The following is a 288,358-nucleotide window of genomic DNA, read 5'->3' on the forward strand; positions in this document are numbered from 1 at the left end:
AATTGTTTGGCTGTTGAGACCGATTACCTTAGTCTTAGAAGATTTTATTTTTATGCTCTAGACCTAGAGCATAAAATGCGATTTTATGTCGTCTACGCACGACATAAAGGTGCACTTTTTGAGCATGAGAAGTGAAAATGAGTTTTATTTGCAGGTCTACACTGTCTACACCTAAACAAATGAATACTAACAAATATTGCAAGTTGCATAAAACCTATTTAAGTTAAAGGATACCTATATTTGAAATCTTGAGGTAGCTCAAGAAAGTGACGCCATGTTAACTCTCTCTATCATTCTCTAGGAATCTCAGTGAATATGAAATCCGACGCTTCATTGCAGACTCTCTAGCTTGCATAGAATTATACAGCTCGGGTATTAAGTTTGCAGTCTGTTCGTCTCCGAGGCTTATCTTCGGGAAGCGTCTTGGAATACTATCATTAATTGAAGAGTTGTATGTTTATGCCAGCTGCGATCCATTGAAGCCACAGGTACTGAATGGATTATCCATACGGAAAGAACTGCGTTGCGTTCTTATTGACGATACCTAATTCTATTCAGATAGTCAAAATTGTACCTAATCGTTTTTGTCGACATTTTTCGTGTTTGTCGATGTCGGCGGTTGTCCTTTAGTGCATCCCAACATCGCGTTTAATATGATTTCTAGGGGATAATCTCTATTATTCAAGACAAGAGCCTGCTATAGAGAATAGCTGCTGGGTTAATGCTATGGAGCGAAAACCCAGCTGTGTATATAAAGACAAAATAGTTGTGTATCTTTGAGTTAAAAATGTTTCATAATTTAACTTGTTTGACAGCTAATTGGGAAACTTAATTTGACCGATCGATGCCCTAGCCTAAAGTATCTAGTGACTATTATTTTGATGCCATAATTCTTGATTTTACGACGTTGTTAATAACTCTGCCAAAGTCAAATGCCTCTCGTAACTGTAAACCCTTATCAGGTGTCGGATTGTCGGGTAATGCCATCCCAACGATATTACTTCGTAATCACTGTAATCAGGACCCCTATTCGACAAGCGACGTTTGACGTATCGTGTTGATCTCCCGTTGATGTGGGAAAAATCATAAGTTCTCGAATACGTACAATGTCAAAATTTTACATTAACAATCCACAGTTAGGGTGACAAGCAAACCAAACCGAATCACCCTTAGTTTAGAGTTGAGTTTTGGTTGTACCAAATGACCACCACCACCACCGTTCCACACCGTTCCGTTCGTTGATCCACCGTTGATGGAATCAACACTCAGTATGCAATAAAATCAACTGTTGATTTGACGTGGATGCGAAATCTGACAGTTGTACATGTCGAATTTGGCCCCAGGTGAAGGCAAATTTGGGCAAATCACCTAGGTATTGAAACTTGATCGAGTGGCGTCTCGCTTTAAGTTGATGTGGGAACGGTTGTCAATATGTAGAGTTTCTTTAAGGTCCTTTGTTTGTGCTATATTTCTTGATGTTTATGTGATATAATTGCCATTAAAAATAACGCGAAACATACACAATTACACATGTGCGATTTGCACAAAGTTTCCTAAAAGTAATTAAATATTTCACATGAAATAGGTATTCACAGGATATTGTGATTAGTTTCAAATTTCGCATTTTTGGAAACTTTCTGTCGGCATATCAGAAAATATACCGAGTGTTCAATTATAATCTTTGTCAATAAATTCGTGAGTACCTACTCTTTTGCTCCGATATTACGTCGTGGCCACTGTAGGTTTCACATACACACATTTTACATAATAGGTATATATTCTACACATTCTAGTAGATTTTTCGACCTGCAGGTTTCATACATATGTTAATAAAGTTCAATAGAAGCAGCCATGAAACAGTTAAATTGCTCATCGTACATGTCCAAAGCGTCAATGGAAAGATTCAGGCCAATTTGAACGTACACTGACATTACAATGATAGTGGGATCATGTTATTTAGCTATCGTGCGTCTTGCTCGTGCTAATACATATAGGAACAAGTACGAGCGAAATACGATAACTGAATGACATCTGTTAGATACAATTCTGATATCAGTATTATCAGTGAATGTTCGAATTGGCCTCAAAGTTTGCCACACACGGTCACCCCTCAATGTCGCTAACTACCCCAGAGTTGGGCAAAAGTTAGCGGGGCTGAAGTGGGAGCATTCTTCTGAGGTATCGCCATTATATATGAAATATTGGTGACTGCCTTGCATTTTCGATGTAACGCTGCTTCAGTCGCTATCCGAATGTCACCTTTAACGTATATGTATATACCATATCATGGGAAGAATGAGAAAATCATATAAGTAATTTTGTTTATTGTACAGTCGATGTAATTTTTTGCAAAAGAGGTAGATCAAGGTATAATTCTGGTTAAATTTCTGCTGTCTCATGTGATACTTACTAGAAATTTAAGCGTTTTCTTAATAAATTTCTTCTATTCTATTCTATTCTGTTCTGTTCAGTCCTGTTCTATTCTATTCTGTTCTATTCTGTTCTGTTCTATTCTATTCTAGTCTTCAAATGTAATGGCATTGAGCCTTTGAACACTAATAATTCCAACACCATGCCACCTCCAAATTCATCGTCCTCATAAACCGAATTTTCCGAACAAATTTCTCGTCTCCCCGTCACGTCAGCAATACTACGCCGTAATTCCTCACAGCGGGTTATGGCGGGTTATTACGATATTATGGCGGCCAGAGTCGCCGACGAACTTGTTTAAGTGGTGAACTTCGCCAATAATAATGATACGATGTAATGATGAGGCTTGAAGACGATTTGTAAGACATAATAACCAATGTAGTGTTTGTATTTGTTGTGGTTTGGCCTTCAGAGATACCGTGTCACGTCTTTATGTCAGCGTGTTTGTTTAGGAGCGGTATAAAAACTAAATCTATAACATATATTATAATCTATTTCTAAATTGTTATTTTATTGGTATATATTATTAGTCGCAGCATATCTTGCATACCTATACCTCAAAATGAGATCGAATTGATATCAATTTGCGAGTTGAATGTATTTTCGATTATAGGAACTATAGTAAATTGACGCACGCGGAACACGCGACGCAACATTAAACTGTGTCGCCGAAATAATTTTGAGGTTTTAATTTTTTTATTATTGTACGCATGTTAGTTTGTAAGGTATGTATATGGGCCTTAGTTGCCTGACAATTATTATTTAATTTAATTTAACAGAAAAAAAACAATTATATTTAAAATGTTATTCAAAGAAGCCTAGCTATTGCAAACCGCTTTTATTGCTTTTCTCTGTAATCAGAACCTCTCTGATTTAATCATAATAGTTTCGAGAATCCATCAAGTACCTACCTGTGGATCCAATATTTCTCCTTTCTTTTCGAGATTAGTTTTCTAGCCCATGGATAAAGTATTGTGTTTCTTAGAGAAGTAGGGTTGCTTAAGGTGAGGTGGATCGAGGTCAAAATGTCAAATTGATATTTTGATTGTATGTCCGCAAACTTGATATACTTAGTTATTTAAATATTGTAATAAATATATATGGCATATTTTATGTATGTATGTTCTGCCGTATCTCAAGAGGGATATGTAGGTACCTACTTTCGCACTGCTGGATATAATTTGTTCATCTAGTCAGCGTTTAATTTCCTGATCATAATTACTCGGAAATACGGTATCATACACATCTCGAGACAAGTTGTGGTACCTACTACTCCTACCAGTGATACCGTAATACACGGCATTTTAGAAGCGTGACCGCTTTTTGTAGTTTGTAGAAATTCGAAGAAAAGTTTACTGTTGCCATATAGTGTGTCAGTTTCTATTAGTCGTTAGTCCAAAACCTGAAATGGAACTGTTAGTGTGTGACCTTTTGCTATTAACTGACAAATTCATATCATCCGGCGAACTGTTAATGAGTGGGGGCTTTTAAAGTGTCCTAACGTCACTTAAGAGTAGTTCATAACTCATAACAATCAGCGTCTTTAAAACAACTGCACAAAACTACTGAATTTATAAAAACTCTGTTAAAATAAATGCTTATTTTATATTTATTAAATAAGAAGTTACAACTTTTTTGTAATTTTTCAGAGACTTGGTTTATTTATTTGGGATACATTTATTTAATAACATTTTTGTTAAAGACAATGCTCTACAAAACTAAATTTTGTTTGACTGTGGAATGAAATTGTTAACTCTTACCGACAACTGCATGCTAGGTTTCGTGGAATAAAGAAGATAATAATTAAATATAAAATTCAATATCAATCAGGGTTATAGTCTACCAATACTAATCGCCAGCATTCCACTGGCCAGCGCTGGGTATACAAAGATAATACAGGGTGTGCACCGTTCTAAATTTTGGAGTGTAAACATTATTATAGCGGTGCTTGAACTTCTTGGAAGGATAGTAAAAATATCAAGCAAATTTTGTAGTTCGACGAATGTTTGAGCTTTAGAAAGTAGCCATTTGTTTCGTCTCTAGTGGATTGGATAGCCTGGCTTGACCCCGGGAGAGTAGAGAATGAACCTTTTACGAACTAAGACAAGATGGTTTCGCCAAATGAACAACGAATATTCTTTAGTAAAATTTTAAAAAACTTAAATAATGAAGCTAAACAGAACATTATAAGTATATTTCAGATTCTTAAAATAAGCCTTTGTCAAAGAATGAAGAGTTTCTTTTAATTGCGATGTTTCAAGCCGAGTAAACTTGCCCGGGGGCGTAATAAATACGGGTATTTATCTACTTTACTAAATTGGATCAAATTCAATTTAAAACAATACATTTTCAGCCGCCTCTGCGAATTAATTCTTATTTAGGGTTGTCACTTGAATTTTTAACAGACTTAACAGAACCCTTAATGCTACGTGAACCGTCTTCTTTTAATTTTGAAGTAGATAAATCATTTGCAATATTATCTGTGCATTAACAATCGGTCGAGGAAATATCTTCAGTTACTCAAATTATTCCACAGTCGAAATTGAGATTGTGTGTGTGTGTTGTTATAGTGAGCTTTAGATTCTTCGGACATAATATATTATGCGGTATTCAACGCATGATGTGGGGAAACATGATTTAAAGCCGTATGAATGGCAAACGAGCTCGGAGTGGTGAGATGGTCGAACGCTATGAATGGTTGGCTGGTGGCACGACAGTCTGCACCATGCAATTCACGTGGTTTATTTTATGACCGCACAAAATGGAGACAAATTACCGTCGCGATCCTCAGGGACCAGGAAATCAGGGGAACGGAAAGAAGAATATTATCTTTCTTTGGGAACTGGAAAAAGGCTCAACCCTGAACCAGAAAAGCCGTTTTAATGAAACCAATTAAGAGGCAAGGTAACGCTACACCTAGAAACAAGGAAATATCTACTTACCAAAGTGGATGAAAATAAGAAAATATTTATCAAATGACGAAAATAAAAGTCGCCAAAGCCTCGTTCGTTTTACAGCAGAGTACAGTCATTATATCCAAAAAACCGACCCTACCCGTGATTAATTAGTTCTTGGATTTTTTTTTCGTAGGTCCCTCGGGGGGGTCACTGGGAGTGTAAATTCAAAAAGTAGGCTTAATCAGGCTCCTGCGTATATTCTAAAATTGTTTTTTTTCCAAAGAAACGGTTTTTCTTCAATAACTCGGCCATTTTTGATTTTACAGTAAAACCGTAAGGACAAAAACTAGGAAATTTGATTCTCTACAAGTTAGTCCAGTCATTATATCCAAAAAACCGACCTTTCCCATGAATAATCAGTTCTTGGATGTTTTTTTCGTACGTCCCCCGGGGGAATCACTGGGAGTGTAAATTCAAAAAGTAGACTGAATCAGGGTCCTGTGTATATTCGAAAAACGGTTTTTCTTGAATAACTCGGTCATTTTTGATTTTACAGTAAAACCGTGAGGACAAAAATTGTTCAGAATTTGATTCTCTACAACTTCGTTTCCCTTCATTTATGCCGTAAAGCGTGGAACATAGGAGATAATGATAATATTTTGAATTTGTCGCGTTTTTCAGGTTTAATTTCTAAAATATCGATTTTGGGGGAAAGAAGGTGGGAACCAAAATTGTTCAGAATTTGATTCTCTACAAGTTTAGTCCTCTTCATTTATGTCGTAAAGTTGAAATAAACGGGATGTTGAAAATATTTTGAATTTGTCGCTTTTTTCAAATTTTATTTCCAAACTATCGATCCTAGAAGAAAAATTGTGAGGACCCAACTTGTAGAGAATCAAATTTTCTAAAATTTTTGTCCTCGCGGTTTTACTGTAAAATCAAAAATGACCGAGTTATTCAAGAAAAACCGTTTTTGGAATATACACAGGACCCTGATTCAGTCTACTCTTTGAATTTACACTCCCAGTGATTCCCCCGAGGGACGTACAAAAAAAAAATCCAAGAACTGATTATTCACGGGAAGGGTCGGTTTTTTTGATATAATGACTGGACTAACTTGTAGAGAATCAAATTTCCTACAGTTTTTGTCCTTACGGTTTTACTTTAAAATCAAAAATGGCCGAGTTATTGAAGAAAAACCGTTTTTTTGGAAAAAAAACATTTTTTGAATATACGCAGGAGCCTGATTAAGCCTACTTTTTGAATTTACACTCCCAGTGACCCCCCCGAGGGACCTACGAAAAAAAAATCCAAGAACTAATTATTCACGGGTCAAAATCTATAATGACTGTACTAGGAGGTTAGCTTGGGATCCGTGGGATGGAAGTTTAACCCAAAATTAAAATTCTGTAATCGAGACGAATCTAAGTACGAGATATTCAAAGCTCAACACAAAATGTTAAACAAAACAGTTAAAAAGTTTCCATAAAATCTCCCCTTTGATAAATATTTACTTTGAGAGCATTACACGCTCTTAACTTTACTTCATTGCGAGCACAATCACCTATAGTACTTTTTAACCTACCTATTACTACACCAATAACCCAAGAAAAAAGTCATCATTCGTTAAAATGTCTTACTCTTGTAAGAGTCGTATAAGGGACACAAGCATGACATCGTGTCGCAGCCGGTTATTAGATTTTCTGTCGTTACAAACGAACGACCAGCATTACTCGTGTTCGCAGTTTTCCAATAGTAACAGCACAGACTAAATACCAGAAGATATACGACTTTTAAATCGCGGCGCTTACAGTCCTGGTAAGGCGGCGCATTGATTTGTGTTCGAGTCGTCTACTGGGTTGATTTTTTTTTCTGTGATTCATGTATGTATTTAAAAAATGATGGATGAATAAATAGTCCGTCTGACTCTCCCAGGGAAGTTGGGAACACGCTCTGAAAGTATATTAAAGAAAATATTTAAAAATACTTGAAACCTTCTCTGTTATCAATTATTTAAAAATGTCGGATGGAAAAGTTATAGATTACTCTCAATGGAATTTGCATTGAACTTAAAAAATCCTGATTCCATATCCGTAACTTTCCATAACCATAATAGAAAATTTAGTTCCATAGGCACGAACGAAATGAATAAACTATCTTCGTCTCTCCTGCGCTGTGGCTTTAGCAATATATTGCACACCGCAGTTTTTATCACTTACAATATGTTAGGAATATAAGAATTCTTTTTGCATTTCTAATATTTCTATAAATAGAAAATGAGATGTCTTGTCGAAGTGAATTGGATAACTTGTGATCAATGATTTTGGACGATTTTTCACAGTAGATTTGTCTTTTGTGTGATATTCATCGCGTGGGATGTAATATTGATTGGCTCGTGTCGAGAGAATGACAGCGTTGAAGTGCTTATCATATTTTTTATGTATTTATGGTCCTTTTCCTTATATTATAATTTAGTCGGGAATTGAGAAGAAAACTTGCAAGCATTACGGAAAGAAATATGTAGGGTTATAATTGTACTTTGCAAAACAGACCTGGTGTAGGACTATTATTGCAGATGCGAAAGGCTATGGGGAAGTCTTGGAGCGATCTCAAGCATGAAACACTAGATCGATCCAGATGACGGCTCACTGTAGCCCTCTGCTCCATCTAGGGGACATAGGACCTTTTTTTTCATGTGTAAATGAATTAATTTCTGCTACCTAAAGTTTGCCTGGAAGAGGTCGCTTTTTAGCGATAAGATCGCCTGTTGTTTACCTCTGCTTGTGTTGCCGTTGTCTTTTATTGAGGTGTGCAATAAAGAGTACCTAATTGTATTATATTGTAAGTCAAGCACTTTGTGGTACCTAACGAATGTAACGATTGTCAAACATAATCTCCAACAGAGTTATCGCATACATTCCGGAGGAGTCCAGCGCCATCTACATCAGCTATTAAATTCGAAACGAATTCATTTTAGATTTTACATTTCTATGATCGATATACCTATTTGGTTAGCCATATTGGATTATAATTTATACCAGGAGAGCGATTCTATAATATAAAAATTTGGCAATGTTTTGATCTCATTATTTGGCACGACGAGTACATCACACGCGCACCAATAGCACGCGATCTGTGAAGTTGTATCAAAACAAGATCAAAATCTTAACAAGTTTAAATCGTAATCAGCCACTTTCTGAAGCCGATTAATCATTTAGTTATAACGATTGATACTCGGTTCTTATTGTTTTAATTAAGTTTTATCTTATTTTCGGACATCCAAAAATATTTTATACTCGTGCACAGGGATTGGAGCAACATCCTACTTCAATTAACCGTACAAGTCTGAAAGTAATTAAGACAGGGGCGCTTAATCATCGGCTGATATGCGCCGATATTGGAATCGGCTCATATACAATTGCATCAAATCGGTATATATTTGTCATAGATTTTTATTCTTTTTTTATATTACGTCGGTGGCTCATGAGCATACGGCCGCGGTAAGTAGTCACCGTAGCCTGTGCGTATGTAACTCCGGAGGTGAATTCCGAGAATTTCGTTGGGAATATTAAATTCTTTCTCAAAATAATTCAGAAATTTATACGTTGAAAGAATAAGCTGTATGGTTACCGGGGCGTGTAAAGTGCAAACACGAAATCAGATATTTCGCAAAATAATACGTCTATTCTGAAAGACATAAAGGAGATTATGTTCATTCACATAGAAACTTCAGGTAATGTTAGGTAAAGGTGATTACATGTCGAGCAGACGTAGCATTAAAATTTAAAAATCTGATTTTTATTCGAGATTTTTCTGACATTCGTTCTCAGTGCATGCCACTCAGAACAGACTTAGCAGTACATCAGTAGGTACTTCGTAGGTTAATAAAACATTAAACAAAATCAATCCATACCCATGTGGACGTTATCAAAATATTTGTTATTCAAAATCATCATTTAAACGTCAATTCTACCAGCAAATATAAGGAAACAACTCAAAATCTGTATCAAATGACTTTACCACTCTTGTGGATAAAATGAAACGTTCTTATCAGTTTTTGAACAATCAAAAGAGCCTTTATAAGCTGGTGTGGTGAAAAATAATAATAGAAGAACCATTATAGCAGATATTGCAAAAAAATATCACGTAACCATTGTATTCACATGTCCATTATATCCAACCCTATTTTAGAGTAGGTAGTAGATTTTACAATAGACGATAACTCTCATAAAACCGTGACCGGAACACACCTTCAATACCTTCGGGTTAACTCGATACCCACTATTTTCTAAACCTTAAAATTATTTTCCCCTTCCCGTTGAACTTTGAACTTTATATCGCTAACCTGTGAATACTTTTTGCTATGACAATATTTTTGAGTTATGACTGATGCGATTGGGAGTGAAGTAGAATGCTTTTGTATTTGTAGTGATTCGGCAATATTTTCGCTTCCTGCTTGTCAGCAACAATAATATAATGTTTCGTGGAATAAAACCGGCAATCCAATACGATTTCAAGAACATACCTACGTAGAAGCTAGAGCTGGAAAATTTCGGGAACATTATTAGTAGCTCAATTAAGACCTAGTAGGTAATTTATGTTACAGCAACTCGATCAATGTCGTGGGCATATTAAAGAACATATATTATATAGATGTAAAATTACTATTTGGGTAAAAAACAAGCGTATGGGAATGGGTCAGTGCGCCCCTTATTGAGAAAGGTATAAAGTGCTGTTGGGTGGAGACCACGTGGAGACTCAGTGTTTTAAAACCATATTTGGCAGGTTCAACCTGCCAGGTTGGCCAAAGTTGATTGTAATGTAATGCTATCCAAAAACCTCGAAAAGGGCTTGGGATAGCTATGAATCAAAACAGCAGATCAAAGGGCAGACCGAGCGCCGATCAGTCAGATCCCAATACCAATATTCTTATCGAATACCCTGCCTTTAAAATAAATATAATGTGTTAATTCGAGAGATTAAATGTTCACAAGATACCTACACTCCTATTATATAGGTATTTGCCTGTTTGGGTAAATACTTAAAATACGCTTATCGTGTTATATACGAGTATGACAGGATAACACGTTCGTCTCTTTCTTTTGAACGGAGTTAAATAGTAGCGTTTGAACCCTCACGACGCTATCACGCGATATCCGCGTCCATCATATTTGTTCCTACTTATTTTATAAATAGTTGTTCTGTTTCCGCATAATTTGGTGGGTGTGTACGCTGTCAGCTTTCGCTAGCACGCACGAATCTGAGGTAAAAGAATAATAACACAACATTTTTATTTTACCTAAATTTGCTGCCACACGCTACGGGATGAATAAGATTTATTTTTAGGGTTCCGTACCCAAAGGGTAAACGGGACCCTATTACTAAGACTTCGCTGTCCGTCCGTCCGTCCGTCCGTCCGTCTGTCTGTCACCAGGCTGTGTCTCACGAACCGTGATAGGTAGACAGTTGAAATTTTCACAGATGATGTATTTCTGTTGCCGCTATAACAACAAATACTAAAAAAAACCGGGCAAGCGCGAGTCGGACTCGCGCACGAAGGGTTCCGTACCATAATGCAAAAAAAAAAAACAAAAAAAAGCAAAAAAAATAACGGTCACCCATCCAAGTACTGACCACTCCCGACGTTGCTTAACTTTGGTCAAAAATCACGTTTGTTGTATGGGAGCCCCATTTAAATCTTTATTTTATTCTGTTTTTAGTATTTGTTGTTATAGCGGCAACAGAAATACATCATCTGTGAAAATTTCAACTGTCTAGCTATTACGGTTCGTGAGATACAGCCTGGTGACAGACGGACGGACGGACGGACGGACGGACAGCGAAGTCTTAGTAATAGGGTCCCGTTTTACCCTTTGGGTACGGAACCCTAAAATTATTATTATTATTATTCAGAGCCCACTGTGTCCCACTGCTGGGCAAAGGCCTCCCCCCTCTTTCTCCACTCGTCTCTATTTAGTGCAATATCTGGCCAGCCTCTCAAGAAGGAGTCCAAGTTATCCCGCCATCGCCGACGAGGCCTGCCGGCTCCCCGGTTAGACTCGTGGGGCTCCCACTCTGTGGTTAACTTGGCCCACAAGTCGTCCGGCATTCGGCAGACATGACCAGCCCAGTCCCATTTTAACTTGGCCGCTTTCCGAGCTACGTCTATTATTCGAGTTTTAGAGCGCAGCGTGGTGTTTCGGACTCGATCCCTTAATTTTACACCACACGGAACCCTAAAAACAGAATAAAATAAAGATTTATGTGGGGCTCCCATAAAGCAAACGTGATTTTTGACCAAAGTTAAGCAACGTCGGGAGTGGTCAGTACTTGGATGGGTGACCGTTTTCTTTTTGCATTGTTTTCCGTTTTTTTTTTGCTTTATGGTACGGAACCTTCGTGCGCGAGTCCGACTCGCACTTGCCTGGTTTTTGTTAGCTCCTGCTGACTTTACGTTGCTCTTGTCTTGCACAGGTTTTATATATTTATGAAATGAAATGGAATGAAAAATGTATCCTAGTCCTTTTGATCCTACTGTCGAAAATTGGAAAATTAAGAGGTGGTGTAAAACCTGGAAGAAACGATAATTAGATGAGAATTAAGGACATGGCTTGCCGTGCGAACCATGCGACGCGACGGGAGATAGGGATGTCGCGCGGTGTAAAATGGGTTTTAACGTTTTACCTCAAATAACCTGAAAATATACTTAGGTTTGAATTATGCTAAAGAATATACAGCGAAATTAAATAAAACATGTCTAGTTAAACATGTTTTCGTGTTTTCTATTCTTTCTAGACAACATCTTAATAAGGTTTTGGATAGAGTCAGCCCTTGTAAATATATTCTTTGTTACTTTGTATTACTTATTCCTTTTATGACATTTGCCCTTGATATACACGTGTAACCGATTAATATAAAAACAACAATGTCGGGTTATCCTCCTCTCAAAGTCAGGCTTTTTAATGTAACTGTTTATTTACCTACAATTATTTAAGAGCTCGTTTGTATAACTCATCTGTTACACTGGTTGTAAATAGGGATTAATACGTACTGCTACAACAGTCCTGGGCGTAATCCTTACCTTTGAATTCAAGTACTTATCCAACATAAAATTTCTTCACTAACTACCTACTTTAATTTTCTGAGTGTGTGACTCGTCAATGCAGTATACGTACCTAAAATACTATAGGAAAAGAATATTCTGTGATAAAGGATTTAAAAAATAGGTTATAGAAAAAGTTTAGCTCAGTTTTTTTCTACGCAATTTAATCAGCTAGTGTCTACATTCTACGGCGAAGCGAATTAATTAAGTTGTACTTTGTTTTACGATCGTTGCAATTTACTATGTGAATCAGACCTGACTGGCACACCAGTAAAGTTCTAATTTATTCCTTCTTGAGCTTCTGTTGCAATAGCGCGTAGTATGTGTACGAAGTTTGTACTACCTGGAATAAATAATAAAATAAATAAATAAATAAATATTATAAGACATTCTTACACAGATTGACTCACAGTAAGCTCAAGAAGGCTTGTGTTGTGGGTACTCAGACAACGATATATATAATATACAAATACTTAAATACATAGAAAATACCCATGACTCAGGAACAAATATCTGTATCATCATACAAATAAATGCCCTTACTGGGATTCGAACCCAGGACTATCGGCTTCGCAGGCAGGGTCACTACCCACTAGGCCAGACCGGTCGTCGGAATGAAAAACATTTACGTCGAATTGCCATCTATATTGAACTCTTAATAATATGAGGAGGGCGACCGTTAAAAGGAATACGACATACACAACTATCTCATAGAGAATTACTGTTTTTTCAAGTCAGGCAATGTTTGGCATGGCAATGTTGAAGTAGTTGACAGTATATGAACCACATATGTGTCGCTTAACTTCAAACTCGGGTAAATCCATTGGACCCTCTCAGCAAATATCTACCCTATTACGTTTTCTTAATACCAAAATCGCATAATCTGACAGATGGATTTACCCGAGTTCGAAATTAAGCGACTCATATGAACTAATAGTTATTTGTTTTTAAGGGGGCAAAGTTGTTGTTTAACCGCTCGTGCTAATATTGATACCCGAGCAGGCGAAAGATTCCAAAATTGAACCACGAGCGTAGCGAGTGGTTCGAAAAATGGAATCTTTAGCGTTAAACAAAATTTGCCCCCGAGTGAAACACAACATTTTTCACCACACCAACCCGAAGCAAATATTAAATGTAAAATATGAAACCAAATCAAATCAAAATAAATGTTATTAAATTTATGTCATCCTAAATCATCATTTAAAAGTCAATTCTACCAGCAGCAAAATAACTCATGAATTTGATTACTTTGCCTTACATGTTAATAAAATGCAACTTTGCTATCAGTTTTTGAAGTGCAAAGTAAGCCTTTCCGAGCTGGTGTGGTGAAAATAAACATATTTATTTATTCCTTATTAAACAAAAGAACAATCTTAGTGTGCAAAAGGCGAACTCAATGCCATTCATTCACCAAAGGCATTCTCTACCAGTCAACCTTAACAACCTAAATAAATGAAATTATTATTTACGTACAGCTGCCGCGGTAGGTAGAGAGATCTTGAACATGCCGCCAGCATTGACGACCAAGGCTCGCTGAGCGCGCAGCGCGGTCAGCAGAAGCACCTGAGCCGTCTTAACGTTGCCCGACCATTCGGGGTACGCTGCGTCCGATACTTGCAAGCTCTACAACATACCATACACGAAATGTAATAAGTTTTTGGCAACATTTTGAATTTTTGGTACAAGCTTTTATCGCTGACTGTACTTTTCTTTACATAGGCAACTAATACTCATCGAAACTATTATAAAAACTCCAAACACAATTAGGTTGCGTTGTTTTATCACAGAGTTCCTATGGCCACCTCCTGTCTCATCATCAGATCAGCTCGATTGTGCCATCATATTGCATTGTCACCCGACTTACATAATGTATGCAAATTTTCAATTTCATTGGAAGTCGGAAAATGGGTCAAATTTAGCTTGCAAGATTTGAGCCGTACAAATAAAACCTTAGGTATAAAATAATTAAAAACCGGCCAAGAGCGAGTTGGACTACGCGCACGAAGGGTTCCGTACCACTACGCAAAAAAACGGTAAAAATCACGTTTATGGGAGCCCCACTTCAATATTTATTATATTCTGTTTTTATTAGTATTGGTTGTGAAAATTACAACTGTCTAGCTATCACGGGTCATGAATTAGAGTCTGGTGACCGACAGACAGACAGACGGACGGATGGATAGACGGACAGCGGAGTCTTAGTAATAGGGTCCCGTTTTTACCCTTAGGGTACGGATCCCTAAAAATTATGACTAATTCATTTGGTACCCTTCTCAAATCTCTCAGTGTTATACGCTCGAGTTTGATAGGGGACAAATCGCCTAACAATACCGACGGTCTCCTAATCTAATGTTATAGGAATGTTCAGGGTGATTCATGAGACGTAACCAGGACCAATCCTGCACACCCAGTAACTGATAATTGATCGATCACCGTCGTATTTAGGTGAAACAACCACACTTTTTCCTATTTTTTTATTTATTTTATTTTTTGGTGAGGGGTTCAAATTTAATTCTCTACAATCATAGTCACCCTACAAGACCTAATTAATAAATATAAAACCTCTTTAACCGTAATGACAGCATTTTGATTACGAAGAAAATAAAATGTCAAATTTGAGTGAGATACGACTTTTCAAAAGTAACCAGACCGTGATGACATTTAATTTGACACAGAATATCGGTAGTTTAGTATTCTAATTTTAGGGTGACCATGCATGTCGTAAATAAATTAATAATTTTTTTTTTCAACGGGACTAGAAAATTCACGTTAACCTCACTAATACTGATACGAAGCAGTTGCTTATAATTTACGAAATGCGCAGTGTTAATCCTGCTCATGTCTCCTGAATCACCCTGTAGAAAGGGACAAGGAATACGACGAAGTGGAGCAGTTTAGTATATTCGGGGCGGGCCGCGGAGGATTTTATGTTAGGATATATTGAATTATTTTGATTGGATTGAATAAAAATCGCGTGATCACTTTACGTGCCCTATGTGCTTGGCACGTAGCACGGATTAGCATTTATTTATATATTAGGATTAGAATTTTTAAAAACATCGCTTGATTAAGCAACGTCACTGCCAACGTTATCCACATAACTCACGAAATATACGGTTTAGGTGAATTATTAGCCTTGACTTTAACTTGTTTGATGAGATTTTATACATCTTTTCAAAAACATGTTATCATCGTAATTGATACTAAAATTAAATAACACTCTAATCATTTTATTTTCTCAATTATACGGTGTTAAACTGTATTAACTAATTATTAATTATTAACTGTAAGCACATACCTTATTCAAAAGTACATCGGCAGGGTAGCAATACATCATCAGCTCCATCATAACGCACATCAAGTAGAATATCATCGTGACCATCTCTACTGGCTCTTTTGTCTGGAATTTTATTTACAGAAATACAATAGCATTAAATATAAGTTTGCAAAATATTCTTGAAACTACTCGAATTTCTTTATCAAAATAAACTCGACACTGATTTAAACTTTCACGATTTGTACTCGTTATTATATTATCTACGAAAATGGGACTAGATCGCGTAATGGTCTCCGAGATCACGTGGACAATGCTGTCCTCAAAACGTCGGAAGTAATTTTAAAGTTCATTATACGCGATTGAGTCCCGTTTAAAACGTCTAAAATGGAATGAAAATACTCAGAATTTGCTCGATCAAAGACGAATATCATTGATGTCGATTTTGGCTTGTAGTTTTATGAAATAGGGCCCGGGGGTGCCATAGAGAAGTTATTTTCCGCGTTAGTATATATTACCGTAAACGTGCTTTTAAACTTCTACTTAGTCATGATAGCTATTTCAATGCTCAATACAATTCTCTCTTTCAATGCTCAATACTGGTACTTATCTCCTGGGTGTAATTTCTTAGAAAAAGCATGGTAAACATGTCTTACTAGAATTAGTCCGAGCTTAGTCTGAAAAGATTTTGATAGCACACGCAGTGCAAGTGTTATTTAAACGTCATAATTTCATAGAAGTTAGACGTTTAAAATAACACTTGCACAGCGTTTGCTATCGAAATAGTTGCAGACTTATCTCAGTCTGACTTAAACTACAAATCCAGTAACATACGGTAAACGGTTTAACGGTAGTTTTTATAAACTGCTAACATAACACCATAAACATGAGTCACAGAACTGCTTAAGTTCGACGTTTCATGAATTTCGATCCGATCTAAAATAAATGGTGCCATACTTTCCAGTATTTAGGTATTTGTTAATTAAGATGTAAACAATTGCAGTGTCTTTCATTAAACACGTTGAAAACGTAACAGACGATTAGGAGGTTTGACTTTAACGTGCAAAGCGGTAGAAATTTTCAGTGAAATAATAAAAATACTTCAAATTTTGTCCTAAAGGTTTCATGATTGGTGGCATTACATATACTTACAATTGTTATTTTGTAAACAGTCATGCATACGACTATGCTGCTCGTGACGCACTGGCAGAATATCGGCAAGCTGAATATGTTCGCGATCTCTTCAACGTACCTGGAACAGCCATTGCTTGACTGCTGTATACTTATTATTACATATATTATACTACTCAGAGTTAGCAGAGGGTAAGCGGAAGCACGGCGGTCAACATCTTCGATATAAGGATGTACTTAAGCGTCACCTAAAAGCGTGTTCTTTTGATCCTACACATTGGGTGGAGCTTGCTGCGAAACGTTCATCTTGGCGGTCTACCATCTTTGAATCCATCGTTTGAGGAAAATCACCTCACGACGTTAGATGTAAAGCGAAAATTGCAGACCTAAGCCCTCCTGCGTGTACACGTACTTACAATACGGCCGGTCAACTCTACTGCTGTGAGTGTGAAAGAGTTTTTAAGAGCAATGTGGCCAGCCATATAAGAACGAATGAGCGGAAAAAGCCTTGGTTGCTGAGGTCGCCGTCATCGCAATCAATGTAGAGGATTATATATATATATATATATAATACTTAGTAAGCGATCAACCAATTAATTGCAAGTGTCAAGCTGTCAGTGTTAAGACTAAAGGGATCTACCACTTCCCGTTACATTATATGTAGAAAATCTTATTACCAAATTTGACGTATTTAACCCTTAGAGAATATAACCAACGGAGTGGTCATTAACAGGCGTTCCCCTCCGTCGAAAATAGGCGGCCAATGGTCAACCATATGTCAACCACATGTATGGACTGACGTTTATCTGACATGACGTTCCTATACATTTGATGTGCCCCTCCCCCGCAAAAAACGGCAGACTATTTTGTACCGAAAATTATAGACATGGCGCCTCCGTTGGTCCTCTAAGATTTAAATACAGCTATGCCCTTTCGTTGTTTATTTACATTTTTGGGCTCCTTGGGCTTTTGAGGTAAAAAGGATAAAACGGAACCCTTATCACCAAAAATCGAAAAAAAGTCAAACTGGTATGGCATAACTATGGTAAATATTGAATAAATTGTTCAATAATATTTCCCAATATCAATATCCAGGAAAGAAAATAGGGACTACGTTTGTTTGTGGAAGCGGTCCTCCACTATCCTAATATTAATGAAATACGTATGTATAAACTAACTCTACGATTCGTTGATGGAACTTAACGCAGAGCACCGCTTTCTTGTAACAACCATCTTTACCTGAAAGAAAACACATTTTATATGAATTTTTAAAATAGGTACTTATCCAGAACCTAAAAATATTAAATAAAAAAAAATATAGTTTAGATTAAGGGTTTCAATTATTTATTGCATGAATTTATAAATTCATCAAGTTTTATTTTAGTTTCGTGAGTGTTGCGGATTGATTAGTCATAATGGATCCACTGGCCAGAAGGGTACTGTGCAAATGCTATTGAAGCGTATTTTCACTGAGTACCGCAAGGCATTTTCATAATAGGGCATAAGGCGTTTTGCATTAATTGCGGAATATGCGGAAATTGTTAGAGAAACGTTACGTACACAGCGAAGGTCAACATTAAACAAATGTAATGAAAAAACATATTTTTTCTTCATCTTTTATAGTTTTTTTAATCGGAATTTTTTCCCTGGACACTCTGTATAAGTAGAGGACGTAAGGGTACCCTGCCCTGCTTACCGTCAGCCTTGATATCCAATAGCTGTTCGTGTAGCAAGCCGACCTGCGTAGACGCAAGCGTCAGCACTCCGGAGACAAGAAAATTATCGGCGGCGTCACCCACGCCGCACGTTACAACGCTCAGCGACGTATACGCGTACATCACTGCGAAACTACAACAGACGTTTGAAAATAACAACACTAAAAACGACAATTTATAAGGAAGGAGTTGGTTAAAGAGCGTCTAGTATTTCAAAGATTGCATGTACACTCGAGAATTTGGGACAGGTATCGCCGTAACCAAGCGGGCAGCACGTGCAGGGTCGTCTAGCGGCTAGCGGGCAGGACGTTAGCCGCGTAAGCTGATGACGCCGGTTCAATTCCGGCCTCGGCTACCAGAGAGCTTGGTCACTTTCCTGTATGACATCTCATCATCATCTAGTGGGGCACTTCTATTTCGGTTTAGTTTAGTACATAGGCAAGTTTTGTAGAAGTGGAATTAGATTTCTCCACCATAGATACAAGATAGGGCAATGTCATTCATGTTTTCTTCTAAAATAAAAATAGCGAGTTCTTACGTAAAGCCAAGTTAAAATGTAAACGTGAGAAACATTGCAGTGATTCGAACACTAGGCGCTGTATCGCCAGAATAATTCAACGTGACCTTGTTTGTACTTAGCACTTAGAGTAAGATTTGTATAAGCAATAAGTGGTACATGCATGCCGCGTTTTCCTGTAATTGGATGGATATTTATGCAATCGATATGTACAAGTATTTTTGTACCTATTGCACATGTTGGTGAACCTAAATAAAATGACTTAAAGATCTTAAGAACGGGTCACTCACGTATTTTACGAGGAGTGTCATCAGGGAGTGTCAGGGGAGGGTGTCTTCATGACACTCCTCAGTACGGAGTGAAACATGTCGAGCGTTTTTCGACTTAAAATACGTGAGTGACCCGTTCTTAAGATATTTAATATGTCTGTGTCTCACGGAAGTTTTGTTATTAAAATAACTTAAAGGTTTAAAAACCCCTGTATTAAATACTCGTAGTTACATATACTGCCCACTAATGTCGAAAGGGAAGGTTATCTTCAACGGCAGCGTCAACACATCCTTCAGCGCCGGCACCACGAACCAGAATATGGCGGTAACGCCGGCCGACCACAACAACAGGTTGCCGATCAATCCGGTCAGCTTCACCGCTCGCTCGAGTTGCACTTTGAGTTTCGGCTCCGTATGGGTGAAGGCGGGGCCTGTGAAAGAGGTTTATTCGGAGCGCTGCATCGAACAAGACAAGTACAAGACGTCCACAAAATAGAATAGAATAATGCAAAAAACCGCAAAAAATAAAACGGTCACCCATCCAAGTACTGACCCCGCCCGACGTTGCTTAACTTTGGTCAAAAATCACGTTTGTTGTATGGGAGCCCCACTTAAATCTTTATTTTATTCTGTTTTTAGTATTTGTTGTTATAGCGGCAACAGAAATACATCATCTGTGAAAATGTCAACTGTCTAGCTATTACGGTTCGTGAGATACAGCCTGGTGACAGACGGACGGACGGACGGACGGACGGACGGACAGCGAAGTCTTAGTAATAGGGTCCCGTTTTACCCTTTGGGTACGGAACCCTAATAGAACGTCACGGTCAACTCGTCAAATACAGGGTGATTCCTGAGACGTGAGCAGGACTAATCCTGCACACTCAGTAACTGATAATTGATCGATCACCGTCGTATTTAGGTGAAACAACGACACTTTTTTCTATTTTTTAACTTTTTGGTGAGGGCAAATTTAACTCTCTACAATCATGGTTACCCTACAAGACCTAATTAATTAACATAAAACCTCTTAACCGTAATGACAGTATTTTGATTACGAAGAAAATAAACTGTCAAACTTGAGTGAGATACGAGTTTTCAAAAGTAACCAGACCGTGATGACAGTGATGACATTAAATTTGACACAGAATATCGGTAGTTTAGTATTCTAATTTTAGTGACCATGCATGTCGTAAATAAATTTATCAATTTTTTTTCAACACGAGTACAAAATTAACGTTAATCTCACTAATACTTTTTTAACACGAGTAGAAAATTAACGTTAATCTCACTAATACTGACACGAAACAGTTGCTTATAATTTACAAAATGCGCAGTGTTAGTCCTGTTCACGTCTCCTGTGTCACCCTGTATGTGTCCAAGAAAATGCTGGGCGTTTTAATCGTAAACCAAACCAAAGAGATAGACATGAACTTACCTATGCCTAGCTTTTTCGGGCACTGTTTCTAGCAGCTACTACGAGTAACTACCTGAGGGTTACGCTACGAGTGGTGAGCAACACCAACGTGTTTCAGAATGTTCTGCGCATAAGCCGCGCCACGAGATCATTTCGAATTTTCAACCGTTCAATTCTCGTGAAATTTAGTGAGCAGGTTGCATAGTTATACCAAAGAGAATAGAGTATATAGACAGTTACCGTCATGTGAAATTCTGTACATTTACTGCGATCTTTCGCCAGGAGATTAAAACTGTTAGAATGTCATTTGACTTTGATCCTTATTCTTTCACTGAAATGTTTTTCACTGAAAAGTAAGCCAAAGGTTATGGCACCATCGCTCGAAAGGATTGCACCATATCTTTGGCCTAGTGTCGAGTAGATGGCGTTAATTTAAATATTTAACATATTAATAGATATCAGTGAAATAATAAGGATTAAAGTCTAACAGTTTTAATCTTCTGTCGAAAATTGGCATAAATTTATTGTGGCTACATAATTTACTTTGACAATCCGCCTCTAATTCGAATTCACTTTGGTTATACCTATACATTTTATTGTCGACTCAGATTTTGGATATCTTTCCAAAGGGTGAAGCAACAACAACAACATTTTTACTAAGAAACATTGTTGTAAGGAACTTTACCGTCTCCCAAGGCGATGAGACGCTTGATCCTTTCCTGGCGAACGATGATTGTCATCAGCTTGACGGCTTGTACGAGATGTGACAGCAGCAACACAGCCGCGTCTACCATACGCTCCGAGTCGTGTCGGTGCTACAAGAAATGATTTAACGAATTGGACGGAACCTGCCAGATTACACAATGGCTAGATGACAAGTTATTATTAAGATGAAAGTCGAGGACCCGCGCGAAATCGCCTTTTCATACAAAAGTAGTCCTCATTTTTCTCTCTGGATACGAGTATTAACATTATTGAAAATATTTTGACCTAAATTTTTGTATATGAAGTTCTTGAACCGTCTAAATGGGGTTTTATGCTAGCTACTCTGACCACGGAGGCCGATTTATTCTTGTTTTGACACTAGGTACTATGAAAATCGCTCACATTGATTGGCATGCGAAATGTAATGAAAGTCGTGCTTGAAATGCGCACCACATTGACAATGTCGTATCAAATTAAAAGGGCTACAAATATAATGCCACCAAAAAATACTTTGGTACCCTAAATAAAAAAATCATGCTTACCAAAAAAAATTACTGAACACCAAAAAAATAAGGCCTAAAATTACAAATGTACCACCATTTTAATTACGACTGCACTTCAAATTGTATTCGAATACCAAATATATTGAATGATTACCAAAAATCATTAATGATCACCAAATCTTGAAGACCAAATAAATGCGATATTTTCACCTAAATAAACCACTATGATACCAAAAAATTTATACATATTACCAAATAAAGTAAAATGATGCCAAAATTACTAGCCCCTCCCGCTCAACCCCCGTACCCCGCACCGCATAACTTAGGTAGGCATACTGAAATGCTACTAGAAAAGTATGTTAGGTTAGGTTTGTACTGCTATCAGTTAAGTGGGCTAGGCTAGGTTAACACTGCGACCCTTACAGAAACGAATTGCTACTAGAAAAGTGGGTTAGGTTAGGTTTGAACTGCGACCCTTACAGAAAAGAAATGCTACAACAAAAGTGGGTTAGGTTAGGTTTGAACTGCGACCCTTACAGAAACGAAATGCTACTAGAAAAGTGGGTTAGGTTAGGTTTGAACTGTGACCCTTACAGAAACGAAATGCTACTAGAAAAGTGAGTTAGGTTAGGTTTGAACTGCGACCCTTACAGAAACGAAATGCTACTAGAAAAGTGGGTTAGGTTAGGTTTGAACTGTGACCCTTACAGAAACGAAATGCTACTAGAAAAGTGGGTTAGGTTAGGTTTGAACTCCGACCCACACAGAAACGAAATTCTACTAGAAAAGTGGGTTAGGTTAGGTTTGAACTGCGACCCTTCCAGATAAGAAATGCTACTAGAAAAGTGGGTTAGGTTAGGTTTGAACTGCGAACCTTACAGAAACGAAATGTTACTAGAAAAGTGGGTTAAGTTAGGTTTGAACTGCGAACCTTACAGAAACGAAATGTTACTAGAAAAGTGGGTTAGGTTAGGTTTGAACTGCAACCCATACAGAAACGAAATGCTACTAGAAAATTTTGCTTTGCTTTAATAGGATAGCAAGATTTAAAAATTTGGTTATAATTTTACATTAAAATGGAGTTCTAATTTTGGTGGTCATTCACTATTTTTGGGTTTACAATGATTATTTTGGTGTCATTTTATTTAATAGGATAGCACGATGTAAAAATTTGGTGATCAATTGACATTAAATTGGGGTTTGAAATTTGGTAATTATTTACAATTTTTGGGTTAATAATGATTAATTTGGTGTCATTTCCTTTAATAGGATAGTAAAATGTATTAAAATTGGTAATCATTTCTCATTAAAATGGTGTTATAATTTTGGTGATCATTCATTATTTTAGGGTGGTAAAGTAGATTTTTTTGGTATTAAATTTTATTAAATTTGGTGATCAGTTAAATAGCAGCCAATTAAAAGCAAAACAATAACACAATGTTAACTCAGAATCAGAATCATCATCATCATCATCATCATCACCATTTATTCATTGATTAACTTACATTAACAGATATACCAATCATGTAAGTTATAAACATAACAATTTATTGTATTACTAAGTATATACTATATACATGACTAATAGGTAATACCTAATACTAAATTATCACGGTATAGTCGTGGGTGTGGAGATCGACTCCAAATACCGATTTCGGCTCCTTGACCTAATACCTAAGTAGGCATTTACATAATAGTCGGAAATAATTAGATATTTACTTAGAAAGATTTACATGTATTAATTACGTTTACTTATGACGTCAAATGGAGGTCATGTAATCAAACGCAAATATTTTTGATTATACGAACGCCACTATTAAATAAAACTAAATTTTTAGGTTTCCGTTAAGAGTGACATTCCATTTCCAACTGCAGCTGCAATACTGTTAATTTTACTATGGAAATTGACAATGACAGCGACGCGTTTCCATAGTAAATAAAATGAATAGTATTGCAGCTGCAGTTGGAAATGGAATGTCACTTTTAGTCAAATAATTGATCACAGAGCCACAGAAACTAACTAGCTCTTACATGCAGTTTAGTTTGTGAGGCTTTGAGTTAACAGAGAGATTTATGTGCTAGACTAAGATCTTAACGAAAATAAGTTTCACGTAAATCATAATGTCCCATACATTTTGATATTTATAGCATCTAAGGCAGATACGCGGTCAGCCGGCCACCAGCGTATCATGTGGAGAAACATAATTTTAGGACGAATGAATGGCAAACGTGCTCAGGGTGAGCACGTATGAGATGGTCAAACGCCAACTTAAGAGGCCGATTAGCGGCAATATGCACCATGCAGTACAAATTGCTTAAAATCGCACAAAATGGAGACAAATTAGGTCGTGATCCTCAGCTCGCTAGTGAACGGAGAAGAAGTATGTTTGACATTCCGCCTTCTCTGTATACAAGAGTAACAAGCATCTTAACATTCAACAGTGTATACACTCACCTTACACACGTAGGCGATCTCAGCCAGAATGATGAAAAAGAACAAGACAGTTTGCGTGACGCATCTAAACACCATGTAGGCCATTCTCTTGCCGTGCGTCAGGTCGTCCGGCATCCACACCCCCGTGTACTTCATTACGGCTATGGAGGACGCGAGGCAGTCGGAATTCTTCATTGCAGTATCCCTGCATTTGAGAACGATCCGCTGTCATTGTTTTAGAATTTAGAGCAACCGATTACTCGTCACAAGACCTGCTGTGTTGATTTCCAATTCCATCTCGCACTGACAATCCAGGTATGGCTTACTTTTACTGCCTTTTAATAACTTACCTACGATAGATTATAAACCACTCTTTGACCGAGTGAGATAAAAGCTGTCTGTTCCAGTTTGGGCAAACATGTATTGGTGTGTCCGGCTTTTCTCCTCTACAGGCAGGCAGGTTCAGATCATTATTGTCGGTTCAATATTTGGAAATTCTTCAAAATGGCCGAGCTATGGGAGTTCGCGGGGTCTACTGCTCAAAACTACAAAGCCCACTGAATAGATAATACTTTTGATAATTTTCTTACCCAGGATGAGAGGAAAAGAAGTAGACCAGCGTATTAAAAATCTGTTGATACATTGTGTGGTTCACTCTTTCAAGTCTTTGCTTACACTGCTAAATAAGATTGGTTTTTAATACCGCAAAAGTTCCTGTAATTAAGCTTTATTTAAAACCTTAATTCAAAAGTTTTTAATTCGAATCAAATTACATAATTTCGTTGGAAACTTGGTATTTGTTTTCTACTTAGTAGATATATTTTCATCGGGACAGAAGGCGTTGAATTTAATACGGCGCGGCAGGTCAGAAAGTATTCAGTCGGGGTCACCGGCGTCTGGTCAGGCAATGACTCCGTTGACTGACCTGATGAGCTACAGGCGTGAGTTATTATGTTCACTATGACTTATTTTAATTAGCATTCATTTTGACAAAAAAGTCTAAGTAATAACAGAGCCAAATATTGTTGCTAAAGTCGCAAATCTTTTATCTTCGCTGAAAGGAGACAAGAGGCTTGCAACTTAAGGTATTGTTGGCTAAAGTAGCTAATGTCCGTGAAATGATGTTACGAGGTTTACTATATTAGCCAACGATATAGAGATTTCATTATCACTGTTACTGAATGTCGCTCTAGCCGTTGTCCTTACCTGCGACAAATCGAATGTGGATTGAGTTGTGGGGCAAATCACTGCGAAAACTCGACTCGGATCTCGCAAACCCCGCCAGCGACAGAGATATGAACTGGCCTCCTTCTTGAAACAGTGGCTAGACACAGCACTCTGAATCGAGATCCAGTGGAGGGGCGAGGCCATTGGCCAGTGGAACACGACAGGCTCCAAAAGATGAATGATTGTCGTTATCGGCGTCGGGTTGTTACATCCATTGTTTCAGTTAGAACCAGAGCTCGGATAGGGTGAGCTATTTGCCTTATAATTTGACATGTCTTATGTCATATATAAGGCAAATAGCTCACCCTATCCGAGCTCTGGTTAGAACAATGCCTAATAGGTATTGGCATAAGTTACAGGGGAGAAGAATGCAACCATAGGATAGATAACAAACATCCCAAACCTGTATTTAATTCTTAGCTGATTTTGCTTTAAAACAGCACACGTGATAACTCAATACCAATTTTCTTTCAAGTGACAGAATTTTGCTGTGAAACCTTGCTGATCGTTGCAATCAAATGCGAGTAATTGCAGCAGCTCAGACGTGTTATTAAGATATTTGACGTCGCATTCTGTAATAAGTAGTTCAGAAATTCGATTCGTTATTGTGATTGCCTGTAATTTTCTTCGACAATTATACTAAAGTCGAGAGGTTATACTAAAACGTCAAAGAGTTGACTTCCCATAGAAAATCAAAATTTCGCGCCTTTTTAGGGTTCCGTAGCCTAAAAAAACGGAACCCTTATGGATTCGTCATGTCTTTCTGTCTCTCTGTTTCTATTTTTGTGTGAAAATCTTAATGCGGTTCACAAAATACATCTACTTACCAGGTTTCAACAGTATAGTTCTTATAGTTTCGGAAAAAAGTGGCTGTGACATACGGACGGACAGACAGACAGACAGACAGACATGACGAATCCATAAGGGTTCCGTTTTTTGCCATTTGGCTACGGAACCCTAAAAAAATGGCTCGACCTTGCGTCTCAAACTATATAAAAGAATAATAAAATTATAAGTTTGAATTCAATATAATTGAATTGGTACTTATTTTAAATAGTAAGTTCAGAGAAAAGGTTTCGCCTGCCAAAAAGGCACCTGCCGCGATAGCAGAGGACGCTGGTTCGATTCCAGCCTGGGGCACTGGAGGCCTTGGTCATGTTTTCTTAGTATATATTATGACATTTATTTCAGTTTATAATTTATATAGTAGTGTTTCTACTTGAAATTAAAAAAAAAAAACAAATTAAAATTTCCTCTGAAAATAATTTAATTTGTTCTAAAGGGTTCAGTCAGCAGCAGAAGTTGATAAGCGGGTGAGATGTTCAAAATTACTTTTGACACGCTCTTATTTTCATAACAGTCGCGTCAAGATCATTTTGAACACCTCGCCCGCTTAGCAACTTCTGCTGCTGACTGTACTTCTAATAGTATGAAAAGGTCTCGTGTTACATAGGTATATACGTACATTAAAATTAGTGTTATTTTCATTTATTAATTGAAGAAACAATTATATTCTAATCAAATGTAATTGTATAAATCTGAATAGGGGGCTGTTAATTCTGAAATTAAAAAAAAGACGTATTAATATTAGGTCGGAATTGTATTGGTTCGTGCTCACCCATTTCCGCTAATGCAAACTCCAAATATTGTTAATAGGTGTTACGAATAAATTGCATTACCATTAGGTTTAGATGAATGCAAACAGGATGCAGACCGGGAATCTTTATTCCGGTGCGCATTTAGTAATTAGCGATATCCATTCGTGCTTATATAAGTGCTTATGTACTCCGTACTCCGTCTTCTCGAGCCATGAAGCGGATAGTAGTGTTAGTTTGCTTTGCCATAGCAGAAAATGTATTTGGAATTGACTACCTCAATGTCACCTTAGATGCTGTTGCACGGCAGTTACAGGTGTTTAAAGCAGAACATCCGGTAAGCGGTAATATTACTCAATTTACTCATCTAGCCCAATTCGAACGTAGATACACTGATATCAGAATGACATCAAAAAGATGTTAAACAAGTATTTATACCTACATAGGTAGGTACTTGACCGATTATGTATTGAAATTTCTTACTTAATTTACTACACCTTCGGGTTTTCTATGTTTTCAAAGGGCGTCAGATATATTCCCTTATTTTATAGTAATTCCATACAAACTTTAACCATGGATATCTCCATAACCTTGGGGTTCCGCGCCATGGAGGATGGACTGGGGGTAGCTTTAGCCCTCCTGCCCCCTCTCCACTCCAAAAATCGACGATCCATTATTTACCATTAATCTTTTTGAGTACCTATGATATATATTAATTCATTTTCAATGTACCCGAAGGTTGTGAGAGGCACGAGATCTGTGAATTACCGACTTCAAGATTTTAAAGGTCTCAATTCGGTTGTTTATTTTTAGGGTTCCGTAATCAACAGGTGTAATCTGTAATCCTTAAGAAACCCTTATTATATATACCCGGGTCTCTATTGTTTCCCAAATAGTTTTAAGTCATAATGTATTGTTTGTCCGAATTTTCGTTAGTCATAATTGGTTTTTCTCAGAAACGCGTAACTTTTCAGGATTGCCATAAAACAAACCTAACCTAACCTAACCTATCTATAGAATAACCTTAGGAAAATCCTGAAAAGTTAACGGTTTCAGTTTTATGACTAACGATAATATGACAAACAATACATTATGACTTAAAACTTTATGGGAAACAAAGGGACCCCATATATACCCATATGGGTTATCTATAAACCTATATTCATCCGTCTGTCCGTCCGCGGTTTTGCTCAGTGATCGATTTAGTGCTAGAAAGCTGCAATTAGGCATGGATACATAAATTAACCATTGCGAAATAGTGGTAAAATTAAATTAAATTTAAATTTAATTGTTTAATTTGTCACAGAAAGACGTGCTTTACCACCCTATCAACTCTAAGGAGGGCAAGCAGTACGTTCTTGCACCTCCTATATGAATCCCTTACGGGATTAGATAAAGCGAGGGAGATTGTGCTGCCATCTATACAACTTTAAGAACGGTCAGGGATTCAAACCCAAGAGTCCCAGGGCCTCCAATTTCGTAGTAAACTACTTATTAGGCTTGCAGGTCGTTGGTGTAGTTGTAGTACCTAGTTACTTTTGAACTGTTCTTTTTTTATAAACCTGTGAGCTTGATACGCAGAACGCGCTAATATTTTCTAGAAATCATGTTGTGTGCATTAGATAAAATCCTTGGGGTTAAGATGGACACAGACAAACACAAATAAGTTTGCCCATTCGTCGATGTATATCGCGATAAACGAACCTATTGCTTTTATCTCTCCACTCAACATGTTATTACTACTGACTCAGTTTCTCCACCTGACCAACTGTTGCTGTTGCCACAACGAACTTAAGTTCATGAAAGCTTTCGCGGTTATCGTCAGTACCCAAAACTCAGGGCTTACAGGCCGATTTGCGTAAAAATGCCGAATGTTTTTTTTTTTACTCGAAAAATGTTTACATGACAGACATTACAGACAGATCCAATGCGCCATGAAACTTAACAATGATATTTAATTTAACTGTATACCTATTGCAGAAACCTATTGGAGTGCTGACAACTTCCGCTGGCAAGCCGGTGGAGGTGCGAGAGACAGTGACTCTCAACACAGATTTCTTCAACAATCAATTTTTCTGGGACCTGCAGACTGCATCCGAACATGAGCGCATCCCGGAGCGCTCAGTGCACGCGCGGGGAACGGGCGCCTTCGGCTACTTCGAAGTTACTAACGACGTTTCCAAATACACCAAAGCGGATGTCTTTAATGGCATTGGAAAGAGAACCCCCGTTGTCGTCCGATTCTCCTATCTAGTCCAAAATCGCGGAGGCTTAGATATAGTCAGAGAGACAGGAGCTTTAACAGCCAAATTCTACACAAACGAGGGCAATTTAGATTTTCTGGCCTTATCGTTGCCAGTTTTTCTCTATAATTCTCCACATTTATTCAGTCCGGCGGCTCATGCTTTCAAAAGAAACCCTAAGACACACATTGTCGATTCTACAGCTCGTCTAGACGCCGTCACTCTTACGCCTGAAATCCTTCACCAGATATTGTGGCTGTTATCAGATTTCGGTATTTTTTATGGCTACAGGAAAATGAACGCATTTCCTATCCACGCATACGAGATCGTTAACAAACATGGCGACAGCTATTATGTGAGATTTAATTTCATGACTGAACAGGGTCTGGAGCTACTAACCGATCGAGCTGCCATGGCTTTTAGAGCTTATGACCCAGACTACGCGACCAGAGAACTGTATGATGCAATAGCCGCAGGAAACTACCCCTCTTGGAGACTAGATATGGACATCATTCCCAAGTCTCACATTCCTAAGCTTAATTACAATCCTTTCGACATGAGCGCTTTATGGAGGAATGGAACATACCATACGGTAACTATTGGACGCTTAGTTTTAGACAGAAACCCTGAGAACAACTTTAAGGATGTTGAACAAATGGCCTTTAATCCCGGAAATTTGGTGCCCGGAATACCAGGGCCGGTTGACGATGCGTTCAAAGTGCGAAGATTCTCCTACCGAGATGCTCAAACTCACCGGTTAGGAATCAACCATAATAAAATTGAACGCAATCATCCGAAGTATAGGAAGACCTACAACCGAGATGGCTTGCCGCCAGTGCTAGATAATATGAAAGATGCGCCGAATTACTATCAGAACTCTTTCAACGGCCCAGTTCCGTATGTGGACGTAGCGAAGCCTAAAGAGATGGCATCGCTTAAGTTCAAACAGTCGATAGATCTTGGAGAATCTTCTTATTTCTACAACACTTTCGTTAATACAGAAGGGAAGAGAAACAGGATGGCATTAAACATAGCCAACATAGCGGTGAACGCGATTGAAGAAACGCAAAAGAAAGCGCTCGAGCTCCTGTACCTCGTAGACCGCGATTTGGGGTCGCGCGTCGCAGCCGCGCTGCCGATCGCCGAGGCGCAGAAGCTTTTGGGGTTCCCAAAGCTCGTATTAGTTGAAGAGAATCCTAGAACATATGATTTAGCACCTATGTGCCAATAGTTACAGGAAATACAGTTAGTAATAATAAATTTCATGTTTAAAAAACTAGTTACAAAAAACTTATTACAGTCGCCTGTCAGCACTTTTTGTAGGATTGTTTCCGGCATTCATTTCCATTCATAGCTTTGGGATCAGTTTTGTACTATGTCCACTTTTTTATTTTTGTTAATCTGTAGACATCGTAAAATACATAATATAAAAAATCTTTCATTTTGTGTTCTTATAGACTTGAATGTTATTATAATATTTAATTTGCTTATGTGACCGTGATTTTTTCTGTGTTAGCACACATATTTGTTCCTGAGTTATGGGTGTTGTATGGGGATTTTTCTCTATCTATATTTTGAAGTATATGTATCTATATAGATACTAGGCGACGATAAATATAATAGGTCTATTTATCGTCACCCATGGGGTAGGTTGATTTGTGTAATTTGATGTTATAATTTTATAAGCTAAAATTGTGTTTAAAAGTTGAAACTTCTGTCTGCTAGATTAGTTATGATCGACGAACTGTGAGTGTGTGTGACAACATTAATAAAATTCCTTCTTAAAATACCTTGTCTTCTTAAAGTATAAGTTCAAATTAAAAGTAATTAGAAAGTACTAAGAATGTACGTAACTTTTATTGTGGCCTCGTGATCAATGAAAATTCAGGCTTATAAACATAATCCATAGCGAAGGTAAGGTAGCGTAAGGTAGCGATTGAAAGTAAGTGGCTGTGGCCATTTCATTTGTCTTGCTCGACTCTGTGGGGGCACTGTCAAGCCACCACATCATTCATATTTAACTCGTATACACTTATGAGCTTCCTTACTACTTCGCTTGCATAGAATTCATGTAAATTCAACCCTATTGCTTATTTGTTTATGACGATCATCGACAGCTGTCAGCGGTCACCTGCTTAGCGCCACTTCCACCATCCCACTAACCCGGGGTTAATCGGTTAAACCCAGTGTCAAATTGTACTGGCAACCATGGTAACTCCAGGTTTAACTGATTCATCCTGGGTTAGTGGGATGGTGCAAGTGTCGCTTAAGGGTTTATTTCTAAAATGTATTTCATATTGGTGCTCTACAACACTTGAAACATTTACCCTTACCTTTGTTTTTATTATTACACACTTTTATTTAGTTAGCTTGACCCCGTTTATCCAAACTATCTTCGTATAATTTATGTGTGCTTAAAATATGCAACTTAAATTTGAACCATTTGTCGGTAGACACCGACCGATTCAGTTGAAATTTGAAGTACATCCGTAATTCCGATGTGACGTCCCACGTGCAAAGGTACCTAATGGCGGTTGGCGCTTACGCTATTATTAACGTCGCTCCAATATTATTGCGGCGCTATGCGACGTAAGCGCCAGCCTCCATGAGGTACCTTTTGCCGTGGAACGTCACATATGCTAACATGGAGCTGATCTTATAATGCAATCGGAAGGTAGCAAACGGAACTCTTCGATGTAAAAACACAAACACATCGAGTTTAGGTTCTTTAGATAGGTCTAGATAGGTACTTAGTAAAAATAACTTTTAATATTAGAAATAAGGTAAATTTTGACACGTTATTCTGTAATTTTTAGCCATCCTTTATTTGCTTCCTCAAAGGGGATCCTTTCCGGGTTTACCTTTGTCGTGGTAATAAACTTACCGGTAGAATGTGCCGCGGTGAAATCTCGGTGACTTCGTTAAGGGCACTTCGCTTTTTAATGCCGGGAATGGTGGCAATTCGCGTAACCGCTTACACAGGCAAGGGTAGATTTAACTATACCTAATGTATGATTGCTAGTTACAATATGGTATAAAATATACCTACATACCGATCAATTAATCTTTTAACAATCTACCATAACTTTTCCTACCTAACATAAATCATTTATTTAGAATACAGACTTAACGAAACTCACCTTGAGCTAACATAAGGTTTCTAATCTAATTGTAAATCATATTTTTGGCGTCACTACGGGTGAAGCCAGACGAGCGTAATTTTCTGAACTGTGAGTCGCGTAATTTCATTCTTTCAATTTCTGCTATTGCAGCAGAAAAGAAGAAGAAGCGGCTTCACACAAAACGCCTGTTTGTTTCACACGGCAACGCTGTGATTTAGCGTTCTGCCAGCATACATTAGAATGTTTGCAATTGAAATTACACCGCTCACAACTTACAAAATTACGCTCTTTTAGCTTACTTCCTAACATATGTATATATTATAAGCATGTGATTGGGCAATTAATATTTTAAGCATTATAAATAAATACATAAAATAAATAAATATTACAGAACAATTTTGCACAGATCAACCTAGTCCCATAGTAAGCTCAATAAGGCTTGTGTTGTGGGTACTAGACGACGATATATATAAAATACACATATATAATACAAGCATTATGTGGGTAACTATAACATCATATTGTAGGCATATCACCTAGAGATTCTAATAATGGAGCAACCTTCTAATTCCTTGCTGCACGCCTTGTCAGCCCATGTGACTCAGCATGAGATCTCGCGGCTTCTCTGTTGTCTCGGCTGTTATGGCTCCTCTTCACGTTGGGCCAACGCCAACGAGGGACGCATTTATACGTTAGAGGGAGCAAGTGATATTGCTATCTCATTCTACCGCATGGCTGCGTCCCTCGTTGGCGTTGGCGTTGGCCCAACGTGAAGAGGAGCCTTTAGTTTAAAAACCGGCCATGTGTGAGTCGGACTCGCGTTTCAAAGGTTCCGTACATTAAGTCCGACTCACGTTTGACTACACATTTCTAATAGAATGCCGAGTCGAAAGGCTCAAATTCAGTGTTATTAGATACATATAGTTTGTCAAGGGACTGTCTCATTTCAATCATAGACAGAGAGAATCATACTATATAATAATGGAACCATTCACACGACTGCACACCAGTACTCTCCAATTGTCCGTTCCCGGACACTCCTTAATAATTTCTTATCTTTTGCACCTAACTCCGACTTGTTTGCCGACGAAAGTCATAAACTTTTTAAAGATTTTTTACGTTTTTGCGAATCAAACATGTAAGTAATATCTTAGTAGCTTATTAATCGCTTTATTATTACTTAGGTACTTAATTTTACTACTTGATTTTACAGTGCATTGGTGTTAGCTGTAATGCTGTATAATTTTATTTCAATAAATATCAATATCAATATCAATATATTACACTAGTAGGTACCAGCACCCAAAAAGAAAGGATGAGTATAGTTTCCCTGGTTCTTACTGACTGACAAATTGGTTTGACCAACTATATTAATGATGCGACACTTTGAATACTTATATATTTTATACTGGTAAAATTATGTTAACATATCAGTTAAGTTTTTTTTAGGTTATTTTATGTAAAATAATATGGTGAACTAGATGCTTAGCCAACATGACAATCGTTTACGCTCCGTAGCGAACTAAATGCAACTGTCACAGTCGCACTAATATGGAAGAGTGATAGAGAGAGATGACTACGCTACGGAGCGTTAACGATTGGCATGTTGGCTAATCATCCAGTTCACCATATTAGTTTACATAAAATCCGACATGACATTTTCTATGACGGCTGATAGGAGATCACGTGGTGCTTTCCATAGAAAACGAAGCGCCGGAAGCTCCGGCTCGGTCCCGGCCCGGTCTAGCGTGAGTCATCATTAAAATGTAATTTTATTATGAGTTACTTACTTACACAAGTAAAAACATTTAAATAGATGCATATACAAGGTATCGAAAACACACCCAGTCAAACTATAATTATGAAACAAATACAGTAAACGAAGGAGTTCAAACCCAAATAAAAAATAAGTCTTGTTCAAAAACAAAACCAGACGTATTAATATAGGTTTGGAATTGTATTGATTCGCGTTCAACCATTTTCGCTAATGCAACACCGAATGGTTGCGAGTGTAATGCATTTATAATTAGAGACACTTAATTGTTTTAGGAGAGGGCAAAGTAGTTGACCCCTCGTGCTAAAATTGAGACACATTTTTTTTTCACACCAACGCAAGTAAAATACTTACTCTAAAACTTTCCAAAACAAATTAATATGCACTTTATAAACATTATCATTAAAAAATTTCACTTAAAAGTCAATTCTACCAGCCAACATGGCAAACAAATCAAAATTTACATTAGATTACTTTGCCGCCCTTGTGGATAAAATGAAACATTCTCATCAGTTTCTGAAGTAGACATTTTACGAGCTGATGTTGCAAAAAACCATTTACATTAGATTAAAGCCAAACAAATATTTGGCTTTAATCTTTAATCCACTAAGAATATCTCGTAACTAACGATATCCGTTCATACAATGTAACATAGGATGTAACCGATTACGAGAACTAGTAATATATAGAGATTTTCTATTTACACGCTATCATCTGTAGCCATGCAGTGGTTAGTTGTGTTAGTCTGCCTTGCCATAGCAAATAATGCAGATGGAGTTCGCTACCTCAATGCCTCCTTAGACGCTGTCCAACGGCAGTTGCAGGAGTTCAAAATAACACACCCGGTAAGCATTTGTATAGTACACGAAATAACTCTTGAACAACGTGTAGGGCGAATTGGTGCTTTAATTTCATCATCTATACTCATCAATGGCTATTTATTATTTTTTAGGGTTCTCTACCTGCCTCAAAAGGATAAAACGAAATTGAAATTAAAAAGTGAATTGTGCACTGATTGACTAGCACGTTATCTTTTCGCGGATTAGCAAAGTAATATATTGATTTTAATTGAAATTAAAATTAGAAGCTGTGAGAAAATCTAATTTCTAAGTTAACGCAATAAAAGGTACGGCCGTTTACGTCCAAAACACGTAAATTTGGACACTCTCACGGGAGTCACGGGAATCAAAATTTATAGGGTACCTACTTCCCGTTGACCCAGAACAATGAAATTTTGTAAGTACAATTTGCAAACCAGGGAAAAATCTGAAAATTATAAATTTGTAAAAAAAACTTACTTGTTAAAATTTGTACGGAACCCTCGGTGGGTGAGTCCGACTCGCACCTGGCCGATTATTCTTAGTTGATGCACTGTAGTTGAGTATGAAACCCTGAAAACAATAAAAATTAAAATCACGAATTACATGCTAAATTGGATAAGTATTCTAACGTGAAGCTGCATCCAGTGTTTTTAAAAAGACGACAGGAGGCATTCATAACGGTTATTCTTGATCATTATCCATTTCAAGTCAAGTTGGAATCTTTCGAGCACTCTAGTTGCTTTATAAACCAATTGCAACTAATAAACCATAATATAGAAGTGCAAAATAAATGAATACTACAATAGTATTTTTGAGATTTGAGAAGAATATTAATCTGTTTGAGACCAAACACGGATAATGGAGCTGTAATTATTCTAAAATGTGTACCCATTGCAGAAACCTATTGGAGTGCTGACAACTACGGCTGGCAAACCAGTGGAGGTGCGAGAGACAGTTACCCTCAACACAGATTTCTTCAACAATCAGCATTTCTGGGACCTCCAGAGTGCATCCGATCAGGAGCGCATCCCGGAGCGCACGGTGCACGCACGAGGCACGGGCGCCTACGGCTACTTTGAAGTTACAAACGACGTCTCCAAATACACCAAAGCGGATGTCTTCAATGGCATTGGAAAGAGAACCCCCGTCGTCGTCCGATTCTCCTATCTAATCCAAAGTCGCGGAGGAGTAGATGTGGTTAGAGAGACGGGAGCCTTAGTATCCAAATTCTACACAAACGAGGGCAATTTAGATTTTCTTAGCTTATCATTCCCAGTTTTCCTCTATAATTCTCCACATTTATTTAGTCCGTTGGCTCATGCTTTCAAAAGAAACCCTAAGACAAACATTCTCGATGCTACATCTCGCTTAGACTTCGTCACTATTACGCCTGAAACTATCCACCAGATTTTGTGGTTGTTCTCTGATTACGGTGTATTTAATGGCTACAGACATATGAACGCGTTCCCTATCCACGCATACGAGCTCGTCAACAAACATGGCGACAGCTACTTTGTGAGGTTCAATTTCATAACTGAACAGGGCCTGGAGCTACTCACCGATCGAGCTGCCGGTGCTCTTAGAAATAATGACCCGGACTACTCCACCAGAGACCTTTACGACGCAATAGCCGCAGGAAACTACCCCTCTTGGACACTAGATATTGACATCATTCCGAAGTCCCACATTCCTAAGCTTAATTACAATCCTTTTGACATGAACGCTTTATGGAGGAATGGAACATACCATACGGTAACTATCGGACGTTTAATCTTAAATAGAAACCCTGATAACAACTTTAAAGATGTTGAACAAACGGCCTTCAATCCCGGAAATTTGGTGCCCGGAATACCAGGACCGGTTGACGACATGTACAAAGCGCGAAGATTTTCTTACCGAGATGCCCAGGCTTACCGGTTAGGCATCAACCATGATAAAATTGAAGTCAATCAGCCGAAATATAGGAAGACTTACAACCGAGACGGCGTGCCGCCAGTGCTGGATAATATGAAAGATGCGCCGAATTACTATCAGAACTCGTTCAACGGCCCAATTCCGTATGTGGACGTAGCGAAGCCTAAAGAGGCGCTATCGGTTAAGTTCAGACAGTCGACGGATCTTGGAGAGTCTTCTTATTTCTACAACGCGTACGTTAATACAGAGGGTAAGAGGAAACGGATGGCAGCAAATATAGCCAGCGTGATGGTGAATGCGGTTGAAGAAGTGCAGATAAGATGGCTGAAGATCTTGTACCTAATTGACCGTGACCTGGGCGCGCGCGTCGAGGCCGCGCTGCCGGTTGCTGAGGCTCAAAAGCTATCACAGCGCCCAAGATTCGTATTAGTTGAGGAGAACCCTAAAACGTATGATCTATTACCCAGGTGCCAGTAGTAACATGAGGTACAGTCAGGAATAATATCTGTAATGTGGAGCGTTCGGGTAGCAAATAATACTATGAAAGTCTGCTGAATACTGAACTCCTTTATTGAGTAAATTGGTGCTTATATACTAGTGGCCTACGTGAGTGGCATTTAGGTGACCTTTATGAAATGTACTTAGAATTATTGTTTATTTTATTAAATATATTTTCTATTTATTAAATGTCACCTAAATGTCACATGACGTGTTGACCCTAATACCCAACACGTCATGTGCCTACTCACCGTACACCTTCCCCGTTTTTTTTTGAGACAAAAATAGGTTACAATATATTTTTGTCGTAATTTCAGTGTACATAATAACTTAATCTAAGACATTAATTTCAAAATATTCCAATACATGCCAACCTTACAATCTAAAACAAAACGTATATGCACATACAAATAAAGACACTAAAGCTACCTTTAAAAAAAAGAAACAAGCAAGGTTATTTTAAATATTAATTAGAATATGATTTTAATTAGGTATCTATTGTTAAATAAAATAATTTAACGGATCATTTTAATAAGTTGATTAAAGATAAATTACGGTTTAAACAATTAAAGGTTTATAATGTTGGAAATATTTCACTTAACATATAATAAATAAAAAATAAAAAATTGGTTAACATATGACAGATTAATAGGTTCTTAAAATTACATATCTACTTTATATTCTAAATGTAATTACAATACTTGCTTTTCACTTCCCGTTACGTATTTCTACTTTGCTATTTAATTACAATAAACACCTTGGTGTCGTTGTTTATTATTTTGCTTATTCTGCTATTAATTATCCTAAAAGGTTACATGACTATATTTATCTTATAGCTAAAAGTGCGGTATTGACATTTAGTATGTGTCTTACAATTATTCCTATGTGACATTAGATATAATACTGTAAACAATGCGTTGCTTGCTTTCTTATGTTCTAATAAGGAAGATGGAGATCCTTTTATGGATTCTGTCGGCTTGGTAAGTTTAAATGTGATCGGTTTTAAATTGCATTTTGTAAAATAAGAAATGTGGATTGTTAGATTATTAGATCAGTTCTGTCGCTTACTTCGCGGATTTGTGTCGATCATGGAACTTGCAATTACGTTTGAATTTGACTTGTGTGTTTGTGTGTGTATGTGTTTCTCGTGTCTGGTGTGCCGAAGAGGTGAGTTTTAATGGTAATAGTGCTTTGTTCTGTTTTGGTGTGCAATGTTTTCTTTTCCTGATACTAATAATTTTAATGTTTGACCTTGGTGTTGTGCTACTGTGTAGGGTTCCGTGTATACTGGGTCCATGTTATCTCTATCTTCCTTTTTTTAAATATTAAGTCTCCTACGTTATAGTTACATGAATGTTTTTTTTTTATATATTTTTTTTTGTTTTTTGTGTATTTTTGTTTTTTAACTTGTTTTGTCTTAATTAAATTATGTCTAGCGTCCTCCTGGGACTTTTGCGATCTATACTTAAGTTCTAGGGAATAAGGGTTAAAATTATAAATTGGGTCTTATTTGTTATATAAAATTACGGTTTAGTGTAAATTGATATTTTTAGATGCCGAAAAATATAATAATTTGAGAATTTGATATATAATTTTTATAATATGTCATTGACTATGTAATGGTTGCATTAATATGTGTGTTGTTTTATTTTAGTGCTGTATGACTGGGGGGTTTTTTTTTTACAATCTGTTCTTACTTAATGCTAATATTTGTTCACTGATTTTAAATAATAGTATATGGCTCTTTTATACATTGGGTAATAATAACATTAATGACTATGTGGTTAAAAATGATTTTTCTACATTGATGACGAAAAACTCGTATTGTAGTATAATATAATACTTTATTATTTGTATTATTTTATTTATTTTATGTTTGTTTGTTTTTTTTTTTTATACATTGACCTATTGTAGGTATGGCAAATAGGTTGTTAGGTATCTTTGAGAATTTTCTTTGACAAGTAAACTGGTCATTAACTTATTATTATACATATTATGGACACAATACAAAGTGTATTTGTATTGTATTTATATTTTACACGTATGATTTTTTTGCATTAATTTAACTTATTTTAATTAAGTTCGTTTTTTTTTTAATTGATTTGTTTATTATTATCACTGCATTATCAATTGTAGGTATTTATTTAATGTTGGTATTACGTTTTTTTTTAATTAATGTTATTTGTCTTAATTTAGTTTTATTCATAAATGTATTTAGTATATCATCTATTGTATTAATTAATTATTTTCTTTTCTATTTTGATTTATAGTTGATTTTATTTATTTATTGAGTATAATGCTATATTTGATATTTGTATGTATATAGGTATATATATATTTTTTACAAGCTGTTTTCTGTGTGTGTGTGTGTGTTTCTGTGTGTGTGTTTGTTTGCTGTGTGAAGCTGTGCTCGGTTCCATAGTTGCTCAGGGTCTAGTGCTGTGTTTAGTGGTGCTGGATAGCTGGCTTGCTGGTTGACTGGGTGGCTGGCTGGCTGGCTAGATGGCTGGACGGCGCAACTTAGACGATTCGGAAGGTGGTGATACCAGAACTGCTGAGCAGTTCCACTGGCAGGGTCGCCATGTAATGTGGAGCGTTCGGGTAGCAAATAATACTATGAAAGTCTGCTGAATACTGAACTCCTTTATTGAGTAAATTGGTGCTTATATACTAGTGGCCTACGTGAGTGGCATTTAGGTGACCTTTATGAAATGTACTTAGAATTATTGTTTATTTTATTAAATATATTTTCTATTTATTAAATGTCACCTAAATGTCACATGACGTGTTGACCCTAATACCCAACACGTCATGTGCCTACTCACCGTACATATCAAGTGATTGGCGATACGCCAATAAAAATGAGATATCGATTGAATTGTTCACAAAAACGTTTTACTTATAATAATCACAGTACAATCTCGGTTGATCGATGTTCGAAATGACATTGATATGTCACATATTTCAATTGTTTGGTTGAGTTAAATGTAATGCCCGTATTACAACAACGCTATATGCTACATTTAATTACTTTTTGAACTTAATTTTTTCTTTAAAAAAAAGCAAAAAAAAAATTTTTTTTGAAAATTAACTATGCCAATTAGTTCACTTAAACGTTCTTAACCATACCCCGAAGTTAACGGAATTCAATAAAAACACGGTGTATATTCTAGCTTATGTAACAGTGGGTATACGCCGATTATATAATCACCCATCATCTATCATCTTCCTGAATACAGATTTTCAAAGTTTTCAGTCCGCTAACCTTATTTATGTTTTGATAAATACTTACATTCAATCAGTTTGACTCCAAGCAGTGAAGTCATTTTTGAGCTCAAGGGCTCTAGGCTATTCGCAATTATAGTTATTTGTTAGCATCTTTCTCTGTCACTATAATTACGCCTTAATTAGTGTAAAAGAGAAAAGTGCCTGCAATTTGCGAATTTAGGTGTTCGCAGTCGACCCTCTAGTCGGACTTCTATAGTTACCTATAGTTAGTTCGTTGTGTGAAAATCTCGAGTTTTGAGCGTCAATTTGGCAACTCTCCCTAGCCTAATTGATGGACTGTAGAGTCCCGCGTATTTGCTGTTCTGTGATTTAATTTTTTTAGGGTTCCGTACCCGAAGGGTAAAACGGGACCCTATTACTAAGACTCTGCTGTCCGTCCGTCCGTCCGTCCGTCTGTCCGTCCGTCCGTCCGTCTGTCACCAAGCTGTATCTCACGAACCGTGATGTACCTATTTCTGTTGCCGCTATAACAACAAATATTAAAAACAGAATAAAATAAAGATTTAAGTGGGGCTCCCATACAACAAACGTGATTTTTGACCGAAGTTAAGCAACGTCGGGCCGGGTCGGGTGGATGGGTGACCGTTTTTTTTATTGCCTTTTTTTGCATTATGGTACGGAACCCTTCGTACGCGAGTCCGACTCGCACTTGCCCGATTTTTTTGGTATGGGAGGCGCTTGACGAAGGTCTTACTAAACTATTAATGTAAAGAATCCATGAAAACTTTATTTTATTGTACAACAGAAATTGAGAAAATAAAGTACTGGTAAGGCTGCGTCAATATAATTATGTATTCAGGAATATAATAAACGTGCATAAGCGATTATCGTCGCCCATGGACACCTGCGAAAATCTAGGGGTCACTTTTTAGGGTTCCGTAGTCAACAAAGAAAGTTTCGCCATGTCCGTCTGTCCATGTCCATCCGTCCGCGGCTTTGGCCGGGATTGTTAGTGCAAGAACGCTCCAATTTGGCATGGATACATAAATCAGGCAAGAAAATTATAAAATAAAAAATTAATCCAGTGAAATTGTAGAATTTTGTAACGTGGCTCTTCTGCGTCAAATCCGGTAGTTCTGATTTTTTGCAGACTTATTTATGATGTTGGGATCGGATCGTATTTTTCTCTGTGTCGGTTTCGTAACGGTTTCTTTTTTCCGTGGGAGAGGTGTTAACCCGCCGCACAACCCCCAAATTGCTGGAGGACCACGCCCTACTTTGGTTAGCGATTCCATTAGAATTAGCCGAGAAGCGTAGCTATGCTGTACTACCGACCATTCCCCCATCCACCACCCGGGGTTGGGGTCTTAGTGTCCAAGCTGATCAGTAGACCAACCAAGATTCGAGTCTACAAGACCGTAATTAGACCAATTTTGATGTATGGGTGTGAAGCTTGGACGCTGACTCAGAAAGAAGAGAGCAAGCTCTTAGTGGCGGAGAGGAAAATCTGGCGGAAGATTCTGGGGCCTATCAGAGAGGAGGATGGAACTTGGAGGCGTAGAAAAAATAGGGAGCTAGAGGAGCTGGTTGCGATGCCTAATATAATTGGCGAGATCAAAGCAACACGACTCCGCTGGCTTGGTCAACTGGAGAGGATGGGAGAGGATCGTGCTGTGAGAAGAGCGTATGTGGGGCACCCGGGCGGAAAACGTCCGTCTGGGCGTCCCAGATACCGCTGGAGTGACGAAGCCCAAAAAGACCTGTCCGCCCTCGGAATACCCAACTGGCGTGAAGTGGCGCAGAATAGGGCAGAATGGCGCTCTCTTGTGTCAGAGGCCAAGATCCTCTTTGGGTCACTGAGCCCGTGATGTATGTGTGTGTGTATGTATGTATTTATGATCCCATCAAAAACATAAATGTAAAAAAGGAGAGCCAAGTTCAATACAAAAATTATCCTTGGCTGTGGGGTTCGCCGCAAAAAGAATGGAGATCTAAATGAGTGCCAAGTTCTATGCAAAATCCAAATATGTATTTATAGGAACAAAATAACATTATAAACAAGTATTAAACTCTATTTCTTTGCTTTATTGGATACCTATAACAATTGCTGTTATTTAAAAAAAATGTGAGATCTTAAAGTAGGTTAGATTTGACTTGGCCAGTTTTCATTACATCAGTCATTTTATAAAGTTATTCAACATATATATTTTGTAATTCTGATAAAAACTGGCCAAGCCAAATCTAACCTACTTTAAGATCTCACATTTTTTTTAAATAACAGGAATTGTTATAGGTATCCAATAAAGCAAAGAAATAGAGTTTAATACTTGTTTATAATGTTATTTTGTTCCTATAAATACATATTTGGATTTTGCCTAGAACTTGGCACTCATTTAGATCTCCATTCTTTTTGCGGCGAACCCCACAGCCAAGCATAATTTTTGTATTGAACTTGGCTCTCCTTTTTTACATTTATGTTTTTGATGGGATATCAATACTTTTTGTAAAGAAAACTAGGCAGGTATTGAGATTTAATGTTTTTTCTTGTGTTTCCGCTGCATGTTTTTTACTTCTGTTCTTTGTATTAATTATGTGGTGCCGCGCGCCGCCAACGACACACCGTTGGCCGGTTGTTTAGCGCGTATTACAGGTTTTTTGTATGGAGACCCCCCCTATTTTTTAACTTTTTTTATTTTTAGATTTTTTCCTACGCTTACACACAATTACCGAGCTGGATTCCAAATTTCATCCTTCTAGGTCATCTGGAAGTAGGTTAGGTTTAGGTACTATATGTCAGTCACAATAAAAAAGAAATTTGTATGGGGACCCCCCCCTATTTATTAACTTTTTTTTGTTTTTAGATTTTTTCCTACGCTTACACACAATAACCGAGCTGGATTCCAAATTTCATCCTTCTAGGTCATCTGGAAGTAGGTTAGGTTTAGGTATTTATATGTCAGTCACAATAAAAAATGTTTTTTTTGTATGGGGACCCCCCCTATTTTATAACTTTCTTTTATTTTTAGATTTTTTCCTACGCTTTCACACAATAACTGAGCTGGATTCCAAACTTCATCTTCTAGGTCATCTGGAAGTAGGTTAGGTTTAGGTACTATAAGTCTGTCAGTCAGTCTTAAAATTTACGACTTTTTGACCTTCATATCTTTATAACCGTTTGAGCTAGCTTCATGAAATTTGGGCTTCTAGAATCTAGATGTCCTTATGGATATAATTAAACACACGTAGTTTTATGTGTTTACGTTAAGAGTGACATTCCATTTCCAACTGCAGCTGCAATACTGCTCATTTTACTATGGAAACGCGTCGCTGTCATTGTCAATTTCCATAGTAAAATGAACAGTATTGCAGCTGCAGTTGGAAATGGAATGTCACCTTAAAGATGTTTTGAGTTATAGAAGGGTCAAAAGTGGCACCAAGTGGTTCGTGTAATATTACACTTGGCGCTGGCTAGCCAGTTCCTTTGCTTGAACTTGGCTTGACACGTTGCCGCGTGTCTAGATGTTAGTCCAATTAATAATCCAAGTTTGTGACCTTGAACGCCGCACGCAACTTTGTCAAAAAATCGAAAAACCTGCGAAAATTTCGGTTTTTGTTTAGTTTTGGGCGATTCTAACCCTAAAGGACTAGTTTTTGACAGTACCTTCCTTAGACGTTTTTAAAGAAGGCTAAATTTGCTACAATACAAGATCAGAATTGTCTGTGTAGATTGAATAGTTTCCAAGATAAAGGCTTTCAAAATTTTGATTTTTTGAAATTGAGCTTGTAAGCTAAGTGAGTGCAGTGAGTATGCACTTATGACTCAGGCGATGCCGCTCGGCACGATTGTTTCTAAGGTCAAACAAAGCTGATTTGGCTCAATAGCTACGAGATCGTACCGTACCTACCCCCCAAAAAGGGAGGGGAAAAGTCCAATCTTTGCTATATTTCTTCCTACTCTTAGGAGCTAGGGCACGTTATATATCATTTCCATAAAATTTAGGGCTAGATTTATGATTAATTTATTTTGTTATTTTAGTTGTGATACAAGGCTATAAAATAAAGTAAATTTAGGGATGAAAATATTATATTCATACTTTTAAAACGCCATCTTAAGTGTTTTTTTTAAGATTTTTAACTTTTGACTTTGGCTATAATTACATTTCTATGGAAATCGTCACTCAATCCGCTTCATATTTTTACAAAAAAATGTATGAATGTCTGCTTTGAAGTGATACTTTATAGAATAACCCATATAACCATTTCAGTCGCAGAATCATCAAAGTGGTAACTAAATGTCAGATGTGTCGTAACAGAGTCCACACAATGTGTCTAGAATTGTTTCGAAACAAAGTGTCGTCGCCGTGTGTACACTTTTCCGTAACAAGGTGTCGACACATTTGTGTGCACTTTGCGTGCGGTTTGCGACTAAATCTGACAGCAAATTTGTGACAGCAAATGTCAATATAAAATACCTCTTGAAAACCAAGGTTTGTCAAACTACTATTAGTGTCTCGTGTGCTCGTAAGTAATTCTAGTAAGTCATCATGGGCGATGCAAATGATAATAATCGACCAAAACCATATAAACACCCAACACCCGTCAACCTTTTACAGAAAAGTTTTTAAAGAAATGCAATAAGCTACTTAGTTCAGCCAACGAATGTTCCAAAAAGTTGTAGACGGAAATGCTCGGAACACAATTTTTGACTCTGTAACTTGGTTTGGGCAAGTTAGGAGGTGAACATATCAAAAGTCCCCGGCCGTAGCCCTTGAGCGGGGGGAAGAGAGGGGGCTTTGTTTGAAGGTCCCATTTTCCGGTTTTTCGATTATATCTCGGAAACTATGCATCTTAGCGACATGGCCATTTATACAAAATGAAAGTTAATTTAATTTGTTACAAGTTTATTCAGTAAATTTTTTCGATATGTTGAATAGTTTTTGAGATATCCGCTCTTGAAAGTTTATATAGGGCTCTCAATTTTATCTTGATATATCTACATCAGTGAAGATGCTAGGCCGTGTATGGTATCGTTTTCGTATAAATCTGGGTTGCTGAATCCATTTAAGGTATCACATTGACACCATTCCAAAAAATTAAAAAAAAATCTTTTTAGGGTTCCGTACCTCAAAAGCAAAAAACGGAATCCTTATAGGATCACTCGTGCATCTGTAACTGTATGTCTGTCCGTCTGAATACACAAAATAGTTCTTTACCTATAGATGACAGGAAAACCTATTAGAAATGTGCAGTCAAGCGCGAGTCGGACTTAATGTACGGAACCCTTAATACGCGGGTCTGACTCGCACTTGGCCGGTTTTTTTTAAACTCCTCTTGACGCTCAACCGCTGAACCGATTTCGTTGAAATTTGGTATAGAAATAGTTTGCGTCCCGGAACAGGACATAGGAGAGATCTTATAACCAAAATCATCTTTTGAAGGTGTGAAAAGTGGCGTGAAAATTTGTACGGGAAATCAATAACCGCTGAACCGATTTATATGAAATTTGGGATGGTCTACATCTTTGATTTAGTTAAAAATGATAAAAAAACATAACTTCAAACCTAAACTTAAACAGTATTAACTTCAAGAAGTCAATTCTGAATTGACCCTACACCTCATTTCACACCTTTAAAGGATGACTTTTGAGATAACTTATTATGTCCTGTCTCGGGACTCAAAATATATGTGTACTAAATTTAAATTAAAACTGTTCAGCAGTTTAAGCGTGAAGAGGAGTTTAAAAGAAAATATTTTAATAAGTTTATATGTTTTTACTTTGGAATGGTGTCAATGTGATACCATAACTAAATTTGGTACTGCGAATTTATACGAAAACGATACCAAACATGGCCTCGTAGCTTTACTGTTGTAGAAGTCAAAATAAAATTGTGAGCCCTAAATTCTTATTACTTGGCCAAACTTGTGTAGAAGGAAAAGGAAAAATAAAAGTCTTCGGCAGGAATATAAGACACAAATATATTTTTTTTTTGCGTTACTATTTCAATCATCAAATATAAATATACCTTGATTATATTATTCTAGTGAGATTCTCTATATAAACAAAAACATTTACTTAAAAAATTACAAGGTCGAAATGTCACGGAACTTGTGAGAGTAATATGTGAAAAATAAAAACTTTATGACAAAAAAATCTGGACACAATTTAAGAAGCATCCAATTGCGTCGAGGAATCATCTGTATTTTTGCTTGTTTCATTATCTCCTCGCTTCTTTTTTTGTCCTTTGTATTCTGTAGCAATTTGTTAGATCTGAAAATAAAGATAACTTGCGTCGTCACGGATGTCGATTTATAGGTTTTAGGGAGTGCAGAATTCGAAAACGATGATCATTTTATAATCGAAGATGGCGGCTACGTATTTTGTCATAAAAGTCGTCATGAATATCGTTTTATAGGTTTTAGGAAGTGCTGATTTCGAAAATGATGACCAGTTTTGAATCCAAGATGTGTGCCGTGCACTTTGTCATAAAAGTCGTCATGGATATCGTTTAAGAGGTTTTAGGGAGTGCAGAATTCGAAAAGGATGACCATTTTGGATTCCAAGACGTCTGCCGTGCACTTTGTCATATAAGCCGTCATAGATGTTGATTTATAGGTGTTAGGAAGTGCAGATTTCGAAAATGATGACCATGACCAATACAACGACATCCATGTCGACTTTTAACATAGTGCATGGCCGCCATCTTGGATTCCAAAACAGTTATTATTTTCGAAATCTGCGCTCCCTAAAACCTATAAAACGACAGCCATGACGACTTTTATGACATAGTGCATGGCCGCCATTTTGGAATCCAAAATGGTCATCGTTTTCGAAATCTGCGCCCCCTAAAACCTATAAAACGACATCCATGACGACTTTTATGACATAGTGCATGGCCGCCATCTTGGAATCCAAAATGGTCATCATTTTTGAAATCTGCGCCCCCCAAAACCTATAAAACGACACCCATGACGACTTTTATGACATAGTGCATGGCCGCCATTTTGGATTTCAAAATGGTCATCATTTTCTAAATCGGGGCCCCCTAAAACCTATGAAACGACATCCATGACGACTTTTATGACATAGTGCATGGCCGCCATTTTGGAATCGAAAATGGTTATCATTTTCGAAATCTGCGCCCCCCAAAACCTATAAAACGACACCCATGACGACTTTTATGACATAGTGCATGGCCGCCATTCCGGATTCCAAAATGGTCATCATTTTCGAAAGTGGGGCCCCCTAAAACCTATAAAACGACATCCATGACGACTTTTATGACATAGTGCATGGCCGCCATCTTGGAATCCAAAATGGTCATCGTTTTCGAAATCTGCGCCCCCTAAAACCTATAAAACGACACCCATGACGACTTTTATGACATAGTGCATGGCCACCATTTTGGAATCCAAAATGGTCATCATTTTCTAAATCTGCGCCCCCCCAAACCTATAAAACGACACCCATGACGACTTTTAAGACATAGTGCATGGCCGCCATTTTGGATTTCAAAATGGTCATCATTTTTGAAATCTGCGCCTCCTAAAACCTAAAAAACGACATCCATGACGACTTTTATGACATAGTGCATGGCCGCCATCTTGGAATCTAAAATGGTCATCGTTTTCGAAATCTGCGCCCCCTAAAACCTATAAAACGACACCCATGACGACTTTTATGACATAGTGCATGGCCACCATTTTGGAATCCAAAATGGTCATCTTTTTCTAAATCGGGGCCCCCTAAAACCTATAAAACGACATCCATGACGACTTTTATGACATAGTGCATGGCCGCCATCTTGGAATCCAAAATGGTCATCATTTTTGAAATCTGCGCCTCCTAAAACCTATAAAACGACACCCATGACGACTTTTATGGCATAGTGCATGGCCGCCATTTTGGATTCCAAAATGGTCATCATTTTCAAAATTGGGGCCCCCTAAAACGTATAAAATGACATCCATGACGACTTTTATGACACAGTGCATGACCGCCATTTTGGATTCCAAAATGGTCATCATTTTCGAAATCGGCACTCCCTAAAACCCATCTCGACTTTTATGACAAAGTGTTTGGCTACCATCTGCATGCAAGACATTTCTATTATTTTTACGTACAAAAATGGCCCCCTGTCAACTTCCAACCGAGATTTAATCGATAATTTATTCGATTAATATTCAGATTAATTCAATTTCAATCTATGTTAGGTCGACTAAACTAATCGCGATTAAAATTTGAGGATTAACTTTTTTTATTCCATTAATTAGTCGAATAAACAGTTAATTTATTAAGTCCCATCTCTGACCACGGCATTTTTACACTTTGAGAATATCTGAAAACAAATGAACACAAGGAGCCATTTTGCAAATCCAGTAACTTTGTTATTACTTTTGACAGCGCGTGTCATGTGTCTATGTCGTAGTCAGATCGTATAATCCGCCGTATTACATTACGGCTAGCCGTTTTCAAAAACAGGGGCGTTTTGAAATGCGGCGGTTCGACGATTAGCCGGATTGTCACTGCGATACGTTCTTCAATAAGGCGGCCCACGTTTAGCCGCATCGTACATTGTAGAGTGACCAGTTCTTTCGGTCGCCTACGTAACCGGAGTTTGACAATGTTTGCAATTTAATTTATTTCTACCATGGTCCCACCGCACTACATGTGTTTCTTTTCCAAAACATTTCCTTCACAACTTAAATAGACGGATCCCCGCAAGCGGGGCTCCTATTTCTGGGCGGTTTGCCCTTCGGGCATCTGAAGTTACCTAACGAACCTAACCTAATTACCTACCTACGCTTTTTTCCCCAAAATGTAATGTTTTCACGGAAGTCTCACTTAATCAATAGGTAGGTAGGTTAGGTTCGTTAGGTAGCTTCAGATGCCCGAAGGGCAAACCGCTCAGAAATAGGAGCCCCGCGAAGCGGGGCTCCGTCTAGTTAAGTTGCGAAGGAAATTTTTTTTCAAGAAAGAAACAGTCCGACAAACTCCAGATTTGATGGACACCCCAGCGTTTGTCAGGCAGCGCCACGAGTGTTAAAAATGGGAACTAAAAACTGTCAAAGCGGCGGCTAATGACTCGCTGTATTACATTACGGCTAGCCGTGTTGAAGAACGTATGGCGCCGAATACATTCCGGCGGATTCTCATTCAGCCGCATTCAATACGGCTAATCGTTAAACCGCCGCATTTCAAAACGCCCCTGTTTTTGAAAACGGCTAGCCGTAATGTAATACGGCGGATTATACGATCCGACTGCGACATCTACACAGAGTCGACACAAAGTCGAAACATTTGCGACTACTTTGTGACTGCAATATTTCTCAGCTTTAAACCATATTTATACATCATAATTAACAAGTTTCGTAGTATGTAAAGCGTTATTTCTGTTATTTAAGTATAGTATACGCATCGAAGTACTAAAAATGCATCAAATAATATAGTTATGAACACAGGCACTGAGAAGTAAACAATTTAATTTCCGGCTAAACTAAAACAATGTGGTGGCGCGTTGATTATATTACACTTAGTTTATCAAATCACTCGAGCAGTTTAATTCCCCATTATAATTTAAGTCCTGTTGTAATATAAATGCAAACAATATATAATTACGTCTTGTAATCCGTTTTAGAGATGGCGTATTAATGTCACTTATTTTTATTTAACTATTTTTCCATCTGACAGTTTCCATTTGACAGGAACAAAATGAACGAATGAACGAATGATATTGGCATAAAGTAGTCGCAAACTCGAAACAATGTGTGCACACGGCGACCACACTTTATGTCACTTTGTGTCATGTGTCGACCCTTCCCCATTTCTGGTAACTGTGTCGACACGGCGACGACTCTGCGACTGGAATTGTGACCGAAACAGACGGTGTCGACACAAGATGTGTCTACACCGCGTCGTAACGGCGACTGGAAATGGTTGTATGGGAAGGAAGCCCTAAATTATATGAAAATCATATATAACTTGCCCTAGTTGCTAAGAGCAGGATGAACTATGGCTGAGATTGGAGCTGGGGATCCGACCCTTTCCCCTCCCTTTTTGAGGGGTAGGCATGGTACAGTCACCTGCAATAATATGTTACTCTTCGAAGGCCGCAAAAATATGTGACACGCTCTTATGGCTCTACAAATAAAATCGTGTCAGATATTTTTGCGGCCTTCTTTGTGCAACATATTATTGCAGGTGACTGTACGATCTCGTAGCTGCTGGGCCAAATCAGCTTTGTTTGACCTTAGGAACAATCGTGCCAAGCGGCATCGCCTAAGTCAAAAGTGCATACTCACTGCACTCACTTAGCTTACAAGCTCAATTTCAAAAATATCAAAATTTTGAAAGCCTTTATCTCGGAAACTATTCAATCTACAGAGACCGTTCTAATCTCGTATTGTAGAAAATTTAGTCTTCTTTAAAAACGTCTAGGAAAGTACTATCAAAAACTAGGCCTTTAGGGTTATAATCGCCCAAATCTAAAACAAAACCGAAATTTTCGCGGATTTATCGATATTTGACAAAGTTGCGTTCAGCGCTCGAAGTCACAAACTTGGATTATTCATTTGGCCAACATCATAAATAAGTCTGTAAAAAATCAGAACTAGGTACCGGATTTGACGCAAACGCAAAATGTATAATTTTACTGTATTAAATACAAAAAATTAAGGGTACACTTAATAATATTTTTTTTTAATTTTAACCTACTTCAAAGTACGGTTACGCCGATTATGTTTTTAGGCCTTCAGGGCAAACCTACCGGCTTTCGCTCGAGTCGGAACGCGCATTGTACTAATCCTTGGCAATTTCTCAGATGAGATTATAGCGACAAGAATACAATAACAGGAATCTGAACAATGGTTGAGATTCAGTTTAGTAATGAAGGCTGAAGCTCAGGAGAAAGTCATTCTACAAGCAAATATCCAAAAAGGCGTATTATCACACTTGTTTCACAGCGCCTGACGATCTTTCATCCCTAGCATGCTATTGTTATTGTTAACTGTGATTAGCTCTGCTACAAACAAACAAATAAAAGGTAAACCGTAATATATATCATGCTTAATAGTATTTCTGAAGATTCATCGTCTTTTTGTGTTCACGGCTCGGCTTTCTGTAATTTATAGCACCTTCCTAGATTTTGGGATTGATAGATGAGAGTTAAATGAACTCGCACTTGACCGGTTTTTAGGGTTCCGTACCTCAAAAGGAAAAAAAACGGAACCCTTTTACGGTTCCGTACCTCAAAAGGAAAAAACGGAACCCTTTTAGGATCAGTCGTGCGTCTGTCTGTCTGTCCGTCTGTCACAGCCGATTTTCTCCGGAACTACTGGACCAATCAAGTTGAAATTTGGTACACATATGTAAATTTGTGACCCAAAGACGGACATGTAACGTAAACAAATGAATTTTAAACATGGGGGGGGGGGGGGAACTTTTGGGGGGTAAATGAGAAAATTAAAAAATAAAGTTTTTCAAACTATATTATGTTACATATCAAATGAACTAACATGATAAAATTAAAAAATAACGTTTTTCAAACTATATCATGTTACATATCAAATGAAATAACTTATTGTAAGGATCTCAAACATATTTTTTATAATTTTCGAATAAACAGTTTAGAAGTAATTCAAGAGAATAGGCAAAAAACTATCATTTCCCCCCTTTATCTCCGAAACTACTGGGTCTAAAATTTTTAAAAAAATACATCAAATAGGCCTATACCTAAAAATTACAGGAAAACCTATTAGAAATGTACAATCAAGCGTGAGTCGGACTTAATTACTTAGTTTTTGATCCGACCCCTACGGATTTTCTAAAGAGATTTCACTCACGTTTCACATAAAAAAATACATTTTTAAAAATTGTGTAATGTACGGAACCCTTGGAACGCGAGTCCGACTCGCACTTTGCCGGTTTTTTATTAATGACGAACCATGAACGTTTGCTAGGTCAGCTTACAAAGCAATAAGTTTTAAGTTTAGATATTAGGTTACAGTAAGTATAGCATACGCTACTAAACTCATCATCATCATCATCATTTCAGCCATAAGACGTCCACTGCTGAAGATAGGCCTCCCCCTTTGGGGGGGCGAATGCCATAATCGCCACGCTTGGCAGGCGGATGGCGATCGCAGTCGAGTACACCGAATTTGAAGGACGCTGCTGCCCGTCCACCGGTGGTCTTGGACGTGGTTTAAGGATATACCCGGGTCCTGGACGTAGTTTAAGGACATACCCGGGTCCACTTACTAAACTAATCTAAAGTATATAAACATTAATTTTACTACATACGATCGTCCCCACAATGCGTAGGGTGTAACTTTAGTGGTCGTTAACCCATGAGTAGAAGTAAAGCTCTCGTGCCCTTCAATTATAAATTGTGTAGGTTCGATATCACCCTAGTCCATAGACTTCTTCAAATAGACTCGGCATTAAAAACTGCATAGATTCGTGTTCACACACAGATTTTATTCTAAAAGCGCGAGCTGCATTATATTTTTTTATCTTAGGTGACATTGGGATGGTAACATTGCCAACTGCAGCGGCGGTCTTATACCAATCGACCTAGTCATACGGTAAGCTCAAATCCACCAAAAACATTCTGTAAAAAACTAGCCAAGTCTCGATGGAGCTGCTTGTTTATCTCTAAAAAGTAATGAAATCTAGACAAAGTCGTGCCAAGTCTAAGGTTCCTTACTGCGATTTCTTTATTATTATAGTTAATGTTGTGTGACTTGGCCGTTGAAGGGTACACAAGGGTACAAAACCAGGTGCTCCATGACACCATTGCACCAATCTGTCGCCAGAACCGCTACCCATTGACGATGGAAAATTGCCACTTGGAAAACGTTGATTCAATAACCAGTCAATTGTAGGCTTGATAAAGCTGCGTATTTCAATAATACTTATGTATCGGCGAGCCTGAAACAAACACTTCTTTTTGGTGCAATGGCAGATTGGTGCAATGGTGTCATGGAGCACCTGGTTTTGTACCCTTGTGTACCCTTCAACGGCCAAGTCACACAACATTAACTATAATAATAAAGAAATCGCACTAAGGAACCTTAGACTTGGCACGACTTTGTCTAGATTTCATTACTTTTTAGAGATAAACAAGCAGCTCCATCGAGACTTGGCTAGTTTTTTACAGAATGTTTTTGGTGGAATTTCACTTCTTTTTGTAGAAACCCCCTGGCACTGATTAAAATAACCGACTTGGTTTCACATTACACCTCAAAACTTTTTTGTAGTAAAAGCGTTGCGAGACTTGCACCTTTTTACATGTAATGTTTTTGATGGGATCTCATCTCTTTTTGTAGGCAGTCCTTCTTTTCGGGTACTCATACCCATACTATGTATACACATATCATAACTAAACATATCTTCATTCATACTCACATCGTACATCGTAGTGTACCTTTACTTTACTTTACCTACTATTTGTAGGAACTGCAACAGTAACTTTGTAATATCATATTTTTATATGGGATTACAAACTTACTTATGCAGTTCTTAGATCTTTAAAACGTGACTGATATTGCAATATTTTTAGGTTTTCCCTTTATGTGGCCATTAAACCCTAACTCTGTACCAAATTTCAGCTCTCTGAGTTTATGGGAAGTACTAGTTCTATTCTGATGATCATAAGTGAGTGTCATAAATGCGAAACTTTGCTTTCGCTTAACTTCGGAACTAAATGACCTACAGACTTGAAATTTTGGATTTTAAGTATGTGATTATAGCTTACTGGATGACCAAAATTTCTGCGTTCTGGTCTTATCCAGAGGTTCTCAAATAGGGGCCTGAAAATGCGGCGAAATGGTTCCAGTAAAGGATGGCACGGCAGTGTTTGCTTCGCGCTCGACTTAGCGGGGGCACTGCCGTGCCCCCCGATATGGCTAGTGTTGTGGGTACGTGTGGGTACGGGACGACGATATATATAAAATATATCTATGGAAAAAAATATCTGTGACACACAACACAAAATGAAAACCCGAGACTTCCTTCTTCTTAGGCCCACTTGCACCATCCTACTAACCCGGGGTTAAGCGGTTAAACCGTTAACCTAGTGTCAAATTGTACTGGTAACCATGACAACTCCACCGGTTAATCCCGGGTCAGTGGAATGGTGCAAGTGAACCTTAGAGAGTCCCTACTAACTAGACCGTTAAACTAGGCTAGGAGTTGAAGACGATTTGATCTCATATTTGGAGGTATGCTTGGTAATGTGGTGAACGTGCGACGTACGACTATGGGTAATATTTAGGTGTACTTTACTTTGGGGTCATGATCCAGAATATCATAAATGCGTCAATATAGTAGTCATATTAAAAATGTTTATCCCATGAGACTAACCAAAAAATTACGAAATAATGTCTAATGTACACCTTAAGTAGACGAACCGTATGGGTCCAGTGGATATTTTTTCACAGATTTTGTATCGGTCTAATGGTACCTTTTTCAGCATGGCCATCTTAGTACATTTTTGACATTCGGGTTCACGACCCCAAAATCACTCAGTATTACGATGATGCTCCGTTTAATAGCCAAGTGGTCTGTGCAGTAATCATAACCCAAACGAGCCGTGGTAAAGATAAGATTTGAGACAGACGTCAGACATTTTATTATTAGAGATAGCGAACGGTGGATACATTTTATTACATCACACCCATTTTGGACTTATTGGCAATATCTGATACAGCAACACATTTCACATAGATATTTAGTATTCGGCCAATTCTGGTGTTTACAGTGAAACTCTCTTATTGTACTTTTTCTCCAATACGTATTGTTCGGAAATTGTCACCTCATTGTAGCAAAAAAGTTATTTTTAGGATTCCGTACCTCAAAAGGAAAAAACGGAACCCTTATAGGATCACTCGTGCGTCTGTCTGTCTGTCCGTCTGTCACAGCCGATTTTCTCCGGAACTACTAGACCAATCAAGTTGAAATTTGGTACACATATGTGAGTTTGTGACCCAAATATGGACATGTAACGTAAACAAATGAATTTTAAACATGGGGGCCACTTTTGGGGTATAAATGAAAATTTTTAAAAATAAATTTTTCAAATTATATCATGTTACATATTAAATGAAAGAGCTTATTGTAAGGATCTCAAATATATTTTTAGGGTTCCGTACCCAAAGGGTAAAACGGGACCCTATTACTAAGACTTCGCTGTCCGTCCGTCCGTCCGTCTGTCACCAGGCTGTATCTCACGAACCGTGATAGCTAGACAGTTGAAATTTTCACAGATGATGTATTTCTGTTGCCGCTATAACAACAAATACTAAAAACAGAATAAAATAAAGATTTAAATGGGGCTCCCATACAACAAACGTGATTTTAGACCAAAGTTAAGCAACGTCGGGAGGGGTCAGTACTTGGATGGGTGACCGTTTTCTTTTTGCTTTTTTTTGTTTTTTTTTTGCATTATGGTACGGAACCCTTCGTGCGCGAGTCCGACTCGCACTTGCCCGGTTTTTTTATATAATTTTCGAATAAACAATTTAGAAGTTATTCAAGAAAATAGGCAAAAAATGACCATTCCCCCCCCTTTATCTCCGAAACTACTAGGTCTAAAATGTTGAAAAAAATACATAAAATAGGTCTATACCTATAGATGACAGAAAAACCTATTAGAAATGTACAGTCAAGCGTGAGTCGGACTTAATTACAGTTTTTGATCCGACCCCTACGGATTTTTTAAAGAGATTTCACTCACGTTTCACATAAAAATACATTGTTAAAAATTGTGTAATATACGGAACCCTTGGAACGCGAGTCCGACTCGCACTTGGCCGGCTATTTTATTGGAAACTCAAATTATAACCATTATTGTCCTGTGTTAGCGGACGGAAAGTAAATTACTGTATTTTTTTACTTATTATAAACATATAACCACTAAGATACATTAATTCAATTCAGGCAATTTTTGTAGCCGCGGGTCGCATCTATATATGACCCGATCAGCTGCCACATCCACCAAATCGAAACTTTGGAAAAATTTACTACTTTTACCAGGAATAAAAAGGGACGTGCGAAAGTAGAATCCATAATATTAAGGTCTAGATTGCCAGATACGATTATATCATAATAGAAGACATAATGTTGTCACGTTTTATGTCGATAAAACGAGTGGCTTTGCGTTAGGCTTTGAACGCTTAGTAAAATTAAAACAATATTACGATGAGTCATTATACAGCGAACTCCCAAAAAATTATGTTAGTACCAAATCGGCTCAAAAAATTTCACGGGAGTTGATTAAAAAATCGGACCAACAAAGAGAACATCTGGACACTAACCATGTGATTGCTTTACTAAGTTTATCGTATTCTATAAATGGGTCTAGGAACGCTTTCGAATTATGAACACCTTATAAATATGGCCAAATATCGATGAATTTTTATATATCGAATATTTACAGAAACATTCGCTTTAAAATTTAAAAACATTGTAAGTAACTTCCACGTTTTATTCTGTGCCGAATTGGATTCAATAATCGTATATCAATAACAATCAAAATAAATATTCTGTAATGTATTTTAGAATTCTACAAACTAACGCCAGATTCAGTTAAAAATCTTGAATTTCTAGGTTAAAATAGTGAGAAATAAACACCAGCAAGAGACACTTATCGATAAAACACGGTAGGAGAATCCATAGAAATGGCGTGTAAATAAACAACACGTAGAGGCAGGTAACAGACATTGGCACTTTTATCGTTACTCGGCAAGATGTAAGCCAGCCACGAATAAAATTGAAACTATAAATAAATTCCTATCTGTTATTGGAAATCTCTATTTGAGCGTTATTGACGAGGGTATATGAAAAGTTTTCAATGGATTTTCATCGAGTGGTGATAATAGGTATCTACGCGTGCAGAACGATTTGCGGTTACTGGAACCGCGTGTACATAGGCATTTTAAAAATTCCGATGGATTTAGATTATTTTTTTAAATATTATGGGGCTTAGAGCAAGCAAATCGCCTGATGGTAACCATTTAGGAACGCACAATTGAGGACTGACTACCATGTAGAGGATATCGATTTGTAGCGTAGAGCGATGGCGGAAAGAAGCGGGACTCCCTGTTTTACAAGGAAGATTATTTTGTAAGGCTATATTTCTAAATACGCACACCAAGCAGTCAGGCCGAAAATTTGAGTCACACTCCGTTGGATGCTGCCGCATAAGAGTGACATTCCATTTCTAACTGCAGCTGCAATACTGTTCATTTTACTATGGAAACGCGTCGCTGTCATTGTCAATTTCCATAGAAAACAGTATTGCAGCTGCAGTTGGAAATGGAATGTCACTTTATCTTGGTCGGTACAGCTAGTCAGCGACAGAAGCGACCTGCTAAGTGGCGAATTGTCCAAAGTTTAGTGATCTCGAAATTATTTGTAAACAAGAGCGTTTGGGAGATCAATTTAAAGTTACCTTAAGTTACCTACTTCTGCCTTTTCACTTTAAGGGACAGACGAGAGTAACTTTTTACAAGCTTTTATTTAGTTTCACCTGTCCCGTTGTCTGTCGTTCTGTAATCAAAACTTGCAAGTTACATTTAATCCACTTCCCGGTTTCCGATTGAGCTGAAATTTTGCATGCATGTATAAATCGGATGACAATGCAATACCTAATAAATGGTACCATTGAGCTGATCTGATGATGGAGACGGGAGGTGGCCATAGGAACTCTGTGATGAAACAACGCAACCTATTAATTGTGTTAGGGGTTTTTAGAATTGTCTGATGAGTATTAGTTGTTTGTCGTAAGAAAAGTACAGTCAGCAATAAAAGCAGCAAAAATAAAATGTATGCCAAAATATTATTTTTCACGCCACTGTTCGGAAATGTAGCAATAGATGGTCTAAAACCAAGCTGGAAAGTAGGCGATAGCTGTAGCACCTGAACCACCACTACTACAATGTTTCATTGTTATCATCATCTGTCATTGGTGACAGTTCGCTACAGCAATGAGTATCATTTAAAACATAAAAAAACAATAAAAGGTCTTTTTTTGCGCAACTTTTTCCTTCAAAAATAAAATTAGGTTATTTATAGAACCAATTTCTTGTTTAAAAAAAAAGAAATGACAAAACCATTCACTTCATTTTTTTTTACAATAAAATTATCCATTCAGTTCACGCTTAAGGCGTTTTTGACTTTTGTAGCTGTTTGTGGTTTTTTTAGCAAAAACGCTTCTAATTTTAGAGTCGGTTTGAAGCAAATAACAGAAAAACGCCTCTTAAAAGTGGTAAAAAAAGTAAAAAAGGCGGGATCTGAAAATACTTACTGAATTGGATAGTTATATTGTGTTTGACTAAAAAATATAAGAAACGCGTATCTACGCTCGCTATAAAAATGAGTTCTTCTAGTGAAGAAAATGATATTCTTACGCTGACGCCTACCGAAATTCAAGAGACAGTACAGGCAGTGGCTAGTAATTTGCTACCAGAGCAATCGCGGGCTAGTACTTATAGTTTTATGTAAATGTTTTCTTATTTCCTCGCAATAGTCATGAAAAGCACTATGTAATGCCTCGGCCGGAAACGCTAAAGATGGACTCGTATTATTCAAGGGCCTCCACTAACGTGTCGGCCCTCGAACTCACTCGTCCATCTTTTAGCGGTTTTCCGTCCTCTCCTACAATGTACTAATGTTGTGAGTCGCGTAATTTCTGTGATGTTCGGTGTCATACAAAACTTAGGACTTTTCGTTCAAGCGACGTCCCTAACAACTCATTTTGCTGTCACAACTCAAACTCAAAACAAAACACACAGACCTCAAAAAATATTTTCTTCTCCGTAGCTAGACCGGAGATTACTTAAATAGTTTTATGTAAGTAATGAATAAATAATATCTATTTATTAACTTTAAAACCTTCTACATGTTATAAGTAACGAGTTTGAGGTCGCTAAAAGGGATTCTCCAGGAAGGGACAGGGTCGGTGGGGATTAAAACTTAGCTCAAAATTAATATTAATTGTTAATTAACAAAGATCAAGTTTGATTAAGCCTATATACGAACCTGGCATGGCTAACTGACTGAGTCAATTAACGAGTAGATATGTGATGATTCTCGGGTAAATATCTGAAGCCTAAATTTAATTTAATTTAAATACACGCGTGTGGACAGGAGGATTATTTCTAATTTTCGAAACATACGACTTATTAACCTATTAACCGTCTGCTTAAATCTGAAGGTTAAAAATTACACGTGCTGGCGACTAAATTGGAATTTATTTTATCCGACTTCTAAAAAGGAAGAGCTGTTATCAATTCGATCGTATTTTTATTTTGTATGTATGTTACCTCCTCAGAACTCCGAATTTCTGAACCGATTTGGAAAATTAATATTTTGTTTGAACATACATATACATATAACTGCACCAACAATTTTGCATTTAAATACATAGTGTTATTTATGTCATACTTAAAAAAAAAATTCCAACCTTAATTTGTAAAAATTGGTGCAAGGAATAAAAGGCTTTTTTATTTTATTATTTGATGAAATAGAACTGCTGATGAAGACCAGAATGGAACTCCCGTATATTTTTGCAAATAATTAAATGGCAAGGTTAATTAAAAGGTCACCGGGAACCCTTACAATTTGGCTATGTCCGTCTGTCTGTTCGTCTGTCTGTATGTCCAAGGCTTTCCTCCGTGATTGTTAGTGCTAGAAAGCTGCAATTTGGCATGGATATATAAATCAATAAATCCGACAAAGTCTTACAAGTTCTAAACGAATAGGGGTCTTATAAGAAACATTTTTTAATAAAGTGAATATTTTCGGAAATAATCGCTTCGAAAAATAATAATTGTCCGTCCAAAAAATAAAAATAATCATAAATCAAAAACTCAATAAATACTTTCAATTAAAACTACTTATAGCGGACATAATTGGTTCAACCATTTTTCAGTTAATATTACAAAAAAAACCGGGCAAGTGCGAGTCGGACTCGCGCACGAAGGGTTCCGTACCATAATGCAAAAAAAAAAACAAAAAAAAGCAAAAAAACGGTCACCCATCCAAGTACTGACCACTCCCGACGTTGCTTAACTTTGGTCAAAAATCACGTTTGTTGTATGGGAGCCCCATTTAAATCTTTATTTTATTCTGTTTTTAGTATTTGTTGTTATAGCGGCAACAGAAATACATCATCTGTGAAAATTTCAACTGTCTAGCTATCACGGTTCGTGAGATACAGCCTGGTGACAGACGGACGGACGGACGGACGGACGGACGGACGGACGGACGGACAGCGAAGTCTTAGTAATAGGGTCCCGTTTTACCCTTTGGGTACGGAACCCTAAAAACCTTCTCTTCTTCGTAAAAATACGTACAAAGCGCTGCGAGAATACTGATCATGGCCCGACTTGCTCTTGGCCAATTATTTTCTCTAATATATAGCACTTAAATATACGCTTTATTTCCGGATGGGTCTATACTTTTGAAGAGGCTATTTATTCGAATACGCAATGTTTCATTGAATGTATAGAAACAGAAATCAGAACCAATGTGAAGATATCAAAGAATCGACACGTGTTTCTTATTTATTTTAAAGTAATAAGGACAAGGGCATACTTATAGGGAATTTTTATTTCGATGTCGATAAATTGGCGTAAAACAACACCGTTACGTTTTTTTTTAATGTTAAAATTACTTTTAAAATAAAAGTAACTGAATTATTGTTCGATGTAATTCTAATTATTGACAGAATGACTAGATCAGATGACAATTATTTACGATTGCATTAAAAATATATCAACGTGGTTTGCAAATCACTACACTTTAAAAAACAAAGTCCCCAGCCGCGTCTGTTTGTGTGTATGTATGTTCGCGATAAACTCAAAACTACTGAACGGATTTTCACGCGGTTTTCATCTGGTATCAACAGAGTGATTCTTGAGGAAGGTTTAGGTTTAGGAAGGATACATTTGTTAAGGATCTAGAGACGATATAGAGATCAACTAGATTTACATTAGATATCGACTAGATGTGACTTGGATATCTAAGTCATAACTTGTCGAAATCGGACCTCCAGAATCGCGGAAACGTCAAATTTGACATATCTATCTTACAAATATCTTTAAATTATCCATATCGTAACTTGTTGAGGTCTAGTAGAGATCTAATTCATTTTCCGAATCGAGCCGAAGGTTTTGTGTAACCCGTGCGAAGCAGGGGCGGGTCGCTAGTGATAATAAAGGAACTAACTTTTAATTAATAATGTTTACTTCAAGGCTGACTCACATTTGTTATTAGGATTTTGAAATTGCTTGCTATCGATAACACTTGAGTTGATAAGTATTTAATTAATTACTGGCACTGGTACGTTCTCGGGAAACAAAGGAAACTTTAATTAGGGAAATAGAAAATTTCGATTTCTGTTACAAAAATACGACAAAACACGAAACGAAAAAGCGCTGGTGGCCTAGCGGTAAGAGCGTGCGACTTTCAATCCGGAGGTAGCGGGTATGAACCCTGGCTCGTACCAATTAGTTTTTCGGAACTTATGTACGAAATATCATTTGATATAATATATTAGTCGCTTTTCGGTGAAGGAAAACTTCGTGAGGCAACCGGATTAATCTCAAAAAAATTAGCTCCTGGGTTGGAAGGTCACATTGCAGTCGCTTTCGTAAAAACTAGTGCCTACGCCAATTTTCAGGATTAGTCGCCAAGCGGACTCCAAGTGCCAAAATGCCGGGATAACGCGAGGAAGATGATGTGACAAAATACGACAGGGTTGAAATTACAAATCGAGACGACAATGACGAGAAGACAGGCCCGAGAATTACCTAATTACGTACCGTTGTACAAAATATTTTTTCTAAAACAGCAGCAAACACCTAAACTAATCAATATAATCACAGTAATTACTTATACAAGAGTAAATCAATTTGGTTTGTAGATTTATACCTGGAATTCAGCTGATGTATTCGTAATAAAAATACAATAGTTGATGTATTCATAATAACATCGCTATTATGATCCTATAGACGAGTGCCGGCTCACCCCATGCGCCGTGCTTCTAATGAAGTTGATTTAGATATCACTGGCAGTCATTTATTTGACAAATGGAAGAGCTGGAGTAGATAATGTCGTATGGAAGTGCCAACATTTAAACAATGACTCTTTTAAAATTAAAAGATCCTCCATAAATTTATAGCAACCTAAGATGCATCGCAGGTGTATCATAAATTCTTTACAGAAATTATGTAAATTGTTCGGCTGGTGATAAATTATAACATTAATTCGTGTGAACAAACTTCTTATACCTCCCATATATCGTTACGTCGAGGGTAAAACGTGTAACTTCAAGACTTTAGAACCGATGTTGATTACTTAAACTTGGTAGGTAAATAAGCGCCTCCCAAAACATCGCGAAGAGCTCTGAAAGTACGCGATATTTTCTCAACAACTTTTCTATACGACTCTCGGCAAACGGTAAATATGGGTTTGGATTAAAGCTAATTTGACTTAACATGGATTCATTTAAACTTTTCTCGGAGATATATTTAATATCATACATTAATTGACCGAGCGTTCGCGAGTCTCAGCTTCTCCGGATGTTCTCCTCTGCACGTCGCTTTTCTAAATCGATTCTCGTGAAATTTTGTAAGCATTTTCGGTAGTTAGATAAAAAAAAATTATTGTTCCATTTTTTGAGATATGTTCATTATGGTGGAAAATGATATAAAATAAAAATAAAATAAATAAATAAAAAACATTTATTTCAAGCTTTCGCTCATAAAGAACTTAAGTGCCATGGCACTTATGACCATTGTGAGTTCGCTATGATAATGGCTCAACTAAGTTAGCTCATATTTATAATCTTTACATTTTTCAAGCTTAAGGAGTTTGTCGCGAGGTTTACGGTTCAAAGAGCCACGAATGGCACATCTACTGACGTGCTCCGCATGCCCGCATCAATGCTCGGAGCTGGATCTGAGGCACGCGACAGCCAGGGCTGTCAACACCGCTGCCTACTGGGCATCCATCGTATAAAATAAAGAACCTCGACACGAAAAGAAGAAGAAGAGCCACTAGTGATATTTTATAATGAATATTTGATATGTGCCCTAATTGTATAAATGGCAACATCATATCACTCGCTATAGGTATCGTAATCTCTAAAAGGATTCCTATAGGAGCAGAAAGCACGTACTTAGATACAGCTCGCACTTATAATTATGGTCCACGAAGCCTTATTTTTCAAAGATTAGATATACTCGAGAAATTTCTATGTACGAAGAGTGGTTAATTGCGTTTGTCTCGAATGTAAAAGACGATAGTTTGATCCCAGCTCTGAGCACTGGATAATTCATAATATAGAGTAGGTGCCTACTTAAAAAAACCGGGCAAGTGCGAGTCGGACTCGCGCACTCGGTTCGTGAGATACAGCCTGGTGACAGACAGACGGACGGACGGATGGACGGACGGACGGACAGCGAAGTCTTAGTAATAGGGTCCCGTTTTACCCTTTGGGTACGGAACTCTAAAAACACAAATCCAAATAATATACGTTCCCTAATTTTTTCCCTAGATGCGTTGACTGGACGACTTTTTACAATATGGTAACCACGAACTGGCTTGATTAATAACACAGGTAAGTTTTATGTTAGCTATTTTTATTCGCCACGATAAACGCTTTGTCTTATTTCATTGTTTATTGTTACAATGGTAATTACCTATTTCCCTATAGGTACTAAGTCAATCAATGGTTTTTCAGATTCCCTTTAAATTGAGCAAAATAGAACGCTCTGCTCGTGTTAAAATCAACATTTTGGTAGCGGTACCTAAATTTCGTTTAATTGACTACTTACAATTATAGCGGTCTAAGGATTTCACTTATGAAGCTGATAAGAAACTAGTATAAGTATAAGATTTGTAGTGTAAGTATACTTAAGTATTCTGCTACCAAAGAAGGTGTATGTTATTGTAAATTTTATTAAAACAAAATACTAGTTTTGAATCTGCCCTAGACCGTGAAAAAACTGCTGCATTCAGTTTAGTTCAGCAGCGGGCAGCATCGAAGGCGCGTTAGTCGAACTCCGCTAACTGTCGCGCCTGCCCGCCTCCCGCCGTACCCGCGTCGCGCGGACTTTCCGAAAAAAAAGTTTGAAAAAGTTAATCGACTCAATAATGAGGAAATAATTAAAAACTTCTACATTGTGTGCTGTGACGTTTTGTAAATACCAAAAGTTCACATAGTTTCATGTTATGTTAATAATTACTAATTGTTTAGTGGGTGTTGTGAAGTTTAATTGAAATATTTGAATGGCTGCCAAAACTAGTAAGTAAATAATAACGTTAATAATATTCTTGCTTCAGTTTCAAATATTTGAGTTAAATATTATGTACAAACAGAAGTGGCGAGAAATGGAAGTTGGAGGTTTTTTATTGTGAGAAAAATTGTCGCTGCAGAACTCAAAACAAAAGGCGGAAAATAATGGGACTCTTTGAGATGTTGATTATTTAATTTTAAAGTGGATTACAAACCCCTTGCAGTCTCAAAAACTATTTACACTGAATGAAAGAGTTTTAATTGAAATGGTAATGCTGAAAATGCAGGTTTATAAAAGTTTTAATTTAACGGAACCAGACGATAAGCAAGGCGCGTAAGTATATATGCTCGACAAATAGTATCTAACTATATACCTACTAATAATATAATTTTATTTAAAAATTGTAAGATTCTCCAAAATTATAATTATGTACCTAGTACATTATTGATTGACACATATGGTCTTGATCTGTAATCGGCTTGCGCTTAATTATCCAGTAGACAGTTTTCTGATTATGTAGGTACCTATCTGCATTGTGTTCATTGAATGTATTTCTAATATTAATGGTTTGTATACTATTTATTAAATAGGTCCTGTAAAGTTAAATAATTCCATTGCGTAATGTTACGTGTTTCCGGTTTCTAAATATGCTGTAGGTGCAGTACAGTGGGTTCAGCCAGGAGAGCTTTGAGAATTTGTGGCACTCATTTAGATCATAATACGGTTGTCAAAAAATATGAGTAGCAAGCAATCTTGAGGCCTTTCTCTTGTAACTTCATTGATGTGAAACTGACTAAATAACTTTAGCTCGATATAAATTTCCTTCATATCTGCCTCTATACCGCCCGAATATCTATGCAAGAGCGATAGAGACATAACATTTTTCTATGTTAACGGTAGGCCTTTCGAGAGCCTCATTAGAACTAAAGCTAGCATAACGCTTTGAATACTTCAACCCTACTACGGTTTTTCGTAAAACTCTTCTTCTCGAACTCTTCTTCATCGAAGTAGGTTAAAACTGTAGCCTTTGTCTACAAAATAATCGATTAAAACCTCATTCGCCAAAATGGGCATAGTAGTTTTGACGTTGAGATTCCGTGGAACGGTGTGAAACGGTGGAACACACTACACAAACATACTTACACACATATAGTCAAGGAATTTAATATCAGACCATTTCGTACCTTGTCACAGTGGCAATAGTTTAAGCTCCTTAGCGACTTTCAGATTGATTGTCACTGTGATAAGATACGAAATGGTACGAGAATTAAATTGTTGGACTATCTTACATCTTACTGCTAAAACATAACACTTTTCGTAGTTGGGTTAAAAACTCAATTTTGTACTAATTTCGTTACAATTTATTGCTGCCCGCGCGATTCACTGCTAGTAACGTTAAATCATGTAGGTAGAAGTTTTAGGTTTGGTCTCGTATATTCCTTTAAATAGGATTGAATTCTAATCGTTTCAAATGAAAATAATTGTTTCACGTTATTGCAAGTAAATAGGTATTAATGTACTTATTTAGGTACCTATGGGCCAATTGTAAATAATATTATTAGAGAGGAGAGTGCCATATTTGAACCTGCTGAGGAGTGACACGTGTGAGCTTTCGCGGCGAGAAGGGAGCTGGAGGGATTATAGTTGGTGTTGGGTTGAGTGTAAGACGTGTCTTACAATATTACAAAATACTATACCTAATCAGAGAAAGTTCTTTAATCTTTTTGTTATTACAAGCTTTTATTTAGTTTCACCTGACCGTTGTCTGTCTGTATGTCTGTGTGTAATCAAATCTTGCAAGTTAAATTTGATCCACTTCCCGATCTCCGATTGAGCTGAAATTTTGCAAGCATGTATAAATCGCATGACAATGCAATATTATGGTACCATCGAGCTGATCTGATGATGGAGACAGGAGTTGGCCATAGGAACTCTGTGATGAAACAACGCAACCTAATTGTGTTAGGGGTTTTTAGAATTGTCTCGATGAGTATTAGTTGTCTGTCGTAAGACAAGTACAGTCAGCGATAAAAGCTTGTACCAAAAATTAAATTTTTGCCAAAAACTTATTAAACAAATCGCTCACTGTACCGCTGGTGTAAACATTCGATATCGTGACGTGACGTCGCGCTTGGCGCGCTGTTCTAAATCCCATACAAAATGAGACTTAACGCAAATGCGTACGTCCGTCACGGTATCGAATGAAATTTACACTAGGAGTTAAGAGGAAGACTGCAGTACATCTGCGGCGTACCAGAGTTATAAGCACAGTTCAACGTAGCAAATAATAGGTAGGTACCTACTGTAATTTTTATGCAGACTTGCTAGTAATTAAATTAACGACTTTCGTATCTAAGTAATTAAGAATGTAAGCATCCGTGAATTCTGCCTGAAGAATTTTGAAATGTTGGAGCCTTCATTAAAGATTATCATACAGAGCTGGTTCCTACAATAGGGCTTGCCTGTATCTAGGTAACCAAATCAAAAGAAAAAAATTACACATAATCCGCGAAAATATACAATAGCCTAAAAGGTTACATAAACAATGGAACGGAATAGGTGAACATGAATTAGGTTTGACACTTGTTTAGTTTTCATAGTTGGTGATCTCGTAACATACATCTTTTAACTATAGTTTAATAACAGATAGTGAGTTCAAATACGGTCACTGCTTGAACGGTCACGGTGAATGCTTCTCTGAATTTTACCATATTAACTATGTCGTAGGTACGAAACCTCTAATGGTTTCGTGGCAAATAATTTATCGCTACGAAAATTTGAAAGCGCACTCATCTGACGCCTACATATTTGCACTGGCATTGTGTACTCAATAATATATTTACTCAACTCTATACTATTGCAGATATAGTTAGAGTTAAATCAAGAAAAGTCTGCAACAATTTCGATAGCAAACGTAGTGCAAGTGATATTAATTATTATACGTCATACTTAATTTAATAAAGGTTTGACATTTAAATTATCACTTTGCACTGCGATGTGCTATCAAAATCATTGCGGACATGTCTTTGTCTAACTAACTCTAGTGTTTTTGTAGCCAATCTGACCACCACCTTAAAAGTTTTAAGAGTAGGTAAACGTACGTACTATCCTTTCAGAATATCTAGACAACTACAATATACCAAGGGTTCGCCCCAAGAACTTCCGACAGTTATTATATGTCATGTCTACTCCTAACTAGATCACACGTCACAATAATCATACCCTTGAGATATTAATACGTCAAAATTTTGAGTTCTAACATTTTAAACCATACGGTAAATAGATAAAGTACAAGTTCCAGGTGCTTTATATGTTACGACGTTGAGAAAATTACACACTGGGTGTATTTTGACACGTTCACTAAAGTACTCAATCAGCGTATTTGCGTCGGCAACAGTTTTGCTGACTTGTATGTAAACATGGTTGTTGTATTGTTTTGAGTTCTTACTATTAAATATATAACATATTTATTTAGATAAAACTAAGTGGTATTTTAATGGGTATCGTTCTCTCGATTAATCGTGTCAATGAAATAATAACGGCATATGTAGGATTTATAAACAATTTATACAAGTATTTTACTTATTTATTTTTAAACGATTTACCATACAAACCCGATGCTTGTCAGCATGAATAGTGTAAACGGACTTTTCTCGTTAAAAGTATCTTTCAGACGTAGAAGTTTATACAACAATATTGATGACAATGATGACTGTAGCAACTTTTCTATTGAGTTAGTCACACTTTATAGGAATCTAAGTTGTAAGAAATCAGGTTTGAAGTCGAAAAGAGATCTGATTGTTACAAGTATAGAGAGTTTTTAATAGTATTAAGCATAGAGAGTTCTTAGGACCTGCCGGTACACCCACCTGAAAGAATGACCAAATCCGTCGTTGGGGGCACTTCTTGTTCGCTTAGCCTGCTAGACCCTTTCAGTATGTTTATTTAATTAATTGATTTAAAAATATTACAACTTATTTTTATTTTATTTATTTATATTTATTCAGGTAATTATTACAACAATATACAATATCGACACTAAATACAAAAGTTTCCTTGGGACAGTATAGGTTTGTCTAGATACTAACATACTCACCTTGCCATTATACAATATACATACAAATTGGTTCAAAAATATTAAGCCAAATACGATTCTACAAGAAAATTCTATTCCAACCTTTAAAAATTAGTTGATGAAATCGGGTGGACAATTTAAATTACCCAATCATTTCTGTAGCAACTACAAGGTATATTTTGATAAATATCTACTTCCAAAGTTAGATAAATCGCTCAACAAAAGTTAAAGTTACTTTGTAATTTGTACAGATCTCGCCGCGCACCCTTTCAAAAATCTTGAACTTCCCGTATCAAGATCCGAATACTTTAACGATAGCAAGCACTTCGCAATTTGTTGACTGACTCCCAACAGACGTCAATCAAGTTTCAGCTTACACGTACAAAAATATAAAAGGGAGATTTCACCATCACGTGTCGTTATGGATAAATACGATACTCGCATTTTCATGACTGTTTCTCACGCATGCAGAGTTGGCATAAAAGTCGCACGACTTTATTTCACCTTACGAAGTCGTTAGTCATAGTTGCGTCGCATTTATTTCGCACGATTTGTGACGTCATTCTTAATGCGAACTGCTATGGAAATGTGCTGTAATGTTTGTACCTATTCCCTACCAAAAATGATCTCCATACTTTTCCGCGTCGTAAATTAAGTTTCGTTCTGGTCATTATCAGCAGTTACACTTATCATATGGTACTTTGTGCAATGCAAATAGTTGGTGAAAATATAAAAATTGCTATACAGGATGGCTTGGCCGTTTTACTACTTACTGTACTATAATTTTCCAATTAAACATTTTTGTTTATTACGCTTGAAAAGTCGTACTAATTTATAGCATTATATGCTTGACGACGTAACTTAAGCTGATCTTATGACAGAATTCAAAGGCCTTTTTTTTTTTTTTTTTTTTTTTTTTTTTTTTTTTTTTTTTTTTTTTTTTTTTTTTTTTTTTTTTTTTTTTTTTTTTTTTTTTTTTTTTTTTTTTTTTTTTTTTTTTTTTTTTTTTTTTTTTTTTTTTTTTTTTTTTTTTTTTTTTTTTTTTTTTTTTTTTTTGACGGAGTGGGAATGCATTTACGCACAGTGTGTGGGACTCGCCGCTCCTAAGGGAGGGAGAATTTGGCCCTACCCACTAAACCCACTCCGGCGTTTCACCCTCTTTGCCGTTCGTGAGGGCGCACTGGGATCGAGGTCATTCCACCACAGCGCCCTCCGAGAATTCAAAGGCCTGAATGTAAATACGAGCTGTGTGCTTTGATTTAGTTTTACTGATTTTCTACATTTAAACAATGACATAAAAATAAGTTTTTGGCAAAAATTTCATTTTTGGTACAAGCTTTTATACTTTAGTACTTTTCTTACGACAGACAATTAATACTCATTGAGACAATTCTAAAAACCCCTGACATAATTAGGTTGCGTTGTTTCACCACAGAGTTCTTATGGCCACCTCCTGTCTCCATCATCAGATCAGCTCGATGGTACCATAATATTGCATTGTCATCCGATTTATCGGAAACCGGGAAGTGGATCAAATTTAACTTGCAAGATCTGATTACAGGCAGACAGACAGACAATGGTCAGGTGAAAGTAAATAAAAGCTTGTAATAATAAGACGACTTTTCGATTTAGGTTTGTACCAAAAACACGTATTTTATATAAATAAAGAACCAGTGCGAAATATGTGTTTAATTAAGCATACATAATACAAAATCCACGTCACGAGCTTCATAATGTAACTCAAAAATGTACCCAAAATTCTTCCCTCTTAAGGTGGTTCGCTTTTCATACAAAATTCAATCAAAGCTCATTAAGTAACTACACACTATTAGTACACAAATATTTCCGCATTTATCTTCTTTCGAATATTCGTTTGCGCGAAATTAACAGGAAAACAATGTTTCATACAGAAATCATGCAAAAATCATAGTTGACTTTTCATCAATTTTACGTATGTATGTGTCACAAATGTCGTGTACAGATACATTTGCGACGTTGCCATACCATTTCCGACGTTGCCGGGCTGACCACGGCTCGAATTTGGAGTGCCGTCATGTTTAGTGCAATTTTGTTGACACTGATATTTGACAGGTAGTTAATTGACCTAAGCGAGAAGTTTGTCAGCTTAGCTAAGAACTATCATGGCGTGTTATGCAAACAGTCGCTTTTTTGCTTGCAAACGGAAGATTCCCGGTTCGATCCCCAGTCATTGTATGCTGGAACATAACTTTTTGTATTTTTGTTACACCTAAATTTGGTATTGTTTTTTTATTTTTATTTAATTTTTCTTATTATCATAAATAGATTATTAAGTATGGGCTACACGTATTCTTTTATTTTTACAAAGATAATTAGAAATTATACTCTTCCTAATCTCTCTGATTTTTACAATCAGGACTTCCTCACTGCAATAAAAACCGGGCAAGTGCGAGTCGGACTCGCGCACGAAGGGTTCCGTGCCATAATGCAAAAAAAAAAACAAAAAAAAGCAAAAAAAAACGGTCACCCATCCAAGTACTGACCACTCCCGACGTTGCTTAACTTTGGTCAAAAATCACGTTTGTTGTATGGGAGCCCCATTCAAATCTTTATTTTATTCTGTTTTTAGTATTTGTTAATTGTTATAGCGGCAACAGAAATACATCATCTGTGAAAATTTCAATTGTCTAGCTATTACGGTTCGTGAGATACAGCCTGGTGACAGACGGACGGACGGACGGACGGACAGCGAAGTCTTAGTAATAGGGTGCCGTTTTACCCTTTGGGTACGGAACCCTAAAAAGAAGTGTATAAAATTTCCTGTGGTTAAAAATAATGGATTTTGTCTATGAATGAAAAACACAATTATTACTATAGTTTGTTTTTTTTAGCATTAGAAATAAGGTAAACAATCTTGACGTGTCTTTTAATTGAAAAACACATTTTAAAAATAAGTTACGGCAAATATGTAACAATTATAAATCTAATACGATCATTTATATTCTTCTGCTTTCATAAGTAATCGTTTTTAGGGTTCCGTACCCAAAGTGTAAAACGGGACCCTATTACTAAGACTTCGCTGTCCGTCCGTCCGTCCGTCCGTCCGTCTGTCACCAGGCTGTATCTCACGAACCGTGCTTAGACAGTTGAAATTTTCACAGATGATGTATTTCTGTTGCCGCTATAACAACAAATACTAAAAACAGAATAAAATAAATATCTAAATGGGCCTCCCATACAACAAACGTGATTTTTGACCAAAGTTAAGCAACGTCGGGAGGGGTCAGTACTTGGATGGGTGACCGTTTTCTTTTTGCTTTTTTTTGTTGTTTTTTTTGCATTATGGTACGGAACCCTTCGTGCGCGAGTCCGAGTCGCACTTGCCCGGTTTTTGATTTTTAAAAAACCTGATAACACTGAGTATGTGGGGGAAGCGCTGCTGGCCTAGCGGAAAGCAATTCGGAGGTCGCGGGTTCTAACCCCGGCTTGTACCAATGATTTTTCGAACTTTTGTACGAAATAGCATTTGATACCTACCTATTTATACACCGATACCTATTTTTCGGTGAAAGAAAACAATGTGAGGAAACCGGACTAATCCAAATAAGTTTACTCTCTGGGTTGGAAGGTCAGGGCAGTCGATTTCGTAAAAACTAGTGCGCATGCCAATTCTGGGATTAGTTGCCAAGCGGAGATTGAATATCTGGGAGACCGACCAAAGCTTACAAAACATAAAAACTCAAAAATGCGCGTTTTCTCATAGACCTAGCTAAGAGATCAAACCCCTTATAGCAAATTTCATCGAAATCGTTAGAGCCGTTTCTGATACCATCCAAATATATAAATAAATAATTATATATCTAATAATTGCTCGTTTAAAGGTAAGATAACACAAAGGAGAAACAAAAAGAAATTACCTACTCGCACCAGTCTTGAACCCCAATCCTCTTGCACGTATTTCCACGAACATACCGTTACGCTATTGCAACATACTTACGTTGTGTGAAATTGTCTACTACAAGGATCACGGAAACACTGTTTGCATGTGTGAGTAATAGTAGGAAAAAGCGTGACAGCAACACTCCGTCGAATTAAAAAGGTGGTTTTTGCACAATGAAGTATTCAATGTTTATTTTAATAGTTCAATATTTACTTAAAGAGTGCGCGAAACATACTTTTAAGTATACAAATACCAAGACCATTTCACAAAAAAATAAAATCTGAAATTTTGCAAAAGTGGTGCCATCTAGCGAGAGTTAAGTTTTGAGTAACCTAGGCGAACCACCTTTTAATTAAATAAAACGTTCCAAAATTAACTTTGAGGGCTTTTTATCCGTCCTTTGCAAGCTTAGCGAAATCAGAAAACTTGAGACCCTTATTAAAAGAAGGTTCTTAACATGCTTGTTTTGTGCGCGATAGACGATATCTCGGCTATTTCTAAACAACTTAATAATTGATTTTTAATAGTAAATTCTAAATAAAATGGTGTGACACACTTATAAGGCTAAAAAAATCAACGGGTTGCACTCCGGGAGTTCCGGCAGAAGTGAAAACTCAATGACATTGTAACAGTTTTTCGATCAGGTCACGTGTCCGTCTTACGTCTTAATATGCTCTCGCGAGTTTAAAATTATTTCCCCATCAAAAAAGTGCACAGCGCCGCTAAATATGTTTTCACTTCAAAAATGGATTTAAACTTTCACGATTTTTACATATTATTATTATTAAATTTTACAACGGGATTTAATCGCGTATTTAAGTTTCAAGATTTACGTCCGGCGTTTCGAGGACGGCGTTATCCCCGTGGCCTCGGATCTTAAAACTTAAATACGCGATTAAGTTCCATTGTACAATTTAATAATAAATATAATTGGATTTTATATTGGGATTTATAACAATTATAACTGTCAAAGCTTGGAGATTTAAACTTTAAGATTGACTCGGACCGAGGCAACATATCATTTTCTTGACGGCTGATAGGTGGTAGTTACTTTCCATAGAAAACAAAGCTCCAAAAGCTCTGGCCCTGCCCGGCCATGGCCCGGTCTAACGTGACTCATTCTTTAAGATACTTTTATGTGACTGAGTGAGATAGACCGGTACGTTTTGTGTAAATGTACGTTAGACATGTAATAACTGTTAATAATACCTAAATTTCAACGACATTATTAGTTCTGTCTTATGAAAGTGTAATATAGTTTTATACTGTAAATGTTATTGTTATATTAATGTTAATTTAAGAAAGTTATACAGAATGACATTCAAACACAATGTATATTGTTAGTGAATATAATAAATGAAAATGAAATGAATGCGTGTTGAGGAAAATAAAAATGATGACAATTCTATCCGCGGCTAAAACGTGGACTGTAATTGAGTTGCTTATCTTTAAACTCGAATAAGGTTGTAAGATTATGAGATTTATGAGATTTTGGTATTAAGAAAAGGTAATAGGCATGGTATAATAATATACTCCGCCTGGTACTCTCTTCCCGTCTTTTCTAGGTCACCTGACTGACACAAGCCTACGTCATCATGCGACAGCGCTATATGATAATATGCGATAGCGCTATATATAGCGGCCATGTTATTGTGACGTAGGCTTGTGTCACTCTGGGAAGAGCTAGAAGACCATGTTTTATTAGACTATGGTAATATGGTAGATTTGCTGAGAGGGTCGAATGGATTTACCCGAGTTTGAAGCTAAGTGACACAATTATATTAAGGTGACAGTCCATTTCCAAAGACAGCTGCACTACCATTCATTTTACTATGGAAATTGACAATGACACCGTTACTCTTAGGGTAACATTTCATTTCTAACCGCAGCTGCACTACTAGTACGAAACGCGTCGGTGTTATAGTCAATTTCCATCGTAAAATAAATGGTAGTGCTGCCTTTAAGGTAATGAAAGCTGCATTACTGTTTATTTTACTATGCAAATTGACAATGACAGCGACGTGTTCAGGTACCGGTAGTGCAGCTGCGGTTAGAAATGGAATGTTACTATTATACTGTCATACCATTAGACAGACTGACAAATAAGTACCTAAAGGTGTCGTTCGGGTGGCAGCTGCAGCTGCATTACTGTTGCGACATTATTGCTTCGGCGTTGACGCAGGCGCTATCAGTAAATTTCCTTTATGAGTGACCGACTGAATGTCTGCGGGAACGAATGAACTCATCTCAAATGTTATTTTTTGTCTCAGTTGTATGGCTGACATTAAAGTATTAAAATGTTTAATGTTGTAATATGGTGGTTATCTGGTGATGCCGAGCTTCAAATTTATTTGTATACACACATTTTCCCATATTTTAATAATATATATGTCCCAGTGCTAGTAACCTAATTGAATGAGGCGGCGCTGGTCTGGTAAAGAAAGATGACATGTACTGGGACAGTGACGATCACTCGTACACCTAATCGTAGAATATCGTTCTTTTTTCCCCACTTCATTGTTTTTTTCAGATCTCCGAATGCAAATTGAAACCCGATAGTTAACTTTTCAAATCGTAAACTAGCCGAGTTAAGATTGTAAAACATTCCGGATGTCACATAAAAATCCCATTTTTATTGCCTAACCCTTCTCAGAATGGAATGGTAACAACATCAATTTTATTATAACCTTTCAGGCCCTGTGACTCCGATTGTAGTCAGTCCCTTAAGGGAATAGGACCCTCAGTGCTTTAGTGAAAGGGTCCCTTATAACATAAATGTCGTGTGTGAAATGAAAATATAAGCTGTAACATGTGATTTATTATATTCGGTTACGATTTGAATATGCCACGTTTATTTTTACAGTTCAAATGATTCGTTTCTCGTTTTCCTTTTATTGTACAGTCATTAGCCAAAATGGCCGCTCAAAATAATCATACAGGGTGATTCAGGAGACGTGAGCAGGACTAACACTGCGCATTTCGTAAATTATTTTAAGCAACTGTTTCCTATCAGTATTAGTGTAGGTTAACGTTAATTTTCTAGTCGTGTTGAAAAAAAAAGTTATTAATTTATTTACGACATGGATGGTCACCCTAACATTAGAATACTAAACTACCGATATTCTGTGTCAAATTGAATGTCATCACTGTCATCACGGTCTGGTTACTTTTGAAAACTCGTATCTCACTCAGGTTTGACATTTTATTTTCTTCGTAAAAGAGGTTTTATGTTTATTAATTAGTTCTTATAGGGTGACCATGATTGTAGAGAATTAAATTTGCCCTCACCAAAAAGTTGAAAAATAGGAAAAAGTGTGGTTGTTTCACCTAAATACGACGGTGATCGATCAATTATCAGTTACTGAGTGTGCAGGATTAGTCCTGCTCACGTCTCATGAATCACCCTGTATACACGTTTATACACCTTGTTTAAAGCATTTATCAGTCCCCAACTGTTCCGGTGTTTGTCTCTGTTATAGTATCTTGCAAGTTGAAATTGATCCAATTTTTGGTTTCTGATTGAGTGAAAAATTTATCACACATTGTAGTCTTTACTTATACCGCACTATAACAATAATTAGGTATATGTAGGACGCATAATCCGCATGAATACTCAATTACTATTGTAATAAAGCCAACCAAAATCTGTTTATGGCCCTAAAATCACATTAATCTCTTGCCAAACTCTTTATAGCTCCAAAGCCCTTCGCAGTAAATAAACCACTATAATACGGATCTCTTGGATCTTCCGAGCGGATCCTTCGATCCTTGCAACGCGTATTGACGCAGCTTATAGGATTTGTTTTATTATTGCCGATAAAATTGAAGTCCTTATTGCTTCGGGCGGACTTAGCCTTACATTGACTGAGGGAATTGTAGAAGAAATTGATTTTGGTAACGGTCGATTTAAAATAATTGTAAAGCGAAAGAAAGCCGGAAGACAGAACTCCTTAATTGTTATTGCGATTTTTTGTATCTAAAAACCAAGTATTTGCTTAAATAAACTTGGTACTTATTTGGTGAAATGGAACTGCTCATGAAGACCAGAATGAAATTCCTCCATGACTAGTATTTTACGTCTTGGGGCTAATTGTAACTGTTATTAAACGTATGCAATATGTTTGTCAATAATTTAAATGACATTTCAAACTGATCTGTGAAATCATTTTTATTTTTATTGAAGACTATTTTATTGGATCACTCAGGATTATTCCTTGCCCAGGAAGTGACAAAAATCACCAAGAAAATTATTCTAGTCATATTGAAGAATACATTAAGTTTTATTTTTACTGCGTTTTAATAATAATATAATTTTAATATTTTTTTTTTCTAAGAAATGAATAGGTTAAAAAAATCTAAAAATTCCGTATCATGGTATTTTTTAGCCACGCTGTAAGTAGATTATATTCAGTAGAAATAACCAGGAATTATAAAATAATGAATCCCAGGTGATCAAAGTCAGAGATCGAACGAGACATGCTATACATTTGGATCATTTAGCAAATTGCAGATTACATCTAATATCACGACGTCTGCCTACTCATGACCCTCTCTATTACCTACATATACTTCATCAGTGTCTCCGGTACGCAACGTTTTATCGCTAGACGCGGGAACTATGTTGTCGCGTCACTAATGTAATTGAAAGTTAAAGCACTGTACAAAGTGCCCAAAGTTCAGTGCAGTAATCAAATTCAAATTGCTTTGTGCGGTTTCATACTCAATTCCATTAGAATTAATTACTGTTGTATCGAAGTTAAATCTAGCTGAAAGTGAGTGGAGTAGTTCGTTCAGTGGCAGGCAATCTAAAACTTTTGGGTTAGACGAGGTGACAGTGTGGGACAAACCTATCCCTTTTTATGCCACCTTACTATACAAACGAACGTACGTGGCTCGTTTGATTGTTTCCTGAGTCGTTTGAGGAGTCGTCACTTTTATCACTCGTCATATCGGTCGTCACTAGTTTGCGCGAATTTTACTTGTGCGAACGCCCGATAAAACATATTGTTCTCGAATAGGTGTCCTAATTGACAATCGCGCGACTCACGTGAGTCGATAATAATCACCTAGTCGCGTTGTATTGAAGGATTGCTACTTGCGCATGGCTGATCGCTTTAACTGTGCCCCATAATTATTGTAAATACTCCTTTGAGAGAACCCTGTAATGAATTACATACACAGTAGTCCTATTTTCTTGTCGTGACCTATTTAATAATAAGGTAACGCTTACTCTGCACTTCCTTTTTGCGCCCGCATATCTCTCTTTGGTGACCACATTATGACGTGTGAGTTTTCACCTACTTTTGAATTTGTCAAGCCTCTTGAGGATATAAGAAGACCTACCTACTAACTTCAAAAAATTCCTTGCATAATAAGTAGATAAAATACACCAGCATAAAGCAAGCGAACCCGCCGGCCAATTGAATTACCTACTAGCTGAGTGCCCGTGTCATGGTATGACGTATTTAACATCGTTGGCAGCGTGCCAACCACTGATGAAATAATAAAAAGAAACGAAAACAAAAAATACTGCTCATTTCTCGTGTTGGAAATTAAAAGTTACTGAAAGCTTATAATCTCTAATCCAGCGAATTCATTGCGGGATTTATACAATTAATTTCTATCAAATATAGATTTTCTCTGAATTTTATCATTACATAAGTTCGTGATTGGTCCTAAAAATAACTCTAAATGCCCTATTGCTGAAATATTAAAAGCTTTGTCAGGCATAATGAAGCGTAGTAAAGAATGACTCACGTTAGACCAGGGCGTGTCCGGGCCGGAGCTCCCGGGTCATCGTTTTCTTTTCTATGGAAAGCGTCACGTGATCGCCTGTCATGTCATAGAAAAGTAAGCGCCGGAAGCTCGGGCCCGCATGTACACGGCCCGGTCTAACGTGAGTCTTCCTCAAGGTTTATCTATTTTATATCTACTTATGTTCTTAATCTTTTTTTTTTTCTTTTTTAATTTATTGTTATATAAAAAACACATACATAAACAGTAACAAAAATTTCGCCAAACTGTACAACAGTTTGTTGGCGGTGCGCTCTTATATTTTATCTTAAATCAACAGTTAACAAACTCAAATAGAAATAGAAGTGCACAGAAAGCAAACAAGTATAACTAGTTACCAGCAGTTCACCTCGATTTAACTACACTATAAGTAATAATAATGCTATGTACTGTACCTATACCTATACTAACAGTGGTTTTTAGAATCATTATTTAACAATATTTCTTTAAGCTTTGCCTTAAGACTACCTATTTTTAATTTAGTTTTTTCCAGTAAGTGAGGGTATTTATTACAAATCTTGGGTGTTACATATTCTTTGGTTCGTTGACCGTAATAATTTTTAGCCGTGATTTGACATAATTTTCTTTTTTTAGATGACCTAGTATTATAGTGGTTAGCAGATCTCTCAATCTTAAAATCTCGTATTGGTATATTGGCTTTCCCCTTCAAATAGCGTTAGCGGTAGAATGGCGACTGTCAGCCATCATAGTTTTGAGTGTGCTCAGAGCATAAAAAGGTCAACCACGGCGTTGCATGAACAAGAGATTTCCTTTGGCAGGATTGGCCCTTAGGACCTAAAGAATTATTAACCTCGCAGGTCGCAGATGCTTAAAACCCCCCCCACCCCCCACCTGCTTCAAAAATCTCGGTGGCTCCACTTCTTAAATCCATCCTTGGATCCTAAGGATCAATCCTGCCAAAGGAAATCTCTTGTTCATGCAACGCCGTGGTTTAGGGCTTCCACCCTCGACTACCAGTGACAGGAATTTTGGTAAAACCTATTTACTTTATCATCGTACGTTGAAATGATATTTGAATAAAAATGCCATTTTATCTCACTTAGTGAGCAAAATATAATTTTGCACACTGTTTTTAAGCAGTGGAGTAACGTAGTTCGAGCTGCTGAGGTGAAAAATTATTATTAAATTAATCATGCAAGTATCTCGCCTGAAGTTTCGGCTAACAAACTGTTGGAGCTGTCTCTAAGTCGGTGCATCTGGGAAGTTATTAGCTCGTTTTCACATTAATGCATAGAAATTATTCATAACGTGCTTCCGCAACCATCCTTGAAGCACTAGAAAACTGAGCCCCAAGAACATTTTGTATCCATTATTGAACTGTATGTATGCGCAGTGCAATCAATATAAATTGTTTTATTCACACAAACATACAATTATAGTAATACTGACAATTAACATGAACGGATTTAAAACTAAACGCACCTGCTGATATTATGTTGGAATTGTATTGAATCGCGCTCATCCATTTCCGCTAATGCAAAACATTATTGCGTGTGTAACGCATTATTAATGAGCAAATTACATTTGTATTAGATTCACACAAACAAAATAAAGGTTAATGATTTATTTCCACCTAGTAATTTTCTAAATCACGTTAATCCTTCGTACAAATTAGCAAAGGATATAGTCAATTATTAGAACTAGTAATACATATAGAGATTCTGTATTTCGCACGCTATCATCTTGAGCCATGCAGTGGCCAGTAGCGTTACTCTGTCTTGCCATTGCAAATAATGCATATGGAATTCACTACCTTAACGCCTCCTTAGATGCTGTCCAACGGCAGTTGCAGGAGTTCAAAATAACACACCCGGTAAGCATTGTATACGTAACAGATATGTAGAGCGAACTACCTAGTGCAATTTTTTTATGAATTATACTCATCAATGAATATTCATTACTTTTTCTTAGTCGATGCACTCTTTGCTATGACTTTGTCATCTGGGCAGTGTTGCATAATAAACTACGACTAATATTACAAGCGGAACTCCTTTTCTAATAAATGAAATTGGAAAAGGAGTTCCGCTTGTAATACGGCCCTGGTCTATCAAGCACATATTAAACTTACAATAAAAGGTAACCTAAAATTAAAACTACCTACAAAACTAATACCTAAAACATAAATTAAATAAATATTGTCACACTTGTTACCGATATCATTGTGAACATTTGCACTACTTCACTATTTGTTTTAACCCTTAATCAAACGGAACACTTTTTATGTGATTTTTGAAAACTAAGATTGGTTTTTAGATAATTTGGGTGCGTAGATTACGAAAAAATATATAAAAAGAATTTTAGTGGGGGGGAAAGGGGGGTTTTGCGGTGGTAAATAATTTCCCGTTATCCGTTACGGAATAGCAAAATTTTGAATGAAGTGGGAAATAGTTTCCCATTGTCCGATACGGTTACGAACTTTTTACTAGTTAGTAGCTCCCCCCGGCTTTGCTTGGAATTCAAGTATGATCCTTTAACGTTATCTTCAAAAATCAAAGAAATAAATAAAAGAAAAAAGAAAACAAATACAGGCACAGATTTTTTTGTGTAACAGGCAAACGGGCATATATTTTTATTTATGGAAACCAATTAAAATTTAGGTATAGAACAAACACTGGGAAATAATTTCCCACTTTATAAAACCTACCAATTTTTTTGTAAATCGTACGTTCAGGGACAAACAATGGGAAATAATTACCCACTTACTAAAACCTAAAAATCTTGGCTAAATCATATCGCTATCACAATTCTTTTCAAGCAAAACACAGGGAAAATAAGTCTAGTTTATGATAGTATTCAGTGTATGCTCTTACAAGATTTTTTTCGCATTTAACCTCAAAACACTAAAAAAATTGTCGTTATTGCAAAAAAAATCACAACAACTGACATTGACTTTGACGTATGGTCACAAATGGCGGCCATTAGAAAAGTGTTGCCATTTTTCAAATTCAAAATGTTACTAAGATTTTAAATCTGTATAGTTGGTACCGCTGAGTGCTGCCTTTGAAAAGATAAAAAATATTTCGTAAATTAGAATGAAGTGGGAAATAATTTCCCGATATTTGATTAACGGTTAATCCTTGGAGATTTGGATAGTTTAAAATGTAACACGTTCAAAACGGCATCTCATTTAGTTGACAATTAGTTGGACTTGTTTATTAACTATCTATTACAGCGTCATATAGTGGGAAAAATCTGTTCGATATGTATTTATATAATATGTTAATATGCAATTTACTTGCAAATAATGATCATTAAATTTATTTTATGGTAATCATTTATTTCCCGGACGGGTCGGCCCTCGAACTAACTCGTCCTTCTATTGGTCACTTTCTATCTCTTTAACAATTACTACTCTGTAATGTTAATATCCAGCGCAAAAAAAAAGCGCTGGTGGCCTAGCGGTAAGAGCGTGCGACTTGCAATCCGGAGGTCGCGGGTTCAAACCCCGGCTCGTACCAATGAGTTTTTAGGAACTTATGTACGAAATATCATTTGATATTTACTAGTCGCTTTTCGGTGAAGGAAAACATTGTGAGGAAACCGGACTAATCCCAATAAGGCCTAGTTTCCCCTCTGGGTTGGAAGGTCAGATGGCAGTCGCTTTCGTAAAAACTAGTGCCTACGTCAAATCATGGGATTAGTTGTCAAGCGAACCCCAAGCTCCTATGTGAGCCGTGGCAAAATGCCGGGATAACGCGAGGAAGAAGAGAATGTTAATATCCAGCGCGGAAAATGGGGACTGCCTTGTAAAGTGAAGCGGTGGCCCAATCGCTCAACCGTTACCACCGAATTGAAACTTTGAAGCTGAAAGTCAAACATTGATTGCAGATGCAGACTGTGGTCGATATTTTGTTAGTATTAATTAGGAACAATAATTTGTAGATGATCTTGCACAAACCAGTGCAATTCAGAGAATGCATTCCGACGTTAAACAAACTCCCCGACGCCATCCGACAAATCCACTTGCCAAACCTCTTTATCTATTGGACCCTTTCTGCAGCTTATAAATAATTATATGTCATATAATATTTTAAACTTTCGCGTTTTAAATACATATTAACTCACATTATAGACGGGTCTAACGCGAATTATATTCAATTACCTTTATTTACCGACGTTTCGACACAGGTTTCACTGGTCGTGGTCGCGGCTGACTGATTGTCCCAGCAAAATGTCAAAACAGAGATTTGTGCATCTACCCGACGAAAAGTGTATGGAAAAGTTTGGGGTAGACATCACATTTTCAAACCACCCACCACACATAATGTTAATTATTGTCAATAGTCCGACACGCAACACTCACAATATCCACGCACCCGTCCGAAGATAGATCCTTTGGCTTTAGCTTCTGTATCACTGGTTCCCAAGTTGGCGATAAGTTGAAACCATCCTCCCTATTAAAATTCCTGGGGTGTTTCTTGATTTCAATTGCTTCTCGCACAACTCGAGGATAATAATGGCGTTCAGTGGAGACAACTTTTGGTCTATGCAACTCAATCCAGTGATTTGTGCCAGATGTAAGAAGATGTTCGGCGATTGCGGATTTGTGTAATTGGCGATTTTTAACTGCCGCTATGTGCTCTTTCACCCTCTCTTGCACGCTCCGTTTAGTTTGTCCAATGTACACACTTCCGCAGCTACAGTCTATTTTGTATACGCCCGGATTTTGGTACGGAATGACATCTTTTGGACTGCGCAACAGATCTGCTACTTTGAATAACGGCTTGTATACAGTCTTGATGGAGAATTTCTTAAGTACTGCTCCAATTTTGTCCGTTATTCCTTTCACATATGGTAGAAACGCTGGTTGTCTGTTGACCTCTGGATGTCTCTCCGTTCTCTTCGGCTTGCGTTTCATCCTCCCACGGTATCCATTCCTCTCCAGTACAGCTTGGACATGGGCCAGTTCACCGTCCAGGTGCTCAGGGTCACATAAGTCATGTGCCCTGTTCACCAAGGACGCGATCACAGACTGTAGGTGCCTTGGGTGATGATGAGAGGATGCCTGTAAGTATCTGTCGGTATGCGTAGGTTTTCTGTATACAGAGTGTGCCAAGGTGCCGTCCGATCTCACCATCAGTTTGACATCCAGAAAAGGTAAGGACCTGTCACATTCTATTTCATATGTGAATTTCAGCCTTGCGTGGATGGAGTTTAAGTGTTCGTTATAACTTTTGACGGTGTCGTTATTCCCCTTTAACTTGGGAACCAGTGATACAGAAGCTAAAGCCAAAGGATCTATCTTCGGACGGGTGCGTGGATATTGTGAGTGTTGCGTGTCGGACTATTGACAATAATTAACATTATGTGTGGTGGGTGGTTTGAAAATGTGATGTCTACCCCAAACTTTTCCATACACTTTTCGTCGGGTAGATGCACAAATCTCTGTTTTGACATTTTGCTGGGACAATCAGTCAGCCGCGACCACGACCAGTGAAACCTGTGTCGAAACGTCGGTAAATAAAGGTAATTGAATATAATTCGCGTTAGACCCGTCTATAATGTGAGTTAATATTATATGTCATATTAAACACTGTATTATTTGACATTAACTTATGATATTGCTTGCGTATCAACATATATTTAATTAATATTGTAAGATTCATTAAAATTACTAATTATTCGAAACAGATTTAATAAAATAAAGAGTTGAGTAATCGTTGGCAATCTATAATTTAATAAATTTAATAGTAACGTTATTGATATTATCGTTATATATTGATATGATTGATAGTAACGTAAATAGAAGGTAGTTGGAAGAAAGAATAAAAGACGACTGGCATAGCGGTTAACGGGCATTCGGTTACGGGGAGAGGTGAAGGGAGGACGATTGTGAAGTAAGGTGATTGGAGATTGAACTGTAACGGAATATTGTGATCAAGAAATATATTGTTGTTATGAAAGAAGGAATTTTTATTATACATCAGAAGTGGTAAGTACCTACAAGTCACTATGGTATTCCTGAATGTATTATATTATGTAGGTATTAATATTAGAACTGATCGAGTTAAATCTTAATTACCCAATTAATTTGTTACAATAGTAACAGTGGTGTAAAATTATTATAATTATATAGTTACCTATACATATATTAGTAACACTTATATTGGTTGTTGTTTTGTTGAAATTAATTATCATTTCATATTTCCTATGTTAGGAAGTTTATGTTTAACGGGCGCTTAGAAACAAAGACACCGTTAATTTTATCAAGAACAAAATAATTGGGTAAACCCATTTCGGCCTATTAGTTCACTCGAGAGCAATTATACTGCAAGTTTTCTCTTCAAGACCAACAGTTAGGTTTTTTATTTGTGTTTGCTGTAATGCCTATCCATAATATAATTAAAGCATTCATTACATCGCGGGTAGCGTGAAACCTTTGGAACACCGTTTTATTTTGAATAGTTCGGTTCCATATTAGCGCGACAGTGACTGATGTAAATGAAACGCGTATTCGATAGCAACCGATTTTATTAATCTACCCGCTAGTACATATTTTTATGAATACCCACACAACATCTTCCCCGTTACAAAAGTAAACCATAAGTACTTATGCCTAAAGTACATTATTATAATTACAGTGGAAATCAAAGCTAACTTTACTTTATAAGTATAAAGTAAGTATAATCATATTGTTGTATAATAGTTATAATTTTGGATTAATAAATGATGTTTATATTAATGACGTAATAGTATGATTGTTTCGAATTAATAATAATACATTTATGCTACTGCAAGCATATTACTTACTATCTTAACAAAATAGTAAACAAGATTGCATTATATTTATTATGTAATGATGTAATTGGGGAAATAAATTATTTAAATTTATAACATTAATAACATGCATATTACTTAATCTTATCTATCAATAGAAGCTGAGCTGACGCATGCGAGTATTACAAAATAACTATTCTTAATTCTTGACTCAGTAATATACATATCTGCATGCACGTAACTTAACTTAAGTATTTATTTTATTACCTACTTATATGTTTTTTTTTTTTTTTACATTATTCTTTATTGTGATTATTACAATAACTTTAAGCGAAACTTCTTTCATTGGCCTGGAAAAATTTAATGTTTTAAATATAGTTTTTCATATTAATGCGTGCCTTAACCGCTGCTTGTCTAGGTTCGCGAGATTTTTCCGTATGTGGTTGCGAGTTTGCTGCGGAACCCGTAGCTGCAGTAGCTCCGTCGGGTGACGGCGGCCTGTCGCTGTCGGCACTCGACCAAGCTTCGTCGTCACTCGGCAATTTGTCAGCAACGTTGCTGTCATTGACGGGTGAACAGCGCTCAAGTTTTATTAAATGGCGCCTGTTTCGTCTGATTCGCTTGTCGGAGCAATCAGTCACGAAATAGGAACGAGGTTGATCTGCTCGTGACTCGACACGGGCTTGTCTCCTGCGCTGCCCGTCTACCACCAGCACCGGGTCGCCCGGCTGTAATTCCGGCAGTGCCCGTGCTCGTTGGTCGTAATGTTGTTTACTAATTTGCTGGTTACGTACCATTCTCTCGTAGTCACGGCTGTTATCTCGGCTCGGTCGAAGTTTGCTCTCGTGTGACGGTAATCTTGTATTGAGCGTGCGTCCCATTAGTAACTGAGATGGCGAACTTAGGTTATCGCGGGGTGTAGTTCGGAAGTTTAAAAGTCCTAAGTGGAAATCCGTACCAGAATTTATAGATTTTATAAGAATATCTTTAATAGTTCGCACGCTTTTTTCACTACGACCGTTCGATTGTGCATAATGGGGAGATGTCGTAATATGGTCGAACTCCCATTCTTTTTTAAAACCCGCGAACTCTTTGGATGCGTAAGCAGGTCCGTTATCCGTAACTAATACCCAAGGAATGCCATGTCTGGCGAACTGATCTTTCATGGCTTCTATGACTGCCCTACTTCCTATGTTTTTGATTTGACTTACTTCGATAAAATTAGAAAAGTAATCAACCAGTATAAGGAAATATTTCGAGCCATATTGGAATATATCTGAACCTACCTTTATCCATGGTAAATCGGGTATATCATGTGGCAACATGGGTTCGCGCTGGGCCCTTGGCGCACGCGCGGCGCATGCCCCACAGCGGCGCACGCGGCGCTCCACGTCTCGACTCATTCCCGGCCAGAACATGACGTCACGCGCGTGCCGCTTACAACGATCGATGCCCATGTGTCCGTCGTGCACGCGACCAATCATTTCTGACCTCAGCGCTTTTGGTATGTATACTAAATTGTCCTTGAAAATTATACCATCTATATATTCGAAACTATCTCGCAACGACCAGTGTCCTCGCACTTTTTCGTTGACTTCATATTTACTGTGTGGCCAACCTGCACGTATATATTTAATTATTAACTGACACTCTTCATCCTCTGCAGTCACTTCTCTGATTGTACGTAGCTTACCGTCACTGAATCTGACATTTTCCAATAGGAAAACTGACTGGTCGTTTATTTCTTCGGATACCTTGTCACTAATGTTATCCGGAAGGGGTGCTCGAGACAACGTATCTGCAACATACATATATTTACCTGGCTTATACACGACCTTGAAATCGTAACCCTGTATGCGAAGCATCATCCTCTGCAAACGCGCTGGCACCGAATCTAAAGGTTTTGAAAACAATGCCTCCAGAGGCTTGTGATCCGTCTCGACTGTGACGTCACCATGAGCGTACACGTATTGATGGAATCGCTCCAGTCCGAAGACGATGGCAAGAAGCTCCTTTTCAATTTGTGCATACCTGGTCTGTGCGTCTGTCAGCGTGGCAGACGCAAACTCGACAGGCCGGCCCTCTTGAAGGATCACAGCGCCCAGCGCGTGCTGACTAGCATCTACCGAGACCAGTACTGGCGCGCGCGGGGCGTACAGGGCCAGCACAGGCGCGCCGCTCACCAACGCCCGCAGCTGTCCGGCGGCTGCCTCGTGCTCCGGCTCCCAGCACCATTCCGTTTCCTTTTTTAACAGGGCTCGTAAAGGTGACGCCACTTCTGAGTAGTTAGGTATAAATTTGGATAAGTAATTCACCATACCTAGAAACCTTTCCAACGACGGTCGGTCGTGTGGAGAAGCCATCTTCTCGATAGCCTTAACCTTCTCTGAGTCAACGCGCATACCCTCATGACTAAACGTGTGACCGAGATAAGTAATTTGCTGTACCCTAAATTCGCACTTCTGTTTATTAAATTTAATACCTACCTCGCGTGATCTGTCCAGCAATGACTTCAATCTTGCATCGTGTTCCTCTAAGGTACGTCCATAGACTATAATGTCATCGACGAAGGACTCGACCCCCTCCAGATCCTCCAAAATTTGACGAACTTTAGAATGGAACACCTCAGACGCACAGTTTATACCATACGGGAGGCGTAAGAACTGGTACCTACCGAATGGTGTCCCGAATGTACATAGGTCGGCACTGGCATCATCTATTTGTACCATCCAAAAACCAGAGCGAGCATCAAGCTTGCTAAAATATCGCGCACCCTGCAGCTTAGTGGCAATTTCGCCGAGCGCGGGGAGGGGATAGCGAGCACGGCGCACAACGCGGTTGAGCGGCCGCGGGTCGAGGCACACGCGTAAACTGCCGTCTTTTTTCGCGGCCACTACAATCGCATTGACCCACGGTGTGGGGTGGGACACTTTTCTAATCACCCCCATTTTGACCATGCGTTCTAGTTCACCCTGTAGCTTGTCACGCACACCCATAGGTATCTTGCGAACCGGACAGACTGACGGCTGCGCTCCTTCCTCAATACTAATAGTATACTCACCCGGCAATTTACCCAGGCCATGAAAGAGATCCTCATAATTATCTAAGGAAAGTGAATATATGCGTTTTACTAGACCTAAGTCCTCACAAGCATATTTGCCCAAAACACTCTTTCTATCATCTCGACATATAACAAACCGCAACGGATATAAACGTTCTTTATATAACCAATTAATAATACACGAGCCGATCATAGGTACAAAATTTCCGCAAAATGATTCGGCCCTAATATTATCTGATGGTTCTATACTAGCACTGTCAAGACCCAATTTTTTGAAATTTTTCATTGATAAAACGTTTAAATCCGAACCAGTATCAAGCTTAAAAGTCTCGGCCCTACGATTATCACTAACTAGTAAAGTTTCATACCATTTTTTGCGGTCTTTATGATAATCAGAGTCCACATCGATCCCGTCGATGAAGTACAGCTCGTCGTCGTCACCGTAACCGTCCTCTTCCTCAATTTGATACACTTTGTTCGCTCTTTTAAATGGGCACTTTACCTTAAAATGACCTGCACCACCACACAATAAACACTTTGCACCTCTCGCTGGACACCGCTGACCTCCGTCGCAGTAGGTACTCCCGCAGGCAGCGCAGGAGCGGGCCGCCGCGCTCGGGCTGTCGGCCCCGCGCGCCCCCGCGCCGCCGCCGCCGCGCCGGCCGCCGCGTCCCCGCCAGCGCTGCGGGCGCCTGCCGCGGCCACCCGAAAACTGTCTCGAGGTTCCATACAGTACATCCACTGCCGACGTTGACGGTGTCCCGGCAACCTTAGATTCCTCGATTTCGCGCTTCTCTTCACTTGACATCTCGTTTGCCTGAGTAATCTTTACCGCCTTATCCAAAGTTAGATCCTCCGCCCTAAGCAAGCGATCGCGTACCTTGCTGCTGGCCACACCGCACACAATGCGATCACGCATTAGGCTCTCCTCGAGGTCCTTGAACTCGCACTGCTGGGCAAGTATTTTCAGTGCCGTTACGTACTCGTCTATAGATTCACCGCTTTCCTGGCCGCGTAGCCAAGATGCCGATCGCTTACGCTCCGTAGCGATCGAAACGCAACTGTCACTGTCGCACTAATATGGAAGTGTGATAGAGAGACATAATGGTTTTCGTTGTCGAAGCGATAGCGATTGTAACCTTGGCTAGGCCGGCAGGTTCCTAGAGAAAAACTTGAATCGTGCCATTGTTTCATTCTGTTTGGTCCCAAAGTGATCGTTAAACTTTGCCACTAAAGTTTTTAAGTCATCGCGGCTCTCATCTTTTGTAAATTTGAAGGTCAAGTAAACATTATAACCTTCCGACCCTATTAGGTTTACCAGCAAACTGGCTTGCACGTCAGTTGTTTCCTTACAGACACCCGAAGCCTTTAGGAATACTTGGAATTGCGTGTACCACCGGCGCCACGCCTCGGCGCGCGCGGCCGGGCCACCCTCCAGGCACAACTCTGGCGGAGGCCGCGCATGCTCCATATTGTTTACACAACACAATTTAGCACTAGCACACACTCTAAACTGCACGAAACTTATTTACTTGCCCGAAATGCCTTTAATATATAATAAAATACGGCACCGCTGTCACCATGATGTAAATGAAACGCGTATTCGATAGCAACCGATTTTATTAATCTACCCGCTAGTACATATTTTTATGAATACCCACACAACATTCAGTTGCATTCCTATCGCTACGGAGCGTAAGCGATTGGCATCTTGGCTACGCGGCCCGTTTCGTATTCCGGATCCCGTTTCTGGATTTGGGTCCGTGCCGGATACTGGAACCGTGCCGGGTGCATACCTGATTTGTGCCGGATGAGTTCCGGATCCATGCTGGATTCGTACCGGATCCGTCCCAGACTGGTGCCGGATCCGTGCCGGATTGGTATCGGATCTGTGCCAGATTGGTACCGGATCTGTGCCGGATTAATACCGCATGTATATCATTTGCCGGATTCGTGCTGGATCTGAACCGGATGCGTGCCGGATTGGTATCGGATCAGTGCCGGATCCCGAATTTGTTCTAGATTCCGTTTTTGTACCAGTTCTAGAATTTTCCCGTTTCGAAAAGCCTGTGTTCCGGATCCGTACCGGGATACGGATCTGTTTTGGATTTAAGATCTGTTTTAAACGTCCCGCATTCTACCCCGGAAGCAGTAACGTAAATTAAATAAATAAATAAAACAGTTGAATTTAGCTTAATAAGAACAATTTATATTTGTCTATTATTAACAATCCAAAGATTTAGAACTCTTCCATTGCTGGTATTGTTTTCGAGTTCCAGACTATGGACCATGAGGAAAAAACATCCAGGCGGCGCTTGAAAACTCCTGAGCGTGGCCGAAAATCGAAATCTGATGATGGACAAGAACGTCGAAGCCGAAGTCGCAACCGCCGCCAGTCCCCGGGGAACAACAGGCGGAGTCGCAACCGTCGAAGCCGCAGCAGCGGCAGACACGGCCGAGGCAATGAGAGATGGCTTCGAAGATCAACACGGAAGGACAACGGCCAGGATCACTTTCACGTGGAAGCCGCACAGGACAGGAACGGATGGCTTGTATATCTTTGTCATCTTCAGTTGTAGATTTTAATAGATGTCGTTTATTGCTTAAACTGCGAATATTTTGGTACAGTACCTTAAAGTTATTTGTATTGACGAAAGTTGTCTCGAGGTACGGGTTCACAGATTATGGGGGTGGAATCGTTGTCCAGGCAATGCTGTGGTGTCCTGTAGTTCGCTCAAGTTAGTTGTATGGGGCTCGTTAGCCTAATTCATAAGTTTTGATCTTGGTTGTTTCCTCTTTTGGCAAAATGTGCCGTTAACGCTGGTAAAGGAAAGACTAAGTTACGTTTCTTCAGTATTTGTTCATAATTTAGTAGGTATATAAAAAGAAAAAAAAAACAACAATAACGATCGATGCGCTATACGCTATACACGGATATTAGTACCTACCTACGTAATAATGGGTTGAGCTAGGGCAATATAGGTTGATTTGCGTTGTGGTATATCCATGACATTTCGAAGATATTTATATGAGTGTTAGGTTATTTCCTGACACTATTTAGCTGTGGTTTGAATGTACGCTGTAAAGTTGAGTTTCTCATCTTCCTCTGTCGGTTGTCAGTCTGCTCATCCAGAATAACACCTAAGTACTTTATAGACGAAGTTTTTCTATTGTTTTACAATTACATGACGTGTGGTAGGTACCAGTGGTACCTAACCTAATATTAAATATGAATAAACTTTTGACACATTTAAGAGACCACGAGGCGGAAGCAGCTGTTTTATACACGCACACATATATCTCGTTTAGTCTGCTTTTAGAGTTACAAATTGTATTGAAGCCAGTTCGTCACCAAAGCTAGACCGCTTTCTGTGAAGGCGATTACTGCATCCCAGGAAGCACCGTGAAATAGTATTGCCGTGTCATCAGCGTAGCACAATCGTCTGCATTGTTCAGATCCAAGAAAGTCAAGTCGTTAATGTAGATTAGAAACAAAGTTAATCCAAGTATATGTAAAGTTGTTTGTTTAAAATTACCGACTTGTTCTTGAACCCTAACACATGTGTGCGGCCCGACAGGACAGTTCCGCGTATCCGGGAAATCTACAATTTTCTAATTATTATTAGAATAATAAGAGAAACAAACTGACGGGAATTTTTTTCAATCTTATAAATCTTATAATGTTGGCGGGATCATTTTGGCTGGTGTTGATTGAATAACCAAGGTTGGGCCTACACTAGTAAAGTATTCGTTATAACCGTGTATTGATTCGCTTTCAGTATCCTTGGTTTTAAGAAGTTCGTTGCATTTTAAATATTTTAGCTTGGTTATTCTAGCAAGCAAAGCTCTGCTGATTGCTGTTGATCAATTCGTCAATTGTGGTTGGTGCAACTGACGCTTAAGTGGCAAGTAATATAACGATATGATGAAAATACCTACATATGCTGATAAGTATAATATTATCGAATTATAAAATTTCTGGATTATTTTAATTAATGAGTTATGGATTAAAGAATTACGGGATTAATGAGTTACGGGATTAATGAGTTACGGGATTAATGAGTTACGGGATTAATGAGTTACGGGATTAATGAGTTACGGGATTAATGAGTTACGGGATTAATGAGTTATTGGATTAGTGAGTTATTGGATTCATGAGTTACTGGGTTGATCAGTTACTGGATTGATCAGGTACTGGATTACTGGATTAAGCAGTTATTGGATTAATGAGTTATTGGATTATCGAGTTATTGGATTATCGAGTTATTGGATTATCGAGATATTGGATTATTGAGTTGAGTTTATTGGATTATTGAGTTGAGTTTATTGGATTATTGAGTTGAGTTATTGGATTATTGAGTTGAGTTATTGGATTATTGAGTTGAGTTATTGGATTATTGAGTTGAGTTATTGGATTATTGAGTTGAGTTATTGGATTATTGAGCTGAGTTATTGGATTATTGAGCTGAGTTATTGGATTATTGAGCTGAGTTATTGGATTATTGAGTTGAGTTATTGGATTATTGAGTTGAGTTATTGGATTATTGAGTTGAGTTATTGGATTATTGAGTTGAGTTATTGGATTATTGAGTTGAGTTATTGGATTATTGAGTTGAGTTATTGGATTATTGAGTTGAGTTATTGGATTATTGAGTTGAGTTATTGGATTATTGAGTTATTGGATTATTGAGTTGAGTTATTGAATTATGGGTTGAGTTATTGGGTTATTGAGTTGAGTTATTGGGTTATTGAGTCGAGTTATTGGATTGAGTTGAGTTATTGGATTATTGAGTTGAGTTTATTGGATTATTGAGTTGAGTTTATTGGATTATTGAGTTGAGTTTATTGGATTATTGAGTTGAGTTATTGGATTATTGAGTTGAGTTATTGGATTATTGAGTTGAGTTATTGGATTATTGAGCTGAGTTATTGGATTATTGAGTTGAGTTTATTGGATTATTGAGTTGAGTTATTGGGTTATTGAGTTGAGTTATTGGATTATTGAGTTGAGTTATTGGATTATTGAGTTGAGTTATTGGATTATTGAGTTGAGTTATTGGATTATTGAGTTGAGTTATTGGATTATTGAGTTGAGTTATTGGATTATTGAGCTGAGTTATTGGATTATTTAGCTGAGTTATTGGATTATTGAGCTGAGTTATTGGATTATTGAGCTGAGTTATTGGATTATTGAGCTGAGTTATTGAATTAATGAACTGAGTTATTGGATTATTGAGCTGAGTTATTGGATTATTGAGCTGAGTTATTGGATTATTGAGCTGAGTTATTGGATTATTGAGTTGAGTTATTGGATTATTGAGTTGAGTTATTGGATTATTGAGTTGAGTTATTGGATTATTGAGTTGAGTTATTGGATTATTGAGTTGAGTTATTGGATTATTGAGTTGAGTTATTGGATTATTGAGTTGAGTTATTGGATTATTGAGTTGAGTTATTGGATTATTGAGTTGAGTTATTGGATTATTGAGTTGAGTTATTGGATTATTGAGTTATTGGATTATTGAGTTGAGTTATTGAATTATGGGTTGAGTTATTGGGTTATTGAGTTGAGTTATTGGGTTATTGAGTCGAGTTATTGGATTGAGTTGAGTTATTGGATTATTGAGTTGAGTTATTGGATTATTGAGTTGAGTTATTGGATTATTGATTTGAGTTATTGGATTATTCAGTTGAGTTATTGGGTTATTGAGTTGAGTTATTGGATTATTGAGTTGAGTTATTGGATTATTAAGTTGAGTTATTGGATTATTGAGTTGAGTTATTGGATTATTTAGTTGAGTTATTGGATTATTGATTTGTGTTATTGGATTATTGAGTTGAGTTATTGGATTATTGAGTTGAGTTATTGGATTATTGAGTTGAGTTATTGGATTATTGAGCTGAGTTATTGGATTATTGAGCTGAGTTATTGGATTATTGAGTTGAGTTATTGGATTATTGAGTTGAGTTATTGGATTATTGAGTTATTGGATTATTGAGTTGAGTTATTGAATTATGGGTTGAGTTATTGGGTTATTGAGTTGAGTTATTGGGTTATTGAGTCGAGTTATTGGATTGAGTTGAGTTATTGGATTATTGAGTTGAGTTATTGGATTATTGAGTTGAGTTATTGGATTATTGATTTGAGTTATTGGATTATTCAGTTGAGTTATTGGGTTATTGAGTTGAGTTATTGGATTATTGAGTTGAGTTATTGGATTATTAAGTTGAGTTATTGGATTATTGAGTTGAGTTATTGGATTATTTAGTTGAGTTATTGGATTATTGATTTGTGTTATTGGATTATTGAGTTGAGTTATTGGATTATTGAGTTGAGTTATTGGATTATTGAGTTGAGTTATTGGATTATTGAGCTGAGTTATTGGATTATTGAGCTGAGTTATTGGATTATTGAGTTGAGTTATTGGATTATTGAGTTATTGGATTATTGAGTTATTGGATTATTGAGTTATTGGATTATTGAGTTATTGGATTAATGAGTTATTGGATTATTGAGTTATTGGATTATTGAGTTATTGGATTATTGAGTTATTGGATTATTGAGTTGAGTTATTGGATTGTTGAGTTATTGGATTATTGAGTTATTGGATTATTGTGTTATTGGATTATTGAGTTATTGGCTTATTGAGTTACTGGCTTATTGAGTTGTTGGCTTATTGAGTTATTGGCTTATTGAGTTGTTGGATTATTGAGTTGTTGGATTATTGAGTTGTTGGATTATTGATTTGTTGGATAATTGAGTTATTGGATTATTGGATTTTGGATTTTGGATTTTGGATTATTGGATTATTGGATTATTGGATTATTGAATTATTGAATTGGTAATTTGCTATGGATGGACGAACGGATATATGGTAACGATGGAAAAAAAAAAGACGGAAATAGAGGATGTTATGTTGTGAGACACGTTTGTGTCATGAAAGTGATTCAGTAAGTAGCACAAAAAAAAATGGAATGAAAAATGGAATGGAATGGAGAAAATATGGAATCAAAAAACAAGAGGAATAATGTGCTACATATAAAATTTGATTAAAAAAATGGTATGTTGTGAGACACGTTGTGTCATGAGAGTGATAAAAAAAAAACAGAAAAAAACAAGAGAAAAAAAAAAAGCAAACTAATATGTTAAGTAATGTACTTTATATGTAGTGATGATTTGTTTAAAAAAAAAAGTAAGTACTTTATATTATGTAGTAGTATGTGTAACATTAATAAAAACTTATATATCTAGATGGATATATTTATTGGATTTGAAATAATAATGTGAAGATATACCTAGATGAATTCAATAAATAATAAAAAAAAATGTATATAGACAGACAAAGAAATTGTATTAAATGGGTATTAATAATTTTCTTACTGAATGCCCGATGATTTGACATGCCGAGTGTAAGATTAGATGACAGACGCGATTAGTATGACTGTGCATGAGGACATGCACAATGTCAGGATGGGCGAGTGTAAGATTCATTAAAATTACTAATTATTCGAAACAGATTTAATAAAATAAAGAGTTGAGTAATCGTTGGCAATCTATAATTTAATAAATTTAATAGTAACGTTATTGATAGTTGACCTTTGTAAATAGAAGGTAGTTGGAAGAAAGAATAAAAGACGACTGGCATAGCGGTTAACGGGCATTCGGTTACGGGGAGAGGTGAAGGGAGGACGATTGTGAAGTAAGGTGATTGGAGATTGAACTGTAACGGAATATTGTGATCAAGAAATATATTGTTGTTATGAAAGAAGGAATTTTTATTATAATATTAATACATATTTACAAATTATTAAATATTTCAATAATACTTTTAATAGTTGTGGGTAGGTATATACATAAAGCATGAGAAATAATCTGTAACTCTTTGAGGCAAAACAAGTTCGGAGACGTTCTTTCCAAGATTCTTTGGGCCGCAGAACTCTAAAGTGTATATCCGTTGCAGAAACCTATTGGAGTGCTGACAACTTCCGCTGGCAAACCGGTAGAGGTGCGGGAATCAGTTACCCTCAACACAGATGTCTTCAACAATCAGTTTTTCTGGGACCTGCAGACTGCATCCGAACATGAGCGCATCCCGGAGCGCTCAGTGCACGCGCGAGGCACGGGCGCCTACGGCTACTTCGAAGTTACGAACGACGTCTCCAAATACACCAAAGCTGATGTCTTCAATGGCATTGGAAAGAGAACCCCCGTTGTCGTCCGATTCTCCTATCAAATCCAAAGTCGCGGAGGAGTAGATGTCGTCAGAGAGACGGGAGCATTAGTTACCAAATTCTATACAAACGAGGGCAATTTAGACTTTCTCGCCTTGTCATTCCCAGTTTTTCTCTATAATTCTCCACATGAATTCAGTCCGGTGATACATGCTTTCCATAGGAACCCTAAGACACATATTCTTGATGCTACATCTCGCTTCGACCACATCACTCTCATGCCTGAAACTATCCACGAGATATTGTGGTTGTTCTCTGATTACGGTATCTTTAATGGCTACAGACATATGAACGCGTTCCCTATCCACGCATACGAGCTCGTCAACAAACATGGCGACAGCTATTTTGTAAGGTTCAATTTCATAACTGAACAGGGCCTGGAGCTACTCACTGATCGAGCTGCCGGTGCTCTTAGAAATAATGACCCGGACTACTCCACCAGAGACCTTTACGATGCAATAGCTGCAGGAAACTACCCCTCTTGGAGACTAGATATTGACATCATTCCGAAGTCCCACATTCCTAAGCTTGATTACAATCCTTTTGACATGGGTGCTTTATGGAAGAATGGAACATACCATACGGTAACTATTGGACGCTTAGTATTGAACAGACATCCTGAGAATGACTTTAAGGATGTAGAACAAGCGGCCTTCAATCCCGGTAATTTGGTGCCCGGAATACCAGGACCCGTTGACGAAGTTTTCAAAGTCCGAAGATTCTCCTACCGAGATGCTGAAGCTTACCGATTAGGCATCAATCATAATAATATTGAAGTCAATCAGCCAAAGTATAGGAAGACCTACAACCGAGATGGCTTGCCGCCAGTGCTAGATAATATGAAAGATGCGCCGAATTACTATCAGAACTCGTTCAACGGCCCAGTTCCGTATGTGGACGTAGCGAAGCCTAAAGAGGCGTTATCGGTTAAGTTCAAACAATCGATAGATCTTGGAGAGCCTTCATATTTCTATAACACGTTCGTTAATACGGAGGGTAAGAGGAGCAGGATGGCGGCAAACATAGCAAGCGTGATGGTGAACGCGGTTGAAGAAGTGCAGATGAGATGGCTTAAGATCTTGTATCTCATAGACCGTGACCTGGGCGCGCGCGTCGAGGCCGCGCTACCGGTCGCTGAGGAGCAGAAGCTTTTGCAGCGCCCAAGGCTCGTATTGGTTGAGGAGTACCCTAAAACATATGATTTAGTACCCATGTGCCAGTGCCAGTAATGGAAAACATTAAGGGAACACGTCAGCAGAGCTGTATCTTTATTTGTATTAAATGTATATTTATATATGTCACTTACGCATAAACAAGTTTATACAAAATAGACAAAACAAAATAAAATATAGACAACGGATTTATTTCAATGTTATAATTTTATATTTTAATGACTTAGAGGTCGGTTCTTTTTGCGAATTACATTGTATTTCAAAATAAAATATATATATCTACGAAGGGGAACCTATAACCCTTAATTTTTCCTTGATTAGTGTTGCCATAAAGAGCATTGGTCACGTAACAAAAACAAACATTACATACCGTTTTGCTTCCGCAGCTAAAACAAGGGTAAGTACTTTCCTGCCTAAAAACAGTGAACCGACTTAAATTTTTTAATAGACCCAAGACGTAAAATACGTTGACACCCAGATTGTTTTTAGGGTTCCGTACCTCAAAAGGACAAAACGGAACCCTTATAGGATCACTTGTGCGTCTGTCTGTCCGTCTGTTACAGCCTATTTTCTCCGAAACGATTGGACCAATTAAGTTGAAATTTGGTACATATACAGTGTGTTTTCTATAACAGGAGCAATAAATTAAACTAAAGGCTGTACTCCTCAAACTGACCAATATTTGTTCAGCAATATTTGAAAATAACTCATGGTTTGATTTTTATTACACTTTAAAGTTTATTCTAAGACGCAATGTATTGCAAATTTTGTTATGTTAAAAGCGTGACAAGTAACGTCAAACACCAGTGTGTCAGCGTACATTGAAGGCAATATTTATTTTTTATGAAAAAGAGGAAGTCTAAAGGATTCATAATTTTTAAAAGTTGCTGAACAAATGTTGGTCAGTTTGAGGAGTACAGCCTTTAGTTTAATTTATTGCTCCTGTTACAGGAAGCAGCCTGTATGTAAGTTTGTGACCCAAAGACGGACATGTAACGTAAATAAATGAATTTTAAAAACGGGGGCCACTTTTGGGGGGTAAATAAGAAAATAAAAAATAAATTTTTTCAAACTATATCGTATTACATATCAAATGAAAGAGCTCATTGTTAGAATCTCAAGTATATTTTTTTTATAATTTTATAATAAACGTTTCTAGAAGTAATTCAAGAAAATAGACTAAAAATAGACAAATCTCCGAAAATAGGTCTTTACCTATTAAATGACAGGAAAATCTATTAGAAATATGTAGTCAAGCGTGAGTCGGACTAATTACTTAGTTATTGATCCGACCCCTACGGGTTTTTAAAGGCAATTCACTCACGTTTCACATATAAAAAATACAACCCTTGGAACGCGAGTCCGACTCGCACTTGACCGGTTTTTTGTTTTTAACCACAGTCCGTGCACCTGACTAAACTTAAACCGCATTGAATTGGTTTAAAATACAGTTGACGTCAAAGAAAAAACATTTCTCACCTTATTAAAAGAGAGTAAGGTGCAAAAGTGTAAACATAATATATCTATGACGTCGATTGTACCATCATTGGTGAGTTAGAAGCGATGCTGTGTGCGATGTCAATGCTGTCATAAAACAATTTCCAAGTTTAAAGTTCGCAGCTGGTTTTGGACAGTAATGTCTTGAGGACTGTTTGGTGTCTGCTGTCTTGTGATTTTGAAATTTGGGGTGGGGAAACTTACTTGTCTATAACTATTGTTGGCAGCCTAGAGTGACTGATGTGACATATATGTCCTTACATACGAAGAAGCGGTTTAGTAACCATTTTGAAGTGCTCTGATCATTATTTACTTTCCACATACTTTAAATTCCACGAAAGTTCCAGCTATGAAATGAATTCCCTACGGTGATTTTAGCGAAGGACTTACACACACGAGATGATATCGTCGGCAATTTTAATGTGACACCTATGGAGTTGCAGGTGTTTATATGGTATAATGGTAACTGCTTACCATACTTTGCATGGTAAGCGCTCTATTAGAGCGTTTTATTAAGCTATTTCACTCGGACTTTTTCGTACATGCGTTAGCGCGAGCAAGATTGACTGGCAAATATTTAAGAAAAAAAAACATTATTTAGATATCGTTTTAATATCAGGTATATTTTTGAATAAGCCTCCTAGGCTCAGTTCTGTATACATTAATGTAACATGCCTACCGTAACTGGACGCTGTATATATACATATAACACTCAGTTTTGATAGCTTGACGATGTCAGACGTATGAATCCTAGTAAGTCTACTGACGTTCTTAATCTGGCGAGGTAACTATTGCGTTTTTGCAGCAAAACTCGTCTTTTTGTAGGCCCTTTGTTCGAACTTCAAGCCGTAATATGAGCAGCTTAACATTGTGATATCAAGCCTCTATATGATTAAATCTACCGCAGTTAGGGCTGTCGCAAATATAAGTTTAATGAAAAAACTTTCTGGCCTTAGAGATAATATTACGAGCTTTTGCTGTTTGACAACGTAGTTCGGAAAAGAAAAACCTGCATTCGGAAAAGAGGAATTGAGAAAGTGTTCGCTGAAATTAACGCTGCAATTAAACAATGTTCAGTTTGCATCCATGGAATTCCATAGCGTAACATAGTTTTTGTATAAGACACCTATCCTTACTAACCTTGATAAGTATCCAGGCTACAATTGAAGACAAATTAAATATTAGTTATCCCGAAAATGCCATTCGCCTAAATCGTGCAATTGAAAAAGCTAATCTTTTGACTAAATAGATAGGAAACCGACATGGACAGAAACGAAGAAATTCAAGATGAACATTTAAACGCCTCATGTATCACTATCAACATTACCCGTTTGATATGGAATGAATCCGACTGCGCAAAATAAGGTTTGCATGTAATTTATAATTTTGGTTACAAATAGGGTCTTGTAAGCAACAAACTTTGTGGCAGTCACAGAACAACAACAACAGCAATAATGGGAATCATGGCAAAAACATCTGTCACTGTTAGAAAATTAAACCAAACAACAATAATTTAGCGAAACAATGTGTTGTAACAACCCTAGTTTTAAGCTGTATCCACAAAGAAAGGCGAAACCGAAACGTGGCTGCGTTTAATAAAGAAGAAATTGTACCGTTTAAATGTCGCAGACCCAGTACTTACACACAAACCGACACCAAGATTTGCAATAGCTTTCTGGATAATAATCTAAGTTTTTATAAGCAACTAGGGGCAGTTCACTCAAGGATAATTCCTTGTCAGCTTGTAGGGTCGGCAACGAGCATGTGACCCCATTATGGTAACATTCCATTTCTGACTGCAGCTGCACTACTAGTTAGTACTGAACGCGTCGCTGTTATTGTCAATTTCCATAGTAAAATGAACAATAATGCAGCTGTCGTTGGAAATGGACTGTCAACTTTAGAGTTGCGAGCGGCTATAGGCTGCGGGGGCTGCCTAACATCAGACCAAGCGGACTGCGAGCTTGTTTACCACCGGTCGTGGTATTTAAAGTCGTACGGTGCGAGTCGGACTCGTCCACCGATGGTTTCCGTTTTGTAACATGGCAAACCTGCATGTACAGCCACCGCGCGCACTAGCCGGTTGGAAATAAAAAATAGTTTTTTTTTGTTCTTCGTATATTTTCCTTTGGAAATGTTGTCAGATATGGCACAATTCTGTAATTATTATTTTAATGCGACTGTATGATTATAATTAGTGATAAAGTTTAATACTAGGGCTGCTACTAATGCAGGTAAAGTTTGTATAATTGTATATATAGCATTAAGTTTAGGTTTATTTTGAAATTAAACCTAATCCAAGTCTTATTTGTACATAAGGTACGTCACTGGTTCTCGTAACGGAATAAGACTTGGGTTAGGTTTCGACCACAAGTCTAAGAACGTACGATTGTTCCAGCCCTTTCTTCTGCCTTTTAATTTAAGAGCTACTTATTACTGTTGCTGCTTATTATTTGGATAATTGCTGCTGAAGCTTTCCTCTCTGTGGACCTTGCTGCGTGGAGCCTACGTTGCCAAAGCTGAGTCCCGCACCCGCAGCCACAGTTGATCGTACGGTTCGACTAAGAATGGGATTAAGGAACGTTAAGGCCAGTGACGATATTTATTTGGTTTAGATTCAGGTACTGACAGAAATTAGTTTGTTTCATTGTACATAATTATTTTCATACATTATATTGTTTACTGTAAAGAACCTGGTTTTCTTTTACCGCACTAGCTAGCCGGCTACAGTTTTTTCCATTTGAAGTACGGAACCCTAAAAATGCACAGCAGGTAGACTGCCGATAGTGATGACCCGTCATGTTGGTTTTATTGATAAGAGCTTACGTCATTTTATTCCATCATTTCGTTAAAATAAGTGAAGGTCATCATTTGGTCAGCAAATATTTGTATAATATGTTTGTAAATTTGGTCATACCTACTGAGTATTTATGCTACGTTTTTTGCAATATATTTTTTGAAGTATTTGTACAGGTGGCCTGTTTTATGCAATCAAAATTATATTTTAATGCCTTAATTACAAAGTAGGATTTTGAAGGCTTTCAATATAATGTTTTACAATAAAAAACTGGCTACTAAAATTAGAACAAGTTAACACATTAATACAGACCGTACTGATATACATGTTTTGTGATGACACTGTACTGATAACATTAGGATTTCAATGGTCATTTTTTGTCTATTTCCTTGAGTAACTTCTAAACTGTTTATTCGAAAATTATAAAAAAAAATATATTTGAAATCCTTACAATAAGCTCTTTCATTTGATATGTAACATGATATAGTTTAAAAAAAAATATTTTTTAATTTTTTCATTTCAAAAGTGGCCCCCATGTTTAATATTAATTTGTTTACGTTACATGTCCGTATTTGGGTCACAAACTTACATATGTGTACCAAATTTCAACTTGATTGGTCTAGTAGTTTCGGAGAAAATCGGCTGTGACAGACAGACAGACAGACAGACAGACAGACGCACGAGTGATCCTATAAGGGTTCCGTTTTTTCTTTTTGAGGTACGGAACCCTAAAAAAGGCTGAAAGTAGTCTAAAGTTGATATTTGCTTTAAGAGCTGAGAGTTGCATACAAAATATTTACTTTAAGAGCAAATATTTTTATTTGTCTACATGATGTTTTCCTTTAGAGGTTGAGATTTGATTCAAGAGCTGACAGTTGCTTACAAGATGTTTGCTTTATGAGCTGACAGTTGTCTACAAGATGTTTGCCTTAAGAATTTATATTTGTTTACCTGATGCTTTTCTTCAGGAGTTGATACTTGCTTAGAGAGCTGAGTATTGTCTACATCATGTTTCATTTAAGAACTGATGTGTCTATAAGACATGTGCTGTAAAGGGTCACTCTTGTCTACATGACAATTCTTTAATTCTCCTAAAATAAAATAAAAAGGGATAGTACACGGTTAGACATGATATGAGCGGACGACTGCTTATTGCCTGAGAGCTGATGATCACATTAATGATACCGTGATAACTTCATAAAAAAAGAACAATAATTACTACAGTGCTTAAAGAGCTTCACAGTAAAAAAAAAAAAACTTATGTGACCTAAAGGGGTCTCAACATCAGCATATGACTTGGAACTGTAACAGATGCCAATTGGCTTATGTTTTGATATTTGTAGCCCAGTCAACGGAGTCGCGGAGTACCAGTAGGCTACGTCACGATTCCCTTTAACCGATTGGGGAGGTGCGCGAAGACGGAAGTGCTGTGGTGCTGCTGACCTTCGTGGGCGGAGGTTTTTCATCAGGTGGCCGAACTGATAACCGATTATGTGGTTTGCTCGAACGCTGCCCTAAGGTCGGTGTCAATTGTGACACTACGTTTGGCGCGACCCGGACTGTCAGACGAGGATCGACCGCCATTACTGCGTCGGAGTGTGATTTACTTGAAGCTACGCCTGTTTTCCGTGTTTTATGTATTAAATCCTTTATTTAATGATGTATGGTGTTTTCTCTCTTAACAGTACGGCGGTATTCGAATGTTTCAGACGAGTGACTTTTTGTATCAGTCGTCGGTTCGAAATTCCGGCTTGTACCTACCGCGTTGTAGAGAGCTAAAGTTTAGACAGACCAACTATACCACTAAGCTAATTATACCGTACGTACTATTATACGTACATGTCACGCGAGTGACTGAAATACTTGTGTTAAATTGTATAATTGGCTTAAATAGTATAATATGACTAACGACAGTTTAAATTCGATATCAACATACAGTTTTATTATGGCCGATGAAAATATTAAAACCTAAATAAACCAGTTTTACTTTAAAATGATTAAAAGATCATTTAACTTCAAAATAAAATGTGAAAAGCCTTAACGAGCAGTTATGGATGGAAACCATGAATACGGTAATATAATACTTTAGTCAGTTTCAAGCCTAAAATATAATATTTTTCGCCCTAACGAACGCTTTCATTTAACCGCATGCATATTCACGGGGGAAAATCTGATTACGAAACCATTTTTTTGCTATTTGTAATTTTGTATGCTTGTTGACTTCCCTAAGGCGAGGTTTGCTCATGTCTATTTGTATTGTGTCTAACTTTTAACGCAGCGAAATTACTAAACTAATTTATTCTATTAAGGAATTAAACATTTATTTTTAGTTAAAAACCATAATTAATTGCCCATGCTTAATTGTATCATTATACTAGCGACCCGCCCCGCCTTCGCATGGGTTAACAAATTATAATCTTACACCTAAACCTTCTTTAAAAATCACTCTAGTGGTATGCGAAAACCGCGTGAAAATCCATTCAATACTTTTTGAGTTTATCATGAACAAATATACTTAGAAACACACAAACAGACAGTCGCGACGGGGGACTTTGTTTTATAAGGTAAAAAAATTATGTAACTTAATTATTTAACCTTTTTGCAAACCGTTCAAGAGACTAACATTCATTTCGTTAATTGTAATCACGGTTAAATGTTGAAATGTTTAAAGCGTCTATTCAATCCTGCGGTTAACTTCATTGTTTTAGCTGGAGACACCCGCGGGGACTCACCCGTGGGCGTTTGATTACATTTAAACATTACATCGTGTGAGCTTGCTGCCGTCGGTAACTATATTAGCATGTGATAGGGCCGGCAAAGTTTTGTCCTAATATATTGGCTTTTAAGTTAGCTAAGTACTTTCAAGTGATATGCCGATGATGGCACTGATGTACAACCCGAAACTTTCTTAAATTGCGAAGTATTTCACATGCAAGAACTTTTTAATTTTCTTAATAGGAGGAATTAAATTTTCCATACCCAAATTGAAAACATACTTTCAATTTTGTGAACTATTCCTTATATTTTACAGAATTACCAGGTTTCGAGAATCCAGGAAACATTCAAAAACTTGCCAACAACCATGCACAGATTCCGCTTCAAAAATCGTTTACGATTATCGTTAAAGTGACATTCCATTTCCAACTGCAGCTGCAATACTGTTCATTTTCTATGGCAATTGACAATGACAGCGACGCGTTTCCATAGTAAAATGAACAGTATTGCAGCTGCAGTTGGAAATGGAATGTCACTCTTAGGTTCCTACGGTTTATACTCGTTTACCACACATTGCTATCGTTTATACTTATTAAATACTTATGCAGCGACTTGCATAATTATTTTATACTAAGTACCTACAACTACATGTGTTTTAGCTCTGATATTGTTATTTCTTATAAATAAACCATACCATACCATATTTGAGTACGGTCTTTGCGGTTTGCGGTGAAGGAAATACTAGTTAAAAGGCTGTAATTTAACTGTTTATTCAATTTGTACCAATCAGTCAAACGGCTGAATTGACTGATATTGGAGCATTCCATAAAATTGTCTACCGTTGTCCCGTACAAACGCCAAGTTTCTGATGATTTAAAGGTATAAGAGATTCCTTTTCTATGACAAATGGTCAAAAATATGCACAGAAAAATAATCGCTTGCTTTAGATGCCGAGAAAAAAGTCGCAACACAGGAAATAAAATGCGTTTGTACGGGACAGCCCGTGGAATGCTCCTACTGCTGTCTATAATTTAGTCAGCAAAAGAAACACGATAATAGCTATTATGAGATCAACACGCGTATTCGGGAAACGAGATAATCACAAGATCTAGAAACGATATAGAGATCAACTAGATTTACATTAGATATCGACTAGATGTGACTTGGATATCTAAGTCATAACTTGTCGAAATCGTTCAAGAGGACCTCCAGAATCGCGGAAACGTCAAATTTGACATATCTATCTTACAAATATCTTTAAATTATCCATATCGTAACTTGTTGAGGTCTAGTAGAGATCTATTTCATTTTCCGAATCGAGCCGCAAGTTCATCAAGCCGACGTCAACGGCACGTCACCGTGCGCGGTATGGCAAACAAAACCTTTATTGAGGTTAGAGGTGGTGTTTGTTCAACTCCCGCTTACGAGTAAGTAGGGTTGCCAGATCGAAAGGCGCTATTATCGGGAAAAATATAAATTTTTCGGGATTTTGGAACTTAAGTCGGGAAAAAAAAAACATTCAAATTAAAGTAATTGTATTAAAAATAACGATATTTTACATTATTGGCACTACGTCAGCTGTTCTGCCCATAATATAGGTTTTTATATAAAAATAGTATAAATTCTTTGAGAACTTGAACAAAAAAAATGTCTTCTCATTAGCTATTTATATTATCAACGCGGGTCGCTCGCTCTCTCGACGACAGTTCGGAACTTGAAATTATTGTTTTATAACGTGAAGCTGTCTTTCGGGACAATATTCACTTTGTCGGGAATCGGGAACACATGCTAAAAATCGGGAGAATCCCGCCAAATCCCGACCATCTGGCAACCCTACGAGTAAGTCTCTTGAAATGGCTGCGGACATTCCGATATGGCGGTTGGAGATAGTTGATAATATACCTATGATGTGAATCATTAAACACTACCTTTGCCTGCGACTTCGTCTTCATATGACGGTTTTCGGGATAAAAACTGTTGAATCTGGGCGTAAAGGAAACTATGATGATCTATATGAAGAAGTATATTGTCGAGGAAATAGGCACTGATACAAAATTAGTCTATTCAGCAGAAGGATCTAAACGAATGTGACGGCATCACGCACGCGAACAAAAGCTGTATATTTATTCAAATATTCAAACTTGTTCCACGTGCGTTTATGCAGTAACCTATAAACAAAATTCTATTAGTTTACAAAGACACTTTCCAACAAAAACTGTCAGTCCTACCCACGTCCTTCCCGGTACTCAATCTGTCTCCAAGTCTCTATACCAAACTTTATCTACATCTATTTAAATCAGTTCGGCGGTCCAAGCTTGAAAAGGAGACATTCAAATAGACAAAGTACATTTGCATTTATGGATACTTATTAGCTTCTGCCCGCGACTTTGATTGATAAAAATTATCCTATTTCCTTTTCAGTATACCTCTAATTATCTCCATGCAGAATTTCATCTAAATTGGTTCAGCGGTTTAAGCATGAAGAGGTAACAGACAAAGTTACTTTTATATTTATAATAAGTATTAATAATCAACATTAGGGATAACGGATGTTAGGGATTAAATATATTTGGGATTAAAGATTAATAGGGATAGTGGGGATTACTGAGTTTCAGTTTGCAACGATTTACTTAACAGTTTTTGAATGAGTTTACTATAGAATATTTATGTTTATCATGATTTAAACTTTCACGATTTTTACACATTATTAAATTATACTATGGGACCTAATCGCGTATTAAAGTTTTAAGATTTACCTCCGACGTTTCAACGACGGCGATGTAGGACGGCGGAGAAGTCCTAGACCACAAGGAAAACGCCGTCCTCGAAACGTCGGAGGTACTTATCTTATCTTATCTTATTGTTTTCGGCGGCCCTTGCGGATACACTTCGACCCATAGGGATCTTTTGTGCAATTACCCCCTAGAAAAGATCTGTCAACTACTCAAGAGCTTTTCTCATTCCCACCATATCCATGTGTCGGATGATGGAGCTCATGGGTAGCATTTTGAAGTCCTTTGGTTCCAGGTATCCTGCTCCAAAGTCCTTCGGAGGTAAATCTTAAAACTTAAATACGCGATTAAGTCCCGTAGTACAAATGAATACTTTATGTTCATGTTTCCACAGGTAAATGCAGCTGAGTGACTGTGCCACTGCGTCCGCTGGTTCAAGTTGTTCGTCCCTGGTACGTTTGTTATAGTTTTATTATTCTTGCTTAACTATACTCACGTACAGTCGTACATACACGTATATCGAAGTGAGGATACAAATTCAATATACCTGCTAAATCTTATATTATTTTAACTTCATCGATAAAATTACCTATATGTACAGTGAAAGGTAGGTCAAATATATCTGCCACCACGCCGTCTACAGAAGCGGAATGCTTTTGGAGAATCTTATTGACCCTCTGGCTTAGCCAGAGCGCTCCGTAAACCACTCATTTACAACGATTACTAGACCGTTACGAAATATATTTCCAACGATTACTAGATCGTTACGAAATCTATTTCTAATTTTCTTTTCAACAGAATATCTGCGAAACACGAGAGCTTTTAAGCGTGTGAACGGTGTTTCCCTACAGATCGTATTATGTGCATTCACCTTGAAATATTACGCTTAGGTACTATGTAGTTAGCACTAATGTGTAATTACATCGTAATTATGAAGCAACTGGAATGCTACTTATATGAAAGATATTCATAGCTGCTTGAAATGTTAGTGCTTGAAGCGCTCAGGAATTTAGTTATTTATTGTCAACCTGGGTTGCTTCCAAGTTTCTACATTAATGTTTCGGCAAAATGGTAGGTAGTTGGTATCTAGGTATGCTAGGTATGTCCGGTACCTGTACTTAATAGGTGCGCTTACCTTATTCGTACACTGAACAATCAGAAATTAGTGTTATGCCTTATTAGCGCCAAATGTTGTTTTGGTTTCTGATAAACCAACAATTAAATTTGTATTAACATTGTCATTCGTAAATTGTTGCAAGAATACCTAATCATACCGATGTTAGATATACGACATCATCATCAAAAAATCAAAAATCATCATCAAATTCTGTTCAATTTCAATTTTTGTTAAAAATTCAGGGTTTTTCATGAAATTACAAACGTGGAGGCAGCTGTAACGTTTAACAGCAAACTCACAACCGAGCTCACAGCATTGCACGGAATATGCATATTTGTCATTCAAATACGGGTTTTGCTAGCGTTTACAAATTTGCAGATTTACAAACTTCTGCGGGAAAATGGTGCATTTAATTTAATTTTGTTAATCATAGGAGAAGCACACTCTAAAGTAGGTAGACCAAGACGTGTTATTTCATACTTATATAAAAGACATAGTTTTACTTACAATTAATGTTAAGCAAAAAATATACATGTACACGGAAAGAGTTAGACGGTGCACATTGCCTTTACGAGTAGGTAGCACGGGAATTCGGACAGTAATTAATTCATCAGACAAACGCAATGAATAACTAAACTTTACCCTTCAGTTTCTCACAAATAAAATAGTCAGATGGCTATTGTTTTAGTCAGTAATATTAGGTAGGTTACTTAGTGACGTCGCCAACAATATTCTTACGATTAGGTTCGATATTTTGCTAGCGATAAAATTGGCACTAATAGTTTTGTAGTAGTACCTAATTTTGTCAAGGCCTGTGGCCGAGGCACCCGGAGTATGTAAACAGGAGCCTGTTCTAGACGTGAAACCGTACACGGCCATTAAGTTCGACCCGCACCGACTGCTGGCAAGCACTTAGGATTGCAAACAGCTCGCTTAAATTCTTTTTAAACTGAGAAAATAAAATTTTATAAGAGTACTGAAATGCCCGGTCTAGAAACGACACAATGCCTGAAAACCTCAACCCGTTAGAGGAAAAATAGCGAATTCCTAAGGTATGATTCTTTTATATAACATAATCATTATTTAGAACAAATAGTCGTTTATACCGATATACAATGTTAGGACAATAAAATTACTACTCGTATAAAATTACTATTCGGCGTTAGGTTAAATGATCATTGATGGTAAATAGCATAATGGAATACAGGAATAAGACAGCTGACTTTACATTTTGTCCAACCTTTAAAATAAATTTAATCATCCTATATCAATTCGAATGGCGAATATTTACCTACGAAGTAAGTTCGTTGTACAGCATTCACAAAAAAAGCTTTGTACGATATTTTCATTCTCATTTTGTTGATATTCCAATAATATCGAGCTTATACAATTATTTTCCAAACTTTAGGTAAGTGCGTATAAGAATCGTAAGCTCGACCTGCCATGTTTATCTTGTTCTTATGTAAATTTTATCACTCATTTGTACGTTCAAGAGCAATAGAGCTGGCCGCGTAGCCAAGATGCCAATCGCTTACGCTCCGTAGCGATCGAAACGCAACTGTCACTGTCGCACTACTATGGAAGAGTGATAGAGAGACATAATGCTTTACGTTGTCGAAGCGATAGCGATTGTAACCTTGACTAGGCCGGCTGGCCCTGAACTTTGACTGTTTCCGATTCTAGTGAAGCTTCCGCACGAGACATCAAAGTTGTTTGTAGCAGATCAGTGGCAAAAATATTTTTTTCTTCGTTGAGTAATTTTCACAGCGTACTTTACACCGAGTCAAAACGGAGACCTTCGCTAACGCTTCGGTCAATATGTCTTGTATTTATGTTTGTCTTGGTGGTATTGGAATGATTTAGACATTTTAGATAGATAGATAGATCATTTTATTGATAATAAAAAAAAATTACATATCATTTTCTTATTCTATAAGTAGGTATAAGGTTTTGGTAACATTGTAATTATTACACGGTTTTGCTCGCGTTTTAAGTCGCAACGCACGACTACTTTGGCGAGACTACGTTCGGCTGAATGGGTACCATCGGCCACACTGTTAACTGACAGTTCGTAAACCTTATTACAAAAGGCATAAGGTCCACCGATGGTCAGTTAATTGTCTTGCTGTTTGCACCATGTCGACTTTTTTCAATACGCATTATCACTTCACTTCACGAGGAAATTATTTGAGCAACAAAAGTAAACAACCTCGAAGTATATAGGTATGGGGTCCCAAAATCCCCGAATCTAATAAAAACATACTGCCGTATTCGAACTTCAAGATATTCATAAGAGACGACACGTATTAGATCCATTCTAGATACGTTATAGTTTAGATATCAAGTAGTTCTATTTTGCAGTGCAATTCGGGCAAACAATGTCACTTTTACGTTAGATAGAGTAAGATATCTATTAGATCTGAATTGGATCTCTAAATCATATCCTGTGGAAATCGTTCAAGAGTATCTCCAGAATTGCGCAAATGTCAAATTTGACAGGTTAGATCTTAAACATATCGTTATCGTATCTTGGTGATGTCTAAAAGATATCTAATAGACATCTATTCCAAAATCCGAATCGGGCCCATCTCTAAAGTCTAAAGGCTTCCTCTTCCTTTCGCCATTTATCTTTATTGGGTGTATGTTTACTACAATCTTTACGAGGCGTCCACATCGTCTCGCCCAACTTTTGGGGTACCTACCTACCCATTAGGGATTAGATTCAATTTCAAATGTGGAAATAATTTCCAAGTTGTGCTTGCAACTTAGGCATATACAAACTTAAGAAAATGGCGAGTAATTGTATGTGAAAATTCCTGTCAAAGGCAAATAATTTATTTGATATAGATAAACAAGTATGCATGCAAACAAAATTAAAAAAAAAAGATAAAAAATAGTTTATTCAAGTTAATTTACATTAAGTTTGCTGTTTCAATCCAGATTCGCAAAATATTCGAACCGTGTATAAGTGACATACTCGTACAGCCGTTGGCAATTCAACTCTAGAACTAACTATATATGCGGAAAAATGGTTAGCAGAAATTATTATTTTTCGAAAGATACTATGTTCAGCACGTGTAGGTATATACGTATTCTAACAAAATAAATTTTCCTAGAACAATTTCTTTCATCTTTTGAGTTCAAGAAACTTAAAAAACCGGGCAAGTGCGAGTCGGACTCGCGCACGAAGGGTTCCGTACCATAATGCAAAATCCGGCAAAAAAAAACGGTCACCCATCCAAGTACTGACCCCGCCCGACGTTGCTTAACTTCGGTCAAAAATCACGTTTGTTGTATGGGAGCCCCACTTAAATCTTTATTTTATTCTGTTTTTAGTATTTGTTGTTATAGCGGCATACATCATCTGTGAGAATTTCAACTGTCTAGCTATCACGGTTCGTGAGATTCAGCCTGGTGATAGACGGACGGACGGACGAACGGACGGACGGACAGCGGAGTCTTAGTAATAGGGTCCCGTTTTACCGTTTGGGTACGGAATCCTAAAAAGGAAATCGGATGATTTCGCTTAAAACTTGTTCAAATAAATCATGAACATTCCAATTTAGGTACTATCTCGGAACTTTGAGCAGAGTAATCCTCCAGCTCCATTTGTCTACGTCAGACTAAAAAACTGGAAAGCCAAGGAGCCTAACTAAAGCCAAAGGTATTTTTTCAGTGTTCACTATTTAGTAAGAAAAACTTATACTTTTTCCTAAACTATAGATTGTGAGCTACTCAAAAGGAGGAGTTTCGTCACCTAGCCTAGTATTGCTTGTATAGTGCGCAATAGTTAGGTAGTTTAGTTAAAATCGTTCGGCACGACCTTAGTGTTGTATAAAGTCACAAGATTTTTTCTATAATCCTCCTAATCCTAAAACAGATTCGAATTCAACCCGTATGTCTGCCGTAACAGACGGTGGTCTCCTCTAGTTTCGAGTCACATGAGCCAGTGACGGCTATATCTGCCGGGGGCAGTAGTTGCTATAGAAACGGGCGCTGACTCTTTAAACAGTGATCTTCGAATTCTTTCTACATAATATGTGTAGGTAGGTACTGTATAGAGCTACTGAGTTGTAATTCGTAAACTTTGGTATAATACAGGTTTCTATAATTGATTTTAGCAGCAAGCCAATTTGAGTTAACAAAAAAATTATACTTTCGATTTTATACATATCAATAGGTAGTCTCCATAATCTGAATAAGCCAGTAGACAGAACACAATTGTGGACTGAATAAAATTTTCATACTGTTTTCATATTAGGGCAATATAAATAACTTTGCTTTAATGGAGCAGCAGCGTCAAACGGGATTAGATAATATTATTGTTTGATATTGCCATTATATTCATGCAGGGATTTCACCGAAGCTTTCACGATATAATACACAATTCCTCAACAATGTATGTGGCATGACATGCAGATACGCGTTGACAAACCTCACATAAAAGGGATTAACTTGACAAGTCGCTTATATTTGTGAGCATTGTGTTGACGAGAATGTGAAATTGAAATGTCTACCTTATTTCATTATGCAGGCTGGCCCGAAAATACAACTTTTTAACTGAAGCATCTTGCTGATAATTTTAATAAATGTTTGCGTTTGTTTATCAAAGCTAAAGGACAATATTTTGAAGATAATATTGTGTTAGTTAAATGTATTAATGACATATTATAAAATATTTTTAAATTAGAGAAATTTTAAGTATATTCCAATTTTAAATTATTATATGCGACGATTTGAAGTAGACCACAATCACTAATATTATGTTGTATAACTCAAATGTGGTTGTGGTAATAGTTTTCATACATAAAAACTATTGGACCACGATTGCTCACTGCAGGAGCAAAGCAGGTATATTTTACGGTTCCTAAACGACTACGACTAAGCCAAAAAAAGAGAAAAAGAAACCGTTTTAAAAATGTGTTTGCAAGGATCACAATTTAATATAGCAAACAGAGAAAAGCGGTTTGAATTTATTTGTTTTGTTTGTAAACCGTGTTGATTAGTTTTGTTGAAATGTTGTACTTACTTAGCTTGCCCTATTGTTATTTGTAGGTACTCGTACTAAGTTTTTGTGCAGGTATCGTGTTGTAGGTATCGTGTAGTAGATAGGTGACTTCCGTTATATCTATATCACACATCGTTATAAAATAGTCTTCTGCGGCGTATTATTGGATATTTTTCGCAAATGTTGGCAAATTAAATCGTTATTAGCAGAATTCGAACCTAAGCCTATTAGCAATAAATCTTGTTGTCGCAGCTGGGCTGTGTTCACAACGCTTTCGCTTCCATCTCATTACCAGAATAAATGTGACCTGTGTTTACATAATAGAATTGAAGAGTCTAAAGGTCTAGTTATATTAGGGACGTGGTGACTGTATGAGGAGAACTGAGCAGCTGAGGCTGATGTTATTATAATGATGATGCATCGCGTCTGAACCGAGATATGACCGGCTGAAACATTGTGCGATGCGATATATATCATCAATTCATATTGATATCGGGATTCTATCTAATAAATAACATTCAATCAGAACCAATAATGATATATATGTTATATCGACAACTAATGACGACAGAGTAGAGACGGTGTAATAATATTATGTGTGTATATACTTGTATAGGATGTTCTGTTTGTGCACGGTAACGAACTTCTCCAATTATCTATACAGCGGATCAATCGATTTAGTTGCGTTTTTTGAAAAGGATTTGTGACATAACCTAACGCTGTTCCACCAGGCATAACAGGTGTAACGGACATTGAAAAACTCGTTAAAATTGTATATTAATACTCGGGTAAGCAATACTGCAGCACGCTGTACATTATGCGACTTCCTAAATTTCAGCCACTCAATCGAATATGAGTAACCAATGCGAGGTGATAATCAAGTCATTAATTATATTGACCGCGGCCAAATTATCCCCAATATTAACGTAATTATTTCCCTTGATTAGTTTGCTCTGCCCAACAGTATGATTCTGTTACGGATGTTGACAAAAAGAAGTGTCAAGTTATTAGAGCGACCGTATCTACCTCACCAAATTGGTGCATTTCTGGGGTATACGGAATAGGTATGAATAAGATTATAGTTTACTTTAAACCCAATAAGAAATAATGCTTGATTTAAGAGGGAGCGTAAACCCAAGAAATTAGAAAGGGGCAAAAGATATGGCGCGCCGCGGGAAACTTGCTACAATGCCTTTTATCTCAAATTCTTAATTACCAACTCTGTAATTTGTTTAAAAAAAATCTCGTTTTAATCCCTCGGCAATATTTATTAGCTATTTTATTTAAATTATACACACAACTGAAAATAAATTATTATTAGACATAGTTTTAGTTTTGTTTGTGTATCGAGTCGATTTTAACCTTTTAAGATTTTTGGTTGAAGTTTGCCTTTGCAAATATAGTCTATTTAGTTTCCGTGTGAATTTTTTCATGATATTTTCTCTTGATTAAAATGTGTAAAAAATAATTATATAAATATAGAAATACATGACAAAAAACATACAACTAAGGCTTACAAATAAAAATTAAAATTATAAATTACAATTTTTAGTTAGCCCTCACTTTACCGTAACTCGGTTGGTCTAGAAACCCATCTTATAAAGTATCATTTTCAAGCCGCTCGTGTAATCGAGTCAACATAAATCGAGCCACTTGGAGCCCGCGGAGGATCTGAAATTCTATTAGGAAATATTAGGCCTTAATAGATATGAAGGTATTTCAATATACCGAGAGCCCTTCCTCTGTGGAGAGACGTGAGAATGCTGAGTGATTCACTTTTGGTGTTGCGAAACCTTGTCTTTAATGTTTTACTTTAATTTTTCATGAGTCGGTTACACGGCAGTTTAAATTCTGTATGACTTATTCCAGTAGTATTCATGCGCTAAATCTTCATAATCTTGCCTTAATTAACATATTTTAGTGAAAATCTTATCACACAATAAGCAGATCAGTTCTCCTGACTGTGTTGACGGTCTCCGGTGCCAGTAATCAAAACAAGTAAATATTGTCTTACACGTATACAATGTTACAGGCGTTAATTGTGTCGCTTAACTTCAAACTCGGGTAAATCCATTCGACTCTCTCAGCAAATATCTACCCAATTACCTTTTCTTAATACCAAAAACGCATAATCTGACAGATAGAGCCGAGTTCGGAGTTAAGCAACGCTATTATTTACCTCAATTTCCATTTCTAAAATATGAGCGGAATGTTATTATAGCACACAGCGACATAGGTATTTATTTATCAAAGAAAAACGAATCTTTTAAATCCATGATTAAAAATAAACCCACAAAGGAAATAATATAGCTAATTTTTTTACTGCATTGTGGGATTGTTTTCCACGACGGAATAAGACAATTGTAATGTTGGTTATTTACTTCCCTGTTTTATGGTAAAAAGGAATAGGAATGAAACATATTCTGTCAAAAACGTATACGAATAATTTCAGAGGTGGATATAAGACTGCTCAGCTACAGTCTTAATCAATCATCAGCAGTTTTAAGCAATCAAACGGCTGATGTTTATTGCCCACTGCTCAGCATAGGCCTCTTCTAGTACGTCACTTGTCCCGCCCGTCCGCTCCCCCCGTTGCTCGTTGGGTGGAAGAAATTCTAAAAATTGATTTTTTCAGTGTTTCGGTGATTAGCTTCGGACCGGGACAAGAGGTTTCTTCTTCTTCCTCGCGTTATCCCGGCATTTTGGCCACGGCCCATGAGATCCTGGGGTCCGCTTGACAACTAATCCCAAGAATTGACTGACATAGGCATTAGTTTTTACGAAAGCGACTGTCATCTGACTTTCCAACCCAGAGAGGAAACTAAGCCTTATTGGGATTAGTCCGGTTTCCTCACGATGTTTTCCTTCACCGAAAAGCAACTGGTAAATATCAAATGATATGATTATGAATGAAGTGGTTTAGTCAATATTAAAAAAAAAATATGAATTTGGACAACATAGAAAAAAGACGACTTACCAGGAACAAAGGTTGCTGACATTTGATCTATTATAAACTCACTTTCCGCGGTTTGACTACTATACCTTATAATACCTATAGAATCCTTAAATAGTATGTTAATCTAGTTTCCGGTTAAGCCCTTGATGTTTACCTTTGAAGTTTACGACCTCTAATACCTGACAGGCTAATTCGAACAATTAAGCAACTGACGTCAAAACGATATTTGAATCATATTTCTACTTCAATTAGTTTCATTGAGCCGCTATACTGTTCTTAAACAGCACATTTGCATTGTTATATTTCTGAGAGAGTCAGAGAAAGCTAATGGAATAAATGGGTACCTATGTAGGGAGATACTAGGGGTCTCTATTGTTTCCCATAAAGTGTTGAGTCATAATGTATTGTTTGTTCGCATTTTCGTTGGTCATAATATAATTTTTGTTTTTTTTTTTAGAAACGCGTAACTATTCAGGATTGCCATAAAATAAATCTAATGTAACCTATAGAAAATCCTGAAAAGACGGTTTCAGAATTAGGACTAAGTAGGTAATGATAAACAATACATCATGACTTAAAACTTTATGTCAAACACTCCAGGGTCCCCAGGTATTAGACTAAAATTTCATTTCACAAAATTACCATCTTATTAGAAATTATAGGTTTTAAATACTAAACTTACTAAAGGTAGCATCATAATAAATATAAGTAAGTTCGTCAAAGGAAAATGTTCCTTCATTTTTCACGTGAAACCCTTAAATATATTGATCTTTAGCTGTTACATGCGTCATTGCCATGCTCGTAACATAATGGGATGATATTCAATGCGACTGATAGGATCTCTTGCGTCAGTGGCTTGTTATTCGCTTAGAGGTCCTTGAGAAACGATGTGAGAAGATTCAAGTACCTAACTTAAAATAAAATGTTCCGGATGTTCTCTTCTGCGGGTCGCGATTTCTCAACCGACTTTCGTGAATTTCTGTGAGCAGTTGTGAGCAAAAGGTTGGCTTCTCACTTTGCAAATCGATTTGCTAATATTCAGAATATTAGATAAATCATGAGAATATAAGTAAATGGTCTCAATGTAGATAGATATCTTTTTACAAATCGGTTTATGATTACATCAAAGCAGAGTTTACAATGTTCAAACGAACGCTAATGGACTAGAGCATTGCTTTCACGAACCTTCTAAAAATAGATCCATTACAAGTCCTTCCCTAACGAAAACCCGATAACCTTAAGGGGCTCCCCCACGCCAATGACCTTCGATCTGAATCCCTTAGTTTTCTAATTTTTCTTGTAGCTTATCTAGACACGCGGCAGCGTGTCAAGCCAAGTTCAAGCAAAGGAACTGGCTAGCCAGCGCCAAGTGTAATATTACACGAACCACTTGGTGCCACTTTTGACCCTTCTATAACTCAAAACATCTTTGACGTAAACACATAAAACTAAGTGTGTTTAATTATATCCATAAGGACATCTAGAAGCCCAAATTTCATGAAGCTAGCTCAAACGGTTATAAAGATATGAAGGTCAAAAAGTCGTAAATTTTAAGACTGACTGACAGACTTATAGTACCTAAACCTAACCTACTTCCAGATGACCTAGAAGGATGAAATTTGGAATCCAGCTCAGTTATTGTGTGAAAGCGTAGGAAAAAATCTAAAAATAAAAAAAAAATATAAAATAGGGGGGGTCCCCATACAAAAAAAACATTTTTATTGTGACTGACATATAAGTACCTAAACCTAACCTACTTCCAGATGACCTAGAAGGATGAAATTTGGAATCCAGCTCAGTTATTGTGTGAAAGCGTAGGAAAAAATCTAAAAATAAAAAAAAGTTATAAAATAGGGGGGGTCCCCACACAAAAAAAAACATTTTTTATTGTGACTGACATATAAGTACCTAAACCTAACCTACTTCCAGATGACCTAGAAGGATGAAATTTGGAATCCAGCTCGGTTATTGTGTGTAAGCGTAGGAAAAAATCTAAAAATAAAAAAAAGTTAATAAATAGGGGGGGTCCCCATACAAATTTCTTTTTTATTGTGACTGACATATGTATAGTACCTAAACCTAACCTACTTCCAGATGACCTAGAAGGATGAAATTTGGAATCCAGCTCGGTAATTGTGTGTAAGCGTAGGAAAAAATCTAAAAATAAAAAAAGTTAAAAAATAGGGGGGTCCCCATACAAAAAACCTGTAATACGCGCTAAACAACCGGCCAACGGTGTGTCGTTGGCGGCGCGCGGCACCACATAATTAATACAAAGAACAGAAGTAAAAAACATGCAGCGGAAACACAAGAAAAAACATTAAATCTCAATACCTGCCTAGTTTTCTTTACAAAAAGTATTGATATCCCATCAAAAACATAAATGTAAAAAAGGAGAGCCAAGTTCAATACAAAAATTATGCTTGGCTGTGGGGTTCGCCGCAAAAAGAATGGAGATCTAAATGAGTGCCAAGTTCTATGCAAAATCCAAATATGTATTTATAGGAACAAAATAACATTATAAACAAGTATTAAACTCTATTTCTTTGCTTTATTGGATACCTATAACAATTGCTGTTATTTAAAAAAAATGTGAGATCTTAAAGTAGGTTAGATTTGGCTTGGCCAGTTTTTATCAGAATTACAAAATATATATGTTGAATAACTTTATAAAATGACTGATGTAATGAAAACTGGCCAAGTCAAATCTAACCTGCTTTAAGATCTCGCATTTTTTTTAAATAACAGCAATTGTTATAGGTAGGTATCCAATAAAGCAAAGAAATAGAGTTTTGTTTTGTTGTTTATAATGTTATTCTGTTCCTATAAATACATATTTGGATTTTGCATAGAACTTGGCACTCATTTAGATCTCCATTCTTTTTGCGGCGAACCCCACAGCCAAGCATAATTTTTGTATTGAACTTGGCTCTCCTTTTTTACATTTATGTTTTTGATGGGATCATATTAACAGCAACGGCTTTAAGCAATATAGTATCCCATATTTACTTTAAAGTTCATTGTCTTCGAGATATGTGGCATCAAATTTGAACAATTTTAGGCTAAAAATCTGGTTTTCTGGCCATAACTTTTGTGTTAATTAGTTTAAAATTAAAACCTTGGACACGATGTTCGAGACTTCAAAGACGAAACCAAATATGTACATTTCGTACATGTAAGATCCTTCACTGCAAACTAGATACGAAAAAAGTGTTTTTTTAGACAATGTTTAAAAAATTCATAAAAAAACAAGTATTCATTTTTTTTTAATCCGGTGGACAAAACCGGAGATAAAAAATTGAAGAACCGATAACCGTTTGTCTTATAATTCTATCTGTAGTGCAAAAAATTGGAGATAGGATTCAAAGCTTGTCAAAAATTGATGAAAACCTCGGGTAGCCCCTTAAGATAGGCAACCACGGAACCCTTAAGGGCGGTAAATCATCGCCCGCTGACGTAAGAGTATCATGCAGGTGGCAGCAATTTGGAAAGGTCGCCACACCCAGCGGATGCGTCGGTGAGGGGATGATAAATATGAAATGATTATAAAGTATTTTCGACACATTTGAGGGCTTGTAACGAAGCCTCGCTTTACTGTTTTTGTGGATTATGTGGATACAGTTACTGTTAGAATATAGGTACATAAGTTGGCTTTAATTTATGGAAGTCTTATTATATATATTAATTTAAATGCGTATGTAAAGTGATAGGTGTTAATTTTATTACACAAATTAAGGTCACAAAAAACCATGACATATATATGTACCTATAGATAAAGTAGTCATTTCATTGATTATTAACACATAATTAATCAAATAAAAGCAAACTAAATAGAAAAAAAAAAGATACAATCTTACATACTGCAGTGGCCCGTAAAAGCGGGTCCGTCGACATTGAGGCAAATTGTGATGCGTCAGCGCGAAAACATTGGTCCTTTGGCGAGCGATATAAATGGGGTAACGACGGGAAACTATTAGATATAGGTTTTGTGAAGGAACATTTGGAAAATACGGTCAAAACCCGCTTTGATTGGTCTTGAGTCTATTAGAGAATAGGGCAGGTAAAATATTTAGGAGGTAAAATTTGCTATAATAGTAGATTGCTAACCAAGGGTGGAAAGTGAACCATTTCGCCCGAGATATTTTGGCGCTCGAACGAAGAGAGAGCGCCAATAGTTCGAGGGTGAAATGAAATGAAATAGTTCGGTAGTGATTACTTTCACCCGAGTTAAACACTCTACTTTTAATTTCGACTATGAGGAAAATTAAACACGAGAAATGTAGGTTTATTATTGGCAAGTATAATTCTTTAGAACAAATTATTAACAGATATATAGGTAAACCACATAGCTATAAGTCACTCGAGTCACTTGAAAATGTAAACAGCGCCAATTTCAGTCATGCGGAAGCTGACATGAGTGCTTATAATATGGCATACCTATATAGCTGTTAGCCGTTGCTCGAAGTAAAAATTAAAAAAAGAATTACTTTCCACCCTAGGGTGGGAAATGCAATTTTCCACCCGGTTATCAGCTTATGAAAGGTAAACTTTCCGAACAGGAGAGATGAAAAATAGATTTGATCTTAAGAGTATTCATTTTGATATTAACGTAGCCATTAATTAAAGTGGTTATTAGGTTGTGTTACCACCTCATGTGCTAACTTTCATAACGTAAGTTAATTAGTTCATTATGTTATACTTATCGAGTGTGTTATTCTATCAATTTAACCAAAACAATGCGGTAAAGAGATCCAGCAAACACCGATTTCAAACAAACCAATTATCCTTTATAATTAACAATGACAACTAAATTGGAAAGGATCGGTTTATAATTACGTGTGCTAGGTACTGAATTCCGATCCCATAATACCCGTAATTGACCAGAGAATCACCAAGTGTAACAAAAAGGTCGTATTAACCCTTCTCCAGATCGATGTCGCCTGAATAAAAGTAGATCGTTTTTTAACGAAGTTGTATTTTTGCCGATAAAACTAAATTCGATTTGAAATTTGAGAGGCTCTGGACCAACAAGAAACTTAATATTTTAGACATTTTGTTATTTCTTTAAGTAGTACCGACAGTAAAACATAAATATACGAGAGTCCGAATTCATTTGGTTGAGATTATATGGAGCCGTTAATTCCTAACTGAATAATTTTGCTGACTTGTAAACTACTGACTTAGTTATTCTTACTACTTTGCACAGTGTTCGATTTCCCTCAAAAAATTTCCCTATGCTGTTAATTGCATAAATCAATCAAGGAATGCATTTGAAATGCAAGACTAGAACACCCAGAAGTCTATTTCAAATACTTTTTTTAATAAAAAATAAATTATATTTCATGACCTTGACATCGAAAAATTACTAAATAAATTCTACAAAAGTATCTGATGAAGAAGTCGCTTTTCAATCAATGTAGTTCGATAAAGAAGCCTTTGGCGCATATTTTCTAGTTCTTAGTTTTGGAATTTACCCTCTGGTTACCGAGTAATTCATATAAATAGAGATTTTTTATTTCATTTTTTTCTCCTAAATATCTCAAAAGTGCGACTTGTGACTAGCACTGACAGATTGCTCTTAACTAGGTCAACCACTGGTAAAAAAATCACGTTTCACTATCGCGGAGTTTGGGAGTTATCGAATTTAAAAATACAGTGTTAGGGTTGACCCTCAACTTGACCTTTAATTTTTAGTCAGAATTAATTCAAAATTTTCCTCTATTACAGAACCGTATATTGTTTAGACATACTCCAGGTACATAAATAAAAATACAGGAACACTGGATTGACGGGGGCAAAAGTGCACCAGTGCTAGTGATTAATTAAAAATCGACTAATCGTAAAAAACAATTTTATCCATCATTATCAAAATGGCTAAGTTTGAATACATTTAATTGTGTGCAAACCTCTTTCATTTATACTATACTTTGCACTATCCGATAAATATCGTGCCATATTTACTGAGATATTAGGTCTTGATGCGTGGTTAATCGACGGATTACATATTATACTTGTCGCCATATCTTGCGAGTATCCTATCGATGCAAAAAAGTTCGGTACTTTTTGCCGTACGCTCGCGGAAAGGCATGTGAAGAATTGTCAGTCGTCATATGAATGGCATCCGATGACTGTAACGGTACACAAAATTCTAGTACACGGCGAAGAGATCATAGATTCATGTTCTCTTCCTGTTGGTATGCTCTCAGAGCAAGCGGCCGAATCGCGCAATAAATATTGGCGGTCAGATAGGGAACACCATTGCCGGAAAATGAACAGGAGAAAAACTATGATAGATCTCTTTCACCGTGCACTAGAATCATCAGGTCCGTTCGTGTCTATGGCACACTACAGACAACGCCAAAAATCGACCAGTAGGATTAGTCTACCAGAAGCAGTTCGTGAACTTCTGAAGCCGATTCATGAAGAAAACTTACAAGAGGCTGAAGTCGATGATGAAGATCTAGCTAATGATGGATCTTCGTTAATAGACGGTGATGAAAATCCATCCCATGTTGACGACTGCACGTTAGTTCTCGAAAATGAAAATGATTTGTATGAGCCACAAAATACATAAAATCTGAGACCAACTTGCGAAAAGAAACTATAACTTGAATTCTGAATTTCTTTCTTTCTTTTCTGAATTTAATGACTTTATTGTTTAACAAAGTGCACTGCACTTAAAAGTTTCTGCGTGGCCCAATGGTTGACTGGTAGAGAATGCCTTTTGGCAAGTCTGCCATTTGTAATTTCTTGTATTGTGCAATAAAAGTTAAATAAATAAATATAAATAAAGTTTCTTATTTTGTTCCTTAATTTAATTTAATCAGATTTTTTAATTACTCCGACCTTTCATATTTGTTTGACCTTTAAGTAACAACCCTAAAAAGTATAATTTGACCTTTATACGTAACTCCCAAACGCCGCGATAGTGGAACGTGATTTTTTTACCAGTGATAGACCTAGTTGAGAGCCATCTTTCAGTGCTAGTTACAAGTCGCACTTTTGAGTTTTTCAGGAGAAAAAAAATGAAATAAAAAATCTGTATTTATATGAATAACTCGGTAAGCAGAGGGTAAATTCCAAAACTAAGAACTAAAAAATATGCGCCAAAGGCTTCTTTATCGAACTACATTGATTAAAAAGCGACTTCTTCATCAGATACTTTTGTGGGCGTTTTCGGAAAAAAATATTTGGGTAAAATATCACTGTCCTACGACTTCGGTATACTTTTTTACCGTCAAATACTGTTTTAAAGTGGACTACATGTATACAAAAATTGTAAAGTGATTTATTATCTGAGTATTTATGGTAAAAAAACTGATTAAGTGGTACTTTAAAGTAAAGAAAATGTACAAAAACTGAAGAAAGGGAGATGATTTTTGAGTGTCCCATGCACACTTTGCATACTTTGGATCCAAATATTATATATCTGCCTCCTTCTAGGCCCGAACCTGGTTGTTGTGTGATAAGATCGTACCAGCCAAAATCTATTAAAAACCTTATTTTTTAGCACCTAAAGTAAAAATATGCATTAAAGTTTAATTTATTGTTGTCCTTTAATATCGACGTAGTGGAAATTTCCACCAACGTCACGGAGTTTTTACCAACTTAGTAGCAAAAATCTACTAATATCATACGGATTTTTACATGATCGTAACATTATGTTCCTATAATTACCCGGTGTTTAGGTTTTACAAGGCAATTGGGTTCGAAAAAAGCTAGTGTAGGTTGTGCGTCACGATGTGCAGAAATTTGTTTTCCACAACGAACTGAATTAAACTGAAGATAAGGAGTCAATTATTGACTAAATATTTATGAATTACGTTAGATTATTATGTGTTGTATGATATCAAATAATTATAATTAAGAAAATTCAAACGATCAGACCGCTATTTCGCTTTATTAACCAACCGGCATGCCTACGTCACATCCAAAACGTTACGTGATGTATTAGTGGAACAAAAAAACGTGACGTATGGAATGAAAATGCACGGTTTACATGCCGTCAGTTTAAGTTGCCAAAATATAGTAGGTAGAGTGATATTAAAAACAAACAAATAATTTTATTCTAGCTATATTCTTCTAACTACTCGACCTACTAGTAATTACTTAGCACCAGTGGCGGCTCGACCTAAGAAACGCTGGCAGGCGCAGGTTATGCTTTCGACTGCAGCAGTATTGCAGTACGACAATACTGCTAACTGCAAATGTCAAAAAACTGGGCAGCAACATCTATTTTGATTTTGTAGCAGTAATTCAGTCGGCAGTATTATCGTGCTGCAATACTGCTGCAGTCGAAAGCATAATAACTGCAGGAAATTTCAAAATCTGTTAAGTTAAACTATAATAATAGGTATTAATTACTAAATTATTTAATTTAGTACAACATTAAGTAGGTATTAAATTAAGTAGCTATTTTCCGCACATGTAAACCCTTCATGTAGTTCCTAAACGCGATATTATGGTCCATAACGTCACTTTGTCCTACTGTGGCTGTGATTGATTTTATTATAATTTATATTAATTTTTAGGATAATTGATACTGATTTCGATCTCATTTGCAAGAATAATATATGATAATTATTAAAAACAACTTTTTATAATACCTTTACCTTGCGTTTTTTATAACAAAATGATTGCAAAGCAACAATTAAAACGAAAAATGTGACGTATTGGAAAGACTTCTTTAAATAACTTTATTGTAATACTTAGTATTGCAGTTATTATTCGTTTTTAGAAAATTAATATTGTTTTGTATTTCAATAAATAAAAACTGGTTCACTTAAAACACTCCGATCTTCACTTAAAACCTGCCTAAAACTTGTAACGTAATGGATCGTCACATTCGCTGTCATTCAGTTTAAAGTGATTTATTAGGAATATAAATAATTTATATAGAAAGAAAGTAACATTTTCATAAAATATATAAATAGTAGATTTAATTCAACCCATTTTTAGTAAAAAAAAATTTTTTTTTGGTGTGTGGAATTCCATTACGTGACGGACTCTAATTCTAAAAACGCCCTTGTAGAATTTATTTAGTAATTTTTCGATGTCAAGCTCATGAAATATAATTTATTTTTTATAAAAAAAAGTATTTGAAATAGACTTCTGGGTGTTCTAGTCTTGCATTTCAAATGCATTCCTTGATTGATTTATGCAATTAACAGCATAGGGAAATTTTTTGAGGGAAATCGAACACTGTGCTTTGTAGACTTCAGCATTTAAGGCCCTTCGGAAATAAGTCCGCACCTAATCTAATAAAGTTTAAACGAGCCAGAAGTACGACATAAAAGAGCTGGAAACGTGACGTGATAAAAGCCTGATGCAACCACGAAAATGACTCACGTTGATACCATATACAAAACCTTCTGTGAATATGGTTCTTTTAAACATACCAAGTGATAGCGCAAATTGCAAACTTTACCCGTAACGGACAAATAAACTCGTACGCAAATATTTGCGACTAGATTTATAAGTACAGTATCTGCGGGATATTTTACTATGCTGAAAAATCTCGTAGAAATTGGTGCCAATTTTAGTTTAGCATTAAGGGTCCGGAAAACCTGTTTTAGTCTGCCCGACCCTCCGGGTTTGTTTAAGAACCCTATGTCCTCCGCTTCTTGAAGAACCCTATGTCGTAGCGCACGGGAAATACCTCAGGCGGTAAGAAACTCATCCCCCATTCTGCACGCTCTGTAGTTTAAACTATAAACTGTTTATATTTCTTATCACTTCGGTCAAGACAATGCGTAAAGTAGCATGCATGGCATCAGTCTTCATCTTTTTGTATCTACGCATTAGGGTGCATGCACCATAATATATTAGGTTAATTATAACGCAGTTTAGTCCTCACACGTCAAATATTCTACTGTGATTCAGTTTGACTGCGTTATTCAAATACCAAAATAGCAAACATTGTCGGGCCTACGACGTGTGAGCTTGTAAAATGCAATTACTGCGCTCTCGGGCCCCGCTTAGCTTCATTACCTCCGTAGAGAGCTTTCATTGTTTCGCAGCCGGGTTGGAATGATGTGTGGCTTGATGGAAGCGCCGCCATTTTGGGGATACGCATATTAGAAACACGCGGCAGTTGCTTTGATAAGCCGGATGAGCAATTAAATTAAAGACGAGTAATATGGAATTTCTATTGTACGAACAGTATAATGAGTATAATTGGATTTGCTTATATTTACTAAATGCTAACTTCTTGTTTTCATCCCAATTTGACTAAAATGTAATTAACTAAGTACTTTTCACATTTCTAAAGCAGCCTCCAATTCGAGAGGAATGAGTACAAACACAAATCATTGCACATTATCATTTGACACCACGACCACTATGACTTCAACGTGACGACTATTAAGACCAGAACTACTCCTATTTACTTTGATATTAACTATTTTTCTCCATATTCATTTGCTTACATCCATTGTACCAACTCTTTTTCAAAACACTTTGTGTTGTTATCTGAGGAAACGTGACTATGTAGTAATCCCCCCATTTTGCCATTTAGCTCCGTTAAAGTGACATTCCATTTCCAACTGCAGCTGCAATACTGTTCATTTTCTATGGCAATTGACAATGACAGCGACGCGTTTCCATAGTAAAATGAACAGTATTGCAGCTGCAGTTGGAAATGGAATGTCACTCTAATTCTTTAGAAAAGCGCATCCAGCACCCGTAGTAGCTCCTCAATGAAAACAATGCGCCAATCTGTCCGCTGCAATAAGGACGGAAGACAACAATTTTCGCAACCGGCATTCCCCTCCATCCAAAAACATACTCTATTCCCACTCCTTTTAGGACTAATATGGGATAAAGTTTTGACAAATACGGCTGGATAGTACACTTTAAGAGAAATTAAGATTTACGAGCTGAAGTTACGGTCTGTTTTGCTTTGGTCTTCGTCATTTTACTGTCCATCTGAACTATTTTAGGTATCGAGTAAGAGGTGGCTAGATTTGTTGATAGATTGAAATGATAAACTTGAAATTGGTAAAGTTAGGTAGTGTGAAATTGTAGCGGGGTCTCACGACGACGCCCATCGTTTCCAACTTTAGGCAGCTAAGGCTGTGTGTGTTTGTGTTTAGGCATAATACTCGAAGGATTAGTCTGCCAGTACTGACAGGTACTTGGGTCTGAAGAGTAAACTATAAACTAGATGTCTTAAATTAAAGAAAAAATGGCAAAACCCTTCAGTGGCAGAGGCCGGATTTGAACCGGCGCCTTCATCATACGGAGCTAACGCGCTGGATCTTGAGAGTCGAGACCTGGACGCCGAGGCTACAAAATCACGGCAATACCTGCCCCAATTTCTCTAGTAAATATACGCAATCTTATAAAGACCAAGCGTCTTTGGCCAACTCTAAAAAACTGAAGAATAAAATGTTTGATCGAATTTCCAGTCATCCCAATTATTTATTAGATTTTTTTAGTAATTTACAAATGGTCTATATAAATTTATTTCAGAACCTACTATTATTTATATTCTGAATTATTTATATTCCTTACAGAGCTCAGATATTCACAAGAACCACGCGATAATATGGTAATCGAGGTGGCCCCGACCATAAATTTCCGCAAGGAGTTTAGGTTAGCCCGAAATATCTACTCAGGCTAAAAATAAATCCACATTACGATACTACAGCTGAGATTTATTCTCTTTTAACGAGTAGCGATGTCACAAAGCCGCTATAATTTAGTTTTACAGAATTTAGAACAAGTAATTTGTCAACTTTATATTTGCTACATCTTTGCTATATAAACAGTAGAGTTTGTTTGGTTAGAGGTGCCAAAGTGTTGTAAGTTGTAAGATATCGGTCATTGAAATGTTGTAGCGATTATAAGGGTCCTGATATTATTTGAATTTAAATTGAAAAACTAGAAAAAAGCTCATCAACAAACTACTATTACGAACAAACAAAAATAATTATACGAAACAAATTCTCATTATTAACTAAAACTGAAGCACATTGCTGGAACATTTTCGATCTTTCTGTAATGGATGGCTTCTGTTCTGAGTTCCGACCGAAGGCAAAAACATGCCGTAAAAAGTTAATGTAACCCGCAAACATCCTTTGGGCAAATTCGGAAAGGTAAAGGTTAGGAAGTCATGTATCCTAATCCTATTACCTAACTAAATGTAGTCTAGTAAATGTACTAGAACTGTACTTTTACTTTAGACGGTGATCTTACTGGCGCTGACTAAGACCACCTTATTAGGTTTAGAGGTCAGGAACTTAATATACTACGAGTAAGAAGCTAACGCCACTATATTCGTATGTTGCTGATAAAATCGGTGGCCTAATAAGAGCAGACGCCGCCATTACCTTATGTTGCCTCTCTAAACTAAGCAAAATATGACACTAGCTGTCTCTAAGGAACTAGGAAGCAAATAGAGATGCTGCTTATAGTGGTTCCGGGGCTTCGGCCACTCTCTGGGCCGAAGCCCCGGGCTTGCAATATGTGTGTTCATTTTCAGTCAATGATAACTGTTCTGTACGAAATGCCGGGATAACGCGAGGAAGAAGAAGATAACTGTTCTACCACAAAAGTTAGATAGGTAGAATAATCTTCATAGAAGTACCTCAATCAAAGTTACAACTTAGGGAAAAAACATGTAAAAAAAAAAGGCAGACAATAGGCGGGCTTATCGCTAAAGAGCGATCTCTTCCTGTGTTTGCTAAGATTGATCTTTTATCGCTCAGCAATAGTGTGTACGAGTAGGTATGTAATAAAATGATTCGTAGACCATAATCGGCAAATAGACAGAAGAAATTTTTTTCTTTATTTATAATATATTTATAGCAAGACCTCATTTTAAGTATTATTCATATATTGAACTTTTGCGGTTAATTAAAAAAATGGAAATTTTTTACAAGTCGTCATATTTCCTTTATATATATAAATTTTAGGTATGCGGTAAAATATTAAAGCTTTATTGCAATGATTATAGCTTTATTGCATGAGCAATTATTGTACATACATTTATAATATATTTCGGTTATCTCGGAAACGGCTCTAACGTAATATTCTACATGGGGGTTTTCGGGGGCGAAGAATAGATCTATTATCTCTGGAAATAAAGAAATAAATAAATATTGAGGACATCTTACACAGATCGACCTAGCCCCAAACTAAGCATAGCTTGTACTGTGGATACTAGGCGACGATACAAACTTATATAAATGATTACATACTTAAATACATAGAAAACACCCATGACTCAGGGAAAAATATCTGTGTTCATCACTCAAACAAATGCCCTTACCGGGATTCGAACCTAGGACCATCGGCTTCGCAGGCAGGGTCACTACCCACTAGGCCAAAAATACGCATTTTTAGGTTTGTATGTGATATCCGAGCAAAGCTCCGTCTTCCAGATGGTGATACTTGGTAATCGACAAGCCGAATACCGATAAAACCTTAGTGACGAATATTCGTAGCATCTCTAGTATCGAATTTATTTGTCGTAAAAGTATACTGGGTCCCTTTAGAGGTGCTTTCAAGTGATAAATCCAATATCGTGGCAACCTTGTGCTGAGAATAATGCGCCAGTTGAAGCACACATACGTGATATTCATTGGAGGTGAAAAATAGGCCAAATTTATGAGGCACTAAAAATGGTATCTGATAGAGGGCAATGCCAAATTTGGCACTATACTGTCGAAATTGACAGTCAAATCTATTGGTTGTTACTAAATGTAAAAACCGGGCAAGTGCGAGTCGGACTCGCGCACGAAGGGTTCCGTACCATAAAGCAAAAAAAAAAAACGGAAAAAAATGCAAATAGAAAACGGTCACCCATCCAAGTACTGACCACGCCCGACGTTGCTTAACTTTGGTCAAAAATCACGTTTGCTGTATGGGAGCCCCACTTAAATCTTTATTTTATTCTGTTTTTAGTATTTGTTGTTATAGCGGCAACAGAAATACATCATCTGTGAAAATTTCAACTGTCTAGCTATCACGGTTCGTGAGATACAGCCTGGTGACAGACAGACGGACGGACGGACGGACGGACGGACAGCGAAGTCTTAGTAATAGGGTCCCGTTTTACCCTTTGGGTACGGAACCCTAAAAACATGCCATACGATAAAATAAATAAATGCATATTACTTACGCCATGATTATGACTTTATATAACATTTCCTATTAGACAAATTCAATCGAATCGAAAATGGCCTCAAAACGACTCATGTAAAATTATCCCTCTGTCTCGTTGTTTCTTGGTAAACTTGGCTGACCCACTGATATGTGTCTAGACGATAGGTAGTCTATTTAAGTTTAGTCTTCTATTATAAACTCTTCTGGCATCTGACATACCAAAATGGGCTTAAAACGTTTGATAGCGAACTTTACGTATGACAATGGGTATAGAGTGTGCGAATGAAGATAAGTCCTCCGACTTATCTTCATTCGCACACTCTCCATGCTGTGGATTGTCTTAAGTATTTTGACAATGCTTAAGTTGACATTCAGATAGAAATTGCAGCTGCGTTAAAGTGACATTCCATTTCCAACTGCAGCTGCAATACTGTTCATTTTCTATGGAAACGCGTCGCTGTCATTGTCAATTTCCATAGAAAATGAACAGTATTGCAGCTGCAGTTGGAAATGGAATGTCACTTTTACTGTTACGACTTTACCGCGACATCAATCGCCGCTGTTTCTACCATTCGAACGTCATCATGAAGTTATGTCTAAAAATTATATCTAGATTATTCTAGATACAAGCTTCCAACCCCTAGTCAGTCTAGTCACTTATGTCACTGATAATTGAAGCCTTTATAAAGGTGAGTCATATTTCATTGTGCTGAGTAAAGCACTAACAAAACTATGATATAGTGATTAGAAGCGTAGGTAAAGGTCGTACTTAGTGACTACCCACGTAATTTAGTGACTAATACCATTATTAGTGACCGCAAATATACTCGGATTTTTTTTTTAAGTAAGCAACGACTGCTAACTGAAGCTACGTAAACGACAACACGAAAGTTACAGCGACAGAGACGATCAGTGTTGCCAACTTGGCATAAATGATGCCAGATCTGGCATATTTTCACTAGCTTTGGCACCAACATTTTCCATTTAGTATCTGGCATATTTTTTAGCATAATTTAGTCTAAGCCAAGTTTGCACCAACTTTGCAGCAACAATATGCTCCATCGCCTTATAATTTTGACTTTTGTGGACGGATGGACGTCGACGGTCTATATAAAGTTGGTCAAGTAGATCTTGTCAGTAGAAAAAGGCGACAAATTTGAAAAATTTATGTGTTTTAAGTGTTTAATTTCAAGTGACATTATGCATTTTTTTAGCATATTTCAAAAATCTTTGGCATAATGTTGGCATAATCCAGACATTAGTCTACCATTTTTAGATAATCCGAGTTGGCAACACTGGAGACGATTTTATTTAAAACTTGCGTGCTTATTGCGGCATGTTTCAGTTCTAACAGACTCGTTTATAGTTCAAATTGATTTATCCACAATTCAGACCAAAATTAAATGACAGTTACAACAGCCCTTACTATTTTAGTTCACCGAACCTAGACAACTTACAGGCAATACAGTCTACCTAACTATATGTCAGGTCACCCTTAAAGTCAACAAACAAAATACTAAACAAAACAAGAAACGATAGCGAAAATAAATAATCCGAAAAACACATAGGTATAAAGGTATTAACCTTAACGAGTGGTAACCCTACAGGGTGCCATTTACTAATGCACCAAAGAACTTTATGTTTCACATCCTCGATATTTGATGGAAAGTAGTAGCAATAAGCAGTTTCCTGTATGTGAACATTTATCCTGGAGTGGAGAAATGAGGTAAAAATTCAAAACGTTCTTGCTCAAACTAAACAATATTATATTTAAATCGATCAATGAGAATACGGATTGTTGCATACTCTTTGGAGTGTTATCATTCTTATTTTAAGTTATCTAAATTCGAAATTATTAAGAAAAAGGAAATTGTCACATGGTTGGTTTCGATTTGGTAGTCATGTCAAACGTGTTTTCTCATCCATTGTAAATACTAATATAAAACATAATTAAATACAAGAATATCGAGGTAAAATCTCACTTTTATTCATCAATCACATAGTCCACCAGTTCCATCATTTTCACGGATAGTAGTCATTATTAGCTATATTCGAACTTTAAGATACGTCAAATAATAGATATGGAAACGATATAGATTAGATATGTCAGTGTCAAAAGTGACGTTTTTGTTTGAAGAAACGTCGCTTTTGACACTTGCTTGACACTGACATATCTTTTCTAGTTTTATTAACTGACGTATCTTAAAGTTCGAATTGGGCCGTATCTTTGACGATAAGTCTAAATTTAAAAACCTTACAACATTAAAACCTCTAGCAATCTGTTGAGTGACTCTATCTACGAATCGTAACCACACAATCTCTTATACCTCGTTTTTTTTTAGCATTAGAAATAAGGTAAACAATCTTGATGTGTCTTTTAATTGAAAAACACATTTTAAAAATAAGTTACGGCCAATATGTAACATGTATGAATCTAATACGATCATTTATGTTCTTCTGCTTTCATAAGTAATAGTTTTTGATTTTTAAAAAGCGTTTTTCAATTAAAAGACATGTCAAGATCGCTTACCTTCTTGCAAGTTCTTTCTAATGCTAAAAAAAACGAACTATAAGTACAAAAAATTGCAATTTAATCGGTAGATTTCTTTTTGGCGATTATTGGGACATTAATTAGTAAAATAATTACCCACAAACGAAGGTAAGTATACTCTCCCACCCGGAATACCAGCTCCATCGGAGGTAGTAAAAAGGTACTTAAGTATGCCTATTATTAAGTAAATAAATGACCGTAATTACATTGACAGAAACAACTTCCTGGTTCTTTGATGTCTGTTGACCGTATTTCTCGCGTCGCTCCTGCTTACCATAATATTCAAAAACATTAATTACAACACAGCAACATAATTTGTGATTATTTTAAAACCACCCGCTGAAGTATCATCAATTTTATATGAAACCTTTTCACTTGCCGTTGTGAAGTTTATAAATATTCCTTTTCGCTAGATTGTATCGCGACCATATCATTAATCACATGGCTGTTATTTTCATCGACATGATCCCACCAAGCGCATCATATTAGTAGAGCCAGCATAGCTGTAGTCTCTCATTTTTACATTTGCTAGTGACAACGGAGATCAAATACAACTAGGAACGAAAGAATGTGGAGGTTTATCAATTGGATGGACTATAATAATTGTGTGGTTGAAAATGGGTGGGGTTGACACGCACGGCGTTTATTGTAGGGACGTTTTAAAGTAATGATTTGGGTCCCAGTTACATTGAAAAACGTCCCTATTGTAATCTGATATAAAAAGGAAGTCAGGTAAATACAGATTTTTAACCTGTAACGGCGAAGTCAAAAAATATTTATGATTTTTGCACTCTCTCTTATATACGTTAGTCATTTGTGTGGCAACGTAGTTTTGTTCTTATTTGGAAATTTCAATATAAACCGATTCATTTCTATGGCCCGAGGTACTGGTTACCCTGTTAATGGACTTCCAATACTTTCAGAGATGCTGTAAAGAAAATAATAATTAGATTATGTTTTCTGTAAAAACTGTGTTTTCAAACGTAATACGTAATTAACTACCGCATTAGTAGAACGCTAGCCTAAGCGGCAAAATGGAATCTAACATGTGAAAAATTTCAACTAGAAGTATTTTTATTTTCTGTTTTTGCTTATTTGCTTTGTGTTTTTGTACTTACCAGCATATTCACATTCAGAACCGTTTAAAATAGGAGAAAACGTGGAACGAAATTTAAAGTTACAAAAAGTTTTTGCCATAAACTTAATATTTGAAACACGTGTATGACCACGTCTTTTTTTAAGCCCTCGTATGCCGGCAACGCGGATCCTCGTACGAGGAAACTATTATTGTCTTGAAAATCGTATGCTAACTCAATGAACTTATTATATGATTTGATTCCATATGGGCTAAGCTAAGAACATAAACACACACACGTGTTCACAACATACCGTGAACTTAGCTCATGCGACACGGTGATAAGATTAAAGATAAAATGGAGTCACACTCGAATCTGCTATTCGTGTTTTACATCTTATGTCTGGGAATTAAAGCTCAAAGTTGTATACATATTTTGACCAAAACGTGCAAGGAACGCGTAACAAAAGAAAAGGTTTCCTTACTCGGGTTATTCACGAAGTATTGAATATATTATGAAGAGCGACGAAAAAGCGGCGTAGCATGTCCTTGTCCGTACGTGATATTTTAGTGCAATCACTGGAAGTCAGATTCTGATTTTATAATCTTGTTCTGAAACTGTTATGGATATGATCTATTAGCTGTCATTAGACAGTCAGTCAGTGTTGCAGTGTTTCTGGCTAAGAAATGTCACGATAGAGCGTGCGCAGGGCCCTGGGGGCCGATTTTTGAAATTCGACCACTCGATTTCGTGTATTTCGTTAAATAATATCTCCACTGCTAGGCGTTTAAATTCTACTAATAGAATTGAAATCGAGTGGTCAATACCACTAGATTCCAAATTTCGATCGCTCGTGTTTCAAAAATTAGCATTTCGCCGTTTTCCACCGATTTTCAAGTGACGAAATCGAGTGATCGAAATTCAAAAATCGGTCCCCTGGTCCACGGCGCCTCGCATAGCAGACCGGTGCGCGCGGACCTTAAATACAGCTTCATAGCTAAGGGTCACCTACACAGGTCTTTGACAACAGCATTGATTAATTAATACCGATTTGGATCTAATTATGTATAAGGCATGTGTGTATTTAGATAGACAAAGGAGCAATATAAGGAATTATTCAGATAGACAAAGTCTCATATACTAATTAACATGTGAAATTACACAAAAATCGGTGCTAATTATAAGATTACTAAAATAAAGGCTCAGGATTATAATGAAAATTGGTAGGAAATGTTTCAAAGAGCAGACAAGTTGGAACATGTTAACCGTTTAATGCGAAACTTTACCTAGAATTTCAAGAATCCCTTTAACACGTTTCAAAGCTACATAGACAGGCAACAGAGTAGACCTTAAAAACTAAGCGTTTACATAGGTGCTTATGTTACATGTATACTCTACGTTTGATTTTTTGAAGTGAATACTTCTTTAGCCGTGCTGAGCACTTTTTGAGGTGGGGAAAAAATCATAAACTCGATACAGAGTAACGCGTAACGTAACGCTGACGTCATCTGTCACGGACAATGTTATTCACCAAAGAACTTTAGTCATAACGTAGGTATCATAATCAGGTCAATTATTTTAAACTGGACTTTTATATTACGCAATAAAGCTCAATGTTCTAATCTTGTACGGGCTGAAATACGAGGATCTCACAGTTACATTCTAACTTTATATCACTCAAATATAATTCAATATAACATCTTGATGAAATCGCTAATAAAAGTGAACTCTAGTACTGGTGAATAAAACTCAAAATATCATGACCAAATATATTTAGATGCGAGGTCTGCAAGGTAACTTTACAATTTCTATTCGAATTTTAAACAATTAACGCTACAATTAAGCTCACTGGCCAGCAATTTCGGAACTAAAGTTTTTCAATAGAAAGGAGGATGGGTCAATTATACATAGTGCTGCAGACATTTTGGACTAGTCATTGAGTTTTCACTTCTTTCGGCACTCCCGGAGTGCAACCCGTTGTTTTTTTTTTTTCAATCTTGGGCTTTGGCCTCATAGTAAAAGATGTTCAGTATGACCAAATATTCGGTTATTAGGATAGGTATTAACAGACAAAAAAATCTGCATACTGTACTTATTTACAAAATGGTTAATAGGAGCATGCCGTCTGTCATGAAAGGTGGTGGGAGTGGTGCGACACGATAGTTTTAATTGAAAGACTTTATGATACCTTACTACGTAAGTATAGGTATTTTCATACCTAAAGACCCGAAAGTAATGGTGGGTAGGTTAGTTTCAATGTATGACCATGTACCATGTCTGATTATGAATGTTGTAACTATTAACACTGGTGTTGCGCGTGTCCATGGGCGGCGGTGATCCGTCTGCTCGTTTGCCTACTATATCATAAAAAAAATTAAATTTTTTCGACACACTGATCAAAAGTTAGAGGAGAGATTAATTTGTGAAAAAGATAGACCACGATTTTTAGTCCACAGTTTCCAGTAGTAACACGGTTCGAGACTCCACGAGTTGATTCCACTAAAAGTATTTATAATTTTACCTACCCGTGTACACCTTCATCCATTCCCGAATCATAAACGAAATATTCATAACGCCTTTTCTTAATATTCGGGATAAATGTACGTAAAATTAGATAATCCTCGTTTTATATCTTTCACAATTTAAAAGCGCTTAAAAATGCCAAATTTATTACTCAATCAGTTTTAATTTAACAAATATTACAAGAAGAATATCAATTTTAACGACTGTAACTTTTCCCGCAGAAACTTTGTACACAGTGATCCTAGGATGATTTCTCGGAAAACTTTTCGGACTGGCAAAAAGAAGAACATAAGAGGAAAATGAATAATTATATTTACTACATTTAAACTGTTATATGCATGCATGATGATTCGGAGCTGAAAATTAAATGAGATAGTCTCAAATTATAAAAAATATAATATATTGCCAATGCAAACAAGAGCAAGGCCACCGTAGTACTTAATGGCGGAACAGTAATGCAGAGTTGAAATTTAAACGTTACCTTTATTCAGTCTGCATTTAATTTTATGAAAATATTAAACCATATTTTTATTACTACTACTTACTTACTTTGTTGGCGCGGTGACCCAAAATGAGTCTTGGCCTCCAACACAAGAGCACGCCACTTTGATCGGTCCAGAGCGGTATCCCGCCAGCTTTCGCCGACGCCGAGCTCACGGAGATCTGCCTCCACTCTATCTGCCCAACGGTATTTAGGACGACCAACAGGACGGCGCCCAGTTGGTCGACCCAGGTAGGCCCATTTGGCTGCCCGATCTTCACCCATCCTTTCGAGATGGCCAAGCCAGCGGAGACGAGATATTTATATTGCTGTCTTTATTTTATTTTTGCAGTTTGTACCAACTTAACCGTTTATTTGCCGTACAGCTCGTAAAACATATCTCTGAAAATACAAAAACACGTAAATTGGGATTGAAGGACAATAAAACGGCTATACCAAAATATTCTTGGTCAGACCCAACCTATATACACGTAAGTACTTTTATACTAACTTCAATAAGGAAAAGGTTATCAATTTGACTGTATTTTTATTGTTTGTTACCTCAGAACTCCGTCATTTCTATATCAGCGCATAAAAACGTGCGTATACGCATCGCATTCCTTCACGCATCACATTCGAGATACGTATTGTTGTGTGTATAATATCATGTGTACAGTGCAGCTGTGTTCAGTCCAAGCCGGCAATCGATTAAAGTTTCAATTCATAATATCAAACTGTTCTGATATTGCAGACAGAAGGTGGCCACTTCAATTTGTGTAAAAAATGACAACCAGTGTCGTTTAATTTCGCATTCAAATGACTTATTTCATCCGTGCTAAAGTCCATGTAGAAATAACACTATGCTAACTACTTTCCTGAAGTCTGAGCGGCTGTCAGGATAAATAACTAGTTAAAAGTTTCAGATCTTGAATCAGGAAAAGTAATCTCGCTCAAGCCGCGAACATTTCTCAACTGCTAAATGTTCTAACGACTTTGAGAAAGGCTTTATGTCCGGTCGACGTCGTAACGTGTCATGGTATTAGGAGACTGCAACATAAATAATGTTGCCAACATTTCTCTAGACTGCGTCTTCTGAAGACCGAGGTCTAAGATATGTAATATCAAAACCATGTGCAAACATACAATCGACATAAAAGTAAAAACTCACAAAACTCTTCTCTAGGCACCTTGTTAGGTACATAGGTACGCTAGCACATAGTGCTAATCGCTTTCAATGTCGCAGTCAAAGGCTTATTTGCTAAGCCCTATGTCCTGATGATGAATAATTGTCATTCCTTTCGTTGCAATACCGTTGCAACTAGAAGGTAATCTAATACTCTAAATATGGTTTCGAACAGTTGGTTTATCAAGCTTTGTACAAGCTAACACCATGTTAAGTAATTACTTACTACACGACACGGGAGAGGCGGGCAGCCGTTGCAATAATAATATAGCGTCTCTGTGGCCCCAGTGACAGCGGAGCTCTGTCCTAGGGACGCGTAATGCAGAACATCTTTCTTGTTGGAAGACGGAAATGTAGCTTATTGCACCGATTTAACAAGAAATTGACACCTCGCTTCTACCGATATAGCTCAATGGTTCCGAACACATTGCACAGAATTTGACTTCATAATTATGACACAAATATGACGATGCAAGAGTGGCACCTTAAAATTGATATCATGCTGGTTAAAGATTCATTAATCTTTAAATCGTTGAGAGGTAGTTTGTTAGTTTCGTGTGATGGGCACCTTTGCGCCGGGGGTAGCGCGGGGAGGCCTTTTTGAGTAGTTTTTATATTCCTTGTTTTATTTTAGATATATTTAGGGTTATTAGTTTTAATTTAGTATTATTTATAGATGTATTTAGTTCATAAGTTATTTATTTGTTTTTCTACTGTCTTTTTACTATGAAATAAAGGATATTAGATTTGGTTTGTGGAAATGTCATCAAAATCGGTTTCCAATTTGTCAAAAATATGTCTACGAAAATGAAGCGAAGATCGCTCCAATCCCTTTGCCGGTTGTAGCGACTTGTAGCTAATTTCCGTCTGCTTGCAGTGGCTCCGCACTTCGCAACCCAACTCTGCTTTGTCAGTCTGCCGCGACCGCAATACAAACTGCCCGACACGATGACATGACATCCTGCTATCTGTATTCTGTGTAGTAACAAGATCCACGTCATAATAAAATCATCATCGTTAAATCAGAACCTGTACAAAGCTAGGATTTGTCAACTTAGATATATCTAAGTACCTACGAACGTTTCGGCCTGTCGCTGTTTGATATTGGATTTGTTTTGACCAGATTGATTCAGTGATTTCATTCGTATTTTGTTGGATTTACATTTCAGTTTTAACCCGAACTCAGACGATATAAAAAAGTCACTACATACCTACTGCAATTTTAAAATCTTTCCCTCCCTTCGCTGACTGTTGGTTAAAAATACCGAACGAAAACGGAAGACCTTAGTAATAGATGCATAGGAGCGAGCCATCTATTCCAGTTTATAGCCAGTCTGGAACATCAATTCAGTATACTGCAATGTAATAGCAGTAATTTTTACGTGGTCAGTGCTGTAATATGTTAGTCGGAATTTTAAACCGACGAGCCGTCCCGTCCATGCGAGTGATTGATGTTTCATTTTGATGGATAACATTTTCATAGTGCTCAAGATGGATAATATGAGTTTATTATTGTATTAGTAATATTAGTATAATGTACGTTCTTGAGTTGTAGCGACCGAAAAAAAAGCGTAGGAAGTACTAGTAAGAAGGCCAAAGAAGACCTATGTGACGAGCGAGCAGAGGCGCGTCCGGCGACATCTGCAGAATCGGGTCACGCGTCAACTTTCATAGTATACTTATTTATTTGACATGATCTACGGTTGCTACGCTGTTGCTGGTTCCCGTCGCTCAAGCATCCACTCTGCTTACACCTTAACAAGGTCAACCCATGATCTGATGAAATCGGGAAATATTGTATGAAAGTAATACATGTTATGGAGGTAGTGACTGAATGCCGACAACGCCCTCTACATTAATTTATATAAATCATTCGTTTAAATCATATTTATACTAAGGTCCAGTTGCACCAACGGCACCAACCACATTTAATGGACTGATTAACGTCAAACAGCAGGAAAGTATGAAATTTCCCATACAAATAAATTTAGCGAACGCTTTAACGGTGACAGACGGTTTGATGGAACTGACCCTAAGTCTGAACGAGTAAGGACTTATTAGGACTGTTATAATTCCGAAAAATGTGCCTGCTGGGTATGGGTATTATGATGATTAATATTGTTTATTACTGTTGATGATACTTTTGTCATGTTGCGACAACTTTTGTGATTGCGAGAGTGGAAAATGTTTTAATTACAATGACAAACAACGTGCTTAAGTTTAATGATCGGGGTCCTTTCGACATACATGCATTTTGTACGATGATTGTAACAGTCGTTTGCAGAGAAAAGTAATGGAACGCGTTTACACCTGCTGTGTGTTTTACATTTGACTTATCTCGTTAATCTCCTATATCAGACACATCAATGTAATCGTAAAATAACAAACATGACGTATTATCATAACATTTAAAAATTAATTCAATTCAACATGTTTGCCAACACTTCAAAAGTAATCGGCCGCGTATTCGACCATCAATCTTGCCAGTGCAAATATAGCTGTCCATTAGGTTTGCGCGAGCCTTGTGGTATCCCATATGAGTGCTCTTATGCCACTTATAATAAAGTCGTATTTACATATTTATTTTTGGTATTGATGGCCAGACAGAGTCTCTCCGTGTGACCTACAGGTCAATTCGAACGTATACTGACATCAGAATGATATATGAATCATGTTTAGTTATCGTGCGTCTCGCCCGCGCCAATGCATGTACGTGTAAATAAGTACGGTACGAGCAAAACGCACGATAACTGAATGATTTCAGTTAGTCATTCTTATATCAGTGTACGTTCGAATTGGCCCACCAGTCGAAGACCCATACGAAACGGCATCACTACGGATCTAAATCTTTGGCAATTGGCAAACGACATCTTTTTTGCAACATACAAAGTTGTTATGTCAATCTAAAATATTAGACATAGTAAGTACTTAAGTAAATAAATATGCTCCATACAGTTAAAAAATACACAGAAAGCGAAATACAAGCTTAAGACTAAGTAACAACAGGCGATTCTATTGCTAAAAAGCGATCTCTTCCAGACAACCTTCTTGTCGCCGACTAACAATAACTGTTTCAGAAGCAGATTTGGTACGGAACTATACTACTTTTAATTTTATTATTTAAAATAATGTAATTTAGTAATTTATTTACGATATACCTATAGATTTTATGGTCCGAAATAAATGAATTTAATTTATTTTATTTTATTTATACATGTAGAGCAAATTTGTTTTATTCCGATTAAATTTTGATTTCGACTACATTGTATATGTGTATAAAGTTGAGATTGAGAGTAATAAAATAAGTAACATTTTCAATCTATTATATTGTTTTTGCAACTTATTCTTGATTGTTCTTGCAACACCGACTTAGATACTCAAACAGCGTACAGCCTGTTCTGAAGATAAATTTAAACACATAAATATCAATTTGTAAATGGAGCATGACTTGCAAGACTTAAGCCTTATCTCTCCTATCAGGTAGCTGCTGTAAAGTCAGCTTTTTAAGCTGTAAATTATTTCACGTGTTCAGTTAAACATTTTTAGAGTCCCTACCAAATATGTCAAAGGTTGTACCAATTGGCAATATTTATGTCCATAGGTCTCCTATGTGAGGACATTAGCTCAGGCCCTCTTACGCTTGAGAGGATACCTGTACCCAGAAGTGGACGTTTATCATAATTAATAAATATGAAATATAAAGTAGTCGCTCTGTGAGCTTATATCATGCAAACTCCCATGGCTCCCCTATTTTGAAAATTTTCACAACTTTAACAAAAATACACCAAAAATCAAATTAAGCCGGAATTCTTATACCTCAGGAGAGGAATTTCATAATATTTTCCCACAATCTATCTTTCGGCTTCCGTTTATTTGCTTATTATGAACATCCAAACAATTATAAAACCGAGCAGAACCGCAAAATTAATTAACTTTTAAAAGCAATATTTCATATAAACTTGAGGTGTTTACGTGACAGGAGCCAGATGTTGGCAGGTAACGTAAACAAATGAACAGATTTATCTTTGACTAGAAACATCTCGGCCAAAAAATACTCTAAATAGTTTTAATTTACTTGTTAATGCAAGTCATTGAACACTTAATGCAGGGCAGTAGCTTGTAGCACGGATGATGGATGGGGTCAAAAAGTTTTGCAACATATGGCTACTATACAGGGTGATTCAGGAGACGTGAGCAGGACTAACACTGCGCATTTCGTAAATTATAAGCAACTGTTTCGAATCAGTATTAGTGAGTTTAACGTTAATTTTGTAGTCGTGTTGAAAAAAAAAAGTTAATAATTTATTTACGACATGCATGGTCACCTTAAAATTAGAATACCAAACTACCGATATTCTGTGTCAAATTGAATGTCATCACTGTCATCACGGTCTGGTTACTTTTGAAAACTCGTATCTCACCAAGTTTGACAGTTTATTTTCTTCGTAATCAAAATGCTGCCATTACGGTAAAAGAGGTTTTATGTTTATTAATTAGGTTTTGTAGGGTGACCAAGATTGTAGAGAATTAAGTTTGCCCTCACCAAAAAGTTAAAAAATAGGAAAAAGTGTGGTTGTTTCACCTAAATACTATGGTGATCGATCAATTATCAGTTACTGAGTGTGTAGGATTAGTCCCGCTCACGTCTCATGAATCACCCTGTAGAATGGAAAGCACAGAGTGGGCAGGCTTTCTACGAGATGGACCGATATTATTGTACAAGAAGAACTGTGTAATTTGGAAAAGGTACAAGTCCACCTCCATGATAAAAGTCAGGATTTGCAATATGAGAAACTTTTAATGCACGAATTATATTTTTGACTGGGCAAGTGAATTTTAAGCAAGGAATCATTAATTTTTTGATGATCAATTTTTATATTTGCTGCTAATTTCTTTTATCGTCAGATTTTCAAAAAATTGGTGGATCGATACTTAAAAATTCTCTATGCTGTACATTATAAGTGCAATGTTACCGTACGTCCTAAAAACATTCCATGGTTATGAAACTTTATGGTATTTGCGTAACACAACAGAATATGATATACATTTTTTGGCCTGAATTGGGATTTCATACTGATTCCGCTCAGAATTAGGAGCTCTTCAAATTTACCACATTTTATCTTAATATGGCGACAAAAATAAAACAAATAAAGAAAATGCCCAAGTATGATTAAAAAACAACGATAAATTAAAGTGACAGGTGTTGATTCCATCTTCCTGAATCTAGTCCCACTGTTAGGTATTTAAATGACAACACCCGGGTCTTCTGTCGACCCTTGTCAGACCATTTATCACGTCTTTCATTACTGCCAAAGGGTCGGAAGTATAAAACTAATCCAACTAAATCAGGAATGCGAAAAGGTTGAAATATTCAACACGAGCAACACGGAGAGAAAATTGTACCGATACATTGCGCAGGTTGTTGTATAGTCACTAATCTCACCACCTGCTTATCGAAGCGGCTCGCCTTGCGTATCGGAGGTGCTCACATATATCTGTACACGCCTACATTACCAAGGCGGTAGAGTAATGTTCAGATATTTTTCGCTCCCGTATACATACTAGTAACACTCAGCAATCACTTCAAAAATGTTGATAGGTACATCGAACTATCAAATCAATGTTGAAATATGCTAGACAGCCTAGCTTTCTTGTTGGAATTTTAATATAGCGTTTTACTTTGTATATTTATTTTTGAACGGCAAAATGAAAAGTGCACTCTTACTTATTTAACCTAAAAATATCACTTCGCTTAGTTGAAAAAAAAAATGTATATGTAGTATATGTACCTAACTAAAAGTAGGTATAATAATTACAATAAAATAATGCTTCATGTTAACTACATAGTTAAAATATGGCAAACAAATTTCAATTATTCAAAATCACTTGGTGATTTGATGGCTGAGTTATCAATTATCATATTGGGGATGGGTATGTTAGGGTTAGTCAAATGGAAATATTCAACACGTATCGAATCTCAAGTACGTGGGCAGATAACTACGGTAGCAAATGCGTGCCTTTGCAGGTCAGTGCGTTTTGCCAATCAGTACAGATACGACCCGAACTACATTTTAGTTCTGACATAAAGGGAAACGCGAAATATTTTCAGCTATCTTAAAAAAAAAACTTTGAACGTTTTTAGGGTTTCGTAGTCACCTAGAAACCCTTATAGTTTCGCCAGGTATGTCTGTCTGTCCGAGGCTTCGTGATCGTTAGTGCTAGAAAGCTGCAATTTGACATGGATACATAAATCATGCATTGCGATAGAACGGTAAAATAAAAAGTCTAAAAAAACATTTTTTACACATTTTTGGCACCTCCCATACAAAAAGATTTTTTTTGTACTTATTTTTTTTTGCTTTTTCTTCATAGTGTGGGATAACGTTCTTTCAAAATAAATAATGGTCTCCTCAAACCATTTTTTGATATATGTAGTTAATATTTTCGGAAATATATGCTCCCAAAGAAAAAAGAATATGTGAAGAAAATCGTGTAATTACAGCTTGACTTGAATTAGAGACTTTCAACGAAAACTATAGCGAACATGATCGGTCTAGTCGTTTTTGACTTATTGCAAAAAATCTTCTTTTCCTAGTAAAAAGACGTAAGTACAAAGCGCTGCAAAGGTACTCCCTTATGATACTTACTAATAGCCCCCGTTTGGCCTATTTTGACAGAATAGTAACTACGAAACCCTACACTGAGCACGGCCCGACATGCTCTTGGCCAATTATTTGTAAATACCGTAAGTAGTTGATGAAACTTAAAAGTATCCACGTCAACTGTCACGTCGAGGATTTAAGTCTGGATTAAAAGCAACTTCCAACTGTGGATTTGTGTCCAATATTACTCGCATTTCATACAGCTTTAATCATAGAAACAGCTATGATTACGTGTCCGAGCAACTCTGAATGAACTGTCCTCCTGGGATGAATGGAGTAATTTTATTTACTGCTTTAATGGGTCCATATTGGGTCGCATAATAATTGATTGTCCTAATGTAATGTTACGCATAAAACTCATTTCGCATAATTATTATTGTGCTGGAAATATTAACATTTCTGAAAAATTATAACACAAACCTAACCTAACCTACCCTATTCTACACAACCTATGCAAAATATTTTCGAAAATACTTTCTGTTTCAGCTGGAGAAAAAATATGCGGAAAAAGATTTATGCGTAATATTACATTATGACAATCAATTATTATGCGATGTGATATTTAGGATCCCTGCTTTAATATATCAGAGTTCCAGTATGGGCCTCATTAAAAAGTTGTGAAGTAATAACACAATGTTCGTTGAATTAAAGATGATTCACCCTCCGGGTCCGGTCCGGGTCCGGTGACAATGACAGGTGACCGGTAATCACGTAATGCTTTCTATAGAAAACGAAATGTCGAATGCCTCGGACCCGGCCCTTTCTAACGCGAGTCATCCTTTACTTAGCCACGCATGTCTTCATCAATCACAAAACCTTATGTTACTCGTATTTGTATTGCTGTTTGCGTTTTTCCCCTTCGTTAGACCGTGTTTCGAAAATTTGGAAAGGGAAAGACATTACCGATAATTACTAATATTTCAGGAAAATCGTTTCGAATCGAGGCACTCGTACATCAATCATCTTTCAGGAGTGCATTTTGGCGTTCGATTTATTGTGGAATGTCTATTAAATTGGAGAATGGAGATAGATCACGCGGAAGATGGGGATTGTATAGTCGAGTTGACAACCATCTCTACAAGCCAATGTTTCCAAAAATATATTTACTAACACGCGTCTAACATAAGAACCTGCTTGGCTTTCGTTACTCTGTGATAAAACAAGGCAACCTAATTTTGTTAGAATTTTCTCGGTGAGTAAGGACTGTTCAGTTTACTAAGCGGACACTCTTACACCTCTTTTAATCGGCGAATTTAAAATCAATTGACGTACAGCTCATAACAATATAATTAACAATCCCTTATTTATCAATTGCTACATATTTGTTCCCATAATAGTCAAATATTTTTCCCGAAGGACCGAACAAATTTGGAACATAGCAAGTTAGTTCTGCAATAAGGATGCACAGGCTAGTATTCACTGCGAAAAATCGTAAATATGTACAAATTTTCCAAGTTAAACGTGAATAAAATTATTAAAACATTTGCAGAGCATCATATGCTTGAAGATTTTACAAAATCCCGGCACAGAAGCGGCCCGGCCAATCCAGAAACAAAAGTATTGTCATGCGGCTGTTAAAATCAATAAATTACTTATCGGTTCGCGAAATTCCTAAGACAGCAGGCGTTAGAGTAGGCACAGATTAAAATATAAGAAGTATGTACAATAAATGGACCCATAGAAAGAAAAAAATGGACAAAATAATACAGAGCAGCGAAAGCAATCGAAAAAAAGAAGCGTCAAACTGTACTACATTTTACATTAAGATAAATTTCGTAGCATTTTAATGGACAACGGAAAATGCGTAAAATGTTGCTGTAGTACGTTACCAATGGCCCTGATGCTACCATGCCGTTGTAGAAGATCATATATTCGACGAGGAGAGTAACATCAAAATTAACCAATTCATGAAGAAAGTCCTTGTCTGGCAGGCAATTGGTTCCTGTGGCCTTAAAAAGTTTGTTCTATTTTGCGACATGAACTTTGGTTGCGACATTTACAGAAAATAATGCATCTAATAACGAGTACTTTCCGTCTATCAGACGCATAATGTCACCTCTTCATTTCGGCCTGATTTGGCAAGTGCCCACTATGCTGGTCAGAAAGTAAAGCTACTGAATTTGAAAAACATTGATTTCGTTCAAAAACAAGTCAACTCATCTAATTGCCCGGAGCTCCACTCCATCGAGTGACACTAGACCAATGTGAAGATGCACTTAAAAAAGGGTAGATGAGAAGCTAAAACATTGAAAGAATTCAAACGAATGTTGTTTACAACTTGTCAAAAAGTGTCAAAAATTGATGTGCAGGCACTTGAACGGCGCAACCGTGTAAAAGTACGAAAATCTTACCGATGTTATTATATTATACTATATTTACATTAAAATGTTTTGCGTTGGTTTCCGTTTTTATTATATTTATCTAAATAAAGCGATTCCAGAATTAGAAAAATGTAATTTATACTTTTTTGTGTGTCCGCTTAATAAAATGAACAGTCCTTAGGTATTAGTTGCCTGTTAAATGAAAGTACAGTCAGCGTTAAAAGCTTGTATCTAAAACACAATGTTTGACAAAAACTTATTGGATCGGCTTATAAAGATATTAGTTAGTTCAACCGTACCTTAAATACTCTCCTGATTAAAAGCTCCACAGAATGAATTAGAATGAATTAGATTGATTTGTTTGACATGCCTAGAATTAGTTATTATACGAGTATTAGTTGTTATTTTAGAATAAGAATTGCTGTGCCCTTACAGGGTCCATGTCACTGTACTGGAAATTATTGTAACACCTTTATGTAACAACATGGAAATGCAATACACAATAAACACAATAAACACAATATATATATATATATAGAAATGACACAAAGAAAGAAATAAGTAAAAAAGTGTCTTGAAAAAATTTATTTACAGAGTGATTCCACCAATTTAGATGTATAGCTATTACACGGCATGATTTACAACTCGTTTTACTTCAAATGAATACTGAATACAAATTATCATGCGAAGTTTTTTTCGTCCTACATGCTCGAAAGCAGAACACCACTTAGCAATGACAAAAGTCCCTTTTCTATTGTACGTTTTAAAAAACCGGGCAAGTGTGAGTCGGACTCGCGCACGAAGGGTTCCGTACCATAATGCAAAAAAAGGCAAAAAAAAACGGTCACCCATCCAAGTACTGACCCCGCCCGACGTTGCTTAACTTCGGTCAAAAATCACGTTTGTTGTATGGGAGCCCCACTTAAATCTTTATTTTATTCTGTTTTTAGTATTTGTTGTTATAGCGGCAACAGAAATACATCATCTGTGAAAATTTCAACTGTCTAGCTATCACGGTTCGTGAGATACAGCCTGGTGACAGACAGACGGACAGACGGACGGACGGACGGACGGACGAACGGATGGACGGACGGACAGCGAAGTCTTAGTAATAGGGTCCCATTTTACCCTTTGGGTACGGAACCCTGAAAAGATATATTATGTACCTGCATTGAATCGATGATTGTGCTATTTGCCTATTTATAGTGTATTACTTACACACGAGCATCAAAAGCACATTGCTATTGTTATGTAAGTTATTACTTTTTTGTTATCGCCAATAACGTAAAGAGGTTAGGGCAACGTACGAGGTATGCCGTTTCACAGTGGAAGTATTTGTAACATTATTAGGTATATGTGCACAATTTAACTTTATCTCAATATTTTTATTTTTTTAAACCATAAACATACTTAAAAACAAACTTAGAATAAAAAGTAACCTAAAATTAAAACTACCTACAAAACTAAAACTAATACCTAAAAAAAAATACATATACACCGTGAAATTTTAGTGGTTGTTTTCCCGCGACAGGGCGATTTGCTATCGGTAGTACTTTCGAATTATGATAGACAAACTTACAAATAAACTGTTTTCCAAAAAAAAAATTACAAAAAAATAACCTAAACTCGAACAAGCGAAAAACAATAGTAACACACTAAAACTGCAAGTCGACGACAGTTCCCGATATTGTAAACAGATAAACAAATAAACAAGCACATGTTACTTTTTTAAACTGTGTAACAGGCTAGAGTGCTTTACTGTTTGACAACTGAAATTAAAATTTACTTAGACTGTTCCTTCACGATTAACAGTCGAAATAAAACCTTTTTATTAGTTTGATGATTGCCATTACTTTGTGTCAACTTTGGTAAATCGAATAATTACATCCTCTTCGCTTATTAAACTAATGTGATAACAGATCCTGTCAATGTCATCACTGCTATTTCTAGTAAAATGGATCGACATTACGAATATTCTAATTTAGAGTACGTCGCGATGGTGCAGCTGTACGCTAGGGCTAACTACGACTCCCACGCCGCCCGGCGACTTTACGCGGAACCGGACCATTTACAGTCGCTGCGTCTTCGGGGGATTTTAAACCCCCAAGTTCCACACGGACGAACAATTGTCGCCGCAACACAGCGGCTGCTTAACCACGGGCAGTTTCAAACAAGAGAGCCAGCACATGCACAGGGCAGAGGTGATTGTGTATTGAACGTGGCGGATTGCAGTTCGAACAATTATTGCGGTATCGGGAAGTTTAAGTGTTTGTTTGAGTTTTTGGTCATTAAAAGCTTGATCTTAACTTGTTATGTTTACTTTTAAGGATCTGCAAACTAACTGCACGTAAAATGTGTGAAGGAAAAATAAATGGAACTACTTTTTAGGTTATTATGTTTCATTCACTCAAAAGAATTAGGTAGGTACTACTGCAGTGCTACTACTGGTGTTAGGTCACTTTCGAGTTTCGTTCGACACATTTATAAATCTGGCATTTCTTAACATTATTTAAAAAAAAGATTACACATCGACTGTATATCGATAGCAGAATCATTTCGTTGCGGGAAAACAACCACTAAAATTTCACGGTGTATATAACATGATGTGGGTGATCTAGCCGAATATGTATATGTATATTAGGCTAGATCACCCAGGTCCGAACCCTGTGGAAGGGTTCCCATAAGGCTGGCTGCGTTCCCCCTTTGGATGGCTATGCCGATCCGTTGGGCGAGGAACGAGCCAGCCCTACGGTCCCCGGTGACCTCGAATATTTTTTTTGAGAGCTGCCGAACTAGCTTATGGGCCCCTGGGCACCACGGTCCCAGAGTTTCGGCTGCAAATGCCGCAAATATATGCCGATCCGTGAGAGCTATATATTTGCGGCATTTTGCTGCCTCAGCAGCTGCGGCCGCCGCGCCTGCTCTTAATGATGTTGAACCGAGGTGGGACGGTGCCAGGGTGTCCACACACGTTGCGTCCCAAATAAGGGCCCGTCCCACACTCCAGGGCGCGAGGGTCATTCCGTCGGGCCTCTTGCCATCGTCGCGCGCGAGGCCAGGTGGTTCAAGGATGGCTGGGACGTTGGCGCTGACGAAGGCCCGACGGAGGATGTCAATATCATATTGTCACCTAGTACCTACCTTCCCATAATACAAGCTTTGCTTTATTGTCCCTAATATTTAATCCTTTTTAACAAAAATCAGTGTACATAACATATTTTTGGCCATTTTTTCATCATAGATATTTTTGGTTTTTCCGTAAACAAAACACTCACTAAAAACCCGTTCGGTTGAATGTTAACGCGGTTCGCCACAACAAAGAATCGCAAATAGGATGTGTCAATCAAGGTTAAAACATCTCGTGGACGCTGACAAGCCGAGATAATGGCCGCATACTGTTTTATCCCGGAGTATATAAAAGATTGTTGGTTTTTGGTACCAGAGACGCAGGAATGATAAATCACGTGGCTCCCTTGGTGCATAAAAAATGTTAGAACGTAAACAGAAAATACACACGTGACGGAATTCTGTCTCGTTGTCTTGATATGTAATTGATGGTTGGAAGCTACAGTACGTACAAGCTTGAATCAGAAAAAAGCCAACGTCTGGTGGTTAGATACTTTTGGAGCGGTGTTTCATCCTTATCATGCTGAATGTACACGCAAACCGGTTCATCATCATTATCATCCTCATAATCCTAAGGCTCTACAGGCTCCTCAAAGACATACATCTCCATGCTGGCTTGGGGACTTCACATACAACTTTGAATTTCATACAAGTTTTATCACAATGTAAGTAAACGGTAACATTATTTATGTATACGATAAATCGGTTATAAAACACTTTACACGAAGTCACCGATAACTACACACATAAAGTAAATTCAGCTATAACCCTTGCGCATCGCGCAGTTGGGGGTTAAAAATGGGTTAAATATTTTATAGCCCGATCAGATAACACAGTTTACAATCCAAGTTGCAGTCACCTTCGTGTGGCACATTCATAACTTGATAATACTAGGTTCGCGTGGCCGCGGTCTTTTGTTAAAAAAGCCAATAAAGAAAGTAATAAACCGCAATATAATGGTAACCTTGCAAAATGTTATAGAATATAACTTCAGCGAAAGGAAAAATAATGCCGTGGTGAAACATGAGGTCAATTCTGAATAACTGTATGGCACCAACATATAAAATAAAATATCCATCGAAACAACTCACAACACTTCATGAGAATCGGTTGAGAAATCTCTTAGGTACCTACTCAATCACTATCTTGCGTTTCGGCATTTATATAATTATACAGGGTGTTTTTTCAATTACCTGCAATTTAAAGGTAATAATTTTTATTACCTCTTGTCTTACAAGGTTCGTAAATCACTATAATGGATGTTGTAAAATTTTTCATATTATTTTAAACCTGGAAAAATATCATAAAACCACAAAAATGGTATAATAAATAGCTGAAACAATAATTTCCCGCCCGCAACGGTAATTTTAGAGACAGCAACTGCACAGTTTTAAAATCCACATGCTTCATCTTGTGAACAATAAAACTATGAGGATGTTTACGCAACTAAAAGCTTTTCGTTTGTTCTTTGATTGTTAGTGGGCGTTAAAAATGTGCAATTACAAATGAGAGATTGAACGGAATCGTCTTGTAGTAAAGTTATTCGCAGCTCATTTCAGTAACATGCTCCAACATGTAGTCGTGAAAAAACTGCCCGGAACAAATTTAATTTTGTGTTTTCTACTCCAGTACTTTATTAGTCGATTGACTGCCAGTGAGATCGAAATCAACTTCAACTTCATAAGAAGCGAGGCGCGTCGTGGCACCTTGTCTAATAGGATCATAACAAAAGTGTTATTAGGAATATTCATACTATATTATGCAATGGATGTATTTTTTTCAAAGCTGACTTCTACGCAAAGATTAACAACCCAATATTTACTTAAATTTTATTTATCATAGTAGGTGTGGCTGTCTTAGAGAAAATATTGTGTGCAGCGAAACATAATTATTAGGTCATAAAATTCTCGGGCCTGTCTTTAGAAGAGCGAAATACGCCCCCACCAGTTATTAAGTTACTGGAAAAGTGGTACTCCCAGCAAAAGAACATGGTACGATGGAAGTCAACTCTGTCCGCCGCCACTGGGCTAAACTGCGGGGTGAGGCAGGGGGGCAGCATGTCACCAGCACTCTTCAGTGTCTTCATGGATGGGCTCTCACAGGCCCTGACTAAAACCGGGGTCGGCTGCTCCATCAACGGCATAATGGCCAACCACCTAGCGTATGCCGATGATATGGTCCTGCTTGCTCCATCAGTAGCCGCTATGCGAGACTTACTTGCGGAATGCGGCAAATACGCCAGCCAGCACAACATGAAGTATAATCCGGACAAGTCAGAGTTTATGGTCATGGAAGCGGCAAATATGCCATTGAGCGTACCGCCACTGTTACTTGATGGAGTTCAACTGCGGAGAGTCTACGAGGTTAAATACCTAGGCCACATCCTGCTGTCTAGTTTGAAAGACCACAGGGACATTGAAAGGCAAAGACGAGCTATTGCAGTACGAGCGAACATGCTAGCCAGAAGATTCGCCAAATGCAGCGACGACGTGAAACGGCAGCTGTTCCTAAGTTTTTGTACTTGTGTCTACACAGTGGAGTTGTGGTCAGATTACACCTGTGCAGCAGTGGGAGACATGCGTGTACAGTATAATAACGCATGGCGGGCGTTGTTCCGGCTGCCGCGCTGGTGCAGCGCGAGCGCCATGTTCGCGAAGGGGCGCGCGCCGGGCTGGGGCGCGCTGCTGAGAGCGAAGAGCGCCGCCGCCAGAAAGGCGATAAATGCATCCGCCAATACGCTGCTGTCCGCAGTGAGGGAGTGGGACGGTAGCCCGCTTCATGAGCGCTGGAGGACCTACCACAAACCGGTCACCATAGGGTCGGGGCGATACGCCCCTTGGGCTAGTTAATATTAAGTTTTAATTTGTATTTAGGTATAATTTATAGACGTGAATATTTTAATTTTATTGTACAGTCGAATAGTTTAATTTTAATTTAATTTTATTGTAACTCTATGGAAGTTTTCTGGAATAAAACAATTTCATTTCATTTCATTTTCATTTAGAAAACACAACTTCGTTTCGTTTACCTGTTGCACAAAATATTAAAAAAATCGAATCCTGGACAATAAAAGATGAAACGGAATGAAAAAGCCTCCAGGACAAAAAAAAAATGACGAAATCGCAATTTCTTAGGTACCTACAGCTCTTGAATGCTGTGATTATTTTCCCTGTCTACATTGTGCAATTTTTTTACTGAACAATTGAATGTTAGAAAGAGTGTCTAGTTTCAAACTCGTTTGTAATGCCAAGGGGATTCATTTAAAATATTCAGGTATTAATAATAAGGGGATATTTATTCACAAAACGTTTAAATATATACTTCTTATTACCTACTGTATAACTTTTATTTGATCAAAAGCCCGCAATTGCCCGAGGACAATTTCGAGTCCTCGACAGTTATTGTATCAACGTTCGCTTCGTGTCTTCACAGCTTTGTTTGATTTATCATACTTTGTTCTGTACTTCCTCAAGATTTATGGTAGGTATTATTAAATCGGGAAGCATCTTTTGGAGTTATGTTCACAAATACTCCGATTTTACAAATGTTTATTTTGTAATTTTGAGTTCTCGGATATCGTTTTCAATAAGGCGAGTTGTAAACAAGGTAATAAATATTAACATGCCCGTAATAAGTTCATTTCTATTGAATAAATTTAAAATACATTAAGTACACAATTTATCCAGTTTGATGACGGGGATGAAAACGGGGTCATAGCCTCAATTTCGACGGATGATGAAACCTACATTTTAACGGAATAACTGGTGTCAACTTCAAATACAAAATATTATTTATTATTGAGTACAAATTGATTTAAAATCAAATTTGCAATTGCAGTTTTGTATTTGAAATTACAGCGCAATCGAATCATAAGAAATTGGTCTAATTTACCTTGCACGATTTGATTAGTAAATATACACTTTTACAGAATATTAATACCTACAATTAAATATAAGGTAAGGTGAGGTAAGAAAAACAGAATGAGGATTTCATACGAGTGATAGTTTTACCCCGGTGATTACGCCACCTTACCTTAGATAAACTATTTTATTGAATGTAGGTATCTTTTCATTTATCAAAACAACGTAGAAATTTACGATAAGTTATATGAAATTTATAAGACCCCAGTTCATTAGAACATACTGGTAAAACCGACTGTTATGATTACTCCTCATTTTCAGGAAAATCATGACAGTTGACGCAGTCATAAAATTGAAATACATCGTCAGTACCAAAAAATCAGTACATCGATCAAAAATTAGTCCAGTCAACGGGATGTTTGACTCAAGTTATAATAAACATCTCTGTTCATACAACAGTAATTAGTCATTATAATCAAGTTATTTAGTTAACAATATGTACCTACCTACTATATTAAAATTTACTGTCGGAAATAAGCAAAGTTTTTGGAAGTATACCAGAAGCTTGTTATTGAGGTATAGGTAGGGGAGACCGAGGTGAGTTGTGACAGAGAAGAGTTGTGACATCGTCGATTTTTTGAAATCTATTAACTAGAAACTAGGTCACAATAGCGCGCGTTTGTTAGTTCAAGTTACGAGCTAACAAACGCCCAATGTTGCGACCTAGTTTCTAGTTAATAGATTCCAAAAAATCGACGATGTTACAACTCTCCTCTGTCACAACTCACCTCGATCTCCCCTACAATGCCTTGTTGATTGGAGTACATAATATCCATAGCATATTGAGTGGAGTTTTATGAGGGTATCAATTTCTTGGCACTAGCCGACTAGTACTAGCATTTATAGGCAATATCGCTGTAAATACGTGTTGTAGTGTTTCAGTATAACTGACTAAAGAGAGTTATTACATTTATAAAGCATAGATTAAAATATTGTTTCGGAAAATGTATACAAATATATGCAGAATTTATTGTTAGTGGCATATTATTAGTAAGAACGTCAAGTCATAAGTTTTCCTTAAGTGGCGTTACTATTTAAAGTGACATTCCATTTCCAACTGCAGCTGCAATACTGTTCCTTTTACTATGGAAACGCGTCGCTGTCATTGTCAATTTCCATAGTAAAATGAACAGTATTGCAGCTGCAGTTGGAAATGGAATGTCACTCTTATGAAAACAGTTATTGCTTTTGATGGATGATACTCGATCGTATTTTCTTAATATTTACAAATAAGATTTTGTGAAATATTTTTGAACAATTTATTGTACGAAATAACTTTATTAGATTGTCAGTCGGCAAAAAATAAGGTTCATTTACACACACGACATGACGTGGGTACAGTCAGTATCAATCTCAGCGAATGAAACAACGCGCCAAAAGTAATTGCGACCCTGCTAATTGTCTTAGATATAGAACCATAATATCTATTTTTGTCAAATTGCTAGCGAATGTTTGATACTTTTGACGCGTATTCTGATCCAGTAGGAATAATTTATGAAGTACCTAAACTAAATGCTAATGATGGATCATTCTCCCTTATTTCTAAGATAAGCGTTTACGAAGTAACTCGCGGGTATTTATTGGACACAACATTTTAATCAACGGCGTGAGGATATTCGTAGAAATTAAGTCAAATCAAGATAAGTTAGGTTATCTGACTGACAAAGAAGGGCGTTATGGTTAATTTTCCAAGTTGAAATGTAGGTATGTTTGCGCAATTTAAATTTAGCATTGTATTATATTACATAAGTGCGTAGGTATAGTAATAATAATCTGATAGAAATATAATTCTAGAATATCTAGTCAAGCAAAACGAGTTGCCGTTTTTCACATAACTTATTCCAACAGGCGAATATAAATCTCAGCTGAATTATTAATTTTGTCTCACCACATTCTATTTAAACATGAATTACTTACATATTTTTTACGAACAACTCTAAATACTTGCAAATATTGTGAAGCAAATAAAAACTTGTTAAATAGAACAGTAATTTCTAATGATCACCTTTTTGAACTAGTTTAGTGAAACAACTTTGATAAAGGTTGCTCATCAATGCGAAACAGACTTAAAAATCTAAACTAATCTTATTTAATATTCATGCAAAAAATTTATCATGCGAGGCTGGAAGAGACCAAACAAAGTATAATTCCTATCGCATCTCGTACTGCCTCAGACTGGCCAGTAAACGTCCAGATCAGTGACAAGTATAGGTACGCGTAATCAGAAGTATTTATACTGGTTACTCTGAAACGAAAACTCGTTAAGTACTGGAACGAGTAAAAGGAAAACAAATTTGAAGCCTTTGATGGCCCTTTGGGGACGTAATGACGAGTGGGCAAAGTTAGATCAATCACGTAACTTTGTAGTGGTTACAACCTTTTCGTTTACGATGTAAATGGTTTGCTTCAAACGCACGCCTGCCGTGATTTGGGTATTTGGCAGACACAGAGAGGTGATTGAGGTGTATGAAGGATGCCTCACGTTAGACCGTGCTGTGTCCGGGCCGCAGCTTCCGGCGCATCGTTTTCTATGGAAAGCATCATGTGATCGCCTGTCAGGTCATAAAAAAGTAAGCGCCGGAAGCTCCAGCCCGGACACAGCCGAAATTAATTAAAAATTAATAATTGTAATCGTAACCCTCCATACTAAAATTTGGTTAAACTACAAATATATGAATATTGATACACAGGTATAAAGAAAATGTTTATAGGCAAGGTGATATAATGAATAGCGGGACGTTTGGAAACCTCTGTAAAGATTCCTTGCCACTTTGTCTCTACCTTTGAACAAAAGTGTTTATTGGTCACAAAAATTCTGGGTCAGAAGCAGAATTAGCGCCCAGTTTTTTCCCAAAACGTGGCTCGGATTAGGCTACGAGCAGAAAATTTGCAGTTTATTATATTCAGAGACACGCTCGCAAGATTGGCGAGAGCATACTTAGAGTGCTGCAACGACGCGACAACTTTAAAAAATATTCCTTGATTCAAATGTTGCAAGATAAATTAGATCTACCTTAAGGTATCTGATTTCCAAGTAGGTATATTAAGTCCACTTCAAAATTACATTAACAACATCTGTTGAGTTTAAACCTATTTAAAATACATGGATGTACCATACTTCAAGTTTTTCTGTAAAATCCATTAATGTTACAACACTATCTTAGTTTCCTTATTACTCTGTTCAAATGTTAGTTAGGTTTGCATCTAAAGCTTGTAAAATGTACATTAAGTAACTCATGATCTTTACTCAGCGCTTAAATAAACTTGGTACTTTTTGTCTGCATTTACTTTCCCCGTCTCATACATAATTGAAATCGTTTTGTATATCTTTCGTACATGACTCGGTAAAAGAAGTAGAGCGACCGCTTTTAATTTGTGTTTTGAATTTATTTAGTTGTCACGCGATATTTCGGACTGGCCAAAGTTTTAATGCTTTCCTATTTTAAGGTTTTGAGAAAGTTGTAACAACGCAGTGTTGTGTTGACAGGCTAGCCGTAGTAAACCGAGGAAAATTGTTACATGGCGTATGCAGAAAATATAAAATATAATTTGTTACCAACATTTGGGTCAACCTCGCGCACATGTATTTGCGAAAATTTACAGAGATCGTGAATTCATGCAAAACTTTTACTAAACACATAACAACAAAGATATCGTTACATTCTTTATTATCTTCGGTGTTACATATTGTGTTCTATAGGAATACAAGTCAGACGCACTATACAAATTAGATATCTCAAGCATTACAGGCAATAAGTAGTTAAGAAGATAAGTAAGAAAGTAAAATAATGAGATAACGATAAGTAATCTCGTTATTTTTATAACTGGAGTTCCGTATTAATAATACCTATTAAGGGCTCTCTGATACCACTCTAATTTGGTAGCAGATTTTTTAATAAGCATAATTCCGCTGCTTTTCCGTGTAGTCATAACAACGGCAATATTTTTCCTGTAAATATGTTGGTCACAATTTTAACTAGTAGTTCGCCCCGAACTGTGAACTCGCGGTTCGCCAAAAAGATCAATTGAATGCAGTGCTACTTAGTCCGAGATGGGCATTTCGTAATTGATTCCTGATTCCACGATTACTGGAAATTACTTTGTAATCTGATTACTGATTCCCAGATTACTTTGTAATCTAACAATACCGAATTACTAAGTACAATTCCATTTGAGGAATCAGGAATCAACTTTCGAATTCTACAATTACTAGTAATTGGAATCAATGTAGATTCCTCATTACAGGAATATATTACTTGACTCCTTTCAGATTACATTTCGTACTACTATCAAAAGTACAATTCGATAGTAGATATAGATGTTGTTGACTTACTAGGATGCATCTACCTATACCTTATTTGAAACAGGTGTGTAGATTTCAAAAATGATGTTCATGACCAGTAAAACGACATCCATGACGACTTTTATGACATACTGCATGGCCGTCATTTTGGATTCCAAAATGATCATCATTTTCGAAATCAGGGCCCCCTAAAACCTACAAAGTGACATCCATGATGACTTTTATGACATAGTGCATGGCCGCCATCTTGGATTCCAAAATAGTCATCATTTTCGAAATCTGCGCCCCCTAAAACCTATAAAACGACACCCATGATGACTTTTATGACATAGATGTCGGATTTATAGGTAGATATTATAGGGGAACGCGAACCATCATCGTCCGGCACGCCCTGGCTCTCCATGTTGTAGCCAAATTAATTTCACAACGTTTTACTTCTACAGTGTATTTATTTATATAGTAATCACATAATTATTTAATCGAAACACATAAACACAAATAAGCACATAATCAAAACAATAAACAAAGTGATTCAGGTGTGATACAGCTCACCCTTTGGACGCGTAGACAGGCCGGCGGCTCGAGCGAAAGTGAAGTTTGCCTCCGTCCAAAAACAAGCCAACCGGTTTGCCAACGGTCACCTGATTCACGGAATGATTAATAAAATCGCCAACAGATGGCGCGCAAACGCCAGTAATCAGTTAACCCGCTTGTCAAAGTAACACATCTGCCGTTCGTTTCACCGACCGCCACTAGATGGCGCAGAAAAACATGAAATAACTAAATTACAGATGGCGGTAATATCATTAACGCCGACACGACCATCCTGCTGCAGGTCGCGCTCGACATGCTATACAACAACCATCACACGAAACCAATTATCAGCCACTCGGCCAATTCGACATTGCAAGCTATGATGTTCATAGAAGGAGGCCCCTGTCCTCAACGACTATGCAACAACAAGAGATCTCATAGAAGGAGGCCCCTGTCCTCAACAACTATGTATCATCAAAAATCTCATAGAAGGAGGCCCCTGTCCTCAACAACTATGCATTCACAAAAACTCATAGAAGGAGGCCCCTGTCCTCAACAACTATGCATCCACAAAACTCATAGAAGGAGGCCCCTGTCCTCAACAACTATGCATCAGTAAGAAATCTCATAGAAGGAGGCCCCTGTCCTCAACGACTATGTGATAGCATCGAATCTCAAAGATGGAGGCCCCTGTCCTCAACAACTTTAAGCATTCAAGCTCATAGATGGAGGCCCCTGTCCTCAACAACTATGTAACAACGCTAACACAATGTCAGATACAAAATTTAATATTTTATTGCGATTTCAGTAAATATTATAGAATAACAATATGTTTAATCAGAAAGCAAACTTGCTAGGTAAGAACACTCGATAAATACAAACAACAATTAATTCAAAAATGATTCTAAGTACATAAATATACTAAGCAAACATTGTACAATGATTTGTTAATCATTCTATTGTGCATTCTTCTTCTTCTTCCAGTGCCATCTCCTACCGGAGGTCGGCTATCATGAGGGCTATACGAACTTTAGACACAGCTGCGCGGAATATTGTGCATTGAATTTGTATAATAGTAAAAAACGTTTTAACTTTTATCTTATCTTTTATCTTATCTTATCAATAAAATTGATTATAATCACAGGCACATAATTTACTTTCTATAGTCTATACTTTTCACTTTTTATTTGATTAGTTTTTCTTGTTATGTCTTTTTATGCTGACGATGTTGATGGTTGACCAATGTCTGCATCTTCGATCGCCGACATGGCTTCCTGGCAGCTGTTGCTATTACCGGGTTTGGGTGCTAGACGAAGCTGATCGTGGGCAACTTTTTTAGGACGTCCTTTGCCCGTCACTTTTTTAATCTTATATCGGTCATTAGGTAATATTTTCCAAATTTCATATGCGTCTGGATATTTTAAGTCGAGTCCAATTTGTGTCCTTGGGTTTGTTTTGAATAGTACCATGTCACCCTTCTGAAACCGATTTACCCGTGCTCTTCCTTTGTCAAATCTTTGTTTGTCCTTTACACCACGATCTTCAATCCTTTTATTCATGTACGTCTCCAACTGGTTGCGATCAACGGTACCTTCAGCGTCATCAATTAAACAAACAAGTTCTGCAGGTACAGCACATGACCTACCTGTTAAGGCTTTTAAAGGACTTATGTTAGTTGTCTTATTTTTAGTGCAGTTTATGGCCAATTGAAGAGCATCAAGGCCTTTCTTCCAATCATTAGTCTCGTAGTTGCGGATGATTGTCAATCCATTTTTCACAACTGCCATCATTCGCTCCTCTTGACCATTTGATCGACTTACTCCCGGTGCTATGAAATGCTGATGAATACCATGCTCTTTACAATACGCCTCAAATTCAGCTTTGAAAGCAGTGTCCTGGTCACTAATTATCTGATGAGGTGCCCCAAACATGGATACCAGTTTTTTGAGAGCGTTAAGCATAGATATTGAAGTCTTATTCGTTGCATATGTAAGCATCGTGAATTTCGTATATGCATCAATAATTACAACAACGTATTCATGTTTATCGTTGCGTTTGGTCAATCTACCAGTCATGTCCATGTGAATTGTTTGAAATGGCGTTGGCTTCTTTTCAATTGGGTACATTTGCACTTGTTTTGCACCTGAAGATCCCTTACTGGTTTTGCATATGACACAATTGTCCACAAATTGCTTAACAGTATTGGACATTGCGGGAAACCAGTAAACCTCGCGTAGTTTTGCCAGCGTCTTTTCCCATCCAAAATGCTTCAGAGCCGTGTGGTAAGCATTTATTATGCTCCATTGGTATGTTTTCGGAATCACTTTTTTCCATTCCTTTCGTCCAGGTTCACCTTCAGGATCGTGCTTTTGGAGTATGTTGTCATATAGGCGGTAGCCGTTGACCTCTTCACCGTGATCGAGCTTTTTTATTATTGCGGCTAAGTCAGAGTCGCGTCTCTGCTCTACGACAAGCCAAGAATCCACATTACTAGCTAAATTAATACACACCGCTGGATTGCGGCTGAAGAAGTCTGCGTGCTTCATGCGGCTCCCTTGACGATACTCGATCTTGAAGTCGTTGTGTTGCAAATAAGCAAGCCACCTGTGAATTCTCGGAAGGAGCTCGTGTTTTTGCAAGGACGATTTTATCGCGTTACAATCTGTAACAATGGTGAATTTCCTGCCGTACAAATACTGCCTAAAATGTTTTACGGCTCGAACTATTGCCAGTGTCTCCAGCTCATAGGAGTGATAATGACTTTCTGGTTCTGTCGTTCTCATGCTCATGTATGCGACAACATGTTGTCGGCCATCTTTTATTTGAATCAGTATCGCTCCTAAGCCAGAACTGCTGGCGTCAGTGTGGAGTTCCGTCGGTAAGTCATCTCTGAAGATAGTTAACACGGGGACTGAAGTCAATCGTCTAATTATGTCAAGTCTCACACTCTCACATTCAGCAGTCCATTGGAACTTTGCATCTTTCTTTGTCAAATTATACAACGGAATCATGCGCTCCGAGAAAGATGGGATGAATCGCCTAAAGTAGCCAGCAAAATTGTCGGACTTGCTTTACAGTAGTCGGCACGGGAGACTTTTCTAATGCTTCGACTTTTTTGGGGCTTGGTTTCACAGTACCGTTTGAAATGATATTGTCCAGATACTCTACAGAGTTTTTAAAAAATACACATTTCTTAGGATTGACGGAGAAGCCAGCCTCGTGTAAAGCAGTCAGCACTTGGTCCAGCATTTGGAGTCCCTCTTTGAAAGTTTTGCATTTTATAAGGACATCATCCATATAAATCAGTATGTCGTCGAGAAATGGGCGCAATGCCGCCATTATTGCACGCTGAAACACCGCTGGTGCGTTCATGAGCCCGAATGGCATCATAACATATTCGAATAAGCCGTCCGGGGTAATAAAAGCCGTTTTTGAGATGGACTCTTCTTCAATAGGGATCTGATAGAAACCCTGAGCCATGTCTAGACAGATAAAATAAGAGGCATCAGCTAATCTATCTATCTGATCCGAAATTATAGGCAAGGGGAATTTAACGGGAACGGTATTGCTGTTTAATTCCCTATAATCCGTACACATACGATCGTCACCATTCTTCTTTTTCACAAGTACAACCGGGCTCGCGAACTCTGAAGTACTCTCTCGGACTATTCCGTTAGCGATAAGATCATCGACTATAGCTTTAACCTTCTGTCGCTCAATAGGTGCCATGCGATATGGTCTACGTGACACTACCTTCTTGGGATCTTTGAGTTGAATATCCATGTGTCCCGTAGTAACTTTAGTCGTGGGTATTCCAGAAGCAAAGACATCTCTATTTTTTTCTAAAACAGCTTTCAATTCCCGAATTTCGTTCGCGTCAGTCAAATCGGTATCAATATTTTGTATGAAGTCTTCATTCGCGGTTACTGCTAGTACTTGAGCGGTTCTCATTAAAGTAGCACCACTTTCAGTAACGATAACTTGTAATCCGGTCCCTTTTACCAAATCAGATCCAATTACAAGCTCGCATGGTATTTCGTGATCTTCTACTACATGAAAATGTATTTCAACGAATATACCACTGATATGACACATGACTGTTATACGTTGGCTAGACACAGCAGGACCGCCTATTCCAAATAGCATTATAGGGTAGTCCTCTCGTTTTCCGGGTAAAGTTTGACCTAATGATCTTGTTACTAGGGAACGTTCTGCCCCGCTGTCAAATAACGCTATAAGTTTACGCTCGTTAACTTCAATTTGCATTGGAATGGACACTTTAGACTCAACTGTAGCCAAAGCTATCTTGTTACTATCGTCCTTCAGTTTTTTAAAGCATACCGTTTCGTTGTGGCCTATTTTCCCACAATAATTACACTTTGATAGCTGTTTTTCTAAAGGCTTTGTGCTCAATGTCGAATCATTAGTTGTTGGCAGAGGCTTAGGATCAGTATTAGCATTTTTACTGAGACAGTTTGATTGAACATGCCCAACTTTGCCACATCTAAAGCAGGACAGGAGTGAATCGTCACGACTGTTGCGAAGCCTAGGTCGTTTAGCTGGTGGTTCACCACTCCTTGGTTCACGTGGTTTTGTAGTTGACACGACAGAGATCAATTCAGGTACGGTTGTGCATTTGCTAGATATCAGACGTAATCGCAAGAATTCATTATCAATACAACCTATAATTGCTTCGACAGCATCTCTTTCCTTGTCACCGCTCATTATTCTTTTCCAAATAGTCCATGCTCGTGTTATAGATTCTGATGGATTTGACGCATCGAATTTGAAGTTACGTAATTTCAATATATCATTTGAATACCTGGCTTCAGGTTCAAATGTCTGCACTAAAGCATCTCGCATGTCGCTCCAAAGTGGAGATTTTACAAGCCACGTATCTCCGAGGGTCTTTGCTCGACCTTGTAATAAGCCCGCAATCTTAGTACTGTAAGGTTCGAGTAATTTAAAACTAACTTTTATTACAATTTTATAATTATTTAACATTTTTATAGTTGGTAATACTGACAATATTTTTAATGAAGGTAGTTTGGGAGTTGAAAATAAAATAATATAGAAAACGGGTAGAAGTCAGTCAGTTGGTTCGGGGCGTTGAAGAATGTGAGAGAGGACGGGGAAGAAAGGAAAATAAATGCTAATTGTGGATTACCAGTACAACTGTCTTTTATTGAGGAAGATTCTAACAAGTCAGAAGCGGAAGAACCAGCGCTAACGAACGTAAGTTTACACCTGATACTCAAATAATGGAAAAGTGAAAGTTTAGAACATCATGAGTGCTCATAGGTACAAGGAAAAAGTTGTATTTTCGATTATTTTATCATAATATTATAGTAGTATTACATATAACTACAAGTATTTCGAGTACGAATGTGTACAACGTTGTTGTTTTAATTGCTGTAAGATTTACGAGGTGAAAGTATAGAAATTCAAATGAAGTCGGTAAAATACAACCACATATTGTAACGTCGCAAATGTAAATATATACATATAAATGATCGATTTTGTTTACTTATTAAATCTTAAGGCTTGTTCGGCCAACGGTACGAGTACCGTGACATATTTTGTGTTTGATGTATTTAGTTTTGAATTACAGATAGTAATATTTTAGTATCTAAGGTTGCCTCCAGAAACTCGCGAACTAAATTGACAGGTCAATATGCACAAATGATACCACAGTTTGGCCAGTGCTGTTCGTATCGATATTTTCAAAAAAGTTTGAATTAGAGAATATCGCGAGAATCCACCGCTAGCGGCGCTACTGTTGCGCGGTCAGTTAAAATGTATCTTTAAGTAATTTAAATTATTTTACAAATGTTACTTGGTATTTCGAAATTGTGCAATTTTATAGTAATAAATACTGGATAAACATATTGTAGGTAACTAAATAAATATTTTATTATATTTATTTTATTTTATTTGTTAGGAAAACTTACAGCTAGAGTAACAAGTTGTAGGTGATAACATAGAAACAGTGATTTTGGCTCAAAATACAAATAAGGCCGACCCAGAAGGGAAAATAAGATTAGGTCAGAATTTAAATACAGTTAGACCAAAAAAGTCTGCAGCGATTTTAATAGCCCACGCAGTGTAAGTATTATTTTATACGTCAAAATTCTATGAAATTATGACGTATTAAATAACAGTTGCACTGCGTGGGCTATCAAAATCGCTGCAGACTTTTCTTGGTCTAACTTTAATTATCGACCAATCTCATCTACCGGTCACATTGTATAAAATTAAATCACCAATTTTAGATTTATGGCGACAACCGCGAGCTCTTGATATAAACAACTTGCCCCCAAACCTGCATATTAAGAGCCAACAGGAGTGGTCATATCTCCATACAAACGTACTCGACTGTTTCCTCCGTGGGTTTTGATGCTAGAGCAATGATTTGTCGGACCGTTTTGCTTTTTTTTGATATTTTTGTTTTTTAAGGCACTAGAGCCTTTCAAAAATGGACTCTTTGACTATGCCGCAATGAGAGACGTAGTATTCAAAACGGATATCAATTAGCCAAAAAATGCAAAACGGTCCGGCACAGATAATTTCATAATCATTTAGATTTCCAAATTTGGTTACGATTGGTTAAGTTTTGGAGGAGGAAACACTCGAGTACAAAACCTCGATTTTAGAGATTTTGAAGAAGGATTTTTCGCCTTGTTCTTAAGCCCCCTCCAGACTATGCGCGTGAATCGCGGGCGAAGCCGCGAACGCGAGTGTGGAGTCGATTTCGCTGTCCGCGAAAATCGACGCCACACTCGCGTTCGCGGCTTCGCGCCGCGATTCGCGCACGAGTGTGGAGGAGGCTTTATCGCACTAGTTATAGAAGCCGCTTCCGTTAGCGAGATGTGTATATTTACCTAAAATCAGCTCCTGTTTCGTCTTAACATTGAAATTTGTCAGTTTCACATCCGCACCTCCTGATTTGATTGGTAAACTCACAATCTTACAATCGAATCAACCACTTTTCTCGCCACATTCATACAAGTCGAAATCGTTTGTGACCCCTTTATAATTAATTATCACATGGGTAGTAAGTGCATCTTACTTATCGATATCATTTTATCGACATATACCCCTGACTATTTTTTCTTTGCTGTTCCTGGTATCATTTTATTTGTCAAACTCATGTCAATTTAGTTCGCGAGTTTCTGGAGGCAACTGTAGTAGTTAAATAGGGACATGGACATATTATATGTAAACGTGGCTCATGCTTTTATGTTTCCAAGTTCCAGAAAATGGGTGATGCGGCTGACAATGACCGCAATGGAGGCAATCGCAGGCTATTGACTCCATTGCGGCATGAGCACAATGAGACGGTAGACAGACGCTCCCGAAGCCGGACGCACGCGAACAGGCGCAGTCGTAGTCGCGTGAGCAGGCGCAGCAGGAGTTCTAGCCGCCGTCGCTTACAAGATCGGGAAAGAGAACTGGACATCGAACGCGAACGCGTACGTCGGTTGGAACGAGACCTGTTACGAGAGCGCGATGAAGACCGTAGGAGACGCAGCGAACGCATCAGCCGTCGTTCCAGCTTTGAGAGGAGCTTACGCCACAGCCGGCCTCGCAGCACTGAGCCAGCCGAGCGCCGCAGTCGACATCCTAGCACTGCAAGGAACGAGCGTCCGAGTCGCATCAGTGAGCCCAGCCGCAACCGACACACTCAGCAACCGGAGCCGTATCGACAGCGGGATCGTCACCCGAGCGGGGAGCGTCGACAGATAAGGTCACGTAGTCCTGTATTTTCTAGTAAAGATATTGTTGGCATTATTCAGTCACTGAAGAGTGGTCAATCGTCGCAGGCTGTAAATCAGAGTACACAAATGAATATTAAAGGTTTGGATTATAAAAATATCGTACCGGAGTTTGATCCTTCCGCGAAAAGCCAACGTATTGACGTTTGGCTACGGAAAGTTAACGAATGTGCCTCTGTTTACAACTGGGACGAAAAAACCACTGTTCATTTTGCGATGCAAAAACTCCGGGGCCTGGCCAAGACCTGGTATGAGAGCCAGAGCTCTATTTTGTTCACTTGGCCAGAGTGGCAAGAAAAACTTACGGCCTCATTTCCTTGCGACCAGAACTATGGTCAGTCCCTGGAGGAGATGCTTAGACGACGTAGTCGATTTAACGAGCCAATCGAGGTCTACTTTTATGAAAAACTTGCCCTTTTAAATAATTGCGAGATTAAAGGAAAACGGGCGGTTGAATGCCTAATTCACGGAATTACGGATAAAACTACTAAGTCTAGTGCTTTGGCGCTCAGGTGTACTGAACCGGAGGCTCTATTACAGTTTCTAATGAGCAATAAAGAAACATATTTGCCTCAATATACATCTTTTAAAAATAAAGCTGCTAATGGTGCACCTGGTTCAGGCGATAGCAACAAAACAAATAGGCCACCAACCAAATCCGCTCCCAGCTCGAGCACTAACGGCATATATTGTTTTAACTGTAAAGAAAAGGGGCACCCTTACTTACAATGCCCGAAACCTTTGCTTAAGTGTAATCAATGTAATAAAGTAGGACACTTAGTCGAAAATTGTTACTTGAAAGAAAAATCTACAAATTCAGACACGGCGAAAACTGTAATGTGTGTTTCAAATGAGAAGCCAAACGGAAAATATTTCAAGAATATAACTGTCAATGGCTTGCCAATGGATGCATTTGTAGATTTTGGCAGTGAGGTGACGGTAGTGAAAGAATCTACTCTCTCGCTATTGAATGTTACTCACGATGGAAAACCGGCTGTATTGACAGGTTTCGGGGATGGTCTGGTAGAGGCATTAGGATCCGTTCTTTTAAAATTGTCTATCGACGGAGTAGATGCAACCGTTAAATGTAAAGTTGTAAAAGACCACCTATTGAATAGGCCTATATTGGTTGGTCAATCGTTCACTGAACAACCGCATATTCTTGTTATTAAGGACTCGACCAGGTTACTGTTTTATAACATTGGCGTCGAAATACCTAGCCATGACCCGGACTCCGAGAATGAACATTGCGTTAGGGTTAGCATAAAGGATCACAGTATTTTACACGGTGTAGCCAATGTGAAGGCCGTTTCTGAGCCCAAACTTACGGGAAATATATTTTTAAGCACCAAACTCATAGGAAAACCAAATCAACAGTTCGTCGTAAGTGGAGGAGTTTACCCCGTTAAAAATGGTAACTTGAATGTCGTGATTACACCTTTAACAGTCCCGTGCTTATTACAGAAAAATGCAGTGTTTTCCCGCGGAGAAAGGGTAGCATTAGTTAATCGTATAGTAACGCATTCGACTGAGATGCTCTCACCAAATGGTAAGTCAAGTTCTAATCCTACTTGCTTAATAGGTGATCCGATAGATGTTAACCAAATAAGTGTAGGCGAAACGGTGTCAGAAGCAGATAAACTTAAATTAATGGATTTGCTCGAAAAGTACAAACATTGTTTTGCATATAATCTGTCGGGTTTAGGTTGCACAGACTCTGCCGCAATGACTATCGAGTTGAATAGTCAACGCCCAGTGGTATACAGGCCCTACAGACTATCCTATCCTGAGCGGGAAAAAGTTCGAGGCATGGTAGACGAGATGCTTGAGGCCGGGATAATACGTGAGAGTGTGTCTAGCTATGCGAGTCCTATTATTCTGGTTAGGAAGAAGGATGGTAAAGTGCGTCTCTGCGTTGACTATAGGATGTTAAACTCCCTTACCGTGAAGGAGAGGTATCCCATGCCCATAATAGAAGACGAAATAGCTCGTCTTTCCGGTCAGGCCTGGTTTGTCACCCTAGATTTGATGTCAGGTTACTACCAAGTGCCCATTTCTGAACAGTCGAAACATCTGACTGCTTTTGTCACGCCGGACGGCCAGTACGAGTTTAACCGTATGCCGTTCGGCCTGGCAAATGCACCTGCAATATTCCAAAGGATGATGAACCAGGTTCTAGGCCCGATCCGGTTTGAAAAGGCTACGGTATATATAGATGACTTGTTGGTGTATGGGAAAAGTCCTCAGGAGTGCCTCAATCGGTTAGAGGAGGTCCTGCAACTTCTAGAAAAAGCTAACCTAAAATTAAATCTTTCGAAATGCAGTTTCTTGCGAAATAAGATAGAGTATTTAGGCTATGAAATTGATGCAGAGGGTATGCGACCAGGGAAGGCTAAAATACAATCAGTAGTTGACTTTCCATGCCCGGAGAACGTTCATGGTGTTCGCCAGTTCATAGGGCTGGTTAGTTATTTCAGAAAGTTTATTTACGGTTTTGCTCAGATCGCATATCCTCTGACTAGACTGCTAAAGAAAGATGCAGCCTGGCAGTGGGGCAAAGAACAGGAGGATGCATTTCAAAAGCTTAAATCTAAATTAATTGAACGTCCCGTGCTAGCCATATATGATCCGAAAGCAGAGACTGAGCTCCATACAGACGCCAGTCGGCTGGGGTTAGGCGGCATCCTATTGCAGCGTCACCAACCGAATGATAGTTTTAGGCCAGTAGCTTACTACAGTCGGCAGACGACCCCTGAAGAGAAAAATTTTCACTCGTATGAGTTAGAGACGTTGGCGGTAATTTGTGCTTTAAAAAAGTTTCGAGTGTATCTGTTGGGCAAAGAGTTCAGGGTCGTTACCGACTGTAGTGCACTGCGGTCTACTTTTGAGAAACGGGATCTCATACCCCGCATAGCCAGATGGTGGTTGGCTTTCCAGGAGTTTAACTGCTCAATAGAGTATCGAGCTGGAGTTAAAATGTCCCACGTGGACGCGCTGTCAAGAAATCCTATCATTGATAGCGAAACGGAGAACATTGATCCATACCCAGCGGTGATGGCCATAAGTGATGAAGACTGGTTGCTTACTCTGCAGCTAGGAGATAGTGAGTTACACAGGATTCGAGGTATTTTATGTAGCGGGCTCGATGAGAAGGGACTCGAATACATTAAAGATAACTATGTAATCAAAGATAATAGGCTCTTTAGGTGTATTGAGGGAGACAAAGATAATTTACGATGGGTTGTCCCGAAGGGCGCGAGGTGGCAGTTGTGTAGGTTAAATCACGATGAGATGGGACATATTGGTTACGAGAAAACTTTGGAAAGGATCAAGAAGACTTATTGGTTTTCAAAAATGGCCCGATTCGTTCGAAAATATGTAAATTCATGTATTGAATGCGCTTACGCAAAACATAATCACAGCAATCGCGAAGGGCTCTTACACCCTATTGAAAAAGTGGCAAAGCCATTCCATACCCTACACATCGACCACCTCGGGCCTTTCGTTAAATCAAAGCAGGGGCACACCCATATTTTAGTTGTGGTCGATTCTTTTACTAAATTCGTTTTCATCAAATCCGTTCGCAACACAAAAACACAAAATGTGATTAAAGTTTTAGACCCGATATTCGATACCTTTAGGGCACCGGATCGATTAATTAGTGACCGTGGTAGTAGCTTCACATCCCATGCTTTCCGCAAGTTCTGTCAGGATAGGGGTATCAACCACGTGTTAAATGCAGTAGCGAGTCCAAGGGCAAATGGACAAGTAGAACGCTACAACCGTACCATATTGGACTCGTTAACTGCATCTAACCTCTCTCATAATGAAAAAGATTGGGATACCAAATTGGGAAAGATTCAATGGGGTTTGAACAACTCTGTTCAGAAAACGACGGGTAGGGCACCGTCGGAGATAATGTTTGGCACGGCGATGTTAAGTGAAGCTACACCGATACTTAATGAGCTAGCTGATGTAGTGCGCCATGACCTTGATGTAGATACTATAAGGGACCAAGTAAAGACTAAAATTGACTCTGAACAGGCTAAGCAAAAGCAACGTTACGATAAGGGCAGACGACCTGCTCCTACTTACAATATCGGAGATCTAGTTAAAATTACTAAGACAGTTTTTCAAAATAAAGGAAATAGCTCTAAGTTACTACCATCTTTTGAGGGGCCTTACAAAGTAGTTAAATCTTTAGGAAATGACCGGTATAAAGTTGCCCCGATTCCCGGCTTTGAGGGAATGAAGAACAGACGCAAAACCACCGTAGCCACTGATAGAATGCGGCCGTGGATACATTTACCTGCATTAGAATTAAATGAAGACGATGATGTCGCTGATGATCTTAATTGTAATGAAGACGCGAATGAAATGTCAGACTAATATATTTTATAAAATTATGTACTTAGAGGTTTCTCTGTTGTTCCAGGTCAAGGGCGAGAACAGAATGGTTTGCACCTTGACGATGAAATGCTAGAATTGATTGGTTCGCTAAATTGGTATGGCCAGTGGGTAAACCTTGAGAATTGATTGGTTCAAGGAATGCTTATTGGTAAAACCTCGAGAATTGATTGGTTCGAGGTTAAGTTTAAGTCCCTCGAGAATTGATTGGTTCGAGGTTTAGTTTAAGTCCCTCGAGAATTGATTGGTTCGAGGTTTAGTTTAAGTCCCTCGAGAATTGATTGGTTCGAGGTTTAGTTTAAGTCCCTCGAGAATTGATTGGTTCGAGGTTTAGTTTTAAGTCCCTCGAGAATTGATTGGTTCGAGGTTTAGTTTAATTCCCTCGAGAATTGATTGGTTCGAGGTTTATTCAAATGCCTTGAGAAGCGATTGGTTCGAGGTTTCATAAATCATGTACAAGTAAAATATGTCGAGCAGTTTGACCTAATTTTATACTAGCGTAAATTTAAACGCAGATTCAAATTTAGGAGGAGAAATTGTTATTAAGTAATTTTGTGAATGGAACCCAAGAGTAGGTTTAGTATATCATATATTGCAAATGTACTTACTTACCAAATTAGTGTGATAATACGATGGTTTTGTTGTTAACTGAACTAACTGACCGAATGTAAGGTTCCACCAGGCGCGTGTATGGGGACCATACACGACGTCAGGATGGTCGAATGTAAGGTTCGAGTAATTTAAAACTAACTTTTATTACAATTTTATAATTATTTAACATTTTTATAGTTGGTAATACTGACAATATTTTTAATGAAGGTAGTTTGGGAGTTGAAAATAAAATAATATAGAAAACGGGTAGAAGTCAGTCAGTTGGTTCGGGGCGTTGAAGAATGTGAGAGAGGACGGGGAAGAAAGGAAAATAAATGCTAATTGTGGATTACCAGTACAACTGTCTTTTATTGAGGAAGATTCTAACAGTACAAATCTCGTAATCCGTTAGGTTCCAATGTTGTTTAGCCCTATCTACATGCTCGCACCAATCTCTAACGGGAACTTCACCATCCGGGTTAAATGGCGCAATATAAATATCCCTTAGTCTTGGGCGCTGTGATGAAGTGACAGCTGTCGTTAAAATACCGGCTAACAATTCATTATTGGTGTTCATGTTTGTTTGTTGTTGGTTCGTTAACCTGTTTAATATATCCGCTAACGACGATAATATTCGACTAGATTCGTTATTAGAAGCGTTGCTCGCGGTGGTAGTTTGGAAGTCATTATTGTTTACCACAGCAGAAACTGGTACACGATTATTTATCACGTTATTGTTATCTGTTGTGAAAGGAATTTGCACGATATTTTGTACGGTCGCAACAGGTATCGAGTCGTTGTTATTGCTCGTTGAAATCGTCAGGCTCTTGTTATTTATCGTGGCAGAAATCGACAAGTCGCTTTTGTTTACGTCAGGGTTTTGCTGAGTCGCGGACACGTTAAGCAATCTTTTTCCACTTCCGATGTCGGATTTATAGGTAGATATTATAGGGGAACGCGAACCATCATCGTCCGGCACGCCCTGGCTCTCCATGTTGTAGCCAAATTAATTTCACAACGTTTTACTTCTACAGTGTATTTATTTATATAGTAATCACATAATTATTTAATCGAAACACATAAACACAAATAAGCACATAATCAAAACAATAAACAAAGTGATTCAGGTGTGATACAGCTCACCCTTTGGACGCGTAGACAGGCCGGCGGCTCGAGCGAAAGTGAAGTTTGCCTCCGTCCAAAAACAAGCCAACCGGTTTGCCAACGGTCACCTGATTCACGGAATGATTAATAAAATCGCCAACAGATGGCGCGCAAACGCCAGTAATCAGTTAACCCGCTTGTCAAAGTAACACATCTGCCGTTCGTTTCACCGACCGCCACTAGATGGCGCAGAAAAACATGAAATAACTAAATTACAGATGGCGGTAATATCATTAACGCCGACATAGACGACATAGTGCATGGCCGCCATCTTCATCTATATTTTGTTGCACACTTACCTTGGCCGCAGACATTCGGAATTTTCATTTAGTTTTCGTACGGTATGACAGGTAGGAACGGGACGTCGCTCTACAAATGTCATTCCGTTCGGAAAATGGGGTTGGCCGGTCGAAGTATTTTGAAGATGGCGCCAGCATAGCTTGCCCTGTCAATCCCTAGAATTGTGTCAATTTTTTGTTTGTAATTAATATTTATGTCCTGGATGCCAGTCATTTAAGCCAAATCTCATAGACAAAGAGGCAAGCTATGATGGCGCCATATATGCAAACCTTTGACAGTTGCCAACCCCATTCCGAACGCATGGCCACCATTTTGCAATCTAAAATGGTCATCATTTTCGAAATCTGCGCCCTCCAAAACCTATAAAACGACATCCATGACGACTTTTATGACATAGTGCATGGCCGCCATTTTGGAATTCAAAAAGGTCATCATTTTCGAAATCGGGGCCCCATAAAACCTATAAAACGACATCCATGAAGACTTTTGTGACATAGTGCATGGCCGCCATGTTGGATTCCAAAATGGTCATCATTTTCGAAATCTGCGCCCTCTAAAACCTATAAAACGACATATATGACGACTTTTATAACATAGTGCATGGTCGCCATTTTGGAATTCAAAATGGTCATCATTATCGAAATCTGTGCACCCTAAAACCTATAAAACGACACCCATGACGACTTATATGACATAGTGCATGGCCGCCATTTTGCAATCTAAAATGGTCATCATTTTCGAAATCTGCGCCCTCCAAAACCTATAAAACGACATCCATGACGACTTTTATGACATAGTGCATGGCCGCCATTTTGGAATTCAAAAAGGTCATCATTTTCAAAATCGGGGCCCCCTAAAACCTATAAAACGACATCCATGACGACTTTTATGACATAGTGCATGGCCGCCATTTTAGAATTCAAAATGGTCATCATTATCGAAGTCTGCGCCCCCCAAAACCTATAAAACGACACCCATGACGACTTTTATGATATAGTGCATGGCCGCCATTTTGCAATCTAAAATGGTCATCATTTTCGAAATCTGCGCCCTCCAAAACCTATAAAACGACATCCATGACGATTTTTATGACGTAGTGCATGGCCGCCATTTTGGAATTGAAAAAGGTCATCATTTTCGAAATCGGGGCCCCCTAAAACCTATAAAACGACATCCATGACGACTTTTATGAAATAGTGCATGGCCGCCATGTTGGATTCCAAAATGGTCATCATTTTCGAAATCTGTGCCCCCCTAAAACCTATAAAACGACATATATGACGACTTTTATAACATAGTGCATGGCCGCCATTTTGGAATCCGAAATGGTCATCATTTTCGAAATCTGTGCCCCCCTAAAACCTATAAAACGACACCCATGACGACTTTTATGACATAGTGTATGGCCGCCATTTTGGATTCCAAAATGGTCATCATTTTCGAAATCAGGGCCCCCTAAAACCTATAAAACGACATCCATGACGACTTTTATGAGATAGTGCATGGCCGCCATGTTGGATTTCAAAATAATCATCATCATAGAAATCTGCGCCCCCCAAAACCTAAAAAACGACATCCATGACGATTTTATGACATAGACGACATAGTGCATGGCCGCCATCTTCATCTATATTTTGTTGCACACTTACCTTGGCCGCAGACGTTCGGAATTTTCATTCAGTTTTCGTACGGAATGACAGGTAGGAACGGGACGTCGCTCTACAAATGTCATTCCGTTGAGAAAATGGGGTTGGCCGGTCGAAGTATTTTGAAGATGGCGCCAGCATAGCTTGCCCTGTCAATCCCTAGAATTGTGTCAATTTTTTGTTTGTAATGAATATTTATGTCCTGGATGCCAGTCATTTAAGGTGGTTCTCCTTGCTCGATTTTCATACAACTTTCTTGGCACCCTAGCTCCTATTATATAGGGTTTCTTCACTTGTATATGTAATGTTTGGGTAGTATATATATTTCTGTCTTCGCAGAACGTAAAAAAATACTAGATTTTGATTAAAATTATTAAGAAAAAAGCCTTTGAATATTGGTAAAATTTTGCCTCATTGCTTGTTTGTGTGAGTGATGCTTATAGTATCGGTGTAATTCTAACATGGCGACTTCATTTGACAAGCAATCATTTTTAATTTGTCAAAGGTGTAACAGATGGCACTTTAAAACCGCAACACAGATTACCTGTGTATTTTGTTTTATTTTCACTCAATAGAGGGAGGTATATTTAATGCACAAAGCATGTTACGAGTATACCTACTCATTTAAGAATCTCCTTTCTGATATAATTTCATTCCCAGATTTAATATAACTTAATAATTATTATGATTATTACACAATAAAATACATTAATATATTTATAGAAAGGTCAGTCCAAACAATCATTCGCGTTACGGTCGTCCACCGAAAACCCTTGTGAATTCTGCTTTCGTTTCGGTAAATGTTCTCTGGAAAAGCCTATATTTATTGTAACAATTATTTTTAAACTAAAATACCTAGCTATATTTTTCTCAAAAATATATATAGTAGTGGACCCTATAATGGACGTGGAACCAGTTATGGGACAAAAAACCACAAATCCTCTAAAATAAGTATCTAAAAATAGTTTATAAACACTGTCTGTATATTATCATAAATATGAGTCTTAGAGCTGTTTCAATTTAAAGTTTCATTAAATTTGGTTATTTTTTAAGAAATTGGCGTCAACCCAAAAGTTGTCGTGTCACTGAAAAAAAATACCACTACGAATTCTTAACAACTTCGCTAAGAGAGGTGAGTTAATTTATTAAATTTTAATTAATTAATACTCGATGAAAACTAGAATGTGTTTTGTTAATTGCATTTACCATGAGATAATGTATACAACACACTATGTTGTGACTCCACAGATGTAAAAAAAATAGTGGTATTTGGCCCAATCCCATTATAGGAGCTGTAAAACTGCATGCCTCCTATAATGGGACAATTGACATTATAATGCTTGCCATGGCATAATTTCATGTTTAAACAATACAGAAGTAAAATGTAGTTACGAAATACGTCAACCAGGAGGTATTCTCGGACTTCGCATAAATTAATATCGTTTTTCCAAACTTTTATTTAACTTGCCCTGTTAGTTTGTGTGGGTCAAATTTTGGTAACTGAATTTGAGCCACTTTTCGATTTCCGATACAATTGAATTTTTTTGTAAGTACGTAATTAAGTATGCAAATCTGATGATAATGCAATATTATATATGATAACATCGACCTGATCTTATGATGGAGACAGGAGGTGGCCATGGGAATTTTATCGAAATAAACCCTAACTAATTGTGTTAGGTATATTAGAATTATCTCGATGGATCTAATACAATAATAATTGGCTGTGGAAAGAAAAATACATTCATCGATAAAAGCTTATACCAAAAATTGATTTTTTTGCCATAACTTATACCCCATTTCAATATTTTATACTGATAGAGCAATGTCCATTATAGGGGGCCCATTACTGGATCCACGTCCATTACTGGGGGCCCATTACTGGAGCTTTGGTGTCCATGACTGGAGAAGAAAAAAACATAGTTTTAATTTGTTAAGTATGTGGAAACTCATTGCAATATCTTTGATACAACACGCCTAAAACATGAAAGACGGATAGGACTTTCATCTTTTAACACGCTAAGCGGTAGACCAGTTACATGTATAAGGGAAATATCATAAATACTCCAAATTTCTTCTTAAATGTCCCATGACTGGTGCTGTTACTATATAGGTATGTGGAGAAAAATGTCATCTTCTTGTAAATAAACAAGATTCTATAATATCTTCTGCTTGTGCATAACAATAACATTAGTAGATGATACTTTTAGGGTTCCGTACCCAAAGGGTAAAACGGGACCCTATTACTAAGACTTCGCTGTCCGTCCGTCTGTCTGTCACCAGGCTGTATCTCACGAACCGTGATAGCTAGACAGTTGAAATTTTCACAGATGATGTATTTCTGTTGCCGCTATAACAACAAATACTAAAAACAGAATAAAATAAAGATTTAAATGGGGCTCCCATACAACAAACGTGATTTTTGACCAAAGTTAAGCAACGTCGGGAGTGGTCAGTACTTGGATGGGTGACCGTTTTTTTTTTGCTTTTTTTTTTGTTTTTTTTTGCATTATAGTACGGAACCCTTCGTGCGCGAGTCCGACTCGCACTTGCCTGGTTTTTTTTCAAAAATGCTGCCTTTCACCCGAGTTAAAACACTCTACTTTTCATTTCGCATACGAGGAAAGTAAAATGCATGTGTTTTTTTAAATACATTTTTATAGTAGGTATTTTTGAGAGTAGGTATTTTTGAGAGTAGGTATTTTTGAGAGTAGGTATTTTCAATTAACAATTTGGCCAAAAGTAATTTATGGAATGGGGAGTCAAATATCAGAATGGAAATTGTATAACAAATCCATTTATACCCAAATTTCAATTGCTTATTGTAAAAAGAATAATAAAATCGTACTTGTAATTGGAACCTAAACTGCTCTAGTGCAGAAACGTATCATTTCCTGCACACCTTTTACAACAACAATGACCCTCTTTCATATATTCGGTCAAATTGTGCTTTTTGAAAAACTAATTATAGCCAGCCTTTTATGAATGTAGTATGATACCTTAGGGTATGGTGCTTTACGCACACTAGCGTCCCTTCCCCTCCCCCTGACGCAACCCACCCTTTTTGCATGAAATATGTCCCGGTTCACAGTTTTTTACATTTTTTGAGGAAAGTATACATTTTAGGAAAAAAAGTGTCAATGAAAGAAATAATCCTTAATAAATTCTTAATAAAAAAGGTCATATTCATTTTTTTTATATCATGCACCTAATTCATGTATTAGCTTGTCAAAATTCGAAATAACATAGTTTTTACTTAGGGTTCGAAACTCATTTATTATACACGGTGTAACATGAGGAAACTGAATAATTTTAGCAGCGTATTCCTGATCACATTTAGAGACAAAAATGTCCTATAAACTTTTTTGAAATTCGCCTAGTTTCAGAGTTAATACCAATAAAAAAAAAACAAGTTTCTATTGTTACATAGTTCAAAACGCCTTTTTGATGGCGATGTTGCTACTATGGGATTTAGTCTAAATATCCTTATTGATATGTCAAAAAGTGACAAGTAACACTTTACAAAAACTAAGTTTTACGAAAAAAAAAACCATTTTAAGTGACAATTTTTATATACAAATTCATTCATAAAATTAAAAAAAAAACCAAAAAAAATTTTTTTTTGGCGAAATTGACCTAAACACATATTACATCTTTTCCTTTTTTTGACCTCATGTATACATTTTAGGATAAAAGTGTCAATGAAAGAAATAGTTCCTTATTAAATTCTTAGTAAAAAAGGTTATATATTCATTTTATAACACTTATTATACAAGGTGTCCTCAAGAAATGCGAAAGATTTTATTTCTGAGGTCAAATTAAAAGAAGGAAAAAATGTTTGTATGAGTTTAGGTCAATTTCGCCGAAAACAATTTTTTTTATTGTTTTTAGGGTTCCGTACTTCAAAAGGAAAAAACGGAACCCTTATAGGATCACTCGTGCGTCTGTCTGTCTGTCCGTCTGTCACAGCCGATTTTCTCCGGAACTACTGGACCAATCAAGTTGTAATCTGGTACACATATGTAAGTTTGTAAACAAATGAATTTTAAACATGGGGGCCACTTTTGGGGGGTAAATGAAAAAATTAAAAAATAAAAATTTTCAAACTATATCATGTTACATATCAAATGAAAGAGCTTATTGTAAGGATCTCAAATATATATTTTTTATAATTTTCGAATAAACACTTTAGAAGTTATTCAAGAAAATAGGCAAAAAATGACTATTCCCCCCTCCCCCTTTATCTCCGAAACTACTAGGTTTAAAATTTTGAAAAAATACATAAAATAGGTCTATGATGACAGGAAAACCTATTAGAAATGTACAGTCAAGCGTGAGTCGGACTTAATTACAGTTTTTGATCCGACTCCTACGGATTTTTTAAAGATTTCACTCACGTTTCGCATAAATAATGTTTAGTTTTAAGTTTATAAAATACATATGTATGTTAGTCTGTAAGGTATTTGTAATATGGGCCTTGTTCCCTGAATTAAAAATCTAAATAAATAAATAAATAAAATAAAAAATACATTGTTAAAAATTGTGTAATATACGGAATCCTTGGAACGCGAGTCCGACTCGCACTTGGCCGCAATTTTTTAATTTTTTGAGTATATATGTATGTACATAAAAAGTAAATGTTATTGGTAAACTTGTCAGTTAACATGGATTTTTACTTTTTTTTCGGTAAACATAGTTTTTGCAACGTGTTACTTAATTGTCACTTTTTGACATATCAATAAGGATATTTAGACTAAATCCCATAGTAACAACATCGCCATCAAAAAGGCGTTTTGAACTATGTAACAATCATCATCATTTCAGCCTATATACGTCCCACTGCTGAGCACAGGCCTCCTCTCATGCGCGAGAGGGCTTGGGCTATAGTCCCCACGCTAGCCCAATGCGGATTGGATGTAACAATAGAAACTTGTTTTTTTTTTATTGGTATTAACTCTGAAACTAGGCGAATTTCAAAAAAGTTTATAGGACATTTTTGTCTCTAAATGTGATCAGGAATACGCTGTTAAAATTATTCGGTTTCCTCATGTTACACCGTGTATAATAAATGAGTTTCGAACCCTAAGTAAAAACTATGTTATTTCGAATTTTGACAAGCTAATACATGAATTAGGTGCATGATATAAAAAAAATGAATATGACCTTTTTTATTAAGAATTTATTAAGGATTATTTCTTTCATTGACACTTTTTTCCTAAAATATATTCTTTCCTCAAAAAATGTAAAAAACTGTGTACCGGGACATATTTCATGCAAAAAGGGGGGGTTGCGTCAGGGGGAGGGGAAGGGACGCTAGTGTGCGTAAAGCACCATACCCTATGGTATCATACTACATTCATAAAAGGCTGGCTATAATTAGTTTGTCTTCCCCATACATTAGAACACAATTTAACCGAATCAATAGCATGAGAAATGAAACGGATATTTCTTGTTTTCTTTGCATTAGCATTTTTCTCTCGATAATTTAATCAATTTGCAACATAAGTAGAAGAATCCTCATATATCCATAAATATCAAAATATAAAAGGACATACATTTTCAGAAGAATTCCCCGTGCGACGTTGCCAAGTGGTTTAAAGTACAACATGCTCGCAACGTTTGGATGTCAATAACTCGACAATGAAAAATTATATTTCAAATCAATTCAAACTTGATATTTTTGACAGTAATGGGTTACTTAAATAAGAAGGCATTTTTCGCCCGGGTCTACTATGGTCAAATGGTCTAGTGGCTTTTAGCTACTGAGTATAAGTCTAACAAGTTGAACAGCATGACAGGGTTCAAACCACGAACAAAGACTCATTTCTTTTTGTATTTATTTATTTATTTTGTTTCATCTTTTTGGAAATTTTATATGCCTTATTTTAAAAGTTATTTTAAGTAAATGTGTTGTATTTGATTATTTCATGTAGGTATATCATTTCAATAAAATTTTGGAAACTTATTTTATACCTGGTCAAGCAAATCTTGTCAGTAAAAAAACCGGGCAAGTGCGAGTCGGACTCGCGCACGAAGGGTTCCGTACCATAATGCAAAAAAAACAAAAAAAAAAGCAAAAAAAAAACGGTCACCCATCCAAGTACTGACCACTCCCGACGTTGCTTAACTTTGGTCAAAAATCACGTTTGTTGTATGGGAGCCCCATTTAAATCTTTATTTTATTCTGTTTTTAGTATTTGTTGTTATAGCGGCAACAGAAATACATCATCTGTGAAAATTTCAACTGTCTAGCTATCACGGTTCGTGAGATACAGCCTGGTGACAGACGGACGGACGGACGGACGGACGGACAGCGAAGTCTTAGTAATAGGGTCCCGTTTTACCCTTTGGGTACGGAACCCTAAAAAGGCGCGAAATTCAAATGTTCTATGAACGATATCCCTTCGCGCCTACATTTTTCAAATTTGCCGCCTTTTTCTACTGACAAGATCTGCTTGACCAGCTATACTTCGTCGATAGTTGACTTCTTATATACCTATTCTGCGATCCTAATTAGCCTCATGCATGACTTTTTTTTAATTATTTTAATCATTATTTATATCCTTTGAAATCGGAAAATAAAAATACTTTTATAAATCTTCCCATAATATTATTAAAAAATAATTAAAATACTGAAAATATTTTACTCACGTAAGTTTAGTTTCGAAGAATAACATACGCTTAAAATAATTCAAAAGAGAATGCTAAAATTATAAAATAAAAAAAAACTGGCATTGTCGGGGTTTGAACCATGTATCTTAGCTACAATCTGATTTTTTTCAAAATAGAGGCTACGGGTGCCACGAGCACATGACATTTGATGGTCGAAAACATTAGTTGCTTCTGAATGCGTTGTAATTCTTAATCGTTGCTCAAACAAGAATTTATTATTTAATTTCCAATCTTTTTTCAACAATAAACATTTCATCCGCTGCGCCCTCTAGGTTACTTTACTGTAACATTACGAATGTGCTGACATTTGACACTGACTTTAAGGTGACTTTAAGTACGTAAGTGTGCGTGAATGCAAGAAATTGCAATATTTTGCAGTTGGATTCCGGTAATAACGAAATGAGACAATGTTGAGTTGAACATGTCTCGATTTAGATGTAGTATTTTTTATAGTTTTCGCACATATCAACACATCTTATGAAACTTTGTATTTTGGGAGAAATAGTGAAAATCCACAATTCGTGCACAGTGACGCCATCTTTTGGCTGATAATCGGCATCCCATCCCTAGACATCCACCTTAAGCCAAATCTCATAGACAAAGGGGCAAGCTATGATGGCGCCATCTATGCAAACCTTTGACAGTTGACAAACCCATTCCGAACGTCTGTGGCCTTGTGGCGAGGCTAAAGTCGACAATGGATTGAAAACGTGTGCGAATATAGTTGTCAAATCAAATTTGTCAGTAAATAAGAACAAAAAAACTATACTCGTCCTTTTCTTTCGGGTGCTAGTACTGGTGTAAGACAAAGATAGTATGATTCTCTCTGTCTGTGTTTGAAACGAGACAGTCCTTTGACAAACTATAATTGTAAGCTCTGTGGAGCCTTTAACTGATTCACCATAGAGATTAAAATAAACTGTATCTGTGGTAAGCCGTAATGTTTCTTGTACCTATGGAGTGTAGAACCTCTACCTTCCATAGTTTCTTGCCAAATGTCAAATACCTATACTATGTTTATTTTTATCTTGCTAATTATTTCAAAATGGTAAATTTAAAGACGATATTATAAAAGTGCAAGCCGAGCGCTTTAATTTGATACCAAACTCGACCATACTTTCTTACAAAAAAGATGACCAGAAATGCATGACCCCTCACAAATAGCTTTTTAGCATTTTAAGCTCTTCTAGTTTAATAACCTCTTGATAAAGCCTGCTCATAATTTAATAATGACTATAATTTACTGCCCTCAACTACACGTTTACCCAATTTCATTTAAATTAGGACAAATTTACTTAAGTTCTTGAGTATCAAACTATCTTCTGACAGTTCAGCTTAAAAACATCGAAATGCCGGGACGTGCCGCTAGCCGGCCGCGTGTCCGAAGTCGAATGTAAGAACTTCGCTTCGCTTCGCTCGCTCGTTCGATTATTTCTTTAGTCCAGCTTTGCATACAAATTGACATACAACAGCGATACGATATTAAATTTCATGACTTTAATAATAGTAGAATATTCACGTCAACCTCCAATAGACGCAATAAACAGTTCAAATTCATAGTCTATGTCAATGGAGGAAGGTCGAATTTACAAATGCAGATTGTGTCATTTGTACTTCTGATATTTATTAGTCTTTAAGCCATTAGCAACTAATTAATTAGCCGTAATAACTAAATGTAAATTAACATATAAATGGGCTTTCCAATGCTAGATGGAGTAATTAATGGTGGCAATTGATTCTTACTATATTCCCCTAAATCAATCCCCGTAATTAAAAACTTTTACTTTTAAAAGTTTAAATACAAAGGTTAACTATTTTATCGAAACCGTAAAACGTACCTACCTTTTTTTATTTTTATAGAGGCGCCTTGTAGGCAAGATATGCATCCGTGGGAGCACTGTTAATAATGAAGATGTACCAAAGAAGGTAGATCAAATATAAACTCACCTTGAATATTTTACATTTATCATGAGTTTGCCGTTTCATTATGGTTGAAATCATGAGTGAGCGCAGCGACACAGATTTAATCTTGCACGGACTGTTAGTGCGGCTCCGTAGCTCGACTTAGTGTGGAGGTATGCAGGCAGAAAGCACAAAACTGGGCATGTATATTACAGCTTTTACGTTTATAAGAATAATTAGAAGTAGAAAAACGACGAGAAGCCTTTTCCTCCCTAAGACCTTTTCCCCTGTCAACACCCAATTTTATATTCCCATTTTTAGTATTAGGTAATAAATTTTCTTAAAAATTCCGTAAGCTACAATAAAAATATGTAGAAGTATATTCTCGATAAAATTCTCTACAGTATTGTTTTCGGAAGTATACTTATTGTTAAGACAGTTTTCAAATTATGGTTAATTTCTTCTTACAATAATGGCGTCCGACGACCAGTTAGGTCCACTTGCACCATTCCACTAACCTGAGGTTAACCGGTTAAACCTGGAGTTACCATGGTTACCTGTAAAATTTGAGACTGGGTTAACGGTTTAACTGCTTAACCCCGGGTTATTGGGATGGTGCAAGTGGGCCTTAGGCAAGTAAGTGCAGTGGGTACTGGGAGTGCTCTTTTGTCTCAGGCGATGCCGCTTGGCACGATTGTTCCTTAGGTCAAACAAAACTGATTTCGCCATGTAGCCATGAGACCGTGTGTAACTACCCCCCAGAAAGAGAGGGGAAAGGGTCGGTATCACAGGTCCAATTTATGTTATATTTCTTTATGTTCTTAGCAACTAGAGCAAGTATCATTTACTTATATGTAGGTATATGCGGTTTAAATGCGGTACAAGTGTAACAACCATTTTAACCCATTGAGAGTCAATTAGTGCACAAAGAAGTTACTTTGGGCACTAATTGAGTCTTAAAGGGCTTTTCTAAATAGGGACATTCAGCATAATTAAGCTTAGCTTAGGTACTTAACTATTATAAACATTATATTTTTGTGCTTAAGTGTCGTTTTCACACTGAGAAAAAAATAACATTAATTCAAATTTCAGTAACGTTTAATGCTTTAATTAAACAGTTCCATAATGATATGAGCCTATCGAACAAAGCAGCAAATGTTACTGTTCGTACGTTACGTACGTACGTAATTTTTTTTTAATGAAATCACTTTAATGTGTTTTCTATATATCTTTTTTTTGTGCATTCTTGGGATTCCTAGAAGTTTTTGTATGAGACGATCAAAACCATCATTGCGCGATATAAGGCATTGATTGGTGTAAATTGATAGAAAACGTTAATCTGCCGTGTCACACGCATCTCATGTAACTTTAAAAGTTGAGTTTCGAGATAATTACGTTTAAAGTTTTAAAGATTCAAATGCTGTTATCGTTGACGATTCATCGTAATTTATTTTTTCTAATCTACATGTAGGAAATATGGTCACAGATTGGGCCCTTTAATTTTTTCGCATAATTGAATAGTTTTCATTTTATTCGAATTAAATGATTTCGCATGATCAACTCTTCCATACTATAGTGGTCACACGAAGTCATGTAAGTCAAGTTATCAAACGTGACACGTATTACTATACAAATATTGTTGTCGTATAAATCAAGCGCTCGGCCAGTCATGCCTAACTCAGGTAACTTAAGAAACGATGTTGATATTTTGGTAGTGTCAGTCATACAACTCAAGTTAACTGAGTTGTGCCTGACGCCATCGGCAAAAAAAATGAAGTTACATGAGTTAGTCATATGCTTTTCTCAGTAAATAATGAAGATTTTCAAAATTTTCTTTTAGAAGATATATATTTAATGGTTTTTAAGACGATTTAGACTTTTTAACTCGAGTTAACGGAGTTTGGCGTGACACGGCAGTAATATTAGTAACATGCTTTAAATTCACTTAGGTTCGGATTAAATTCATTGATGATTTATTATTATTATAACATAACATATCACTATCGCGATTTAACTTTACACTAGGTTTAGATGGATCTACTGGTTTCTTAAATTAAGTTGATTGAAACATATACATTTATGGATTATGCCTTCTTATGTCAAGTCAACACAGCCCCATATCTTGTACAAAAAAATGAAGTTACATGAGTTAGTCATATGCTTTTCTCAGTAAATAATGAAGATTTTCAAAATTTTCTTTTAGAAGATATATATTTAATGGTTTTTAAGACGATTTAGACTTTTTAACTCGAGTTAACGGAGTTTGGCGTGACACGGCAGTAATATTAGTAACATGCTTTAAATTCACTTAGGTTCGGATTAAATTCATTGATGATTTATTATTATTATAACATAACATATCACTATCGCGATTTAACTTTACACTAGGTTTAGATGGATCTACTGGTTTCTTAAATTAAGTTGATTGAAACATATACATTTATGGATTATGCCTTCTTATGTCAAGTCAACACAGCCCCATATCTTGTACATATTTGATCATTGAGGATGTTCAAATAGGATTTTTTATTTATAAACCCTCCGAATAAAGGCTGTATTGGTGTCACGTTTCGTATTAATATACGTAGGTAACGCAATATTTTTACTCTCGTATTCCATCTTAACGAAAATTAGGACATACTGTTAAGTTAATATTTTATCTGTATTACAATAGAAAAATAGTGAAATTGTGTTTTCACTAGTATCGTTAACTTTATTCAAAAAAATTTATTGTAACGTACACAATTGGTTACAAAGAATATTTTTTTTTCCAATCTTAGTGTTTTTATCTGATTTTGTTAAGTCACTTGTACAATATAAAATAGTGCCATAAATTAATTCACGAACTGGAGAAATTAGGTATCAATTTATGACTGAAATAAACAGTGATACTAGTGATTCTTTGTCCTGTTTTTACTTTAACTACATATCTCTTATCTTTTTTTCTTACAAGGTAGGTAATAAGTACCTACTTAGATTAAATACAACACACTTTTAATTAATTTTTAATGGATTTGAGTAAGTACCTATACAATTAAAACACAAAGAAACTTTGCTAGCGTATAGATCGGCAACGCGCGTGTAACCTCCATTAGAGCACGGAATAAATAATAGTACTAGGTACAGAAGACTCACTCTCTAACAAAACGCGTCTGTTACGATCAGCACAGATATGGCTGCTAGGTGGTGACAGCGCCACGCGCGGCTTATGGCTTTCCCCAAAGCAAAGCGACGAAATCGCGGAGTGAGCCACGCCTGGACCCTATTTCACCAACGTGACAGGTGCGACAATTCGACAAGTCTCATTGTTGCTGACGTCACAGGCATCCATGGGCTACGGTTATCGCTTACCATCGGGCGGGCCGTATTCCTGTTTGTCACCATCATTGTATTATTTAAAAAAACTTTATTATATCGGAAAAAAACAGCTATTTCTCTTGTGATGTTTATGATGATAATGATGACAATAGGCCTGATGACAAATTTTGAAATCCCTTTTATTATTGTCGGTACACCTGTATTGGTTCCGAAAAACACAATATTTCAGCTATACTCATAAGATTTAACATAGATAATTGCATTTTATTATGGCTAGATTAAACTTCGCGCGAAAACGCCTCGCATGCCATTTGTGACGTCATAATTTAGTTGGTGGTAGGGTGGTAGACAATGTTTACATACTTACAGTTACGAATTTCCCTTGAATCCGAATGATATTGTTAATTCAGCACCATATATTACGATTAGGGATGATAAATACATTACAATAATTTATCACAATAACTCATTTTACACAAAAACTCTCACACGGTTGCAGTTTCAAATAAATTATTTAGATACATATAAATTTTGAGTGAAAGTCACCGAGCGGCGGTTTACTTTTTAATTTTTCACTTTTTCTAGTTACGACAGCCAACATGGCAATGATAGTTCCATTCAGCCAAATAATTAAAAAAGTTTGTTGTTGAAATATCGTATTATTTAGCATTTTATTTAAATAATAACAAATAGATATCTACTTTATATCGTGTAAAATATTTTTTGGACGTAATAAGTGTTTAGTGGCGAAATAATATTTTTTTTGCACCTTTCGAACTCTTTGGTGAGGACGTATAGATTTCGGTCAATGAGGTTGTCTATGTTGCTCTAAGAAATATGTTATGGATTGATGACGTCACTGTTTAGAACGCTTCTGATTGGCGTTTCAGTAATAATGGCCGATTGGAGAATTTTGCACTTTTATTTTATTGAATATCTTAATAATCCTTCAGTTTATACTGAGATTGGGCCATTTTTTAGAATCATATTAACATTATATGTTTCTTTGAATCCATTATTTCCATGATTCTTTGTTACTTGCAACAGGCCTATTGTCACAAGATTTCAAAGAACTTTCGGTAATTCTTGACAGCAAATGAGTTCTGTGTCGGAATTTCGTGACAATTGTCGTATTTCTTGTGACAATTATCATTAGCTTCGCAAAATAAGTTGTACTTATTTACTGGCGATATAGTGGAGTTTTTTTTTAAATTAACATGTTGGTGGCAAACAACCACACCGCCCGTCTGATGGTAAGCGGTTACCGTAGCCTATGGAGGCCTGTGACGTCAGTAACAGTGATGTCGACAAATGTGACATTTGTCACGTTGGTGAAATAGGGCCCTGATTAGAGTTGCAAGCGCCGCCCGCGGTGGCAGCTTAACATTAACAACATCATACGTAAACCAAAAAGAAACACTCAAATTATGATCTTAGTTTTACCCTAGCTGTGAGAATTCAAGCAGTACCTAAATTAATATTTCTTCAAGATTATAATGTGTAAGTAAGTAAATAAAATGTGACCGAAATGTTTTGTTCTGTTTTCAATATGTGTACTGTATTTCTGACTTCCCTAATGGCATTCATTTTTAAAGTTCTCACAAACTTGAACACTTGAACCATTGTTTTAATTAGAATTTCCTTTCACAGATGGGCGAAGCGCAGAAGTTAGCAGAGAAACTTTGAACTTGGATTATGGGAGAAAAATGACCAGATAACAATTTCATGATGGTGTCGCGGGCTAATTCTCGGCTTAGTAAAGTCATTATGATTATTGTATGGAACCTGTGTGTTAGTTCAGAGAGCTTGAACAGCAACAAAAGCAATTTAACTATATTAAATGAATTCCTAGATAGTAATACAAGAATAGACTTAAATGATTACCTCGAAAGGGACACTATTTACAGAACACAAAGACACGTCGAAAAAGAAAGAAAAGAAATTAATAACACAGAATATTTGGAAGAAGATACAGATAGTTTAAGAAACGAAATCTACGATAAAGATAAAATGGTTTCAAATCGAAGCGACATAGAATTTGAAAGAATCATGGCTGAAGATAGCACAACGACGGAAGTTGACAACTATTCAACAACAGCTTGCCCCGGAGATCAGGACTATTGCAATATGACAAGAGATGAGTACATAGAAATGTTACAGGAGTACATATTTCCGCGGCCATTCGAATGGGTGCTCATAACAACGCATGCGATAGTGTTTGTGATTGGTCTGATTGGGAACGCTCTAGTGTGTATAGCGGTGTACAGGAATCATTCGATGAGGACTGTGACCAACTATTTCATCGTGAATCTTGCGGTGGCTGATTTCATGGTGATCTTGATATGTCTGCCTCCAACAGTATTATGGGACGTGACGGAAACCTGGTTCTTTGGCACTGCCATGTGTCGAATAGTGCTGTACTCTCAGGTAAGATTCCTATTTGCCTTTATTTATATATTTTTAAATATTATTAAGACCTAAAATAACAATTATACATGAAAACAATAGAAGATTAAGCAGAACACATAAATTGTCCTCAGTGTAAATTATCATGGTACGAAGAATTCGGGCTCCAGTAAAAAAAGTTTTCTCATTAGCGACTTCTTAAACATTTAAATTTAGGGTTCCACACTGCTCTGTGTAACAAGAGCACAGTAATTAAAATAACACTCGTGTATCTGTCTATCTTAGAAGAGAGACTCATTGAATATTCGATTCAATAATTGCCATAATTTTCTTTTAAATTGCAATCCTGCATTTATTCAATTCCGAAACACACTGGCAAATGATTTAAAGTTAATAAATAATATCCGCTATGTGCGTTTTCGTTTAGTTTTTTTTTGCTTTTTGATTCTTTTGTTTCTATTGAAATATAAATATCTGATAGCTTTTCCGAAGAATATTCAATATTTTCTTAATATCCAAATAAAGCCTGATTCACACTTGCCCACTTTTTCGTCTTAGGCATTCCTTTGTTTACAAACCTACGGAACTGGAAGTTCAATTAAATCCCGCATTTTTTTTTTTCAAATAAAGAAATGATGGCCCTCGCCTTTCCTCTTACTCGTATCTTTGATCGTTACAACTTTCTTGGGAATAGGGGTTTATCTATTCAGGATACTTTGTATCTTTGAACAAGAGATTTACCCATGGAAGTTACATACGAGGCCAAAAGTTGCTGAGGATAGCGCGGCGTTTTGTGAGGTTATATTTTTACATGCGGGGGTTGTAACGGTCAAGATTGACTCTCTCTAAAATACCCTACAGCCAAACCCTCCTAACCCATATATCTAAAGCACAAGATTCCATAGAACCCAAGTACTAGCCTAAAACGTAAGGAACCCTAAAAACAAAACTACTTTACCTAAGAATGTGAGAAGAAGAAGAAGAAGATGGACGGAACGTTAGGTAATACCGAACCGTCACAGGGTGCTTAAGATAACAACCAGATTTTTAATCTAGTAGAATCAGCTTTTTGTGTTCTGTCACGGAACTTAAGTACCTATTGGAGTCGTGGGCTCTACGTATTTAGGTATTTGGTTTTGTTATTTTTGCTGCACATATTTAATTGCAATTGGGTTAGTAATTTGGCAACAAATGACAAACTTTCAACCCTAGCTGTTTCCCACGACTTCGTTTGCGTGGATTTTTATATTGGTGTGTAATTCCTAATATTTGTATGTTACAATGTCAATCTACGAAGTTTTAATTTCCTCAATCAAGAGCATAGAAGATGAATTTTAGAAAAACGCTGGAATAACTTTAATAAAATATTTTTAGGGTTCCGTACCTCAAAAGGAAAAAAACGGAACCCTTATAGGATCACTCGTGCGTCTGTCTGTCCATCTGCCACATCCTATTTTCTCTGAAACTACTGGACCAATTAAGTTGAAATTTGGTGCACATTATTATGTAAGTTTGTGACACAAAGACGGACATGGTAACGTAAATAAATGAATTTTAAACCTGGAGGCCACTTTTGGGAGGTAAATGAGAAAATTAAAAAAACAAAGTTTTTCAAACTATATCATGTTGCATATCAAATGAAAGAGCTCATTGTGACGATCTTAAATATAAATGTTTTTTTATAATTTTAGGATTAACAGTTTAGGAGTAATTCAAGAAAATATTCAAAAAATTACCAGTCCCCCCCCCAGAAAAAAAAACACAAAATAGTTTGTCATCTGTAGATGACAGAAAAATGTGCAGTCAAGTGTGAGTCGGACTTAATGGACGGAACCCTTGGAACGCGAGTCCGACTCGCACTTGGCCGGTTTTTTTCAATAAAATAGCTCTCTGTTTCTCGTACACATTATAAATGTTACTTTATTAGATTCAGTACTTTTGTAGTTTAGGCTACGCGTTGATGAGTCCGTCAGTCAGGACAGACGTATTTACATAGATCTAGCTTTGCCCGCGATTTCGTCTGCGTGGAATCAGTAACTGTTGCTAATGTAAGCATAGGGCCTGAATAAAGTGTAATAGCAATCATTCAATTTGAGCATAAGTTTCAATCAGTGATTCAGCCTTGTATGAATGCGGCGAGGACATCCAAACTATAGAACACATCATCGAACGCTGCCCTCTGCACTCATACACTGGAGCTAGAGAAGACCTGCTGCGACTCACACCCGATGCAACAGCGTGGCTCAACTGTTTAAATGTTGACTTATAAACTTTTAGAATTGTATTTCTCTAGACCCGTTTTATTATTTCACGATAAAACTGTAAAATTTTCAGATTAAATAATCAGTGATCAGGCAATTCATTAACTCTCTCAATTCCATCCCCCCTTTTCATTCTCTTTAAGGATGATTATCCTATGTCCTTCCCCGTGGCTCAAAATATCTCTATGCCTTTCAACTAAATAGGTTCAGCGGTTTAAGCGTGAAGAGTTACCAGACAGAGAGACAGACAGACTTTCGCATTTATAATATTATTAGATTATAGTATTAAAATAGTATGGATTTTATACATAGAAGATAAATAAGTCAAGTTATTATGTTAAAAACTGGAATGTGAATGTTTGATACTACCGTTATGGATCAGATCCAATTTATAAGTAAATAAATCCATTCACGCGTTTAATTAACTCTGAATCTGTTATTTTTTGAAGTGAAAACTTCTTTAGCGGCGCTGAGCACTTTTTGAGGTGGGGTAAAAATGATAAACTCGATTCAGCGTAACGCGTAACGTAATGTAACGCTGACGTCTTGTGTCACGGACAATGTTATTCACCAAAGAACTTTAGTCAAAACGTATCATAATCAGGTCAATTATTTAAAACTGGACTTTTATATTAAGCAATAAAGCTCAATGTTCTAATCTTGTACGGGCTGAAATACGAGGATCTCACAGTTACATTCTAACTTTATATCACTCAAATATAATTCAATAAAGCTATATCTTGATGAAATCTCTAATAAAAGTGAACTCTAGTACTGGTGAATAAAACTCAAAATATCATGACCAAATATTTAGATGCGAGGTCTGCAAGGTAACTTTACAATTTCTATTCGAATTTTAAACAATTAACGCTACAAATTTAAGCTCACTGGCCAGCAATTTCGGAACTAAAGTTTTTCAATAGAAAGGAGGATGGGTCAATTATACGAGTACATAGTGCAGGGGGCCGATTTTTGAAATTCGATTGCTCGATTTCGTCACTCGAAAATCGGTGGAAAACGGCGAAATGCTAATTTTTGAAATAAGAGCGATAGAAATTTGGAATCGAGTTGTATTGACCACTCGTTTTCAATTCTATTAGTAGAATTTAAATGCATAGTAGTGCAGATATTATTGAACGAAATACACGAAATCGAGGGGTCGAATTTCAAAAATCGGCCCCTGCAGACATTTTGGACGAGTCATTGAGTTTTCACTTCTGTCGGCACTCCCGGAGTGCAACCCGTTGTTTTTAGGGTTCCGTAGCCAAATGGCAAAAAACGGAACCCTTATAGATTCGTCATGTCTGTCTGTCTGTCTGTCTGTCTGTCCGTCCGTATGTCACAGCCACTTTGTTCCGAAACTATAAGCACTATACTATTGAAACTTGGTAAGAAGATGTATTCTGTGAACCGCATTAAGATTTTCATACAAAAATAGAAAAAAAACAATACATTTTTAGGGTTCCCCATACATAGAACTGAAACTCAAAAAAATTTTTTTCATCAAACCCATACGTGTGGGGTATCTATGGATAGGTCTTCAAAAATGATATTGAGGTTTCTAATATCATTTTCTTCTAAACTGAATAGTTTGCGCGAGAGACACTTCCAAAGTGGTAAAATGTGTGTCCCCCCCCCTGTAACTTCTAAAATAAGAGTATGATAAAACTAAAAAAAATATATGATGTACATTACCATGCAAACTTCCACCGAAAATTGGTTTGAACAAGATTTGGTAAGTAGTTTTTTTTTAATACGTCATAAACCGTAAACCGCAATTTTATTATGTTACTTGCTGTTACGGAACCCTTCATGCGCGAGTCCGACTCGCACTTGGCCGCTTTTTTTTTACAATTGCCCGTACCTTACCGTACCTACGCAAAATCCAGTGAATCTGAAAAAGGTACTCCCTTAACTTTGCCTAAAAACGTAAAAACTGAATACTAGCAACGAATACAATTAATTATTATACGTAAATGTCCTTCCAGTAAATAAAACAGTCACTCACGCGACTTAAAACGAAGACATGAATACATAATCCCCGGTCCATTATGAACGAGTATACATAGGCTACATAGCATGGCCTTAATTTTGGTTCGAATTCATCCGGTTTGTTTTGAGTGGTCGTTATGAAGTTTTTAGTATGTTGTTTTGTTATTTCTGTAAGGATAATTAATGAGGTATAAAAAGTTTAACCTTTGATTTATACTTTCTTTTACTTATGATTATTTTATAAAATATATGAGTTGACTCGTAGTCTATTACCTGTCACTAGTTTCTGCCATTTTGAAGCATCATATTATAAAAGGCATTGTTGTGAAGACGCCTTGAAAATTAGTGTCATAAATGTACCTATTTGGTTGTTTATTTATTTCACAAACTTGACTTCTTATGTTGACCATGACACTATAATTATATTATATTAATAGCAATGCCTCACATATAAATTTATTTATTTATTTATTTTAATCTTTATTGCACAATACATGAAGGTACAAATGGCGGACTTAATGCCTTAAAGCATTCTCTACCAGCCAACCAAATTTACCTGGATTCAGACCTAAGTTCAGCTTTGTAGGCAATATACCTGTCTCGTTAGACGAGGCTAACGCTACGTCTTACGTAGGCGAACAACGCGCGAACGCGGCGCGGCGAAATCAATCCTTTGATGCCCATAGAAGTGTCCTACGTAAGCGATCTCGTTGCGAACGCGGTGCGGCGCGATTTGCACGCGAATGTCAGGCGGCGCGGCGCGGCGCGGCGCGGCGGCGGCCGCTTTCGCCGCGCCGCGCCGCGCCGCGTTCGCGCGTTGTTCGCCTACGTAAGACGTAGCGTAAAAGCGGCGGTCGGATTGAATAGGTTCCGGTAATTGAAGAGACTGGGTTTCATCCTTAACAATCTGGAGCATGATTGAATGGGACAGTAGAATTCGCCTAAAGGTAAACCACAGACAAAACATCCTCCAGACTGAGCATAGTCGCGCTACCCCCTCTGCCATGCATACGGTAATTTTACTCCATGTTCGAGTCGAAAGTGTCTTTGTGTGACGTCCGTGAACTCGTTCGTCGTTTGAACGGACCAATCACGGCACGGGACTTGACTCACCTCGTCCCGCGCACCCCCGCATTTTTGGCAGCATCGGTTGCATGAAATAATTGCTCTAAACTCCGTCTAGAGGATTCCTATAACCGTCTAGTCTATGAGGTAAACCTAACCTCAGTCTAGTCCTGACTTTAAATCTCGAGGAAACATGGATCCTCATCGATTTTTAAACTATTAGGAATTGGTTTCTCGTAGTTACCTATTTTGTGTTAAGGTTGCCAACCACATCATACAATTCTTAAACTTGTGTTCAAATCAACGTTCTATTTGTCAAATACCGATTTTCCATGTTTACCTGCGATTCAAAGTAAAATCTTGTCCACTTTAGCTTGCCGTATTGTGGACATTATTATTATTATTATAAGCCTTCCCACTGCTGCTGGGCAAAGGCCTCCCCCTCGATTTCCATTCATCTTCATTGTCTTCGTGGACATAAAACAACTAATCGACGGCCGGATTCAAACAATGCTTATAAGAAGTCACAGCGGCACGATACCGATCTGCCAGTGTCAAAAGTGACATTTCTTCAACCAAAAACACTGAGAGCCGCGAGAGTTCGACGAATCGACGTAAAATGGTCATTTTCTCATTTTTCTCCATGAATTGTGTCATTGTAAATTAAGACTCGCTATGGCAATAAGTACAAATTTAATAAAAACTAAATCAATAGACACTTCAAGAACCGAGTTAACATGCCGTTCACAATCAAAGTTGACAATCAATTATTGTTTGAAGCATTTGTTAAGGAGTTTAAGGCTATTGTGACCTCTATTTACTAATAGAAATAATTATTAATCAACTCGCAAGCTAATCCGCCTAAAGCTTGGATTAAGTGGTGTTTATCGTTTTGGACATGGGGCTAAGGTATTTGAATTAACTGATAAATAAATAAATATTATAGGACACAAATTGACTAAGTTCCACAGTAATCTCAATAAGGCTTGTGTTGTGGGTACTTAGACAAAGATGTAAGTATATGTGACGTTCCACGGCAAAAGGTACCTTATGGCGGCTGGCGTTTACGTCAGATAGCGCCGCAATAATATTGGAGCGGCGTTAATAATAGCGTAAGCGCCAGCCGCCATAAAGTACCTTTACTGTGGGACGTCACATATAATATATAAATATTTAAATACATAGAAAACACCCGTGACTCGGGAACAAATATCTGTGTTCATCACATAAATAAAATGCCCTTACCAGGATTCGAACCTAGGACCGTCGGCTTCACAGGCAGGGTCACTATGCACTAGGTCACTAGGTCAGACCGGTCGTCGGACTGATGATTGAGTGGATTTGCTTCGACCACTACGTCTTATCCATATAATATTTAGGCTTGAAAATATTATTTTAACACGGACTTATACTTGAACTAAACTTGAATATCTTACTAAGTATTGTTATTAGAACTACGGTCTTAAAGTTTTCGCCTCAAACTAAATTTGTATAAGCAAAATAGTTTGTAAGTAAATTTAATAGGTTTTGTTATTTTGTTTAGACAAACTTTGAAAGCTTTACATAAATAATCTCTATACGTTAAGTTGTATTTGCTAGGTTAATATTTATATATATTTTTAAAGCTTACATAAAACCAGTATTACGAAAATACACGATATTAACCGTATAAAAAATAAAATAAAATAACATATATTTAGCAGATTAAGTAATTAATTACAATGTCACAAGTCTCTTTTAATTACTCCAAATTAACTAATCATTCTGACGTTCGATGTATATTTAATTATATTCTCATTATTAAAATATCCTATTCACCGTTATATATACGTTAACATAACATTTTTATGTTTCCCAAATGTCAAGTAAATTACATCATTAATTATATTAAGTATATCATTAAGTTCCTACATTTTATTTACGTATTAAATCCTTACGCGAGTATGCTCCGCAACATCCGCAGAATATGTGACTTTCCACGGCAAAAGGTACCTTATGGCGGCTGGCGTTTACGTCAGATAGCGCCGCAATAATATTGGAGCGGCGTTAATAATAGCGTAAGCGCCAGCCGCCATAAAGTACCTTTACTGTGGGACGTCACATATGAATAAGCATGTAATTAATACAGTATAAAGTCAGAAGTCTCAAAAGATTAATTAACATATTTGAAGGATACATTAACACTTCGTTTTCATACGGTGTTAAATCCGCGTGCTAAATATTCATCGCATGTACGAAATTTATTCCATGTTGTTCTTAGAACAAACTTTCCTTCGTGTTCTTACAAACGTTTTTACCAAAATTATTGTAACGTGACAAAGTAAACGTTCATAATGCGTGCTTATTCTAGAAGTAGGTAGGGACTTAAGGAATAGTCAAAATATTTTTTTTTTTTTTAAAGTTATTAGATGATTTATTAGTGCATACGTACTTAATATACATACTTAAAAAAAACATAATTAAATAACTAACCTACAAAACTTAAACTATATCTAAAAATAAATAAAACTAAACTTAAAATAAAAGATTATAAAATATCCACCTGCGGCATGGTGCCGTAGATGCTGGCAGCATTGTCAAAATATTAATTCTAATACTGTGTGTGTCTTCTACAAATCTTTGTGTTGTGTTTTTTGAAGTGAAAACTTCTTTAGCGGCGCTGTGCACTTTTTGAGGTGGAGAAAAAATGTTAAACTCGAGACAGCGTAACGCGTAAGGCGGGACGACGTCATGTGTGACGGACAATGTCATTGTTTTTTGATTTAAATGCCATCTAGTGAGTTTCCCTCGTCAAACTGGTGTAATATAAATGTAGTAAGTCAAGTCAAGTCATACATAATGCTGCAGATATTTTGCACGAGATGGCGCTGTTATTAATATTCTGAGTTACAATGTCGTTGAGTTTTCACTTCTGCCGGCACTCCCGGAGTGCACCCCGTTGTTTTTTTTTTATTTATCACACATTTGGTATGGTACTTGCAACGAATTAAAAATGGGGTGATATTTATAAAAATAGATTTCGTCGAATTGATAACCGTCAACCTCTTAAAGTCCTTTAATGCTAAGATTTGATGAAAGCCTTTTGACACATTTTCTTGCTTGACGCTAGATGTATCGCGCAACCCGTAAATGCTGTCGAAAAGATACCAAACTACAACAGCTGTCATGCGTGCAATCTCTAAACTTTCACAGCAACAACTTCATATCTTTTTTGGTATATATGTATATACATAGCATTTCCTACATGTGCGTCGCATCTGCCACTCGTCGTATGCACGACTGCATCTGCATGGCAATGGCATCCTACAAAACAATTGTAAGAAACTGTTACTCTGTAATTTCAGTCACCTGTGTCCGTAGGTTTTCTACTAGGCCACGTTGTTAATAATCAACATAAATTAATGTTTACAGCCAGTGTAACGACAGTAATTAGTTGGCGAGTAAGCACCACTTGTCAAGTTGACACGACTCTTTATCGTAGTTTTGTGAACTGCGGGTAAATTTGTTTCGGCCTTTAATGTCCCGGCGATAATTAGACCGAGGTTAAGTGCTTCTTAGTACGAAGCTTACAGGCCAATTCGAACGTGTACTGACATCAAAATGACATCTAAATTGTGATATTTTGAATATAACGTTGATTGATTTAGTGCATAATTGTTTTTCTTCGTTGTTTCTCAGAAACGTTCGTATTTGTCATGCTACTTCAATCAACCTCAGTACTTTCTGTACCGAGACTGACTAAAATAGCAAAACACGTTCGTACGTTTCCGGGTAAATACGAAGGAAAATAATTAGTTATGCACTACATCTGTAATTTATGCATTAAGTATTTTATAATAGATGAAATTGTATGATGTATTTGAGGAAAAAACAATTGGAATAAACAGCCCGTTTTATGGCCTGCGGTACCACAGATAAACAACACTGAACAGCGGTCGAACTTATAACACCCCACAGACCCCTGTGACGTTATCTACATGAACTTTCTTGTCTTGAGATGCTGCTTATTTTATCAGCACTATAACTTAATTAATTAAGACTATACTATACCATATTACTTAATTAAGATTATATTTTTAGATATCTGTTCTGAGCCTCATAACGCCGTGTTTCCACAGTCGGTGTCGGTGACGGTGTCAGTGCTCACGCTGACATTCATCTCCGTGGACCGCTGGTACGCCATCTGCTTCCCGCTCAAGTTCAAATCCACCACCGGCCGCGCCAAGACCGCCATACTCATCATCTGGCTCATTTCTTTACTTTTCAGTAAGTTAACTTTGAGAAAAAATTAGGTTTCGTTGTTTTATCACAGAGTTCCTATAGCCACCTCCGGTCTCCATCATCAGATCAGCTCGATGACACCATAATATTGCATTGTCACCCGACTTACGTATGCAAAATTTCAGCTCAATCGGAAACCGGAAAGTGGATCAAATTTAACTTGCAAGATTGATTACAGACCGACAGACAGACATTCAGACAACGGTCAGGTGAAACTAAATAAAAGCTTGTAATAAATAAATATTATAGGACATTCTTACACCGATTGACCTAGTCCCACAGTAAGCTCAAGAAGGCTTGTTGTGTTGTGGGTACTCAGACAACGAGAGATCTTTGTCGAGATGGAATTACCGTTTGAATTTAAAACTTTATTTACCAAAAAGCCTTAACTAATTTCGCTATTATACTGAATGGTTAAACAAGACAAAGAAGTGGTATTTTAAAACACGGTATGGAACTGAGATGGAAATATCCAGAATCAACAAAATATTGAAATTCACTAGAAATTCATTATGAAAGTTTGGAGATTCCCCTAGGAACCAACATTTTGATAACTGCGCCAACTTTTGCAGTAAGCCAAGCTTCTGTTTCGGAAGTTTGGAAAGCAAGTGAAATGCTCCTTCATAACAAATGGTTCACAGCACACAACTTTCTTAAAGTGCTAGCTTCCCGTAAAAAATTTAGAAGCTATTTTTTATTTATATATTTGTTGTTATTTTACACGCTGTTACTTAAGTTCACTCCGTATTTATTATATTTGTCTGTCTCATGTTTATAAGTACCCAAGTTTATTTGTAACAATATTTTAAAATTAAATTTGATCCACTTCTCGCTGCCTGAGTAGAAATACGAGATATTTGATGATCAAACGAACTTCTTGAAGTGAAGTTCGATCGAAATTATATGAGTCACTTCATTTGAAGATATAATTGTATATTAACCATGTAGTTTCCCTATTGTACAGGTAGCATCGCACACATTTAAGAGTAAGTATTTTGACTTAAAACTGAGAAATAGCAACTTCCGCCCACTTCCGGTTACCGCTCCCCGGCGTGGGGGGCCGCTCCGCTCTTCATTATTTTTAGAGAAGGCAGGAACCAAAACTTATATCAGGGTTCTAGGGCGGGGGGGATCTTATATTATATCTTCAAATGAAGTGACTCATATAATTTCGATCGAACTTCACTTCAAGAAGTTCGTTTGATCATCAATTATATTTCGTCACTTCATTTTTCAGATATAATTGTATATTAACCATGTAGATGTTTAGAGATATAAGTTTTGGTTGAAATAAGATAAAAGTTTTAATTGTCTTTTTCTTTTATCTTTTTATTTATTTACTAATTACTATTTTTTGTGTTTGGTCCAAGTTAGGATATTTCTCTTAACTATCGCATGAACGACGCCCGGGCGTCCCGAAGCATTTTGGTTTTTCTCAATTTATATGCCAATAACCGCAGTATTTTTAAATAGGTACTATACGTTACGTACACAACGCACTGACATCAGCAATATATTGTAAAAAAAGCAATATAGTGAAACACTAAAGACAAATTATATCTATCTTGGTACGAAGTAGAATAAGTCATTCAGTTGAAATTTATTTGTTTATGTTAACCATGGTGCTAATCCGGAATGCATATTTTTATTTGGCCTTTCGTATGCCAAAGGCCAAATAAAAATATGCAAAATATTTGGCCAAAGTAGTACGAGATAATTATAAAAACGTTAAATATTGCAAAACAATAGACTATACATTAATCGCCATCGTCGTATATTTATGTATAATGTATTATATATAGATATAAGTATATGGACTTTATTTTTTATTTTATTTTTTCCTTTGGAATTTATTTTGTTCAGTTGTATTTGGGTTTTAACTTAGTGTCCCAAATGTACCATATTTTGGTGTAATAAGTGATACGATTCAAAACCGGAATTTAGCAGTCCTTTAACTTAACCAAATCTGTTTTAAAGTAATACGATCTTTTGATCATTTTTCATGAAAAAACAATGATAGTATTTTTCCTGATTTATTGACTGCTGTCCTAAAGGAATCCAGAAGTATGGTAAACTAAACTGACCCAAAATAAATCAATGCTTTAGCAAACAGCTGTGTTAATGGGTTGCGTTTTTAACCCTTTAGGCGATCAACTAGTAAAATATTTATCACTATATATCGAACGCAGTGTAGCCCACCTGCGTAGTTTGCACACCAAGTTTAATATTGTTTATATAATATTCTACATAAGTGTATTGTGTGAATTGAACTATAAAGCATTTAAAAGCACGAAGGTAATTTATTGATGCAAGTTCATCAAATGTTACATGTACATATTAGGTACAGCTAGGTTCTTTTCTTTTTTTTTTTTTTTACGTATAGAATGTTAAAACAAAATCTAATAATCCCGTTCCAATGTGTTGTTCATAATCATAATCGACTAAAATTGTATACAATTCGTGGTCAACTTTATTAACTTTAATTCGATTTGAAAAAGTTTTATAAACTCATAAAGTGTCCTTTTTTGAAAGTACACAAAAGGTCTCTTTTGTATTAAAGTTCAATAGCGGTCCTTATCCTCGGTACCGACTTATATTAGTATTGATATGAAATATGAAAATACAGGCTCGTCTACGAGCAATAACGAAAAAGGACGTAATTTAGGTTAATGATACAACCCAGCGTTACCTCCTCCAGACATCGGGACAAGATACGCTGTAGCTGTGATATCGTTCCCCGCGTCTTGGCGCTTGTGACGCGTTGGCCGCGTGATGTCCGTCTTCACGACTCATCCTGTTAACGATGTTCTCTGAGCAGACGGCGACAATGAGAAAATTCAGTTATTAGGCGCATGCCCACATGTCGACTTACAGCAGCTCCTGCTGCGCGGCCTAGCGCGTTACAAGATTTTCAACTTGTTGTTGTTGAGTTATTTTCTTTTTTCTTTTATGTATATACATAATATATATTATATTATGTATGTATATACTAATAACCTGTCTAACGTCGTTAAGTCCTCTGATCTATCCGAGAAAAAAAAAAAGAAATATTTTGATATTTATCAAATCAAATTTTATTTTATTTGTCAAAATTAAAAATCCATCATGTTCGTGGAATATAGAAAATATGTATATGAACTTGCATAATAAAATAATGCTTTCGGTTCAGTCACGAACTATGCTGAGTGGCATCGCCAAAGGTATATTAAAATAATAATAATTTATAGGATTACTGTTACTCAACTTTCGTACTAATCTTTTCAACAAGATCATGTTTTACCCAAACTCAAATGTTTAGTATTGCGCTCATATTACATGCCTATAAAGATGAGTGTATATGTATATTCCTCTTACTAGTATTCGAGCTATTGAAGTGTATAATAATAATCATTTAAATCTGATTAGGTAAAGACAGCGTACAATAAACATCATGTATGTATGTATGTATGTAACTTTATTGCACATAAACATGTCATCATTATTTTGTAATTAGTTTAGGTACTGTATCTGACTCCATGTGAGGAGTCTTTACATTTAAATAAAGATACCTGAGATGAATCTTTTTATTATATTTTAAGAATATTGACAGCAAGACACGATTGGATATTTGCACAAATATTGGTGTTGCAGCGTCTATTCCCGCAGGGCCAACGAAACAGGTACAGCAATCAACCACGATAACAATTCAATTCACAGAATTTCAGGTATTAAGCATCTAGCCTCAAAACTTATGATTTGTATCCAAATATTCGCTCCGTCGGGAACGAATTAATATTGTGAGACGCACTTTACTTGTATATTTTTAAAATGTGTTAAAAACACACACTTAATGGCATAATAATTATATTGCTTTTGCTGTATCGCTACTGGCTGTGGTTGTATTGCGAGTTTAGAAAATAAATATTCTATTTAGTGATTTCATCTTAACGCCATGATTTATATTATGAATGTGATGCCTAATTAATAACATGTGCTATGTGACACAGTGGTATGGTTACATAGAAAAATAAGTGCAATTAGTGGGTTCCCACCAACTACCCACGAATACTAAATTTATGATATGTAGGTAGGTACCTATATTTTAAACATTGCAAAAACGTATTGCATAGTAGGTTCCCTCGTATTGAAGATGGCTGAAAGACTACCATGACCATGACCATGTCGGTCATGACAGTTGAACCATACCATACATACATTAATTTTTAACGGTTTCTATTACACCTACTTAGTTAAAAATAATATTTTAAGTGTATGATCTGAGGGTAGGTAATCCTTTATCGTTTATATAATCGTTTTGTTGTTTACATAAAATCAAATGAATGTATGAATAGGTATTAACCTAATAGTTACCCATTATTTACAACCATAAACAATAAATATCTGTGAGATATCTTCACATATGTAACACGCCAAAATGTACAGAAAACTGCTTTATCATTAAATTTATTAACTCAAATGGATGATACTCTAATGGTGCTTGACACTTTGTCAGCTTCGACATGATTTCTTGTATTCATGAAGAAAAGGCGTAGTGTTTCGTATTCAGTACTCACAGATTGTTTTAGTGGGTTTATTAGATAAATAATGATGAATACTCATCTTCTTCTAATTCAATTGAATTAGGTAAAGATACTTATTATAATTGAATGATTAAAAATTTAATTATAAAAACTAATTTTCAAACAGATAAAAAACTGCCTATTTACTGACTTCGCCTATAAGCGACCTCGATAAGCATATTTTTATGAAGGTACTCATTTTTATACCATTTAATATAAGGGTAAACCGAAGTTGTTAAAGTTTCATCGCCCATAACAATATTGACTAATAATATTATCTGTCTCTGTATCTGTATAAATTAAAAAATCGTCACCAAAATGTATGCACTGCCAGGGCACCACTTCATTTGTTTAATTTCATACATCAAATATTATACGTCAGCAAAATTAAACTTACAATAGTAATCTGACGTGATATACCTAGGTACATACCCCATACCTAGGTACACCTAGCGATTCCCACTTTTAGAGACAAGTTATATCTACCCACTGTATTAATATTATTTATGTGGGGTAGTATAAAAACAATGTACTATTGTGTTAATTATAAAATTTGAGAGATATAATCTCGTGTGGATTCACATTCGACCTCTGGGCGCATTCGGATTCTTTTTCTTATACTTTTTTTAAGTACCTACTTACCGTACTATGGGTTAGGTGTGAGTAAAATTTATTCAGACAATTGGATAGTAGAAATTCAATTATATTTCATATGTTGGGCCATCTAAAACCAAATAAAAAGAAAGCCTCCCTCGGCTCTATAGTACAATTATAATTTCCATTTTAATGGCAATACATTTCTCACAAAATATAATTACTATTAAAAATGCGCTAATATGAATATCTAGGCCCTTTCTTTCGTTGTGTGTTGTTCGATCTTAAGCCTTCGTGTTGGTTCACGACCAACCCCAAGGCGCAACGATCGGTGTTCGAAATACGAACAGACTTTCCTTCGTGTTGGTTCACGACCAACCCCCAGGATGATTTGTTCCTTCGTGTTGGTTCACGACCAACCCCCAGGATGATTTATTCCTTCGTGTTAGTTCTCGACTAACCTCCAGGATGTATGTATGTCCTTCAAGTTAAAGGATTGCACAACGAATTTAATAACAAAATATCATATTGCGCAACGAATAAAATGTAATCTCACATCTAACACCATAGCACGAAACGAAGATCGTTATTAAAAAGCAATGTAGTCTTGTGCCCAACACTTCGGCAACTAGACCGACGTGTGGACGAGTTGGGCAAAATGTAATCGACTGACGATTAACGATTAAAATTAACCGACTTAATCGCGAGCAACGATTAAAAGTGACGATTAATTAATTTTAGTCGAAAAGCTCCGACTAATATTGTCACGATTAAATTAATCGTCGACTAATTACCGGCGATTAATTTTTTTAATCGATTAATTAGTTCGATTAATTTTCTCTCGATTAATTTTAGCAATAAATATGGTCTTTTTAACCGACTTAAAAAAAAAGGACGAGGTGCCTAATTCGTCTGAAACATGTATAAGTAACAGACGGTTTTTTATGTATGTTCACTTGGAGACTATTAATTTCGACCGTCTTCGAATTTTGTTTTTGTTTGAAAAGGGATGTTTTAGAGTTCGTCCCATTTTGTTATCAATAAAATACTGAAATCGCTATAGGCATACCTAAAGCAAAATTATCATTTTTTTAAACAAACACGTGCATTTGCTCTCGAAAGGTACTTACTATTGTGCGAATTATATAGACCGGCTGACGAAGATATAATAATGGCATTTTAAGCTCTGTAGGCAATTTTTTTTGTTAAAGGTTGTTCTTATCTCGGGTTATGTTGACAGTTCTTAAGGTCGTATAACAATGGCAAATTATGGATAAACGGATTGTTATCTATTTTGCAATTTCTAGTCCTGTGTAAACAATAAAACAAACCGACAAAGAGTACGTATGCTTAGTATTTTATGTCACTGTATTATATGCCACGTGTTATTAGTTTCTCAACTTACCCAGGTGTTTAACCCTTAAATGCATGATTTTGTCTCTTTGCCGGAAATTTATATATGTTTTCTGTTTCCTGGTTCTAGGAAAAATGGTAAAAAAAATATAGCATCGATTTTTACTGCGAAATCAGTGTTGGAAGTTGCATAGGCTAAATCATATTTTATGTAAATATATAATTACATACTAGTAAGAGATATAGGAAAAATCTTACTGCCATCAGAAAGGTATACTATTTGTGATATTCCTATGATAAATTTTTGAAATATAAAATTATTACAAGCCCCGAAAAATGGGCCCAAAACCACGTACTTACTAAAAATCATCAACTTCCGGGTTTTTCCAAGTTTTTCGACATTTCGTCTCAAAACAAATGTAATTTTTATAAATTAAAATACTGCGTAAATTTAAGTAAGAATCCGGAATATGGATTAGTTTTACTATTGAAATAATATACAGGAACAAATAGAATTTGTCTAATTATGCATAAAATATTATGTTTATGTTGTGTAGGCTGCATGCATCACTATTCACTATGCATTTAAGGGTTAAGAGCCAAATTACCAAATATATATGTACCATAAAAGATGTATTTTATTCACGTTTTACGCCGATTCAAATTACTAACTAATAATTACCCAAAAATGGGTGTAGGCTTAGCCATAAATGATAAGATTTCCGTATTTTTCACAGCACAAATTTGTGTTAGAAATAGTTTTCAAGCTTGGGTTGTGTTGGTAAAAGAGTCGTCGACATCGATAAAAATAATTACCTACCTACCTAAATTTTTTAATAAAACAAAAAGAAAAATAATCAAACTTTCTTTATTAAACATTCACCTAATATTAATAAGTTTCAATAACAATACTTAATACAAAATCAACGTAGATTAAACAATAACAAATGCATAAGATTGTGACATTTTCATTTGACATAGTGGTTACTTTTTTATGAGTTTCACTTCTTATTGAATTTGTTACATTTTTTATGCCGAAAATAAGAATCAACCTTGGTTTTTAAAAAACACAAATTATTTCAACATAATTACAGTAATTTTTTTTACCAGTTTCGTTTTTATTGATCTGTACGAAACTTAACTTATATACATAATTAAATCTCACTTAGTAATAGGTACAATAGGTTTAATCAAACATGATTTAATAACAATAATACAAAATCAACGTCGATATAATATAACAATAATACATGCATAACATTGTGACATTTTCAAGTTACAGTTAAACATATTAGTTACTTTTTTATGAGTTTCACTTCTTATTGAATTTGTTACATTCTCTTATACCGAAAGTAAAAATCAACCTTGGTTTTTAAAAAACAAGAACTATTTCAACATAATCACAGTTAAATTTTAAGGTACAATAGTTTTAATCAAACATGATTTAAAGTTAACTACTTTTCATTAATACAATAAAATCAACAACTATAAAACATTTAACAATAATAAAGATATACAGAATATAATTACATTTTTAAGTTCGTTTTCAACACAACTCTTTCTTCAAATAAGTGATCTGAGAGCCTATTCGATTTTGGGAGGTTGATCATGGTAGCATACGAGAACACTCGCTCTACTGATGCTGAAAAAGGCAGAGGTGTATTATACTTCTTAAAAATAGTTTTGATAATCTCGTAGCGATTCAAAACTGTCATACTCATATCACGCTCGCACTCGCACAAAAAACTCGCACATCATAGTTTCGGCTCTAGTTTTAGGAGTGTTCCTTTGTAGTACTTCTTGTACTTCGTTGTCTGAATCCGAATCAAAATCGAAAAATGGATTTTCTTGATTAATCGTTATCTCGTCACCTTCGTCATTTATATCATTTAATTTTGATATTTCTCTTGCTATTACATGCTTAAAGATCGATTTGACTTTCTCTTGATCTTGTGGTGTGATGCAAGGGAACCATTTGTTTTTGAATCTCGGGTAGGATAAGGCAGCAATGGTCGCTTGTTCGGAAACACCAGTGGAAAATTTAAAGAACTCTTCGAATCTCCTTTCTACGCTTTCTGCGTAGCAGCGAACAAGTTCACCGCAATATTTTAAAGTGGAGTTTTGCAATTTTTTTATTTTTTTTCGTAAAGACATCAAACAAGGCAGTAAAAGCCCGTAGTACATATTCTTCTCCCCCTGCAAAATGTCCAAAGCTTCAGCAATCGGCGCGGAGCATACAACATACTCCTTAATGTAATCAATCTCACGATCAGTAATAAAGTTTTCATAACCTAAAGCTCTGTGCAATGGTATGTTTTTGTCTTTAATGGAATAAATTTGCTTCATGGCGTCATATAAGCTATTCCACCGCGTAACGCCAGGCTTGCTAAGTGTATGGCCCAAAATATCCTGTATAATCTCAGCAGTTTTAGGACGTCCGGCGGCATTCCATAGCACGTTGCATTTATCAATTGTTTTATGATGTATTTCAGATAAAGGCGTGTGGTTATTTTTTTTCAAAAGTCGATTAGCATCCGTTACAGCACACAAGTTCAGGGTATGTGCGGCACATCTAAGATGTGAAGGCAGCACAATATTTTGATCTTCAGAGTGCTCTTCAACATCTGCTTCTGCGTTTTCTTCCTCTGAGTCAGAGTCCAAACTTTCTATTAAGTCCAGTGACAAACCAAATTCTTTAAATGCCTTTACAAAGTTGGAACCGTTATCGGTCACAGTTGCAATGATTTTGTCTGGGTTTAGAGCAAAGTCCGTGTGTAGCTCTTCTAATAGCATAGCAATACGCTCAAAGTTATGGACACCAGCAAATCTTCGACATGCTAGGGTTTTCGACTGCCTGTTTAGTTCAGAGTCGAGCCAGTGCACAGTCATCCCAAAAAAACTTCTTTTGCGGCATGACCAAATATCCACAACAGTGCAAACATGTTCAATGTCTTCCAATTGCAATTTCGTGTTCATTTTTTCCTGTGTATGAGATTCTGTAATTTTACGACTTAGTGTTCTTCGGCTCATTATATTTAATCCGTGCTTTTTTATTTCTAAATTATTCAACATTGTGGCAAAAAAAGGATCTTCCACCACATTTAACGGAATCATCGAATGGACAAAGAAATTTCTGACATCATTTTCGAACCCCGTCTGATTAATCGTTTTTGAGCTTGTTGGATGAGTTGAGTCGTTGCTTCCAGTAGCAGTATTATCTTGCAAGCGTTGTCTCTTCTGTTTACTTGCATAATACTCTCGGTACTCTGCAACAGCAACTTCTCCGTGTTTTCTTTTTAAATGACTTAAAAAGTTGGAGGTTGTCGATGCAACTCCCTTAATCTTCACGACTTTAGGTAAACACTTTACACATTTCACAGTTAATATAGTGCTTTTGTCACTTTGTGTCTCTGATTCTTTTTGAAAAAATTTGCCATCCAATATCGTCAACTTGGATGTGTTAGTGATAACAGAATCACTACGTTCATCAGATGAATTTAATGAACTATTCCTACTAGAATCCTCATCGTCACTGATGGCACTCATTTTCACAAAATTTAAATCCGTGTCGCAAAAGGTTTGGAGCGTAAGTGTAGCGTTCGATGTAAGTAGTAAATAATTACTGCATTGACAAGTTGAAACCTTATAGAAAACAACTGATAAGAGGTAAGTAATGTGTTTGCTCTTTCATACACATACGTCGTTCTCTTTCTAATTTTTATACCTGCGCTACAAGCCCTAAACCCTTACCTAGAGATGCCGCGCTAAGTTATCCGCATTATTATAGTAACCAATGTAACCATCTTATGTTATTGAAGCACATTTATAACACTGGAATGGTTTTTAACGTGTACGCAAGAAGTTTTGATTTTTAGTTACATACAAAAATGACCACCTGTCTACTTTCAATCGAGAGTTAATCGAGAAATTTAATCGATTAATATTAAGATTAATTCAATTTCAATCGTATGTTAGGTCGACTAAATTAATCGCGATTAAATTAATCGCCGATTAATTTTGACGATTAACTTTTTTAATCGATTGATTAGTCGATTAAAAAGTTAATCGATTAATGCCCATCTTTGGTGTGGACGCTACCACGCACAAATAAAGAATGAAGAGCGGAGCGGCCCCCCACGCCGGGGAGCGGTAACCGGAAGTGGGCGGAAGTTGCTATTTCTCAGTTTTAAGTCAAAATACTTACTCTTAAATGTGTGCGATGCTACCTGTACAATAGGGAAACTACATGGTTAATATACAATTATATCTGAAAAATGAAGTGACGAAATATAATTCCGTAATGCCGATGACAATGCACTAATATACAAACAGAGCTGATTGGATGATGCAATCGGAAAGTGGCAAAAGGAATTTCTCGACTGAAAAACGCAACCACATCGCAGAAACTTCTTCCAATTTCTTCGTAATTTTACATGTAAAATGTAAACAAACTTATTTACTTTGACCCGAATTTGTCTTGAAACATGTTATTTTTACAGATGTGCCAGAACTAGCAGTTTTGCAAGTGAAGATGCTCTCTCGCCCCTTGAGATTCGACATGCATAAACAGTATTTCATGCAGTGCTCAGCGAAGTGGTCAGATGAATCTGAACTCAATTGGAGCATAATAAAGGCTGTATTTCTTTATACGTAAGTATAGCACTAGTGAATTTTACTGCTTATATCGTTAACTCGGTCGCAGGTGGATGTTCTGGTGAGTGTATAGGACACAATTTTCTTCCTCAGAGTAAATCAATAAACTCAGTCTTGTTTTGCATATTCAACTCTGATAGGTATAAGTGGCAGAAAACATCGTTTAATTTAGTTTTGTTAAGATAACGAATGTTATAATGAATTTTTCCAGGAAAAACGTTTTGTATTCAATCACTCTTAGCATGCCACGATCTTACTCGTACATTAAAATGCCTTAGGTTAGGATGTATTTTAGTACTAACTTTTATCTTATTGTAGGCTTCCACTATTTCTGATGATGATCGCATACTGCCAAATCGTGCGGGTGCTGTGGCGCTCAGACAACATCCCGGGCCATTCGGAGTCCCACCAGCTATGCACTACGCCTACTGGACAGAACAATTGTAAGTCAATTTCTATTCTTGGCTTACACGTTCACTGTTCCCACATTACCAAACCAGTTTCATTATTCTTGTTTTTATATATGAGTATGACGGCCCAATTCCAACTTTAAGATACGTCAGTTAATAGATCTAGAAAAGATATGGATTAGATATGTCAGTGTCAAACAAGTGTCAAAATTGACGTTTCTTCAAACAAATACGTCACTTTTGACACTTGTTTGACACTGACATATCTAATCCATATCGTTTCAATATCTAGTATTTGATGTATCTCATTGTTCGAATACCAGCCTGAGTTTATGTCCCAGGGCTAGCAGCGAAGCGGCGCACAACGCCATCTATCCACGCGAACGCGTCAACCGAGGGGCAGCTGCGCTCGCGCCGCAAGGCCGCCAAGATGCTCGTGGCTGTCGTCGTCATGTTCGCCGTGTGCTACTTTCCCGTGCATCTGATTTCAGTCCTTAGGTAAGCTTGAATTAGATCAACGGGATTTACAAAATTCGAATTAGAAAAGATAGTTTTTATGATTCCGTTGTCAACAAGAGACCCTTTGGAGTTCGCTATGCCATTTGCCAGTATATCCATCTGCGCCTCAAATTGGTCAAGTAAAAGATAAAAACCTGTAAGTAACTTGATTAACTTGGTATGAACACGCATATCATTCTCGCTGAAGTTACAAGGAAAGCTGCCACACAAGAATACTTTATTATTTCTTGTGTAATTATACAGACATACTTACAAATACACAGAACACAAGCGTTATTTTAAGAGTATAACATTTGAAGATCATAATTAACTCACAGAATCTTCAATTCTTCATAGTGTTGACACTTCATTTTCCAATAAATTGATTAATCATGTATTTTTGTATTGGTATTGCAAAATCACTACTCATTTTGTAAATTAAATGCATTCTGTCCGAATTTGTAAGACCTTGCTTTAAAACTCACACTAACAAGCATAATTAAAATCCCGCTAATGAGTTAGTACTTAAGTCTTTTCAACACTAACGAGATGTTCACTCTTTTGTCTATTCATCTGAGTAAATTGCTTTCCAAGAGGCGTCTGACACTCATGTAGGTACGTAACAGCAAAACCACAGTTCAGGAAAAAGATTTTCCTATCTGGAAATTATAACATTTTTAATGTCCACGCCAAGGCTTGAAGTTTTAATTATATATAGCGAACCGCGCAAACGGTCGGCGCAAAAGCTTTGGTTGTTAGGTTGCAATGAAAATGATTACTTATAGTATTCAAATCTGAATATTATTGTGGCATTTGTCAGATCAATTGCATTATATGAATTAGGCTAGACCGGGCCGAGGCGTCCGTCATGCCATTTTCTATGACGGCTGATCGGTGATCGGTTTCATAGAAAACGAAGCGCCGGAAGCTCCGGCCCAGCCGGCCCTTAACCAAACAAGAACTAAATATTTTGTTTTCCAATTCAGAGCAGCGTTATCTAATACCCAATTTCCGCAAATTAATGCTTGATTCATTACCTAAATAAATGTAAATTATCCTTAATCTTAAAGCAATTAAGTTACACGAGTATTTTATTAAGTATCAACCCAAAATGATTTGTGTTTTCAGTCGTCGGTCCCTTGCCTTTGAACGTGTTTTTAACGTGAAAATTATGCTGAGATTTAGTAGATGGAATTAAAGTGATATATAATGAGTAATGACCTAATTTGTATGCTTGGTGTTACACGAGTAGTACAGTCAAATCATTTATTCCAGTACTATTTCGTACTTTTTACAGTGACAATGAATATGACCGCTTGACACCTTACACTTTTGTACAAAACGGGTCGGAAATTAAATTCTTCGACTGTACCTACCTACTTAGGATAAAATAATTACTGGCAACTTCGTGAAATTTTAAAGAACTATTTTTGTCTACAGAGTGGCTTTCAACGTGCAGCAGAGTGACGTCATCACGTGCATCGCGCTCATCTCGCACGTCATGTGCTACGCCAACTCGGCCGTCAACCCCCTCATATACAACTTCATGAGTGGTGAGTATTGCTGTATTATGTAACCGATATCGGTGCTGCTACTATTTTCAAATTGTTTAAATCTGCGTTTGCCTTAGAAATTAATCACTGTCCAACCTACTCCTTATCTTAACGCTTTTCCGCTTGAGTTGTGCAATGTGCAAAGTTGGGAAAACTAGGTTTTATACCTACGGATAAATCCGGATTCCTCACGATGTTTTCGCCTCACCGAAAAGCGTAACAAAGTAGATATCAAAAAGCTCCAATAAACTCGTACCCAGATTTCGAAGCCAGGACCTCAGGACGCTTCAATAAGATTAACTAAGATTAACATTTATATCACGTAAAATGAATTTAAAATACGTCCCGAATTTATAAAATCGTTTAAATTAAAAAGTTGAGTGTGAATAACTATTTATCGCGGTATCCAAAGACAATACGATGAGTACTGTATATTACAATACTGTATTGTATTTCAATACTAAGGAAGGTAATAATAATCTATATATTGCATAAGACGCGAGTTGGCACAGTGGCTGTTAACAGTCACTGGGTAGAAAGCGGCGCACACCTCTCGACACCCCTGAGCCGCTCACACCGGTGTTGCCCTTGAGCCATCCTAGATGTCGCTTTTTGTGGGGGCCCATCTTGTGAGGGCGAGTCACCGTCTGCCGGAAATAAAATTGCATACCGTTTTATTAGGCAGGCGTCCGGTTTTTTACCCCATAGCTCAGTACTAGTCCATCGCTTTCACCCAATAACCTAGTTCATTTTAGATTTCATCAACTCTCAATAGCCCTTACACCCTGGCGGGTGCTGCCTCTGCGTGCGTCCCATGACACGGGTAAGGGCAGCATCCGCTCGGTGTACCCCTTACATTTCATTAAAGTGTCAAAAGGGCCTCTACGTGTTGGCTTCGGCTCCGCGCACGCCTCCCAAAGGTCCGGAACACCATTGTTCCGTGATGGGAAAGACATCTATATATATAAATGCAAGTGTCCTGACTGACTGATTCATCAACGCACAGCCGAAACTACAAAAGCCAGAAAGTTGAAATTTGCACACCAGATTGCATTTCTAAAGTGTACAAGAGATAAGAAGCGATTTTGAGAAATTCAACCCCTAAGGGGGTTAAAAAGGGGATGAAAGTTTGTATGGGGTTAAAGTTTTCTTTCAAGTTAGGAATTTGAAACTTCGTAAAAAGATATATTATTAAAATACAAGAAAACTAATTTCAGCGATTTTGAAAATTCATCCTCTAAGGTGGTGAGCAAGTTTGTATGGATATCAAAAAAAATTTCGAGTGGTGGACTTTAATCTTTGTATTTGGAGATATTATTAAAAGATAAGAAAAGTAATTTCAGTGTTTTGTAAAATTCATCCCCTAACAGGGTTAAAAAGGGGTTGAAAAATTTAATCCATTACAAATGCTTTGAAACTTCTTAGAAAGGCATAATAGCCGATTACAAAAAAAAAGTGACTGCAACGTTTTTGGAAATTCAACCCCTAAGGGGGTTAAAAAGGGGATGAAAGTTCGTCTTCGGGTGCAAATTTTATTTTAAGCTAGGAACTTGAAACTTTGTAAAAAAGTATCAAATTCAAATACAAGAAAACGAATTTCAGCGTTTTAGAAAATTCATCCCCCAAGGTGGTGAAAAAGGGGTTGAAAGTTTGTATGGATATCAAAAATTCTTTTGAGCACGGGACTTGAATCTTTGTATTTGGGGATATTATTAGAAGACAATAAAAGTTATTTCAGCGTTTTGTAAAATTCATCCCCTAACAGGGTTAAAAAGGGGATGAAGGTTTGTATGGGGTTTAAGTTTTCTTTTGAGCTAGGAATTTGAAACTTCGTCAAAAGATATATTATCAAAATACAAGAAATCTAATTTCAGCGTTTTTGAAAATTCATCCCCTAGGGTGGTGAAAACGAGGTTGAAAGTTTGTATGGATATCAAACATTTTTTCGAGTGTGGGACTTGAATCTTTGTATTTAGGGATATTATTAGAAGACAGGAAAAGTAATTTCAGCGTTTTGTAAAATTCATCCCCTAACAGGGTTAAAAAGGGGTTGAAAGTTTGAATCCATTACAAATGGTTTTGAAACTTCTTAGAAAGGCATAATAGCCGATTACAAAAAAAAAAGTAATTGCGACATTTTTGGAATCTCAAACCCTAAGGGGCTTAAAAAGGGGATGAAAGTTCGTCTGCGGGTGCAAATTTTATTTCAAGCAAGGAACTTGAAACTTTGTAGAAACGTTTTAAATTAAAGTACAAGAAAACTAATTTCAGCGTTTTTGAAAATTCATCCCCTAAGGTGGTGAAAAAGGGGTTGAAAGTTTGTATGGATATCAAACATTTTTTCGAGCGCGGGACTTGAATCTTTGTATTTGGGAATACTATTAGAAGACAATGAAAGTAATTTCAGCGTTTTGTAAAATGCATCCCCTGACATGGTTAAAATGGGTTTCAAAGTTTGAATCCATTACAAATGCTTTGAAACTTCTTAGAAATGCATAATAGCCGATTTAAAAAAAAAGTGACTGCAACATTTTTGGAAAGTCAACCCCTAAGGGGGTTAAAAAGGGGATGAAATTCATCTTGAGGTGTAAATTTAATTTTAAGCTAGGAACATGAAGTTTTTGCAAAAAAAGGTATTAAATAAAAAACATGAAAACTAATTCAAGTATTTTTGAAAATCATCCCCCAAGGTGGTGAGAAAGGGGTTGAAAGTTTGTATGGAGATCAGATATTTTGTGAGTGCGAAACTTGAATCTTTGTATAAGGGCATAGGTACCTATTATGAGAATACAAAAAAAGTAATTTCTGCAACCAACATCAAAATCCCCTTGACTTAAAACTTCATACAACGTGCTAAAAAAGAAAAGTACTTAATTTCAACATTGCTTGGATATGAAAATTATAGGTACTAAAGATGTAAAATGTTGAAGATAAGATTCCACGCGGACGAAGTCGCGGGCAACAGCTAGTGTAACCATAAATGTACAGAGACATATATAATATTAATATCTAATATTGGATAAAGGTAATAACAGACTGCATAATCGCTTAACAACCATCTTTTCCAAACAACCTTTGGGTAGATAAGCTGGATCATGTATTCAACTGTATGGTAAAATATATTTTCACATTTTGATAATGATATTGTATGTATTTTATTATACAGGGTAATTTTTGGACCATTAGCCATATTGTGCGTGATTAAATAGGTAGGCCATACTGAACAACTTTTTCTATGGGACCAACTCCGAAATCACAAAACAATTTTTTGGCCGTTTCATACATTTTGGTCGAGTGGATGTCGACGTTTTCTATGGGAAGACCAATTTTTTTTTTGGGGTTTCGGGGTTGGTCCCATGGAAAAAGTTGTTCAGTATGACCTACCTAATCACCTCGCACTATATGGCTATAATTATCCAAAAATAACCCTGTATTTTCGAAACTACGAATTAACCACGGTATGAATGAAGCTCTCGAAAAATTATTCCCTTAAGTTTGTTGCTTAGAGATATCCGTATATCACCTGATACTCGTATTTACTCGTACAGATACATCATTTTGTGGGATTATTTATGTACCTATAATAATGCTTGCCATTTGAGCTGGCTCAGCCGTAATCTTATTTCATTTCTTTTCCTTTCATAAACCGATGAACCTTTTCAGATGTAGATGTGACCATTTGAAAGGTTAACTCTATCCGTGAATGTTTTCTGACCCGGAATGAAATTATAATTTATTAAAATGTTGGCTTGGACTAGAAAGAAGTCTATTTACCTTTAAATAAATATAGAAGCAAGATTTAACCAATAAACTTTCTTTTATTATAACAAAGAAAACTGTTTTTATTTATATATAAAATTATACATTTTCATTACTCTTAAGCGTTAAGTATTAAAACCCTTAAAGTAAGCATTTTACAAGGTTTATTAAATGAAGAATTACTATGTTATTATGTTCATATTTAACGGTCCCCTTTGTTCATAATCTAGTCCTAAGATTTGACTATTTAAAGTAGGTATTTCTTGTAAAAATAAATCCCACCAAAAACATTTTCATGTAAAATCTTGCCAAGACGAGTAATTAATACATAATGTTTCGCACTGTCAGAAAGATCTTACGTAGAGCCAAGCTTCTAACTCTACAAGCCCTAGCTTCACAAAATCTACACCTTAGAAAAAATATATGTGGCCTGGCCGTTTCGCTGCCGTGACATGGGTGTAAGGTAATAAATTTATTCTATGTTTATTTTATACTACTTATACTACTTACAGTAGTTCTTGTTATTACGAGTACAACTCATATGTATTTTGACTACGGTGTAGAGTTTGTGAAGTTTTTGACCGCTTCTTTGATTAGGAGTGTCACAGAGCTGTCAATATCTAATAATATCAGGCACTCAATCCATTCAGCAGTATGATTCGTTTATACGCGACCATTTTATTCTAACCTCTGAACTCATAGCTATCATTCAAAATAAGAGGTCCAACATAAAACTTCAGATTACCCCCCTTCGATCCGTCTTAATTATTGGAAGTGACTTGAGAGCCCAGTGCGAACATAAAAGAAGGTCGTTATAAATGTGCGTGCGAAAAGTTGAATCCCATCTGAATCTTTTCGTGCGTAGATAATTGGGCATTAGAGGTAATTTTCTAAATTAGATATCATAATTAACAATTTATGGTAACAATCAGTGGCGGATTTCCCATAAGGCACAGTAGGCCCGGGCCTAGGGCGGCAAGATATTAGGGGCGGCAAATTGTGACAAAAAATTCGCTGATGATAACAAAAAATAACTCGAAATTAGACCAGGCAACATATTCCCAAAAAAGTACCTATAGAGGGAAATGCTTGCAACACAATTTTTGACTTTGTACCTATTTTTATTTGAACTATCTAGGAGGTGAACATATCAAAAGTCCCCGGCCGTAGCCCTTGAGCCAGGGGAAGAGAGAGGTCTCCGAAACTGCCGGACCAATTAAGTTGAAATTTGGCACACATATGTAAGTTTGTGACCCAAAGATGGACGTGTAACGTAAATAATAATACATTGTGCAACATGGGGCGTAAGTTGAATATTGCAAACGAGAGTAAGTTAAATCGCGACGGCTTGTCGGAGCGATTTATAGGCTCGAGTTTGCAATATTATTACGCCCCGAGATACACACAATGTTTTTCCTCACACTTGCGATACAAAAAATAAGTTTAAAGACAAAAAACTGTTAATTATGGCACTAGAAACTTCATAACTCCCTAGGGAAAACAATTTTCTATAACTCCTGCTACGCCTACGTGCAATTCCACATTTACTGAGCGAGTGTGATGAAAATGAATTTTAAATATGGCCTCCATATTTTGGGGGGTAAATGAGAAAATTTAAAAATAAAGTTTTTCAAACTATATCGTGTTACATATCAAATCAAAGAGCTCATTGTAAGAATCTCAGATTTTTTTTATAATTTTAGGATAGATATATATAAATAGTTTAGCAGTTATTCAAGAAAATAATTTTTAATGTTTTTGTAGGTACATGAAAGTCAATGTTATTGGTAAAACTGTCACTTAAAATGAATAAGTATTTGCTTATTTTTTTCATAAAACCTATGTTCCTATGATCATGTCACGGACGTATAGTTTCTAAGATATAATAAGCGAAAAACCGAAAAATGTGACCTTCAAACCAAACCCCCCAACTTTTGATATGTTCATCTACTAACGAGTCCAAAAAAGTTACTAAGTAAAAAATGTGTCCCAAGCATTTCCCTTTATAATATATCTTTCCGTTGCCTGATCTAAATGTAGTCAATATGATGAGTGCTGATGCTGAGAAAGGGGCGGCTACAAGGCTTGGGGCCTAGGGCGGCAAAGACTGCAAATCCGCCACTGGTAACAATTTTTAGCTATCTTATATTTAAATTTGATATTAATGTTAAACTTGTTAAATAACAGCAACAGCATTCCATCATTACTTTAGGTATTTAGTATTTCGCTTTGTTCTGAAATTTAATCCCATTTGAATCTTTTCGTGCCTAGATAATTGGATATTAGCGGTAACATTCCAAAATAGATATTATGAAAATTAACAATTTATGGTAACAATTTTAGTAAACTTATATTTAAATTTGATATTGAGGTTAAACCTGTTAAATAACAGCATCCAATTAATTTACATATTTCGTATTTTGCTTAGTTCCGAAAAAGTTTGTTTTTACAATATAAAGAATCTTGAATCAATTTGTAGTTCTAGTTAACGTCAAACCCGGCACTTGTCAGCTTTGCATGTGAGCTGTTCTAAAAATATAAAAAATCTACAAAAACTTAACACGGTTCAATTAAAAGTAACTTAAAACCTTTTCATTTAGCTGAAACCTTAGATATTTAGTTTTAATTACTGTTTTGGAACTCTACACTGTACCTATATATTAAGTTATGTGACCAATACTTGAAATTACACACTCATACCACCTCGCGGGTCGCTCTAGTCATTCTACGAAATTGTTTACCACACATGGTCCTGTTTGTAGAACGAGTACCTACTCAGTGGAGCGCAGTTTGAACGCGAGGGCGCCCTTGATGTATATTATTTACTGAATACTTTTATATACGTATTTGTCTTTGTATTTGTATATTTCGTTTATAGAATTATATTTGCTTATTCACACTGTATTTACAAAAGTCACAACTCAGATTTATAAGCGATAGTAAAGTATTATTTAAAATTAAATTTATTGGTTCATATATTATTTTGAAATTATACGAACTAACTTCCCACATAATTTTAATATTTTGAAACGTAAAATATTTAAGAATATGTTTTACGTTTATTTTGATAAAAATACAATACGTGACTATCGTACCCAAAGACAATAAATATCCAAACAACTCAACTGAAAATGTAGGCGACGAGTACGTGTATGAGCCTCATATTTTAGTTTTTCGCTATAGTTCGCTATTATTTATTACTCTTAATCTTAAGGACATTTTATACCTACTTACTTAGTATTTTCTGTGAAAATAATGAAAGTTTAAGTATTTTTATTTAATTTAAGTATTTTTCTGTATCGATGTGTACTTCTTTGCTTTGCTATTTGGGTATAGGTTGTATAGTACACAGAATGGAAACTATTTTCTCTATTTCTGAAAGTTAAGGACACTGATGGTATATGGTGGCATGGTGGTCGACGTCTGTGTGTATACCTACCACAAAACCTTAATAATACCTTCGAAAATGGGTAAGGAAGACACCTTACCAATTTTCTATCTAATTACAGGTATCTAGGGGGTATAATAATAAGAGTCCACAAGTTTCAGGAACAGAAAAATTGTTCAAATCTGTGTATGTGTCATTCATACAATGCATCATTAAACCATTCTGCTTGCAGGATTCCCTGGCTTTTCAGGTCAGTAACTTGCCTGTCACCCGTAGATTAGCTGTCACCCAATTCACTTTGAAATTATATCTAATCTAAAATCTCACTGTCACATTTATTTCACTAAGCTACCTAACATTTTTATGAACATTTTTATATTAACACTTGACTATCTTATTTACTTAATGAGACCTACTTTATTAAATTTTTGTACACGAGGCTAAGTTTAATCAAACTTTCTGGCGATCTTGGAGCATTGTAGTTGTCGACCGGCCTGGCCTAGTGGCTACTCGTAGTGAAGCCGATGGTCCTGGGTTCGAATTCCGGTAAGAGCATTTAATTGAATGATGAGCACAGATATTTGTTCCCGAGTCTTGGGTGTTTTCTATACATTTATAAATTATACCGGGTGTGGCCTGTAATACGAGCAAAAAATTAAACTGTAGGCTGTACTCCTCATAATCACCAACATTTATTCAGCAACTTTTAAAAATAACTTGTGGTTTGATTTTTAATACACTTTGGTTGTACACTAGTATTGCGAATTTCATTATGTTTAAGGCGTGACATGCAACGTCAATCACAATGATATGGCGTGGTGATTGCGTCCATTGAAGATAATATTTATTTTGTATGAAAAATAGGGAGTCTAATTACTTCATATTTTTTTAAAGTTGTTGAACAAAAGTGTCACCGTTTGAAGAGTACAATCTATGTTTTAATTATTTGCTCATGTTACAGGCCACACCCGGTATACCGTTATTAAATACAATAGTAAGTGCTACTTACTACTACTACTAGTTGTGACTAACATATAAAGATAAAACAATGACAAGTCTAATATTCCACTATATTAGCCCTCAATGGCCCTGCACGTTTCGTAATTTCACATTCCCGGTTTGAGTGAGCATGTACTCCCTAGAGCAAGTTTGTTTGCCCTCTATATAAACAACCCTTGTTTCTATTTTATTGCGCTTTAAATGCACGAAGATTCTCTTTTGCCTCTGTTGTACACTTTTTATGAAAGACATTTGTTTTTCTATATATATTTCTATATATTTATTTTTTATATTATTGCAAGATCATGATATGAATATATAAATAAACTATTAAACCTATATAAATGTTCTTAATATATAAATATATACCAAAAATATGTATAAGATTATATCTAAGAAGAGTAATTTATCTATAATACCTATTGGAGTTGAGTTAAAAAGAAGCTTTCCTGGAATCAAATTAATTTTTAAATTAAATTTTCATCTAAAATGAAATAATAATATTTGATTTAAATGGTAATATTTTATTACAATGTGCAAAATCTGGTTGCGTGCCAAATAAAATTCAAGATTAAGGGCGGTATTCAAAAACTGCGCAAAGATTTTTAGAATGGAAGTGGCTAATCTGTAAAGAGCTTAGTGAGAAATGGTCGAAGCGTTTCGGTTCCTTTTATCCTAATTTTTATTGTTACAAATTGGGACTGTAAAGCTTGTGTCCCAAGTAGCAATGTACAAATTGCAGAAATTGCAGAAACGTTCTCGGAAATTTCAGAGAAATTACATGACAGAAACTTAGAAAGTTCTCTGTGAGAATGTTCCCATGAGAACAGGCGAAATATTTAAAATGGCATGTGTCTACGTCGGTCTTGACACAATTAGATTGTTTATTAAATTTAAGTTCCAGAGAATATTCTTCATATAACTTTCGCAACTTAAGAAACTTCTCCTCGGTGCATTGCTGGACTCCCAAGGGAAAACTGCGATTAAAAATAGATTTTAGTAGAACGGTTTTGTTAATCACTGTATGTATGTACATTATAGACTCTTCACCGTACAAAACACAAATGTATGGCACATTAAATACAAATACAAGATAATTATAGCATTACAATATATATACACGGTGTAACATGAGTAAACCGAATAATTTTAACAGCGTATTCTTGATCATATTTAGAGACAAAAATGTCCTATAAACTTTTTTGAAATTCGCCTAGTTTCAGAGATATTATTAATTTAAAAAAATACAAGTTTTTATTGTTACATAGTGTAAAAGGCCTTTTTGATGGTGATGTTGCTGCTATGGGACGTATTCTAAATATCCTTATTGATAGATGTCAAAAAGTGACACGTAACACTTTGCAAAAAGTAGGTTTTACGAAAAAAAAATGTAAAAATCAATTTTAAGTGACAAGTTCACCAGTAACATTTATTTTTATGTACAAATACATTAAAAAAATTGAAAAAAACAAAACAAAAAAAATTTTTTTTTGGCGAAATTGACCTAAACTCATATTATATTTTTTACTTCTTTTGACCGCAGAAATGAGTAGTTAAAATTATTCGGTTTACTCATGTTACACCGTGTATTAGGAATATTACATTAGGTTGGAACTTATTGCATTATTATTTTTTCATATTTTTTAGGTGAAAGTGTTACATAGGTACAATATTTAGGTACAAAAGAATGTCAAAGGTTTAGGAACATTTTTCATCTTATTATAAAGGAGTGCAAATAAATATTCATTTAACGTTGAATGTGCATAGGTAACGGGAGTACCTACAGCCAAGACAGGTCGGTAGGTATTTAGGTATTTTAGTTACACCACAGAATAAATAATATAGTTCTAGGTACAGAAGACTCACTCTCTAACAAAACGCGTATGTCACGATTAGCACAGATATGGCAACAGCGCCACGCGCGGCTTATGGCAAACCCCAAAATTGGGGTCGAACGGATGTACTTTTAGCTACCTGTAAGCGACGAAATCGCGGAGTGAGCCACGAATGCTTACACATAAAAATATCGACATTTCATTTAACCAAAGTGCCAATTGGAAAGAAACATCGACTTGTTCGTCCACACCATAAATGAACATGAATTATATTTAACAAATCTAGGTAGTTTTAAATTCCAAACAAATCATTTTCTTAAAATACCCCTATGAACTATTTGTTGGCGACGGTTCCTGGACGTTTTCAGAAATAAATATTGAAAACCTGATTCTTTCACATCTGGACGTTCTTGGGCTCATTCTACTCAGAATCGACAGCATTATCCATCCCACCATTAAAAAAAGATGTCCCAAAATGTCCATTCCATTACGTCACGTTTTAGTATGAAAAAATTTTTCACTTGTATGTGCGTGACGTAGTGGAATGTACAATTTTCATACAAATTTTTGGGACATTTTATTTTATCATCAGAATTGAATATGCTAATGATTCTGAGTTGAAAGAACCCAAAAACACTGGAATCTGTGAGAATCGGGTTTTCGATATTTATTTCTGAAAACGCCCTCCTACCTACGTTAAGTCGACGTCGTGCATAGCTATTGCTTGGCAGTAGGCAGAAGATTACTGGCTCTAAGGAGTACAAACCAAATGGCTCTCGGCTGGAGTAGGTACCTATCCGAATCGTTATTGAGAAGTTAGAACAAACTTCTTAAGTACGCAGTGATGTCTTTCACCAAATCTTTCGAAAGAGCAAATTAAAAAGTGAATTTCTCATACCGTCTCGGACTTTAATTGTTGAGCCATTCAGGGTGTTCTTTACATTGGTCATTTTATACCATTAGTATTGACAACCAAATCAGCATGAACCTTAGATAAAGTAACAATTAAATTCTATGACCGTACCTAGTTACTAGAACGCACGATTTCATCATAGTTTCTTAGCACGTAACTACTTAGGTTAGCAGTCGCATTGGGTAATGGAATTTATCAATTATTTATGACATTTCTTTACTTTATGGTTGACTTATTACATTGATATGAACGAATGTAGGTGTTATGTGGCAACAGAAAAATCTAATAAGAGTAATTCTTTTTTATTTGGACCTTTTGAGGTCGTGCACATAAATTTCACAAAACAGGGCTTAGTATTGTGTATGTATGTGTCTCGACGTTTTAAGTCTATCGTTATATTCCCAACACATAAATTACCTAAAGTATTACCGACACAGTATTACATTTTCTCTACTGCATTAAAACAGAAACATAATGATTGTTTTTATCTCTTATCATTATGAACGTAACATGCGCCACATTATATTAAGTGTGACGTATGACACAGAAATAAATGAAATACTGTACTACCTCCTGAGGAGCAGCGGGTTCCAGTCAGGTTACATTTAACCAAGTTGACAAAGAGTAAAAAAAATATTGGGGCCTATGGACGAGTACTTAGTATTTAATTTCCTACCCATTTTCTACTTTGTCCTTTGTGACAAGGTACGAAATGGGCCGGAAATTATTATTTTTGACTGTATTTCGTCTAGGATGCCAGTTCTCAGAAGATAATAACATGTAGGTATAAAAAAACTCGGATCAATAGAAACCAGCAATTTAATACAAAATAATAAGTTAGATACTGGCCCCTGTTTCACCAACGTGACAGGTGCGACGAATTGTAAAATCACTGTTGCTGACGTCACAGGCATCCATGAACTACGGTTACCGCTTACCATCGGGCGGGCCGTATTCCTGTTTGCCACCATCATTGTATTATTAAAAAAAAACTTTATGATATAGGAAAAAAACAGATATTTCTCTTGCTAAGTTTATGACAATTGTCACAAGAAACACTACAATTGTCACGAAATTCCGACATATAACTCATTACCTGTCAAGAATTACCTACAATTCTTCTAAATCTTTGACAATTGTCAGAAACTTCGCAGGAGAAATATCTGTTTTTTCCGATATAATAAAGCTTTTTTAAATAATACAATGATGGTGGCAAACAGGAATACGGCCCGCCCGATGGTAAGTGGTAATCGTAGCCCATGGATGCCTGTGACGTCAGCAATAGTGATTTTACAATTCGTGGCACCTGTCACCGATGTGAAATTGGGGCCTGGTATTGACATAAATCTCCCTTGTTACAGGCAAATTCCGTCGCGAATTCCACCGGTCGTACTTCAAATGCTTCTGCTGCTGCCACGCCCCGCTCTCTCCCGATCGCAACGGCGCGTCGTTCGCTCCCATCGGCAGCTCCCGCGCCGGCACCACGCGCACCGTCGTGCGGCGCAACGACTCCTGCGCCTCCTACCGCCTCACACACCTCTCCCCTTCCAACCACAACAGCATCAACAGGGACTTCCCCAGAAACACCAACACCTCCTTCATAGAACAGATCAACGGCAACAGGAGACCGAAACTAAGGGAGGACTCCATCAGCGAATCGGCCACCAGGTTTACGTTAACTACCGACGCTTGCAGAGATTGACGATTGGGCAAAAACCTATTCTGCAAGGACCGAGAGGGGATAGAGACGTATATTGCCAGGAGTACGAACAGCATCGATTGTAAACCATACTACGATTGCTTTAAAGATAAGAAATGTTACATTAGCGAGGAGAGGCATAGCGATACATACGCAGATTACCGCGAGTGTGATAACGAGTGGAAGGAACTGTTTACTGTTAAAGATGAAACCAAAAACGGGTTTACCTTTAAATTTAACCGTAGTCTTAATAGCTGTCAGATTAAGAATAAGAGGAAAATCAACACGGTCTATTAAAGTAAGTTTTCTAGTTAAGCTAATAAATCCTAGTATCAAGATCCCTTTAGCTTTTCTGAACATATCTCAATTATTACAACGTAATGATTCTTCGGTTTTTTACAATTTTATTTTTTGTAACACGCTAAGGCCGCAGACAGACGGTTCCGGCGGAAGAAAAAGGAATTAATGTGTTCTTAAATAACTTGGACTATATCGTAACATAACATTTAATTGCTATAAAATGTAGGTGTTGATCCTGATGCTAAGATTTTAAGGTGTACTATTTCATAAATTATGTGTGAGTGAGATAATTATAAGCATCATGGATGTATTAAATTAAGTACAATTTATTATTTATTACTGTGTTGGAACAAAAATATAAAAAACTTTGTCAACAAAGTTTGTCAATTTTAAAATAACACATAATTTTCTAATGTTTAATTTAAATCTGTTCAGAATTCTACAGGGCGTCCCACGGCGATGCCACATGGAGGGAAAGTACCTTAAATATCATAGATAGCATATTTTGCTGAAAGAAGACTTCATTTTATTTTTAAAACTTAGTAAAGTTGCATTCATACTTTTTTAATTTTTTTTTGAAAAAAAATGTATGGAAAAAAATTATTGCGTCATTGGAGGAAAAGTACCTTAATTATTGTAAATGAACATCTTACTGAAAGAAGACATTATTTCGATTTAAAAAAACAAGTTGAATTGCATTTTAAATAATTTCATGGTTAAACCGGGAATCGAACCCGCTACACGAGAAAAAAAAATACCTTGTACCAAAAAAATAATTCTCACATTGAAGCCTTTCGATCGGTATGACAAAGCTACAAGGTATTTTTTTTTCTCGTGTAGCGGGTTCGATTCCCGGTTTAACCATGAAGTTATTTAAAATGCAATTCAACTTGTTTTTTTAAATCGAAATAATGTCTTCTTTCAGTAAGATGTTCATTTACAATAATTAAGGTACTTTTCCTCCAATGACGCGATAATTTTTTTCCATACATTTTTTTTTCAATAAAATTAAAAAAGTATGAATGCAATTTAACTAAGTTTTAAAAATAAAATGAAGCCTTCTTTCAGCAAAATATGCTATCTATGATATTTAAGGTACTTTCCCTCCATGTGGCATCGCCGTGGGACGCCCTGTATACATTAAACAATCCAAGGTACTTATTCTATAAATTATCACATTCATTGTCACCTTTGTCACGATTACAATAAAAGATGTACCGCAATGTCAAATGGCAGCACTTAGGCAATTTATATTTAGGTACAATGAATCCACTCGTGCCAGAGGCAATGTCAAACGAAACTTTCAACTTCACTTAACATCATTTTATACATATTGTAGCTAAGTCACGGATCATTGGCATAATATAATTAGCTTATTATTGAAACATATAACAGAACTACATCCCGTTTTTCATTTCTAACGAAAATTGACATGATCAAAACGATCCTTAATAAAACTAACTATTAAAATAGAATTTATTTGCGTTAAATATACCGGGTGTGGCCTATAACATGAGCAAATAATTAAAACATAGATTGTACTCCTCAAACCATGTCATTTTTGTTCAACAACTTTTAAAAATTATGAAGTATAGAGTCCCTATTTTTCAAAATAAATATTATTTTGAATGAACGCCATAGCCACGCCATATCACTGTGATTGACGTTGCATGTCAGGCCTTAAACATAACAAAATTCGCTATACATTGCGTCTTAGAATAAACTTTAAAGTGTATTAAAAATCAAACCACAAATTATTTTTAAAAGTTGCTGAACAAATGTTGGTCTGTATGAGGCGTACAGCCTACAGTTAAATTTTTGCTCGTACTACAGGCCACACCCGGTATGTCAAAACAATCCTTATAAAAGTAATAGGGGTTGACAACGCCTGACATTGGCACTTCGTTGTAAATCTCTCAGGACAAATTGAATACTTCCTCACTCAGATTTAGATAAGTACCTACCCGAAGGGACAAGAAAATAACACGGATAGTTCATCAACTTTATCGTTGCCACTTTATTCCAATATTTCTTGAGAAGGGGTAAGTAAAGTTTTGTATTATATAATTCTTAAAAAATAAGGATTAAACGACAAAAACGATATTGTCAAAATAATTTCATGAAAATGTAGCTTACAACAGTATAAATAAATAAAAATACAAGTTTTTACTAAAGACCATTCGTTTTTGGTTTCCGTACCCGTCAAGGCTCAAGAACCGTTATGTAGATGTGTTTTTGTAATACCACAACTAATAGGTAATTAAAATAAAATACACTAAAAGATTAAGGGCAGATAAATATAAGAAACATAACAAATATCAAAAGTGAGTCGGACTTATGAAAAATATTGTCTGGTGGTACGGAACATTCTTAGACTTCCCATATTAAATTAGTACGTAGGCACTTATTGTATTTTAATTTATGAAGCCCTAGCACTGAGTTACGTAAAAGCAGTTGTATTTATTTTATAGCAACAGTATCCCGCGTTAAAATGAAGTTATTTGCAAATTGCATAGGTACTGTACAGATATACGCGAACAGAAAGCTCATTTGAATGTATTCGTTTATTTTAAAAATTAATAAATTGGCTCCATAAAAGAAAAAAAATATGAATAGGTAAGTACTCCTTTCTGCAAACCAAATAAAAGTGTTGCCTATATATTTTTTTTTTATTATGAATGGGCTTACTCAAGGCCACAGACTAGCCGAGGCGTAGACGTGGCCTACGATGGAGCGAGCTCGCCCAGAAGGTGCCTGTTCACTCTTGATTTGAAGGTTGCCGGGTTATAAGAACACGGAAATATAGACGCCGGCAAGGAATTCCATTCCTTGGCAGTGCGCATAAGGAAAGTAGAAGCAAAGCGCTTCGTGCGAATTGGTGGAATATATGTCACTCAAGCCCCAAAAACCGTGCCAAAAATAAATCGAGCGACACTTTATTCATACTAAAATTGTTTTACGTTAGTTTCATTCATATCTTGTCACATTTTAACATCCCGAAAGAAACAATTAAGTGAAGCATCTGTTTATTTGGTCTGTACGTATGTTGAAAGCTGTTTACATAACTCCATTGGACTCCGGTAAACTACTTCCGAAGCTATTCCAGGACTGTTCATTAGCCTCGAATATTTTATCTCGATTATTTTATATTCTGAGAGGTTTTTTATGAAGTAATAGCCAAATTTAGATAATTACGTAATGCTTTTCTTTGGCCTATATCTGTACACGGAGCGTTCTCAGGCTTATTTAGGGAACTGTGTTCGTTGCTACATTTTCCTTGCAGAGCAGAATTAAACATTACCCTATATCATTCCTACGCCCGAAACAATTTAACAAATTCTTATACGTCGAATAACAATGCAATTTATATATTAAACTCAATTTAGTTGTTTTATTTCCTTTGAATACAAGCAGCACCAGTATGTTCACCTTACCTATGAGTTATTCTTAAGCGATCGCATTTCTTCTATATGTTGTATTTTTTAATATTTAGTAGTATAAGTTAAAACGATTCCTGTTAATATATCAAACATTGTAAATATTACCACAAGTCATTGTTAAGTATTTAAAAAATATAAACTAGTCATAAAAATTAAGAGATGTACTATTTTTCTGTAGAGTCAAACACTCTTCTCTTAAAATTAAACGTTGATGCTAATTGTGTTAATAATAGCGCTCACAAAGAAATTGATGCTAGTAATACAAATCAATATTTTCAGAGTTTCGCGTTTGGAAAAATTGTTAGTTTTTTTTAATCATTCACCGTTGATCCTTAATTTTATGCGTTCAATTTTATATCTATTTTATTGCCGAATTGAAGTATTTGATAAAAATAATAATTACAATAATAGTTTGTAAACAGGTTAAATATTGGTTATAGAAAAAATATTGTGTTATATTAAATATGTGTGGAAATAATGTTAAGAAATTGTATTGAAAATTTGTGTTACAGCTATGTACAGGAATGAAGAATTATAAAATAAATGAATGAATTAAAATTACGCTTATTTTTATTTTTATTTCCATTTTTTATAAACTGACTATTATTTTATACAAAATCTAAAGTTAAATAAGACATCAATTTGTACAAGGAATTTAGAAAGGGTTGTAATTTTCAGATGTCAATTTTCATAACGATTAGAGCAAAAATAAAGACATTCAAGATGGCGACAGATTGAATGAACACTTGATAGAATCAATCAATCAATCAATCAATGTTGATAACACAATGCAAGTTAAAGATAAGCATGAAAACCGTGCGTTTTATCACATTGCGTAGGCTGTTGCAGTTGATCAAGTCGAACAGGCGGCGCGATATTGCAAGGTTGACGCGGGCTTGTTATCTATTGCCAAAGTTTCATCGCGTTTCTCTCAAAGCGTGGGTTCGAAACAACCCTGCAATTTTTTATCATTTCGCACAACAATGTTCGAAACTTTTTTTACGCCACGGGAAAATCGGTCTATGTAGCTTTATTGGGTTTATTTTTTCACCTATGTAACACTGACTCGTTTTCTATAAATAAATATTGTGAATTCATATTTGGGCGGATACTATAATTATATTTTTGTAAAGATTTTACTTGCCCTTCCGTGTTTATGTACATTTATTTGATATTCTGTAACGGGTTTGGTAAGTACATTGCAATTTCATACCAAAGGAAAAATGGAAAAAGAAAATAAAAATGGAAATGGAATGAAAATGTAAAATATGGAATATCCCTCGCAGATGTATCTGCTTGTTTACAAAAATTGGTTTAGTTCTACAATATAAATTTGTAAGTATAATCCGTAAGATAGTATTTCGTTTACTCGTAAAGTAATAGTTAATACTTATAGTAATCTTCTAATTATAAAACATATTTTGATAGTCAGCTTTTTATCGCCCTTTATTATCCAAGAATTAAGCAATTGGAGTGCCATAACCGTAAACTCTTCATAAAACCGCCGAGGCCGGTGCTTCATACAAATTTTAGTACACGCTAAAAGTCGTAATCGTTAGGGCTATCACGGACATTTCAATGACTATTAAGGGCGTTTACCCAGCAATATGAATCAAGAAGGGAGGAAATAGGGCTTTTGAAAAGTCATCAAAGCCTAGATAGCTCTAAAGGCCCTCATATCTGTTTGTCATTATGTGGTGGCTTGTGGCTAGTGTTAGTATTCATATTCATATATCTTTATTGCGTCCATGTTCATTTTTACATAGGATGGTATTAAAACATTATAAAGTCGGTACATGGTACCCTGTTAGGGCATGGCAATAATCTTACAGTGTGTTTGACAAGAGCGTGACCAGTGTAAGTGTGTATTTTAAGGATGTGGCACAGAAAAAAGTACTGGCTGAATAGAATGTTCTTTTGCCTACAATGCTTCGTAAAAAAAAAACTTTTAACAGTTTCCCACCTAAACTTTAATAAAAAAAAGAATGTCGCTTACTATTCACGTTATGAGGCAGTGTTCTTCTGTACGTACTTCGAGCAACACCGGCTTCCGACACGTCAGAAGGGAGGGGCCCAAGCGATATCTCACCGTACATCTTTCTGCCATTTTTCGCGGGGGGAAGGTGCACACAGTGGCACTTCTCACACACTTACATACAAAATCCAATCAGAGGCCCTACCGCGAACCACGTTCGACGTGTTGCCTCTCTATGGCACTTGTAAATTCATACGTAAGTGTGACAGGGAGGCAACACGTCGAACGTGGTTCGCGGTAGGCCCTCTGTAATGACGACACAAATACATACAAAATGACACACGTCAAAGACAAATCTTGCAAACCTCGATCTCTTTTTGTGTACGGACGAGTGACTAGTGTCACAACACGCACACTAACACATTTCCGTTGAAGTATGTCATTGTATTCTGAGAGATGAGAAGTCGGATTTGTCGCTCGACCGATTCGCAATTTGTACTGAGCGAGCAAAATCGATAAATCCAACAATTACTTGAGACTAAAATATAATAATTGTATTTAAATGTAATTAAACGTATGATATGTAAAAAAAATATTACATGTGAAATGTAACACTTTCTTTTTGTAAATTTGACGTCCCCGACCTCTTTTTATAACAAAAAACCGAGCAAACAGGCATTTTTGTGCAGCGGTGTTCACGCGCGCGTCTGGACTCGGTCTAGTGAAAAATCCAAGTGCAACTAGTTTTATTACCCGCGGTAGATTATATTGACGCGCTAATCTTGTACCTCGGCAGAGGGGAAATAGTGCGAATGCCGCCTCCCTTCCGTGTTGCTCGAAGTGTACGTAGGTACACGAAAGGGCCCAAAATGTCACGAAACCAAGCTGATTGCATATAAATAAATCGAATGCGTTTGTAATTAAGTGGTTGAAGCATTATATGGAGTATAAAAATGATTACGATTTACCAGAACGTGAGAAAAATAAAAAGACCTCCTCCACATAGGATTTAAAACGGGTCTTGCAGATGTTTTCAAAAAATCGACTACTATCATTGCGTTCTGAACCTTCAGGGCAAAAAAAGGTTTGAAGATATCTCCAGATACAATCAGAAAGCGTTTGAATGAAAATGGTTTAAAATATCACAATACAAGTTTTACCGGTTACGCTCTTATCGTACATAGTGTAATACTAAATACTAATTAATGGTGACTTTTTACAAATAATATTAAACTTGTCATAACATAATTTGAGAATACATTGCAGAAGTCATTATGATAATACAAAATCTTATTTAAATAGGATTTATGCCGCATCTTTACAATGCGAATGGTTTTGCGTTAAGCAGTTTTATTTGTAAATTGCATAAATGTCAAACAGTGCCCAATCTCTAATATCCTCTCTTTCAAATTACCTAATTCGTTCTAATTAACGATAATAGTTGTAGGTATGTTAGGTTAGCAATCGCCTATAAAATATATAAAAACTGCGCTATTTTTAGGGTTCCGTACCTCAAAAGGAAAAAACGGAACCCTTATAGGATCACTCGTGCGTCTGTCTGTCTGTCCGTTTGTCACAGCCGATTTTGTCCGGAACTACTGGACCAATTAAGTTGAGATTTGGTACATATATGTAAGTTTGTGACCCAAAGACGGACATGCAACGAAAACAAATGAATTTTAAACATGGGGCCACTTTTGGGGGGTAAATGAGAAAATTAATAAATAAAGTTTTTTAAACTATATCGTGCTACATATCAAATGAAAGAGCTTATTGTAAGGATCTGAAATATATCTTATTTATAATTTTCGTATAAACAGTTTAGAAGTAATTCAAGAAAATAGGCAAAAAATTACCATTCCCTCCCCTTTATCTCCGAAACTACTGGGTCTAAAATTTTGAAAATATTACATAAATTAGGCCTATACCTATAGATAACAGGAAAACCTACTAGAAATCTACAGTCAAGCGTGAGTCGGACTTAATTACTTAGTTTTTGATCCGACCCCTACGGATTTATTAAATACGTTTCACTCACGTATCACATAAAAACCGGGCAAGTGCGAGTCGGACTCGCGCACGAAGGGTTTCGTACCACAATGCAAAAAAAAAACAAAAAAAGCAAAAAAAAACGGTCACCCATCCAAGTACTGACCACTCCCGACGTTGCTTAACTTTGGTCAAAAATCACGTTTGTTGTATGGGAGCCCCATTTAAATCTTTATTTTATTCTGTTTTTAGTATTTGTTGTTATAGCGGCAACAGAAATACATAATCTGTGAAAATTTCAACTGTCTAGCTATCACGGCGCGTGAGATACAGCCTGGTGACAGACGGACGGACGAACGGACGAACGGACAGCGAAGTCTTAGTAATAGGGTCCCGTTTTACCCTTTGGGTACGGAACCCTAAAAAATACATTGTTAAAAATTGTGTAATGTACAGAACCCTTGGAACGCGAGTCCGACTCGCACTTGGCCGGTTTTTTTAAATAACCGCCAACCAGGTATTTTCATAAGTTGTTTTCACAGTAAAACATTAGAAATACTGACGGCAGACCTATGACATCTACTTTTCAGAAATGGTACTGTAGAATACCAGTCATTAGTGTATCCCAGTTATTAATCTACATATCCCAGATCCCTAAATTAATATCTATTAGACAAAGCGTTTTTGGAGAAAATATCATTTTTGGTACAAGCTATTATCGCTGACTGTACTTTTCTTTCCACAGGCAACTAATACTCATTGAGACAATTCTAACAACCCCAAACACAATTAGCTTGCGTTGTTTTATCACAGATTTCCCATAACCGCCTCATGTCTCTATCATCAGATCATCTCTATGTCATCATAATATTGCATTGCCATCCGATTTAAGTACGTATGCAAAATTTCAGCTTAATCAGAAATCGGGAAGTGGATTAAATTAACTTTCAAGATTTGACCCAAAGTAACAAAATAACTAACAGGGCAAGTTAAATAAAAGCTTGTATAAAAGAGTTAAATCCAGGACAATAGTCTTAGTTGAACCTCGCAGATTCAATGCAAACAATACAGGGTGATTTCTGGGTCGTGATCCAGAACCACTTTTTCTGACTCTGTAAATGATCCACCTTATCATATGGTAGTATTTGATTAAATGATAATTATTTTAATTATTCTTATTTTTCAAGTAAAATTAATGTTATTATAAGTACTAAGTAATTATGGTCACCCTATGACTTTTGACATACGCTGTATGGAAAGCGACAAGACGTCACATTGAGTAGGGTCACCAAATTGTATGCAAAAATTTTTTTTCCTAATTGTCATCTGGAAAATAATCATCATTATTGGTGATAAACAATAATTAACAACATCATTAGGCTAATCTTTGGATTCTGTATGATGGCTGGCTCTCTTGCTCCACGACCCCGAAACCACCCTGTATAATAGGATAAGTATCTGATTAAGTACCTACTTCAGCTGTAGGTATATTCTTCTTTGTACGTACTGAGCTGTATTCTATTAGGACATAAATCTAAAAAAAATCTAGATTACGAGTGTTAAATCTTACACTTTTCATACCGTTTAATGGATGGCCTTTCGAAGAGTTTCGTTCCACTTCTGTAGACAGAAATGTAAAAGTTTTATACTACAGACTATCTTTAATTAAATGGGAAGTTCAAGTATATTAAGTGGAAACAAACTTATTAATGAGCAATTAGTACAACCTGAGACAATTTGCTCCGTTATCACACTATCTACGAAACTATGGGATACTCGTGGGTGCGAATACTTGTAAGATAAATTTACATGAGATTTTATTATTAGTCAGACCGTTGAATATAAGCCTTCCCCTAGTTGCATAATAAAAGCAAAATTCTGTTTTCTATAATATCTAAAATTAATAGTATCTCTAAAAATATCATGTAACTTAACCAGTCATACATTTTACTGGGTACTTAAGCGTCGAGACGCAAATACATTTAAGCTATTTCTGTCCTAGATCTCGGCACTTTAGCAACGGCTGCAGTTCGAAAATAAGAACCACACTCGCTATGCTAAAGTGGCACTTAAAGTTTATTTTATATGGACAAACTAGGCGAAGTGCATGACACTCTGATAATCCTAAGTATGTATACGATTACTTACTAGTAACGACGTTTCGCAAAAAAACATAAATAACTACATATTTTTGTTCTTAAAGGTACATTTTTTAACCCACAATATGTGACAAGAGGTACCTTCACTGTAACTTCCTACTTACAGAGACTAGTCAATAAATGAAGAGTTGTAACTTCCATATATCATCACATGCCTCGTATACTTGTTGCCTTGCTCTGAAAATTATTATCGGATTAAAGGTTTATGTTTGCAAATACTAATTCTATTAGGGCCATTTAAAAAGATATTTAGAAATAACAACAATCTTGCAATGCTAATATTATGCTATACTGTAGTAAGGCGAATCCAAATTAACGTTTGAAGTTAGTTTCAAACGCTCACCGTTAAAATGTACCTAGTAAAGATTACAATTTTTGGCAATAATGAGGCACACAGCGTTTTAAGTAGAGAATGTAAGTCTTCCATATTTTCTATCCTAAGTAGGTACAAAAGAAAACGTAGCTAAAAGTGTTATTAACGCTCCATCCACGTCTTTCCGTTCCGTGTAACACGGCCTTCATGTTACTGTCTTCAAAAACCGGGCAAGTGCGAGTCTGACTCGCGCACGAAGGGTTCCGTACCATAAAGCAAAAAAAAAACAAAAAAAAGCAAAAACAAAAACGGTCACCCATCCAAGTACTGACCCCTCCCGACGTTGCTTAACTTTGGTCAAAAATCACGTTTGTTGTATGGGAGCCCCATTTAAATCTTTATTTTATTCTGTTTTTAGTATTTGTTGTTATAGCGGCAACAGAAATACATCATCTGTGAAAATTTCAGCTGTCTAGCTATCACGGTTCGTGAGATACAGCCTGGTGACAGACGGACGGACGGACGGACGGACGGACGGACGGACGGACGGACGGACGGACGGACGGACGGACGGACGGACGGACAGCGAAGTCTTAGTAATAGGGTCCCGTTTTACCCTTTGGGTACGGAACCCTAAAAATGGCTGTTGTTATTGCTCAGTTGAGGCCCCTCTCCGTATTATTTACATAATACAGTATATTTGCACAGCGCGGTACAGAACGCATTTTAGATTATACATGAGTATTCTTCTGTCTGTTTATTTGAAATGCATTTTAAACGAGCGAAACAACTGTGCCAACCGTCCATATAATTTCACTCTTAAATTTCATCTTGCTAGCTATATTTTAAACTATTTTCAGATTGTTTGGGTGAAAGGATATTTTCGTGGTTGTATCGTCTTCGATTTTTGTGGTCGCAATATTCCTGAACAAATGAATTGATCTTTAATACTTAGGTATCTAAAGCAGAAACATCTTTTTAGGGTTCCGTACCCAAAAGGTAAAACGGGACCCTATTACTAAGACTTCGCTGTCCGTCCGTCCGTCCGTCCGTCCGTCCGTCTGTCACCAGGCTGTATCTCACGAACCGTGATGGCTAGACAGTTGAAATTTTCACAGATGATGTATTTCTGTTGCCGCTATAACAACAAATAGTAAAAACAGAATAAAATAAAGATTTAAATGGGGCTCCCATACAACAAACGTGATTTTTGACCAAAGTTAAGCAACGTCGGGCGTGGTCAGTACTTGGATGAGTGACCGTTTTTTTTTTTAATTTTTTTCGTTTTTTTTTCATTATGGTACGGAACCCTTCGTGCGCGAGTCCGACTCCCGGTGCCCGGTTTTTTATGTAATGGAGCACAAATGGAGGGTAAAGTTCCAGCACATACAGTAAACAACCCAACTGCTCTTCGAATGATTACCTAGTCTTCGAGTGTAATCTTATTAAGGACTAAGCGCCACATGCGCCATCCCAATAACCCGAGGTTAGCCGATTAAATCTGGAGTTACCATGGTTACTAGTACAATTTGATATTGAGTTAACGGTTGAACGGGTTAACCCCGGGTTAGTAAGATGGTGCAAGTGGCCTTAAATCATTAATATATTGTTAGTTAAACCAGCTATAAAGAACAGCAATCTCGTGCAAACACTGCACCGGCGAAATCAGCGCGCCTTGGGGATGGCTTTGTGCCGTCTTGAGGTCTTTTGTCTGCCGTGACACGTATTTGGAGCTGCTTCTATTTTGTGAAAACTTTACGCCAGACACCCTAGTTTTAGTAGGGACCATATTAAACGTTTTCATGTCAGCTAGGTAGATGTTAAAAATAGATTTGGTATCTATAAATCTGGAATATGTGCCCATAGACATAATCTCTAATAGTACTGGTGAATAAAACTCAAAATATCATGACCAAATATATTCAGATGCGAGGTCTGCAAGGTAACTTTACAATTTCTATTCGAATTTTAAACAATTAACGCTACAAATTTAAGCTCACTGGCCAGCAATTTCGGAACTAAAGTTTTTCAATAGGGAGGAGGATGGGTCAGTTATACATAGTGCTGCAGACATTTTGGACTAGTCATTGAGCTTTCACTTCTGTCGGCACTCCCGGAGTGCGACCCGTTGTTTTTTTTATAAGAATAGGGATCAATTAATACGATTCATAAAACAACTAGATAGGCAAAACAATTTCATGCCTGATCCTTCGCCTCTTCTAGGCATTAAAAGATAAACGGAGCACTCGAGCTGCAGATTCAATGCGCTGAAATTTCTACCCATCTCTCACGAGATGAGATATTGCATGCGATTTGCTACGTCTACTTTTCTGTGCAAACAGGTCACGTGTGTATAATAGAGGAAGTTTTTCAGGGATTCGTGAAATAAATTATCAAGGATATGCTATTCATTTCTTGTTTATTGCGCTGGCAACATGTTGTGTTTATCTCTGATGCAATCAATCAAACACGAGCTCGTAGAACACGCTATGCAATCGATGTAAGCTGCAGGAAACCAAAGCCATTTCGGTTGCATTACGTTTTTTTTAACTTGCTAGAACGAAAAGCTTAGACGGATGGTCTATATGAAAGCTTTTCATAAAGATATGGTCTGATGTAGAATAAATTACGCCGCGCCTTTGTGTCGAATCATATTATCATGTTATATTAGCCACCCGTGGCGGTGTAGATATATGTACATGATTATAAATAAGTATGATTATATAACACTAACAAATTGCACATCGGTCATAGGAAAAATACTCAGATAATTTAGGTAGAGCTTTTCGTCACACACTAAGTACCTACCTATGTGACGTTTGTCAGTTTTTCTAAATGTGCAATAGTAGGGGAGGCCGAGGTGAGTTGTGACAGAGGAGAGTTGTGGCTTCGTTGATTTTTTGGAATCTATTAACTAAAAACAAGGTCGCAATAGCGCGCGTTTGTTAGTTCAAGTTACGAGCTAACAAACGCACACTGTTGCGAGCTCGCTAACAGTCATTAGATTCCAAAAAATCGACAATGTCACAATTCTCCTCCGTCAAAACTCACCTCGGTCTCCCCTACATTGTGCAATAAGGGAGATATGAGCAATATTGGTATCGAGAGTCAATAGAAACATGATGGGTGTAGCACAGAATAACTAAGTAATAACTTTATGCTATTATTGCTGACTGAGCAGACAGAGCTACTATAAGTACAAATTATGACTTTGAAGCAGGCAATTAAGGCATCAGTCGAATTTGTTTTTAAATCGAATGCTCTTTGTGTTTTTTACCTGATATGTGCTGAAGAGTAATCTTATATTATATATATCTATGGGATTGTTTGTAAATTATATCTCGATGTTGAAACGTGTATCGGTTTCCAAAAATAATGAGGTTTGAGAAGGGATTTCAACGTATTATGTTTCATAAACATATAGCAGTAATTAGTCGAGATATTCAAAATTATGTCATAATGAAACAGTTCCTGTTGAGGGTGGTTTTGTTAGCCATCCAGATAAAAATAAGTTCAACTAAAGTACAAAAATTAAAATATGTTTATTTTGTTAATACAGATCAAAGTCAATCTTAAAATCTACTTAAATAATTTACATACAATGTCCTAACTTAAAATCTAAACCTATTACTAATATACTATCCTACTTACACTATCAGCCCCATTCCGACCCCCACCCAGCCCAAAAGTGCCAAAGATAGCGGCATTACCGCGCTGGATGGCAAGCGATATTACAAAATAGACAGGTAGAGATTTAGCACATAAACAGACATACGGAAGCCAGCAAGTATTTAAATGACCATTCCAACGACGACGACTCAAATTACACCTCATTAAATTTAGAGCAGTTTCACACATAGCTATTAAACGATAACCCAGTAACCTACAAGCGTTTTATGGGAACTCCCTAAATAGCAAAACAACTATCAATCTTTTACTGTTAAAGACAAGAATCATACATACATACATACATATAATCACGCCTATTTCCCGGAGGGGTAGGCAGAGACCACGGATTTCCAGTTGCTACGATCCTGACATACCTCTTTCGCTTCCTTCACATTCATAACATTCCTCATACACGCTCGCCGGTTTAGGGTGCTCTTGACCTGGCCTTTCTTCAGGATTTCCCAACAAGAATCAATTTGCAATAAAAGCTTAAACTTAGTAGTTGCGCCTCATAGTAACGCTATTGGACCTTGAGAGTTCGTCTTTAGTATTAAGGTTGATTTTTGACTGTTATCAAAAGTTGTTAATTAAAAATCTGTTAAAGGGGTGTGAGCGATAAAAATTTGACTGGCTTAATTGTCTGTAAAGGCTTAACAGGAAATTGGAGTTGATTATGTTTGCGTTACAGTCACGAAGGGTCACAGAGGTCAAATCAAGTTTGGAAACAATGTCGTCGGTGTAAGGGAAGGTTTATTTTTTGGTGTGTTTCGGGGGTTGAATTATGAATAGCACCACAGATCACATTATTTCTACTCTGCATATTTTGCGTTTACACGTTTAAATATTTTGTTTGACGCGTTCTACATGTAGATATATAGATTTTCAGTTTTAATATACTTGCATATAATACAAACAATACATAATTTTATGTAGGTAAGTACTTATTAAATACACAGTTTATATAGATAGTGACTTTTATATCTTTGTACTGATATTCTCTTCCGCACCAATTATAAGTTTCTGTTTGGCCCAATGGTTGACTGATAGAGAATGCCTTATGTCATTAAGTCCGCCATTTGTACTTTCTTATATTGTGCAATAAAGGTTAAATAAATAAATAAATATATATAATATATTATCTTACTTTTTTAAAGACGAAACTAAAATTACGTACTTGCAACTTTTTAGATTCTCTAGTGGTCAAAATTGTGAAGAAGAAGTCAGGTAGGACTCGTATAAAACTAGCGCGGCTTGTTCGATAGCGTCGTATTGTCTATTTGCAACTTTTCGAAAACGGAACGCCGTCGACACAACAATAGATATCAATACTCAGGGATGTTGCTCTAATCTCCCCGAAGCTACGAACATTTAGAACTGACTGAAGCTAAATAGAACAAAAACCGCAAATAAACTGATACTGAGTTTGATACGTTTATTATTTCTTGGATTTGACCTCTTTTTTATCCAGAATTATGTAGTGGTCTATACATTTAAAGGAAATGTTTACGCTTAAATATTTAGATACCGATCAACAAAATTACTAATTTTTCGTGAAACCCTCCGTGTAATCGAGACCCTCACATAAAATTAGTTCAGCTGTACTTACGCTTAATACGGATAAGCTTTCTTTGTCGTCGGATAAAAGAGTTTAGATTGTCACCAAGCAATCAGATTTTAATATAACGTAAAGATATTTTGAGTAGGTACCCTACTTGATGCAGCCATTTATTTTATACATAAGGTTTACCTTTATTTTGCCGTCAATTTTTCTGCAGATTTTCGTTTCACATAAAATTTTTCAAGTAATTTCAAATCGCAAAATAATCTTTACATAGAATATTTACTTCAAATAATTTTAGTTCGGATTAGTTATGTTTCACCAAAAATTTAAAACATTAGTTTTGTTTCAAGGACAATTTGTTCATGTAATTTCATTTCACAGAATCATCGATCTGTAGAAAAGTCACTTCTTATAAATACGGTTCACCAAAATTTAATATACAGAATAGTCATTTAGTCGAATTTTAGTTATTTTGTCGTTAATTTAACGCAATCTGCTCCTCTAGAAGAAATTCGTTTTAGGGGTTGCCGTTCTAACCTAACCCACTTTTCTGGCAACAGTTCGTTTTCTTGGGAGTCGCAGTTCTAACCTAACCTAACCCACTTTTCTGGCAACATTTCGTTTTCTTGGGGGTCGCAGTTCTAACCTAACCTAACCCACTTTTCTGGCAACATTTCGTTTTCTTAGGGGTCGCAGTTCTAACCTAACCTAACCCACTTTCCTGGCAACAGTTCGTTTTCTTGGGGGTCACAGTTCTAACCTAACCTAACCCACTTTTCTGGCAACAGTTCGTTTTCTTGGGGGTCGCAGTTCTATCCTAACCTAACCAACTTTTCCAGCAAGGGTTCGTTTTCTTAGAGGTTGCAGCTCTAAAGTAACCTAAACTCTTTTTTTAGCAATTTCAATGAATACTAAGAGTATGCGAAAGGTAATTTTTGTAAAATAATAATTGTTGAAATTAATATTCTGTGAACCGTAGTGTCGCACAAATAATATTCAATGAACAATAATTCTACAGTCAGTTTTATTCTGAATTTTAATCAAGTTACAAAATATTTTTCTTTGAAATGAATAATTGTAGAAATAGAATTAATTGTAACAAAAATGTGCGATTCGATTATTCTATGAATAATTTTCTGCATACCGAAATTCTATTATTTAATAAAAAAAATTTGGCGATAAAATAAGGGTACACCTATACATAAATATACCTAAGATTTACAGCCTCGGTAGAGAGTGCCATTTTGTACCATTTGGAGTTGAAATTCTAGGTCCATGGGGTCCCAGCGCGGATAAGTTGTTCGCAGAAATCGCGAAGCGTCTGGTTGACGTAACTGGTGACCGAAGAACTGTCGGCTACCTCGCACAACTTATCAACATTGCGATACAGCGAGGAAATGCCTCCAGGATTCTTGGTACAATGCCTCAAGAGCCTATTCTAGATTTAAGCTAGTTATTAATTTCTTTTAGTAATACCACTGTATATAATATATCTTGTTTGTAAATAAATGATTTCTTCTTCTTGATCGGGTCTCTCTTGACAGAGCGGTCGTGGTCATCATTGGAAGTCTCCCTTTGTGACACGTTTGACGGCTCGCCTCCACTCCTCCCTGACGGCTGCGTGTTTAGCGCATTCGTGCAAGGGGCCGTCCATTGCTGCCTTTATTTGGTCCGTCCACCTCATGGGCGACCTTCCTCGCGCTCGAAATAAATGATTTAGTCAGGTTTAAATGTTCGTTGAAATTTATTAATAACTTTAATCATAAATAGGTAAAAGATAATCACTGGATAAAAGAACTCATTGGCCTTTGCGTCTATTGCAGACGATTTATATAGGCCTATCACGACTTAGAAATTGAACGGAGAGCACAAAAGACCTAGAACAAATACTGGCAGCTAAAAGAAGTATTTATTTATCACATGTTTGGCGCGACAGTAGGTATATCGCGACGAGATAAACTACCTGTCTTTTTTCTAACTATGGTAATTAAAATGGGACGGGTAGCCTATCTCGCCGCGAGATACTGTCGTGCCAATCATGTGCTAGTCCGGATGGTGTAACATCGGAGAGAGACCGTTTTTTGTCGGCTGAATAGTCTATACAATAGACCGATGCAAAACATACATGGTATTTCTACCACAGGCCTTTTAGGCCAGAGAGATTTGCGGAAAACGGTACTGATACGCCTTGTTGTCATTTTTGCCTTTTCTCAGCGAGTGCGAGAACACGTTTGTTCCCTCCACAACACGTTTGCTGCATTCACAAAATACAGCTATGATAAACCTGCGTCTACTATTCTTCTAGTTCTATGGCCTTTATAGGCACGCTGTTGTTCAAAAGTTTGCTTTGCCGCATTGTCTCAGGCTACGTGTGTCGCTGTGCCGCTTGTATTCAAACGAAAAACTATATATAGAGAAATCTTTAGGATACTGGTGAGATGCTACACTGATTAGGTGAAACGTATATATGCACTAGCTGCTGCCCGCGACTTCGTCCGCGTGGAATCTTATCTTCAAAATTTTACATCTTTAGTACCTATAATTTTCATGTCCAAGCAATGTTGAAATTAAGTACTTTTCTATTTTAGCACGTTGTATGAAGTTTTAAGTCAAGTGGATTTTGATGTTGGTTGCAGAAATTACTTTTTTTGTATTCTCATAATAGGCACCTATGCCCTTATACAAAGATTCAAGTTCCGCACTCACAAAATATCTGATCTCCATACAAACTTTCAACACCTTTCTCACCACCTTGGGGGATGATTTTCAAAAATACATGACTTAGATTTCATGTTTTTTATTTAATACCTTTTTTTGCAAAAAGTTCATGTTCCTAGCTTAAAATTAAATTTACACCCCAAGATGAATTTCATCCCCCCCTTAGGGGTTGACTTTCCAAAAACGTTGCAGTTTGTTTAGGCTATTATGCCTTTCTAAGAAGTTTCAAAGCATTTGTAATGGATTCAAACTTTGAAACCCATTTTAACCCTGTTAGGGGATGCATTTAACAAAAACTGAAATTACTTTTATTGTCTTCTAATCGTATTCCCAAATACAAAGATTCAAGTCCCGCGCTCGAAAAAATTTTTGTTATCATACAAACTTTCAACCCCTTTTTCACCACCTTAGGGGATGAATTTTCAAAAACGCTGAAATTAGTTTTCTTGTACTTTAATTTAAAACGTTTTACAAAGTTTCAAGTTCCTTGCTTGAAATAAAATTTGCACCCGCAGACGAACTTTCATCCCCTTTTTAAGCCCCTTAGGGGTTGAAATTCCAAAAACGTCGCAATTACTTTTTTTTGTTATCGGCTATTATCCCTTTCTAAGAAGTTTCAAAACCATTTGTAATGGGTTCAAACTTTCAAACCCTTTTTAACCCTGTTAGGGGATGAATTTTACAAAACGCTGAAATTACTTTTCCTGTCTTCTAATAATATCCCCAAATACAAAGATTCAAGTCCCACACTCGAAAAAATGTTTGATATCCATACAAACTTTCAACCTCGTCTTCACCACCTTAGGGGATGAATTTTCAAAAACGCTGAAATTAGTTTTCTTGTATTTTAATAACATATCTTTTAACGAAGTTTCAAATTCCTAGCTCAAAAGAAAACTTTAACCCCATACAAACTTTCATCCCCTTTTTAACCCTGTTAGGGGATGAATTTTACAAAACGCTGAAATTACTTTTATTGTCTTCTAATAATATCCCCAAATACATAGATTCAAGTCCCGTGCTCAAAAGAATTTTTGATATCCATACAAACTTTCAACCCCTTTTTCACCACCCTGGGGGATGAATTTTCTAAAACGCTGAAATTAGTTTTCTTGTATTTGAATTTGATACTTTTTTACAAAGTTTCAAGTTCCTAGCTTAAAATAAAATTTGCACCCGAATACGAACTTTCATCCCCTTTTTAAACCCCTTAGGGGTTGAATTTCCAAAAACGTTGTAATCCCTTGTTTTTGTAATCGGCTATTATGCCTTTCTAAGAATTTTCAAAGCATTTGTAATGGATTAAAATTTTCAACCCCTTTTTAACCCTGTTAGGGGATGAATTTTACAAAACGCTGAAATTACTTTTCTTATCTTTTAATAATATCTCTAAATACAAAGATTCAAGTCCACCACTCGAAAAAAATTTTGATATCCATACAAACTTTCAACCCCTTTTTCACCACCTTAGGGGATGAATTTTCAAAAACGCTGAAATAAGTTTTCTTGTATTTTAATAATATATTTTTTCACGATGTTTCAAATTCCTAGCTTGAAAGAAAACTTTAACCCCATACAAACTTTCATCCCCTTTTTAACCCCCTTAGGGGTTGAATTTCTCAAAATCGCTTCTTATCTCTAGTACACTTTATAAATGCAATCTGGTATGCAAATTTCAACTTTCTGGCTTTTGTATCATTGATTGATATTTTGATCGTTGATGAATCAGTCAGTCAGGACACTTGCATTTATATATATAGACTAGCTGTTGCCCGCGACTTCGTCCGCGTGGAATCTTATCTTCAACATTTTACATCTTTAGTAGGTACTATAATTATCATATCCAAGCAATTTTGAAATTAAGTACTTTCATTTTTAGCAAGTTGTATGAAGTTTTAAGTCAAGTGAATTTTGATGTTGGTTGCTGAAATTACTTTTCTTGTATTCTCATAATAGGTGCCTATGCCCTTATACAAAGATTCAAGTTCCGCTCCGCACTCACAAAATATCTGATCTTCATACAAACTTTCAACCCCTTTCTCACCACCTTGGGGGATGTTTAAAAAAATGCTTGAATTAGTTTTTATGTTTTTTAATTTAATACCTTTTTTGCAAATAGTTCAAGTTCCTAGCTTAAAATTAAATTTGCACCTGAAGACGAACTTTCATCCCCTTTTTAACCCCCTTAGGGGTTGAATTTCCAAGAACGTTGCAATTACTTTTTTTTGTAATCGGCCTTTCTAAGAATTTTCAAAGCATTAGTAATGGATTCAAACTTTGAAACCCATTTTAACCCTGTTGGATTAATTTTACAAAACGCTGAAATCACTTTTATTGTCTTCTAATAATATCCCCAAATACAAAGATTCAAATCCCGCGCTCGAAAAATGTATGATATCTATACAAAATTTCAACCCCTTTTTCACCACCTTAGGGGATGAATTTTCAAAAATGCTGAAATTAGTTTTCTTGTATTTCTCTTTTAATTTAAGAAGTTTTTACAAAGTTTCAAGTTCCTTGCTTAAAATAAAATTTGCACCCTCAGACGAACTTTCATCCCCTTTTTAACCCCCTAAGGGGTTGAATTTCCAAAAACGTTGAAATTATTTTTTTTTGTAATCGGCTATTATGTAGTTCTAAGAAGTTTCAAAACAATTTGTATTAGAATCAAACTTTCAACCCCTTTTTTAACCTTGTTAGGGGATGAACTTTACAAAACGCTGAAATTACTTTTCCTGTCTTCTAATAATATCCCTAAATACAAAGACTCAAGTCCCACACTCGAAAATTTTTTTGATCTCCATACAAAATTTCAACCCCTTTTTAACCACCTCAGGGGATGAATTTTCAAAAATGCTGAAATTAGTTTTCTTGTATTTTAATAATATATCTTTTTACGAAGATTCAAATTCCTAGCTTAAAAGAAAACTTTAACCCCATACAAACTTTCATCCCATTTTTAACCCCCTTAGGGGATGAATTTTGAAAAGTCCTTTCTTAGTGGATCCCTAGACCTTATAAGGAATCTAGTTGCCAAATTTGGACTTTCTAGTCCCAGCGGTTTGGGCTGTGCAGCAGCAGCAGTCAGTCAGGTCTTTCACGTTTATATATATAGATAAACTAGCTGTTGCCCGCGACTTCGTCCGCGTGGACTCTTGAACATTTTACATCTTGTGTACCCATAACTTTTCATCGATGCAAACTTTATAATACAAACTTTTAATATAATGTTAATGCCCTTTTACCAAGTTTGAAGTTCCTAACTTGAAAGCTTGAAAAAAAATGTTTGATATTCATACAAACTTTTAACTCCTTTTGCACCACGTTAGGGGATGAATTTTCAAAAACGCTGAAATGAGTTTTCTTGTAATTTAATTTAATACCTTTTTGTAAAGTTTCAAGTTCCTAGCTTAAAATAAAATTTGCACCCCAAGACGAACTTTCATCCCTCTTTTAATCCCCTTAGGGGTAGAATTTCCAAAAACATTGCAATTACTTTTTTTTGTAATCATCTCTTACGCCTTTCTAAGAAGTTTCAAAGCATTTGTAATGGATTCAAACTTTCAACCCCTTTTTAACCCTGTTAGAGGATGAATTTTACAAAACGCTGAAATTACTTTTCCTGTCTTTTAATAATATCTCTAAACACAAAGATTCAAGTCCCGCGTTCGAAAAAAATTTTGAACTTTCAACCCCTTTTTCACCACCTCAAGGGATGAATTTTCAAAAACGCTGAAATTGTTTTTCTTGTATTTTAATAATATATCTTTTAGCGAAGTTTCAAATTCCTATCTCAAAAGAAAACTTTAACCCCATACAAACTTTCATCCCTTATTTAACCCTGTTAGGGGATGAATTTTACAAAACGCTGAAATTACTTTTCCTGTCTTCTAATAATATCCCTAAATACAAAGATTCAACTCCACTACTCGAAAAAAATTTTGATATCCATACAAACTTTCAACCCCTTTTACCCACTTTAGGGGATGAATTTTCAAAAACGCTGAAATTAGTTTTCTTGTATTTTAATAATATATCTTTTTACGAAGTTTTAAATTCCTAGCTTAAAAGAAAACTTTAACCCCATACAAACTTTCATCCCCTTTTTAACCCCCTTAGGGGTTGAATTTCTCAAAATCGCTTCTTATCTCTTGTACACTTTATAAGTGCAATCTGGTGTGCAAATTTCAACTTTCTGGCTTTTGTAGTTTCGGCTCTGCGTTGATGAATCAGTCAGTCAGTCAGTCAGTCAGTCAGTCAGGACACTTGCATTTATATATATAGATAGATAGATTAAATAATTGTAAAGTTACCTTGCAGACCTCGCATCTAAATATATTTGGTCACCAGTACTAGAGTTCACTTTTATTAGAGATTTCATCAAGATGTAGCTTTATTCAATTAGGGTACATCGCCAATTACTAGCCACCCCCCAATTACTGGCCACTTAATTTGATTTCTATTTATAGGTGAACAAAGTTCATTTTAGTATATAAGGTACGAAAATCCAATTATTAGCCAGTTTTCAATTACTGGCCACCTATTCCAAAAATGAATTCTATTTACAGATAAATAAAACTCATTTTCAGTATAAGGAAAATGGCCAGTAACTGAAATTTATCCACAACCCACTCGTTCAATAACTGGCCGCCTCTTACAAAAATGAGTTCTATTCACCTATACACAGAATTCATTTTAGTATAGGTGGCCAGTAATTGAAAACTGGCTAATAATTGGCGATGTACCCTATATTTGAGTGATATAAAGTTAGAATGTAACTGTGAGATCCTCGTATTTCAGCCCGTACAAGATTAAAACATTTAGCTTTATTGCTTAATATAAAAGTCCAGTTTTAAATAATTGACCTGATTATGATAAGTTATGACTATAGGTAAAGTTCTTTGGTGAATGACATTGTCCGTGACACATGACGTCAGCGTTACGTTACGCGTTACGCTGAATCGAGTTTATCATTTTTTCCCCACCTCAAAAAGTGCTCAGCGCCGCTAAAGAAGTTTTCACTTTAAAAAGGGTTGCACTCCGGGAGTGCCGACAGAAGTGAAAACTCAATGACTAGTCCAAAATGTCTGTAGCACTATGTATAATTGACCCATCCCCCTTTCTATTGAAAAACTTTAGTTCCGAAATTGCTGGCCAGTGAGCTTAAATTTGTAACGTTAATTGTTTAAAATTCGAATAAAAATTGTAAAGTTACCTTGCAGACCTCAAATCTAAATATATTTGGTCATGATATTTTGAGTTTTATTCACCAGTACTAGAGTTCACTTTTATTAGCGATTTCATCAAGATGTAGCTTTATTGAATTATATTGGAGTGATATAAAGTTATAATGTAACTGTGAGATCCTCCACCTCGTATTTCAGCCCGTACAAGATTAGAACATTGAGCTTTATTGCTTAATATTAAAGTCCAGTTTTAAATAATTGACCTGATTATGATACGTTATGAATAAAGTTATTTGGTGAATAACATTGTCCGTCATACATGACGTTAGCGCGTTACGCGTTACGCTGTGTCGAGTTTATCATTTTCCCCCCACCTCAAAAAGTGCTCAGCGCCGCTAAAGAAGCTTTCACTTCAAAAATGTTTTCTGCATTATAAAACGTGCGAGGAACAAGTTAGGTATAACCTAAGCTCGCTAGGTAAGTACTACCAAAAATGTTTACCGCAGCTATCTTTTTTGTTTGCGCAAAAATGTTTTCGCGGTAATCACTCGTTTCGATAGGCCTCCCTCTAATGGATCCTTAATGGCCACAACGAGGTTTATAACACGATTTTGCCCTAAAGGTTATCTTTAAAGATAGGTAAATAGGTACCCCTAAAGAACAATTTCCGAGAATTTTAGGGCAGCGGGACTACAAAAGTGACAACATTTTAGGCAGCGATTTGATAATCGATCAGTTGATGAAAATTTAGTGTTTTAAAAAGACTTACAGTTTTTATAATTATAACGTAGAGTGAAAGGCAAAGAAAACATAGAGAGTACATTACACAATGCATATTTAACCGTAAACTTAATCAAAGATTCAAATATTAGCTAATAGAAAAAAAATATTCGATACAGTCATGTAACCTATAAGGAAAAGAAACCGCAATGATCAGTCATTAATGTAAGTACCTATCTGTAATAATACTACAAATATAGACAAAGAATTAGTCCCGGAAAATGAAAACCAATGAAACTCACATAGGAGTTCCGACCCCGTCCACACGAGCCCGTATTAGGTATACTTATAGGTAAACTCTACATCTTGCCCAACATGTCTTCACAAATTATTTCAGTTATTTATGGCAAGAATTCCCAACAGACTCACCGGTGCCGCCTCTTCTCCTTCGTGGAAAACCGTTGGCTCCAAGCTTATTAAAATTATCTTAATTAATTTAATATTGAGGTACTTGCGATAATACTTTTTCAGATTAATTTAAAAATATTTTAAATAAAAATTATGCTTATTAAGGAAATATAAATACTACTAGAGTAGGCGAATGGCGGAGCGAATGACGAACGCAATAATTCTATTTAAAAAATTTCTTATGGTTTGATACAACGGCGACGATCATCTTTTTGATTGGCGCGCATCTCACGCGCGATTTTCACTTTTTGTATGCACCAATCAGCGTAAACGATCTTCAAGGTTGTTTCAATATAACCTATAAGATCAAAACCACAACAACAAAAAGTTGTTAAATTCTAGTGTACTGTGAACGCAGTAAAGACAGTCCGTTTGGTATTCATCACGTTATATGCCTCAGCCCTTTACATATTAGTTACGCTCTTACATATCACGTGTCGTAAGGGTTTAATAGGAATCTTTCATATGTTTGATCCCCAAATGTCTTTATTCCGCTCCCTGTTCTGGAAATGTAGACGTGCGTAAAAATGCTTCATAATTTGTCAGTGGCGATGAAAGGCTAAAATGTTGTGCCATAAATCATTTGCGACATTTTGTACGGACAACGGAGAAAAATAGAGGATCTCTGCCGTCCCTAGACTGAATGATACCAGAAACTGTTTGTATTTTCACGGCCCAAAGTAAACAAATGAGAATATTAGTCAGGCACGTGATGGTAGGTCGTCCTGCGAGCTTGAGCAAAATTTAAGCGAATTAGCTAGGTATATAGGACTTTATCTACCTAGTTGCCACGGTTCTTTTAAGGAGCATACGGTCCGCTCGTTAGCCTAGTCAGAAGAAATGGCACAAGCAAACGGTACTTACTTTAACGCTAGTCTATAATTATATTATTATCCTAGATATAATAAACTAGTCCCAAAGACTCGTCCAGTTTCCTCACGATGTTTTGATTCACCAAAATGCAAAAACCGTTTGATAAGTTTTCCAGCTGGCGGTTGAGACTTTACATGTTGTTGCCGCCCACCCAGGACTGGAAAGTCTGAACTAGGCACCGAAACTCAAATTTTCCTGGTTTTTTGTGCCTCTTTTACGGGCATGTCCGCCTAGTGTGGGCTGGGCATTATTTGTGCATTAACGCCCATGCTCGCACTGGCTGCAGTGATGCCAGAAAAATAAAATCCATTATCTTTATAGCCACGTTGCCGCAGTTAACGATCGCCACGAGCAGAATATTAAACAATTAATACTGCTGCGCGTTCAAAATACCAATATAATTATTTCTTTCTTAATATCTTAATAAGTGTTTTCAGAGAACATTCAACTTAGAGCTTAGGTATCATATAACTTAGGCACTTGACATTTTAGCACATAAATGCAGTTCAACAACATTGGGAAAGTCTTTAAAAGCAGAAAATCACACATTTGAGTTAAACAATGCGATATATAAGTAATGCTATATATACTGTCTGATTTTTCATAAAGCACACGGTTTGCACATAGATTTTTGTACATTGATCCGCCTGTTGCTATCTCTATTGTACGCGAATAATCCCCGCCAATCCCTAATAATGCTGTCCCGCCAATGATGCCGGTTGTCAATGTTACGGCGCGAGCTTAACAGCAATATAATTATAAGCGTGCTATAGTAATAACAACCGACGACGCGCCAAGTGCGAAAATATATGTGAGCGTCTCCTCTTTAGCAAGGAAAAGCAACTAGCCAAAATGAAATGACATATTTTAGATAAATGTCGTAGATTATAGACAAAGAAAAAAAGTACCTACATTATTGCAGATGCTACGAAAAAACATTAAATTACAAGTGTAAATGGGGTACTATGAAATAAGTAACTAAGTTTCCATTTAAAATAATATTCAAATAGTCAAACATTCAATTCAGCTCCACAAAAAATCTTAAGTTATTAACACTTATAGCTGAGTAAAAATGCGTAAGGTTGAGTTTCTAGAAGTCAAATAAGAAAGAGCGTAACGTACATTTCAAAAATGAACCTTACTGTGTAATATTAAAGTTGAAACTCTAAACAAGAATTGATTGGCGTTAAGACTAACAAACTGTAACATTTTACCAGCGAATTTCAGCAAATTTTTTTCAAAGCTTTCGTCGCTTTAACTAAAAAGTTTGTTTTTCTTTTTCTTTTAAGTAAAATACTGTTTCACTTCACTTGACGTGAGACTTAGAGGCAGATAAAGGAAATGGCAAGCAATCTTTTATCCCTAGTAAATACGTATTTAAAGCGGTGAATATTGAGACAGAACTTTGAAATATCAAGTTTGTTATAAGTATAGGTACCTAAATCGGGGTTTTTTGTGCGGGTAGCCATAAAATAGGTATAAACTTTTAAAACCGATACTATTTTAACATTGCTAAGCACATTTGGAACTTACTACTTAATTGTAAGTTTGGTAACTATTCCTAATGATTAATCACGTTAACTACGCAATTCCGTTAACACCGCTCCGCTGCACCAAAAATGCTATAAAATTTACGATGTCTGCTTATGAGTAAATATTTACTGTCTCAAATTTACTGCCTTTAATACATGTCATATTAGACTGTAAATAATAATAATGAGCCCGCAGGGCAGCTTGTGGCGAGCTGTTGGGGAGTAACGACCCCACGGACCCGAGTGCTCCCGAGAGTCGGTCAGGGTCTCCGTCTCCGGCGTGTCTTCGTCGGTCCGAGTGGTGGGGTGGAAGTGAAAGATGCATAAGACGCGAGTTGGCACAGTGGCTGTTAACAGTCACTGGGTAGAAAAGAAAGCGGCGCACACCTCTCGACACCCCTGAGCAGCTCACACCGATGTTGCTCCTGGTCGTCTTCGCGACGGCAGTTTCAGGGGCCCATCTAGTCAGCGGCGAGTCACCGCCTGCCTCGATGACGGTGTTAACATTGTTATGGCAGGTGTCCGGACCTCTTTTACAATAGCCCAGTCTCATTGTCCACCCAAACATCAATCCATAGACCGGAATACTGTTTACTTTTTCTACAATAGTCCCAATGCATGCTGCGACCGGTTCATGGGTGTCTATTGTTGCGCCTGTGAACGGGTTCCAGCAGGCGTTCTACATGACATTAAAGCTCTCCAAGGGGCCTCTACGTGTTGGATCTATATCCCCACGCAAGCCTATCAAAAGACCGGGATTTACAGGCCCGTGAAATCCAAAAGGAGACACAAAATAATAATGAAAAATATTAGTTTTATTCACAGTTAACAATCAAATATGTAGTGAAATTTTTAAGATTATCTTTTAGTTAGCCAGTACGTGACTTGCCTGGGGTTGTTAGTTTTATACTCCTAAGTAGTAGTTAAGTACATAATGCTACTTAAGTAAAGTACGTCCCCATAAAACTGGAATGACATAAGGAAGATGTAATTTCCTGATTTTTATAACTTGAAGTGCTTTTTAGGCCAAATCTCTTAAACTGGCTAAGTCTTCTTAAAAGCGTTCGACGACTTTTAGGGTGCTTTACGTCGCGGTGTTACTATTGGTTACCAAAATATAACAAATACAAGCCAAATTTAAATGAAATTAATTATTTTAATATAGGTACAGTCTCAAGCGCTGGTGGCCTAGCGGTAAGAGCGTGCGACTTTCAATCCGGAGGTCGCGGGTTCAAACCCCGGCTCGTACCTATGAGTTTTTCGGAACTTATGTACGAAATATCATTTGATATTTGCCAGTCGCTTTTCGGTGAAGGAAAACATCGTGAGGAAACCGGACTAATCCCAATAAGACCTAGTTTCCCCTCTGGGTTGGAAGGTCAGATGGCAGTCGCTTTCGTAAAAACTAGTGCCTACGTCAAATCATAGGATTAGTTGTCAAGCGGACCCCAGGCTCCCATGAGCCGTGGCAAAATGCCGGGATAACGCCAGGAAGAAGGAAGGTACAGTCTCAACTTACCTATTTATAGGTCCTTGAATATTTCTGAAAAATATGGTAGGTACATATGTTTAAGATTTGAACATTTTAAATTATACATAAAGTATTAATTCTCCTCTAAAAACATCTTCAAGGTTGCTACCGCTTACCGAGGTCGTAAGCCATAATTATTGTGAAGCCTCTTTTTTATACGGATTAGCACAAACAACGTATTCGACACGTGAAATAATGATTTATGTTAGTTCACAAAACAAAGCAAGTTCCAGTAGTTCGATTAATAGTAGTAGTAGTTGGTAACTGCAATGCCTTAACCCTTAAATGTTGCCAAATGTCTACCAAACATTAGACAGCTCACAGTTTTTTAATTTATAAAAATTACATTCGTTTTAAGACGAAAAGTCGGAAAGCTTGGAAAAATCCACAAATTGATAATTTTTAGTATGTGATTTTGAACGGTTTTTTCGGGGTATGTAATTATTTTATATTTAAATACTTTATCATAGGTATTTCACAAATAGTATACCTTTCTAATGGTAGTAAAAAAAAAACATATATCTATTACTGAAAATTACATATTTACATAAATATGATTTAGCCAATTCAACTTCTAACACTGATTTCGCAGTGAAAATCGAAGTTATATTTTTATTCACTATTTTTCCTAGAATCAGCAAACAATTATGTGATACATATATTAATTTCGGACAAAAAGAAAAAAATTATGCATTTAATAATGCATTTAAGGGTTAAACCTCACCAAGATTTTATCACTTAGGCCCACTTGCACCATTTCACTTACCTGGGATTAAGCGGTTAAACCGTTAACCTAGTGTCAAATTGTACTAGTAACCATGGTAACGCCAGGCTTAACCGGTTTACCCCGGGTTAGTGGAATAGTGCAAGTGGGCCTTAATATACTAAACCCCTCTTTACTGAAGTGAATTTTCGACGAGTATGAGAACTCATAGTATCTCTTCAATACCGTTATTCAGGAGAGCAATCATTGAAAAGGCTGACGTTGCTATACTGGGTTATGTCCAGTTTACGATCCCACTGCTTTTGAAAACGTTAAAAGAGGTTTAATGAAAAGATTTAAGAGAGTAGATTATAGTTAACTATTAAATAATAGACCTAATTTTCATACTGCTTAAACTCATGGCAGTAAGCACATATATAGGTGGTAAAGTGAAGTATTTGTCCCGTTCACATGGTAACAGAATTCCAAATATAGAACTAGAACATAGAGAAATGTAAAAAGGAATTACTTCTGTTGGACTTGCCAACAAGGTGGACCAAAATATGGACGGCTTTCGGATGAAAGAAGCGCCTGGAGTCCGTTGGCTCGTTGGGTGGATGACGATCGAAAAACTGCGGGGCACTTTTGCCTGTGACTAGCCCAGGACTCGTGTATAAGTGGCGTACACGAAGAGAGACCTATGCTTAGCAGTGGGCGACTGAAGGCAAAAAATGATGATGATGAGGATGAATAACAAATATGACTTATCCTTGAATACACTTTATTAATGAAGAGCGTTAGGTCATTAATTACCTACCTATTTATAAATATTTCTTTAATTCTTCTCGTCGCCGTAATGATCCGATATTTCTCATTGACTCGACTCATTCTCGACTCAATCGTATGAATTACAATGAATTTATTTTTATTATATTATAAAACACCTTTCTTACTTGAGAAAAAATTTGTCAAAGACACTCACGGCTCATAATGACGGAGAAGCCTAATTGATTTGGTACACAAACTAAGCATACTCATTATGTATCACCGTACAAGGAAAAATACTGCCATCAATAATATGTACGTAATAATCATAAGCAAAACGGTGATCATAAAATAATATCGGCATTCAAAAATAAAACAAGCCTTTCCTCACCAGTCATAAAGAGTCGACTAAAAGCCTCCAATCAAATCACTGCCAATCTTCATCGTTCCAGGCTTTTACTTCAATTGCCTTTGAACATACAAATACGCTTTAAAAGGATTCTTATTCTTAGATTAGTGCCATTATCTGTACCTAATTGTATTTTATACTATTTTGGTTATTTGTATTACTTATAAAAATTGACATGTAAAAGTGCCCCTGTGGCCTATTTGCTGAATAAATGTTTGACGTTTGCTTTACTATACTATACTGTATTATATAATATGTCATCAGTCATCACACCTGCTGCTCACAGGTAATTTCGTGCAGGTTTACCGGGACATATCAAAATAATCCCTAGGGAGGTGTTTTTTTTTAAATATGTCACTAAGGCATATAGACTTACATAACAGGCTTATCATCCTGTTTGAAGTCGGTTTTCTTAGTAAAATTTTTGGTTTCATCCTGAACATTTTCCTAATTTTTCCATCGGCAAAGTAATCATAATCATAATCATAATCATTTATTTATTTCTTGAATGCGGTACAATAAAGATGTAAAATAAAATTTCTCTTTACTTTTCTCTTTGCACCATTTTGTCTCTATTTAGCCCGATGAATGACTGGTAGAGAATGTCTTTAGGCTTAAGTCCGCCATTTGTACATTATTCTTGTATTTAGTGCAATAAAGTTTAAATGAATAAATTATACGAATACCTATATTAATTAATATTTAAATTCTGAAAATCAAACCTAGTAGAAATAAGTACTATCTACATAATTGTTTTCCATCGTATTTTCAGGGAACGTACAAACGTGTCTTGATATTTCAGTCAGTCTCGGTTCAAAAAGTACCGAGGTTGATTGAACTAGCTTAAGGCGAGGGACACACATTATCCCACGTACGCAACGTATGCAATGCATTATGACAATCTGAACCCTGAAATTTGTACGCTTAGAAACATACTTGTCATACGCAACACAACGCATGACAAGTATGTTTTCACCACACCAGCTCGGAAAGGCTTACTTTGCACTTCAAAAACTGATAGCAATATTTTATTTTATTCACATGTGAGGCAAAGTAATCAAATGCAAATGTTGAGTTGTTTTCTTATATTTGCTGGTAGAATTGACTTTTAAATGATGATTTTGGATGATAAATATTTCGTCGGTATACTTCAAAAACATGATAACTGACGAAATGGTCAAAAATGAGTTATTTATACAATTTTGTTCAAATTTTATTGCTTTAAATATATATGTGACATTTTTTAAATTATGTTTATTATTTACAAAGTTACACAGTGTAAAAAAATACTAACAGACAGGAAATTAAATATAATGTACCCGTAAAACATAATAAGAGTATTTAACACTACCTTATCTCATAAAACTGGTCACGCAAAATATATAAAGTAACGTTAACATTTTTTACCTGAGTGTACCTATAATTAAGAACCTAGTTATAGCAACTGGTAAAACATTATAACATTATTCATTACTATTTCCCTGTAGACATTTCTTTCAATACGCGATCTATTATACAACTAGACAATATTAAATTCACTTTAAACTGATTAACATTATGCTCGTTAAACGCTAAAAAAATCAGTTACATAATTTATTGCAGTAATTTAGTTAATGAGGAGTGTATTGTCACATGTTTCTTCAATAAAGGAGGGAAAAGTCAAAAATTGTAATATTAGAATCACTTATAACTGTTTACCTGTAAATAATAACATGTTGTATGTAATTTATTACTTTTTATTGCTAACGGTAGTTTTTAGAATTTATTTATAATGCCGTGTAAACTAGTATTTTTATCACTGTCATTATTTTTAATTATATATAATTATTTTCTATATGATTATAAATTAATAGGCAAATATCAGTCCATTTTATACAGGTAAAACATGATAACTAACACATCCCATGTTTTTGTCGGCCAATATTTAATATTTTTCGGTTCAAAAACATCAGTTTTATCACTTTATAGACAAATTTTAATATCCAAAAATTTTAAATGTTAAACTAAATTTGTAAAAACGCGTTTCTAAATTCCCACATTTGAGGATCAAACTTTCAACTCGCGTTTTCTCGAAACTATGTTTCAGGTAGTTATCATGTTTTAGAAGTATACCGACGATTTAATAACATTCTTTTCGTTTTGATTGGGTTTGATTTTGTTTAATATTTTACATTTAATATTTGCTTCGGGCTGGTGTGGTGAAAAATTTTGTGCTTCACTCGGGGGCAAATTTTGTTTAACCCTCGTGCTTTGAAACACTCGCAACGCTCTAGATTCCATTTTTCGAACCACTCGCTATATGCTCGTGGTTCAATTATGGAATCTTTCGCTTGCTCGTGTATCAATAGTAGCACGAGCGGTTAAACAACAACTTTGCCCCCTTGTAAAACAAATAACTATTCTAAGCATACAAATTTCAGGGTTCAGATGTCATAATGCATTGCATAACGTTGCGTACGTACGTGGGATAAGTGTGTCCCTGCCTTAACAAATACGAACGTTTCCGAGAAAATACGACGGAAAACAATTAAATGCACTACATCTGTAAAACTTTTCAGTTTTTCCTCATAAAATGTGTATTTTTCTTTCTCCGATGCTTTCATTATTCGTTACTCTAGTCTAACACGGATTTAAAAATTGTTGACACCTGTTACAAAGCTTCACAGAAAATCTCGTGACGACCGTTCTGTTTCAATCAAGATGCGTATATAAATCGGGGTTTTTTAATGCAGAATTCGACATTCTGATGATAAGTTGATGCTGAATATTGATAAACTGCGTTTTAGCCACTTTCAGTGTTAATGAATGAAATGTCGATAGCGCTCTGTTGGTCGGTGACTTAGTGATGCGCGTTTCGGACTGCAATCAATAGGTACATATACCATCGTTGACAATTCATCTTGGATATATCTACACCGTAAATTAAATATTTACTTAAGTAAGTAGATAGTAACATTTAAGTTTATTCACTATAGTCATACGCTCTGAAATTAGCATAACAAAATGATGCCACTACACACTGGCCAACCGACAGAGAGAGATCGGATTTTTCTCGAATATAGATTTAATTTACATAATATATATATTCAGCTGCATTAATGTTACGATCGCGGCGAATGCTTTATGAAGAACGTAAATGTCAATTTATCTATGCTGGACTCCTGCAGTTTTAATGGAGTTCATAAAATTGGATGAACCTTTTAGTCTGAACTATATGATACCGATGCTTTTTCTTGTGTTATTGATATACAAACACTCCATAACATTTGTATTTGTTTTGTAAGAAAGTAAATGTCATTTATATATTAATTCATTTCGATTTATAATTCCACTCTCCAAACTAACTTCGAAAACGACAAGATGGGATTTAATTTGCATTAAGGCTGCGGCGGGAGACGTTTGCTTTATTCTGAATATTCAGATGACGTTCCGCAGGTTTGTTTTGAAATACAACTTTGCATTTACGAGTATATTGCAGTTTATGACTTTAAAAGTGACATTCCATTTCCAACTGCAGCTGCAATACTGTTCATTTTACTATCAGTAATCAGTAATCAGTGTATTTATTGCTTTCATAGGTTATACAGGTTGGTACATTGTATTAGTTCAGCTATGAAACCCTGTAGGGCACTGCAATATAACTTAAATCTAACTTAATAACTATTGCTTAAGGCTATCTCTAATACATTTTTTTTAAATAACCATACGATCATGCATCATATTATATTCATATATATATATATCAGTGGCGGCGCGTCAAACATATCCATAGGCAAGCCGGGGCTAATTTGGCTTACATATTTCCTTTACAACTCTACTCAAACGTCCAAAAACAGGCAAGCCGGTGGGAATCGGCTTTTATAGACGCGCCGCCACTGATATATATATACATCTTTTAAACAGTTACAATTTTTTTTTTAAGTTGCTATATCTAAACTAAACTACTATATTAAATACTATTACTATAATTAACTATCTAAGAACTCTTGCACTGAGTAAAAACAGCTGTCTAATAAATATTTAGTTATTTTTCTGTTAAATAGAGTATCTTTTTCTTCGTCTCTAATTGTTTTTGGGAGTTTATTGTACACTTTTATACACATTGCATGTGGGCTAGAGGCGTGCATTTTTAGTTTAGATGGCGGCATAGGAATTCTATCTCTAGGGCGTAAGTTAATATTGGTAGGGTTTTTTGCTGCAGGGAAAAACTGATTGTACTTTCTTAAAAATTTACATAGTTCGAATATGTACAAGGATGTCAGAGTCATAATGTTGAGCTTAGGAAAATGTGGCCTGCAACTATCTGGTTGGTTTATATTAACTAAGATCCTTATACATTTCTTTTGTAATAAAAAGAGATCGTTAACATTTGTACTATTGCCCCATATTATAATATGGAAATTGACAGCGACGCGTTTCCATAGTAAAATGAACAGTATTGCAGCTGCAGTTGGAAATGGAATGTCACTCTTAGGAGCATGTATTGTCGCAGTCAAAATAACTGGGAACTTTGTACCGTATTATATGCGAATTGCTTCGAGGAAATGATGTCAATAATTCATGTATGTACCTACCTACGTACTGAAACTTGTGAAAAGTTAATACCCATCCATCAATATCCAATTATTATGTTATGATATTCTCGTCTTACCAGCGGCTTACTGTTAAAATGAATTGCGAAAAGAAGTTTATAAGGTCTTAGAGACTTAAATCTCGGCTTGACATTCAGTCCACTCCTGAGGACCTAGCAAAGATGCCAATTGCTTGCGCCGTCGCGAACGAAATGGTACGTAATGTCTATCTATAGTGATAGAGAGAATATATAGAAGAATATTTCCAAATAAGTGCGACAAGTCTTACGTAGCGCTTTACGCGACCTCAGATGCGGTCAGTGCTTTATAAAAGGGCAGTGTATTCGGTACTAGTTAAACTGCCCTAATTAGTATTTCCAACTCTTAACAAACCACAAGAGCGTCAGCGAAAAAACGATTTATGGTAAAAGTCCGTACAAAAAAAGCAAGTACATATCTATAAGTACTTGGTATTTCTATTCGCACGCGTTGACGTTCAAAGCCCCCATCGTCTATGGAAAATGCGTTTGAAATTGTATACAGCAATTAACGCAAAGTACTGCGCAAGGATTTCAATATTTTAAAAGTAAATATTAATATAGCATGAGACAAAGTTTTATATCACACTAACTTTAGGAAAAAGCATGATAAAATGTCAAAGCTCAGCGTAATAATAAGAACGAATCAAATTGGCTGTCGCTAATGCTTCCTGACTACTTACTTAATTAGGTATATTAGTGGTCCATTCACAGTATATATACGTTTGCGGTCGTATTTATATTTCTGCTATTCTATATAAAATGTATTATTAGGATGATGGTATAGAGACGTACCCGCAAATGCTAATTAATGTTTAAAAATGTACGTCACCTTCCTGCTAAGCCGTCACAAACTTTCAACTGTTTATATTATGGCACCGTAGACTTGCCCGTCAGCTATCAATAGCAAAATTAATACGAAATGATTCATTAAACTCATGAATAATTTAATCGGCATATGACGCATGATTTTAACGCCAATAAAAGCAATGAAATTTCAATTATGAATAAATTATAGACGGACAGACTATTTTTTAAATCTGGTGCGGAATATTTATGAAAATAATGCTAATAGACTACATAACATATCTACATATAAGTATTGTATCAATTGAATCAACGACTCTAGCCAAGATCGCATGGAAACGTTGAAAAAACCGGGCAAGTGCGAGTCTGACTCGCGCACGAAGGGTTCCGTACCATAAAGCAAAAAAAAAAACAAAAAAAAAAAGCAAAAAAAAACGGTCACCCATCCAAGTACTGACCCCTCCCGACGTTGCTTAACTTTGGTCAAAAATCACGTTTGTTGTATGGGAGCCCCATTTAAATCTTTATTTTATTCTGTTTTTAGTATTTGTTGTTATAGCGGCAACAGAAATACATCATCTGTGAAAATTTCAACTGTCTAGCTATCACGGTTCGTGAGATACAGCCTGGTGACAGACGGACGGACGGACGGACGGACAGCGAAGTCTTAGTAATAGGGTCCCGTTTTACCCGTTTGGGTACGGAACCCTAAAAAGGCACTGTATAGTCAGGTCGTTGTGAATATCAGAGTGGAAGGTATTTCTACAGTTAGTCATGCACTCTGTTTGTTAAGCAGAAGCACTTTATTTCTTGATAACGTACACGAAGGTCACGAAACTAGACATCACGTGAACTTTTTCACCTCTACCTCTCTGGTCATCAGGAACACAAGTATAGTTAAATAACTATTCTACTCAGTACCTACGGAGAAAGTAGTGGTTACATTAAGGCAACGGTATTCTTAAGTGTACTGCACGACGTTTGCTTCAATGTGGGGTGAGACGACATTTCACCCTGTGCTCTTCTCGAAGTTTTTGATGACGTCACCACTTATCACAAAGTGGCCAAATGTTCGCCACATAACGACGTGTCATTAAACGAGTCAAAAGCGCCCTTGGTTTTACATTTCTCGTATTGTGGTCGCACGTAATCGTAGACTTTGTAATGTATTTAGGATTTAGTCTGCGGTTTATCATTTAGCTTGTTAGCCTCTTTTCAAAGGTCTTTGGTCAGAGGACTTTGAACTACAAATTATGGTGAGAGTCGGTTTGAAAGGATCATTTGTCACGACGGGCAGTAACATTGCTTAATTTATAATCAGATAATATTAGTAAACGTAGCTTGCATGTGCATTTTCAGAGAGCGGCAGTTGTGACTTTTAAAATTCTTTAACGAATGAAGTTTACAATAATACCTCAGTACCATTAGGAAATCTGATCGTTTATATTGCCGATATCGCTTATCTCTAGATACTGAAAAACTAAATTGGCGTAATATTAACGTACCTGCCCTTAAATTTCTTTGGAGTCCAGATACATAATTCTTTTATAACTCTTTAACGATCAGTATAATAATATCTAAAGCCTCGTAGAGAATCGCCTTGAAAACCGTAAAAGTGTGACCTCGTGACTAGTAACTTCTATGAGTCGACGAAGGCTATTATCTCATGGTTTCCCTGAGTTAACGTATCTGTAAGTAATAGGAAAACATCTTTAGACTTTTTCGGTCCTCAAATTGATTTACGAAGCACTCAATTGGTGAATCCATTTTCTGTGAGTTAAGTTCCTAATTTATTCAAGAGGTTCGCAAATAAACGTTGTTGTTCTTTGTCAGCGACTTTAAAATTTAAATGTGGACGTTCTTTTTTAAGCCGTGAAGTACCTATGCTTGCTCAAACTGCTGGTGAAAAATTTAATTTGAATTTTGGCCAGATATCTGCAACGCACTTCGATGTATTTGCACAAATAATGCTGTCTCTGAAAGATTTGCAACACGAATAGGGGCCCAATTCGATAAGATACGTCAAATATTACGGCTAGATACGATATGGATTAGATAATGTCGTATCTAGCCGTAATATTTGACGTATCTTAAAGTTCAAATCAGGCCGTATTTCCACATTGTTTGCCTATGCCCTAAAATGAACACACTATTGTTTTCATTTCATTTTCCACAAAAACATTGCACCTAATTTTAGTCGAATCCTACTACAGCTGTATTTCCTCCAGTAACTGGATCTCTAATGGACTTTAGCCGTGATGCCTCGCCGCTATTATGTAAACGGCAAATTCTTCGATCTTTCCCATTCACTAAGTCGGTAAACAAACGGCCTAATTTTAGTGCACGTTAAAGAGCCACCAAAATTTTAATAATCATCATCATCATTTCAGCCTATATACGTCCCACTGCTGAGCACAGGCCTCCTCTCATGCGCGAGAGGGCTTGGGCTATAGTCCCCACGCTAGCCCAATGCGGATTGGGGACTTCACATACACCTTTGAATTTCTTCGCAGATTTATGCAGGTTTCCTCACGATGTTTTCCTTCACCGAAAAGCTAGTGGTAAATTTCAAATGATATTTCGTACATAAGTTCCGAAAAACTCATTGGTACGAGCCAGGATTTGAACCCGCGACCTCCGGATTGAAAGTCAGACGTCATATCCACTCGGCTACCACTGCTTCTAAAATTTTAATAACGAGCCCGAATTGAGGAATATTCTAGAAAATAGCAATTAAGAACTATATTGAGACGGAAATACTGCGTAAGTAGATATTGAATTCAATTGCCCGGCATTAATTAAACCAACACAAGAGAATATATTAAACGAAACCCCGCAGTGAGGCAGTTATAATATCCAGGTAAACCAGAAATGGCTTCAAAGTTTGAAAAGTCGTGAAAGTAAGCACAAAAGGAAACTTCTACATGGTCCCATTGGTGCATTTTATACCAAACTTTTTTTTATATATAATTGAATTGTTAGGACAGGTAGGACTGAGTTTAGAGTTTTTCAAAATTTAGTTGTTGTGAAATTTTCAAAAGTGCGAAGCCATGAGGGTTCGCGAGGTTTTCAGCTCACAGGGTGATTAATGTCAGTCCGTAAAAAGTCTGCAGTGATTTTGATGGCCCACGCAGTGCAAGTGTCATTTTAAACGTCAAACTTCTATGAAATTATGACGTATAAATAACACTTACGCTGCGTGGGCTATCAAATCCGCTGCAGACTTTTATTGGTGCGACTATAGTTGTATTCTTTTATAAGCAAGTGCCTATAACCTATCTGTGAGATACAATTATTACTTAATAAATAGGTATACATATCAACATCACTGTGAATTTGCTTTCGATTGAATCCAATTGGTACTCGATTGCCCCTTTGATTGGCAGAGTCGAAGCTAGAAACCGATACACCCCAACAGAATAATCCCAGGATTATTACGTCCGTTATTTAGCAAATGTCAAATATAAACTTGCTACACGGTCGCCGACAAGCCTTCTAACCGTCTGACCTTGGTCTATCCTTGGTCAGTTTTGGTCAAATTTTGTTGGTAACAACTGTCTACACGGTCCGGGACCGGCCAAGGCCACGCGGTCTGGGGGCTTGTCGGCGACCGTGTAGCAAGGGCTTAAGAGGCAGGGTTTATCTCCAATCGACCACTATTTTCTGCGCGTAACTTAATACAGCGACACACTAGATAATTCCATCAATCTAAACTAGTATACCGACGAAGTATTCATTTATTGCACAGTAACAAGTATATAGTGACATAAGACTTAATGCCGCACGGAATTTTCTACCAGTCAATCTTTAGTCCAAACACAGAAAAGCAAGGGGTCTTGTAAAGAACACTAAAACTTGACACTTAAAATTTATAAGATTAAGAATTAGGGATACCCCTTTCAGTTTGGATAGAAATGCTTTCGTACCTCACGTCCGGCTGTTCGGTGCTCTCTTGTACATGTACAGTACAGGTCCTTTACTGTACAGTACAGTATTTTGTATTCTCAACTTATTCTCATGAAGCAAATTCGAAAATTATACAGAATATTTTTTTTTAATCCGTTTTTGGATATTCTTCTGTGTGAAACAGCTCGTTTCCTAAGCAAGTTTGATGAAAAATATTTCCCAGATCAGTCGGGCTTTAGACTACCTTAAATATATTAAAAAATAAAATATTAAAATGAAGTAAGTCAAAAAAATTATTACATAGGTACTATACGGGCGTAAAAGGCAAATATGTCGCAAAGTATTTAAAAAATCGACAATCCATTCCACGGTCGAACTTGTGACGAAAATGGGAGGTAATTTAAATACCGGTGAACAATCCGCAAAGTTGAACCGTTAGCATGCGGCGGCGGGAACGGGAATTTCAATATTCGCGAAACGTACGCTTTAGTGTCGGAATTGATTGATTTACCTTCAAAACTGATGTATTCGCTGATTGATACGAGAGTAATCCATAGAAGCTATTATCTTTGCGAGATACTAATAGGTAGGTATTCTAACTATAGGTACTATGTAGATGTATTTTTGTTTCTTCGTAGCAATTTATATTGCAGAGTCCGTGTCTCATCTTCCAAATGTATTTGAAATGAGCTCTGTATATGTTACTTATTATATTATATTTTCCTTTATTCAATTAGGGTCTTAGGTAGGATTTTACAATGTGAGTATAAAAGTAAAATATAAAAACACTTATGTTATATCATTGTTACTAAAATTACTGAAATATACCAAAATATAGATACCATTAAGTATGTAGTTCAAACTCAGCTTACAAGATATGAATTTATTTCATAAAAAGAAAGATATGAATCAAAAATATAAAAGCGTGTAACAAACAAATACCTACTATATAAGACACAAAATAAAAGCGTGTGCTATAAGTCTTTATGATGTAAGTATAAAGCTTATTATAAGTATTACTTAGTTGCGGTGGTTAACGACTTTAAGTACCTAATATGTTTATAGTAAGAAGGTTAAACGCCAGCGTTGCGAGAATATTTAAAAGAGTTCATCCAATCCGAGCAGGCCAGGTAAGGAGGGGTTGAGGGTTCCGAAATTATTTATTCGTATATTTATTGTAATAAACAAAAACACAAACCGCTCAAAACAGTTTAAGAAGTCATTTATAAGTTTAAGTTATAGTTGAAGCTCTGACTGTGTGCGACTCGTTTCCATTATGGCAAAATAAGTAACAAAGCTAAATCCAACTGGAAAACTATTGTCCAACCTTACGGTCGTTTGAACTGAGCGGTTTAGCAATTTCACTTAATGTGCATAACTGTAACTAGTTAGGACTCGTTAGTCCTAATTCCTTTAAAGTACACTGTAACGGTTTGCTATAAAACCTCGTTTGCGCTAAGCGTTTTGTGCTGGCCGGTTGTAAAAAAAAATTAAAAACATTTTTAAATAGTTTTCTGGAATCTGTCACTTGAAGAAAATTGATGAACATTTACGACAATTTCTTCTCTAAAATAATATAATTTACTTAATTTAATCTATCTAGATCGTGCCTTATTGGTATTATGCTGTGTACATTTCCCCGGATCGGGTAAGTGTTGTGAATATTTCATTTAAGTTACTTCTAGGAATAATTTTACGTTGTATTCTTTTATACTGTTAACTAATCTGTTATTTTCTGACTGCTTCATCCGTGAACACTAAAATAATGCTGAAAGGTTAACTTTCCTGATATTTCTTTCCTTGTGGGCCGGATGTAGCAGTCACTATTGAGTGCATTTTCTAATATGCCCAATATTACTAGGGATCAAGTCTTGGCTTGAAATTGCCTGCACCCTGCCTGAAACCCTCTATTCTGTACTACTCCGGGTTGCGCTATGCGCAAGCTCTGCTATCTGGAAGGTTTCCGTTCCGAGCTGAGGATCCTGAACCACAGCGGGAAGCCATCCTAGCCTACTTTGGACCTACTGGGACTCCTGCGCTGTACCGCGGAGCCATCTACAACGGCCCGCCCACGATGTAGAGCCTCAGGAAAGTGCCTCCTTTTAAGGACTTGTTTCTATATTTATTTCTGTGTCAGCTCAGTTTTACGGACTCACGACCCTAACTAACTTGTTATTAATTTTAATTAATATTAAATTTTTTTTTTTCTAAATTAAACTGTCATTTCTAACCTATCTATCTCTATCTACATGTGACGTGAAACGTCACATTAGCGCCCAACGTGCAATAGTCTAAAGATTACAATGATAAACCGGGAGTACAAACGTCACATTGGCGCCCATACTAGGTTTAACTGAGCTGAGCAGTACCGAAACAGGTCCTTAGCATTTTATTTTTAGTTTTCACTGATGTTCATGTAGGTTCATTACTATCATTAGTCATTCTAGTTTCTGTACAGTCATATCTACCTAGTTTAAGTTTGTTTTGAGCAGTTCCTTGGTACGTGGTTATATTTATCTGTTCATTTTTGTTTTTTCTTACTATAAAGTAGCTTCACTTTCCTAACAAATTTGTAAGCCACGTACTACGAAACTAAAACTGTTTTTTCTACCTGTGTAAACCTGTGTAAAACCTGAGTAATCACAACACTCACCTAATTCGTCAGAATTGATCATGGCTTATCCTATTAAGTTTCTATCTCTGCAAAAGGCCGAATTAGAATACGAGGTTATTCTAAGGGGTGGTTTAGCTGGCTTAGTACAAGATCTTCAGAGCCAGACTGTTAAATTAAATATACCACTTGAGGATATTTTAGAATCTCACTTAAAGTCTGCGACTGATCTAAATGATGTCAAAGATTTTAAAATAACGAACTATAATAAGTGTTAAAATTAATTCCTTCCGTTATTGCTATCTATCTCTACGTCTATAATCTAATTCTCTAAAACTACCCTCATGGAACTCATACTAACTAAACCGCTATCATGTTCTTTAAATTTTCTAATTATTAGGTACAAACGTGAAACGTCACAACACATTTCTTTAAATTAGTTTAAACCTAACTTATTTCTTTCGAATAAAATTTAATTAACAATTTAAAATTACTACAGACACTGCGGCTAAAATAACATGATTTTATGTTTTCCTGCACTATTTTGCACATAATCGAAAGATTTTTAAGTGTCTCAGAATTACGGAACCCTGAAATGCAATTTCCCGCCCACGAGCGTAACACGTTTAGAGGCATTACGTATAATGGGACGTAGCTACTTTAAATTGCATCGCAGATTACCTGGGATTGTGTTTAGTAATATTATGTAGGTCTGTTCATCTTCCGAGATATTAGACGCCAGGGTGCGTTCGCGCTTCGTACACGTTAATCTGTTTGGCAATTACATATTCTAGGTATATTAATAAAAGTAAACAGTATAAACATGCTTATTTCATTCACTTAAAACTTTTCAAGCCATTTATATAGCGTGACAAATAACACAACATTTGTGATTTTAACATTCCTACTAGTAAATAACAATAAGGAATTCCTATTGATATTAAAACTATAAAATTTTGTGAAAAATTATCTAACCATGAGTATTGGTAAATTTTTATTAAATTGTACAACGGGTCTTAATCGCGTATTTAAGTTTTAATCCGCTTGTTTTGTTTGGCCTTCTCCGAGACCACAGGGACAACGCCGTCCTCGAAACATCGGAGCTATTCTAAAACTTAAATACGCGATTAAGTCCTGCTATACAATTTAATAATGTGTAATACTCGTGAAAGTTTAAATATGATATATATATATACGTAGAATATATTGATAAAGTAATTCCAAATTTTTATGGCGCATATTGTTGGTTGGAATAGATGGCGCTGTATCAACTCTCACATTATACGATAGCTAGGTTTTCAGCGCAAACGGTTTGAAATCTAGTAGTCAAAACATTCAGTTTTATATAAATCTCTTTGCAGATTTTTGAAATAATCGATTCGCTTTGGAAATAATTCAAAATACGTAAGTAGGTATGTAATGCTTGTACACTGCAGTAATAATATTTTATTTTTGGATTGCCTTTAAGATCTCGAAATAACCAATTACTTCTGTAATACCAATTAATTCTGTTTCTGATAATATTAATTTAGATTTCTATTTTCATTATAATAGACGCAAGATAAATAGTCTTAGAATAAAAATAAACAATCTCAGCTTAACTTAAACAATTATTTATAAAATGAATTGCAAAGTTTAAACAAACGCCTTAATAGCGAGGTGAAAATATCTCATTTTCCTCCTAGTTTAATTAACGGATACATTTTAAGTCAAAATTTAAACTCACGGCGATAAACTCAAATCGTAATTCATAATGACGTTAATCTTAAGACGACCCGATAAAATCGCTGTAAGTATTCGTTTTAGAGCTTTTAGGAAGACGCAAGTTTAGGTAACTAAGCAATTTTAACTGGACTTTACCTACCCGGTGGGGACACTAAAAACATCAGATATCTAAATTGACGAAATGATGTTAAAACACCCATTTGATTAAGATTACACTGGTTTCAACTTTACTGTAATTTTTTTGAAACTAAACATAAATATTCGGTTTTGCCTCAAATGTCAATGTAATTTCATGTCCACAAATAGCATAATAAATGTATTGGTATATATTATTTCTGAACCTAAAACTTAAATATTGCCTGACCTTATTTGATTGTTTTTGTTTTGGTTCAATGTTTTAATCTTTAGACTATGTTAGAATCTGTATGTATTGTCCTACCGCATAAGCGTTTTGACATCCTTAGCTGTAAGTTTATGCATGTGATTGAAATAAAGAAATATAAATATACGAATATTGGAACAAAAATGATTGTTGTCTTGTTAATGTTGAATATAAATCATTTATTTCCAATTCTTCATGTCATAGTATTTTTAATTATGATATTAAAAATTAAAATGACTCATCTCCTACTAAAGTGTGATGGCAGAAAGTGGAGTACCTATCCTTTATGATGCACAATAAAAGTGACCATAAATAAATGCCCAAAAATAGTCTCTGAATTTTAATCACAAAACAATAAAATATTTTATAACTCACCGGCTTAACTTCCAATATCGATACAAAATTGAATGGGATAGCGATTCGATAATAAGCTGCGGGAGACAGCCGACTTATCGGTTCGAGATAAAATATAATACGTCTAAAATAGATACCTTCAAATTCCAGAATTATGAAAATAGGAAAATATTCAATCTTTCAGGGAAGGAAGTAAATTCCGTTCATGCCCAAGGATGAATACTTTATTGAAAATGGACTTTCATGTGTAATACAGGGTAGACCGAAGCAAAGCGAAGTTGAAGGGCGCTTTGCTTCTACTTTCCTTAAATGCGCACTGCCAAGGAATGGAATTCCTTGCCGGCGTCTATATTTCCGTGTTCTTATAACCCGGCAACCTTCAAATCGAGAGTGAACAGGCACCTTCTGGGCGAGCTCGCTCCATCGTAGGCCACGTCTACGCCTCGGCTAGTCTGTGGCCATGAGTAAGCCCATTCATAATAATAATAAATGGTAAATATGTTAGTAGTAAAGAACAGTAGATATATCTACATACGTGAATTTTCAAAGCTGTCAAATAAAGGAATATCCTTCAAATCTTTGAAATACATTAAAATATTAATTTTCCGGGTTTCTGAACTTAACTTATATTTAAATAAAACAATTATTTTTATATCATATAATATAATATGTATAATCATAAATTGTAAATGAAAACTGGTTAAGTGCGAGTCTTTTAATAAAAAGAGATTTTTTTTTCTCGTTCGGCTGAACAGCTGTCCGTTAGTCCGCCCGACTGTTTGTCTGTCAAGACCCTTTATCTCGGGAACGCGTGGATGTATCGAGTTGAAATTTAAACCATATAGATACTCAGGTCTACGCTCCCTAAAAGCTTTAAAATCAAACTTCCACGCTAACGTAAAAAAAAGATACCGCAGTTTATACCGCAAAAAAACGTACCTATGTTCCGACAATGTCAAGGGAATTAAAATGTATATGGTACGTCCCTTTGACCTAGAACTATGAAATTGTTCAATATCGTCTTACACTACAAATACAGGGAAAACACTGAAAACTGTAAATTTGTAAAAAAATGTAAAAACAAAAATATGAACTTTGTACGGAACCCTTGGTGGGCGAGTGCGACTTCACCTGGCCGGTTTTTGTAACATATAATCACTACTGTCAAGGCGTATGGCGTATGGGTCACATCACTTGCCTCCCCGCAGCGAACTATACCCGACATTGCTAAGGACGCTCTACTTCTTTGACCAAAAGGTCAAGAGTTGGATTTACTGCACGCCTTACAGCGGGTTTAGACACAGTGCTCTTAAAATATCAGTACTTACTTGATGCTTTCTTACCGATCCTTGTTAGGGCTGTTTACTCGATGGGTGCCAACAACGATAGGTACTTATAATTTAATATAAACATGACAATTGTACCTCTAAAATGCCATGAAACTCGTTCTTGAAATCATTCACTCTTGACCGGTATGTGACACGACAGATACTTAAATTATGAAATATGCAGTAGGTCTTGTGACTTAAATGAGTTTAAACTTCCGATTTACCTGAACTCTAGGTTGGTAACTATCTACACTACTAATTATTTGATTAAACTTGCACGACGTCATCTTGTAGTACTTTGTCTTAAAATTAAGCTTGGTAAGTCCCCGCGTACTTCAAACAAGTACAAATTAAATTCGAGTTATGGACTCTTATAAAAATAAAAAAAGTTCCAAATTCAAAAGTGCAAAAATTGCTTGCGTCCACGAGGATAGTACTACTGTTCTTTATCTGTAGATTAACAAACCGCCGTTAGGTCGGAGTGTAATTTCTGTGAGCGTAATTATGAAGTATTGTGCCCGAGCCCGGTTTAACTTGGGAGATTTACTTTCACCCGTCTAAGCCTAATAAGCAATCTTACACCCTAGGATATCTTAATTCATCTACAAATTACTTTGAACTTTAGAAACAACTACCTACCTACAAAGGCACGAGAATAGAACTCAATTATAGTTATTTGTTTTACAAGGGGGCAAAGTTGTTTGCTTCGGGTTGGTGTGGTGAAAAATTTTGTGTTTCACTCGGGGGCAAATTTTGTTTAACCCTCGTGCTTTGAAACCCTCGCAACGCTCAAGATTCCATTTTTCGAACCACTCGCTACGCTCGCGGTTCAATTTTGGAATCTTTCGCTTGCTCGGGTATCAATATTAGCACGAGCGGTTAAACAAAATTTGCCCCCGAGTGAAACACAAAATTTTTCACCACACCAACCCGAAGCAAATATTAAATGTAAAATATCAAACAAAATCAAACCAAATCAAATCCAAATGAATGTTATTAAATATTTATCATCCAAAATCATCATTTAAAAGTCAATTCTACCAGCAAACATAAGAAAACAACTCAAAATTTGCATTTGATTACTTTGCCTCACATGTGGATAAAATGCAACTTTGCTATTCGTTTTTGAAGTGCAAATACAAATACTTTATTTATAACGCCAAGTAATTCTTTCCGAGCTGGTGTGGTGAAAAATATTTACAAAATTCTGCCTCTATTGAATCTGTGTGGGTGATGTCAGCCGACAAAATACAAAAGGACAATTACTTAGTGACAAAAAAACGGCAGTATGTTTTCCCATAACGTAAGGAATTAAGGAAACTCCAAAGTCTTATAAGCACACTTATGTCTGCTGAAGCCGGTGTATTTTAAATGTATGGGTGTTTTTCAATTTCTACTAAATAACTAGTGACTCTTTGAGCTGTAGAGCTCTAGTTAAGATTTATAAAAACAAAAAAATACTTTTATTTCTTTGAAAATTGAGATTATCACAGCGTAAGTACTCGGAGTGTCTTAAGTCCTTTAAGGATTGATTGATTGATTAGTCGAAATAGGGTAGTGGGTCTTTAGCTTCCAAGATTTGACACATCGTCACTTACAACTCACATACAAACAAACTCACATACTGACAGGGCAAGTTAAATAAAAGCTTAAAAAGGAAAACCGTCCTATGGCGTATTTGCCCTAGCTTGTGCTCTATCTAAGCTGCGGAGCCCTTGTCATCAAATTGAGGTTCCATTGACTATCAGTTAATGACGGCCGAAGTCCTTACCTGGATCGCTTTCATCAATTTTTGCCGCAGCGACATAGACATCTAAGTTTCCTAGAAGTGAGTTTACTCAATTAACTGTATTTTTTACAAGGGCAAAATAAAATTGAATCATAATATATCGTGGACTAAGTTATTATTGCCGCCGCCGCATTGTTTATGTGGGCAAAAACAGTAACCAATTTGGTCCCACATCAAACCCGGGGTCGCGGCAAACCTCGGCGGCGTTGGCGAGATGACCTTGACGCCTTTGATAGGAACTGGTGGGAGATGGGTCAAAACCGGGATGCGTGGAAAGGGAGGAGGGAGGCCTTTGCCCAGCAGTGGGACACTCTAGGCTCATATAAATAAATAAATAAATAAAGTTATTATTGATAGACCAAACATGTAAGCGATCACATGGTAAAATTAAGTAGGTAGCTCAATTTTCGTTACATTTGGATTTTGTAAGTGACCCTAAAAGTAAATGCGTTATGCATGATTCCTGGCAACACTGGCCGGGACCAAACGTCAAATTAGCTCTGCGTATTTAAATAAGTAATTATAATTATTATAATGGAATAATTAACAAGTTATGGTGATAAATAGAACCTGCACGTCGCAATTATAGTGCTGTATCATTATCTAAAGTGTTACATTAACATAAGAAGAAATATATTGACGACAAAAAACATGGAAACTGTCAACGATGTAACGTTCCAGATTTAAAAATTACACCGTTTTTGCCTGTATTTCACCGAAGATTTTACAGATGAGTATTGTTTTCATAATTTATAAGCCTAGTTTTTAGTTTATTTCTAATTGTCATACTTTTTTTTGCTACCTTCATACGATTTGAGGAGAACTTTGTTTAAAACATAACAGGATTTTAACATACCTAAATATCTTAATTCATTCTTAAATCACCTTAAGAACCATTAAATCATACCCTGCGGTAAGCAGTTAACTTATAAAACAGCAAATTATGAAATTTATTGTATAAATTCTAAGAAGCTTATCACAGTTATCACTTACAAATCAAGTCATTTGTAGTTTACATTTTTTTTTAAATCACTATATTCTGTTAGAAGCATTGAATTTCATTCATCTATTTTGCTCAGATGTCATACACTACCAATATGTTTACAGCTCAAACTACTAAGATGACTACACGCAGGGATGTCCTGGTTGCTAAAATGCAGCAATTACAGAAAGAACTGAAAACAGCCGAAGAATTGAACAAAAGACTCCTTCAAGAACAGGAAGAGAGTGCAGAGCAATTTGAGCAAGTTGTTAGAATAAACACAACCCTCAAGTCTCAGCTCGCTAACCAGGATGTTGAGTTCGAAGACATGCAGGGGCAGCGGGATGAACTTCAAGCTGCCGTTGATCAGTTCAAGAATTGTCAGGAGATACATGAGCAGGCATTACAACGCATCCAGGACTTAGAACAGCAGCTGGAGGAGTCAGAAACAAAACATAGTTGCAAGTATTGCTCCGGCCACTCCGGACTGCGAGACAATAATTTAAGTATTTTTGCTGAAATTAATAGCTTTGATGTAGATTCAGTCGATGATAGCATAGGGTTCTCCCCAATGGTAGAAACAGTAGATTTAAAAAGTTCTGTGCACATTGAAGGCAGTAGTGATATTAGAGTCGCACTGAAAGGATCCAAAAAAATAAAAAAATATTTAAAACTCAGTAGATTCATAAAGAAATCTAAACTTTTGCTAAAACGCCATAATTCAATATTCAAAATGATACAATCCAAATGTAACAGTGTCGCCTTAAGCGATGAACTTCTAAACTGCCAATACCAACTAGACCGGACAGTAGAAGAATTGAGTCATCGCTCCGATGAACTAGAAAAATTAGAATTAAAGTTGAAAAACTTAAATAATAGAGACGAACTGTCAAGTAAAGCGTTACAGGAATACATAGCCTTTATGAATAATGTTCTAGAACCGGGGAGCGGCTACACTCTGCGTATGGACTCGCCGCGGCCACCGCCCCGCCCCGCCGCGCCGGACTCGCCCGCGCTGCGCGCCTTGTTCGCGTCGCGCGCCGCCCGCGCGCCCGAGCTGCGCGGCGACTCCGAGCCCGCCCCTCGCGTCGCGGATCCGGCGCCCCCGCCGCCATCGTCACCGCCGAGCCGAGCCGAGCAGGTTCCATCGGGGCCGGGCCGAGCCGAGCCGACTCCGTCGCTGCCGTGCCTCGTCGAGCCGGCCCCTTCACCGCCGAGCCTTGTCAAGCTGGCTCTGTCGCTGCTGACCTACGTCGAGCCTGCGCCATCCCCGCCGAGCCCTGTCTCGCCAGCTCCATCGCCGCCAGGCCTCCCCTCGCCAGCACCAGCGCCGCCCCGCCTCGGGTCTGGGGCGGCCCCGCCGCCGCCGCCGCGCCGCCCGCGCGCCGCCGGCCGCCGCACGCTGCTGTACTCGGACGAGGTGGGCGCCGGCCTGGGCGTGCTGCTGGCGCAGCGCTTGTCGCAGGGCGTCGTCAACCACTGTCACCCGGGCGCCTCTGTCGATCGTTTGATCGAATCTATTTCTGCGGGCGAGTTTGACCGCGACTCGACGCTTGTAGTTTTATTAGGGAATAGTTTAGACTGTACTAAGCGAGATATCTTAAAATTATCCGCTACGCTGTCGGCGATTGACCGGGGAGAGGTTGCTAAAATAATTATCTGTGCGCTCCCTTATAGAATGTCGAGCAAGGTCAATAAGAGGGTATTTCATTACAATTCTTTATTGTATAACCTTTCCTTGTACAGTAGTACGATTTCGTATTTTGATACGAATAAATTTATAGAAGATTTTGTTATGCCCCATAAGAGGACCTACCTACCGAGAAGATGTCTTGTAGAGTGTGCTAACCTGTTAGCATATAATATTGAAGACCCCGTCGTGGCTAGCACGGCGTCTAATAGCCTTAAGTCGCGTAGTATTTTACGCCTTGGTAGCATAGGGTTTGAGATGGAGCCGCCTGGTGATTTGAATTTAAACTAATCGCTACGACAACGTGTGCACCAGCCGGCTCCGCTCATATTGATCACTGTGATGCTAGTATGTTTGGTAAAACCAATTTATTGAACTTAGTTCATCAAAATATCCAAGGATTTACCTGTAAGGAACACGAAATTGATTTGTTTATACAGTACTCGAATATTGACATTCTCTGTATAACTGAGCACTGGCTTAAAGATCATGAATTTATGTTTAATTTCAATAATCATAGTATAGTAAGTTCATTTTTTAGGAGATCTTGCAATCGCGGCGGGTCATTGATAATGGTAAAACATAATTTAAAAAGTAAGGAGCGTAAAGACATTGTTGACATGTCAGTGGAACGCCTTATAGAACTTTCTTGTGTTGAATTGGAACAATTTATAATTATATGCGTGTACAGGCCCCCATCGGCAGACTATAACTTATTCGAATCGGTCATAGATGAAGTACTTAGTAGTGTTTTTGGAAGTCATAAAAAAATAATTGTATGTGGTGATTTCAATATTAATTTGCTAGAAAATTCGCCATTATGTGGAAGGTTACTAAATACTTTTAAATCCTTCAATTTAGTCAATTTATTTTGTGAACCCACTCGAGTCACAGCAACCAGTGCTACATGTATAGATAACATCTTTAGTAATAATGACGCGATTAGTAAATCTGTTATTAACAACCTAAGTTCTGACCACTGTGGACTAAAAGCTTCTTTCAGCGGGAAAACTGAAGAAATTCCTCAAGATACTTTGTGCAGGCCGATTTCCGAAAGTCGCCTAGGTTTATTCAATCGTAATATTACTAAACAATTATGTTGTCTTTCATGTACCCAGGAAAACCCTGACTGTTTGAGTTCCGAGTTGTTTAATTGTATTAAAAAGGAATTTGATGCCTGTTTCATTCAGAAAAAGGTGCAAGGCAAGGCTAAGACTAAATTTAGCGACTGGGCTACACCGGATATTCACGAGAAAAGACGCCGGCTCTACGACTTATATGATTTAAAGGCAACTGATAAAAGCCCGGAATTTCTAGAGTACGTCAAAAATTATTCTAAATCTTTTAAAATGTTGTGTGTCGCCGCTAAAGCCGATTATTTGTCGAAAAAGATCCTAAATTCCAGCGATAAAGTCAAAACTGTATGGCAAGTTATCAGTAATGAAACTGGAAAACGTAAACTGAAGGATCCGCACTACAACCTACGAATTGCTGACACTTTAGTAAGTTCCGACCGTGAAGTAGCAGATCATTTTGAGCGGTTTTTCTCGAATATCCCGGTAGAAACAACAAGATCCCTTAATTCATCGCCAGACGTCGCTGAAGAAATTTTGAAGACAAATGTGGCAGAATGTACAGAAATCTTCAAATTTTCGTATGTCTCATCGAATATAGTTCTTAAGACTTTTAGGTCTTTAAATTTAAAGAAAACAGAAGATCTTTGGGGCCTGTCTGTCAAAGTATTAGATTCCATCATTGAGTCAATTACACCATACTTAGCTGAGATTTTCAACAGATGCATTGATGCTGGAATTTTTCCAGATATTATGAAACATAGCAAAATTATCCCTCTGTTTAAATCAGGAACGAGAACAGATCCCACGAACTTTAGACCGATTTCAATACTACCGGCATTAAGCAAAGTGTTCGAGAAACTTATTCTGAATCAACTATTGTCACATTTCAACAGAAACAAACTGCTTGATAGCAATCAATTTGGTTTCACCAAAGGTCGATCAACTACTGACGCCGGTGCGGTACTTCTAAAACACATCTTTGATGCTTGGGAAAAAGCTCAAGATGCTGTTGGAATTTTCTGTGATCTGTCAAAGGCATTTGATTGCGTTGATCACGAAAATTTAAAGAGAAAATTAAGCCGCTATGGGATAAAAGCTAGTGCCCTTGACCTGGTCTCATCGTACCTTTCGGATAGAACTCAGCGAGTAGTTATTAATGGAACTCAATCGGCGGGGTCCCCGGTAGCCCTCGGAGTGCCTCAAGGTTCAATTCTTGGTCCCTTCCTGTTTTTGGTATACATTAATGACTTACCAAAAGTTGTGCAAGATAGACATGATATAGTGTTATTTGCAGATGACACTTCCCTTATATTTAAAGTGGACAGAAAGGAAAATAGCTTCGAGAGCATTAATGACGCGCTATCTACCATTGTAAACTGGTTTACGGCAAACAATTTGCTTTTGAACGCCAAGAAAACCAAATGCATCAAGTTTACGCTACCTAACGTCAAGCAGGTAAATAACGGCAAGATTAAAATAAAAGGTGATACGCTGGAATTTGAGGACCGAACTGTTTTCCTGGGAGTCACTTTAGACTCCAAACTGCAATGGCATGCACATATAGGCACTCTAGCCGGAAAACTTAGTTCAGCAGCCTATGCAGTGAGGAGAATCAAACAGCTGACAAACGTAGAGACGGCCAGGCTGGTATACTATAGTTACTTCCATAGTGTTATGTCTTATGGAATTCTGTTGTGGGGAAAAGCGGCAGATATTCAGACAATATTTGTGCTGCAAAAACGAGCTGTACGTTCCATCTATGGACTGGGCGCTCGAGTATCCCTAAGAGAGAAATTCAAAGAAGTTAACATTCTTACCGTTGCATCTCAATACATACTAGAGAATATTATGTATGTTCGGAAAAACATCCACGAATTCAAGGTTAACAGTGATATCCATAACTATAACACTAGAAACAAACATAAACTTGCCGTGCCCGCCCACCGCCTCCGTAAGGTTAGTACGTCTTTCGTCGGGAACTGTACACGTTTTTATAACAAAGTCCCCACTGATGTAGTGAATTTACCACTTCACAAATTTAAGTCGCACATTAAGCACTCCTTGTTATGTAAGGCGTACTACACTGTAAATGATTTTATAAACGATAGAGATGCTTTTAAGCCGGTAGCTTGATTGGTTTCATTAGTATAATAAGAATTAAATAAATATTGTTTTTTTTTTACACTGAATTAAATATGCTAGTGTCCAGTAGAATTGACACATGAGACAATGATGTTCTCGCTTGATTATATTGTTTAATTGAATTTTAGTTTTGGACACTTGGAGACCTTATACATCTCTAAGTACATATTTATTTATTTGATTTTTATTTTTGATTGTACATACTTACCTATATTTTTAATGTTTCTGACACTTAGAGACCTTTACATCTCTAAGTCAACTTAGGCTAGTAATTATGTGAAGCTATATTACTGTCTTTTTATGTAACATATGAGCACAAAATGCCGTGTCTTACAGCTACATGTTATTACTATTTTAATATTAATATAGGCCGGTAGCTTGAACATGTCATGCTCGCTTAAAAGTCTTTGCTTACGGTGGCGTTGTTGATCGGGTCGCCACTTTCCCGAATGAAGGTTGAGGGAGGCGATGGCTGAGATACGCGTCATACTCGTGAACGGGTGCTGTTTGTGGAGACTGGTCTGTTAAGCTAACACGAGCTATTATACTTAGTAACTTTTATTAATTAATTACAGTGAGACGCCTCATTCTGTTCTCGTATGTTTCTTTTCTTTTAATGAATGTATTAATTATACAGGATATTGACTCTTGGAGACCCTATACATCTCTAAGGATAACTTGATAAACTATATAATCTTATAGTTCTGACACCTAGAGACATTTACACCTCTAAATATTATAGATTTTTTGTGTGTGTTTTTTTATCTGTATTTTGTATGTAATTCGACATTAAGAGACCATATACATCTCTTAGTAATTGTAATACGTTAGATTGAATTGTTAGTTTTAATTTATAAAATTGTTGATGTTATTATTTTTGCTTTTATGTAAATTCAATGTTGACGTGTAAAAGTGCCCTTGTGGCCTATTTGCTGAATAAATGTTGATATTTGATATTTGATATTTGATATTTGACATAGATACGAAGTTCAAGTGTGCACGGCACGGATATATTACGTGGCGTGGTTGGAAAGTCGGCCTGAATCGCTCCATTATTCATATTCAGCTTTACTTTTAAAGGGTTTTAAAATCGTCATTAATAAATACTCAACGCAAAAACAATTGGCGACTGAGGTCATAATGCTATCTCCATTACCCTTGTTAAGACCAACCAAGAGTGAAAGAGATGCCATTATGACCTCAGTCGCCAGTTGGTATTGCAGCTACTATAGTCTAAAATTGTACTATATAGGCTGGCCCATAAGACTCATCAATTGGAGCAGATATATTTAATTAGATAATCGACAGACATTGGGCTGCACCGTACAGTGACGTCTAAAAATATCGATGCCGATAAAGTGCCAAAAATATGTATAAGCGATTTTATTTATTTATTTATTTATTTAATCTTTATTGCACAAAAGAAAAATCTTATAGTACAAAAGGCGGACTTAATGCCATAAGGCATTCTCTACCTAAGGTATTCTTTCTGGATTTTATTGTGTGTACACTAATATTTTTGGCACTTTTCGATGTTTTTAGACGAAACTTTACACACTATAAAAACTTCCTTCTCACAATTCAAAAATATAAAAGTCTTAAAATATTGGGTCTTCCAGTATCCAATAGTGTGCGGTGCAACCTGTCGACATCCTCTAATCAATGGCGCCTCATTTGTCCCCACTCACAAAGGCGGCCCCTCGAACTTGAAGCCTGGAAACAATGGCCACATCTAGACATTGTTTTCTCTTTGTCTAGAATCAGCGAGATCGCTTTTAAATCATCGTAAAGGTAAAACGGTTTGCTATCAAAATAGTTATTTTGTACAACAAGAGATCAAAGTTTGATATTTCTTCGAGTGCTTATTTTGAGTCCCGTGCAAGCGAAAGATTCTATAATAGATTCACGAGCGTAGCGAGTGAATCTAATTTAGAATCTTGAGCGTAGTAAGGGATTCAAAAGCGCACGAGATGTAAATAACTTTGATCTCGTGTAGTACATAAAATTTTTCACCCTAAGCAGTGAGAACATACCTAGAGGGACAGAGATAATAGAACCCAAGTATATCGAACTTATATGTATACCCCGCATGTTGAAATGACATTTGACTATAAAGGTCACTTGAATGACATTTAGTCTCACTCAGTGAGCAAAATGCGATTTTGCTCACTCATTTTGTCTCACTTTGCAGCAAAATCGCATTTTGCTCACTGAGTGAGACAAAGTGACTCGGTGAGCAAAATCGCATTTTGCTCACTGTTTTTAAGAAGCAAAGTACCCTTGTTCGAGCTGCTGAGGTGAAAATGTTATTTTTAATACAGTTGCTCAAACAGTGCTACTTTACGTAGCTGTTTAGCGTGCGGAAAGTTGGTTATCTCGAACTAGTGCTTTTTACTTTTCCAATTTTTTTAAATTTATACTTGTTCCAATTCACGACTACTTATTGATGAGTGTTAATATTAGTTTCCTTTAAACGTCGTAATCAGCATAAAAACCTACCGTTAATGTAAGAATACGAAAAATATTACATATTTCATATTTAATTACTTACCTCTTCATCATTATAACACGTTTATTTTTTAATATTCAATATTGAAAATTCCGTTCTTAATAAGTTGACTGAATGGAACGGAATAGCTGCCAAACGCCCATAGATATAATATACTTAAAGACGACGTCTAACCGAGCTGTCACTGTTACCACTTTTGTTTAGTGTACGATTAACAATGTTTTTCTTATTTTTTCGCAACTGTATTAAAAAACGTCGTTCGATACACGTGCGGAAATGTCATTATACCTTCCGCACTAGCATCGAAATGTACTATTGTCTGTCTTAGAGGTCTGTTGTGAATAAGATCGTTTTAATTTTCATTAAAAAAATATTCCTCATCTCTTATCTTAAAACGCATAGATTATACAGATCAATTTCATCAATTTTCTTGGGCTAAGTCATAAATTTACTTTTCGTAGCCGCTGTGGCTGAAATGCGTTAATTTTGTAATCTTAAAGTAATCAAGGAGGGACAGAGCGGTGAAAGGACATTTTTTGCAAGCCGGTGTCAATTATGTAAATCCTGCCTCAATCAAGATGTAAAATTATTCATCGTAGGTTTAGAGCTTTGTTGTAGGCACCGGGGAAATTACGAAAACAGTGCAGTGTACAGTCAACTTACAGAAAAATAGATTATTTACTTAAATTAAATATCCTTTATAATATTATAATGAAAACTTTTGTACTGTTTAATCTGTCGCAATTTTTGCCGAGTTTGTCATATTTCCTCATTTTATGGCACTTATCGCAGCCATATACCTAACATTATAACAAATATTCAAATCGAAATTAAATCAAAATTTGTAACTACATATTGAAATCGAATTGCTCCTTTTCAATAACTGCAATTATTGATAAAACTTCGTGTAACCAAATTTGAGGGAGCGTAAAATTATATGATTGTGTGAATCAAATCAAATAAAATGCGAATTGAAATTCGCTTGACGTAGATATTTGTATTCGCGATATTTGGTAGCCAACTGTACGTTCATTTTATTTGTCAGTTAAGTTTATATCAGGTTCTTCCGCATACCATTAGAATTATTTTTGGAACACCACTTAAGTCACTAAATTTATTATCAAACTGAACCTTTTATGCCCAAAGCATTTCACATTTCCAGACTTTGAAAGGAAGGTACTGTTTCAGAAACAAAGATAAAGAAATAGTAAAGGCTTTTAATTTGCGCATTATCTGTCATGTTTTTCATTACAAGAATGCATAGATTGTCGATTAGAGATAGGGCTCGCTTCGCTCGCCCTAATTATTGTAAAGCATGGCGTCTTCACTTGTAGTTTCACAAAACGTCTTCTACTGAGCTGTCAGAGAGCATAATAGGTTTCGCTATACGCTATCTAGGTACAACAATGATGAAAAACGTAACCTGTCTCTGGTCAGAACATTAATCACCCAGTTTTTTTTTCACTCCCACCTATTACCGTATGTCTACCATAAAGATATAGATCGCGACCGCTATTACGTGTTGATGACTCATGAAATTGCTGGGCTATTAGCATTTTGTTCTAATCAAGTATTTTATCTAACTTCTAGTAAATTGGAAATGTGTAGGCAGATAATGTGAGGGGTAGTAGATGCCATAACAAACGGAAAACTCTGGGGTACTCGTAGTGTACTTTTATAGCTATGGGGAGTTCTTTAACCTTGCCTTACGTGAAATAATGTTGAAATAAGTATTTATAAATATGTTAAATCATAAATTTATGTATATTATGTATCCTAAAACCAACAACGGTATCTGACTTGTAACTATGTTATTAATAAATTATTTCATTTTATTTTCATTTCAGTGCCCTGTTTATCAAAACCTTGTAACTTGTAATACAAGTGGAAGTCTCTTTCTAACAAAAGCTGTCAAAGAGGGACAAATTACAAGTTACAAGCTTTTGATAAACAGGGCACAGGTCGTAATTCTCAAATTTTGTGAGTAGGTTCGATAGATAAATATAACTTTTTTATCGATTCAATTTGGATTACTTTTAAATGGCGGGGCCATACATTTATTCAATTTTAAGTTTTGCTCGCCTGGTCTACAGCTTCTATAACTAGCTCTGTAAGCCTATGCCTGTGTTTGCCTATGCTTATTATAAGCTTGTAAACCTGTTTATTATAAGTACGTCGTCCGAGCATGTCACATGACGCAAAGACTCGGTCATACTTGATAAAAACCACAAAAATTACGGTTTTCCTGTTATTACTCAGAATAAAAGCGTCATTCTGAAAGTTTATTTAAAATCGATACCTTTCTCCAGGGAATACGGTATGTCAAATGAATTATTCAGTTATAGGGTTGGAGATGCAATACTTCAGACACATTTGTATTCATTCACACTGAGCTTTGAGTGTCGGCAATATCTTTGAGCATTTATAATATGGCCATGGATTTATTTAAGGTTTCAATAAAATAGGAATGTATACAGTATGTAACTGAACGAAAAGCAATTACTCAAACCCGCTAATGTTTAGGTCATTCTGAGCAACCTTTACTACGGACCTACCCCGAAAATGCGGAAATACATTGGATGTTTCGTCTTATCTGCCTCATACATCGCTGGTTGTGGTGCAGTTAGCAACGTAAAAATATGTTCCGTGCGTTTAGTAATAAGTATCTTGTAATGCATTTCTACCCACTATGAATAACATGTTTTCTTTTTGTGTACACTGTATGCTTAGTCTTAGTTTTAACATGTAAATTTTCTCATGTAAGTGAATCTTGTAATTCTTTATGAGAAATAAACCCACTGCGGAGTTGGTAGCGCGTCGCACGTTGGACCGGTAATCCAATAATGTCTGTTCGAACCCCACGTTGGCCAGAGCTTACTATCATAAATGTGTTATTAATAACAACTTCTTCCTTTTGTATTAGCTCGTATTGTCTGGTTAAATTTGACTGTTCGACTGATTAATAATTTCAATCTGTTTAATGTTTAATATTGAAATATTTAGTAAGACTAATTTAAGTAGAGTTTTTTCCTAAGTACAGTACACATATTTTTTTATAATTATTGTTAACAATATGTGATGCTTTCTATCTAGTACCTATATAAATACGCAATTATAGGAAAATGGAATAGGCTATTTGCTGATTAATTAAAAGAAATGAGGCATAAATTAATTACAACGTTGTTTTAAAAAAACATAATTAATTGTACAAAATTAGACATTCATTAACGTAGGTAACGGGACAGAACGAAATAAAGGTTATCAGTCAACCTAGTAACAGGGCATCGCACGCAACGACCGGTTTCCTCTTATCTATATTTAGACCACGTCTTTTTAATTAATCACAACAGCCTAATTGAAACCGCCCCTCCTTGTGAATGGCTACTTCCCAGGCATTATTAAAAACTTCCGAATTCTACCCAAAACTATAATTACAGGAAATGTATGAGAATATTGCGCACTATTTTAAATTATCCGACTAGTTCACGGTTCTGCGATCGATATCATCAATCAAATGGCTCTTCATTTCAAAGCAGACGTAATATGAATTTGTTGCAGTATTTGTATGTTGTTTCTTCGATGGCTATGTAAGTACATAAGCGCCTTTAGTAATGAATTAATTGTAATACTTAGCATTTGGTATCTTCTACGGTTAATACTCATCACTGCAACTTATAAAACAAAATTCTCCGCCGCGTCTGTCTGTATGTATGTTCGTGATAAACTTTTGAACGGATTTTCATGCGATCTTTACGTATCAAAAATGTAATTATGAGGAAGGTTTAGGTTAGGTTAGTTATATTTTGTTAAGGTTTTGTGTAACCCTTGCGGAGCGAGGGTCGCTAGTTACTTACTAATACTTCAATACCCATGAAGGCATTTTTTGATCATTTGGCGTGTTAGACTTAAGTAAATATGAACCGCGATCGCATGTAGTATAAAATAGTACTTTCTCTTTTTTCAGCCATGTAAATAGCTGTGGAGACTGCATTTCCCCTGATATCCTACTAATACACCAAACAAACGCAGATAATGTTCGACGAACGTGCTCTGTTGCTCCAACGCCAACCTCAAGGCATTTGCATCTCAAAGTAAAACTTTTCACGCTCGTATCTTAATAATACAGTCATCCCAATTGCAACCTTGTTACAAGAGTACATTAGATTCGAATTCGTATTAAGATGAGTGTGTAATATGAGCTTCTGAACGTAATTTCTTGATTTGCATTTGCATCCAAAATTTGCATTATCATTTAATTACGTCAGATCTTGAGCTGCTTCAGGTAAGTTATGCAATCGTGTGGTGTTTATATTTATTATAGTGCAGTGCTATGGGTCATGATTATTCAGTACAAATTAAGCAAGTCTAGTTTTTAAATAACATCGGGAACTTTAATCAAATAAACTGTAATGAAAAGGTACATAATTTTTAAGAAAAAAAAACCGACTTCTATGGGGCCCGGTGAAAGATTATGGTACATCTACCATAATCTTGCACCATCACCACCACCACCACGATGCACCATCGTGCACTATGTAGAAAAGGAGGTAAAACCAGTACTTTCTAGTAGCATTTCATTTCCGTAAGGGTCGTAGTTCTAGCCTAACCTAACCCACTTCTCTGATAGCAGTTCGGTTCTGTGAGGATCGCAGTTCGAACCTAATCAAACCCACTTTTCTAGTAGCATTTCGTTTCTGTAAGACTCGCAGTTCTAACCAAACCTAACCCACTTTTGTTCGATTCTGTGAGGATCGCAGTTCAAACCTAACCTAACCCACTTAACGGCGCATGCGGTGCGGTGTACGGGAGTTTGAGCGGGAGGGGTTTGGCATCATCATACCCACATTTTATGGTAGGTAATCATAGTGGTTTATTTAGTTTAGGTATCATATTGGTTTTCCGGGTCAAGGTCCGGGTCTCTGAGTGAGAGTCCGGGTCCGAGTCCCGATCCGAGTCCGGGTCCGGGTCCGGGCCCGAATCCGGGTCCGAGTCCCGGTCCGATTCGAAATCACCAAACATGTACTATGCGTCGTTGAAGAGTTCTGTTCTGATCATCATCAGCAGTTCCACTTCATCAAATGCGACAGTTTTTAATGTAAATGCTTGATTTTATGATGAAAATACAAAAAATTCTATACGTATGCCTTTAAGATTTGAGAAGTTCCCTCGATTCCTTATGGATCCCATCATCAGAACTCGAGCTTGACAGAAATGTGGCTTAAAAACTAAACTTGCTTAACAAACATAACGAAGAGGACAAATCGCCAAACGTGAACTATGCGTCGTTGAAGAGTTCCGTTCTGATCATCATCAGCAGTTCCACTTCATCAAATGCGACAGTTTTTAATGAAAATGCTTGATTTTCTGATGAAAATACAAAAATCTCTATACGCATGCCTTTAAAATTTGAGGAGTTCCCTCGATTTCTCATGGATCCCATCATCAGAACTCAAGCTTGACAAAATTGTGGCTTAAAAACTTAACTTGCTTAACAAACATAACGAAGAGGACAAATCGCCAAAGGTGAACTATGCGTCGTTGAAGAGTTCCGTTCTGATCATCATCAGCAGTTCCACTTCATCAAATGTCACGTTTTTGAATGTATATGCTTGATTTGTTGATAAAAACACAAAAATCACCATATGTATGCCTTTAAGATTTGAGGAGTTCCATCGATTCCTCATAGATCCCATCATCAGAACTGGATTTTGACAAAAACGGGACCAATCTGTATGCATATACATACAATCAAAAAAATAATTTTCAAAATCGGTCCAGTAATGACGGAGTTATGGAGTAACAAACATAAAAAAAAATAAAAATAAAAAAAATAAAAAAAATAAAAAAAAACATACAACCGAATTGATAACCTCCTTCTTTGAGATTTGGAAGTCGGTTAAAAAAGAAAAGGAATGTTTCCTTGAAAAAATAAAAGTAACAACATGTCTTAACTACACCCATCTAATACCTTTCAAAATATCACGTCCTCTTCTAGAACACAACGGTAATTTAATGCCTCATATGCACATAATTTGTCACAAAATACAAGCAAATTATAATGTCATTCTTAACGATAACAGCAACATGAATCACTTTTTGTTGCGATTCGCCCCTGAGCTGTCATATCGCTCCCAACTCAATTTGACAGGGAAATAAAGCGGGGTTAACCCAGCAGGCCCCTCGTTATGGCGAGTACAACACGCAACTCTATAGAAAATGACATAATAGAAATAATGTAGAATTATGCATAAATCGTGCGTAAAAATCTATATTAGAAGTCTACGGAGAGGTAACCTAATCTAGGTAAGACACGATTATAAAGAAAATCCCGATTTGGATGAATTTATGTTTCGGAAGTAATTATACTGATTATGCACATCGCATTTTTATGTATCATTTTTATTTAGCCCCACTGCTTATCTAT

At 36.6% G+C, this 288,358-nt stretch overlaps 6 protein-coding genes across 9 annotated transcripts; 5 read left to right on the forward strand and 1 right to left on the reverse strand.

Annotated features, from left to right (window-relative positions):
• Positions 1–12,582: 12,582 nt before the first annotated feature.
• On the reverse strand, positions 12,583–26,241 carry LOC134674076 (odorant receptor Or1-like). Of its 4 annotated transcripts, XM_063532129.1 has the most exons (12): positions 25,950–26,241; positions 25,601–25,856; positions 24,985–25,108; positions 24,416–24,599; positions 21,438–21,567; positions 19,568–19,766; positions 18,531–18,682; positions 18,013–18,073; positions 16,856–16,955; positions 15,728–15,829; positions 13,903–14,052; positions 12,583–12,772 (listed from the first exon to the last, which is right to left on the reverse strand). In XM_063532129.1, exons 3-12 carry the CDS (start codon positions 25,035–25,037, stop codon positions 12,713–12,715), a joined length of 1,191 nt encoding a protein of 396 aa, XP_063388199.1. In that variant the 5' UTR covers positions 25,038–25,108; positions 25,601–25,856; positions 25,950–26,241; the 3' UTR covers positions 12,583–12,712. The 4 variants fall into 4 exon arrangements, with proteins under 4 accessions (XP_063388199.1, XP_063388201.1, XP_063388200.1 ...); XM_063532131.1 differs by lacking the exon at positions 25,601–25,856 and having other exon boundaries at positions 24,985–25,073; positions 26,025–26,241; XM_063532130.1 differs by lacking the exon at positions 25,601–25,856 and having other exon boundaries at positions 26,025–26,241.
• A 1,548-nt stretch (positions 26,242–27,789) lies between these two features.
• On the forward strand, positions 27,790–30,693 carry LOC134674149 (catalase-like). Its single transcript, XM_063532205.1, has 2 exons — positions 27,790–27,840; positions 29,197–30,693. The coding sequence occupies exons 1-2, from the start codon at positions 27,790–27,792 to the stop codon at positions 30,688–30,690; spliced, it is 1,545 nt and encodes a 514-aa protein (XP_063388275.1). The 3' UTR covers positions 30,691–30,693.
• A 4,375-nt stretch (positions 30,694–35,068) lies between these two features.
• On the forward strand, positions 35,069–37,567 carry LOC134674150 (catalase-like). Its single transcript, XM_063532206.1, has 2 exons — positions 35,069–35,200; positions 36,074–37,567. Exons 1-2 carry the CDS (start codon positions 35,078–35,080, stop codon positions 37,565–37,567), a joined length of 1,617 nt encoding a protein of 538 aa, XP_063388276.1. The 5' UTR covers positions 35,069–35,077.
• Positions 37,568–64,897: 27,330 nt separating this feature from the next.
• Positions 64,898–226,449, forward strand: LOC134674071 (orexin/Hypocretin receptor type 1-like). Its single transcript, XM_063532123.1, has 9 exons — positions 64,898–65,127; positions 108,245–108,302; positions 189,146–189,922; positions 199,338–199,485; positions 210,506–210,656; positions 210,978–211,102; positions 211,411–211,567; positions 213,008–213,120; positions 225,376–226,449. Exons 3-9 carry the CDS (start codon positions 189,221–189,223, stop codon positions 225,714–225,716), a joined length of 1,737 nt encoding a protein of 578 aa, XP_063388193.1. The 5' UTR covers positions 64,898–65,127; positions 108,245–108,302; positions 189,146–189,220; the 3' UTR covers positions 225,717–226,449.
• On the forward strand, positions 80,618–98,201 carry LOC134674234 (peroxisomal catalase 1-like). Its single transcript, XM_063532295.1, has 2 exons — positions 80,618–80,740; positions 96,667–98,201. Exons 1-2 carry the CDS (start codon positions 80,618–80,620, stop codon positions 98,164–98,166), a joined length of 1,623 nt encoding a protein of 540 aa, XP_063388365.1. The 3' UTR covers positions 98,167–98,201.
• A 48,207-nt stretch (positions 226,450–274,656) lies between the features above and the next one.
• LOC134674235 (formin-like protein 1) lies at positions 274,657–281,161 on the forward strand. The gene is made up of 3 exons (XM_063532296.1): positions 274,657–275,091; positions 275,575–276,072; positions 281,045–281,161. The coding sequence occupies exons 1-3, from the start codon at positions 274,657–274,659 to the stop codon at positions 281,159–281,161; spliced, it is 1,050 nt and encodes a 349-aa protein (XP_063388366.1).
• Positions 281,162–288,358: the final 7,197 nt, after the last annotated feature.

Source organism: Cydia fagiglandana, chromosome 19 (genome assembly GCF_963556715.1).
Source record: "Cydia fagiglandana chromosome 19, ilCydFagi1.1, whole genome shotgun sequence".
NCBI classification, from domain to species: Eukaryota; Metazoa; Arthropoda; class Insecta; order Lepidoptera; family Tortricidae; genus Cydia; species Cydia fagiglandana.

Bases quoted from the DNA above. Each gene is read 5' to 3' on its own strand.
- LOC134674076 (XM_063532131.1), bottom strand. From the start codon at position 25,037: ATGTATCAACAGATTTTTAATACGCTGGTCTACTTCTTTTCCTCTCAT. The intron at 19,767-21,437 runs GTAAAGTTCCTT...CCTCTTTCACAG, and splicing joins TCTCATCGCCTTGGGAGACG to GCCCCGCCTTCACCCATACG. The intron at 15,830-16,855 runs GTAAGTATATGT...ATAAAATTCCAG, and splicing joins CTGTTTACAAAATAACAATT to ACAAAAGAGCCAGTAGAGAT.
- LOC134674149 (XM_063532205.1), top strand. From the start codon at position 27,790: ATGGATATCTCCATAACCTTGGGGTTCCGCGCCATGGAGGATGGACTG. The intron at 27,841-29,196 runs GTAGCTTTAGCC...TACCTATTGCAG, and splicing joins CCATGGAGGATGGACTGGGG to AAACCTATTGGAGTGCTGAC.
- LOC134674150 (XM_063532206.1), top strand. From the start codon at position 35,078: ATGCAGTGGTTAGTTGTGTTAGTCTGCCTTGCCATAGCAAATAATGCA. The intron at 35,201-36,073 runs GTAAGCATTTGT...TACCCATTGCAG, and splicing joins AGTTCAAAATAACACACCCG to AAACCTATTGGAGTGCTGAC.
- LOC134674234 (XM_063532295.1), top strand. From the start codon at position 80,618: ATGCAGTGGCCAGTAGCGTTACTCTGTCTTGCCATTGCAAATAATGCA. The intron at 80,741-96,666 runs GTAAGCATTGTA...TATCCGTTGCAG, and splicing joins AGTTCAAAATAACACACCCG to AAACCTATTGGAGTGCTGAC.
- LOC134674071 (XM_063532123.1), top strand. From the start codon at position 189,221: ATGATGGTGTCGCGGGCTAATTCTCGGCTTAGTAAAGTCATTATGATT. The intron at 211,568-213,007 runs GTAAGCTTGAAT...TTTTGTCTACAG, and splicing joins CATCTGATTTCAGTCCTTAG to AGTGGCTTTCAACGTGCAGC. The intron at 213,121-225,375 runs GTGAGTATTGCT...CCCTTGTTACAG, and splicing joins CATATACAACTTCATGAGTG to GCAAATTCCGTCGCGAATTC.
- LOC134674235 (XM_063532296.1), top strand. From the start codon at position 274,657: ATGACTACACGCAGGGATGTCCTGGTTGCTAAAATGCAGCAATTACAG. The intron at 275,092-275,574 runs GTAGAAACAGTA...CGCGCGCCCGAG, and splicing joins GCATAGGGTTCTCCCCAATG to CTGCGCGGCGACTCCGAGCC. The intron at 276,073-281,044 runs GTAGTTTTATTA...TGGGTCTTCCAG, and splicing joins TTGACCGCGACTCGACGCTT to TATCCAATAGTGTGCGGTGC.